This window comes from Oreochromis aureus, linkage group 15 (assembly GCF_013358895.1).
Source record: "Oreochromis aureus strain Israel breed Guangdong linkage group 15, ZZ_aureus, whole genome shotgun sequence".
NCBI lineage: Eukaryota > Metazoa > Chordata > Actinopteri > Cichliformes > Cichlidae > Oreochromis > Oreochromis aureus.
Window position 1 is genome coordinate 4,557,841 of NC_052956.1, and position 232,001 is coordinate 4,789,841.

The 232,001-nt window shown below is 41.2% G+C and overlaps 9 protein-coding genes across 23 annotated transcripts in view; 5 read left to right on the plus strand and 4 right to left on the minus strand.

The window, feature by feature from the left end:
* The window catches only part of LOC116332242 (1-phosphatidylinositol 4,5-bisphosphate phosphodiesterase beta-4), a 68,016-nt gene extending 55,476 nt beyond the window's left edge, over positions 1 to 12,540 (plus strand). For all 3 annotated transcript variants that reach the window (XM_031755116.2, XM_039599034.1, XM_039599035.1), the window contains exons 25-40: positions 503 to 554; positions 1,047 to 1,149; positions 1,635 to 1,799; positions 3,229 to 3,433; positions 4,099 to 4,187; positions 4,292 to 4,448; positions 4,541 to 4,590; positions 4,905 to 4,970; positions 5,749 to 5,864; positions 6,560 to 6,635; positions 6,740 to 6,915; positions 7,065 to 7,166; positions 7,265 to 7,322; positions 7,773 to 7,859; positions 9,328 to 9,364; positions 10,086 to 12,540. In XM_031755116.2, coding sequence (XP_031610976.1) covers positions 503 to 554; positions 1,047 to 1,149; positions 1,635 to 1,799; positions 3,229 to 3,433; positions 4,099 to 4,187; positions 4,292 to 4,448; positions 4,541 to 4,590; positions 4,905 to 4,970; positions 5,749 to 5,864; positions 6,560 to 6,635; positions 6,740 to 6,915; positions 7,065 to 7,166; positions 7,265 to 7,322; positions 7,773 to 7,859; positions 9,328 to 9,364; positions 10,086 to 10,162 — 1,616 coding nt within the window. In that variant the 3' untranslated portion in view covers positions 10,163 to 12,540. The remainder of the gene's footprint in view (positions 1 to 502; positions 555 to 1,046; positions 1,150 to 1,634; positions 1,800 to 3,228; positions 3,434 to 4,098; positions 4,188 to 4,291; positions 4,449 to 4,540; positions 4,591 to 4,904; positions 4,971 to 5,748; positions 5,865 to 6,559; positions 6,636 to 6,739; positions 6,916 to 7,064; positions 7,167 to 7,264; positions 7,323 to 7,772; positions 7,860 to 9,327; positions 9,365 to 10,085) is intronic.
* Positions 12,541 to 18,313: 5,773 nt separating this feature from the next.
* Positions 18,314 to 23,654, plus strand: lamp5 (lysosomal associated membrane protein family member 5). Its single transcript, XM_031755219.2, has 6 exons — positions 18,314 to 18,605; positions 19,098 to 19,276; positions 19,745 to 19,876; positions 20,252 to 20,348; positions 20,849 to 21,037; positions 22,568 to 23,654. Exons 1-6 carry the CDS (start codon positions 18,545 to 18,547, stop codon positions 22,741 to 22,743), a joined length of 834 nt encoding a protein of 277 aa, XP_031611079.1. The 5' UTR covers positions 18,314 to 18,544; the 3' UTR covers positions 22,744 to 23,654.
* A 3,294-nt stretch (positions 23,655 to 26,948) lies between these two features.
* Positions 26,949 to 113,603, minus strand: pak5 (p21 protein (Cdc42/Rac)-activated kinase 5). 3 transcript variants are annotated; one of them, XM_031755140.2, is made up of 11 exons: positions 113,501 to 113,603; positions 70,226 to 70,449; positions 41,281 to 42,120; positions 37,233 to 37,442; positions 36,842 to 36,983; positions 36,314 to 36,468; positions 35,208 to 35,341; positions 31,371 to 31,497; positions 30,774 to 30,899; positions 30,512 to 30,646; positions 26,949 to 28,901 (listed from the first exon to the last, which is right to left on the minus strand). In XM_031755140.2, the coding sequence occupies exons 2-11, from the start codon at positions 70,427 to 70,429 to the stop codon at positions 28,746 to 28,748; spliced, it is 2,229 nt and encodes a 742-aa protein (XP_031611000.1). In that variant the 5' UTR covers positions 70,430 to 70,449; positions 113,501 to 113,603; the 3' UTR covers positions 26,949 to 28,745. The 3 variants fall into 3 exon arrangements, with proteins under 3 accessions (XP_031611000.1, XP_039455327.1, XP_039455328.1); XM_039599393.1 differs by lacking the exons at positions 70,226 to 70,449; positions 113,501 to 113,603 and adding an exon at positions 60,766 to 61,039; XM_039599394.1 differs by lacking the exons at positions 70,226 to 70,449; positions 113,501 to 113,603 and adding an exon at positions 60,717 to 61,039.
* Positions 113,604 to 120,894: 7,291 nt separating this feature from the next.
* Positions 120,895 to 126,189, plus strand: LOC116332291 (galectin-3). Of its 5 annotated transcripts, none has more exons than XM_039599500.1 (7): positions 120,960 to 121,012; positions 121,991 to 122,001; positions 122,122 to 122,781; positions 122,861 to 122,949; positions 123,064 to 123,235; positions 123,514 to 123,626; positions 125,535 to 125,665. In XM_039599500.1, the coding sequence occupies exons 2-7, from the start codon at positions 121,996 to 121,998 to the stop codon at positions 125,536 to 125,538; spliced, it is 1,044 nt and encodes a 347-aa protein (XP_039455434.1). In that variant the 5' UTR covers positions 120,960 to 121,012; positions 121,991 to 121,995; the 3' UTR covers positions 125,539 to 125,665. The 5 variants fall into 5 exon arrangements, with proteins under 5 accessions (XP_039455436.1, XP_031611057.1, XP_039455434.1 ...); XM_039599501.1 differs by having other exon boundaries at positions 120,963 to 121,012; positions 123,539 to 123,626; XM_039599502.1 differs by lacking the exon at positions 123,514 to 123,626 and having other exon boundaries at positions 120,895 to 121,012; positions 122,245 to 122,781; positions 125,535 to 126,189.
* Positions 126,190 to 126,309: 120 nt separating this feature from the next.
* LOC116332200 (mitogen-activated protein kinase-binding protein 1-like) lies at positions 126,310 to 148,227 on the minus strand. The gene is made up of 33 exons (XM_039599070.1): positions 147,975 to 148,227; positions 146,608 to 146,699; positions 144,443 to 144,505; positions 144,298 to 144,355; positions 142,858 to 143,028; positions 142,446 to 142,583; positions 142,028 to 142,210; positions 140,910 to 141,070; positions 140,523 to 140,712; positions 139,985 to 140,122; positions 139,702 to 139,892; positions 139,534 to 139,625; positions 139,297 to 139,422; positions 137,008 to 137,078; positions 135,790 to 135,911; positions 135,620 to 135,695; positions 135,399 to 135,510; positions 135,243 to 135,306; positions 134,982 to 135,092; positions 134,656 to 134,813; positions 134,389 to 134,426; positions 133,961 to 134,161; positions 133,741 to 133,874; positions 133,463 to 133,584; positions 132,115 to 132,309; positions 131,758 to 131,824; positions 131,091 to 131,246; positions 130,709 to 130,875; positions 129,786 to 130,388; positions 129,595 to 129,682; positions 129,310 to 129,392; positions 128,228 to 128,313; positions 126,310 to 127,421 (listed from the first exon to the last, which is right to left on the minus strand). Exons 1-33 carry the CDS (start codon positions 148,071 to 148,073, stop codon positions 127,188 to 127,190), a joined length of 4,590 nt encoding a protein of 1,529 aa, XP_039455004.1. The 5' UTR covers positions 148,074 to 148,227; the 3' UTR covers positions 126,310 to 127,187.
* A 2,552-nt stretch (positions 148,228 to 150,779) lies between these two features.
* magl (MAX dimerization protein MGA-like) lies at positions 150,780 to 177,623 on the minus strand. 4 transcript variants are annotated; one of them, XM_039599180.1, is made up of 22 exons: positions 177,423 to 177,623; positions 173,984 to 175,185; positions 171,467 to 171,920; positions 171,207 to 171,312; positions 170,915 to 171,028; positions 170,685 to 170,801; positions 168,171 to 168,284; positions 167,589 to 167,994; positions 165,785 to 165,962; positions 165,340 to 165,568; positions 165,022 to 165,194; positions 164,605 to 164,800; positions 164,290 to 164,519; positions 163,265 to 163,507; positions 162,739 to 163,000; positions 157,423 to 158,045; positions 157,014 to 157,111; positions 156,880 to 156,925; positions 156,589 to 156,747; positions 154,098 to 154,209; positions 153,099 to 153,782; positions 150,780 to 152,994 (listed from the first exon to the last, which is right to left on the minus strand). In XM_039599180.1, exons 2-22 carry the CDS (start codon positions 175,147 to 175,149, stop codon positions 152,126 to 152,128), a joined length of 6,579 nt encoding a protein of 2,192 aa, XP_039455114.1. In that variant the 5' UTR covers positions 175,150 to 175,185; positions 177,423 to 177,623; the 3' UTR covers positions 150,780 to 152,125. The 4 variants fall into 4 exon arrangements, with proteins under 4 accessions (XP_039455114.1, XP_031610918.2, XP_039455113.1 ...); XM_031755058.2 differs by having other exon boundaries at positions 177,067 to 177,623; XM_039599179.1 differs by having other exon boundaries at positions 177,030 to 177,623.
* Positions 177,624 to 181,461: 3,838 nt separating this feature from the next.
* LOC116332307 lies at positions 181,462 to 182,388 on the minus strand. The gene has a single exon (XM_031755224.1). It carries the CDS (start codon positions 182,386 to 182,388, stop codon positions 181,462 to 181,464), a length of 927 nt encoding a protein of 308 aa, XP_031611084.1.
* Positions 182,389 to 185,718: 3,330 nt separating this feature from the next.
* LOC116332203 (bromo adjacent homology domain-containing 1 protein) lies at positions 185,719 to 215,613 on the plus strand. Of its 2 annotated transcripts, none has more exons than XM_031755059.2 (7): positions 185,719 to 186,388; positions 205,899 to 207,698; positions 208,818 to 209,176; positions 209,459 to 209,618; positions 209,750 to 209,829; positions 211,396 to 211,487; positions 211,776 to 215,613. In XM_031755059.2, exons 2-7 carry the CDS (start codon positions 205,919 to 205,921, stop codon positions 211,963 to 211,965), a joined length of 2,661 nt encoding a protein of 886 aa, XP_031610919.2. In that variant the 5' UTR covers positions 185,719 to 186,388; positions 205,899 to 205,918; the 3' UTR covers positions 211,966 to 215,613. The 2 variants fall into 2 exon arrangements, with proteins under 2 accessions (XP_031610919.2, XP_039455371.1); XM_039599437.1 differs by lacking the exon at positions 185,719 to 186,388 and adding an exon at positions 197,593 to 198,057.
* Positions 215,614 to 219,993: 4,380 nt separating this feature from the next.
* LOC116332207 (echinoderm microtubule-associated protein-like 1) lies at positions 219,994 to 228,918 on the plus strand. Of its 3 annotated transcripts, XM_039599278.1 has the most exons (8): positions 222,826 to 223,114; positions 224,788 to 225,011; positions 225,409 to 225,606; positions 226,185 to 226,314; positions 227,092 to 227,193; positions 227,630 to 227,661; positions 227,765 to 227,791; positions 228,086 to 228,918. In XM_039599278.1, exons 2-8 carry the CDS (start codon positions 224,843 to 224,845, stop codon positions 228,358 to 228,360), a joined length of 933 nt encoding a protein of 310 aa, XP_039455212.1. In that variant the 5' UTR covers positions 222,826 to 223,114; positions 224,788 to 224,842; the 3' UTR covers positions 228,361 to 228,918. The 3 variants fall into 3 exon arrangements, with proteins under 3 accessions (XP_031610924.1, XP_039455212.1, XP_039455213.1); XM_031755064.2 differs by lacking the exons at positions 222,826 to 223,114; positions 224,788 to 225,011 and adding an exon at positions 219,994 to 220,153; XM_039599279.1 differs by lacking the exon at positions 224,788 to 225,011.
* Positions 228,919 to 232,001: the final 3,083 nt, after the last annotated feature.

Here is a 232,001-nt window from a genome sequence, read left to right on the forward strand (position 1 = left end):
AGGATCAGCTCATTTAAATAGAATCAATATCTTTTTTGGGGGGTTCCAAATTGCTAAATAAATGCAGCTAAAGTCGTACCTTTGTTTATCTCTGACCTCTTACACACACACACACACACACACACACACACACACACACACACACACACTATCAAACTGTTGCTGCCATATAAACACCTTAACAGGGAGTGAAACAGCTGCTGTCCTATGTCTAGAGGCATTAGAGATTGGACCATATGGCCTGCTGTGAGTGGGGCATATGCGAGGCTTTAGGCAGGGGTCTGGGGACTTGGAGCTAAGGGGGAGTCAGGGAAAATAGTGCAAACCCATTCACTCTGATTCAGGGGAAAAAAAGAAAAAAATCAGTCTTTAAATGATGTTTTTTTTTTTTTTGTTTTGTTTTGTTTTGAGTCATTCGTTTATTTGGATTGTTTTGATGTTTAAACACTGGCGTGTATATATTGCAGTTACTAATCACCTGTCATTCTCACTCTTCTCTCAGATCTGGCCATGCAGCTGAACCAAGGAAAGTTTGAGTACAATGGCTCCTGCGGGTGAGCACAGCTCCTCAACTCCTGTCTTTAGCTCATTCCGGTCTGTCCCTCCTCCCTCCCTCCCTCCCTCGACTGCCAGAAGCGACCGCAGCTACTATCTTTCCCAAAAACCAATGAGTGCTTTCGAGAAGGAAGCTCCTCTTCTCTCGGCAGTCATCTGTCTCTTCCTCTCTCCCTTGTCGTCGCCATGCCTCGCCTTTAATACCGTCCCTGAGGGCAGAGATTTTCCTGCTAATGCTGGAAATCTTATATGTGGCGAGATCGAGGCTTTTGCAGACAGTCGTCATTACTAATGTTACTCTGATGGGCCCCTGGTTAGCATACACATGTGCACTGTATCTCCGTGTGCTACAGTTATTCTACATCAGGAGACATCAACAACAAAAAAATGTTTGTAAAGGCATCATAATCAGATTTTACAAAACAAAAGTGTGTTCGTAGATGGGTTTGTGCGTGGCCGTTTTCCTCATGTGCATCTTCTGTGCACGTCAGGTATCTGCTGAAACCCGACTTCATGCGGCGGTCAGACAGGATGTTTGACCCATTCTCAGAGACACCGGTGGATGGCGTCATCGCCGCAACCTGCAGCGTACAGGTTAGGTCATGCAGCACTAATAAATCATTCAGGGAAAAAGTGGATAAGGAATTTCCATTCAGGCATTCAGCCAAACATTTTTTTCAGTGGAACTAGGCTTCATCCATGTCTGTGAAACCTACAGATGATATCATATTGAAGGTTGGTTTTAGGCTTAGATGCGGCATGCTGTACAAATTACAGTGGTCAATGGAGTGGTTCTTATATCGTGCGTTTTTACTCTCCTAGAGCACTCAAGCGCTTTATGCAACATGACTCATTCACCCATTCATATTCAGGAGCAACTGTGGGTTTAGTATCTTGCCCAAGGACACTGGCATGCAGACTGACTCACCAAACTTCTGATTAGTATATAGGTTGCAGTACCTCTTGAGCCACAGCCACCCCACAGTGCACTGAATGAACCTGTGCAGATAATATTGCTGTAAAATCAACACCTTTCCAAAGCACTGAGAATGGTCTGCTCCTTTTTTTTTTTTTTTTAGGTGTTCTCAGGACAGTTTCTCTCTGACAAGAAAATCGGGACCTACGTTGAAGTCGACATGTATGGACTGCCAACAGACACCATCCGGAAAGAGTTTCGCACTCGCATGGTGATGAACAATGGACTGAACCCTGCCTACAACGAGGAGCCATTCGTCTTCAGAAAGGTAGCACAAACACATAGACAGCAATAATGGATACAGTGAGTTGAAAAAATGTTGCAGCATGTAGTTCCATTTGGGATGAGCCAATGGAAGTGGAAAATGGTGGAGAAAAATCTATTATTTGGGTTGGAGAAAGGTCTTAGTGACATGAGAAGCAGCCTCATTCTCATCTGACTGCCAGTACAGAGGGTGGAAGGAGAAGAAAAGGAGACAATAATGAAATCTAAGATAATAGTAGCAAGAGTTAAAAGGAGAGGAGGATGCAGATGGGGGAAATATCAAGTGAATATCTATTAAAATCAAGAAATATAAAGAGAGAATACAGAAACTAATGGAGTGATTTTGGATACTGTTGAATAATAAAGTGTGACAAAAAAAACAATCTACTGTATACCGACTCACAGAAAAAGAAAAAGGAAGTGAGGAAAGGAGCCACAGAAATGAAAAGAAAGACAATTAGAGGTGAGGGAGAGAATTAAAGGGAAAATAAAAGAGACGGGAGCCAAAGAGAGAGAGGAACATGTGTGTAATAGTGCTGCTCTCAGCAGAATAGGAAGTCTCTCAGCCATGACTGTGACTCCAGCTTCCTAACACACACCATCAATCACAGCCTGCCGCAGTGCTGCTCTGCTCACACACACACACACACACACACACACACACACAGCTATCAAACAGGGCCATCATAAGCAGGGCTGCAAGCAAGATTCGTTTCTCACCTCCACACACACACAGATGCCCTCAAATGCCGCCACACTTTTTGCATGCATACACACCGCTGTCATCATGACTGCGAGCGAACAATACACAGTGCATCAGCAGGGCTGTGAATGTGTAAGCAAACACACACACACACACACACACACACACGCGATGCTTCTACCCATTCATCTCCAGTGAGTATTCTTCAGCCTTATCTCCCACCTTCCCATCGTCTTTGTATTAATCATCCTCTTATCTTCACATGGAAGCCCAGTTAAGACACTCTCTCGCTCTCTTTTTTCCCAAGGGTGTGCGTACAGAAGCTCATCTGCAGACACAAGTTAAATGCATACATATATACACAAGATATTCCACTCCTCCACTCCTCGGATGCATACTAGCTGCAGAGACGGGCTTGTCAGCAGTCAGATATGCAGTGTGTTCCTCCTTTATCGTGTCTTTTTCTTTTATCAAACATGGACTATACCCTGATTGTGGCCCCTGCAGTTTCATCTTCGACCTTCCCCTTTAATGATGCTGCTTTCTTTTACTGCTTTGTCTGGCAAATATTTATCTTTTTAAACATTATCAGAGCACAATGAGCTCAGTAGACTTCCAAAATTTCGGCAGAACTGATGGCGACGTCTGTGGCTTTTCTTTCTTTTCTTTTTTCTTCAGTGTGGTTACTCCTCCCTCTTACCCACTGTTTTCCTTCATGCCTTCCTTCTAGGTGATCTTACCAGACCTGGCCGTGCTGCGCATCGCAGTCTACGACGACAACAATAAGCTGATTGGGCAGCGCATCCTGCCTCTTGACGGCCTGCAGGCTGGCTACCGCCACATCTCTCTGAGAAACGAAGGCAACAAGCCGCTGTCGTTGCCCACCATCTTCTGCCAAATCATCCTCAAGACCTACGTGCCCGACGGCTTCGGAGGTGAGGGAAACACACAAATTGCAGCACTTTATGTACTTTATATTACTGGATAGACTTCAGTGCATGGGTAAAACAGAACTATAAGTTTGTTTTGTATAGATAACCTTTAATATCCGTCATAAGTATTCTGAGAGCAATAAAATAAAGCAGCTGCTGTAGCCTGCAGGGAGAGGAGAGGAGAAAGGAAAGCAAGAAAACTCTCTCCTGCTCGCTTTTTCTCTGCCTTGGGTTGGTTTTAACATCCACAGTAATGGCGTGGCACAAATGATGATGACAGTGACTCTGCAGTAATGGTTTCGAACAGGCACGAGCATACAAATGAGCAGGACAATTGGAGTTGTCATTAAATAAAGCCAACGGGCTCGCACTGAGGAATCATTACTGTAACCATTAGCGGTTATTCTGCAAGATCTGTCGCTATCACTTTCCTACTCAAGCGGCTCTTTACCAAGAGCTGAAAATAAGATCCTGTTCCCTAGTAACGGTTATTTAAACAAGACGTGAAGATGATTTCAGATTTGATAAGGAGACTTTCTCAGAACGTAGACAGGAACGCAAAGCTGTGTCATACAAAGTTTGCACTGAATGACACATTTCAGCGTCAGGTTATTCATTCAGCCCACCAGGCTCATGACGAAATCTTTCTAAATCTCTTTGTGTTTCAGCTATTGTGGATGCTCTATCAGACCCAAAGAAGTTTTTGACTATAGCAGAGAAGAGAGCTGACCAGATGAAAGCACTGGGAATTGACACGGTACACAAAGCAACAGCCATACGAATCCAAACCTGGTCTGATCAAATGTATCTGACTGAAAGGACGCAGTCAGTTTGAATAAATGCGTCTCTTCTCCTTTGTAGAACGACATAGCAGATGTTCCCAGCGGAAGCTCAAAAAACGACAAGAAAGGGAAGGGTAAAGGTGACACCGTGAAAGCCAGTGTGACACCGCAAGCCAGCTCAGACATGGCCCAGACTTCCAACGCTGCCCAAAATAACACGACCGAAGCCAAGAAGGGTATACGCTGACGTAAAGACAGACATATTAAACGTGCTGTATGCGAACTATGTAAACGAAGAATAACATTTCTGTTTCCACTGCTGTTTCAGATAACGCACTCGTGCCTACTGTCAGCATTGATGACTTAAAGCAAATGAAGGTTGGTATTGTAACTCCTGTCACATAGCTCAGCAGCAGGTTTCCTTTAGTTTAGTCTGTACAGGCATATATATGAAGAATGAGCAATTATATAGAAGTAATCTTTGCTTCAGGTGTTGACATTGTCTGTATCATGTTTAGGCCTAAAAATCAATAACTACTTTGTTATCTTTTGGTAATAACAAATACTATTGTAGTTATGATTTTGCACCAATATTAAACTCACAATTATCTCATGGAAGTAACTGCACGCCAACTATTAATGCTGCCCGAGTCTAGTACATCGTGACTAAACATGGATCTCTCCCACTGCAGTCGTACCTTAAATTGATTAAAAAGCAGCAGAAGGAGCTCAACACTCTAAAGAAGAAACACTCAAAGGTGGGTGACTGTTTTACTGCAGACCTGTCTGCTAACAATACAAAGGGGCTGCTGTTTATTCCTGACAGTTATTGATGCTCCGAGGGATAGAAACGGTGGAAGGGGAGGCGGCTCTACCTTTCATCTTCCACTGACCACTGACTGCACACACACACACACACACACACACACACTCTGTCCGTTCATAATGTACATAGGGTGCTTCTGAGTATGCTAATGTGTCATATTGCTTCTAGTGTCTCCTGCTTGCACAAAGCAAGTCTGTATAAGAGAGATGCAGGAAATGATACAACTGTTTCTTTACTACACGCTTTTACTTTTCCCTTCATCTCAGGGATGGATTTGTGGAGATTTGAATTATATCCCAGGAGTAAAGAAGGCACATAAGTTAATATACTGAAAAGTGTCTGTAGATCCAGACACATAATGATTTGCAACAATCTAGAATTGCTAAAGTACCTGTTCTCTTTAACCTGTGATCAGCACAGTTTATAGTGGGTGCTGGCTCAGTCATACATGCAGATTAATTATCACAGAATTTAGTCCTGTTGCTTAACATATGTATATCAGTACCTGCAGACCCATCTGTTGGCTGCTGGTTCATTATTCAGTGGGAGCAACAAAATCAACATATGAGTGTATTAGAAACAATAATCGTTGTTGTTATTGCTGCTGCCTGTTTTGCTGATTCCAAATTGGTTTCAATATAGGTTAAAACTGCATTTGCATGGCATAAGTTAATACTTAATAATAAACGTGTCTCCCTTTTCTGCACTAGGATCAAAATGCAATGCAGAAAACTCACTGCACTCAGGTGGACAAGATAGTGTCTCTGCATGATAAGGAGAAGGTAACTCTGGAGAAGCTACTAGAGAAAGCCATCAAGAAACGAGGGTAAGTGGAGACAAAGCAAACAAACACACACACACACACACACACACACACACACACACACACACACTCATCTCTGTGTGTTTTGTCCTTTAGCGTCTCCCGTGTGAAGTCAGTCTTGTCTCTGTTTGTTTATCTTTTTGTCTCTGTCAAATTCTGAGGTTTGCGTCTGTGTCTTGGTGTTAGTTCCAGTTGAGTTTTGTTGAGTTTTAAGTTACCTGTCTAGTTTTCCTGATTTGTTGCAGCTATGTTCCCTTGTGTTTCCCATCTCCCTAACTGCCTCGTGTGTATTTATTGTTTGACTCTTTCCTGCTCAGTGAATGTGTTTTTTTTTGTCGTCTTTCCCCGCTGTAGACCATTAAAGCTGTGTTGTTGAGTTCATTTCTGGTTTCCTGAGTCCTGCATTTGGGTCCTAATTCTGCCTGCTACACTGGCAAACCTCAACATCTAGAGCTCAAAAAATAATATTAGCTGTGTCAAACTGCACAGAGCACACGAAGAGGACAGGAAGTCCCCGTGCAAGACTCGACACTGCTTCTATAAAGCTCCCAGTGTGATATGAAGCTTTGCAAATAACCATTTATTCACAGAGACAAATCAAAGACATACCTAACTTTGCCCACCCCTCTTGACTCCATTCCTTAAGATCAATTCAACTAAACCTCTCTTGTCCACTTACACATGTGGGTTCCTTACAGTGAAAACAACTGCCAAGAGCTGAAGAAGGAGACAGAAGATAAGATTCAAACGCTAGTTGCAGATCATAAAACCAAGGTAACATACAGCCAGCGTTCTTTCCACAAAGTTATTATTAGCTGTGAGGATGACACGTATCTTAGCTATGAGTTATTGATGCGCTCTTGTGTGTTTGCATGCAGGTAAAGGACATCACAGCACAGCACACCAAAGAGTGGTCAGAGCTAATCAGTAGTCACAGCAGTGAGGAGCAGGAGATGAAGGACAGCCACGTCACCCAGCAGTGTGAACACCTCAAGAAGCTCTTGGCCACTGTCCAGGAGCAGCAGACCCTGCAGCTCAAACTCATTCATGAAAGGTGAGAGACCCACACAGCTTGCACACACACATAGGGATGGATTACTACGAGTGATCAGACATGATCATTTGGGGCACTCTGAGATTTTATTGCCAAAAATTGGATGCAGACAACTTTTCTTATATGCAGCTGCTTGTTCCACAATGCAGGCAGAGCAAAGAGATGCGTGCCAACCAGGCTAAGATGTCAATGGAAAACAGTAAAGCCATCAGCCAGGACAAGACTATCAAAAATAAGGCAGAACGAGAGAGGTGGGTCACGCACATGATGTAATTGTTCAGTCGTTGTTTTGGGGCTGTTAAGCCCTCATTGTAACTTCATGTTGTGATGGTTTTGTTCCGCTCTGAAGGCGAGTGCGGGAGCTAAACAGCAGCAACACCAAGAAGTTCCTGGATGAGAGGAAGAGGGTAGGATGTTTATTTTTTATTCCTCAGCTGAAGAGCACTTCAATCGTTATTCCTTTAGCCTGTGCACTGGATTAACATTGTTGGAATTCAAATACAAAGGGTAATATCCCTCAGTCTGTTCACCCTGCTGCCATTGGGCAAGTGATAAAGAAGTTGTTGCTCCTGCAGCGCTCAACCTCAGTAATTTCTTTCCTCAGGCTGAGACTGTCTAAGCCATTCTTGTTTGCGACTACATCACAATTTTGTTTTGCAACCCAGTGTTGCATAATGATCATTAATCTTGAGTCAAATGCTTAGATGGCTTTAGCGATTTGATTTTGCATTGCAAACATTCCTGTTTTCTGGAGAAAAATGACTCCCCCTACTAAAACACATTTCATTGTAATAAAAAAACATTGCTATTTATTTATGACAGTTTAGTTTATTGCCTTTGTCTCCATGTTTCTGCAGCTGGCTATGAAGCATCAGAAGGAGATGGAGCAGCTAGAGAAAAACCAGAGAGAGCAGTTGGAGAAACTGGAGAAGTTCAATGAGCAGGTACACAGAAAGAAATGAACTTTTACTGCCACTATAGTGTAAAATGATCTAGATAGCAGTAACTGTGATTGCTGTCACCTATCTAAGCTGCTAACACTGTTGTTTAAACCCAGCATTTAGTATTGGACCATATCCTGCTCATATCAGAACATTCCACTGTTTAAGGAGCTTCTTGCTTTACCGGCTTTGAAAGTGTAAATGACACTCAAGTTTTGGGACTAGTTAAATGTTCTAGATACATTTGTCATAAGTTTACATTCCCTCATCATGGGCATGACTGTCATCGTAATTTTGGGCTTTTAACACTAACTTTTTCCAGGGTAGAATCAATGTAAAGCATATATCTTTAGTGGAGATAATTTATCTGAATTTCAGAGTCGGACACAGTCCTCTGTGTATATATTCCTCCAGCACTATAACCAGTTTAGGATAATTGTCCCGTTGGAAAGTTGGGCACCACTAGGTGTGCCCAACTTTCAACTATCTAGCTGTTGATTTGAGGTGAAATTCAAGAATTTGGAGGTAGTCACTCTTCTTAATTATTCCATCCACTTTGTGTAATGTACCAGTACAACTGGCAGGAAAACAGCTCCAGAGCATGATGCTGCCACCACCATGACAGCTGGTACAGTGTTCTTAGGTTTGAAAGTCTCACCTTTACTCCTCGAAACATACCTCCTGACATTGTGGCCAAATAGCTCAGCCTTTTGTCTCATCTTATTATAAAGCTTTTCTCCTCAAGGTATTTGGCTTGTCCAGGTGGGCTGCTGTTTCCCATTCACTGCTGACTTCAGAATCTGGGATTACTGGGTTGCTCTTGAACATCCTAACCAACATCTTTTCATTTGAGGGTGACAGTTTGGGTCTTTTTCCAGACCTATTTGACACATCTGAATAACTTGTACTTATATACAGTTGTTTGAAGTGATGAATGATCCTGGAACCTGCAGTTGCTCAGAAATGGCTCAGAGGGACTTTCCAAACTAGTGTGAATCTACAGATTTCTTTCTTAGATCTTTACTGAGTTCACTGGACTTTCCCATTGTTTTGCATATCGGTAAATCCAGTGAGTGCTTTCAAACAAATACTTTTAATGCTCATGATGAGGGTATGTAAACTTCTAAACACAACTGTACTTCCTTCACTGACATATTGACTGCTGTTGTTATTGCTTGTGATATAATTATTAGTTATGCAAGAATTGTTCCCCAAATTTGGGATCAGAATTGTCCTGAATTACTAAAGATAAACAAAACTGCTGAAATGAAACAACAAATAAAAAAAAGCAGAGTCCAGATTATAATATCAGTGTCTTTTTTTTCTACATTACAAATAGAAGAAAGTACGGTTTACGTCATCATGTCCCCATTTTTGCATTTTATGTTACCATCTGTCACAGTACCTGTACATGTTTCACATGTATGCACATTTTCCTTTCTTTTAATTTGATTTGCTTCTTCCGGCACAGCTTTTGAAATCACACCATGCAAACAAACAGGTTCAAGGTAGGCATCGCCATCTCCCCTCATCTCTACCTCTGACATCACCTTTCTGTCACTGCATCATTCAGTGATCGTGTTTCCTTTCACGTCTTTTCCTCCTACCTCTTAGTCACGTTTTCATTGCCTCAGTTTTTCACTGAGCCTGTTTAAGTCTTGACTTATCTGCTATCTAAATGATTGCTATAATGATCTACTTAAGTGACTCAGCCCTGAGTACAGCAGGGGAATAGTACACGACAGGCCTGTCTTTGAAGAGATTTGCACAGTTTGAAATAGAAAGTGTTTCTTTCCTCTGTATGATGAAATTCCACTCCCACATTTTTAGTCTGCAGCTCTTGCGCTGTCAGGAGTGCCAACTAGCAGCTCGAGTCATTTATCACCATGACTCACCAGCTATTACTAAGCAAAAACAGCCAGCTCACAACCTGCTCCCTCTGTGCTTCTACTCCAGCTCATAATCATTTACTTTCATAGTATGTCACTGTGTCCCACTGAGGCAACAATTACTCCAACTAAGCATGTGGCTTATATTACCTGCCAAGCATTTCAGAGATACACCCAACAGAATCCTGAAATCTGAAGCTCATACTGAGAAGTTGTTTACTAAAAATTGAACACAAATTGATCCCAAAAGTTGGACAAATCCTCTGCAAAATCTTCCACTTGCACACATTAAAAGAAGTTTTCTGTCTGCCTGTCTTAACTGTCTTCCATCTCTTCCAAGACGAAGGACATGCAGCAGATGGTGAAGTTGGAGGAGGAGATGGACCGCAGACCTGCCACGGTGGTGTGAGCGGCTGAGACTGGGAAGACACATTCACACTCGTACACTCAAACACACAAGAAGGTGCAGAAAACACTCCACAGAAAGCCCTCTACAGTCCAGAGATGAAAACCTTCCTGCATCACTTTCTGTGTTTTATTTATGTTCGCTCAGACACACAGCAGCCCCGGCCCTACACCTCTTTTGTTCACTCACCCATGCATCGTGTGCTCTCCAACCACTATCTTTATACCACTGAGCCATTGGTGCTTATCACCGTTTGTCAGGGGGGATTAACCACTTATCGAGACAGGAAACGTTACCTCGGAGAACACACAGGCAAATACGTCGTCTCCTCTAGTGTATCTAAATTCTCTGTTGCCATCACATTGTATGTCCTCTTCAGCTATTAGCAGTTCTTAGTACAAGCACACATACACCCCATTCCTCACACACACACGCCGGCTCATGACAGGTCACATAAACAGGATCTGTTCCCAATTTGACCATTTTTGAGAAGAAAATAAAAGCAGTATCCAATGAACCGCTGCAGAAACAGAGGGGTGAAGAGTATGTATAAGATTTAATGTCATTTCAGCACAAATGAATCAACTGTATGAGAAATACACTGTATGCTACACACCAGTCGTGTCCTGAGCACTTTGTATCTGATAGACTGTCAAAAAAAGTTAAAAGAAAAAAAAGAAAAAGAGAAGAAAAACTAACAAAAAACACAGAACATGTAGCGGTGCACTACTGTAGGTTTTCTGTTTTCAGTAAGAATGTATTTTTAAAACAAAATTGTTGTATTTAGAGTGGCAACACCCACCCCCTTTCTCCCTCCATGTCACACAATCCTCCACCTTATCACAAAGACATGTTATTGACTTTTTGATGACCATAAAAAGGGTTTATTGTCACGCTGAGTCAGAATACTATAAAGGGATCACACGGAATAGATGCTAATTCCTCGATCAAATTTTTTGTTTCACTTACTTTAATTTTAGGTACTCATGAGATGGTTTAATAGCTGTGCTTCTTTTGCACTTGGAAATTACATTTACATCTATTTTACTCGTTTCCATGAGTACAGTTTAAACTGCAATACCTTCGGTACTTTGAGTTTAAGGCCAAAATCACTATGTACACTATGCAAAAAAGATAATTCCCTCATAGCTGTAACAGTAAACGTACTCCACACTTGCTGTCGCCCATTCCTCTATCTAACTTTGGCTGGCAGGCGTCTCTTTGTCCTGTCATTATTACAGCACTGTTGAATGCTGGTGCTCCCTTTATAGATTCTTGACTGCACCTGAGTGCCCTCAGCTTGTAAACCTCGCAGTTTCCCTGTCCTGCTCTGGCTCTAGGAGGGTGGACCGAGTAACAGATACGTAAAAGTCTCTGGTGTTCACTCCTGTCTACAGCAGGTTCCCTTCTTAACGATGTTACAGAGGTGACGTTGGAGGTGGTGGTACTGTGCCCTGATGCCACTGCAGAGAATTAAAAGTGTGATGTGCAGTACTGTTATAATGTAACACTAACACTGACTAAACTGACAAAAAAGTCATGTAATGATATAAAAACATTGAGGATAAAGGCACCTATGGGTATTTGGGCCTTTTTTAAAAAGTTTTGTTTGTGTGTTTTTTTTCCCTGTTTTATTCTGCTGTGTTATTTGTAAAGGGTAGACGGGATATTCTTGTATATACTGGAATGTATGTAGTTTAATTTACTTTTGGACCAGTTGTGTTCTGTCATTTAAGGGCTTGGGGATTGAGTGGGTCTGCTGGGTGAAGGAAGAAATTTATCAACCATTGTTTTTTGGGGGTTGTTCTCTTTCTTTTCTTATTTTCCAGTCTGCCCTTATACTGCACCACACAACACGATATAAAGCTCTCACCACATATCTAGTGTAGAGATAAATGAGTAAAAGTGCTTTTAAATTTTATTCCATCGCTTTCAAATGTGCCACTCAGTGTCTGTTAGGATGTTTAAATTATTTTATGAATGATAAAATGCCAAATTAAGGGGTTATTTATATGAAAGTATATATAAATAAATGAATATATATTATATATTAGATAATGTGTAGTTTAAGATGATTATGTTAGAAGCTTTTTTGCACTAGTTGAATGTTTCTGTTGTGTGATTTACATGTAACCTTTGGCTCTCGAGTTTGTCAAAAAAGCAGATTATTTTTGCAGAGCAACATCACTGATTTCATTTCCTCAGTTTCTACTGTATCTCCTTTATTTTCTATTTGAATTGTAGCTTGTCGACAGACATTCTGTGCGTGTTTTTGTATTTATATTGTACTGTTGAACTTATAGCAATGAAAATACTGTTGTTATCCAGCTCCTTTAATACTGTTTTATAGTATGTGTCTCAATAAATCCAGGTGTAAAATGGGACATAATTACATGGCTCATTTGTGTTTTCCTCAGAACGTACTCCTTCTGTTTGACTTAACCTTGTTCAATTTGAGGGAAATAAAATATTTCCGATTGGAAAAAAGATTTTTTTCTAAAAGTACAGTACTGCTAAAATCATGTACATTTCCTCAGGGGTGTACTTATGTTTATCCCGTGTATCCATAGTGTCATTTGTCATGTATCCGTCTGCTCTGTCCTTAGTCTTTACCTTACAATATCAACCACCTTGATGTGACAGTCGTTGTGAACTAGGGCTGCCACGATTAGTCGACTAGTCACGATTACGTCGACTATCAAAATCGTCGACGACTAATTTAATAGTCGACGCGTCGTTTGAAGCTTTGTAAGATCACAAAAGACGCAGGAATAAGTAGTAGGATTTGAGAGTGTAATAACAGACTGAAACAGAAGATGGCAGCACTGCATGTACAAGGATGCCAGCTGCCGTTAAAGGCAAAAGAAGAAGAAGCTGTGTCCCAGAATTCATAGCGCGGCCCAGCTCAGTTTCCAGCAATGGCGGCAGCTAGTTAGTTTTAATATTACTCTTATTATTCTTTCTGGGTCACAAAATAAACGTCTAACAAGTTTTTTTCAGGCGAGAATGTAGCTGTGTAAACTTCAAATATCTGCTCAGTTTATCAAGACACCACATATTTTCAAAAGCGCTCAGACGTTTTTGGAGATGTCTGTTACCCACCAGCTCGATAGCGAACCGGGGCTCTAGGCTCACTAGAGCCGGTGAGAACACCAGACTCCGGGCAAATCGTTTTCAAACCCACCGCCGTCTTTCACTACTCAGGTTAAACATGATGTATAAGTCACTTAGATAACTGAAAAATGTTATTGTTTGGCTTTTTTTTAGTATTTTATTTGTTCCTGGGTAAATCGGTTTGGCTGAGATCAAAGTTAGTTTTACACAGCTGAATAAATGTCAAGCAAACAACTGATTATCAGAAGTGTGAGATGCTTGAGAACATACTTCGGTGTCCTGTTATATTTTAGATAGCAAGGAGCAGACGGCTGAGTTTATTAAACTCCGCCGAAACAATCTGCAGATTTCATTAAAATGTAATAAACTATCATCTTGTCTTTATTTTTAGTTAGCACATACCTTAAACACTTAAAGCTGTAAGCTAATGATCGTTATATAAGAGCAGATGCATGCTGGTGCAATAAGCTGTACGTTTTACGTCCAATGGATGCATGATCTGATTAGTCGACTAATCACAAAAATAATCTGTGACTAGTCGACTATCAAAATAATCGTTTGTGGCAGCCCTATTGTGAACTATATAAATACAATTTGAACTGCATTGAATTAAATAGTACAGTGATTAACACTGTTGCCTTGCAGCAGCAAGAAGGTTCCTGGCTCAAATGCTGGCTGAGGCCTTTCTTTGTGAGATTAGCATGTTTTCCCTGTGTTTCCTTTATGTGCACAGATTTCCTCCAAAGCCAAGCATGTTAGAGTAAGTAGTGATTCTAAATTGATAGTAGATGTGAGGTAGATGAAGCAGAATAAAGCATTATAGTTAATCGTGATTTGCAGCTTAAAGCTACTTTGAGTAGTCTGTTAGACTGGGAAAGTGTAAATATAAATATAAAGACATTACAGTTGCCTGTCGAGATATTAGCTATAGAGTTGTCTGCCTGGGCTTGAATATAAAAGAACCAAATAGCTTTTTCCTTGCAGTACCCAAAGTGCCTACATAAAGGTGCATTGATTGAAATATCGATAGTGTCAATACCAACACTGGTATTAGTATTGGATCCATACTTGTATCGATCCTATCTTCTTTTTTGGGGAATGAAAAAAACACCTCAAACATTCGTTATGAAAAATGCCTGAACCCGTTTTTGCTAAATCAAGCCTTTTTTATTTATATAACACATTTAAAAACAGTTGACCTAAAGTGCTTTAAAGATGGGCACATTCACATTCCAGGTCTCCATTTTTAAAATACATGAAAATCTGAAAGGTCTGTTGTGTTGTATTAACTAAAGTGGAAAGTAAAAAAGCACAGTGATTTAATGTCCTTAATGTTCAGAATTTGGAAATTGATGAGGATTCCTCTCATAAGTCACGACACACTGCTCTCACCTACGTAAGCTGCCTTTATAAGTTAAAAATATTATTGGCATCAGCAACACTGATGCTGTATTTACCTGGTATTTGGATTGATACCAAAATTTACAGTATTACACAGCACTAATAATATTTTGTGTGTGTACGTACCCAGGTTAGCCAAACCTAAATAAATAAATTTTTTCCCAGCCATGCAGTCATTTGTGCATCTCATCTGAGGAGGGCACCATAAATGTTTACATGCTGTCACACTATCACCACCACCAGCCCTGCAGTCTTTCTGCACAGTGATAGTGATACTTTGCAGAAAGAAAATAGTTTCTTTTGTGTGTTTGCATAGTTTTTTTGTTTTGAGTAACTTTGATTTCTGGAAAAAGAGATTTTCTAAGTATGTTTTTATACTACATTTATACATGAGAAAAATTACACAAAAACAATCGAGGACAGTAGAAAGCACTGCAGGCCAGAGGAAGACATGCATATCGGGTGTGAGGTAAGCATGTTTTGTTAGTTGGAATGCTGAAACATCGTGCTGCCAGTTTTGTACTTCAGCTGCACCACCAATGATGTCACTGAAAATGTGATTCATTCAGATGCTACAATATACTCTCACGGCTGTAATGTGGATTATTCATCTTCTCTGATTTGATAATTGCGTTCTAAAGCACACTGTAGGGCAAATTTGTTTTCAACAGGCACGAGCACATCGCCCACGGCCCCCCCCCCCAAAATAATAACCACTGCCGTCTCATCACATTCAACAAGTGAATTGATAAGCCAGGTCCTCTCTTGAACACAGGCGGCTCCAGTGCTGACGCTCTTTTTTGTGTCATTGTAAACAAAGTATTTCCATTAGAAAAGAAGAACAAAGCGTGGTAGGCTAATTATGTTTGCGTTGCCCGGCAACTCCTCCGTAGCTTCCCTTTCACTATAAAATAAGGGTGGAGGCTTTGTTTGTCAGCAATCGTTGGGGGGGAAAGAGGTTTTCTAAACCTGCTCCAACTAATAGAAAGATGAGTTTTTGTAAATAAATTCTAATAAACTTATTGGACAGTAATCTTCTAATAAACATGCTAAAAGGTTCTGGGAAGTCTAACGGGAAAACAGGCACCAAGATCCTCCTGGATGCGATCTCCAAGGATAAAGTCCACCTGGCCCGGTTTGTTCTGGACGCGCTGGATGGGGAAATCGTGGACTCCAAAACGGAGGGTGCACAGACTCCTCTCATCTCCTCTGTCTTGCTGCCCGATGCCCAGGCTCGGTGTAAGTTTGCAGAGCTCCTGCTGCACAGAGGCGCCAGCGTCAACTGCCGGGACGGAAACGGGCGCACAGCGCTCAGTCACGCCTGTGAGCAGGGACACCTGGACGCGGTGAAGATCCTGGTCCGAAACAGCGCGGACCCGGAGATTGTGGACTCGTGGGGAAACACTGCGCTCATGTACGCCGCGGTGGCAGGTCACGCGCACGTTGTCGAGTTTTTGGTGAGAGCTTTCAAGAGGCTGGGTCTTCAGATAGACCGACAAAACAAAGTTGGCAACTCTGCTATTGGAGTGGCAAAGTTTCTTGGTCACACTGAATGCATCTGCGCTCTCACCAACAGTTCTAAAAAGGGCCGCGAGGACGGAGGCGCTCGTGGAAATGCGCAGCTGCGACCCGGTGAGCTGGAGAGGAAGGTTGGACATTTGGCAGACAGACTGGAGGTCCTCCGAGCGTGTAATCATGCTCATTGCCTATTGGCTCCAAACTGCACCCGGCAGCCAATCCCGCGGATAAAGCGGACCGGGTTGCCATCCATGAACTCGATAGAGGAGTTTGAAACGGAGAACGATGGCGCCTCCTCACCTCCACCTGATCTGGTCCTCTCTGAAGTCTCGACCCCTGCACCCCGTCCTTGTATTTCTCCCAACCTTAAGCATCCGAAAACCGAGGGAAGGTCGACCACCTCAGATGACCCCCTCCCCCCTCTAACGATGGGCTGTGAGGCTCAAAGATCCACACTGTTCTCGCCTCGGCCCAACAGAAACAGCCACAGACCCAGCGCGCCCTCCGCTCTGGGCATTTTAATGACTCCCATTCTTGCCAACAAAAGTGAGAATGAGTTGGCAACAGAACGAACCAAAATGTTAGACTTCGGTCTACACAGATTTCCCGACAGCTATTATAAGAAAAGGTGCAGCCTGCCAACCAGCATGCTCAGCCCCGCACCTCCTGAGCGCACTCTGGTCCCTTTGCGTAAATCTAGAACCGTGAGGAGACGCGAAAGGTCTCCCGGCAAGGCTGAACCTCTCCAGGCACCGACTGCCTCCTCTGCAGCCGCGACTTTCCCTGTACTAAGCAACAAAATGTTGCGCCGCTTTACTTCCCCGGAGTTTGAAAAGGATGTGAAAGAGCTGGAAGAGGATCCGACGGCGTTTTCAGTGCGGATTCCGCGATCAGAAACTTTTCCACAGGCTGTTAAAAAACATCCCCAGGTCGACAGCAAAGCCAGCATCGACAGCATCAGCTCCGTCAAGTGCGAGTTTGACTTTCATCTGAGAAAAACAAACGCTTAAAAAGCGTGTTTGCCCGCGTTACTCTAAGAACGGATTCCCACAAAGATCGTTTAGACATGACTTTCAAAACTCCGGTAATTTCCGTGAAAGTTACCAGAACGCGTTCATCTTTGTTCTACTCCGTTTGGAGTGGAGACAAAAAAAAAAATCCATGATACTAAAGTTTTACATTTACACCCATAGTTAAAGATCCGATGTCAGTACAAATGAATTGAACTGTTTGCGTAGCACCTCGCAGCCTTACGACTGTGCATGCTGTAGTGTCAGTATATGGTTGGAACTGTGTCCGGTGTTATTTGCCACTCCCTTTGGAGTAGGTGGAGTGTTCATCAAAGGTGAAGAGGTGATGTGCCATACAGAATATGTATTATTTATGTATAGCATAAGCTTGTTGTGCTGTGAGATTTTTCTGTATCTTCCAGTCCACTTTAACATCAAATAAAGTTGAACCTGATGTGTGTGTGTGTGTGTGTGTCTGTGTGGCATCTACCCTCGATAAGGCTTGTGGTAGTGAGTGTTACATAAAACATTTATTCACACTTTGCCCTAATTCCAAAACGTCAATAAGCGCAGATTTTTCTCTGATCTTGTGGGTTCAAAATCATTCTTGTGTAAAGTTAGAGAAACCTAAGTGCTGTACTGATTCCGGTGCCGGGTTCACACCCCTCTTATTTTGGCAGAAAAAAGAGTGATAATCTCAATATGAGCGTTTTGTAGCTCTCGCTCTTAAACGCACTTGGCTTCAACCTTGCACAAGTGGAGTTTGAGATAGTGAGAGAGGGAAGAGGGGGAGAGGTTTTGTCGGCGTTTCCCTCCAGACATCCATCATTTCAGCCCCAACCTGCAGTCGCTTTACCACAGACATGGATACCACAGCACTGCAGGAATAACTGACACTGCATGCCGCGATCATTTTTAACTTAAGCGACTTTATTTTCTTTTCAAAAAAGGATCATTCTTCGTGACGTTAATAATGTGCAGAGGCTGTCGCTGGGTTAAAGCCTGCCAACCTTGAAAGGAGAGGTCGGTTTGGATGGCCAGAACTCCTCGGTGCCGGGCAGCTTTTGCGGCGCAAACCGGATCTCACGCCCAACCTGGAGACTTTTTTTTTTTCTTTCCTGCAGCATTCACGATGATTTGAGCGTGACTTCTTGGCGCTGAGTAGAGGCAATCCTCCTCTCTTTCTCTCTCCCCACCCCCATCTCTCTCTCTCGCTCTCTCTCTTTTTGTCATTTTCTCTCTCCCTCCCCTCACTGCCTTCCTTTCTCTCTTTTCTTTTCGCGGGTTCAGCACCGGCTGCCCAGTCACTTAGCCCCCGCTCTATTTCCTGCTCCGGGGAAGCTGGTAGCGATGGGACGTCTCGGTTTCAGCACCACGGAGAGCGCCCGACTTTTGCTGTTCACTGTGTTTGGTAAGAAAGTGTGTGTGAAGCTGTCGTGACTCCTTACTGCAGTGTGTGTAAGTGTATGGGCGTGCACGTCCACCGCTTGTGTCTGGCCACTACTGGCTCCGTGTGCGCGCGTGTTCTTACATTTCCATGAGTTGGCATATTTCACCAATTATTTATCTCCTCATTTGGGTGGAAAAAAAAAAAAAGAGCTTCAAATGTGACCGGAGTTGTAGTTTTGTCACTTCCTGATTCTGTTCTTACTGCAGTCCGTGATGTGCTGTTGCTCCCCTGATACTGCAGACTTCACTCTCGGTTTTTTTTAACCCGCTTTTGACTTTGTCACCAGAAACAGAGGTGATCTAAAAGATGCCAGGTGGCTTCAGCTTAAACTCCAGTCATTTACGACGCCGATTCTGCTGATTCTGCATGTTTTCAGGGGCGGCCCAAATGTGTGCGTGAGTGTGTCTGCGAGCCATTTGTTACCAGGCTCACCTCCTCTGTTCTTGTCGTCAGGTGTGCTGGCGCTGTCCGTGGTGCTGGCTGAGCAGGAAGGTGAAAACCTGTCCGGTCTCTCCAACAACCCAGACAAAGCCATCTTCGCGGTTCGAGAGAACGGCACAACATGTCTCATGGTGGAGTTCGCTGTAAAATTCCTCGTGCCATATGACGTGCTTGCACTCAACGGGATAGACGTAAGGAATCCCCACTGAATTTTAATACAACGCATGCTTCAGGAATGAAAGAAACACGCCTAAAATTAAACGTTTTGGTTTGTGCGTAAAACGGATCGAAACATCGGAAACGGGATTTTTAAAATGTAAAATATTTACATTGTATTCAATGTGATTTCTTTTAACTCCTGTTAAGAAGAAAGAGTTACTTTAAATAAATATAGGCCTACAATATATTTAAAATCTCCGGTTGTGACCCACGGCTGTGCGCAAAATCCTGACCTCTCACTTATGAGTCCAGTTATAAAGAACGGACAGCAGCAAACTTTTCGAAACATTTAAAAGAGATTAAAATGAATTAAAAAAATCAGAACCATGCAGTTGTATTATATACCACTACAGTGCAATCTGGCGCACAGATAATGCTTTCTTTCATCGGAAACTCAGTCCACTGTTTGCCACCTTGACGCTTGCTGAATGTTTTTGCAGCTGATCACCGAGCAGGCGTCGTTCACTCTCCCCCGTGGCGCAGAAATCGAGGGGAAATGTGGGAGCACCGAGTCAGAGATCCACATAAGCTGGAAGAACAACGCCTACATCCTCCGCATCTACTTTTCCAAGGCGAGTAAACGAAAATAATGTATCTACACTACATGAAATGTAACCAAAATATCCCCATAAGTCTTAAGAAAAACACAAATTGGCTGCCAATTACATTATTTTGACACGCGGAAACAGCGCGCATAGACTATGTCAAATTAGTGCAAATCCCGTGATTTAAATATAATTAACTCTACTGCTTTTGTCTTAAAAGAAACGTTCCCAGTGAAATTACGAAATGTATCAGAATTTGGTAATTTCCCAAAGATTTCAACACAAAAATCTTTAAAAGAAAATCGAGTAACTGGCCAGTTTTTGGCGAGCGCAGGCCAAATCACCCTCCCCGTCGTTTGACGCATGTGTGCGTGAGTGTTTATGTCTCCCTGTGTGTTGCAGGAGTTCCGTGACAAGGGCATCGAGGTGTGGAAGATTAGCAAGGTTCAGTTCGTCTACGACACCTCGGAGACATCGCATTTCATCAACGCATACAACCGTGAGTCTCAGACTCAGCAATTTCCATCGCGCAACTTCCCCTCATTCATTTCCCAGCAGCATTCAGCTGGAATTAGAGGCTGATTCGTGTAGGAATGTAGGAGTTTCGCCCACCAACATCAATTCAGAATTTTAGCAAAATTAATTTAGATTTAATTATTTTTTATCTTTCCACCCTGTGACTTTTAGGTGAGATTACACATTTTTATTTTTTAAACAATTGAATGAGAAAAAAAAACGGATGGATAAATCGGACCTCTTCCAAAAAACAATTATTCCCCAATAGACTTTGTCGTTATTCAATATATTTTATTTTGGAGAATTTCAACAGGAGCCACCTATATTATGCTTTGAATGTTTTCAAGTTATTAACTTGGACATCCTTTCTACATTAAACCAACAGAGGTCAGTTACATACACAAGCACCTTATAGTTGGTTGCATCATAATGTCCTCCTTCACATTCCACTCACAACCCGCCCCCCTTTTCATTTCTCTCCAGCTGGGAAGCACACAGCCAGCACCCACCGGCTGTCAGCCCTGGTGACCCCTGCTGGGCGCTCCTATGTGTGCACGGCACAGCAGACCCTCACTCTTATCTCAAGTGACCACCAGAAGGGCATCACCGTTTCCATGTATGACATCCAGATCCAGCCCTTTGACATCGCATCTGACTTCATGTTCAGTGAACGTAAGAGCACAACAGAAGATCCCTTTGACGAAAAACTGCCCGACTGCTGCCGCACACACTGTCATGTTTTTCTGGTCACACATTTCGTGGAACAACAGAGATGATGATGATGGTGGTGATGATGATGATGATGATAATGAGAAATCCTGGGGGTTCAGAGTGCTACAGCTGTATGTCTCTCTTGCTGACTCGCAAACAGAGCTCTCTGGGGGGGTTATTGCTGCAGTATGAGGGCTGCAGAGAAGACGCCAGGGTGACAAGAGGAAAAAGAGGAGGTGGGGACACAAGAGATGCAGAGAGGGGGAGAAAGAAAAAAAAAGGGGGTGGGGGGTCATTAGGACTTTATGAGTGCAGTCATATCCTTGCCCTGAATGCAGCTTTTATAGACGTACTCACCTCTCTGTCCAATCACCTTGTAAGAATCATTTGTCCCTTAGCTGCTGTAAACTAGGCTGTGCAATGCTTCACTGCCTTTCTCCTAGTGTGTATAACTGCTGTCCACAGGGAGAAGCACCTTCAACATTAAGCCCCATATACATACTGTACATCCAGTGATGGCTTAGGTGTCCTATCCCACTCCCACAAACACCAGTGTATGAAAATATAAAATGCACAAAAGAGAATAAAAAAATCTAACTAAAAGAGATATGACTTATTGTTGTGATCACCACAACAATTGTGCAAAAAAGAAAAACAACAACAATAAAAAACAAAACTGTTAATTTTGTTGAAATATTAAAATTCTACCTTGCGTTGCACATAAGTAGACCAAACCTGCAGTAGTAAGCAGACTGGTTCTTAGGTAGCGCTTTTCTACTTGAGCCCTCAAAGAACTTTATACAAAATGTTTCACCACACAAACACTTTCTTCGACATCTAAGTGCTTTTTACCTAACATTCATGCTCTGATGAACACAGCCAGGCATTGAACCAGCAGCCTTCCAATAAATAGATGGCCTGCTCTACCTTCTGAGCTGCAGCCACCCCGAGAAAAAAATCCAGAGAACAGTGATGCTTGACTAAACTTGTGAGATGCCACGTGCGTGTCTCCTTCATGTCCCAATCAACAGCTACAAGCAGAAAGGCTGAGGGACATTAATGCATTTAAAGAGCATCCAAAGTTATCTAAGTGACGACAGAAAATCAAACAGCTCTGAGTCACCTAAGCAAAAATGCTAATATGTCGACTGGTTCTAACCCTTAAAGTCTCAGTCTTTTCTGGTAGTTTAATCTTTCCAGACAATAAACTCAGTTCATCAAGAAAACAATCATCTGATTAGACTGGATCCAATTTATTGTCATTGAAAAGTATACAACTCACACAACTAAATGAAGTTCAGCCTTAAATCTGAATAGAATAAAAGAATACCCTGATATTATGTATAACAATAAAGTTCAGGTATAAAAAAATATCATCCAGCATGCAATACAAGTAAGTTCTGAAATAATCTACACACCATCTTTGCCCTTTGTAAGTCACGTTCGATCACCTTCTCATACTGACTCTGTGTATCATTCTACTTTCTGCAGCCTACAAATGCATCACAGACCAGCGGGAGCGCCTGGAGGAGACCCTCCCCCTTATCTTGGGCCTCATTCTTGGCCTAATAATCGTCATCATACTCACAATCTACCACTTTCACCTCAAGCTGACAGCGGCTCAGCCCCAGCTCCCCAGAGATCGCTCCATGTACAAGAACATGTAGTGAAGCGGCACAGCAGCGGCTCCCCTCGGCTCTCCCCGAAGCTAACCTGATGACAGACTTTGTCTCCTTGATGTTCCAGGCCTCTAACACCACAGAGAATTGTGACCCCCGCACTGGGCTGAATCCCCGATTGATAAACGTGTAGCACGTACTGCCCACAAGAACTTTTGAAAAGCTGAAACATAAATTAATGGGACAGTTTGAGGGGGGGGAGCTGTCATGGATTTAGTTGGAGTGTAAACCCACCAAAAAAACTATAATTTCACCGGCTACTGAATTAAATCTCGGTCTAGAGACTGCTTAGAGTTTTAATTAAAATAAGAAAAAATACTGTAAAGCTTTTATGAAAATAACAAATTTTATTCAGACCTCTCTAAGTTACAGTTTGTTTGTTTGTTTTTTTAAATTCATCGCGTCACTGGATCATAGTTGGTCACTTCTGCCTAATCTTATTCAACTTGTCTTTGAAAGAAATGTCTGAAATTTCTGCTTCTGCTGTCTTTCCACCTTCTCCTCTCTTTCCGGAATGGCTGATAAATGATTTCCGTTCTCTCCTGTTGGTTCTGTATAAGCTTACCTTCATATATTTTTTAGCCAATCCTCTTATTATTACATTTTGAATGCAACCATAGTGTTGACAGTCTTGTAGTGTACAGTACAGTGGCATTCAAAGTTTTTGCTTTGACTTCAGCAAATCTGATCTCCACACCGACGTACAGAACATATCAAGAGGCAGAAAGAAATGCATCCATCTGACACAAACTATGTACTAAACAGCGAGGAATTTCACTGAATGATGAGATGTGTGTTTATGAAAATGAGGTTACTAAAGGGAAAAAAAAACTATATAAATATATGTAAATTATTTTCAAAATCAAATTCTATGCATAAACTTCTGCTGATGCAATCCTGTGCCGTACTCTTCTGTTTCGTTCTAAATAAATTGCTGGACTCACGTCTACTCCTTTGTCAAACTACTTCCACTATTTTCTACTACAGCGTTAAAAGCACAAAGTCTCATTCTTTCAGCTCTAATGGAAAAAGAAATCATTTCCTATCTTTTGGTGAATAAGACAAAAAAAGGATGAATGAAATAAGGTGACTGAGAAAAATTGACTGATGCACCCGTCTGAGGAGACGCTGCTGGGATGAGGTATCGATTTTGACACTGGGCCTTGTTTAATTGAAAATAAATAGGACATTTGTGTCTTCTACACCGATTTGTTTCAGCAGCATGGATGTTATACATCATCCTCAGTTGTAACTCATCAAAGTAGATGTCCTCTCAATCAGACTAACCACTGGAAACTTGAATCCTCAAATTTATTAAAAGTATAAAGCTGTGTGTCAGCTTAATTTCATTCAAAAATGTTTTTAACTTAAAAATTTGTGAGCTCCTTTGACATTTCAAATTTATTGTTTTAACTTACAGAGCTTTCAAAGTCAATTTTAACACCACACACACACACACACACACACACACACACACACACACACGTGTGTATATATACACAATATATACACTATAGCTTGAGTCGTAGATTAACAATAATGGTAGATTAACAATAATGGTGGTTACTAAAATAATTTAGGTTTCTTTAATGTCCAACCCACCAGTATGTACAAGCTCTTTAATTGTATTGATGTTTTTAATGCCAAAATACAGTTATTGTTGTTATCTGTGAATTTATAAATTGTTGGTTTTACAAAAATGAAGAAAAAAAACAGTAAAGTATATTAACATTTTTGATGGAGATCCCAGTGGTTGAATGGTACGCTGGAGTCCAGTGTGCCAGCTCAAATTTGTGTATAAAATATGAATTTTGTTTGTTATTTGCCTAATAAATAATAAAAAAAGAAAAAAGTTTTTGATTAGATTTGTAAAATATGTGGGGGGGGGGTGGGGGGGTTATGATAGGTGGTCAAATGATTTTGTTAAGCACTGTAGATTTAATTGATAATTAAAGTGATCTTGAGCAATAGCAGGAAGAACTTTCAAAGTTTTTCTTTGGGCTTTTGCTGCTTTTTTAATCCCATTCAGTCCAGTCCTTTTACCTGACTGCTACTGGCAATAGCTTCATTTCATTCAGTGCAGTAAAAGCGTACCTGAATAAAAAAAACAACCCCCCCCCCCCCCACCCCACACACACACAGTGGAACAATATCAGTCGTGGACTGGCCTCTCGAGAGAACTGCACCCTGACATTACTGAAGCAGTGTGGGGTCATCCTGAGAGAACAGAAGAAACCTGGAGAACTATTCTTAAAGACTGCTGAAAGACAGCAAAAGAAAGCTACCTAAGGAAGTTCATTTATGTCTTCATTTCAATATTTCTCATTTTTCAAGGAAAATATAAAGAAGCGAGGTGTAGCTCAAGACATCTGTTACATTGTTTTATATGTTACATTGTTTCACTTAATCTTCATGTTAGAATAACTTACTCATTAGAAAAAAAGTAAGTTGACACAGACATCTATATTGTAACAAATGGCAATTAAAGCATACACGTTTAATCGAAAAAAATCATCGATGTTTGGATGTCTTTTTTTTTTTTTTTTTATGCATTTATTAAAACATTAACCTTAAATCCCCCGTAGGCCTACAAAGAGGTGCCATGATTGTGCGGCTACGTTAAGTGTTAGCATCAATGACTGTAATCACTGTTTTCTACAGTAATTGGTTAGCAACCTGAGCTTAACATACTGTACAACAGAGCATCACATACACAGAGAATTTCCCCTGTTTAACCTCGAATAAGCGTTTTAAATTCAACCACTACATGATGGGTAACACAAAGCAGGATATCTGTTTGTTAACGCAGATAGGGATGCCCTACTTTGACATACATATTTTCAATTAGCTGTTGACGCTTCTAAAAAGTTAGCATCCGGCCTTCATTCTGCTACAAAGCTACATGCTAACAACAACTGAGGAAAACTCACCTGTTGCTGAGCTTCACAAACTCTCAAAAACTGCAGCCACGGTCTTCCGCCCGTCTTCTTTTATTCTGGAGGAAATTCCAAGTTTTCCATTTGGACTTTTACTGTCGAAGGTCGGCAAGTTGCCATTTTCTTCAGTTTTCATTAGCTACAGACCAGTCTCACGCGTGAAAAAGGCCTAAAAGATCCTTAATTTGGGCATATCCCTTTAGTTTTACTTGTTCAGGCGTCATAACGAGATGGCATCATAGCTGTTAACAAAGGTTTAGTTCATATCCAGCCCAGTGAGCAACACCAGGTAACCTGCATGCACTGCACCTGAGGCCGTGACCTTATTAGCCTACAACAACACTGAGTGCAGGGAGGACAGTACATTACAGAAACCAGTGCAAATCTCTGCCTCTCCTTTATGAGCTGCAAGGATAGCTACATGAACATTATTGTTTTCAGAATATTATTCTAAAAGTTCTACATAATGCATCAAAAGATTTTAAATCTTCTAATAATATATATATGTATTTTTTTAAATCTGCAAGACATAAAACTAAAATATCCCAATAAGAGCCGCGTGTGTGTGTCAATCCTTGAGACCCTACAGCAGCAGGAACTAGCCCAAAGGTGGTTTAAGAACTTTGGCAGGCCTGTTGATTGAATCAACAGGGTGGATGGATGTGGTCATCATTATGAGTTGGTATATAAACATATTTAGATAATCTGTTTTTTATTGCTTCACTGCAAATCATTCCATTTAAAGACACAAACTATTTCAAATACCTCCCAAAGGTTGTTTAGAAAACTAACAAACACACACACACACACACACACAAAAGTTTGAAGGTGCAAAGTCATAATTAGGAGTTATGTGTACTTGTGTTTGGAACAGATGAGTTTTTTCCACTTACTCAAACATTGACTCTACAAGCTCCGGTGTCGTCCTCACTGATACTCTCAATGGCCCCAGTAGCTGTGTTTTTATTTACTAGACTACTGTCGATCTTCCTGTGAGAAAGAAGCTCCATTCTCTGTCCGAGCTAAATCAATATCCCATTATGGTGTTTCAGAGGGAAATGGCTTAGAGGGAAGAAGGAGAAATAACCTAATATATTATGGCAACACCGATCCATGAATGTGTCTTTTTTTTTGCTTCTGTGTTCGGAGGTGAAATACAGGTGAAATTGTTGGAAATGAGAACCCAAAAACAACAAAGAGAAAATAAACTGTTGATGATTGAAAAGGCCTCCTTAGGATATTCTGACAGTGCACTGTTAAAAAAAAAGAAGAAGAAGAGACGACTGCATAATAAGGTGATGAAGGAAAAATCCATGCAACACATCTTAATGTTTTTATGGGTGTTTTTTGTTTTTTTTAATTGAAACCAGCTTCACTGATAACAAACATGCAATATCACTATACAAGCCAACACCACAGATAAGTGTTTACTCATTCAAATCTTGACTCACTGTCAAGGCTTAGCCAGCAGCGCACGCACAAACACACACACGCACGCACACACACACTCTCAGATGCTGCAGAGATAAACACCTCTCCACCTCTTTTGCTCTTTGACATATGCAGACGCACAGGCTCACGTACCCACAGTCATATTTACATATCACAGTGAATGATAGGTAAAAACAGGGAGGGGGATAACACTGTTCTCCTGGTCCAAACTAGAGATGAGAATGGCAGCAAAGCTCCGGTGATAGCGAGTGTGTGTGTCTGACTGACTGAGGTGGGATAAGGAGTGAGATGATGACAGCGAGGATGTGAGCAGAAAACCTTTTATCAGCATCCTAAACTCTGTGCGGTAGGGAGGCGTCTTGGACAGGCGCCTCTTTGGCATTAAGAAAGAAACACAGTGAGACTGCTAATATAAAAGAAAACAAGTCTGCGTGAAGTTAGTTTTTTTTCTTTCCTTTCTCAAATCCACTCAGTCTGTGCTACATTTAAATGCATGAAGTTGTTACAGTATCATAAATACAGGGCGTCATGAATTCATAAATACAGCAGGTCTGGGGTATTGCTTGGATGATAAACCGACTGACTGCCAAATGCGCTCTTAGAAATCGAAGTCAAAACCTAACAAAAAAACCCCAAAAAACAAAAACCAAACAAAAAAAGGCCACACTACCAAAAAAATATACCTTCAGTTCCAATAAATAAATAAATATTTGAAAATGTCATACAAAATTCTGACATTACCCTTTTTTTCCCAACATTTAATGGAAGTTCTGTCTACAAATGTAAGATAATAAATATATTTAGTATTTTTTTTTAGTAACAGGTTTTAGGTGGGTTTATTTGGGATCTCTTATATCTTTAAGCAAAAACTGGATTATAAACAGTAGGAAAGATCTCTGCAGAAACTCTATTTAATACCGCTCATATCACAATGGTTACGACACGATAAAATACTGCAAGTTATCAAAACTGTACAGAAAACTTACAGGTTTCTCTAAAATACATTTTCACTGTTAGTGTGTGACAAGAGATGCAAGAGAGCTCGTCTCTGAGCAGCAGCCTGCGCTCCTTATGATGGACCGACGACGCGGTAAACAGTCATGACCAGTCAAAAACCTGCTCTCTCTTCACACTGATTGTTCTGCCCTCTGCTGCTCGGGTCTGGAGCAGCACGCTGGTTGCTTTGGGTCCTTCCACGTTGCCACACCCCCTCTGAGAAGCTCTGGATGGCTACTACAAGTCTACATGGCGCTGAAGACTTACAGTCTAGGAAGAAAGAAGACTGCAGCAGGGTGAGGCAGTCTGCGTAGTTTACTGGATGTCTAGAGTTTCCTCTGGCACATTACGCTCTTCTACTCCAGTTCATGGTTTCAATAGTTTTTTTCTTCTTTACTTTGTCTTGTGTTTTTTTTTTTTTTTTTTTTATTAATGTATGTCTTAGATATTCCTCTAGCTAATCTACTTCACGGTTACAGGTGTGAAAGTTGGTGGCACACCACCAAGCAGTGGGGTGTTTTGGCTGGGTGAGGGCAGTGCCACCCTGGTAGTGTGTTTATGTGAATGTTTTTAGTGGAGGAGAGGGCTGGGGTTTGAGTCAGCAGGTCAGCGATGGCGGTAGTGTCTCATGAGGGGAACGATACAGGAAGGGGGTCCCGAGAGCTTTAGGAAGGGGTGCTGGAGGAGTTCCTGCGCTGTGGCTCTCTGGGACGGTTCCCTCACCAGCATCAGGTCCAGGAAGGAGCGCAGCACGGTTGACACCTGGAGATGTGAGCAAATGTTTGAATTCATCTGCTCAGCTAGGTTTGAGTATAACATAGCCAAAGAAACAGCAGTAAAATTAACACACACACACACACACACACACACACACACACACACACACACACACACACACACACACACACACTTTTAGTGACAACATGGATGTCAATCTCTTCATCAACTTTGGGAACATTTAGGTCAGTCACACACAACTTTAGACCAGTCAGCAACCACTGGCAACCTCCAATTGCTAGTAAGAAATGTGTATTCCCTGATTGGTTGTCGTGTTTTTGCCAGAAGTTGCTGTCTGTCACAAAGAGGGTGTCACACAAAAAACCAACCTTGTATTTGTTGGTATTCCTGTGGTCACCTGTTTTTTTTGTGTTCGTGGGAACAAACTGATGTGGGGTTTTTTGTATCAGGGAACATGAACGTTTTAGTAATGTATTTCAATAGGAAACAGTGTCAGAAGCATGTACTTTTTGTAGAAAACAGCGAGGCATCACCATGGAAACTAAGATATTTTGGTAGCTTGCTGAGCTTGTTTTTGTTTTAAAAAGCTGCTAGATGAATTTTGCAGAAACTATGGCATTTTGCAAGTAGCCGAAACTCAACCGTTCAATATATTTTAAAGTAATTACATGCATGAATATTATACAAATGAAGTGTGAAAATAAGTGACATGTATGACTCAAACTTGGGTCTCTCGCCTGAAAGGCAACACAACTTATTTGTTCACGACTTTTCAAATGCAGATTATTGAGTTTTTTAATTGGTACATGTGAGTGTCGACTGATATAAAACAGTCTTTAAGGACATTCCGAGGGACAAACAGAGCAACACGAGTCATTAGATTAAAGCCTGCGACGCACTGCCATGAGAACAGGTTGTACCACTGCAATCAACACCTTTCAAAAAGGGAAACTTTTACTTTGAAGGTGAACGCTCTTCATTTCCAGTTTCGGCTGCACTTCTCAACATTTCGTCACCACTTGGTGAGGAGCGCTTGCCATGCAAAGTACAAGCAACCACAGCAACCAAACCAAAGCAATGGGAAGGAGGTTTTTGGTGCACTACATCTATGTGGTTAATTTCACGCTAGCAATTGCCAACAATTTCCAGCAACCGCTCACAAAACTACTGAAATTCCCATTTTGCTCAGATATGACAACTGCCATATTTCTGGTGTATCCATTATTACATATTCATACATAGACACAGACCAGTCTTAGGTTATGTACTGAGTAATGATACAATAAATGCAATCTGGGTTAGAAAAAACACATTAACATGAACTGAAAATTTGGTCTGCTGCTTACAGCTCTTTGTAAAAGTCTTTCCTCTTAATTTAATTAAATGCCTTTAGCTTCATATGAATATTTACAGGATCCATGTGTCTCAAAAATAAAAGAGTTGTAGTACTTTTGTAATATAAGTTCAGAAATGTTACCTTGCGCTTCTCTGCACCTGAGGTGTGACTGGTGAGCTGTCACACAGAGATGTGTTTTTACAGCTAAACAGTTGACACCTCTAAGAACATTTTCTTCTGCTGTTAGCAAAAGTCTGATCCGTTTACTTATTGAGAACTCGCCTTCGACTTTTCTTACCTTATGGGACTCCTTTAGCCGTGGGGGAAGGTTGTCTCGTATCCTTCTCATGGCCTGCAGAGGGGGCTCATTGAAGTAAGGGGGCTCTCCGTCCACCATCTCAATCACCATAATGCCTAAAGACCAGATGTCCACCTGAACACACGCAAAAACATTCAGTCTACTGATAGCCAGGACAGTAAACATACATGCATAACATATATAGGGAAATGCTCCTGAACTCCTCAGTAGAATAATGTTATTTCTGTGCATGTGTCCTCACCTCAGTCCCGTAAGGTAATCTTGAGATGACCTCTGGTGCCATCCAGTAGGGTGTGCCCACGAGGGACTTCCTCTTGGGTACCTCTTTGGAAACTTGGGCACAAAAGCCAAAGTCTGATAGCTTGATCTGTAAACACACACATATACAGTCTCTACTAAGCAGGTTGGTGGGCATACAGAATAGAATATCTTAGTTCAGAAGTGCACTGACCTCTTGTGATCAAGAGCTTTGACAGAAGACACTAATCCCATATATTAGCACTTAATTAAGCTTCAGTTAATCATGTCTTATCAACTCGTTAGGAGGCATTAGGCAGGATTTAATTACTAGGGCACGGCGGTAATGGATGATGATGAGTTTCTGGCATTGGCTGTTGACAAGCGGCAGGACAGGCACCCATGGAGGTCAGTGAGTGTTGAATGAGAGTGTGTGTGTGTGCGTGTGTGTGTGTGTGTGTGTGTGTGTGTGACCAGTGAAAAAGAATAGCAGCTTAGGTTATTATTACCTGGGGTTTAGTGGATTACTGTTTAAGCAGTCACTAATTTGATAGCATCCCAAGAGGAGCATGGATGAATAGAAATATTCACGTCCACTTACTCTGCCATCGCTAGTCAGGAGAATGGAGTCGCTCTTAATGTCACGGTGGATGACGCCCTGTGTGTGCAGGTAGGACAGAGCCTTCAACACCGACAGGCACACCGTAGCAATCTGCTCCTCGTTCATCCTGTAAGGAGACACACACACACACACACACGACCTGTCAAAAATATTGCAATTTAATCAAATTTGATTTATTTTCATAGCTAACTGTTTATTTCCACAACTTGTAGTTTATCTTTTTAATAAATGTGCTATCTGTTTTTATCTGGTAAGCTCATTTTTGTCGCCTGTGCTTTCTCCGTGTGCTGTGCATTGCGAGAAAACATTTACTCATAAATAAAATTGACTTTTGTTCTTTGAGCTACAGAAATGACTGGCTTTAAGACTTAGGAGTCATCCTATAGAGGATATGGAGTAGAAATCCAGTTTGAAAATATCCCACTGTGGCCCGCAGCGCTTCTAGCTACGAGCAGGCAGGAGGGTCCCATATGGAGAGAGGGGGCAATGCTGCGCGTCTCACTGAGCTCATGTAGAAACTCACAGCTCCACTGAACATTAACGTCTCTAGACCCAGCTGGCTGGGCTGTGTTGTGTGCTTATGTGTGTGCGCTCTAATCTGCAATCATACAAAACATGTGCACAAAGAAGCGTGCTCATTTTAAACCCCAGACTAAGGATACAGATGGATGCAGACGCAGATATACTGTATATGCATTGCAGCATGATCTTACATGCTTGCAACCCTTCTGCACACTTCTCTTTATCATACAGTGTAACTTACCCGCTATTGGGGCGCTCACTTGCAAACTTGCATTATGAGAAATAACCCTTTGGGCTACACATACGCTCATAATATTAAACATATATAATCACACTCTGCAGATTGCAGCAGATTTTATTGTCACACATGTATGCTTTTACAATCACAAGAGATAAATGAGCTTTCTGCTAATGGAAAAACAACCGGCTAACTCGGAGTGAATGGGATGGAGACGCGTACGTGAAAATGAATCACCTCTTACCACCTCTCCACTTACACCACAACCCCCTCGCCCCCCGAAAAAAATCCCACGCTCCCATACACACACAAACAAATGAGCTCACACACACACACACACACACACACACACACACTCATGGAGGCAGGATCAGTGAAATAGAAAATTGTTTCACAAAGTGAAAAACAACTTTAATGAGCCTGTAAAGGTTGTCAAAGGGAGGAGAATTACACGTGCACCTACACACAGACAAAAGGTGCACACACAAACACTGAGACATTCATACTCACACACACACACAGCTGCACACACAAACCCATATGCGTTTGCATTTACACTGGATAAAAATCCCCTCGAAGTGCAGATCATTACCCAACTTTAAAAGTATAATTGAAATCTGAACGTGACTGAAATAGTTCTGCAGAGCCCCCCATTCTCCTCCCGCTGCTGACTTGCCTGTGTGAGTTAGAATTGAGCACGCATGTGTCCATAAGTCTCAGAGTGTGTGTGCGTTTGTGTGTTTGCTGCCAGCAAGCTGATGAGGCTTGCACAACGCGAGGCAGGCAGCAGTTATTTCCACAACAAAAAGCCTAACAGAAATAGCAGCAGGCTTTCACCTGGACAAATATGGCAGAAATTACTGATGAAGAAAATACACCGCTCAAGCCCTTCTGCAGTATTTTCTCACTGATTTTATTTTATGCCTGCATACTAATCAATCTACATTTTATAAGGACATCTATTAAGTTTTATTCCAAACTTTTTCTGATAATATTAATATAAGGGGAAAAAAAGCGGCTGACCCTGCAGGGTGAATGTACGTGAGTCTTTATCAAAAAGAGAAATTCTGTTTAAAATCCAGTTTTATCATCTTTCCGTGAGTACTTTTAAAAGCACTCGTGGTGAAACTTTCTCTCATACATGCACCGAGCACACAAACGAGCAAACATCTGTGTGGGAGACTGTTCAAAATACTTCACAGCAGCAGCGGTGCTCAGCCTCGCCAAAGCGTGTTATTAGCATCCGACACCGCGCAGCGCTAATGCTGACACTCCGTGCAAATGACTGTAATTAAACACCAAGCACAAAGTAAGCTTAAAACAATGAGGCAGCAGCTTAGAAACGCAACTCAGTAACACAAACAATTTGGAAAAGTTGGAGAACGATAATCCTCAAACTATCGGAGCATCGCATCGTTTCAGCCAGTCCTTCCTCTGCGCCTTGCAAAATTATTCACCTGTTTGTCTGATGCAACAAATAAAATAAAAAAATGGAATTTCGACTGCGCACCACTGCTTGCTAGGTTATATTAAAATCCATTTGATGTCAGCAACATCATCTGAACATCACGTCCTTTAAAAGGTGACATAAACCTTGCCCCCCCCATGTGGATTCTCTCCGTCTGTCTCACCAGTCAAAACTAACACAAATGACACACACAAAGCTGTGGCCTGATTTCTGGGACTTTTATATAAAAGTATTACATAATGTTTCAATTTTTTTTAACTCTTTCAGTCAGTCCGAAAACAGCCATTGAACTGAAAAATAAAATAATAAAAAATAAAGATGATTTCACATTTTTGAATGACACTAGTTTTCTTGGATGAGAGGATGGACATCATGTCTTGCCTGTTTTGTAAATACATGACTAATGCTGAGAAAAATAGGTATACCTGGCTCTGTTAGAAGGGAGCAAAGTCTGTCTATAAGGTCCTTTGAAACTTAGGTAGTAATAAAGAATAGAAGCTGATTGTCACTGCTGTGTTTTTATTTATTTATTTTACACTTCTGCACAACATACATTTTCTTACTATGCAATTATATGGTTCCACCACATCCCAGAGGTGCTCTGTTTGACAAGGCGCTTGTCTGAAGTAGGACTCAGTGGATTTTTTTTTCAACCAATCTCTGTAAAATGTAGAGATGTTTGTGTGTAAACCAATAAATCACAAGTTTCTGGTTGTTGTTGTCAGCCCATCTGACAACAACTGTGCGAAACAACGTGTACATGGCTAAATGCACTGAGTTGCTGATTAGATATTTGCATTAATGACCAGCTGAACAGTACGTAAAAAAATATGCTGCGCTTTATGTTACATTTAGTATGCAGGGTGTATCAAAATGAATCATCCAATTTCAAAGGGCTAGATTTTTTAAAGTAATGGACATAAAAACTTGCGGTACATTTTAAAATACATGGCTGAAGATAAACTTTTACATACACAACTTAGAATGCTCAAAAGTTAAATGTGTCCTTCTCTGGTCGCGTGTCCATATGAGAGTCAAACTCATCTCACACATTATTGTGAGCTTGTCTGGAGTCACTGCAGCCGCCAGCAACCACGTGAAACTCATGAATCTGTTCTTTCTTACAATACATGTTCTGATCTTTACCAGTGAACTGTGAAATCAGATGATTCCTTTTGATAGACTCTGTATGAGGAGTTTGTATTCCTGCTTCAATGCCAACGTCTCTCTTCCTACGTAGAGTATGGTCTCAGTGAGCCTTCGTGGTAAAATAAAGGTTTTAAAAGCCTGTGTTTGACTGGACAGTAACTTTCATTTTTACCTGGTTCTTGCAATGCTGAATCACTGATTCATTTTTAGGAAATATCTTACTAATCAATGAAAAGTTAAAACGTGCCTCAGAACCTTTACATGCTGCTCACCTGGTTGTTGAGTTTGACATCTTTTAACTACTTGAACAAAATAATTATCCTGTTTTTCAAAATGTCCTTTTATAATTTTCTTGGAGTCTAACAACAGCTTACATCCTCCAAGCTCCGCATCACACAGTTTCATGGTTTACCTCAGCATTTGTGCATTGAGCAGTTACCTGGTGTGAGTCACAATGTCAGTGAGTGCCCCTCCCTCCAGGAACTCCATGACGACCCACAGCTCGTCTCCCACCAGGTAACTGTTGTACATGTCCACAACATTTTCATGATGGTAGTCCCTCATGATCACCACCTAAAACACAGACAGAGAAATATATATATACGTATTGTTACTAATGACACTGTAGTACACTGGCTCTGTCACTGTTATTATGCTGCTATACTTTGTTACTACACTGTTAATATGAAATGAAAATCATGCTTTGAGCCTCAAAAAGGTTTCGCTCTGAAATTCCTCAATTCAATGCCATATTTAAGAATGTATGCTAAAATATGCTACAAAAAATTATCTACAATTCCAGTGGTTTATTGAATCTATTCATGTAATTTCATTTTTTTTGTATTAATTCAACTTCCCCTTTGTCTAATATGAACATGTTCTGGAGGCTTAACCATAAAAGGATTACATTCAAATTAATAGGATTACACGAAACAAATTACTTTCCCGCTGAACACCCGCTGCTATACACCTCGCACTCGTGCTTACATACATGCATTCTCTCTCCCACTCATGCACACTAAACAAAGAGACCAAAATACAAAAGAATCAGGGCAGAAATGCAATCCGAGCGTCACTCAGTTCACATTTAAATACGTTTTTCTTCTTTTTTCCTGGGCAAATGAAATGCAGCTCATTTTTTAACTTGTCAGGACATCATGAATGTGAGCAGTCACGAATACAGTTCTTGCTTAAGGTTTTCGGCGTAAACACGTCTTCAGTTTAGTCAATAAATGTCATTACAGATGCAAAAAAATGTGTTAGTGGTTTAATTGCTGTGGATGGATGTTAGGGAAATATGGGCGAACTGAACTCTTGCTGTTTGTTTCATTAATTAGCATAAAGTGGCATTTTTATTATGCTAATTAAAACAGTTTCACGACTGCCGCTTGCTTAGGCTATCAACAATCTGTGACAAATGTTAGTTCTGTGGTCATTATGGCCCCAATTTAAATTCACCTGATTAATTCACTCAAACATACGACATCAGAACTATTTGGATTATAGGAGCTAAGGACAGTTCCTCAGGTAATCGTTGTTTGATACCTCGTTAAAAAGCAGCTCTCTTCTCTGCTGTTTTCTGAGATCCATCTTCTTCACTGCCACCTGCTTTCCGCTGTGCTTCTCTGTGGCGATGCAAACAATACCTGTGGATCCCTCGCCGATCTTAATAAAGCTGTCCAGGTATTCCCGAGGGTCGCCTGGAGGAGAACACAAACATCGTGCCTCATTTTGATGCAACGGCAGAAACAAAAGATATAAATTAAAAAAACATCTATAAGTTGCAGTTGCACGCCTCTGCTAAATACTCAGGCTGCAGTTTATTCACACCCTTACAGACTCTAAACACTGCTATATTAAACTCTGTTTGAATGTTAGACAGGAAACACTTGGATGTAGAAAAACAAACAGTGCTTGCATGAATGTATGTGTAATTGGGTAAAGTGCTTTGCGTGGAGTAGAAATGCGCTAGATAAGAATCTGTCCATTTATCATATGCACATTCGTGTGAAACAAAGTTGTCACATGCTTGCGTGTCATTTCAATGTTCCTTTAATTTCAAGTGTGCATTACCTGGGTTGACCACCAGCTGAAGTGCTGCTCTGAACTGCTCATGAGAAACTCTGGAGGGCTGCGTGTCAGAGCTCGACCCCCAGGAAGGAGGCGGATAAGCCCCTGGGGGGACGTAAGGTGACGAAGGCTGTGAGTAGGCCCCCTGGATGAAAAAGTTACAAAAAAGGGAGAAATAACACATCTTATATACCTTTAACTTTATTTTCTAAATAATCAGTTTGGGAAAGAGCTACTTTAGTTAGAGATTTAAGATGGTTACGTTTGAAAACATGGAGGAAGTGTTGATCTCAGCTAGCTTGCCAAAGTCACAGAGTACAATCTGCAATCTGTAGCAAACTGAATCATCTCTATGGTGCAGTTTTTATATGTGAAGTTAGCAAACATACTGTACCTGCGGGGTATATGGTGGACTGGGCTGGGAGGGAGGATGATGGTAAGGCGAGGGTTTGTAATGGTGAAAGATCGGGGGGTACGGCAGGTGCACCGAGGGGTAGCCAGGCGGCTTCGTGTGGCTCTGAGGTAGCTTAAGAGGCCCTCGGGGGTACGTGTCACCACCTGCGACCTGGGGACTGTCATCGCGTGATGGACGCTCATAGTCGCCCTGGAAAAGCGAGGAAAATTACATATAAGTCTAGCGTTACGTAGGTGTCTGCATTTTACTGCAGTGAATACTGAAGAATTTTACTGTTAAACGTCAGCCTGTACATCCACGGTCATACACTACACCTGCAGGTACATTACTCTTGGACAGACCTAACGGAGAACATTTAGTGCACAGGACAGGGACCATACCTTATCCTTACCACCCCACCCCCCTCTAAAATGCTTCACAGCTACTCCATTCATCAACCAAGAGCCTGCAGCGGACTCAGATCTGGGACACAGCTCTTCCTTAAGAGTCCTTCAAAGTAGTATTGCTGCGTACACATGGGTATTAGTGAGAATGCAGTAGTGCTTACATGACTCAGCTTTCATTACATGACTCACAATTGGCTACAAATACGCACACTTGGAGTGGTTTCATAACCTAATAGCTTTGTCATCCTACTATGTCATTTATGAGATGTGGATCCTGTCATTTTAAGGAAAACTGGCCACAGGTCATTAACAATAGGACGTAAGTAGAGACAGGCTGATACTGTATAGCTGTCAATGGCATATCTAAGTGATAATAGTCTGTCACTTAAACACTAGGAGAGGGATGAAAGTGCTACAGCAAACATCAACACTACCCAGAGTGATCTAAAGTGGACTACAGCAAAGAAAAAACAAAAATTAACTTAGAAGATGGATCTGCTTTCACCCTGCAGAGACTAAACTAAATCACCTTTGCCACACCTCTCTAAAATGATCTCCAGCCAGCCTGATTTTTTCCCCTCAAGAGACTCCGACTATAATAAATAAAACTCTCTTTCCTTCTTTCTTTTATTTGTTACTCTCTCTGCGCCTAATCGCTATTTCTCTTTCTTTCACAAAGAGACACACACACACACACATGTACACGGACTGAAAAGCACAAGCACAGATAGGGCAGGAGGAGGAGCCCTGATGTGTTGGGATGATGTATAATTACATGGTGTGAACTCTTTTAATCAATCACTCTGAGGCAGGTGCGGGGGTGGCTGCTGGGAGGCCCCCGTCTCGTGCCCCTCTATCGTTGGCCGGCAAGCGCTCGCTGGCTGTCAGCCAGGGGTCTCCTGATCCATGTTGGTTAAATGCGCATTAATCTGAGTTTGGCAGGGTAATCAACAACCTAACTCAACTGTGAAATTGAATTCCGCGGTGGAACATCGTTCGGCCAGTTTTATGCTAAGGCTGCAGAAAGGGAAAGTGCCGCAACATCAATTTGTCACCGAGAGCTGCGGCACTGAGCTCACACTCACTACAAAACAGTGAGGGAGAGAGAGAGGGACGGCGGCAGAGAGAAAGGAAGTGTGCGTGTGTGTGTGTGTGCGTTTGCATCTTTGTGTGTGGCCAAGTTTCTGTGCTGTCTACTATTACATCCTTCCAACAACGGCAGGGAAAAAGGAGGATTTACTTCAGCGGTGTGAGTGGGCTGAACGAGGAAAAGAGAAGAAAAGGCAGAGAGTGAGCAAAGAGAGAGGGAGGCGGGTTTGTTCCAAGGTCCGTGAGCCAAGAAGAATAGTGATTCTTCAGCTGCCAGATGACTCCTTGTTTTGTTGTTTCCTTTTTTTAAACCACTGCTGTGAAAATCAAACAAGAAATATTAAAAACACCATCACATTAAGTCCAATTATAGTCGCGCCTTTGAGATATGAAAGAGTAAGTTTGTAAATGATCAAGCATACTCTTTCATATATAATTTGGATAAATTGGGTTTCGACTCTTTACTTATTCTACTTTTTTTTTTTTAATAGAAAAGCAAACGCGCCTCTTTAAGCGTGACAACTCAGACAGCGGCAAAAATGTGGAACAAACAACATGAAAGAAAAATGACCTTCTCCTGCATCGCCTTCCTGCTGCTCTTGCATTCTCCGTGGCTGCTTTTTCTTCGAGTGGCTATTTACCGAGACACGCGGGTTAAATGGTTTTTCATCAAGGCACCCTGGGATCTACATCAGCAAACCCGGTTTCCCCTCTCGGCTCGCTGTGTGTGAAGGGAGGCATGGTGCAGAACTGTGATAGCGGTACTCGTGGGTTTAATGACGCTCGGAGAGCTTTTGAAGAATGATGTAAAAGGTGTTGTGTGAAAAGTCTGACCCCACCTTTTGCCCTCTGGTATAATTCCTGATCTATTATCTTCCACCGCAGCACATGCAGTTCTTTGCACTGAGAATTCTGGTGTAAAAGAACTACAAGTAACTGAAAACATATGGTTTACATTACACAGCCACTAACGCATGGACGGTTCGTTTGTTCTTGTCAGTGGAGTTTCTGTGCAGAGGAATCTCTTGGGTGTCTCTCCCACTGCTCCACTGGAGCACGACACAGGCTGCACAAGAGCCAGCATACTTACAGTGCAGCTGTTCCCAAATACAATATACAATCGACTGAGTGACACTGCTGGGGATTTCACCAACAATCGCATAGGTTCCTTTAAATTTACGTCTTTTTCTTACTTTTACAAACGTGAGTTATTAGTGTACAAAAACCTGCCTTTTGTGTGTTTTGTTTGTGAGATGTTTTCAGTTATAATCTGTAATACAGTCATATAAAAAAGTATTTCCATGTAACAAAAACTCTGTTCTGCAAGATATTTCTGGGCATCCTTAACGTCAAAGCCCATCTATGCGTTCCACAAAAAGTAAGGGAATTAGTGTTTGATTGATTATTTCTTTGTTGTAACAATGTTTCTTGGCAATAAATCTTATACCATTGAAAAGCCTGTTTATTTACCTTTAAATGGTGCCGGATTTGTAAGAAAAATGCATTTGTGGGTTGAGCAGCAGAGTTGAGCATGTGGCTTGTGCCCATAAAAAAACTTGCTAAATCTTCTCGTGCAAATTCCAAACAGCTTATTCTGCTGTTGACTCTTATTTGATGTCAATAGCCAAGAAATAATTGAGGAAAGGTGTCGCCACAGCAGATCATCTGCCTCCATCTCACACCAAGCCTCTGTATGTCCCCCTTCACAACATGCATGAACCTTCTTTGTGATTTTCGTTCTGAAAAGTCTAATATATCCACTATCCTCCTCTCCTCATGTCCAAACCATCTCAGCCTTGCTGCTCTAACTTTGTCCCCAAACTGCTCAACCTGAGCTGCCATTCTGATGTACTCATATGTAATCTCTAAAGCTTTGCTATTAGATATTTAATTTCTACTGAGTTCATCTTGACCAACGTTATGCATATTTGCATTTGTAATTCTCCTATCCTTTTAATAATTGCAATTATAGTATATTTTTATACCTTTGTGCCAATTATGTTTCTGTTAAAATGATATATTTAGCAGTGATTGCAGTTTGTGTGGTGCAAAGCTTCTGTATGAATCTGAACACCGAGACCACTTGCTCCTATTTATTAATTTAATTAAAAATAATGACATAAATATACACTGATTTCATCTAGTATTTTTTTCCACTTTTTTCCTGTCTCTAACTTTTATATTTTGTGTAAGTCAGAGCTTTTTGGTCAGCGGTCAGTCTGAGCATCAATTGAACTGTGTATAGAGCTAGTGGACACGGCAGAGGTGCAATTCTTTATGTGACATCCCCTTCCTCCTTCAGGGAAGAGTAGATTAAAGCTGAAACCATCTATCTGGCAGGAAGAGCAGAAAAAGAAAACTAGTGGTCGAGGATCAGAGAGAACTCGAAACACTGAAGAAGAAAATAATGTGAAAGGGATTGCAGGTGAGTGGGAGGTTAAAGTGTGTGTCACATGAGTGTACATGTGTAGAGTTTTCTCTGATATGTTTGTACAGACTTGTTGGGAGGTATTGTGTGTCGAAACATGCCATTTCCATTTTGCTTTAGTTACCTTGGTTAAAGTCTGTGAGTTGGCGAGACTCTCCGAAAGGCGAGGGTAGGTGTAGGAGCTGTACGGGTGGGCCTGTGGTGGGCTCCTGAAAGTCCCACTGGCGGCATAGGGGACATTTGGCTCCTGCAGCCCAGAGCCCGACCGAGATCGCTGCCTGATGGCAGGCGTGGGGCTGGTCTGGGTCACGTAGGAACTCTTGGGTCGCTTCTCATATTCATCCCTCATGCCACCGTAACTCCACTCACTGTCGGGGTAGTTAATCTGCTCGCTGTGTAGTGATGCACGAGATGGTGTGCCAACTGATGTGTCCCGGTAGTCCTGGCTGGATGAACCCCCCACCGATGCCCGGTAGTAGCCGCTGGAACCTACTCCGCTACCCACCGTAGAGGCCACCTCATCCGCCGACCGCCCTTTGCTCTCCAGATAGGTGTGGTAGTCAGGTGGAAGTTTGCCATAGTCTGATTTCTGAGGCATGGCATCAGGGTAAAAGGGGCTGCGTATGGGGTGTGAGTGGCCATTCTGCTTGGTGAATCGATAGTGCCTGCCAACTGCCCAATCCCCATCTATGGAGAAGCTTGGCTTGCCGGGATCCAGAGAAAAGTCCCTGCTGGATGTGTCCAGGTCACACGAGTAGCGGGAGTAGTAGTGGTTGAATCCATTCTCCTCTGGAGCAGTGAGATGGCCACTGCCCGTGGGTTTGGAGATGCCTCCAGCCTGATGGGGGCCCGGCGGGCTCTCTTTACGCAAGGAGTTGGAACGTGTTACCGAAATGTTGTCGAACTCCTCCAGCAGGCCGTTAATGGATGCATCTTTGGGTGGCCGGTTCCCTCGAACAATGGTCTACAAGCAAAGCAAACACATTAAACTTAGCATAGAGGAGACTCGTGCGTCTGAGAGTTTGATGGCGATAACCCTGATACTTTGGCTTGCAGTACATTCACTTTCAGCTTTATCATTCCTGTCTGAAAACTGAATGAGATGAATTGAAATTCCTGCATCATCAACCTTAGTTAACTTCAAACATTTTCAGGCAAGAGTTTCAATTCATGTGTATCAGGGCTTTGCAACAAGTATGAAATTAATCATCACTTGCATTAAATGAATGTCAGTATTTGGATTTTAGAGAACAGCAGGCACTGATCTACACAACCACGAGTTGTTGTGAGCTGGGACTGAGCTAAAAATGCATGAAGATAAAAGGCGGGATACCTCAGATGGTAAAAGGCAACCAGCGTTGGATCGAGAGAGCTAATTCCTACCCCGTTTCCCTCGCAACACATCAGCTTCAATTTCAGTGGGATGATCAGGATACATTAATAGTCGTGAAGTTTGGTTTAGCACACCAACACACGATTACACATGCACGCAAACCAAAAGGAGCAAGGAGGACGGGGGAAAGAGAGAATGAACACGCAGGCTCGCATCTGCTTCAAAGCAGAGGCAGCTTAAACATCAGGGGGGCCGCTTATCCCCTCCTACCTTGTGTTAAACCCTTTACAAGGCTGTGTCGTGAGTCATGGGCAACACGTGCTGCCGCGAGACTACAATCTGTGAGCGTGCACGGTGCGTGTGCATGTTTGTACAGTGTGGCTCAAAGTCGTGAGAGTGATGGGAAAATCCAGACACATCTTTTTTTATCTACCAGCCTCTCCACCACTTGAAACATAGAGGAAACTGTGCGCTGGAACAAAAGGAAACATGATGCATGAGTAGTGCTGAGAGGAGGCTGAGCTGAGGAGATTATGTGAATATTCAGCTCTTACATAATTTATTTTGGAGCCATTTGTGATGATCAAACAAATCTACCGACTGCGTTTCCTGGCATTACGGCCTCCATCTGGTAAAACTGTAGTCTTTTAGCTGTTTAGTAAGTCATAAGCAACAAAGGGACAGATGTTTGGTTCCCACTGGGGCAGTGGCATATTATAGTGGTGCATGATGCACAACGATAACTTCAACAAACAATCAAATATTTGACGTATTTTACTGTGAAAACTTAGATGTTGAGATTTGCTGATTGTTTCAAAGCGAGAGTGATTTAAATGATTGTGACTGATTTAAACACACCGAAATTTGCATAATTTGTTTCTAGTGTTGCTAAGAGCTAAAATGTACTTAAATTAATTAAAACACACTATAAAACACATTCAATGTAATTTGTCCCCAGTAAAGCTGCTGTTAGTATTGTGCAGTCGGACTCCTTACATGTTCAATACCAGAAGGAATAGCTTTATAAGAGATTTAACTACAACCAGAGACGCAGCAGAGGGGACAGTTGGGTCTCAAACACACACACACACACACACACACACACACACACACACACACACACACACACACCATGCTTCCACAACGGTGTCTTTCTTGCCACAGAAAAGACTGATGGCAAAAACAAAATAGGGACTAACTAAAATACACACAAACGCTACCTCATCTACACATATTCCAATAACGTGCAGTATTTTTATACTATAGTCATTTAAGTGCAATATGGGAATTACCGTTCCTTATATTTGAAACAATATTATTATTCTTACTGTATTTTACTACATTGTTTTATATTTGTTTTGTGTGACCGTGTGACTTTAGCTTTGACTCTAAGCTCTACAGAAGATTTCCTATGTACCCACAGACCCAGTGTATGTATACAACTAGCAAATAAAGTTATTATTATAGGTATTATTATAATGCAAAACATCCATTCATCCATTCAATTCGGGGTCATTGTCAGGCTGGAGCTTGTCCCAGCTCTTATTGGGGAGAGGTTGGTAACCCTGTACAGGTTGCCAATGCCAATCTATCGTAGAGCTTGCACAACCATTCACATTCACACCAATGGACAATTTCGAACCACCAGGTAACCTAACATGCATGCCTTTGGACTGTGAGAGGAAGCTGGAGAGAACCCATGCAAGCATAGGGAGGACGTTGTTAAGGTTCAAATGTTGAGAGAGGAATCCAAAAATAACCACAGATCCGGTCCGGTGTGCAATTAGACGGCATTTTAATGAATTACACATGTGTGAGTTCAACAACCCAATCAGTATTGAACTGCTTTACCATATTCAGACAACGGTTTTATAGGGTTAAGATAGTACAGCCCCCTTTTCTGTTGCTAGGCAGATTTAAACAAAGCATACGTCACTCCAAAACCACAATGACTCTTAACATAGTCTAAAACAGAACATCTTCTTCGGGTCAACGCCAGGTGCTTCCTGTCAGCTGTCTTCGCTGTCGCTTATCTCCTGGGACATCTGGTCCACGTTCTGCACAAAATGTCACTCATGCACAACTTTGCAGTCATAAACTCTTACCTACTAAATGAGTCTATCTGTGTGTGCGTACACGTGCGAGGGCGCGTGCATGCAGTAAAATATTTCTATTCTCAATACTCCCACTCTCGACCTCTGGACCACCAGAGGTCGCCATATATTATGTTGGGTCACTCCTTGGCCCATTCAGCTGCTTCCCTGTCCACCCCTGACGTCATGGACATTAGGATCACTTTTCCCACTCTGACCCTCTCTCGGCATTCTGTGATTTAGCGAACCAGACAACCCCATGTCATCTAGGTGGTCTTAGTAATGAACTGCCCGCTCCCACTTGAGAACACTTCATGCTTAAGTGGTCTCTGCTCCTCTTCTGGGTCCCTCTCTTCTGGGCCTCCTGCAAAGGATAGAAAACACTTTCTCCCTACTACGGCTCTAACTTACTCTGTTCCTCAATTGTTCTCTTCATTCAAACCTGATTCAACCTAATATTACTCAAAACATGAACCTAATTTCGTATTTGGTTTATGACTTTTATTTTTATACCTCATTCAACTGTACTCAGCATTTGTAAAACTCTGAAAAGCACTGCCTTTAAGAGGATCAAAGGAAGCACGTCTCTGCATGTGCTTCCTCTTGCTCCTTATCTGATCATCCACATCCTGTACACAAACTGTCACTGCTGCAAGTGCCTACCTCTCATCTAAAGTCACCTATCACAAGAAAATGTATCGAGAAAATCATTATACTGCTTATTCTACTTAAAGGATCAAAGAAAAAACAACCACTTTAATCACTACGTGTAAGCACATAGTTAATTGCTCCTAGATAAATTTCATCATAACTAAAAGCTGAACTCTAACTGCATTTCAGAACCCACATTTCCTGTGTTATACCCTGTTTTAATACATCATTTTATTTCATTTTTGCTGCTCTTAATGTAATGACTCATTCTAATTTATACTTTATCAGACTTAACCAAAATATATAAGCTTTCTCCCTTTGCTTCTGTTTTAAACAAAAACTTGGTCACTTCAACAAGCATTTGTTATTCTGTAACTGCATTTTATGTAATAAGACTAATTTAGAGCTGCATGTGTTATCTCAATATTTTACATGTCACCCAGTTTAGTTACCACCAAACTCCTATTCAGTTCCTCTTGTCTGTCACTTGTTACAGGGCCAGCTCAAATTCAGTTAAAAGCTAAATGAATTTCAGGCCCTGGGCCTCACCTATGTTTAAACCATATGTGTTTGTAAGCGTGAATGCTGTTTATCCTTCTGTTGCTCCAAGTCCCCTACACTATATCGACTGAGACATAACGCTCATCGAAGCTTATGACCTTAACTGGACCGAACATCAACTCTGTTAATGAGCACGATTGCAATGTGTAAGAAAAAATCATTTCTACATATTTAATCTCCAATATTATTCATTTGAGTCAGCGAGACTTTTAACATCCTCATAAAAGCTCTCCTCTACCCTAGAAATAAATCTATTTACTATCTGTTTCTAAAGCCTACATTATAACAACTTTATTCTAAAAATCAAAAGAGATCCCACATTTTCTTCTCATAAAATGTTCACTATTTTCCCCAAAGCATATCCTTTATTCCCACAGTTTCCCTCTAAGTTTGGTGTACAACTTCTTATTAACCCCAGCAATTTATCTTCTAAACAGAATTCAGTTCCTTTTACTCCTTTTTTTTAGAATTAACAATCTCTGCCTCAGTTTTACCATATCTAAATTATCAAACAACCCCAATCGTTATAAAATCATACTAAAACCCATTTCAAATTAAACAAATTAAATCTTAAATCCTCTCTTTTTGACACATCTCATGTGGCAAAAACTCAAAATGCTTCACCCAAGCTTAGGAAATTAAAAGGGAAAAAGGTTAGTCATTTCATATCATTTCTCAGAACACTTCAGCCATCCTCCTCTCCGGTATTTTGCTCCAGCCCTGAAAACCTGTGTTTAAGGAATAAGATCAATTTAATTATTATGTCAAATCTTCTCCAAATCATTGCTCCATGCAAAGTCTGGATCCTTGGAACTTCCTGGAAACAAAACCTGTACTTAACTCTCCCCCTTTATGATCCAGTCTGTGTCATGACAAAAAATAAACTTAAACAGAACAGTTATTAATCATGAGTTACCTCAGTTAATGGTAACTTGAATCTCATCAAACAATGTTTCCCTTTTAGCATTTTATAATGTATTAATATGGTCTAACCCAAATCAATAAAACAGAAATTCACTCAAAGGAACATCAGCTTCCCCAGATTTAAGTCTCCCACTTGTCCTGCTTATGGCAAAAGCAAAACAAAGCATCCCCTTTCTTTTCCTCACATGGTAAATTTGTCCACATTTATTCATTCCCACCTTAGTCCAGTCACCCACATTCACTCACATACATTCACACATGATATTTTTGCTGATACTGCAGCCTTCTGCGCAAATAACGAAATGCTCCACATCAGCAAAATGAGCTCAATCATTTGTTTTATTTCGTTTTCCTTTGTAGGAAAATAGTTCTCTATACTTTTGACTGGATTGACTCGCTGCAATCCGTTAAACAGGGACTTCCAATCTGATCAGGTCCCCACAGGTAGCCTTTCCTCCACCCATTGAAATCTGGAAAAGTCACCTCATATCTGTTTGTCCGGAAATTTTGTCAGCGCTGTTAGTTCACTCTCTTCCAGGCCTGCTTAGAACAAAAATGAAAAAAAGAGAGCTGATTATTAGCTCATCAAAGTACAAAACAAAATCACCTGACAGGTTTTTCCTAAGTGCACTGTTACAAAAACTATGGGCCCTTTTAGACATGTCCATGTTTATCAAAACTCCCTCTATTAAAATGAAAAACAACAGCCCCAAAAAATCTTAAACAATCTTAAATTTCACCCATTCAACGCACTGAAAACCTTGTCAAAAGATCAAAGACCGTTTGCACAATGTCACCCTTCCTTACTCTCCCATGTTTTCCTTCAGCATAAAATATAAACCGATTTCAACAACGTACCATCACTAAATTATAAATTTCCTGTCCAAATCTGCACCTCTGGACAGACCTGACCACCGTAATCAAATATCCTGGGCTGATGTAAAACAAACCAAAAACCTGGCAACCTGTTTTTTGTGTTTTATTGTAAAACCTGTACTGATCTTTCTAAATCTTGCCTCTGACATATACACATCATACAATAATAATAAAAATGGCTAAAACTAAACACTGAAACTAATAGAAACCAAACAAAAACTAAGCATTTTCAAATAAAGAAACTAAAAACCACTCTGCAAAGTAACTGAAACTAAACTGAATTAAAAGCAAAATAACAACTAATTAGAAAATATAAAACTACAACAACTCTGCTATAAAAACGAGTTGTTATTAACCAGTTGAAGCTCATGTCTATCGAGGCGATTATCACCATTTAAACACCTAAAACAGAGCACATATAAAGTATCAACCCCTTTTAAATCCCAGACATATAACTAAAGATTAGAGAACAGAAAAATAAGGCGGCGATTTGTGTACGACATTATTTTGGTGCGTCGTTATGAGACTTTTCCCCTGTCTGCAGATGTCTGTTGAGCTCCACTCTTAGACCCGACAGTGTCACATCGTCATCATTCTCAGACCCTCAGACAGTGCTCACGCCCTGCTGTCTGTCACCCGACTGCCATGCTTGTCTCTGCTGTGATTCCTTCATGTCACATGTGCTGAGGCAGAGTCTCGGAAACCCTGGGATAATCACCGACTGTCAGCAACATTGTGCCGGCGCAGGGATCTTCAACGTCTTCGCTCAGCTACCTGCAAACTGTCACTGCAAACGCACTTGCCTGCTCTCCTCCCATTCATCTGTGGGAGTCTAAAGTAGCAAGGCAGCTACAGTTAATATCATCCCACCTTAACACTGATGGCTTTATAACCAGGGTTGCAAGCAGAAAAAGGTATTACAGAGCAAAAGGACTAAAGATATTTTAGCCGTTTGTGGTAACGACAATGACAAATCACACTGACAGTTTGTACTTTCTCTGAAGGGCTAAACCGGAAAGCTCTCTTCACAAACCTCTACCTCTCACTGCGGCTGGTTTTCCACACATCAGCTCTCCTTTCCATTTTGTTACTTGGCACACCTCCCTCTTTCTCTTTAACACTCCAGTTGTTCTCCTCTGTTTGAAAGCTATAGGCTGTTTGGTGCCTTGAACTGGAACCCAAGGTGAAATGGCCTATAAAAGCAGTGAGTAAAATCTAGCTGAAAGGTTGGAGCTGCAGCAGGGACGGCCTTTTAAACAGGTCACTGAACGTGAATCTATGGCGCGGGGTCTGCTCTGTGTGTCGGTGAGCTGGATTTTCCTAAATAAAGCGGTTGCATCATTAAAACCGGACAACAACACCGCTGCCTTGTAATTGCCGTCACGCTCATTAGAGTTATTCTCACACTTCCTTTAAACTGTGTTAAGAAATCGTGGTGGAACAGGGCGTGCCAAAATCTGAAATGAGGCAGTCGCATCATGTTATGCAGCGTGGACGTCGGTGATTCAGAACTAATTCAATTGGGACGCGTCAGTAAGGGGGTGTCAGCTGATATCACAAAACATCATCATTTCAATTTGCTTCGTAATCACTAAGACTGTGTCAAAGAGCGTGGCAGTTACAGGGGATAGACGGAGTCGGAGAGAAAAGGAGGCAAGTGGAATCGAGGAGGTGACGGGGGGGGAGACAAGGTTAATTGTGTGCCAAATCACTGTCAAACGGTCGGCATCAGGCCTGGAAATCTTTCCATTAATTTGAATTAGTGGCTTCCATAACCCCCTTCTCCAGTCCTCCTCTCCTCTCTTCTCCCCCTGTCCTCACAGCTCTGTGAGCCTTGTGCGCCGGTCGTGTTCCGCGGCGGCTGTGACAGCAGCCATATTTCACCGGCGTGCGGCGTTGGCCTGTCCTTTAGTGATAAGCTGTAATAGATACTCTCTCAACTCGCCACGGCCTGTTCAAGGTAAGCACAGGAGAGAGCGGAGGGGAAAGCGAGGAGACGAGGGGAAATAAAATTAAAGGAAATGAAAAGGAAAGGAGATCGAATTAAAAACGATACAGTGGGAATGAGAAGACGGGGAAGTGTGCAGAAGAAACGGAAAGCACGTGCGGGGCGGGAGTGGCTGAAAAACAAACTAGGCGAGATGCAGGGAAGAACTGAACAACAGAAGGAAAGGCAGGGGAAGAATTACGGAGAAGGAAGGATGGAGAAGAGATGAGGGAAGGGAGGGAGCGTCGTAGAAAGGGAGTCATGAAAAATGAGGCTCATTGGGAGATAAGGGGGGGATTAACCTTGCTGGTAATGAAGGGAGGGTGTGATGGGAGGACGGAGGGAGGAAGAGAGGGAGAGATAATTAATGAGCTTGCCCTTCCCATGACTCCTAGCTAGAACCCTGGTTTGGAAGTTGCGCTTCACTGGCCAGCCCAGTCCCGGGACAACCGAGAGTCCGGAGAAGGAGCAGCGGCTCTGTGCCTCTGTTTCCTCTGCACTGCTGTTTTATTTCTGGCTTTTAAAACTGCTGCATAACCAGATAAGTTAAGCTGTTAAGTAACTAATCTGTTAAGCTAAAGCTCCAGTTTTTTGGACTATTCACACCAGTATGCTCAATTAAATTTTACTTTGGCACTGGAAAGGAGATTTTGCTATTTGTGACAAGGCATGTTTAAAAACAAAAAACAAGACCACAAAAGTTCTATCAAGTAAAGCCGTGTACACACCAATCACACCAATACAGGAAAAAAGAAGGTACTCTGGACACACAGAAGTGTGCAAAAGCCTCTCGCCATCCCTCTTTCTTTATATTTAGCAAGGAAAATGGGAAACAGGGGCAGACATGTGCAAACATTCAGGAAAACTGAGTTTGTACAATTTTAACAGGCTTGAAAGTCAATATTTGGTGTGACCACCTTAATTCTTCAACACAGCTGAACTCTCTTAGGCAGCTTTCTTGTCATTTCTTTAAGTAGTCTTCAGGAATAGTTCTCCAGGCTTCTTTAAAGGCATTTAAACCTCTTGTTTGGATGTTGGCTGACTTTCGTTCTGTTCTGCCAAAATGATCCCACACTGCTTCAATAATGTTGAGCTCTGGGCTCTGGGAAGGCCAATCCATGACTGATGGTGTTCCATTCTGTATTTTTCTATCTATCTATTCTATCTAGGCGCTTTTCTGCATTCATAATTCTGTAAATTTTGACAAGATCAACCCCACTTGTTGAAATACAGTCTCAAACCATGGAAGTTGTACAGTTTTCACACATTTTTAAGGACATACTTCACATCACGCTGGCACACGCTAAGTTTCCAGCTTACCTCTTTGGGAATGCCTTGTTGGTGCAAAAATAATATTTTTTTGTCTGTCAAACTGTGTTATTTTTGGCATTTTTTCACACATTCAGCTAAAGAAATGGGAACAAATAATGCATTTTTCAACAGGCTTCTAGTAACAAAGTGCCTAAAAATACAATGTAAAAGTGGTTCTTTGTTATGTGTATGTGGTTCATTAGGTGTCTTTATTTTGCTACCATGATTTGGTCAGTGTTACATGTAAAAAAAAAAAAAAAAAAGGTAAGGTACAAGGACTGAACTGAAAATAAGTGGAGAAACTTTTAAAGCTCTTCAGAAAACCTGGAGAACTATTGCTCAATTTTAATTTTAAAAATTACAAGAAAATCTGACTTCTTCAAAGCAAACTATAAAGAAATGAATGGTGGCTCAAGACATTTTCACCAAAGTGCTTTGTAAAAAAATTTTATATAGCTTCCCATTTTGATGTTTTGAAACTGAACGATTGAGGTGTCGATCCAACTGGAATGCATGTCAGCAACTTTTCAATTAAAACCTAAATTGTATCTGTTTTATTATTTAATTTACTATAAATTGGATCATAATTTACAAAATAAACATCAGTTCATATTAACTAAGGCTTGAAAGTAGTGAGCGAGGCCGTGCATTCAGGGACTAAGGTAATATATCAAGTGAGCAGTGGGGAATAGTCTTGTTTTTCACACAGTTCGCCCTCTATTGGCCAGTATAGAGAATACACTTCTGCATCTGCATCACTTTTAATAGTCGAAAGATTTGTCCATCCTTGATGCACAGTCTATTTTTAGAGGTCAGCCAGTCTGTCACAGTTTTAACCCTATGTGGATTTTCTTATTAAGACAGTAAAAACATTATGACTGATTAATCTATAAAATACAGAAAATCTTAAATTCCGACCCAGTGTGTCAAAATGCGGTTTTTAAACAGGTTTTACCCAAATGTTTTCAAAAAACTCAACCATAGCCACTTGGTGATGTGCATACATTTGGATCTTGCATCTTTCAGTCCAATAAAGTTTAGAAGCTACATTTCAGTGTGTGAAAACGCTCATGAAAGCTCATCACCTATTACACCCTCACCCTCACGAAAAGCTTGCAAACGCTGCAGCAGCTTCACCTACTCAGCACACCCACTCCCAATTTTCAATGATGCAAGACCATCATAGAAATCTCCTTTTTTTAAAAAAACAAAACAATGTTTGTATAAATCCAGCGATATACTCGAGTAGAAATGGGAACGTGAACACAACAGAAGTCATTCTAACACTCCAACCTCATTTTCCCTCTCTCTCCCTCTTTGTGTATTAAATCCCAGCCTCTCTGTGAACCTCTGTCACGACTCACACAGCAGAAACCCTGCATGCGTGGGTATTCACACACACACACACACACAAGCTCTTAGACTACTACTAGCGCTGCTGCTGTTCTGAAGTACTCCATGCTTTCGCATCAGTGACCAATTTGTGAACAGAAGCTTACCGCTGTCTGAGAAAGATAATATCACAGAGCCCTTCAGACAGCAGATAAACAGACCACTCACGACTCTCCTCTGAGCGTCACGAGACTGAGCAAACTCCCTACAGCACTGATTAATAAAGGATAAAATAAAGCATAGCTGATGCATTAACAAAATAAAGATATTGGGTTTTGTTTTTTTTTTTAAAAAGCAGCCAATATTCACCGAGTGATAAAAAAAATCTGCATCATGTATTTGGGAATTCTCTTATATAAGCAGCTCTTTACAACACAATGCATGAAAAGAAAACAACAAAACAAGACATGGATTTTAAAAGATACTCTATCATTATTTAGGTAAACACAGAGATAGCTATTCATATCCTCCAGCCCCCTCTGCTGGATAAATGCAGTAAACACAACCAGCTGCTAGAATTTGCCTGCTCAGAAGCTGAAAGATATAAAAGCTTCTTAACACTCAGCAAAATTCAGTGAAAATGATATCCTGAAAACTTTAGGCCATTTATTAATCCATAAAATATTTCATATAAACTTTTTTGTCCAGTTATAATGTATCTATACTACTGCTTAAACACAGTTATTAATATGCAGCTTATATAAGTTAAATACATATTATAAGGATAGAATATGGGAACACGATTTTATTTTATTTTTTTATTCAAGATCAAGATTCAAGATTGTTTTTACACACTCAGCTTCAAATGAGCTGCACATACCAAGTAATTTAGAAAGTTAAAAATGTTAAAATATATAAATACAATTCATATAATTCTGAAAACTGTTAACATTTCCTTATAATTTCTTTGAAAATGACTGGAAAACAATACACTACATAGAATCCAATGCCATGAAGCGCCTGGTGCACAGTTTTTATTCTGATGTTAATGCCAGAGGTTTGGAAGTCTGCAGTTATTGAGTCGACAGAGCCTCAACAATTTTTACCCACAATGCAGCTCAGTAGTCAGTGAGCCTCAGCAGCTTTACATTGTCTGCCGCTTCATGCTGGGCTGAGTTGCTGTGGTTCCTAAAGGCTTTGCAATATTAGCACTGAAACATAATAATGGAATATCTAGTAAGGAAGACATTTCGTAAATTGACTAAAACGATGCCATTTGGTACAAAGTACTAATAAAATGATTCATGCATTGATTTTTTTTATTTTCAAAGGAAGTTAATTTATATTAATTAAATTGCACACGAACCTTATTTTATTCTTGTATTTTATGCTATTTGTATAGTACTTAGTCTATTGTATATAGTATTCTGTCTATTTTGTATAGTATGTTATTCTGTTCATCTGATTCTATTCTATTGTTTTTCTCTTAATCTTTTACTGCTCTGGAACTTTCTGCCGTGACCAAAAATTTCCCACGTGTGGGACTAATAAAGGATTATTTTACCTTAACCTATAAGACACATTTTCCTTTTTCTTCTGTGAACTAAGAGAGAACAAGACTAGTTTACAGAAGCACTCAGAACTATTAATTAACTATTAAAACTATTAAGAGAAGCAATGTTTTGAGCCAAACCCAAACATATTAAAACCTGTTTTTAAATGCATTAAATTAACGTATTTGTTTCCTTAGACACGACAATGAATAATACGATTCCAGAATGAGTTTCCCAGGAGTGGCAGTGTTTTGGGGGTCGTGGAGAACCCCCAAAATCAGAACCAGCACATTAATTGTGAATCCCACGAACCTGAATATAAATCACTTGCATGTTATATTTACTGATAAAGCCTCGAAGTACAGCGCAGCTTCTGGTAATCAGATTCTCTAAGGTACATATCTAGTGCATCTATTACTAACTTGAACAGCCGCTCCTGACCTCAAAGTCAAAGTTCAACATGACCTCAGCTGGTGTGCAGGCTGATTATTGACTGATTATATAGAAGAAGACTTAACAGAATAGTTACATTATGAGCTGGTCTTAACCAAATATCAACAGAATTATTCAAGAAGCAAATTTTGAAATGATTCCATGATTAATATGTTATGAGCTGACCCGTTTCCTCAGGCCATCCTGCTGTCTGTTAGTTAATAACCATCAACATCATGTCATCCTGAGAAGCTGCATGCTGAGGATTTCATTAAATAGCATCAAACTTAATAATCAATGCAGACTTAAAAAAGTATTCTGTTAAAGTTGACTATAACATATTTCAGCATATAGAAATGCTTTTATCCCAAAAAAGAACAAGAAAACTATAAAAATCTTTGCTTTCCAAAAATATTTGAAGAATTTTCAATACTCTTAGACGGGCCACTGTTAACTGGCTCTCAACTTTCACAACGAGAGGGCTCATATGTACCCCCAAACTTCTGCATATAGGAGTGAAAAAATAAAGCGGTTAAGAAGCTTAAAGCGGCTTCTCACAACGTGTAGGTGTGCTGATGGTGACCCCTTGTGTAGTAAAACAAGGACTACAATTTTGCCACCAGAACCCCCTGAGTTTCAGGACAGTAAATACAGACATGCCGCAGGCAACATACAGCAGCTCCATCACACCAGAGCTTCATTCAGACCTGTCTTTTCATCCATCCATCCATCCATCCATCCATCCATCCATCCATCCATCTTCTTCCGCTTGTCAGGTCAGGCCCAAGCAGAGAAGCCCAGACCTCCCTCTCCCCAGCCCATTCCTCCAGCTTGTCCGGGGGAACACCAAGGTGTTCCCAGGCCAGCCGAGAGATATGTCTCCAGCGTGTCCTGGGTCTGCCCTGGGGCCTCCTCCCGGTGGGACATGCCCGCAACACCTCACCCAGGAGGCGCCCAGGAGGCATCCTTGTCAGATGCCCGAACCACCTCAACTGGCTCCTTTCGATATGAAGGAGCAGCGGCTCTACTCTGAGCCCCTCCCAGATGGCCGAACTTCTCACCCTGTCTCTAAGGGAGAGGCCAGCCACCCTTCGGAGGAAGCCCATTTCCGCCGCCGTCTTTTCATATCTAAGCTAAAATCCTTTAATATAATCCAAGGTTACATTTTACAGGAAATTAACTCCTTTTCCAACACCTATGCAAAGTATAAGATGTAGAATTCCTAAAAATCACAAGTGAGACTGAGAAGACTGTGAAGCATTTTAGGTCCTATTCGTAAACACAGCAGGCTAGTAAAATAAATCAATTTTATTAACAATTAATGTGGGTAGAGACCTATTCAGGTCAATTCCTCATCTCTATTTTTATTCTTGAGACTGTGATCAGTGTTCTTTGATCAGTGGGTTTTGGTCAGTGATTGTTGATCAATGGTCATGGGAATTTGCATAATTATGATTAAGGAACTGACCTCACAGCCCATTGTTCCTTCAGTGGGCTGGTTTCAGTCATTATGCAAATGTACTGTTTATAAGGTTTGGGGAAACCTGCAGTCAGCTGAGACTGAAGAAGTCACTTGGATGAGTGACGAAACGTTTCTCCCACAAAATGCTACGTCCAGATGAACAGATTCAACTTTTGGAGATACTGTTTGGATGCCACTTAGCTCCCTTCAGTTTAACTCTTTCCTCCACAAAGATGACATTTGACGACCTCCCCTGTACTAATAATGACAGGTTTTGACACCTCACTATTAATGGATAAAGATGTGGTTTGATGACCATTAGAAAAGTTTCCAGGTTTTTCCAAGAGTAGCGGCATAGGCAGAGACCCCCCTCCCTAACTTCTGATACAAACCCAGTCATTTTGTTCTAATGCAGGCCTGACATATGATAGAAATCACTCAGTTCAGAAAAGAGCTTCATCAACTGCTTCTAGTAGGTTTTCAAGGGGTAAAGAGTGAAGTCCACCTGCCTGTAGTTCAACTTTCTTATCCTGCTGAGAACACCTACTTAAAGCAGTCTGAAGCCCAAGCATTTCACTCGTAGGGTTTTCTTGTACTGCTCTCATTATTTGAAACTTTGGACATCTTTAATATGAGCATCCACCAAACCAGTTGTTAGATTTCTAATGACAGAAACACATAAAAAGAAACAATGTTCCTTATGAAATCAACACAAGACGCAAAATGTCCTGTGTTTTTGTTTGAAGAGCGTAACTTCCACATACATCTAGTTGCCAGAACTTTGGCATTTCTTGCATTCAATCACATTAGCCATATTTGGTTAGAAAAACTGGTCTCATAGGAGGGACAGACACTGATACTGACAGACCTCCTGGCAACCCAAAGTCCTCGTGACCTCCAGAAACTTCTAAATGCCTCTAGATTGAAATTCTAATTCGCACACTGGCTAACGTTGGGGAAAACTCATTTTCCCATAGCAACTGTTGGTTAACACAAGATTCGCTGACCAGTCTGTAGCCCTGTGTGACTGGGGCTTTAGATAAGCTTCCCAGTTCTTTGAAATGATTTTTGGGAGCTGAAACACTGGCAACTACTTGTTACAAGACAAGTACAAGACAGAGTTATTAATTATTAAGGAAATAGAAAAATACAGGAAATATTTGTGATTTCAGTCTTTTTAAAACTGTCTTTTTTTTTAAAAATACATTCAAAGACAGAAAAAAACCAAGCATCTGAACTGCTAATAACTTAGCTAATAAAGCTGAAAACTTATTGGTCACTATCTCATATAACCCTAACAGAAGCCTGTGGCCCATCAGCATGTCCACACGTATCATTCGGAAAGCATGGCTGAAAAAATAGTGCTTACTTGTTTATGTGGGTCATGCTGCTGGAGGCCCACTGTGTAGCCCCTTACACCAGCTGCTGAGCACTGGTGGCTATGTTTACCACCAGTGACATGCCTACAACCCCCACAGCTCCCAGCCAGTAGCTCAGACTAGCGTGACCCAATCACCTCTGACCTCAACCTCAGCTACAAGCTCCAGGATCCATGAGTCAGACATGATCCAGCGCATGGAATCAAGAATGATTTCCAGCAAAAATGGATTAGTGGTGGAGGCATAATGAAATACAAACATACAGTCAGAGCAAATCCCCTGATCTTAAGCATATTAGTGTAGTAAAGCCTGGACACTCTTTTTTTTATCCATTCCTCTAAGCACTGGCAGATTAAGGCTGATTCAGAAGCGGGCAGCAGAAATTTTCTAGAAAATATAATATTTAAAAAAATAGAATAAATAAGTTTCCTTGCCAGTTTGGTCATATATGTGGTGGGAATAATGTTGCTCTTTTTTGAAAATTCTCCAAGTGAGCGTGTCACTGCCTGAGAAACTCTCTGATCTAAAGGAGGAAAAAGGAGAGGAAGCAGAGAGCGGGAAGCAGAGGAGGAGATCAATTTGATGTCTCCCAGTTATCTTCTTGTCAACTCAGAGACAGATAAACAGACAGCTTCCCACTATAGATTAATTACACCCCAGCGCTCATTAATCGGAGCCCCGTCAGCCACTACAGGCGCCTACAACACGCTGCCACCCCTATCACTGCTAAGTTGCTACTCCCCTTTCTCCTCATTGGTCTGCTCTCCTGATATCCTTCCTCCCCTCATTTTACCTCTCACACTCAAACATACATGTGTTTACTTTTATCCTTCATTTTACTTTTACCTGCAACTAACAAGACTACTGCATATAAAAAAATGGCAGACATGACATGTTTACGTGATTACAAAAAGTTAGCATGCTAACACACGAGAACATGGACATGTCAAATACAGTTAAGCTAGCATGAATTATGTTCCTAATATACTTTGCACAGTGTGGGAAAAGTTTGTAGAACCACTCTTAAGAGCACTCATTAAAATTTATTCTCATTTAGCTAAAAAATTATATCTTTGAAACTGAAATTATCATTAAAAATCGGTTTGCTCATGTGTGGTGCAGGGCTAACAAAGAGAAACAGATAACCATTCATGCTCACATTCACACCTATAGCTAATTTAGAATCATCAGTTCACCTAACATGTATATATTTGGACTGTGTAAGGAAGTCGGAGTGACCGGAAAGAACTCACATGGACACGGGGAGAATGTGTGAACCCCACTCAGAAAGGCCCCAGCCTAGATTCAAACCCAAGACCTTCTTGTTGTGAGGCGACGGTAGCTAGCCACCTCGCCACTGTGATATAAATGTTTCTGAAACCATTAACACTGAACTGTACCAGCAGGAATAAGGTCAGTTCTCAAACCCTGACCATAACTCTTTCTTGCACACATGAACTAGACTTGGTCTAATTCCAAAGACAAGCAGCTACTTCTCACAGATTATTATACAAAAATAACTTTTCACAAACCTTCAATAACCTTTGCTGTGATACTACCAAATCCTAATATCATTGTTAATTTATAATCACTTCATCTACTATCTATATGCAGTAATAAAGCGGTTACTGATGAAAAAACCTTCCAGCAGAGCTACTGGCTGCAGAATGGAGTCCTATAATATGATGTACTAAAACATGACTGATAAAGTGCTAATAGGTCAATCACATGCTTACAGCCCAATAATTAATGGTTAATATGTGTAGCCTGATATAAAGTGTGACCTTAGTAAACTTTGCTAATATTCTGGTAAAATATCTCTATTCCAGAATCAGTTGGAAACTAAAATATCAAGTCAGCCTCTTGAACCAGACTAAGAATAATAAGAACCAACCTGTGTAACCTATGTAATGACAATCAGTCCTTACATAAGCTGACCAGGTACGTCTAAATCAATAAAATAAGAGTAGACTTATTAAAATGATGCTCTCGCTCACTCTCAGTCAGTTTTCCACAGTGAAATGTGAGGTGCAGGATTTGAAGTGTCAGTTGTAGTTTGCTCGCTGGCCACACGAGGATACTGCAGGTCCAGCCATTACACTCCCTCGCACGTGTGTAAAGCAGCACATGGTGATGCAATGCAAACAATGTAATGTGTCCAAAGAGATTAGGAAATTAAAAAGGGCTCTGTACAGTTTCTTATTGGGATATTGCAAAGTACTTTAAATCCACTCATCTTTTAAATCATAGCTTTAGGAGTTCGAGAGACCAGTTGTCTCACATGATTTTTGTTTCTTCAACAATCCGTCCCTGTTTAAAATTCACAGCCTAAATGTCCTTCCAAAAAAACCCACATTCAGACACTGAGGGATGGTTGTTAGCCAGGACATTTTGAGCTGCCCTGGCAAAGTACAGCGCACATCGCCGAAAGCCAAAATTCCCCCGCTGACTGAAGCCTCCGTGAGAGGTGATTTGCAGAGTGTGACTGTGAATGGCAGCCGCGCGAGAAGACAAAGTGAGAAAGCAGAGGAGGAGGAGGAGCAGAGCGAAGGAAGGAACGAGAGAGGTCTAAATCAATGCCATCCACTTCAGCTCAGTGCCAAGAAAGACAGATGCTCTCTCTATCTGCGCGAGTGTGCATGCCGGCACAGACACACATCAATCAGGAGTTATTTTCCTCCGAGTCTATTTCTGCTTTGACCAATTTAATCCTCGATCAATTTGAGATGGAATGTAATACATGCTGAGTCAAAATCAAATTAAACTTGAAATTGAATGCACATTGATCACAACATCTAACTTTCTTTTCTTCCGATTAAGAAGTTGAATGAATGCCACCGTCGCCGTGCATGACAATCTGAAGCGCAAACGCAGTTTGGCAGATCTGGAGCAAAGAAACACTGTAGGTGCGTATCAGCATCTAAAGAGAAAGATGTAGGAAATGTTTGCAGAGTCAAACAAATCATGAAACTCTTGCCTGACTGCACCTTCTTTTAAATCTTCATTGTAAAAAAACAAAAAAAACCCCAGAAAGACTGTAAGATCCCATACTTGCAACAAGGGGACACGTTGAGAGATTCTGGACTTGCTCCACATCAGAGCACTTGTCTAGACCTCATTCATTTTCATTCTGGGCAGTCTACTGCCTTGGAGCTCACCCAGTATCGTTAATACACACTTGCAATAAAATGCCTCCTCAAATTAGCAACTCTCAGCGTGCACATGTCAGAACCATAATAGCCTGCATCCCTATTCAATAAATACACAGGTTTGCATTTCTGCCCCTGAAGCAAGGACTGGGTGACCCTGTTAAATCAGAAACACTATCTCTCTCTCTCTACACTTGGTTTCTATATGTACACATACAGCAAACCCAGCACAGCTACAAAAATAACCGCACAAACCTGGAGTTCTAGAAACAGGAGAAAATAACCTGCGCTCTGTACGGCTGTAATTCAGAGAGGTCAACTTGCAGTGTTGAAGCAAAAACAAATGCAGGTTTTAAACACAGTCAAACATGTGATCTTTAAAAGTGATCTCACTCTTACCTGCACCCTTCACTGTTTAGTCTAGCACAGTTTCGTGTATGTTTTCACAAAGTGCCTGAAACTGCTGGCACTGAGTGCTGAGACCTGTTGCACAAACAAATATGCATAGCCAGCATACCAGCATGTAGTCTTGGCTCAGCAGCAGCAGAAAGAGTCGAACACCCCACCTGTAACTGTTTATGAGTCGTCTGGGCCTGGGGTTTAACGACTGCCGTCTTCTCAGCCTTCATCGCTACCCCCACCTGCCTCAGCTTCCCTGGCTGCCTCAGTGGCACGGTCCTCCTGCTCGCTCCAGCCCTGAAATCTCCAGCTCCTCGCCCCCCTGCCATAATAAGTTACTCTGCCTGGCTGCAGCTGCATGGATTGACTGTAAGTTTGGCTCTGCGCTCACAGCGACCAACATATGACAGACTTAATCATCAAATTTCCCCACCCTCTGTCACCTGCCAGTAAGCTGCTGGGGGAAGGTGCATGGCTGTACTCTGCTATCAGTGACCCACTGACATTTACAGTAGTACTAGATGTGATCCTGAATGTCAGGGCTGTTGTCACGTGCTTTCTACTATACCAGCCAATCCTTTGTCTCTATTCCGTGAAAGCCTCATTTCTAACTGACCAAAAGCATGACTCTTCAGCACCTTTTAAGCTATTAAACCAAGCATTGTTATTCAACAGTATCTACTGGATATTTACTTTGCCACCGAGAGTGCATATTGTGGCAATATTTTCCACAGTTCCAGCGTGATGTAAGGCTGAGATATTTTCAGTGCAGCTATAATGGGTTTGACAACAGCGAGATGTTCAGCTACCTAAAATATCAGCAGTTCTCTCCACCTACACTACCTGCAGTATATGTAACCCACAGCTGAAATGCAAGAAGTTTAGGGATTAGCACTGCAGGCTGTCAGCAGTCGGCTTGGGAAATGCTAGAAATTGTAAAAAGGAGAAGAGTATTACAAAACAGGCTGAAGCAAAGAGAGCACATTAAAATGACATCTTCATTGCATAACTCCTTCTCACTGTGGAGCAGTAACTCTGAAATGGTTTATAAAGTTTTGGATTTCATCAGCAACGCTTTATTACAGAAAATTTCCTTTTGCATAAGCTTCGACGTGGAAACGTGAACAGGAAGAGTTCTTTCATGTCCTGAAAGAGACTTTTATTTTGAAGGGTGTTCACTTAAGGTCTTTAAGTGCTGCTGATACATGATTAGCATGTTTAAAAATGTGTACGTTTATGTGATTAGTCCTCCACTAAGGTTTGACAGCTTCCTAAAAGTACTACAGTACTCTGTTTTTGGTAACCATTGTCCTTGATGTAAATATGTAAAAATTGTGTATGTTTCTGTTCTGTGTCTTGTGTACTGTTTGTTTGTATATGTGTCTTTCTTGCTGCTGTTACACCCAAATTTCCCCTTGTGGGACAATTAAAGGATTATTCTATTCTATTCTATTCTATTCTATTCTATTCTATTCTATTCTATTCTAAAAAAGCAGTGTTGGGTAAGTTACTTTAAATTAGTAACTTACTTACATTACTAGTTACTTCTCTAAAAAAGTAACTCAGTTACTTCAAGTTACTCGTTACTTTCAAAGTAACTAGTTACTAGGGAAAGTAACTTTGGTTTTACTCAGAATTCTCTTGTTAATGTGTTGCTTCCGTAACTGGATACCCAGCAAGATTGCCAGTCTTCTAGCTTGCTTACTTGCCACAAGTGCACTGTGCCACCTACCAATAGAAAGGAAAAATAATAATGCACATTTCCACGAGAGAAATCCCACGCCTGGACCGTCGTTGACCGCCGCCATGATTCTAGCCTGCTTTTTACATCCAACACAAAAACTGCAGTCGTGGTGCTTTTGATTGTACTCAGAACTTGGAAATTCTGCCTTCTGAATAGGAAGATGTAGGTAACACCAGACTGCAGATGAGCTGCATACAGAGCTGGACTGGGACAAAAAAATCGTCCCGGGCATTTTGACTAGAGACCGGCTCACCATTATAGGAAAAATCATAAAGCCTTTGAATGAAAATAAACACTGTTGTGACAGTGATGTACACTGTTCTGATGGTATATATGTATCAATCTATCAATCGTTTGTTGTAAGACTCAGATAATTATTTTTTTAAAAGCGAGACATTTTAAATGAGAATAATAAAGAAAACTATTTCCTTGTGCCCCCCTTTCCCTGTTAATGCCCTACCTGCCCCCTGGCAACACTTTGCTAGACCCGCCCCTGCACAGTTACCAGCTGTCAGCTACGTGAAAAGGATCCTGGTGTTATTTGTCTCTCAGAAACAGCTCATAACTTCCCTTCAACTCATTCATGTCACCTAAAAGGTAAACCTGCTTCTCCATCACCTGTTCAGCTCTGATGATTCAGTAAGGACATCTCCTGGTTTCATCTGCATGTTTCCCTCTCACCAGATAAACCAAACCGATATCATGACCAGCAGCTTTACAGCTGTGGCTCCAGCAAACATCAGCTGATACTAGAAATTAATATTAAATAAATTCTAACAACAGCTGATCAAGCTTAAACGTGCTGCTGTTGTTTAACGCGACATCCGCTGGTTTCCTTTCTGGCTGGCGCAAAGTGGGCGATAAATAAACAAGAGAGAAAAGCCGATCAGCTGATCATTGATCAGTTTCGTGATTGAAGTAGAAACAGGAGAGGAGAGAATGAGAGAAGAAGAGGCAGCTGTGCAGCTTCAGCTTTGTGTCTTTTTCATTGTAGCTGAAGTCCGGGACAAACTGTTCCTTTTCACCTCAGTACGAAACGCGTAATATTTTCTCTGAATACGAGACGATTCTGTTTTTACGGACGGTTGGCAACTCTAATAATTAACCGTATGAACAAAATAAAGTTCAACATCAGTAACATAGCACCCACCCAGCTGTATACAGTAGAAACTCCGTCATGCTAGCTAGCACGCAGTACGAAAATGTCAGCATACCGAAAATAAACTCCACCTAAACTTGGTTTATATCTGACTCCGATAGACTGCAGGTCATAACTTCTTACCTGAAGTTCAGTTCACCTGACACGCGGACCGGCGGCCTCTTCGGGTCTCTCCTCTTGCCTCCCTTTTCCTTCATCCACCTGCTGGCCTCCACCATTTGCTAATGTTATTGAATCTGTGGAAGCTCCGCGATATCCACCACACGAAGTAACGAGTAACGAGCCTATCTAAATCCCAGTAACGAGTAACGCGTTCCTGGTTTTGGCATAATAACTAGTTACCGTGCTCGTTACCACAATAATAACGTAGTTACTGTAACGCGTTACTTAATAACGCGTTAGTCCCAACACTGTAAAAAAGTGAACTATTATTAGAAGTACCCCAATTTTTCCCCAAAACTGTATTTAGTGTGACTCCTGTGGCCATACTTCCTCTTTTAATCAGGACTTCTCTTGAAGATGATACACATTACATTTGCTCTCTGAACCTTCACTATTTTTCTACTTTCAAATGTAAAGCTTGGTTGCTTGAAAACACATAATGTTATTGTACTTTTGCAGCATTTTGAACTTCCTACTTTGGTTCTAATGTGTAAACCACAGACGGAAAGAGCTGTCATGACATTATCTACTGGTCAGTGAATTCCTGTGATGAAGTCAGGAGCAGAGAAAGTGAGAAGACCACATGCCCAGTCAGCAGCATACACAGCATTACTGGCCACTAAGGTCAAATATAATATGGGCATGATTTAGTTGAAAGTAGTTGTTTACATGCTTCTTTCAGGTGTGCTCAGAGTCCACATACATAGCTGGGGAATTATAGTTTAAGCCCTACTTTACATGACTACAAACACCACAGGGCCCATTCACACAGACTCACTGAAGTGGAAACACCAACGAAGGCCTAACTAATGACCCCATGATTCTCTTGTGCTTTTAAGAGCAGTCACACCAACATCAACATCCTCTCTTGAAATGCCATCTTATTCATTTGTACCAACACGATAATTCAAACCAAGGAAACTGAGATGTTACTATGAGTGTGTAATCTAAACGCTTTTCATTTACCTCTATTAACAGCAACTGATGCAACAATCCTTCACCGATTCAATACTCTGCAAGCCTTCAAATCTCTCCATTCATGAACTCCCTGATCTGATTCATCTTTGGAAACCTGAAGATCAGCTAAGGCCATTGAACTACAACCGCATTAGCTTCCCACCCACATGGCATGAGAGTGAAATTTATATGACGCCAAATAGCTTTGCTGTGTTTGCTGTCAAAAGACGGAGAACAGATATGAGAAAATACATTTTTTAAGCTTGATCCAGAACAAGAACATGTTATGCAAAGATGAGAGCAGTATTAAAGATATGTTGCAAAAGTTCTTCCTGCTAGCCCCCCGGGTCCACTTATTATCTTTGATTGTGAATATCTTTCCTCTACAGCTCCTACAGAATTAAGAGGAATAAGCTCTCGGATGATCTCAGAAATCATTATGGTTTAGCTCTCTATGAAATCCTCATGTTATCTTTTATTTTCTCTCTGGCTTGATGCCAGTTCAGTTCCTCGAGGGTTATTTTGATAACGCTTGTGATAAAACAACTATATAGACTGATGAATCTACCAAAAACACCCTCTAAAATGTTGGTTTTCATTGTTTCTGCAGCATAATGAGACAAGTGTAAATCTGTCTGGCGACGTGTAGCTTTAACTGCAAGACCTGTACTTGCCCAGCATTTTACTGTGTTTAAGTCAGAGGGGTTTCCACTGTCACTGAATCAGCTTTATATTGTCAGGGTACAGTGCCTGTATCTGTAGTGGGTGTGTGTGTGTGTGTGTGTGTGTGTGTGTGTGTGCGTGTGTGTGTGTGCGTGTGTGTGCGTGTGTGTGTGTATGTGTGTATATTTCGACATCACTTTAGCTTTCAAAACTGTTACTTGTTGGTAACAAGTAACAGTTAAGCTGAGCTTGTGCTCAACACATAGCAAGTTGTCTGGACATGGCCTAAATGTAAAGTAATATGGTGGTTTCTTATGAAGTCAGAATAAAGCAGGTAATACTGCTGAACACAGCACAGCTGGTAATCTGCTCAAACTAAACTTCTTTGCTATTATATATGTCACCTTCCAGATGGAAAAGAAAAGAATTTAAAAAATATTATGCTTCAGAAGAAAACTGCATGAGAAAAATCACAATATGAGACATATAAGTCTCATAAGACGTGGATATGAAACAAACATTTACTTTTGAAAGAAATGGAAACATTTTTTTCCTATTCCTTTTCACTGTGAGCTTTTCTGTGGAGGTCATTTAGTTTCTTATTTACACGAACGCAAACATCTGATATCGGCCGACGGCTGAGGAAACATAAGCAAATAGGAACAAGAAGATAGGATTAAGTGGCCAATGTGCACAAATACACACACAAACATTTATAAACACATACAAGCGCGCACACACACACACACATAGACACCATCATGGTAAATTACTCTCTCAGCTCTATAGGGGTCTGCAATTTGAGGGTGTCAAAGTCAAGGTGTAATATGAGCCTGGCATTAATAATAGCCATAGCACTGCCCCTGCTAGTGCTAATGAGTGCAACACATTAACACACATGTAGCTTTGGATCGCATGCCCACCCACACACCCACGCATACACACTCACACTTCAAAAATGAAATACAAACTAACAATGAAGATGTTTTGCATGAGTTGTCACAGTGCGCTTACTTATGCACCACCAGACACATTAAATTCTCAAAATGAAGAAGCTTTAAGAGCACAATGTTTAAAACATGCAAATGCTCTTAGGGCATAGTGTTAGCTTATACTTTTGGATTAACATGTGTGCTAAGGGCTAGTGAAGGCGGAGGGTGGAGAAGGGGGAGAACAGAGATGAGAGCTAAAGCTTCAAGCAATACTAATGCCCAGCTGAGATGAGCAGTCTGACAACAAGGCTACAAGGCCTTGTGAATAAACGATGAGCGCTCAAAGCCACGGGGCATAGGTAGTAGTTATTTTAGCATGATGGCCGTGCCGGCCTCTCTTAACTGCTTAGCACGCAGATGAAAAAGCATATACACACACGCATGCCCACAAAAACACAAGTTAACATGCACACAAAGATACAAACATACCATGTTGACATTTTACTGTACTCTGTCCCTCCATACGGTTTGGTGAGGAGAGCACTGGACAGAGTTGAGACCGACTCATCCAGGCCCACCTGGTGTGTGTGTGTGTGTGTGTGTGTGTGTGTGTGTGTGTGTGTGTCTATACGCACACACTTATAAACACTAAGTAGACAGAGCTGGGGGAGTCTGCCAAGCAGAGGAAGCCTGATGTCAATCAAGTGTCAGGGCAAGCTGGAGAGAAGGATATCAGGCCATGGGTGAGACACTATAAATAACCTAGCCCACCTTGGTAGTCAGGGTCAAAGACACACACACACACACACACACACACACACACACACACCCTCATATTTACATCACTTCAGAGGACACTGACTTGCATTCATTTCCTAGAGACTTGAAAGAGCCCTGAAAGTATCCAGTTTACTTCAGATTTACACTACACATTTTCTGTTTTTGTACCCCAATCTAGCACTCACAACACCAATATAATACACTGAGAAAATGAAGAAAAAAAAACCTTGGAAAATCAGCGCCGTATTCAGAAAATGTACCATTAAAAGAATCACAAGTTCTGAACAGGTTTTTACACAAAACAAAGCCTGAGTTGTGTCACTGAGGCCTTTAAACGTGCAAACAACAGAGCTTCTTATGTTATCTGCTTCTTTCAAATAGCATGCTCAAACAAGACTTGCACACATATTTGCTAGTATTTATTCTTTCTACGCGCACTGCAGGTGACAGCGAAAGCATTTGGATTTGATATGGGAGCGAAGTGCCCCCTGAATTCTGAGCAATCTCTAGCTACTTTCAACACAGATCTACCAGCTTAAGACTTAAACTAGAGGCTGATTCAGATGGGATTTGGATCTATAGCAAAAGAGGATCTCAATATTGCACACGCCTTTTACGTTTCTTTCACAAACCAGACCTGGCTAATGGTACATGTAGTTGCATGAATATAGACAAAAATAAGGCAAATATTTTACCCACCTCCTGGATTATTAGTTAATTTAATCCTGAGCTATAAGCAGATATGGCAGATTTAGGCATGCCCTACTGAAGCCTGTTAATTAAAGCAAGAACTCTTAAGTGCTCAGAAACCGACAAAACAGCTGGAGGAAAGATTTGGATATTACCAAGAAAATCTGGCTTCGCTGTCTCCAGGATGTGAAATATCTTTTCAGCTCATTCACGTTCTAATCATTTTGTTGATTAGGAGCCATAAGTATAATGAGGTGAGGAGAGGAGAGGAGAGGAGAGGAGAGGAGAGGAGAGGAAGTGATTGGATTAGATTAAAGGGTGGATCGAAGGGTTTTTCTAACACATGCAAACCCTTTTGTGCTATTTTCTACAGAGTGACAGCCTCCAGTAGAGCAGAATCAGCTGTCATGGCAACATGCACTTCACATCTCAGCACCCATCATCATCATTATGATTATCATCATCATCATCATCATCATCATTATCAATGATGCTCCATAGCAAAAGGGGAGAAACGAGGGGAGCATGCCACTGCAGTTGATCTCATGTTTTCTTTTCATGCGAATGAAACAAAAGAGTGGAGATGAGGTCTAACAAAGGACTTGGCAGAGCAATGTAGTTATGTCATGTGTGTGTGTGTGTGTGTGTGTGTGTGTGTGTGTGTGTGTGTGTGTGGAGCCATTCTCTGTGTTTCTCCCTGTTCCTGCTGACACATCACCTCCACCTGAATGCATGGCAGCAGGCACGTGGGGGAGAGATGTGGAAACAAAACAGCGGGATGTGACTTGTGACTGTGTGAGAGCGACCGTTTGGAGAAAAGAAAAGAAAAAAAAAGGTGAGGTGGGTGTGGGGGTCAGAAGGGAAGAGGAAGTCATACTTTGGGCAACGGCGTTTCGGATGACCGGACTTTCTTGGGAGATATCTGTGAAGAGAGCAAGAGAATTATTTTCTTGTTTCCCCCTCTTCAGAGATATCTCCTGTGGCATATTGCTGTTCTCTGTAACAGGGCTTTGTCTGCTTGGATTTTCCTGTCAGCAGGACCTGCAAGCGGTTCCTGAGAGACTAACAGTGTATTTAGTCTCAAGCTTTGTCATTTATTTAAATGGAACCTTGACTTGTAGTGTTACGCTTTATGAGCTTTCAGTTACAAAAATGGCAAATTTGTTTAAAATTCAAATGTTTCTTGGGATATAATTCATTCCTGACATATTACAGTACAAGGGCAACAGAAGTGGTGTACACAGCAGTAAGTTGTACTGCAGCACCGATCAGGCAAAAAGGGTCCTAAATTTCAAAGCACTGGCCCTCTTAAGTATGCTTGGACCACTTTAAAAGAGAATAATTGCCACATTATAAACAATGACCCTGTAAAGGCCCATTAGGCCCAAAAACAACGCAGAGAGGAAAGGTCCACAGAAATATCAAGGAGCAAATCATCAAGTGGTCAAGTGTGGCTATAACTGGCAACAGTTGGTCAAATGTGTCAAAGTGATATGTTAAGGAGCGCCAATGAACAACAACACATCAGAGGAGACACTCGGAGAGAAGAGGAGACACACAGTCACAATCACAGGGGACGTAAGGCGAATGAAAAGACACATCAGTTTGAAATCACAGAGGCATTATTTAATGGAAAACATTTATAAAATCAGACAGACAATACATTAAACAATTCTGGACTGACAACAAATATGGGTGGTGTGTATGTCTAACTCCTCTCACACATGCAGTCCATATCAAACAAACGACTCGTGTTTCACGAAAGCAGCACATACGTCTGCTGTGAACATGCAAATCAGATTCACAGACATCTGGTTGCTTGGTCGCAAGCGCTTAGAAAAATATCAAAATAGTGTTTTGATATTTATTTGTTAAGATTCTTTTGTGATTTTTTCCCTTTTTAACTGGCTGGTAATGTCAGCTGACTTGTGACCAGGGATCATAAATGGTGTGACGACACAAACACAAGTGTGCTATCTAGTTAGTGGATAGGTTAGTAGGTGGCCAGCATAGCCACTGTTTATCCACAACACGTGTCACTACTTTTTTTAACCCACTGAAATATAAGAGGGTAAACTGTAATGCAATTAGTTCTATAGCTTTACTGGCAAGAGGGAGTCAATCAGTGTTCACAAAAATGTTTAATGTAGGCTTAAAGCATCATAATAGGCAACAATATGATTACCATTTCCGATTTGATAGAGACATTTAAACAGTGTGAAGTGGCCAGATGGTATGGAGAATTCTCTATTTTGCCTCTGAGGAAAGTGTGCAACAGGTGGAGAGGGAAGCAATAAGAGACAAAAACACTGAGGTGACAGACATTTACAGAGGGTGAGAAAGCACAGACAGCAATAAAAAGGAGAGGCGAGAAGAAAAAAAGTCCATAATTAAGTTCACATAGACACGGCGTGTGTGGGTAAAAGTGGAGGAGAAACAGAGGGATGAACAGCAAGAGAAAGATGTGAGAAAGGTAAGCAACAGGCTGGAAGTGATAAAGAGTTGTCTCTATTGCTAGAGTCTGTGTGGTTGTAATGTACCTTCATTGGTGCCAGCTGTATGGGGGTAATGTAGGAGGGGTCCACCATGGGCTTGGGCCGATTGGCAGTGTCTGCCAGGAGGCTCTGCCATTGCTGTGGCAGGCCGGTGAACTTCTGCTCCCGTGGGTCGAAGCCCGTGTGGACCCGGTGCTCGAAGTTAGACGGAGCTGAGATCTCCAGCCGTTTCTTCTTCTTCCCAAACATGCTGGAAAACCCTGGCAAACCTGGCAACCCCAAAAGAAAAAAAAAAAAGCATGCTTGTATTAACATTCTCGCTGCATCACTGGTTATGCTTATGTTGGACAGCCGTGAGTTAAAGACTATATCTTTAAGATGTCGTTATGAAGTCATCGTGGCAGTATATTCTTCCTTTATCTCGCCTAAAGTTTAATCTTTTTTGTTACATAGTACTAGGATGTTTTATACCACCGCTCTGTAGCATGATCAATCTCTTGTCTTATAATGCTGCAGGTTATAGACGAGGAAAGAACGAACAAAATTATCCAAACACACAAAATAAAAGAAAAAAAGCCAAGTGTCCACTTTGGTTATGTAATGTAAACATCAGGGGGAAAAACGATGGCAGTAGGGACTTTTTTAAACATATGTTGGACAGCGGTCCTATGCAGCTATACAGTCAGAGGCGTATGCTGCATGAAAGCTCCTGTCTGTGCTTTTTGGAGCGGTTTGGAAAACCCACTGTGATTCTCGTGGTTTGGGTGTATGCATAATGTCCAGTCATAGGAACAAAATGTCATAATGCTGTTGGTGTGGCTGTGAATGGAGTCTATTGTGTCACTCCTCTCTGAGAGGCATTGTCCTCTGAGGGAAAAAACCCCAGCCCCAGCCACCACTGCCACCCCCACCACCATCTCCTTACTTTTTTTCTCTTTGCGTCTGTTATGGCTCTTGCAGAGATAATGTTTGCTGTGCCTTTCCACTCGATCATGCATTTGCATGCATGTACTGCAAATGGGCAAAATAAACAAAAGATCTCCACTTATGCAAACACGCTGAAAACAATTCAACAAAACCGCTTGAGGAGTTTAATGTTTAGATTGTCCCAAGAAAAAAAATGTTTTGCCCCTATCAGAAGAAAACATCATTTACACTCATTACCACACGCTAACCACTGACCATGCACACACACCTTTATACACCACACACACATAGCACATGCATTACAATTGTTACTAGCAAGTAAATCTTTAAACCTCACCTGGTTACCATTATTTAAACATTTCCAACTCGCACAAATAGTGAATAACGCTTAGATTTTCCAGTGAGCAAATCTGAATGCTTAGCGGCTTATCCGCTTAGAAAGCAAGGAAATACATTTGTGTATTTCAGTTTGTCCCAGTTTTATAAAACTCTATTATAAATAAAAATTCAATTAACATGTTAATAGCTCAAACGTAGTTGCTTACCAGAAATGTGCCAGAAGTCATTAATTTTTAAGGCTGCCACTGTGTGTGTGTGTGTGTTCGTGTGTTTAATGTGATAATACTTATTAATTCTTAAAAGAGGAGAAATATCGGAAATGCTCCCTTATCTCTCAGCCTCCTGTAGAGGTGTGTCAGTGCCAGTTTTTGATTGGCTGGAAGTGGCAGGCTGCCAGAATGGCACTGTTACACTGTCAGGAGCAAGAGACTAAGTAAACAAACTTGTGCTGTACCCTCTGTGTCATACTCTGGCAGCATATTGTCAGCAGCGCTGAAGAGTGAGGGTGGCACCGAAATCACAATAGAGCACAGTTGCATTCGTGGGTATATTTACATGTCATTTCCTGTATATGTAGCCGAGCAGCTAAAGTAGCCTGCAAACTGTCTGAGCAGTGAATGACTGCGGGTCATTCACCTAGCTGTGTTGCACACAAATTGTGTACTTATGTTTGTAATTTAGATAAGAGGCAGCAAAACAGCCAGTCAGAATGTGAGGAGCTTATGTAACGGCAGATAAACAATGTGCAATTTGTTCCTTACACTTTGCTTTTCGGTTTTTGGAGGCGCTAAAGAAAGACACGTAGCTATATCACAAGTGAACAGCAAACATTTAAAGCACATTTTTGAATAAAATATTACAAACATGCCGGCTGCTTCCTCAAATATTCTAAGTAAATATGCAGAGCGGTATATTAAATGACTAACTCTTCTGACCTGGTAGTGCCACTTCAACAGACGCAATGACCGAAGTCACCAAAGAGTCTTTCTCTAAATGCAACTTTAAACAGGCAAGGCAAAGTAATCATGGAAATCTTTCTCAATCATTTCCTTTCTTCCCAGCAGGAGAGACAGACAGATCAAATTAGTGGCCTCAAACAGGAAAGATGGAGAGATAGATTGATAAAAATGGGGTAGGAGGCTTGATAAGGGTAGAACATGAGAGCAGAGGAGGAGCATAGGCAGGAGTTTAGGAGGAGATGTCAACAAATGCTAACAGAAGAAAGAAGAAGAAGAAAAAAAAGACAAACATGGAAAGAGGACGGAAGTCTAAAGTCTTTTGTGCTAGGACTGCGCTGCACTGCATGCATCACAATCACAGCACAACAGATTATTATGCAGCACACGGCTGCCTTTAGAAAAGTCTATACTGGATCAAAGGGTGCTAAGTCATAGATAGAAGCTTCATCCCACAGGCATGTTTACACAACTCTGCCTTCTACAGTGCAGTCACTGTAAGCTTGCTTCAACGATGCTTTTATTTGTGAGCAAAAGTATGGTACTTTTAATGAGAAGAATATACCCGTGTAATCAAAACATAGCTTGTCATATTCATCATGATCTGATTACTGAACATTTAACCACAATCGTGACCCGAGTGTGAGAGCAATAAAAGTACATGTGCATACCACAACTAACAAATGACTCCTTGCAGTAAACAACTGCATATTAAGAAAGCGTCTATCACAGAGGTACGTCTGAAATGATTGATTGTTGTCTTTCAGCTAGCTTGTTTCACAAAACCACACAATTTAAATGCAGGTATCCCCTGAGAAAGCCCTAACGATCCTCAATCTCTATCTTTTCCATTTTGTGCTGAGCTACAAGTCTCTTATGTAAGGAGGATGTGTCAGCAACCCTTTCCAATTTTGGCCAATGTCCACTTAAACCTCCACAAATCAGGCCAAGGTTCTAACCTTGTTGCTATTTTGGGGGCATGCACACTAAGTGACTCCATTAAGATGTGATGCAGTACCGACATGCAGACATTATGTTCACTGGAAATGACATTCACAAAATACGTTTAACATCATGGATGAAGCTGAAACACGGCTCCTGCCAGAGGAAGCGTCCTCCACAGAGTTAGTCTTCTGCCATCACTGCAGGACAGCACACAGTGAATAAACAGAGGATGATCGCAGACTTGCACTGAATCATCAGCTGACAAATGCAGTAGGCGAAGCTCTTGTTACCTTAGAGCAACATACAAACAAAAACACATCCTATAACGCCACAACCAACAGAAACACAGCGGAAGTACTAATCAGACTGGTCAGTGTGTGTGGGTGTGTGTGCGAGTGCTCGTCCAGTTATTTGAGTGCCCCAGTCACTCTCCATGCAACTCCAGGTGTCCAGCTCTCTCTTACCAGACTTTCACATTGCTGTGAGAGACTGCATTTATGCATAGCTCTCTTAAGGTTTCACCACAGCATTTTAGTCAGGTTGAAGTCTGGACTTTGACTGATGCAACACCTTGACCGCGTTATTTTTCAGTCATTCCATTGTAGATTTGGTGCTGTGTTTGTCTTATTGTACTGTTTCATGATCCAATTTAAGCCGAGCTTTAGCTGTTAGACAGATCGCCTCACCTTTGACTCTAGAATCCTTTGGTATACAGATTCATGATTGACTCAAAGGGCCCAGGTTCTGTTGCTGCAAAGCCCAAATCATCGCCTGTCCACCACCGTGCTTGGCAGTTAGTATGAGGTGATTGAGCAACTAAGCAAACCTAAGCTGTGGTGCCATGTTCTTTTTAAAGGAAAAAAAAGAGGCTTTCTCCTGGTAAACCTCCCAAACAAAGGCTTCTTGTCTATTTTTTTCTAACTTTAATGCCATTAACTTCAACATTTAACATGCTAACTGAGCCCCACAGAGTCTGAGATTGAGCTCTTGGGATCTTTGCAGTTTTTTTAGAGCATTGCACGATCTGACATTGGGGTGAAAAATTGTGTTAACACACAGCTGAATGCTCCAGACAAGCAAACTGATCATGATGATCATTTAGTAAATCATTTGATTAGCATTACCCGGCTGTTACATACACTTTTAATTCCTATAGAAGTAGTATGTGTATGCTAGTTTTTCACAAGACTCTAATCCTGTGAAAAGTTTATTTTTCAAATGATTGTATGTAGCTCTTGGTCCTTGTTTGACAAGAAAATAGTGATTAAAAGGAACCAAAGTAATTTATAGACACTGAACCAAACAACAAGCTAAAATAGCTAGCACTTTTAAAATCGGCTAGCAAGCTAGCTAGTTTGTTTTATCTGTCTGAGGGTAACTGAAAACCAATTTTTGTTTTAAATAGGTGTGTAGTGGTAAATCCAGTAGTGTTATCAATATGAACAAAATCTATTACAGTAAACAGCTTTAGCTAAACGAGAGGGATATTTTAATCAAGCTTTCTTTTCACAAAAGACAAAATGTCTTTTGTTTTCCTTCTTGCACTTGTGGGTAAGCAGCCCATAGTGAAGGTGGAAACCCATGACCTAGATGGTACTTCTCGGGAATAAGATTATTAAAGGCTAGTAGGACTTAAGTCGTCTAGGCCAAGCTCAGCAGTAAGGAGACACAACAACACATGCAGACAGACACACATAAACACAGCACTGAACGTGTGTTAGACAGCAGATGGAGACACATGTTCATGTACTCGCCCAGCCCAAACGTACTCCTGCAGAGCTTTTAGCAGCTTCTTTCTCACAACAGTCACAAAACAAGTTCAGACTGAGATGTACTTGAAGCGTAGAGCCCACTGGGAATTGCTGCCACGCAGAAGCCAGAGGAACTACTTACTGCACAACTTCTCCAGGCTGCCGTACGAGCGCCTCTCGAGCTGTAATTTATGGGCGCATTGTAAAGCACTTTGAGAAGTTTCACACTAATGCCTGCAAGGTTAGCCCGCCAAAGAGTAACAATGTCACTCTGATGAAAAACTGCACCTGGTAATATATGGCAGAGATTAGAGATTTGCAGCACCGTCATTCCAGCTGTGCTGAACTGCAGTGAGCTGCGACTGCGTGTGTGGTGAACGGCCTCGATCCGATTTTTCACCGCACTGCACAGAAGGATAAGCAGTGCACTCAAACAGCTAATGAAGCTATAATAAAGCATCCTGCCTCTTTATTTCCACTGTAACTCAACACATGGGTATGGCTGAAAACGACCGGTAATAAGCAGAGTACTGTTTGTAATGCAAACACTGATTTCTTTTAGAAGCTACACAACTACTAAAAGCTAAGCACACAGACACTACTGCATACAAAGAGATCGTTTAGGATGCTGAGGAAACAAGTGATCCAACTGTTTACCTTTATATCTGAGTGTGTTGTATTCATTTGTTCATAAATAAAGGAAGCGTGAATATCTAAAAAAGAAAGCACACTGGTGTGCGACATGCCTGCATACCGTTTAATCTGTCAAAGCAATGACATTTGATGTTACGAGAAGCATTACATAACATTTAACATCCTCTACACGCAAAAAAGGAAGATGCTCAGCCATCCACAGGCTCATGCAAATGCATTCAAATGTATTAACAATTAGCCTTCAACGTCATTTAATGGGATTCACAGTAACCACACACACACGCTATATACACCAACACACTTAAATGGGCTACTGGTCCCAGGGCAGAGATCCTGACTCCCAGGCTGATTTGTCTCCAAACCATCTGTCACCATCTGAGCCTCCACAGGCATTTCCCCTTCTGTACAACAGCACCTCAACAGACACACACACTGCAGTGAACCGGGGAGTCTGCACGTGTGTGTGTGTCAGCATTCGTGTTGTCTGTGTCTTGTATACACGCTGTATCTATTTTTGGTTCCTAAGCGCACGCTTTAATGTTCTGTGGCAGCAGAGTCTATTCATCACGTTTTCCAAAGAGCACATTAATTTTCTGTCCTTTAGATTGTAATTTAGAAGCATAATTTGGTATCGAGACGCAGAGCATTCACTCATGCATTAAATATGCAAATACATTTCATACATAATTTAAAACGCAACATGAAAAAGGACATAAATGCCTTCTGATAAACAAGCTGAGGGAGGGGCAATGCTCTCTACTTTGTTTGTTCCTACAGAGAATAGGAGGAACTCCTAATTTAATTAAAAGGTCAACAGGTTCATAGTGAAAGCCTAAGCTTGGTTTGCCATTTGTGTTCAAGAAATTACCCGTGTTTCTGTTTAGCTTTACTTGAAGTGGTGGCAAATGAGCAAAGTGAGAAGCAAATGTGTCCCTGCATCCTCACAGGTAGTCTTTGTTCCCCCTCCTTCCTCTTTTGTCCTGCCCTGCTCTGTTGTCTGCTGTTCACTTCTCTCTCATTTGCATTCACTTGTTCTCTCTTCACCCTGTTCCTTCAGATGATTTAATTGGCTCCAAAAACTGTTTACACAGACATGCATTTCACCTTCCGTTCCCGAAAGATGTATTTCGTCGAGCGGTAAACAACTCGGTCTGATGGAGAGGCTTTTAAAAAAGATTTTTATCATTTGCACACTGTTCACAACAGTTTGTAACATTCCTCTCTCAAATGAGGTTTAAAGATTTTGGGAGCAATGGGAAGCTCCAGCTCTGATTATAAATATACCTTTACACACAGACTGCGTGAATCAGAGGTCTTACCTGGCAACAAACTGACGGTCTCTTTCAGCCAATCAAAGCTCTCTGGGTAGGCCATAATGAGGCAGACAATTAAGTGCTCCTCAGATGTTTCGCTTTGATGTCAAATTACACTCCTGACAAATCCATTATGCGCCTCAATTTTCTTTGCACAAAAATCACTGAACAGCGAGTCCACCTCTCCAGTTGTGAGCTGATGATTCCCCCCGGTGGAGCGATGCTTCTGAGAAGTCATCGAATTGACAAATCAGGTCACATTCGGGACCCTCTGCGTTCCCCGGCGAACTGTTACTAGTAATGCTACCCTGCCTGTATGCTCTGATAACTCCCAATGTGAGATGCACAGGACACGAAAAAGTGCCTACGCCAGCAGCCCGGGCCGAGGCATGGCCAGACAGCTTAAGCCTGGACCCATCCCATTTTACGTTTATTGTTTGTCTAACTGGGTTTGACCGGCCGCGTCCCAAACTGAGCTGCCTCTGACCTTCGCTGTCCTCCTCCTACTTACTTGTCCATCAACAGAAGCACAAAAACAACAGAGCGTGAGTGTCCTCTGCGTTCCCACAATCCACAGGATGGTGTTTGTGTGCTGGTCGCTTTGGCCAACACACACACACATAAAAACTGTCTTCGACCGATGCCAGCGTGTGTGGATATCAACGTTTGTGTCAAGAGCTGCATCACTAGGCGGCCTATCACTGCCTCTTTCACACGGCAAGTCACAGGGAGGAAGACAGAGAGTGTGACGGAGGAGATAAGATGGAAGAAAGAGAGAAAAAAAAACAGCTGGTCCAGTCAGAGACTGTGACAGTCTGGCCGTTTGCCGACGAGAAGGGGACATTGAGCGGTGGCAGCCGCGGACAGGCCTTGTGCTGAGGGCAAACAGTCTCACAGAAGCAGTGCCAGGCTGTCAGGATAACACTGTACAGCATTTTTCCCTTACAGAGAGAGAGAAAGAGGGGATGGGAAATTACACCTATGCAAGGCAGCAGGCCAAATACAAATAAAATATTGAACGCACTGTTGTTTTCAAATAATGCCAATATGAAAAAAAAGGTAGCCTGAGCAAAAGCCAAGGGATGAAAGAAATCTGCAAGTTTAGTATATCTAATGTATACTCGTGGACCGCAAGGCTGATGATACGGTACTTTTTAGGCTTGAACAGAGATTGCTGCTGGTTGTGCTGCACATGGATGTGGAGCACATCCCACTGCATTACTGAAAAACTGAATTGGAGGCACAAAGAATGCAATGAACTCCTGAAAGAACATTCATTTTTAGCAGGTACTCATTGCTATGTGTTTTAATGGTCAGGAAATGAGACACAAGAAATGTGTTTCTGCAGACAAATTTAACTGTAAGCATTTTGTGTCATGTTACATCAAGAATTTAAGGTCCATTTCTTCCTGAAGACCTGAAACAAATATTATAGGATACATTTTTTCCTTCAAAAGAGTGAACTCTGACAATTTGAGGTTCTTTTTGGTTAATCACTTGGGAACAAAGGAAACAAACAAGTGTATGACATATCTGTGTTCTCATGATAAATGAGGACTGTTTTTACTTTGCCAGTTACTGCTGCAACCCAACCCATGTCAAAAGAGCTCAAAGTTTGAAGGCAAGCCATCCCATATTCCAGTTTGCGTTGCACATTTCGAAGTTCACCTCTGCCTGGCAAGAATTTTGCCAGTGTTTGCAGACAAGTTGGGGTGTTCCAGGTTGCTAGCTTGCAACCTGCTAGCAACCAAAGCACAAAGCACAAGGAGGTTTTTTGGTGCAGCGCCACAAATCTCTCTACAACCAATTTCACACACGTGAGTGCCAGAAACCTCCATCAACCACTCACCAACTTTTTGTGGAATCCACCAGATGGTTGCCAGATGGCCCCTTAATGGTCTCCAATCCCATGTAAATGGGGCGTAACTATAAATACTTGTCATTAAATAAATTTGGCTTATTTTGCAAAATATCAGCTTTTCATCTGATGATGATTGTGAATCATTATATCTGGATGTAATGATGTATGTAATTTTTCTAACTGATTTATCAGCCTTATAGATGTCAGTATGTCAGGCCGCTCATCATGCAGTTTTCTGTGGCATTCTCAAAGTGAAGTATGGTCCCACTCCCCTTAACAACCACAGACCAATAAAATCAAATGTTAAATGTCAAATACTGTTAGGGCAACAGTTTGAAATTATTTGCAGTCACTGGCTCTTAGCATTTGAAGAACAAAACACTCAAACCTTAAATGGTCAATTTAAAGCAATGGTCTAATTTTCGGAGTTCATGCAATAAAAAACTATATCGTTTTTTTTTTTTGCCTTTGTTCAGAAGGGAAAATTTGTTGTTATGCAAAAAATAAATAAATAATTGTCTTTATCATGTGGTTTGTCACTATTAAAACACTGGTTAGTTTAAGGAAAGACTGTGAATTTAATTCCACATCCTATATACGCAGTCGCACATGGAGATGGCAACATAAGCATTCTGGAGGCGGAAAGCTTCAGACTATATAAGTAAAAGAGACGGTTAAAATGATGGCATTTCACGCTGATTTGGCTAAATACCCCACTCTTTAAGAGCATCAATACCCTCCACATGTCTAATGAGCGGGTACATCATAGCTGTCACAATACAGATGCACGTGATGCTTGACGCAATCATAATCCCTGCAAATGACAGAAACATTTGTGAAAGGGAAATATCCAGGTCAGCTGCTTTCTTCAGGTCTCTCACCGATCTCTCACTATCGAGGGAAAGGATCAGCTAAAGTTGTTATCTCATCATGTGATAACATAATAGATGGATATAGCAAAGAAGGGTGACTCTGGGAGGTACCGAGAGATCAGGAGAGTTATCTAAATGAGATCTTTGCAGTCCTGAGGACAGAAGACTGCATATCACTGCCTGAGAAAGCGTGTGTGCAGATGTGTAACCATGTCTATATGTATATATGTGTATAACTGTGTTTTCTCCCTTTAAAAGCACATTAAAGTAAAAGGCTGACCCCAAACTAAATCTGTCTCTTCTTTTCAACGACTATTATGTGAATCGAAGATAAAATCTCACAAAAAATAGAACCTTTTAATATTACTGCTTTATAAAGAACCAATCAATACAAATGTTCTTGTATAAACCAGCTGAACATGACCACCCAGGTTTGCATGCCATTTGAGAGAAAAGGATGTTGTTAACTGGGGACTGACTGACTGATCTATGCATTTAGGACCACTTTTTTAGGTCTAGGTCTTCTCCTGCAAGCTCAGTAGATTAGTAGATCCTCTTCCTCAGCCCCAACCTCCAACTCCTCCTTAGGCATTTCCAGGGAAGATCGGATACAGTATCCCTCCAGTGTGCACTAGAGCTGCTTTCAGTTAGCCCGAAATACCATCAGACAATGTGAAGGAGCCATACTTCCACCTTCAAATATCATTGCTCCTAACTTTTAAACTGAACCCAGGCACCACTACAACTCATCCTTTTGATAATACATTTATCTAGTTTATGACCACAGGTTGATTATTAAGTCATAAAACTCATTTGGATGTTAGCCCTTCTCAATATGCACAATATAACTCTATCTGTTGATCTAACAATTCATCTTACTCCAGAGCAAGTATATAATTACATTTTTTATCCCTCTGCTGATATCGGTCATCGTGCAAACAATTAATCTTGTTTTACTGCACAGCAGCGTTGCACTTAACATGATTTTATTGCAGCCCACTGCTGATTTGTGATGGGCATCAGACATAGTGGTGTCTTTGAAAAGTGGGAAGCATGATTATGCATCACATCTGCTGCTGCTGCTTCAGCTGTTGACTGTTTTAATAAACAAGACAAATCTTCAGGCCAAACATGAATGTATTACGAGAGCTGGATTATGTCACCCCTACTCAGCCTTTAATGCCAATTTTATCCCGTCCCAGGGGTCAAGTGAGGTATTACAACCCAAAAAAAGCTGCTTTAACCAAACCTATATTCAAAGGAATATAATAAATTACTTTAATACTGCATTGAAAAATATATTTAATTATTTTTTACAATTAATAAAGAGGTCTGTAAAGCTGTTGAGTTTTGATCTTTACATTATTATTTTTTTCCTCACCAAGAATCCAGTTCTTATTATTTATTATAGCACGTGAAGCCAAACTAAAACCATCCGACCATCATTTCAGTGAATCCTGGGCATTCATGTTTCAATGTTTCAAAAAAATGTTTTTCCTGATCTTACATTTTGACAGCCTCTACTTTAGGTAAACACAACACAGGTACAGTCAACTATCGGACAAAGATGCATCGTTTCCTTGCATCCAACTCCTTTGTCTGAGTCCAGGCTTCAAAAATATGCAGCTCTCCAACACATCTATTCAGAATGAATTTGCAGGGATTGAGATGTGGAGTAATAACACACTGACACAACAGAAAAAAACAAGCTCCACTGTGGAAAAAAAAAAACACTCATAATATTGGATTCCTTAGCCAATAAGCAAAGGTAGATAAAGTGCAGCTTCTTATCTGAACCTGTACACTGATAAAGAATGAAGGAATAACCATTATTCAGCCCTGCCATCGACACTATCAAGCACGTGAAAGGAAGGCTATGCCATATGGTATTAGTTTCAGTGCCCCAGGGCTAACATCTGTATGCAGACAGCATCCACATCTAGACTGAAGAGACAAATGTTTCTTTTTTTCCGAGACTGAAGCAGCCTTTTTGTAGGCCTGCCATTTCACTGAGAAGCAGTCAGACATAAAGAGAATGACTGGCAACACTGCAGGGCACTCTGTGACTCTCTGGTTATTTGTTTATGTTAGCATCTGGTTGTCTGTGTCATGTCATGTGTGTGTGTGGATGTGAGAGACGGTCAGCTATGGTTGTGTCCAAGAAGCCACAGATATAGTGGATAAATAAAGAGCAGTTATGACAGATGTAATTACAGAGGGTGTGATTACAATGAATGCCTTCTAGTGAAGCAATGTAGTTGTGCAATTCTTTGAATAAGCACTGCACATCCCCCCTGGTGTCAAGATCTGTTAACACAACAGAGCGTTTCTATTACCAGCCTGCACTGTATGAAGTATTTACTCACAGTGCAAATGTATCCAGTGCCCTCTGTTAGGTGTCACTACTATTTGCTCCAGTGAACACTGATTTTAAGTACTGAAATACTGAACATTCATTTTTAGTAGGTACCCAAAAGCTCAAGAAAAATCAGACCTACTGAAGCACTCAAACCTGTGGAATAATCTGAAATCTCAATCTCTTGGTCATTTCTTTGCAACTGTGGAGATCAGACACTTTGCTTAGCTAAGAGTGCACAACCTAACCAGAAGCCTCCAGGTGTGACCTAACATAACTAGAATTTAACTTTTCAAGTGAACACATAGTGAATATAATGGTTAAAGAATAGTTCTGTGTTGTGCTTTGCTGAAATGAATGTTCTGATTTTGTCCTATATGCAGAAAAAAAGCCGGTTTAACCTACTTTTTTCCTAAAGGAAAGGCTTTGAGGCTTTCTCTTTTTATAAAGATTATTTAGAACACAAAAGGATCATTAATGTTCACTGATATTACATTTATGTAATCTTAAGACATGACTTGAATCAGAAATAATGGTTACTATAAAAATAACTCTCTACATTTAACTCCACAGTCATCTATGATTGATGTCACTTGGAACCCAGAGCTCCCCACCATTAAAACCTGGGTACTTCCTGTTGGTGGTTTTCTGAGTTAAAAGCACTTTGTTCTTTGATAGCCTCCTTCTTTCCACCCCATTATCTGCTGAAGCACGTTAAACCCCCAACTTAATCGTTTATTATTGAAAGCTCCTGGTGTTCCCTCCTGGTGTTATGGGAAAATGGTTAAGGCTGAGATGTAAAAGATGTAGGTTAAGCATTTAGCCAGCTACTGAACTGCATGGAAGCTACATTTCATGGGCTGTGGTTTAAAATGTGTGACCCATCATCTTAGCCTTATATATATATATATATATATATATATATATATATATATATATATATCATTACGTGAGTCTGAGGATATGAAAATAGGCATATTTGTGTGTGTAACGGTTGTCATGGTGCTTAAAAAGCAGGCAACAAATGAACTGGAAAAAAATCAAAAGATTGTAATATTATTAGAAGCATTGTTCACATTCAGGGTACATCATAGATAAGACATAAATGTTGTGCTGCTATGTCTGTCACGTATACGTCACATGCACAGTGACAGCAACCACTCAGACTTTTTTGTTTTTGACACAGTGGGCATGAATTTTTTAAGAATAATTGATTTTAGGCACAAGTAGATAAAAGGCTTCTCATTTCTATCCGGCTGCTGTTGATTCTGACAACTGTCATTAGCAAAATTCATCAACTGTAGCAAATTAAGCTAACACGATCTTGCAAAATTGCTCAAAAAAGCTTTTTCCTGCCGACTTTTTAATATTTCAAGTTCGCTTGACTTAAATGGAAACAGTGTAACAAGTTCTTAAGTATGCATGCAATGGCCACATACAGACATCGCACTGTGGAGTTATTAGTCTTTGTATTTTAAGTGCAAAGAGGAGTGTTTAGAGTGCTTGGATATAGCCTACTGGGACAAGCAAAACAGAGGTTAAGCACTATGTTTTCTCCTTAGACAAGAAAAGCAGCTTTTATAAAATAGCATTTCCAAACATACTAGTTTTCTTTAGAGAGTAAAAATTATTTCTATTTGCACAAATAACAGAATTATTTCAGAAAAAAACAAAAAATACCAGGGTCAATATTATTACCCCAGCGAAACACTCACTTTTTTATTGAGCCATGACACAAACTGCTGCTGTGCAATCATGTGCTTGAACTATGTAATGCTCAAAGCTTACGAATTAAGTTAAATCTGAGGGTTATTTTCCAATTTAAAAACACTGTAAAAACGTCAGGGTTTGAGCTGTCACTTTTGAAAGCATCATGTCAAAAACAAAAGAAATCCATTTAGACTTCAGACAAAGAATTATTGATCATCACAGGAGGAGATGGATAAAGTTATCACGGCAATGTCAACAGCTGTCCTCATCTAAACCTGGCCAAGCTGTCCCATATATAACTTTTGGGCTCACAGAATATTGTAGCAGAATAAACTGACAGACCACCTAAAGCAGTTGCAGGCAATGAATTTTCCCAATGGGCCACATGAGAAACTGGGACTAACATGGAGTGCAGCACCAAAAGAGGCCTGTTGCATGAACATCAGCACAGAAACTGCGCACCGGGAGCTTCTTGGCATGGGTTTCCATGAGCAGCTCCTGCAGGGGTCGCACGAAGGCAGCCCGTTATGTTTGTGCATAATGTGCAGATTAAAGATAATATCTGTGCTGTAATTTTTGTTATGTTTACTGGTAAAATGACCACTCAGAAAGCTGCAGTGGAATGCCTTTGTTCTGTCACTACAGACATTACAGAGGGCGACAGAAGGGTGCCTCCAAAAGGTCATTAGATTTACTGTCACTTTTGAACTCTGCAGCCTCACAGTTAGTATACTATGATCAGACAATTTCAATCACGGAAGGGTTTTAGGAAATTATAAGACATTAGATAGCCATAAGTCAGCATTTTGCTAATCAAGAACAGTTAAGAAAGAGAAAGAAGCCTTATACCTATATATCCATTGTTGATGAGCAGCAAAACATGACTCTGAGAGCACAGCAGTGCCTCATGCCAGCCAACAGTGCTAAGGAAAAATATCAGCTTTGATGGATGATGCAACCTGAGGTTTTCACCTTAACAGTGGAGGACAATGCAGTGTGCCCTGCTGCTGAAAACCCATGACAAGTGTCCCTCTTTATCCCCGGCAAGCCACGCACATCATGTGTAGAGGCAGAGCAGAATGTGACCTAGTTTTAAAGAGCAAAAGGTCGTGTAACCCTTCATTTGTTGCCAGAATATAAGCACCCAAGTGAGTAAGTTAACATCTGAAAGTTGATTTTGCAACAATAGACTCAACATCCTTGCATCTCTAAGTCAGTCCCCTGAGCTGTGCCTCTGATGTACTCATTTCTAATCCTGTCCATTCTAGTCACTACCATCGTCAAATTTGTCACCTCCAGCTCCACCTCCTGTCTTTTTGTCAGCGCTACTATCTACAAACCATACATCACAGCAGATCTCACTACCATCTTGTAACACTTGAACATGTGAAGAGCAGGGATAGCAAATATAACTCATATTGGACATTGAAGATGAAGCTGCCAAGCAGGAGGAAAAGAGGAAGACCAAAGATAAGGCCCATGGCTGTAGTGATGGACGACATGCAGAGGGTTGGTGTGACACAAAAGGATGCAAGAGACTGTGTGAGATGGCGGAAGATGATTCGCTGTGGCGACCCCTAAAGGGAGCAGCCGACAGAAGATGAAGTCTGCAATGTCCATGTCCTCCACATCCACCTAGGCCTCTAGCTGATTGGGTTGTAGCGTATATGAGATGCAGGCCATTTGACACACACACAAAAAAATACATATAAGCTCCAGTCCTTGCAGCCTTATGGTGAAACATTAAAAATGTGGAGGAAGCCATGCATGAACACATTTGTGTCTGCTCTACATCACCGCAGATCTGCTACTATAGCAACATAAACTAATCTGTCAGTATTGCTTTTCAGCCTCAAATGTCATAAATTAAATGGTTTCATGCTCTCTAAATTAAAAGTAATGTTGGTTAATTGTGTTGCTTGTCAATTGTACTGGAAAAAACAACAAAACACACACAGACACACACACAATGTGGGCCATTATCTCAAAAACACAGCCTTCTATGACTCACAGCTTCACCATTGGCACACACGTGGGGGAGGAAAGATAAGTGTAACCTACAAACAAGAGTGGCGATACTTATAAAACATTGATCAGGCCACCACTACAGACTGGACAGATCATTTCTTCTCTCTCCACTCCTACAATCCAGTCGCTGCGTATAACCATCTTCTCTTCCACACCACTTGTCTTTAGCTGCAGATGGTAAATGGAAGGGGTGAACCTGTTGACCTAGATTACCACTGTCTATATTACCACAGCAATTCTAGCCATTTTAGAGCATAGTTATATATATATATAGTTATATATACACATATATATATATATATATATATACACATATACACACATATATATATATATATATACACATATATATATATATATATACACATATACACACATATATATATATATATATATACACACACATATATATATATATATACACACACATATATATATATATATATATATATATATATATATATATATATATATGTATATATGTGTATATACATATGTATATATAGACTGGCTACGGATACCGACTACGAAACGGAGTGGTTGTCAGCCACCTCCTGTACATGGATGACATCAAGCTGTATGCCAAGAGTGAACGAGACATCGATTCACTGATACACACTACCAGGCTATACAGCAATGACATTGGAATGTCGTTCGGACTGGAGAAGTGTAGTCGGATGGTAACAAAAAGAGGGAAGGTAGTCAGAACTGAGGGGATTGAACTACCAGAAGGCAACATTGCAGACATAGAGGACAGTTACAAGTACCTGGGGATCCCGCAGGCGAATGGGAACCATGAAGAGGGCGCTAGGAAAGCTGCAACCACCAAGTACCTGCAGAGGGTCAGGCAAGTCCTGAGGAGTCAGCTGAACGGTAAGAACAAGATCCGGGCCATCAACACCCACGCCCTGCCCGTGATCAGGTACCCTGCTGGGGTAATAGGCTGGCCAAAGGAGGAGATAGAAGCCACTGACATAAAGACAAGAAAGCTCCTTACCATGCATGGAGGGTTTCACCCCAAGTCCAGCACCCTGAGGCTGTATGCTAAGCGGAAGGAAGGGGCCGGGGACTGGTGAGTGTCAGCACCACAGTCCAGGATGAGACAAGAAACATCCACGAATACATCACGAAGATGGCCCCAACTGACAGCGTGCTCAGTGAATACCTCAGGCAGCAGAAACCCAAGAAAGAGGAGGAAGGCGAGGAACCATCATGGAAGGACAGGCCCCTGCACGGTATGTACCACCGGCAGATAGAGGAGGTGGCTGATATCCAGAAATCCTACCAGTGGCTGGACAAAGCTGGACTGAAAGACAGCACAGAGGCACTAATCATGGCAGCACAAGAACAAGCTCTGAGTACAAGATCCATAGAGGCTGGGGTCTCACACCAGGCAAGACCCCAGGTGCAGGCTGTGTAAAGATGCCCCAGAGACAATCCAGCACATAACAGCAGGGTGCAAGATGCTAGCAGGCAAGGCATACATGGAGCGCCATAACCAAGTGGCCGGCATAGTGTACAGGAACATCTGTGCCGAGTATAACCTGGAAGTCCCGAGGTCAAAATGGGAGATGCCCCCAAGGGTGGTGGAGAATGACCGAGCTAAGATCCTGTGGGACTTCCAGATGCAGACGGACAAAATGGTGGTGGCTAACCAACCGGACATAGTGGTGGTAGACAAACAGAAGAAGACGGCCGTGATCGATGTAGCGGTTCGAATGACAGCAATATCAGGAAGAAGGAACACGAGAAGCTGGAGAAATACCAAGGGCTCAGAGAAGAGCTCGAGAGGATGTGGAGGGTGAAGGTGACGGTGGTCCCCGTGGTAATCGGAGCACTAGGTGCGGTGACTCCCAAGCTAGGCGAGTGGCTCCAGCAGATCCCGGGAACAACATCGGAGATCTCTGTCCAGAAGAGCGCAGTCCTGGGAACAGCTAAGATACTGCGCAGGGACCCTCAAGCTCCCAGGCCTCTGGTAGAGGACCCGAGCTTGAAGGATAAACCGCCAGCAGGGGCGTGCTGGTGTTTTTTTTTTTTATACATATATATGTGTGTATATATATATATATATATATATATATATATATATATATATATATATATATATATATATATATATATATATATATATATATATATATATATATATGTATATATATATATATATATATATATATATATATATATATATATATATATATACATATATATATATATACATATATATATATATATATATATATATATATATATATATATATATATATATATATATATATATATATATATATATATATATATATATATATATATATATATATATATATATATATATATATATATATATATATATATATATATATATATATATATATATATATATATATATATATATATATATATATATATATATATATATATATATATATATATATATATATATATATATATATATATATATATATATATATGTATATGCCAGTGGCAGTAGGGGTAAACAGCTTAGGTCCTTAAAGAGCCCTTTATTTACTCTGGTTTAACTGACTATTTTTCCCATATTTATGAAAGAAATGTAACTTTTACTGTGCTCGGAAGTAGCCAAAATTGCGTTTGTTTCACATCCCCCAAGTGCGTGGTCTTAAAGTTCTGAAATTCTTTCTGAGTTGTTTCAAATGGAGTCCGTGCATGATGTGTGGGAAAGAAAACAAGGAAGATATTCTGCCTCTTCTAAATTTCTCTGGAGAGTGATATTTCTATAAAAAGATGAAAAGAAAAAACTTACAATCCTACATGGAGTCAGCGGCTTCACCTCTGAGAGTGAAGGTATCACACGTTGGAAGGCTTTTTCTTCTTTTTCCTAGCAGGACAAGTGTTTTGTAAAACTGTGCAGAAACAATTTGCATTTTTGGTGGTATCTATTAAGCTGCTTGTGCCCCTTTGTAGCACTAGCCAAATGCTAAAGTTCCCCCGCCCACAGCTTCATTGACATTTGCACCCATGACAGTGAGAAGGAAGGAACCAAAGGATGTCCGTAGAGTGTGAAGGTGGACTGTCAGGTGACATTACCCTCTGATATGTTAAGTGAGTATCTCCGTGGCATCAGGTGAAGGCAACGCCAGGCTGTAGCACGTGAGAAATAAACTTATTATTTTACATTAAACTGCCTGTCAGACTGAACTCCTTATTAAATGACAGTCCTGGAACAGTTATGGAGTCCTTCCCACTTTAATTCCTGAGCATGAGCCAAGAAAAACACTAACACTGAGAAACACCTGCAATTCAAATTCTTTGTCTCCTGCATTTTCTGCTAATGCACTTTCACTTCCACATGCACTGGTACAGGACGCCCTCACAACAAAGAGGCCAGAGTTCAAACCCTGAAAGGACCTCCATGCAAATGGTGACAGGGCCACGCTGCCAGTTTGTGTAGCGGAGCAGACAAAGTAAATCATGTTCCAGAAAACCAAACAAATGCTGACCGACATGACAGAGACAATCATTTCAGTTTGATCTATTATGTCCCGTGATGAATAATTAAACACTAAACCCACTCTGAAAGACTAAACTAATGCAGCGCGGACGAATCCTTGACCGCTACGTGGTTATAAAAATAATAAAAATCGATACAGAGATACAAAGGCCTGTTTTCTGGTTTAATTCAGTGAACTCGGGTTCAGTAGTTCAACAGCTATACAAACATTTGAGGATTAACTAAATCTGTTCTCGAGCTAGAGTCTCTAGAGCAAACAGAGTAACTCTTTGTATTCTGGAGGGTAAAACTGTAATAAAAACAACAATGCAGCAGCAAAACGACACTGCAAACGTTGACCATTTTGACTACATCTGACTTTTGACTGGTGTTCTGAATACAGCAGTTCTTGACTACATGTAATGCTAAATATAGCTTGCCTTTCCTCTCCACCAAACAGCTTCTGAGCTAATGTGGGCCCCCAGGCAGTGGTGGGTCGGGGTGTGACATGAGTCCAGCGGAGATGTTCTCATCAGCGGATCTCAGCAGCGCAGTGTTTGAGGCTCAGCCACAGACTCATACCAGTCCACATGACTTCACACGCTGATGCTTACTGATAACGGGCCGGGATTAGTGCCACTGTGTGTCGATATGTGAGAGCACACAGAAATATGTGCATGTGTCTGTTCTCAGCCCTAAGACCCATGGAAAAGCTACAGATATGCACGCCCCATATAACCAGTGTTTCTCTCCAGTAGTACCGCTATGCAGCTTCACAACTGAGTACTGACGGTTCCCGAACTGAGGCCGAGGCCCACCTAAGAGATACCAAGATGAATCAAATGGGTCACAAGATACTAACCAAAAGCAGGAATGAGATGTTTGAAATGTTTGTGGACTTTGCATCTCGCTTCGTTATAGTTTGCAAGTTTTAAAGGATCAGAAGCAAAAAATAAAAGGCTAAATGCAGATTACATTTAGGACATGGCTTTGTCTTAACACCCAACAAATTCAAAATGATGATATAAAGCTCTTATTTTGGGTTGATGGCATCCCTTAGCTGCTCTAAACCTCTCCTAATGGTACTCAGGGTAAAAGGCAAAACCTTGTTCTATAGTTCCTTGGTTGCTCTTGATCTATTTTCCATTGCTTTAATCATTGTATCCAAGGAGGCAGAAGTCAGAGCAGATAATACTGTCACAGCCTGTGACAATCAGATGTGCAAGTCAAGTGAGACTGGGTGTGGTCTGAATCTCAGAGCTCACATAGCTAAACCAAGCTTATCTCCCGTCCATCTCTGTTTTGGTTTCCTTCTTTCTCTTTTCTACAAATGTCTCACTCATTTCCATCTTAATAATTAGTTTAAACATTTAAGGTATGATTTAAATAAACGGTTCTGCTCCACAGCCTCTCTTTTACATCAGACTAACAACACAATGCACAGAGATGTTTTGCATAAGCAGGATAGTAGATGACAAAAAATACAAATTTCTTGTTACATAGTTCAACATAAAGACTATAAATATCCACATATATGCTTCAGACACACACATATTGACACACATCTTCTCCAATAATGGTCAAATAAATTGCAGGAATATATTTTACCCGTTGAGCTGTGCCTTACAAACACTGGGCTCCAAGGCGCAGTTGTTACACCACCAAAAACTGTATGCATACTATTGTCCCTGGAATTTGCATGCATTCAGTTGGTGATTCAGAAAATATGTAAATGCTTTTGTGCTCGGTACCAATCTGCTGATAAGCCTAAATCAACATAACCTTTTTTTTTTTTACTCAGCATGCTTCTGTTGATCATGCAGCATTGGCCTCTTCTCTTATTTACAGCAAACAGTGTGGCGTTTTATTGCTACGCTGAGGTTTTCATGTTCTTTATACATCTGTACAACCTTTTCCTCTGATAACATCTCAAACTGAAGTGCTCATTCGATCCACTTTTGTGCGGAAAAAGCATCAAATGATGTGTCAAATGCCCCTTTCTATCTGAGCGTGCATACAGCGTGAAGCAGAAAGCCTGGGTTAACAAAGAAATTTGAAAACCACCTTTGTGATATCGGTATGACTGAGGTTTTGGGTTTTGTCAACCCAGCAAATGCAAAGAAAACCTGGCTATTTGTGGGATGATGCCACAGCATTAATGTCCATTTTTATATTCAGTCCACTAAAATGCTCACTGGACAGAGATTATTTTGAAACAGTGTTTAAAGGATGTGGAGGGTGGTGAATTTATTATTTCTTCTCATAGCCGCCAAAATGTAAGAAAAGAAGCGGCACTTCAATTAACAAAGCATCGCTTTTTCCAGTAGTTTGTGATGCCACAGGCTGGATGCCACAGAGGCATTTAAAGGGCAGCCAGAGACGGTGTTTTAAACAAGTTCAAGGCCAGCACTTACAGACTAGACCTGCTCACAGCCCGTGATAAACATCAGCAAGTGACTTTTGTCATCTCTGAGTTAGAAATGAGTAGACCGCAACAGCTGATCGGTGGACCTCGTGATTCATTGTCATTCAGAAATGATGTTGCTCATGAAGATGAGAAGCAATACCCCCAAGCTTTCAGAGTCATTTCCTACTATTCAGTACACAAATGCTCTCTCTCTCCCTCTCTCACACACACACACACTAACTCACTTCAGGAGGATTGACTGGAGATAGCTGAGAAAGTAACAGCCATCATTACCTTGTCTACTTGTAAACCACAAGGGCCAGAGTAATCATCACCCTTAAACACAACGTTTCCTATTACTGACTGAACACACACACCCACATACACACACACAAATACACATGATCTGTTTCTGCAGATGGATAAATTACAGAGAGAGAAATGCACAGTGGCACAGTCGTCCAGGGCAGATGAAATGAAGAGGCTTAGCTAGAAGGATAATAGAACAACAGGGAGGAAACAAAGCCAAATAATTCATAATGCATTGTAGCGTGCTGAATAACTGCACAATCGGTAACACTGCCTTTTCTCCTGGAACATTACAAAAGAGCAGAGACAGCAGACCTACGTGAAGGACCTACTTTCTGTGGTTTCACTGTATATGCTGGTACATGTGGCATATGACCACACAGGCAACGAAAACAACCGGCTAATCCTCCCAAACGAACTCGGGCATAATCACTTCATCACTACGTGATCTCTTTGTTATCTAGTTAGAAATCTGGCCTTAACTGTTGCCCTCAGAGGAGTGGGCCATGTTGTTTGCTCTGTTGCAGTAAAACAAAGATGTGCAGCCCATTTATATTTCAGCGGCGTACGACTTTCTCCTCCGCTTCTTCCTGCGCCTCACGGTTGACTTAAGGAGTGGTCTTTCTAAACACACCGGGAGTTTAAATGAAGCCTGCGCCTTGCTCACTTAGTCCCGCTCTGGCAGGGTTGTGAATGTGTTATAACCACAACCATGCGAGGATGCTGGAGCTCCTCCAAAATAAAAGGCCTGCAAGCAGGCGCACAACAAACCCCCATGGAATACAGCTAATAAGTCTATATGCTGTGCAATTTGTCTCTCCTTAGATTAACAGATAGCAACATTTCACCCAGCTACAAACTGAAAAAAAGCCCAAATGCACGTGGATGCAGGCTGGCTGCTTCCTCGTGCATACTGTGAAATTTTGACCAACACCAATATTTAAAATAACAATCTGACTGATCGCCGAAGCTGGTACTGATATTTTAATTCTCTTTGATTATTTTGTGTCAGGAAAACAAATAAATCATCATTAAAAGAAACTGCTGATTAAAGCCTTTGAACGCTTCATCACACTCACATCTTTAAACATTTAGCTACTGCCAAAGGTAAATGTCATGTTATTTGCCAATATGCCAATATGGCTGATGCTGACTGTAAGACAGACAGAGAGAGAGGGACGGAGTGTGTTAACATGCTACTGCTGTACGCGCTAGAGTGGATCTCTTTTTTTTTTTAATATCAGCTAAGACTGCATCCCTCTTTTGTTGCAATTTCCTGCAGTTTCATGCCCAGGCATCAAAGAGAGCACAGCTGTGTCACTGGATGAATGCTTTAATCTATTCAGCTGGTGCATCTGTGTTCTCTGTCTTACACTACGTCATTAGCCGCCCGCCTTAAAGTACGTACTTGTGTGTCTGTGTGTGTATCTGCCCAGTAAAGTGAATAAGCATGCGAGTACATATACATACAAACAATATGTGATCTCAAGTGTCTATGTATGCTTTCATGCAGTACTCACTAGCAGTATACCTACTGACAAACCCACAGATATACACACATATACAAGAAAGATTTCTCTTTAACTAGCGCCTTTTTTATGCCCAAAGTTGTGTTGGGTGCCGGCTGAAGGCCGTGTTAAGACATCACATCTCAGATGCTAATCTGTGTGATGGTCAAGTTTCCAAGCAGTGCTAAATTTAGGTCCAGATTGCTGCTTTTGACTGGTGAAGGGTTGGAAACAACATTCTTTACAGTCAAAGGAGTTCAGAATTTAAACAACAAAAAGCAAAAGATCCCCACAAGCCAGTGTATCGTCTAACCACAATACCAGTACTGATACTTCCTTAACACAGTTCATTAAGCATGTCTGTTTGTGTTTTCAATTGCACAATCTGACCAAACTGACTCTGGGAATGGAATGGAGTCAATTTTTATAGAGCCACAAACCAAATGCTAGGATAGATTGGACTGTCTTGCCTAATATAAATCATTGTCAATTGAGTATGCCCAATCAGAGCGTAATCTATTCTGTATAATTAGCTTAACAACAGGATGCTATTCGTCTTCTGTAACGCTGACTGAATGGATTTTACTTGTTTGGTCAGAACAAATGGGATTCTGAGCAGCTGTTCGTCAATAGGAGATGTATGTTATGCCACCATCCAGATCTAGCAATGGCTTTGACTAACTATGGTTTGATGTTGAACATTAACAATCGTTAATCCTTCTGACCTGTTCCTAAATCCAATCGTTGAAACACCCAGTCAAGCACATCCAGTGTGTAGTGTGAGTTTCCCAACTGCTTTCAGAGTTTAGGCCAACACTGGCCGTGCTGTTGTTTGCACAGCAGCCCACCAAACTCGGTATCCGAGATATCGTTGGGTTTGCCAAACCCATCTGGTGCTCCTCTTAACAAAAGTCTCTTTTCTTGGATGCTAGAATTAAAAGCATCCACAATAAATCAATAACCAAGTATGAGTAAGTAAGTAATGAAGGAACACAAAACTACCTAAGAGAATATAAATATATTTACTCATTTGTCTTTTTATTGTTTAATCCAGTGTCTACGGGGGCCCTGAGAGTTCAAATGCACCGCAACTTAAGAAAACACCAGTAAACAGAAAATCGCAGGAAAAGCACACAAAACACAGAGAAACTGTTTCTAAGGGAGACAATAATGTGACAGAAGAGAGACACATTTAATTTTCAAGCAATTATTTCATCATTCAGGGTTCAAAAGACACGACGGAGAAAAAGATGTAAGGTAATGTGCGTTTTAATCGTGTGATGCATGTAACACTGTAGATACATGCTTGCTATTAGCCTTTTACTGTTAGCTTGTTGGCTTGTCCCCAAAAACACTCCCATTCTGTTTTGTGAGGGTATTAGGGTTGGATTTTTAGTGAGCTTTGTGGGTTCGTTTTCCCTGTCTCAATTACATTGTTTATTCAGCTTCCATTGTGTTTTGTGTGCTTTTGTAGCATTTCTCTATTAGCTGGTGTTTCTTAAGCTGCAATGCATTTCAACCTTTTGTTTCAGCCCTTCCTAGTAACTTTTTTCTACTGCAACACAAGGACACTGCCGTTTCTTTCCATCACCCTGTACGTAACATCATCCTGCTTTAGCTTCAGCCTTTTAACACGACATGTATCTGTAGCCATTACATTCATTAACTGTAATACAAACTGGTTTGACTGTATCGGTTCAAACACACGACGGTCAAATCGAGCCACTTTTACACATCGTCTAATAATTATGTCCCAGATGGTGGATACAGTATGCTATGATGTAAGCCTCGGTGCGATAAAAGCCTGCATCTTCAACCTCTCCGTTTCTTTTGAAGTCCCCCCATGGGGGTGTGGGAGCTGGGCGATGGTAATGAATCAAGCTGAGCCATAATGAATGTCCTTATTCAAGTCTGCTTTGATGAAATTCCACCTGACTGATCTCAAATCACAGAACAAAACAGCGAGAGCTTGCTCGCAACTGTTATGAAAGTTATACTGACTAGAAATTTGATGGAGAGCGCTGAGCGACTCCGAGGATCCCTTCAGGATACTTTTTGTTTCTTCCCTTCGCGTCTTCCTTTTCCCTTCCTTCCTTATTCCTCTGTGATCACTGAGTAGGATGAAATCAGATGAGTGTGTCTACAGTTGCACTACCATTTCAAAGTCAAAGATCCGTCACAATACACCCAGAGGAGAGACATAACTCGCTGTTTCATTCCTAAACTGGTGCAACAAATATGGAAAAATGTGCTCTATGTAATAACTTAGCTGCCAATCTGTCTATACTGAAACATCATAAACTATGACAACCATCACTTGTTCCTACAACAACATCACAAATTTCAGCCAAGTGATTGCAAAGTCTTTGTCACTGTGCTGCATTTGGCCACGGAACTGAGCAAAAGGCCTGTTTTACACTTCAAATGAAACGAGGTGCTACGGCACTGTCAACATGCTTTGTAGAAGTCTGGGATGCATCTGCAAGCCCCCAGTATTCCAGATAGCTTGAAAAGACTGCCAGGAGTAACAAAAGAAGTAAGTAATTATAGCGAGATCTCAAAGACAAAGCATGCAAATGACTGCCAACGGCATTTAAGAGTGGATAAGACCAACTGCTGCTGCCACCACTGCTGCTGCTGCAGGTTGTTTTTGTGATGGTTTGCTTTGCTACCTTCGATTTTTAATTGGGCTTGTAACAATGTAGTGAAACTGGATTTGAAACTGCAGCGTAACTCCCAGCGCGAAGCCTTTTGTCGCTTCGATTTACTGTAATGGCTGAAAACCCAATTTCAGAATAATTTGATTTTGCTGATTTCTGGAACAAATTCCTTAGAAGAAGTGTCTTAGCATCATGAGGTGCTTATTTGCTCTGTTGATCAGAGCAAGATCACAAATACATCGAGACTGTTGCTGGTGACCTAAAGGTATGACGAATATATGCTACCATACAACACCAATGATGAAAAAAATCACTTTAAAATGTTGTATGTGAACTATCCCAGAAGGGAAAAGGGCAACAATGGGCTTTTCCAAATTCAATATATATAAAATGACAGTGACAAGGGGTGAGGAAAATCGTGCCCATTCACAGTCATAAAGCACAGTTTCAAAAAGTACTTTGGGTGAAGGCAGCAGACAGCAATTGGCTCCTCAAGTCCAGTCATTCTAAACAGGTATCACTTTAACAGTGATTAAACTGACCTCAGGCTTACAGGGCTTTACTGGTACATACCCACACACACTCAGACGGAGACAATGCTTTTAAACATGCAGTTCTGCAAAAGAGGCCTCAGCAGCACACTTGAACAATGCAGTATCAACCAATTCTGCCGACAGGAAAGCTGAAGCATGTTAACACAGACACACACTCGCACACATCCACAGAAATAGTGCAAGTCCCTAAGCCTGGAGGGTGGGTGACAGAGCTCTGTGCTAGGCAGCAGTAGAGGCAGATGCAGCATTCATGCAGCCTGAGGGCATCGCTGGGTATTCAAGCTTCACTTGGCCTCTTCTACAGTGCCCTCTGATGCCTTAACCCCATCACCAACATACACACACACACACTATCAGCACAATGGCAGTCAGGCCTTTCCAGCTTTGGACAAGAGACAAATTGGGAAAGAAGTAGAACAGGCTCAATGAGCGCAGACAAGTTAGACTGAGAAACTGTAGAGGATGTAGGTTATGTTTGACTGTCTTCCTTCTACTTGTAATGCTATGTGAGTATCTAGGTTAACTCTTTCTTTGTGTGTCTATGTGTGTACGCATGTATGTGTGTGTGGGTTCAGGACAAAGAAATTACACAGCATTATGAGCGTCCGCACAGTAGTTTAGATTCATGGCGTGCATCCTTTTCACAGTTTGTTTCTGAATGCCAGATACCAGCAGATTATATGCATGTCCATAGGGTTGGGCAACTGAATGAATATATGGCGTCAACTGGCTGAGCCCATTGTTGCTTGCTTCTGGACAAGTTGATCGACTTGTAAGACACAATCAGCACTAGAAGGTGGTGGCATTCCTTGAGCTAGAGAGGAGAACAGTAGGGTTAAGGTTATGGTTGGGGTGTGGGAGTCAGGGTTAACCCTAAAGCTTGATTTAGACCCGATGTGTAGTTACATTTCTCGGGCGGGTTAAGCAGGTTAATAAGCCTAGACACAGCTTCTTATCGTGCATGAATAGTCAGTGTAGTGCTGTCAAGACCTGTAACAGTATGGTTGATATTAAGTCCTGGAAAACAAACAACAAAGTCTCTATTCCTAATACAAGAAGTTTGTCAGCTATCAAGCCACCTCAGGCCCCATGCTAACTAAACTAGCAAGATGTTGCTAGTAGAGCATAAAAGAAAAACAAAAATCACATCTTCATTTACAGGCTGCAGACCTTCACCTGATTCCTTGCTCGTATTGTCTAGTTTAAGACAGAAATAATCCCAAATAGTGGATTTTGCATTCATTACCACAACAAGCAAGAATTTACATGTGCAGTTGCCTGGTGGTTAAAATGATGTTCACATCCACCACGCTTTTCTGGCCAGGTCATTTCTGTGTGGAGCTTGCCTGTTCTCTCCGTGTCTGTGTGCGTTCTCTCTGGCTACTCCAACTACTATCAATCCAAAGACATGCAGTCAGTGGGGTTAGGTTAACTGATGATCCTAAATTGTCCGTAGTGATTGGTTGTCTGTCTTTCTGTGTTAGCCCTGCGACAGACTGGCGACTGTGCAGGGTGTACCCCGCCAACTGCCCTATGGCAGCTGGGATTGGCTCCACCCACTGTGACCTTGACTTGGGTAAGAGGAAGAGAATGGATGGGCGGACATTCGGTTGCTCATTGGAAAATGTAACATATCACTGATACCCATCATTTCAGCCCTGTGTGCAAAGTGGATTGCTTCATTACATTATAAAGTCATGACAAAAACATCTGTACCATTTATTTTCATTTGTGACATGTAAAGTACGGCACAGTGGAATCACTTAATTCTTTAATCCTTAAAAGGCAACAAACACGAAGCCCACACACACACCATCACCTACACATTTTCTTTCTATCCCTCTCAATTGTTCATGGTTATCTCTCCTCTGTCAGGATGTCTCTTAAATACACTCAATCTCTCCTTCTGTCTTCCCACTCTTGCAGACAGACACACACACACACCTCATTCTGTTACTGACATACCAGGTCATGCAGAAAACACAAGGGAAGCCTTTTTTTAATCCTGGGACCAAAACAGCAAAATGCAATAACCTGGGACAAAAGTGCTGACATCTGAAGATGAGTTTGGCATTCAGACAGACTGCTCGGTCGCAGCTGAAATGAACAGAAGCGACAGACCGAAGGGATCGCGAGACCCCTGACAATAAAAGAAAGACAGATACTCCTTCAATAGCTATTTTCACCCACTGATAGTCTCTGGGCCTTCAGCCCTCATTTTCATTTTCCTGATTTTCATTCTTGACTTTTTTCATTAAAATCCCCTTTTAATTCCAATAATTTACCCATGTGTGTTGTCTTTTTATCCTCACTTCCTGGTTCACAACCACCTCTGGGTCTCTCTACCCTAGTCTCGCCTTACCTATGGTTACAAGGCCTGTCTTCTTTCTGCCCTCTTCCCATCTTTGTTCCTCCATTGTTTCATCTATTCCAGCTTCTATTTCCCGCTCTGAAGTCCTCTCTTCTCTCTCTTCATATCTCGTCTCTATGCAGACCTTGTTTGCCTGCTTCCTGACTCGGCTTCTTGATTAGCAAGATCGACCAGCAGAAGTCTGCCAGACACTTTGTTAAAACAGCCAATGAGTCTTCAAGAGGTTTCCGTATAAATAGAAGGCTGAATCAGACAGTTCAATTACAGATAACACATTCCCACCCTTGAATTTCAAATGCTATTTAGCCACCGACAGAGAAATGGAGATTGTGGCCGGTGAAACGTGAGGTCAAGCTTTAAGGAATGAGGAAGCAGCACCAACAACCAATGCACACTTGAGTGTGCATAGCAAAGGGAGTGTGAGATTGTCTTCTTCTGGCAACACTATTCAATCCACCACGCCACTGCACTCTTACATAATTGTGAGTTTGTGTGAAGAACGAAAGCTGCCTCCTCATAGACAGCAAGAGCAGTCTAGTGCACAGCCATAGGGACTAAAATAGTTAGTCATGTGTTCATTATCGCTATCCTCTTTTAAATGCTCACCCTGTATCCAGAAACATTAAACAGAAGAGGACCTTCGAGTGGGTCCGTGCAAGTGTGTGTGGGTGTGTGTGTGTGAGAGAGACAGAGGCAGAGTATGAGGGGAAAGAGGTTGTGGGATTGTGATAACTTCAAAAGGTTATTATTATTATTACTGAAGGCTGAAGCCATGCTCTGGCATCCCTTAAGCTTTGATCATTATGTAAAGCTGTTGTGCTCAGCGCTGGCACTGAATACATTACAGAGTGGATAACCAGGGAGTGTGCAAGCAAGCATACATGAACCAACACATTGACTCAGCTTCGTAGTGTCTTCCGATTTTAAAGCAACACACCCTATTATCTCTAAAAGACGAGCACCCTTAATCTCACATTGACACGTGATTGGGACAAGGGGGGTGGAAAATTAGATATTTAAAGGTGCACTACAACACTTTCACACATGGAGTGTCAGGATGCTCACACAGAGGACAGATCTGTTTTTGGCTTTGGAGATTTTATCAAGTTCAAGAACATAATGATATCATCAGCGTTACTTCAGCTCTACTTTGGAGACAAAGAAATCCTGCAGTAAAATAAAAAAACAGGGGGAAAGAAGGATTAAGAAGACCGAATCCTTTTGGATCTAGATCCACGTATGTCAAAATATCTTGGCATCTTGTTGCATCAACTTCTACTATTCATTTGTTAGACCTCACTTGTGCCCCACTGAAATTCTGCATTACTAGAGTGCTCCTGGTAGTGTTTTATATGTAAATCCTGTGACTCTGAGTAGTGACAGTTCTCAAAGATCAGACAGTGAAGTTAGCGCATAAACTGTGCTCATAATTTAAAAAAAGAAGAAGCTCAGGCTTGAAATCTCGATGTGCTCGTCAACATCATTTCCAGTGAAAACCTAGATATGGTGGGACTTAAGATGTCAACACTTTACCTAGCAACAGCAAGTGCTTCAGAGAAGCACACCGAAAATGAGGTCAGTGGTGCTTAGAGCACAAAAAAAAGTTTTCTGTGGATCACAGGCTGCATAAAAGATGGATGGAGCAACCATGACATCACCCACTGGGTTTCTGGGTTTTACATTTTGAATCGTCAGTACTTTTACAGTTGCCATGTTAGTTTGTTGGAGCTAGAAGTTGGCATATATGGACAAGACGGTGGAGTTGTCGGTGAAGTTATTGGCTAACACTTGCAAACTTAGTTAACAAGCTGCATTAAGTACAGGTGTAATGCATAGAAACAAATACAAGTTAATGAGTGCAAAGTAACTGACTTATAAAATGCTAGAATCATATTTAACTAAACTGAAAGGCAAACTTATTGGGCAGGCTGTTAAATGGCAAACTGTATTATGATTCTACTAAACAGTCATCTGAAAGGTACCTACAGCACCACCCGGTGTAGAAACTCCCTTTAATCTACGTGATGCCTGAAAGTAGCTACGATGACATCACCCAGTGGGTTGTGAAGTCCCATTTTGAAGCCTCGAGATAAGAGTTTCCACCATCGTCATCAAGATTGTAAGAAACCTGATGTAATAAGGAGGGTGAGTCTGACCCTGAAACCGCATGCACAGTGGCTAAAGTCTTGTGACTGATAGCTCATTAGCCAGAGAGCGTGTGGTTTCATAATCCTATTTTTTGAAACATAGTATGACCAGCAAAGTGTTTACAGAAGTCAAGGCAAAGTCATTTTCCTGTAGACTTTCATAGCACCAGAAGTTGATTTGCAAACACAGCTATCACACTCTGGTGCACTTTCACATTGGCTTAATTTTTGCAACCCAGGAGCTATGCCCATGTTCATGTCTTTGATCATGACACCTGCCAATCCATCCAATCCAGTTTCCAATTGTTGACTTATAAAATAATTCTCTGAGGACACAGTTGTAATGAACAGAAAAAGTATCCATATAGGCCAAACTATTTGTATCAAGCTGTAACGTGGTTCTTGATGGTGTAAAGTTGACAATTTTAACATGCGAGTGAGTGGAAATTGACTCTCTTCTGGAGTCAGCCTTAAGTGGTCACTAGAGGAATTGCAGCTTTTGGCACTTCAGCGTCTGCTTCATTCTTCAGCCCTGAAGGTTGCTGCTTGCTGTGGACACAGATCCTGTGATTGATAACCAATAGTACTATAACTGTAACTGTAACCTAATCCCTGTGTACTCACTTGAAACAATACGATTATTACAAGAATAGAGTGGCATGGTTTATTGCTCAGTTTAATCAGCACAGTTCTCTACAGAATACAGAATAACTTCAAGTTATATTTTATGTTAAGAAAATCTGTTATACAGACATGAATGTTTTTTTTCTTTTCTGGGGGGGGGGGGTCTATTACATAATACAAAGATCTTCTACCTTTTAGCTGATTATTTGCCACATTGTATGTTTAAGACATCAACAGATGTAACTATCAAAGCAACATATGCATTGCAAAAGGTTGTCTCTGATTCACACGAGTGCAAAAGTGTGACCCGTATTGCAAAAAGCATGTTTAAAATAATGTATTTATTCTCATTGCTGAGTTGCTATATTCTGTATCTATGCTAGCACTGTACCTATTAAAGCAGGAAGTCGGGAGCTGTACGTCTACGAAGCACACTTTGATATCGGCTTTGCAAGTCATGTTTTCATTGCAGTATTTAACAATTTTCTCACACCTCACCTCTAATGCCTTGTCAGGGCTCGCAAAATTTCAAAATCCCTGGTAGCCCTTCGGGCAGGCACTCTTCAGTTTTTGGTAGCCCAAAATAAATTTAAGTAGCCCGAATAAAAAAGAGAGCAATTTTTTAATGTTCTGTTTCCTTTACAATATTATACATTAAAGTATAATATTGTAACGGAAACAAATTTATCAGAAAATTGTTAAAATACAAATCACAACAACTGTATAAAAATTACAATCATCAACTCAAATACTTTGTTTCTAATTGAACAGAAATTTCTATGAACTTGCAAGAACTGTGTAGAACATGAATCAGTCTGTGTCAGATCCTGAATCTGAAATTTCCACTGAAGTCAAGGGTAAGAGGTAAGGGGAACCAAGATCGAGGCCATTTGCTTTTTGAAGTTTGCAAAAACTGCTAAATTTGGCCAATGGTAGTTCACTCTTTGCAACATAGTACGCTTTTGAAAGATTTTTCAGGACTTCTGCTTCTGCTTGGTTTATTTTTTGCAATTGCTGTTTGTTCTGGGAAAGATATTGCAGACTGAGCAATAATGCATTTCTTGCATTTCTCATGGGTTCTGATGGGGTCTTTCTTCAAATTACTGGTCCCAGTTACAAAGGCGCTTGTCGACTCAAATGAAATGAAACTCACGACCAGTGTTGGGACTAACGCGTTATTAAGTAACGCGTTACAGTAACTACGTTATTATTGTGGTAACGAGCACGGTAACTAGTTATTATGCCAAAACCAGGAACGCGCTTACTCGTTACTGGGATTTAGATAGGCTCGTTACTGCGTTACTGTGTGGTGGATATCGCGAGCTTCCACAGATTCAATAACATTAGCAAGTGGTGGAGGCCAGCAGGTGGATGAAGGAAAAGGAGGCAAGAGGAGAGACCCGAAGCGGCCGCCGGTCTGCGTGTCAGGTGAACTGAACTTCAGGTAAGAAGTTATGACCTGCAGTCTATCTGGGTCAGATATAAACCAAGTTTAGGTGGAGTTTATTTTCGGTATGATGACTTTTTAGGTACTGCGTGCTAGCTAGCATGACGGAGTTTCTATACAGCTGTGTGGGTGCTATGTTACTGATGTTGAACTTTATTTTGTTCATACGGTTAATTATTAGAGTTGCCAACCGTCCCGTAAAAAACAGAATCGTCTCGTATTCAGAGAAAATATTACGCGTTTCGTACTGAGGTGAAAGCAACACAGTTTGTCCCGGACTTCAGCTACAATGAAAAAGACACAAAGCTGAAGCTGCACAGCTGCCTCTTCTTCTCTCATTCTCTCCTCTCCTGTTTCTACTTCAATCACGAAACTGATCAATGATCAGCTGATCGGCTTTTCTCTCTTGTTTATTTATCGCCCACTTTGCGCCAGAAAGAGGAAACCAGCGGATGTCGCGTTAAACAACAGCAGCACGTTTAAGCTTGATCAGCTGTTGTTAGAATTTATTTAATATTAATTGCTAGTATCAGCTGATGTTTGCTGGAGCCACAGCTGTAAAGCTGCTGGTCATGATATCGGTTTGGTTATCTGGTGAGAGGGAAACATGCAGATGAAACCAGGAGATGTCCTTACTGAATCATCAGAGCTGAACAGGTGATGGAGAAGCAGGTTTACCTTTTAGGTGACATGAATGAGTTGAAGGAAGTTATGAACTGTTTCTGAGAGACAAATAACACCAGGATCCTTTTCTAAGTAGCTGACAGCTGGTAACTGTGCAGGGGCGGGTCTAGCAAAGTGTTGCCAGGGGGCCAGGTAGGGCATTAACAGGGAAAGGGGGCACAAGGAAATACTTTTCTTTATTATTCTCATTTAAAATGTCTCGCTTTAAAAAAAAAATAATTATCTGAGTCTTACAACAAACAATTGATAGATTGATACATATATACCATCAGAACAGTGTACATCACTGTCACAACAGTGTTTATTTTCATTCAAAGGCTTTATGATTTTTCCTATAATGGTGGGCGGTCTCTAGTCAAAATGCCGGGACTATTTTTTGTCCCAGTCCAGCCCTGTATGCAGCTCATCTGCAGTCTGGTGTTACCTACATCTTCCTATTCAGAAGGCAGAATTTCCAAGTTCTGAGTACAATCAAAAGCACCACGACTGCAGTTTTGTGTTGGATGTAAAAAGCAGGCTAGAATCATGGCGGCGGTCAACGACGGTCCAGGCGTGGGATTTCTCTCGTGGAAATGTGCACATTATTTTTCCTTTCTATTGGTAGGTGGCACAGTGCACTTGTGGCAAGTAAGCAAGCTAGAAGACTGGCAATCTTGCTGGGTATCCAGTTACAGAAGCAACACATTAAGAAGAGAATTCTGAGTAAAACCAAAGTTACTTTCCCTAGTAACTAGTTACTTTGAAAGTAACGAGTAACTTGAAGTAACTGAGTTACTTTTTTAGAGAAGTAACTAGTAATGTAACTAAGTTACTAATTTAAAGTAACTTACCCAACACTGCTCACGACACACCCGGCAGAACATCATGTTATTTAGCTCGTCATATTCCAGCCACAGAAATTCTTTTGTCCATGAAACCAAAAAAGCTGAGCTTTCTTTTTGCCTCATAGTCTAATTTGTCATAACTTTTCCGTTTTGTGGTAGGCTTTTATTTGGCTGTCCCTTCTTCACCCTGACCTGTCTTATTTGGCTCAGCAGAACTAAAATACCGGTGTTCTGACAAAACGTCCTACCTATCAAGCTGTCCTACCCGTTGTTACTGCGCATGCGCACAATTCAAAACTGCCATATTTCCGGTTTAAATAGTACACGCCTATTATTTCATCCTACCCGATCTTGTGCGGTCTCGTTGCTTTTGTGCCGATCTCGTTGCTTCAAAAAGGTTTGTATTAAAAGTTTTACTTCTTTATTACAGATGATAATTGTTTACCTTAAGCTGCTCAATCAAGTCATATTCCAAGTGTTTAGTTGGTGCTTTTAAAATTTATTTTAGTCCTCCTGCAGTTACTGGACACCACTCGCCATTGTTATGTTGGATAAACGCTCCGTTGTTATGTCGAAGAAAGTACTTTTGCACCACATACTTGTTAATTGCGTGATAACGTTGTGTAGTCGTTTATTTACTGTATGGATTCCGAAGCCATGTTGAAATTGTCCGATTTTCTCCTTAGTTATGGAGAACAAATACGAGGAACTGCTCATGTTTCTGTCTGTTGGGTCCTACCCATCTGAATACGATAAGTCCCAGAGGCAAACCCTTAGGAGATCGCGCCGCAAAAAATTCAGGCTGAAGGGTCAGTATTGTAATGTAAATAACTAAATGTAATTATTGGTTAAATACATGTTATAATTATTTTACATTTTTTAAATATAGGCGGAGTGCTCTTGTTTGGAAACAGGAGAGTGATAAAAACAAAAAGAAGAAGCCATGGGACTATTTCAAGAGTTTCATTCAAGTCCCATCGGTGGACACACTGGTGTACTCAAGACTCGAACTGCAATGTGTTCCAGATTTTACTGGTATGGAATGTCGGTTGACATTGTTAATTGGGTATGTATTTTTAAAGTTGTCATTTATATATAGTATGTTAATAGTGCACCAATAGAATGCATAGTTATCCTGAAGACCCGTACCAGATTGATGTACAGTAATTAACACTGTATCGCCACTTGATCAAGTATTTTTATAGAACATTAGCAATTTTGTTGTTTAATTAATTGCGATTGTTGGATAATATAAAGATCATTCAATATGTTTAAGGTCCTGGCTTGTGACCAGTGTCAAAAATGGGAAAACCATTGGCTGCTGTGCAACCACTGCATTGTATAAAGGTAAATATCAGTAGCATTTTAGTAGAAAATAGTAATGTTATCATGTACATTATATATTAATGTGATTCTTTTATCACTGACAGGTGTCACATGTCTGGGAGCTAATCGGAATAGATCTAACTGGACCTCTTCCAAAAACGTCTAGTGGCTTCCAGTACATTATGACTGCAACAGACTATTTTTCAAAATGGGTTGAGGCTTTTCCATTAAAAAGCAAAAGTGCTGCTGAGGTAGCTCATCAGTTGTGCTCAATCATATATAGACATGGCTGTCCAAAACGAATTTTATCCGACCAAGGAAGGGAATTTGTTAACGAGGTAAGTGTTAAGTTTACTTTTCCATACCTCTTTAGGTAAATACTACTTGGCACAGTGTGCCAAGTAGCTGCCAGGCCAAAGGTTTTGTGTGATTGTTTTTAAAAACAATTTTCTTTTTTTCTTTGAAGCTCAACTCAAGACTTTGCAGCTTAATGAAAATAGATAGAAGTGTCACAGCAGCGTATCACCCTCAGACAAATGGCCTCGACGAAAAGACAAATGACAACATAAAAAGGTATGTTTTATTTGTATGTAACATTTCATTTGCTTTTAAGACACTGTCACTATTGTGGTTTTTTATGTCCACATGTAGAGCCCTGAGAAAATTAGTCAACAGTCAACAGAATGACTGGGATGTGTATCTGGATGCTACACTGTTTTCTTTGAGGTCCAAGGTCCACACCACAACCAAATACACACCATTCCGTTTAATGTATGGGAGAGAGGCTACGTATCCTTCTGAAGTTCCTGTCGAAGTCCCAGTAAGTGTTATTAAGGAATTTTATTTATGCAACAACTATGATAATGCATAAATTAAATGTCATCTTAATTGGAAATGTGCATATTGATATTGGCTGCAGCTTTAATCTTCTCTGCTTAACTTCTATATGCAAGATACATTTAAAAGATAAAGTAAGTGACTAGTTACTTCTTTATGATTGTTTCTTTATGTAAAGTAATAAATGTTGAGGAGACCTTTAAGTATAATGTGTTCACCTATGGAAGTGTATCAAGAGGAAAAAGTGACTATAAAAAAAAATGATATGAGTCTATCTTTGTGGCTTTCTGTGCTCAAAGCTTTATAATAGTATATTTACTTTTAAACATGAGTTATTATAGCTACAATTTTCAGTTCATGTTTCACATGCATTATTTGTCTTTATGATTTTAATTGTAATTTAAAATGTGACAATTTTAGTTGTCCTCCATCATTCTCCCTGAGGAGTCGAAATTACGGTGACTTTGTATCTTCTACAAGAGACGCACAAGAGCAAGTTAAAAAAACTGTCGAGGAAAATATGGCAAAGTCCCAAGACTTACAAAAGGAAGCCTATGCCAGACGAGTCCAGAAGAAGTACAGAAACCTTGTGTACAGCGTTGGAGATGAAGTTCTTCTCTTGAACATGAGGAAACGTGGAAGGAAGGGAGGAAGGTTTGATCCAGATTTTCAGGACCCTACACCATTCAAGACATCACTGGCAAATGTGTGAGATTAAAAACACGGAAGGAGCAACTTTAAAAATCACTACAGCATTGACCATATCAAGCCGTACAGAAGAAGCCACCATGTAAATATCAGTGACAATGAAAAATACCCAACTCACAGTCAGACAGTGAACAGCAGCACAGACCTGAAGATGCCCCCCTGCCATCCTCCTGCTGACCCTCAGTGCCAGCAAAGTCCAGAGGATACCAGACCCTCTATTATTCATTATGCACCCAAAACGGCTGACAAAAGTTGTTGCTCCCACAAGGAGTTTATTTCTGTTCCAGGACCAGAAACGCGTGAACAAGAACTTCCCTCTCGGAAACAAAGCTTAGAAAGTGAAGGTGGCATAGTGAACAACTCTTTTTGACCCGTTGGTCATTTGTTGCCAGTTTGGCGTTGCAACTTGATTGACCATTGCATGACTTTGTTTGCATTTTGCAGTCTTCAACTCATATTGGATGTAAAGAAACATGCAACATGCACTGAGCTTGTGGAAGTCTGGAAATGGATCTGCCTGTCAGTAATTTTCTCTTTTGCCCACTCGCTGTACCTTTCCTATTTCTCTGCGTGAAAATGCATGTTTATTGTGTTGACTTTTTTCCTGTTGTGGCCCGTTGGCCTTTACCCAGCTTTTCCACTAAAAATCTCATGCATGCCTGAGCTAACTTATCATATTTTTCTTTCAGTAAAGAGGCTATGGGCTGCAAAGGATACTGGGCGCTTGGAATCAGTTGTTGGACCATACAAGTTATTTGATTCCTCTTTTCGAACACTGCAGGGGTCACGGTGGCTTTCTGATGAGGTAAGATAACTTATCATTATTGACTCTGATTTTGAAGTGCTCTCCTTCTGAAGCATTTGCAGTGCAGACACCATTAATAGTTTAAACTGTGCGGGTAGGTGGGGGGGTTTATATAGCAAAACTCTGATAAGGTTTCACCCATTCACTTCCATAGAAAAGATTGTTATCAACCACAACACAGATGTTGTGACATCTGTGACATCATAATACCCAGTTCCAGTATATGCAGAAAGAACCTTTATCAGCAATTATATTTCTTTCCAAGTTTTTGTGTACAGCACTCAAGCAGTTACTTCAAAAATTGTTGCTGCTGGTGTATAAACTCTAACTTTTCAAAACAGGTCATTGATGCATACCTGCACCGTGTTATTGAGAGACGAAAGGTAAGTAAGAAATGTCCTTTGCCCAGTTATTTTGAAATACAAAAAAATGTATTTACTGTTCTGTAACATTTTTGTATACTTATACAGAATGCTGTACACCTGCTCTGTTCAGTAGTTGCAAGCTCGTTGTTTTCTGGGCAGTTCAGATGCCTCACCAAGGTAAGTTGAAAGTTCAGAAGTGGTCCAAAAAGTTGAGTCATTTCTATTTCTGAGGACAGAGTTCGGTTCCTTTAAACAAGACTATATTTGAAAACACCCTGAGACGCAAAAGGTACCTAAGTAAATCGAAATTACTCTGCACTTCCAATCCCACAGATGAAGTTCCCAGTTGAAGACATGTGGCTGTGCCCTGTGAACTTTGGTACACACTGGATTCTTGTGGTATGTGTTTATTTAGTTATTAATTTGCATAATTTGTTGGGAAGCAGTTTCTTGCTCAAAGTGTTATTCTTAAATAGGTTTTCAGTGGCAAAAACTATTGTAATTTTTAATTTATTAACTTTTTCTTTAGATTGTCAACATTTCTGCACAGAAAATACTGCTCATAGACCCCATGGGGAATGAAGGTGTTTATGACAGGAAAATTCTGCGCAACTGGAGGTATGTATGATACTGAGGTATTATTCTTGTATGTTTTATGTTCAGGTATTAAACATAAAACATTTCTTGTTTCATTACAAACATTTTTGTTCAACTAGGAATTTTCTGAGGATGAGAGGGCATGAAGACACCATGGAGTGGCAGTTACACACTATGCAACACAACAAGCAACAGGATTCCAGCAGTTGCGGAGTTTTGTTGTTAAAGGTAACCCTTATTCAAATGATTCCATTTATTGTTAGCTACAATTAGGACTTTACATTATAATAATAATGAGAAATCTCACAGTTTGCAGAACAGTACCTTGCTTTTGGAGAGGTCAGTGAGGTGTTAACCACTACAGAAGCAGTTGTGCTGGAGCGAATGCAGATAGCTTGCACCCTACTTGAACATCGAGGTAAGTCCAGTAAAGTCCTTATCACATTAGAGTGTGTACTTCCAATTTAAATAGTGCTTTTCAAACAGCACAGTACCAAATAGTGCTTTTCAAACATTTTCAGATAAGACCCTTCTGAAAGTCTAATTAAAAAAAATTCAGGGGACTAATTTGCCATGAAGTATTTGTGGAAAAAATGTACTATTATTTTTTTTTTAATTAATCAATAAATAATGTTTGATTAAAACCTAACCATGAATGTGTTTCAGGGGGACGCTGAGGACTACTGCATTGTTTGCTCTATGTTAGATGCTGATGCTGACCGCAGCATGATTGAAATGGTAAAACAAAACAAAAAAAGAAACACATAAGTCTTAGTATCATTACTTGCTAATCATGTTTAAAATGTTGACTAATAGTATTCACCAAACATAATATGAGCTATTTATTTTCCTTTCCAGGTGCAGTGTGAATCTTGCCAAAGATGGGCACATTTTGCATGTGCAAAATATAAAGAGAGCAATCAAGAATATAAATGCAAAAATGTAAGGAAAACACATAACAACTTCAAATAAAAACAGCTGTCTTTTCCCTCCATGTCTCTTTGTATTCTTTGTCAACATTAGATGATTGTGTGCTGGAGGCACGTTTTGATAGTGTGATTTGGCCATCTGAACGTCCTACCTAAATAAATCCAAGCAGGAAGCATGTTTTAATAGTGTGATTTGGCCATCTGAATGTCCTACCTAAATAAATCCAAGCAGGAAGCATGTTTTAATAGTGTGATTTGGCCATCTGAACGTTCTACCTAAATAAATCCAAGCAGGAAGCATGTTCTGAACGTCCTAGCGAAATAAATCCAAGTTTTTAAGTGTGATTTGGCCATCTGAATGTCCTACCTAAATAAATCCAAGCAGGAAGCATGTTTTGATAGTGTGATTTGGCCATCTGAACGTTCTACCTAAATAAATCCAAGCAGGAAGCATGTTTTCATAGTGTGATTTGGCCATCTGAACGTCCTACCTAAATAAATCCAAGCAGGAAGCATGTTTTGATAGTGTGATTTGGCCATCTGAACGTCCTACCTAAATAAATCCAAGCAGGAAGCATGTTTTGATAGTGTGATTTGGCCATCTGAACGTCCTACCTAAATAAATCCAAGCAGGAAGCATGTTTTCATAGTGTGATTTGGCCATCTGAACGTCCTACCTAAATAAATCCAAGCAGGAAGCATGTTTTGATAGTGTGATTTGGCCATCTGAACGTCCTACCTAAATAAATCCAAGCAGGAAGCATGTTTTCATAGTGTGATTTGGCCATCTGAACGTCCTACCTAAATAAATCCAAGCAGGAAGCATGTTTTGATAGTGTGATTTGGCCATCTGAACGTCCTACCTAAATAAATCCAAGCAGGAAGCATGTTTTCATAGTGTGATTTGGCCATCTGAACGTCCTACCTAAATAAATCCAAGCAGGAAGCATGTTTTCATAGTGTGATTTGGCCATCTGAACGTCCTACCTAAATAGGAAGCATGTTTTAATAGTGTGATTTGGCCATCTGAACATCCTACCTACCTAAATAAATCCAAGCAGGAAACATGTTCTGAACGTCCTAGCGAAATAAATCCAAGTTTTTAAGTGTGATTTGGCCATCTGAACGTCCTACCTATAGATATGTACGATGGAGCCATTAACCACGTAAGGTAGCATATTCTGATAAGGTAGCACGGATTGATAGACAAGACCATAAATTTACGCTACGGTAGCGCTACGGTAGGATGTTTTGACAAGGTAGGACGTTTTGTCAGAACACCGGCGTAAATCCTGCTGCTTTTACACACGTACTTACATAACGGTCAGCGATTCTCTGCGCAATCAACCTCTCACATGTTTAAGCTTGCTGTGGGAAATTTCACTTGTCACGTTTGAATAGTAAGCTAATGAGTGATAAGATGATGTCAGAGGAATCGGTGCGCAATTAATCGTCACTCACCAATCAGTGCTGCCGCTCTCTACACACAGTTCGCGCGATCGCAAAGTGAAAGTGAAAGCAAAAAACAAGCACAAATTCAAACACGATTTCAATATGTCACATATTGACAGTGGCTCATCGATGCCAATGACATAATTACTCAGCTACATTTGCGAAAGAAAATGCAAAATCATTGACACATTTTTTCTTCCTATGATAGCCCGACGGGCAGGGCTGAGATGGATTTTGGTAGCCCGACTGGAAAAATCGCTAGCCCCGGGACGTCGGGCTAGCGATTTTGCGAGCCCTGCTTGTACTGTCTCACCAGCAAGAGAAAGTCCAAAACATATTCTGTTATCATACAGAGGCAGGGAAAGCAGGAAAGGTGTATTGCAGTAAATATCTGACATTATGCTGGCATAAAGACCTCAAATGATTAATAAAATAGCTGTGGATTACATTTTTGGTTGAATTATTCCATTAACTGACTAATTGTTTGTGTCCGGCTTGCTTTTATAAGAATAATCATTCTACAAATGATTGGTTGGTCCTATCCTGTTCTATCCTATCATGCTATTTATTGTTAGCTATGTCTGTTGGTCTATTGGTCCTTGTATATCCCTTGCCAGAGTAAAATATTCTGCAGACTGCATTCTTCAGCTTATATCCCTTGTTTTGGGATAAAATACAGTCCTCCTGAATGCATTAGACAACATGTTATTATTGCCTCTATTAATAGAGTGTCGCTATTAGGGTGATTATGAGCTTAGGAGGGGAACCCTTGCTCAGAGGGCCTAGCCACCACTTTTAATTTTCGTCTACACCATCTAATCCGAGAGCCACACTGAACTTGAAAACAAGCCATCTGTTCCTGCCCTTACCTGGCCTAGATCGGCCGGAGCACACTCAAACTCTAGCTGCAAGAAGGAAAACACGGGCAGTGCAATAAAACTGTCTTGCACTGTCATCATCACTGTCACACTCCGGAATAGATGTGGCGTAGTGCTACAATAAAAGCGACGCTGTCGTGGTAATAATAATACCGATAATAATATTAATAAAGAAATATAGCAGCACGAGAGCCTACTAGGCTAAACTCTCCAATGAGCACCATACACGCACACTGTGAGCCTCCAGATCCATTACAACGATTCCCCCCCTTCTCTCTCTTCGACCTCCAGCCTGTGATAGCAGTGGTTCTGGTAAGCAACAATGACATAATTTAAGAAAACCGGGCATTACACAGGCCCTCAAAATCTATTTGCAACATACAGAGATGCCCACCCAGTTCAATACCAAGGACAGCGGTCGACGCTCGAGAGAGCCTGACAGCCATGACAACACATGCACTACAAAATGACAGATTTATTTCTGCACGATGCATTGTAAGCAGCTACGCGAACAAGCCCCGAATGACACTGCTTTGTTAGTGAAGCATTAGACCCACGGACAGGGGGCTAGACACACAAAACCCTCGGAGATGCATTTATAGAGAGGCATTTTGCCCCCCTGCAAGAAGCATCAACAGCCACATTTTCCCCCCTTACCAAATCACGTCGTCAAAATGGCTCTATCGAATAAAACGCCCCGCACTTACCTGCTTTTCCCGGGGTGGAAGAGCTCACATGTCCCGTAGCTTATTTTAGCCTGTTAGTGTGGGTATTATCAATGTGGTGGGCACCGTTATGTGTCTGCCAGCGCCATGTTATTATCACTAAAGTGGAGAACTGTGCGGTCCTGTGCGCTACATCCGGGCTGTTGGGGAGAGCGAATGAGCGCAGTTTGTGGTGGCGGAGGGCGGAGAGCGCTCTGGATATATGTGGAGCACCTGTGCAACAGAGCGGGGACAACTTTCAGTCACATAGGTGTGCTGGGAGAGCTACACATCGAGCATATTCAATAAAAGTCGGTGTGAAAAACCTCTTTCTTTTTTTCTCCCTGTTGTCTGTTGCTGCTATGGAGAGTACCAGAGCAGTATAGCTGTTTGGACTAGCTTAATGTAATACATAAGAAGCTGAAATAGCTTACAAATACAAATAAACTGTTACAATAATTAGCTTAAAATGGTATAGTAAATCATAAATTTGGTTTTAAATTGTTTACAAATTGTTGACATATTCTAAAGTTTAATAGTTTTTTCAGTAATAACTTTAAATTAAAGTTAAACGACCTAAACAGCTTAAAGTTGGCTTAATGGTTCTGGAAGCTAGCTTGAAGTAACTGCTAAATCGTTGGAAGCTGACCTAAAGTGATGAGAAAACTGATGGATAAATTGTTATACAGTAGAGTATATTAGTGTTGTGATACTGCAGAAATTGCTATTGATGCAATACCAAGTAAATAAAGGGCCAGTATAAGTACCGATATTGATCCTTTTACACAAAACACACCTTTTAGATTTTCATGTGTTTCATGTGAAACTGGGTTTGTTGGAGACCTGGAATGTAAATGTGTCTGTCTCCAAAGCATTTTGGGTCAACTTCTGTTGTTAAAATGTGCTGTAGGCTATAAAAAATAGACCTGGTAGTCAACACAAGAAGGTTCAAACATTTTAGTGCATTTTTGAAATGTATTTTTTAAATTGCCAATAATTATTATTATTATTTCTTTAACACAGTTCATTGGGCTACATACTGAACTTAGATGATAGAAAAAAAGTATTGATGCTATCATGCTAGTATCGATTCAATACCAGTACCAGTGTTGGTATCAATACTATCAATATTTGAATTGTTCCCTCACCTCTGGACTATATACCTGATAAGAAGATAAGCTAAAGTACTGGCTAAATAACATTAGCCAAATAATGTTGAAAGTCAGTTGAAAGTAATGGTTAAAAATATAATTTTAAATATTATACAGAAGCTAAAAAATAAATATAGCAGAGTGTAATGGTTGAAATATATAAAAGTGATGGTAAACAATTAAAATTTGCAGTGATTGATAAAATGCTGGTAATAAACAAATAGCTGAAATAGTTAATACTGATAACTGATAAGTTTCTGCCACTCCAGGTAGTGCATGGAAGCTAACTTGATTAAATTACATTTCAACATTTCATTTGATTGCAAATGTCCTCTTGGCCTACATAATATCAGCTTTTAGTCCACAGGGTTGTGGATTACAACAAATAAAAAAAATGAATGACAATATCAACACAACTAATCCTTTGAAAACAGACAAACAAATACAGGAAGAGGAAAACAGTGAAGCTATGTCAGAGGTCCTTTACTAATAGCAAGCACTGTAAAAACAAAATGTACTGAAAAATGAAGCAACGCAGAAGCTCCATACAGTTTAAGAAAATTATCTTTTAAGTTGTAATTTTAGGGAGCTGATTTAGGCATGATGATAGAAGCAAATGTATCAGTACAGATGTTCCTCCAGTGAGGCTAGACACAGTCTGAGAGCCTAAAAGCTTTAAGGACACACACAGTGTGACAGCCTCTGCCAGCTCCCACTGTGTCACAGCCCTCATTGATCTCCCATCTCTTTTTCTGACATGTTGTTTGTAGCACAGGGCTCTTCCCTAGACTATGGTAAGCGAATATGGAAGGGCAACAGCCACTTCCTGCCACTCACAGCACAATTCTTATGTCTGATCTGTTCTTTTAAACTGAGTACTAGAAGGAAAGTGGAGGGAGAAAGCATCCATAATGCAAGATCTGCCTCTTTGTATTGCTGTTAAACACTTGGATCAATGAAACAGTTGCCAGCACATGTTGCCAGCACATTCTCCTTCTACTGTACAGATGAAGACTTTAAAACTGTCCATCTTTCAAATATATGGCATTAAAGGTGCATTCCTGTCCTCACTACACACATGTGCAACATATGTCAAAACCATGCTTAGAAAAGTAAGCAAACCCTTCAAAAACAGTTCCTCAGTATTAACTGCTTTCCTGTCCCACCGATTTGGCCTTTTGTGATCAGATCATACTGCGCTTGTCTGCTCTGTCTCCCACAGAGATCGCCACCACCCATAAATCTCTTTGGCGACATGTGAGCTCAGGTTCTCAGCCGGGGAAACACCCTTTCAGAAACTATTCCAGGATATGCGACACTTATTATGGGGTTTACAGACAGCCACATCTGTCAAAGGAGGGGCGGTGGTGTTTTTGGATGGTAATTGAGCTTTCAATCATAATAAAATTGAATTGTGGACAGAGCTGCATCAAGATGGAACAGCTGATTCACCAGCTCACACACACACACAGACATACAGACACACACACAAACAGACACACACACAGACACACACACACAGACACACACACACAGACATACTACAAATTTGAAGTGTGGTTAAAATTTGAGGGTGACAGCAAGATTTGGGAACTATGCCATACTTGGATGGTGAGGCTGATGAACTGGATTACACTGCTGGGGAGTTTAATAAATTGTACTGATATTTTGACATGAGTGGACTAAGTCGTCCACAAGTGGACTATAGTAGTTCTGGAAGAAAACTCCAGAACTACTACGTTTACTGTGATTTCCACAAAGGCATCAGCTGACCAGAAAGAATGAGACGATCCAATGGCGTTTTTGAGATCAGGGGTTTGCCCACCACATGACTGCAACCTCCCCAGGGAATATTTGACACCTCCATCTAGTGGTGGATTGTGGGAGTACGCAGGTCACGACAGTGCAGCTGCAGTTTTAATGTGGTTTTTTGTTATGCTTGGAACATCAGCCAAGGCATCTCTGTTTGAATAATGTGATCTTTTCTGATACTAAACTCATTTCACAGTGGCCCAGATATGATGATTGGAATTTCAACGCACATACATAAACATACTCAGGTTTACACACACACACACACACACACACACACACACACACACACACACACACACACACACACACACACACACACAAACATGCTACTGTCCCCATGGCAACTGAAGCAATAACCGTGTATTGAAACCATCTCCCTCACTCTTACTCCACTCTTACACACTCTTTGATTTACTCTCTCTTCTTCACTCAGTGTTTGAAGGCACAACACCAGCTTTAGCTCTTGGTGAGAGCCACAGGTTATTGCTCTCTCGTGGAAAACTACTCCTCTGACTAAACACTCCAAACCATTACCCGTTGTAGGATTACCACGAAGAGCTGTCTCATTCCACACATCCATTTTTTTTCTTGCACATGTAGTTGACAAGAAGGGGTAAAGAGACAAAAGTATAAAGGTGAGGGCATCTGACAAGCGTTGGACCCACAGTTGGAACAAAGCCCAGAGCTTATCAGAGACTAATGCCACTGTTGTTGCTTTGGAAAACCCTGCTCCTGCCAGTATGCTCTCTTCTGCCTAACAGCAGCACGCCTCACGGTTTCCTCCTTTTTTCCTCAGCTACCCCATTGGCTGAAACTACAACAAGAGATCTCCTGCAAGTGATATCATTACTCCCGCTCCCGTTGAGCAGCATATGTCATGACCACATGGTAAACTCAAATGAAGAGCTGTAGTTTGCTTTCTTATTTAAATATAGCTATATATGTTACAGTTGCATTATATGTGAGCTGCAGCTTTTGTTTTCAGACTTGATTGAGGAAGCAAACGTCAGTTCATGCCCTGGAGAGGCAACCAGGAGAGGAGACATAAACTAAGTGTTATCGATTGTTTCTTTGCAAGTATCCTATCCTCTCACTATGCAGCCCTAGCAAAAAAAAAGAAGTCTTCTGATCCTCACAGGAATACCCTTTTTATATAGCTATAAGGTGGTAGTAAGTATATGAAACATCTCCTTTTGCCCAGATGCTTCGAGTTTGAGTTTTACTTTTAACAGCAACTGTTCACCCCTCAAAGGTTTTCGTGGGTTATTCAAGCACAACGGCGCTTCGCTTTAGCCAGTTAGTACATTTAGAACATTGCTTTAGCTTAGCATTAGTTAACATTTGACCTTCAGAAGGCATCTGAAACTGTAAGGTGTAATTTTTAAACCAGTTTTCCCACCTAGGAGCAACAAAACAAGGCCTAAATCTTAAAAATATAAAAAATCTTGTTACAGCAGACAAACAAGGTCTGGCCATCTGATGAATGAAAATTTACTTTTGTGTTCACTTTTGTTTCTGTTTTGGTCTCCACCAACTCATAAGAAAGACAGTGTGAGTTCTACAGAGCTTTTTTTTCTCCATTGTTTGGTAGTCATGCTTGACAGAGGAAAAGTGAATCAACGGAAAAAAAATCAGCCTGTAAAAACTAGAACTTTAAATTTTACTAACAAAAATCATGTTCTGCTTTAAATGTCTACATTTGATTTAATTGTGATAAATATATAATTTAATCAAGATGTTGATAACTATAAAATTACTATTCAGTATATGTTTTGCCTTGTTCACTGTTTGTTGTAATGAGCTGAGCAACAATCCTGTTGGGCAAATGGCAAACATTCATCTATTTGTTATCTAATTGTGGAAACTATTAAAAATCCATTTTAAAAAAAGAGCTACACAATTTGCCTTGTAACAGCTTAAATGAGATGACGAGACATTATGATTTAATCAGCCCAGATGCTCAATTTAACAAATTCTAGTGCTGCCACACACACATACACTGCCTGAGGCTGCAACTTCCCCAAACTGTCCAACGTGACACTGAAGAGCCGCTGGGCTCCTGAGGTTAGCCCAAAGGCTGCTCTCAAACACTCATGAAGAATTAATGACTGTAAATGCAAGTTAACACGTGTGCCTGTGTATTGTGCATGAAGGCAGAACACAAAATGATGCAGAATTAGCCAGTTAGTGTTGTTTCTATGCAATTTATGATGTGTTACAACTTGTCAAACAACATAATAAACGTTTCAGAGATTAGCATGTCACTTTAACAGCATATAGCATAAGCATGAGATAAAGCATTAAAGTGTGTAGTTCAAGAGTGTTAAACTCTATGAAGTTTGGAGTCCGGTTAAAACCAGCACAAAGTGCAGGCTTTTGTTATTTGTTATATTTTTGATGTAGTTTGGAGCACAAAAACTATTTTTTTTTAACTTTTTTATTTATATTGATATAGTACATGTGTATTATTTGTTTCATTGTTAAAAAAATTAGAATATAATTAAGTAACATTATATTTAGAATCCCCATATATGATTCCCTATATGCCTATAAATTGTCAAGCAAGAGACATAGTGTTAAATAGCTCTACCTAGCTTTATTATCACTTTGACCTTCACGTCATTCCGTTGATCTTGATGACAAGATATTTAAAATCCTTATGTCAACAATACATATCATTAGTGTATTAGCGTAAGTATCATAGCTTCTAAGTTATAAGGCTTTTGGTGGATGTTGGGCAAATTGACATGCAAACACTACCAAAAACATAACCTCCTTGGTGGATGTAAAAATGATGCCTTCATATGTATTCCTTTATTTTACTTTATTACAAATATGCACATGTTCCCTTTTAATGAACCACTCGTTTGCAAAACAGATGATTAACAGCGATGTCTTTAAGTCTAATTTTCCAAATTGAGTTTGCATTCATGTACATTCAAATATTGATTAGACTGAGTGGATCTGCATAAGCACGATTTAACATACTTTAAATCGTAAACATACTCTTTCTCCCTCACAGCAGAAAGAGCACTGCATGGAAAAATTAGAGCAATTGTTGAGCATTTTCATACATAGTAAGCCTTCCAGTTGGCCAGATTGGATCTTAGGTGGGTCAGTTTATGTTTGACACCCCTGGTGTTGGTGTTTAATGAGTAAGTATAAGAACTATGATTATAACTTTTAACCTTGGAGTCCACACACAGGTTGAATATGCAATAACCTGCACACAGGAAACACTTAAGTACTGCTGTGAGCCCTGAGAAATGCAGTAGACAAATAATGCACTGTGTGAAAGTCATGGACTGTAGCTGAACTTAGTTCGTTGCAGTGGTGAGTGCACTCATTTGCATGAGGGTCAACCTTTGCCTGCATAAAGGAAACACTTTGTGATAATACTTAATTTTACTGACTGCCCGTGTTTCAGCAATAACTTTTACTTGCTAATATTTCACAAGTACCTCGGCTACTTACCTAAAACAAAAACGTAACCTTTTGACAGCCAAAGTTAAAGAAATTTAAACATTTTCACTCCGTATCACTAGACAGATTTTGAAATCGCACACCCAACCACAGAATCTCAGAGGTTTAAGTGTCTGCATTCTAAGAGTTTCTGCAATTTCTGACATTTTTCAGCTCAGATGATTGGTAACCTAATAAGGCTGCGGGGACAGCCACGGCGATTGTGTCAAGCCACATGTTCAAGTGTTATTTGTCATGCTGCTGATGATTAAGTGGAGATTTATTTAGCTGGGTGTGAACCTGAAATCTCTTCATATTTATAAATGCTGAAAGATGTCAAACACTTGGTTTGTCCACTGTAAATACACTCTGAAAAAATGTGAAATTGGAAGAAGGTATCCCTCAGTTAAAGCCGAACTGAAACCAGCAAACTGAGCGAGCGCCGAACCAAAGGAGCAATGACTTTAGTCTTAAATGCCCGAATCAACTACACGTATAAAAAACAGCACTAAGTTTTGACTCATTTCTCTATGCCCTGTAATTGTGTTCTGTGTTGCCTACAGAGGTATGGCATGAGTGTGTTACACAGTCTCATGACTGCAAAAAACAGGCCATTGTGCTGCCATTGGACCTAGTTGGAGTAAATAAAGTGGACACAACATTTGTCATAGGCTGTACATTTCACTGTTTCACCTGAAACTTTAAGACACGATTCAGTTGTGTCTGATTCCCCTTTGCGTTATATTAAATTGCAGTTTTAACATCATCTTAAGATCACCATACATTTCATTTTAACAGCTTGTGACTTTTTAACCCTAAAGTTTAGTTCCCACTTGGTTTAATGAAATGGCATCGATTGAAAGTCTTGAAATGGTAATTAAGCTGCAATATATTTCTTGTGCACATACTTTTGACACACAGGGAGGGGCTTAATTCTGAAAGTGGAGTGATAGAACAAGGAGGGGCCAAACGAAGAGAGGATTTAAGGCTATAAAAGACTGTTTCTGTGTGCTCCAAGTCAATGTTTTGCCTTAAACCACAGCACATCGTGCTCCTGTGTGCACCTGAGGACTAGAGACAAGTTGAGGTAACTTCCATTCTTATTTTTTTATCTGCTGCCTTTTCATGTAATGGACAGTAATGGCTCACTCCAACAGGTAACAGGTGAAGTGAAAAATTCCTTCCTGGTCTGGGTCCTGGGAGAGCTTTGCAAATGCTGCTCAAAATCTTCTTCTCTAAGACAAATAGGCCATAAAATGTGGTCTAAATTTAAGAACACAACAAATTTTAATAATAAAGATATCATTTAACTGTAACTCATCAGACTGATTAATGTTGATAGGTTATGATAAAGGTTGCAGGAGTGGATAGGAAGGAAGTCCAAATCAAGGCAACTTTTAACTTCCTGTCTGAAATTTTACATTTTATGAAAACTTGTGCATTTTTATCCATATCTGACTTATTGACTGTAGATTAAATGAAATGTTATTATTATTTCATAGCAACAGGAAACATTAAGAAGCAAATAGAAAGTATAGTTAGTTTCAGTCTGCATTGAAAAGAACAACTCAGAGCTGTAAGGTAGACAGAGTTATTGTTATTGTGCATTCCTCCTTAAGTGCATATAAGTCACTGTGTTGACCCAAATCAATGTGCCACTGTGTTTCTCCATGACTCAAGACGTTTACTGTGGTCATCAGCCAATTACCATGTCTCGTGGTATTGGGTAAGCCTTAATTATTTGCGTATAGGAAGTTGGACAATCTTCCTGTTCTACCGTGTGCTGACGTCTTGAAAAGCTGTAGAGTCCTCTGGTGGTCACCTTGTGAACTCTGCTGTCAAAGCACAGTGTGACTACAGAGCATGTTCCTAGATTGTAAAATAATAATAATAATATTTAAAAAAGCTTTCTTTTCATGTCTCTCTCATTTCATATCAGTGTTTGCAACTGCACACTACGATTTAGCTTCTCTCCCTCTCTATAAACTCCTGTTAGGTTTTTTTTTAAAAATTGTGGTTTAAAAGGCTAAAATCAATAAAAGCTCCATTTATTTTTTTCTGACAGGCAGCATGGATGTAAGTACTTCATCAAATTCTCAGATCTCTACACTGGTAAGAATGAGTGCATTGCATTCTCCTCTGTTATCCCACCTTAATATAAATGCATAACTTTTTGCTTATGTTTGCAACTGCAAGTTGGTGTCCTCCATCGTGTCCACCCTCTCCCTTCCACGTATTTCCATCCTGGCTCCTGACCCTTCTCTTTCTCCATCCTCCCCCTCTCCTCCTCCTCCTCCTCCGCCTCCTCCTCTGTCTCAGCATTCTGATCCTCTGTGTGGCAGCTGCCCGTCCTCTGGTTCTGCCCCACAGGCTAACAGCCTTTGGCCCAGCCTGTCACCTTCTGGAGCTGGATTCCCCGCTTGGCCGGGACAGGCCACTCAACCCGCACCGTGCTGGACAGGCCAGACAAACACACCCTGCTGGCCTGGGACGCAACCAGCTCCAGTCTCTGTCCCCACTCCATTTCCAGTCCAAGCTCCCACTCAAGTGATAACACCACCTCCTGCACCAACCACAACTATAGTTCCAGCTCCAACTGCAGTGCAGCCCTGTCAGCCTTGCTGGCCGGGCACCCAGTACCAGCCTCCTCAGCCACCAGCTCCAATTCAAGTTCAAGCCCCAAATCCAACTCCAACTCCAGTTCCAGTGCCTGCACCTGCTCCCAGCATTCATCCAAATGTACCAGGCTGGCCTGCACATCCCAGCTGGCCCTATAACCCGGGACAATCAGGGTGGCCTGGGCAGAATCCGTCTATCATGCCTCCACACTGGCTCCCACCCACATCTGGACCTCTAGTGAGTCAAATGCAAGGAAGCGGGTGTGTTGGTTTGCTATCAGGCTGTTTTACTGTGTCTCTCTCTCTTTGCTGTTTAGAGCGTGCCATACAACTTGAACCTGGCCCGAGGGGTGTATGACAAAATGATGATGACGATCTTGGGCTATGTGAAACCAAACGCTAAAATGTAAGCCTGCGTCTGTGTGCCTTCAGTGTCTTTGAAAAACGAGGTGGATTTCATGTTGCATTAGGTTCTTGAGAGCATGTTTTCTTTAGTGTGAATCAGTCTGGTCTCCCGCAGGTTCACAGTGAACTTCCTGAGAGGCAACGACATCGCCTTTCACATCAACCCCCGCTTCAACGAGGCGGGCAAGCAGGTGGTCGTCCGCAACCACAAACTGGGTGAACGCTGGGGTGCCGAAGAGAGAGACCTGAAGGGTCCCTTTCCTTTTGCGCTTGGGAGCCCTTTTGAGGTGAGTGGCAGAGACTGAAATCAGATGAGGGCAGCGGGCTGAAGCACCCATGAGTGGCTATATTGTGTTGTATTAATCATTGGATCGCTTCAGAGCTCAAAACAAACTGAGAAACACTTTTTAAATCATTAATCTCAATTGTCAGAAATTTAAAAAAAAAATTAACATTATTAATACTTTTAAAAACTAATAACTAATGAGATGAAACTAAACTAAAACTACTAACGTGCAATACAATGAGTTTTACTGCTGATCCTTGTGCGTTTAACTGACTTTAGGTCACTTTCTCATGGGAAACATTAGGCCTCGAAAAACGGAAAGGGTTGGAAAGTCGTTTGTGCAGGCGGGTCCTAGATAAGGGAGCTGCTATGCTGCAGGGAGGCTCCTGGAGGTCAGTGGGGGTCTTATGTTGCTCAGTAACATCAATAACACTTATGTTTAACAGGCATCGTAAAGAGGAGACTAATCTGAGGAGCTGATTCTGTCTTTGTGTCCGACAGTCCTGGGTTTGTGTTCACTCACATCAATAACACAATGTGTTAACAGGCACTCGTTACTGCTACTTCTTCTAATAACTGATTTGGTGACATTATAATGTGTACTATACAGTATATACAGCAGAAGTGAGCTTCAGTCTGTGCAGTATCACTTACATGTCAAATTGTAATACTTTGTGTTGAAAAGACCAATTTTACTTTACTTCTGTTAAACAGTAAGTCTCATTTTTTGTTCTTGAAAAATTAAAAACAGTTATCACGGGTATCACAGCAGATGCCGATACAAGGAGCCAGGAGGTCAAAAGCTGGGAAATCTGTGGCACTCACGGGTCATTTTATAACCATGTTTTTGCAGTTAGGCTAATTAATAATTGTGTGCTCAATTAATTTTCAGTGATCGCAGATTTTTTTTTAACTTGAAATCAGTGATCGGAGGAGAATTCACTTTTGCTGCTCCTCCTCCTGGGCCTGCATTTCCAATGAGTTTTCTTTAAAGTACTTGTTTTAAAATGAGCATAAGTGGAAATAACACTGCACTTTTCAGCTTCACATTAATTTAATTAATGAGAGGTGACATACTATAACTGGACACTTCATTAGTTACACCTTGCTAGTATCTTGTTGGACCCCTTTTGGCTAGGGTTAGGGTCTTCGTGGCACATATAGAAGAAGGTGCTGGAAACATTCCTCAGAGATGTTGGTCCATGTTGACACAACAGCATCAAACTGCTGCTGCAGATTTGTTGGCTGAACATCTATGATGCCACTCTGCTGTTCCACCACATCACAAACATGCTCTATTGGACTCAGATCTGGTGTAGAGGCTATCTGAGTACAGTGAACTCACTGACATGTTCATGTGACATGATCTGAGTTTTGTGACATGATGGGTTATCTAGCTGAAACCAGCCATTAGAAGATAACAGTAACAAAACTCAGGTAGACTGTGGTGTTTAAATGATGCTCTGGTGGTGTAAATAAAATATCCCCATCACCATTCCAGCACCATCAGCCTGAACAGTTGATGCAAGGCAGGATGGATCCATGTTTTCATGTTGTTTACAGCGGATTCTGGTATGATGCTCACATCTGAATGCCACAGCAGTAATTGAGACTCATCAGCCCAACCTTTTATTGTGTAATATTGATGACCTTGTGCAAATTGTAGCCTCATTATCCTGCTCTTAGCTGACCGGAGTGTTATCCAGTGTGGTCTTCTGCTGCTGTAGCCCATCTGCATCGAGCTTCAACATGTTGTGCAGTCAGAGAAGCTCTTCTGCATACTTTAGTGCTTATTGCCTTCCTATCAGCTCGAAGCAGTTTGGCCATTCTCCTCTGACGTCTGGCATCAGCAAGACATTTTCACCGAGAAAAATCCCCGTCTAGCTTGTGCGGGGAAAATCCTGGTAGTTCAGCAGTTTCCAAATACTCATACTAGCTCTTCTGGCACCAACAACCATATGCAAATTCAATTCAAAGTCACTTAAACCGCCTTTCTTTCTCACTCTGATGCTTGGATTAACTTAAGCAGGTCGTCTTGACCATGTCTACACGCCTAAATGCACTGAGACACTGCCATGTGATTGGCTGGCTAAAGGGTTTAATCCTTGCAATAGTATAGTAGTGATAAAAGATGTTGAACTTACTGTCATATCAGTGGAAGATATTTCTTGGAAATTATAATCAGTGAGAATAATAGTTAGGTTTTTTTTTATATAATAATACCTGGTGAAGAACTTTCTTAGAAGTACACAGTCGTAGTCTCAATGTAAGGGCGTCACTGGTGGTGTGTCCTCTTGCAGATGAAGATCCTGTGCACGCCTGAGATGTTCAGGGTGGCAGTGAACAACATCCCCCTGTTTGAGTTCCGTCACCGCATCAGAGAGCTCAACCAGATCGACAGAATCAACATCTTGCATGATGTCGTCCTGACATACGTCAATGTGGAGACACTTCCTTAAGAAATTCAGCTTTAGCCACACGGATGAACGCATATATACGACTGCGTGTTTATGCAGCAGAGATACATATACGTAGATAAACGGTGTGACACATACTCTTACGGTATTTACATGCTACATCTTGGGGGTAACGTTTCAGTTAATGTTTAGCATTATGCTCTAAAATGGGATAAATAAGCATGTTAGTTGGTTCTGTGATGTGTAAGGTAATGAGCTGAGCTCATTGATTAACAATAAGGAATACGTCCTGTGCCACAGCACTAACCACTTCATCCACAGAGGCATTTGATTTTCTGTATAGATGCTACTGCTACTAGTTTTATTGTAGACAATAACATAATCTATAATATTAAAGTGCTACTAACTAATATATAACTGAGAACTATGTATGCACCGATGTTGGAAAAAAACAGCAACACTGGTTCATGATTATTACCTCTCGATTAGTATTAACTGTAGAAATCCTTTAATAATAAATGTACAAGTGTGCAATCAAGTCCATGTTTTTATTGTGTTTTGTTTTAACAGATCGACACTATGAAACTGTATAACAGTAAAATAAGAGAAAATCTCTTTCAGAGAAATAAAAAATCAGCACAAACGTATAAAAGGAACTAACAGGATGATTGACTGTGTGATACTTGTCGACAAGCAATTGTTTCACCAAAGTTACAGTGACTTTTACAAGGAAAACACCATCAGTGCAAAAATATGAATTACATGACTGACAGAGGTAGCCTGAAAAGCTCTGGCTAGCATCTTTCCTACAGCAAAAACTCAGTGAAACCATTTCTGTCCTCACCCCTCTAAGCCCAAACGTTAGCATTTTTACCTCAAAAGCAGCATATTGTTAAATTATAGATATTGTACCGGACCCTTAAGCTAACATCACATTTGGGTCAAGGCTTCAACTTCCACAAAACAGAACAGCTACACAGACGACGAGGCAGAATTTCGAGCCTGGATATTAATACTGGGGGGAAAAAATTGTTAGCTTCATCTTATGGACAATTTTTTTTAAAATTCAGTAAAAACTAAAAACATCTCAGTACGTTCATATCCACATATATTTACTTTGCTTAAAAAAATATTACTCTCATCCAATTAGTAACAATTTAATAGCATAAAAAAATAAAAAAATAAAAGTTGTGTGTATAATTAACAAAAACTGTGGCATATTTTTACACCCATGTAGTCTTCTAGTTTTGGACTACCTCTGCTCTTCACGTGACTTCATCATCTTTGTCCCTCCAGTGTTTCCCTTTGTAACATTCACTTAGAAAAGTTCAATTACATAGTTTAACAAATGCTCCACAGACAAAGGAGAACAACAGCAATGTGAAAGTAAGGCAATTAAAAAATATATATATATTCTAGACACCATTTTCCACATGGTCTGTGCAAAAAAACAATTGTGCATTTAAGAGTGCTATAGAGTCTTCGTCTCTCTTTCTCCTCCTGGTTTATGGGCCCTGCAAACATTAGTCTATCTCTTCAGGTCTTGGTGTCTAGTCTCTTTTCTACAGACTTCACCAGCAGCTCAGCGTACTGCTCCAGCAGAGCCAGGGCCTTCTCTCCGTCACCGTTTGCCCCTGGGGGCCCTTCACACTGGGGTGAGGAGGGATGAGGCAGTGAGTCCAGCTCATCCTTAACTGTAAGCAGCGCCTTTGACAGGATGCTCCTCATCTCATGTTGATCTTCACTGGTCTGTTGGCTATGCTGTAGTACCTGTTGTTAATGAACACATGCATATATAAAGTAAGTCAGCCATCCAAACTTCCAGAAATGAAAAAAAAAGCCAATGATGGAGTGAAAGTTGTAGTACCCTGAATGACCACTTGAGGCTTTCCCAAAAACGGAGTCAAGTCACCATTCTGTTTCATGTTAAAATACTCAACTTTACAGGAGAAATAAACATGTTTTCCACCCAACAGAAAATGACTGTAGTTCTTATAGAGCACTTTCCCTTTCATAACAAAGTGTGAATGTTTTTATAATTCACCCATTTAAAATCTGTTAAGCATTTAATATAGGCGTTACTACTTTGAATGGCAAAGTAGCTACACCCATCTTGTTCACCATTTAATGTACGAAAACATACACTTTATTGATACTAGCAGGGTTACGATACTAGATTGGGTAGCATGCTAACCTGGGTAGCATGCTAACCAGGCTAGCTAATATTAGCTGATAACAGTTCACCTTCTTGTTTAAATATGGTCACTTTTGACTATAGTTTAAAAAACAAACAAAGCAAAAACAAGGTGAAAGCCATATTGAGAATTTGAAAACGGGTGGCTTTAAAATTCCCAGACACATATGTCTTTTATATACAGTTTATGCAGTCAACAGGCAGCCAGAGGCACACACAGATGGACAGTGCCTTTATCTCTTCGTTCGCTTCATCAGATTATAGATGTTTGCTTTTCCCCTTTGTCTTATTCTCTCTCTGTTTCCTGTTTTCTATCAAGTTCTCCATCCACCCACCCACCCACCATTTTCACACATTCATATACACAGACGCACACACTGACCGTAGTGTACAACGTGACAGTTTTCCGCAAACTGCTGTGAAGGTCAGTAACAACCTGCCTACAAGTTTCCAAGGTGGCTGAGCGATCTGCAGAGAGAGATAGAGAGAATGACTTTCAAGTACGGCACAGCGTGCAGAAAATCAGCACACGCACCCAGGAGCACAAATAGCACAAACACAAGCGCGCGCTGTTATCGAGCGAAGTAGGAGAGCGGTAAACGCTGTGCAAAAGGTTGAAGAGCATATAAGGAAGGAAGAAAGAGGGAAAAGTTGGTATCAGAAAAGAAACAAACAGGTGAGGAGGTTGCTGCAAAAAGCCGCAGAGCTGTAACAGTGTGAACTAAGAAAACTGATTTCACAGTTTATATCATCCAGCAAAACACAGTTTCAGGTACAAATGCAGAGCAGCTATCACTTAATGCCATTTAAGGTTTCTGTGTTTTTCAAATTGAAATGAAGCGAAAAGAAATTCCTGGCCTTTGAAAGGCGCTTATCATCCAGGGAACAGCCGGGAGGGAAGTATGACGAAGGGGATGGAGTTATTGTAAGATTCACTAGAGCACTTTAAAACTATTAGATACCTTTTATTTACTGAGCGAGTGAGCAATGTGAGGAAAACTCTGCACTGCCCATTAACTGAGGCTTTGTATTTGACGTCACAGCAGAGTCTAAGTAATATGCAAATTCACCTGCAAATTTCCACAGATAATGGAAAACAGTACCTGGTGTGCAAACATGAGGCCATAACGGAAAACGTTCATCCTTTTCAGGAAGTACAAGTGTGCAAATTTTATGAAAATCATCCATATTTTGATATTAGAGGGAAGCGAGAAAAGGGCTGAAGACAAAGAAACTAAAGGAATGAATGTAACAAAATGTAACAAATGTAAATGTAACAAATGTAACAAAAAAAGCAGATATTTAAAACTTGTTGTTCTGTCATGTGTGGTCCTTGTAAAGGTCTAACTGGAAGCAGGCAGATAATATGAGACAGATAAGACTGACAAGCAGTACTGAAAAACATCAGGGGATGTAGCAACAAATAAGAGGAGGGTTGGTTAAAGAAGTCGTGGGAGGCCAAACCTGGCTGTGGGCTTGATGTGTGGGCCTGTTCAGGCACCAGAGGGCACTCTTTAGCTACAGCCACCTGACCTGGCTCCTTGGCACTGAGAATAAAAGCCAGAAATGTAAGTCAGTTGCAGTGGCAGTACTAATTCTTGTATATAAGATACCCAGAACTGAACAGATACAATGAACAAATACTACTGCAGCCAACTCATAGTGTGTATGAAGCAAATAACTAGCAATCTGGTGTGCGACTGTTAAAAAACATCTAGCAAAGTCTTCACAAGTGATGTAAAACTGTACCTCTCAGAAACCGAGTCCCTTTTCTGCTTCACAGGCATGGAACATGACAAAGAGGAATCCAAACTTAGAGACAGGTGCCTGCCTAATGCTGAAAGTAACAAGATAAAATCACGCTCAAGCACACAGTTAGCCAATCAGCTCCTTAGCTCTGTGGAGACATTAAAAAGTACACGACTGCCCGGCTTTCTGACCTTGTTTGTTTAGGGGAGTAGCTCTATGGTGACATCCGGGGTCTGTTGTAGGAGTAGAAGCCCTGCTGATGCCTCCAGACCAACTTGAGCTTGGCTTCACCTCTAGGCACAGGCTGCGCCGAGGGCTGAGCGGCTGCTTAGGAAGTGGGATGCGAGAAGGAGGGACGTTCTGGCTGGCTGTAGGATGAGGTGGAGTCGAGGAGGGACTGTTTGATAGTGGAAGGGATGATTTTGACGGCGTGGAGGATGGGAAAATCAGGACAGGAAATGAGGCGAACACGGGAGGTTCAGTTTCCATCTCCACAGACGACCTCCTCCTCTTGGAGAACAAGGGGGAGCCTGGCGGGGTCACTATATGGACGGCATCTCCAAAAGAGGAGGACCGGCTTTTTGCCACGGAGCTAGCAGTGGGGTTCATGTAAGAGTGCTGGGGCTTGAGTTTAGGGCTCTCCCACGGAAGTGGGGACTGGGATGACTGTGGGGACCCAGAGGAGTGTGAAGAAAAGCACGAGGAAGGTCTGGGAGAGGGTTCATTGAGGAAAAGCTGCTGAGGTCTCTTGTGCAACTCCCTCTGGTCACTAGAGGGCATAGGGGAGGGAAGAGCTGCAGAAAAAGACAGAAGATTAATATGACTAATTCTAAGAAAGTAGAATTAAATTACGCGTGCTAAAGTGTTATGAACTGATTCAGAAGACTACAAAGCAGTTACTTTCAACTCATGTGGGAAAATACACTGATTAATATGGCAAATTTCAAAGAAACTGTGAAGTCGGCAATGCAAATTATGTTTAAATACACTCTTGAGGCAGATTAACTTTCTCACAGTTGCCAGCGGATGGAATTACTGTAGTTCGCTGAAAAGTCAGACACAAACAGGAACCACAGACAAATAAATGAATGAACTGAAACGAGATCAAACGTACAGCGCGTGGCCAAGTCCTGGGCAGAGCGCGATTTCTGGATGCACGCCGTCCTGTCCGGCAGCAGCGAAGCTTTGGGGGGAGGATTAGAAAACCTCCAGAGGTGGGACCCTGTGGTCGTCTTCTTCTGGGGTCTAAGCGCAGGAGGACTGCTTCTCTCCGGAGCCCTGCTGAGACGCAATACAGCAACTTTACCATCTGTTCACGGCACGCGTGAGTATTTTAGTCACATGACTGGCAGGAATAAAGCACAGCATTTATCCCTCCATGTTGTCATACTGATCTTTTAGAATCATTTAGTGACTTTTATGCTTTTCGCAGATCCGGTTTAGCCTCAAAAATTAAACCCCGATGACGCCTCTTAATGTGTGTGCTTTCTTCTTACTTTGGCCCTTGAGCTTTTCCAGGGGACACGGGACTCTTATTTTCTGCGTTCCCGCTTACGCCATCTTCCATCAAGGGCCGCACTTTTGACACCGGGGGCTTAATAGAGCGGCCGCCTTGTTCCTTCCCGTTCGCTTTGGCAAACAGACGCACGTCTCTGCGCAGAAAGGTAATACCGGGTAAGAGAAGCAGATAAGTGAGACATACATTTATTCCCCTAACGTACGTGCAGATTGATATTACTCTCAGGTTTGTAAAGTCAATATGAAGCCTCATCCAGCAGTCAGTTAGTGTAAACTTTAAACAGGAGGGGGTTGCACTGCTTAAACAAGATATACCATGATAATTAGTGAGCTTTAGATGTGCTGACAGGTGGATTTGGAGACTTCTGCAGAGAGCCGCTTCTTTAACAGTAGCTTAAACATGAGGGTGGAATCATTTAGCCCCCAAAATATGAAGCTGTTTACACTTATACATCTCCACCTCCAAGAATAAAAAAAGAAAACAATTTCCTGCTACACACAAAATCACCCGTAGAGGGTTAACAATGTTACTTTAAACTGACAGCTTGACTAGAGAGGGAAAGTACACAGCAGCGTGTGAGAGTCCGCATGGGTTTGTAATTATAGCTGTTGAATCCACATTGGTCTGAAGTGGTCAGGCAGTACCGGTTATTATGTCCTCTGGCCAGGAAGCGTGAAGACATACTGAGCCTCGGGACTCTGCTCTGCTCAGCTGTGGATGGACATCAAGAAAAAACAAAAAGGAAGAAAACTGAGACAGAGGCAGGAAGTAGAAGTGAGACTGAGAGGATAATCAATGTCGTCTGTGTCTGCACGTGAGGTCATTTAAAAACTTCTGGGAAATAAAACATGTCTGGAGGTGTTAGCCACAAACAGGCTATACATTAGTCATAACTAGACATCAAAGGGGTATCAATCTTCTGCCCCTGGCTCCCAACAACAAAGAGAATAAGTTTATTTCCCTAAAGCTCAAAGCACGCCTGTCTGTGTGTTCTGTGTTACCTGTAGTGCAGCCCTCCGACAGTGTCTCAAAGTTCTGCTTGAGGAAATCCGCTCGATCGCACCCGCCAGTGTCCGTTATTGTCCTGAGAGCCTCGTCCATGCTCGTCACCCCTTCCCTTCGCTCCTCGTCCTCCTCCTTTTCGTCTTTCTCCTCATCCGAGCTGTCCTGACTCAGATACTCTGCCTCTGCAGGATCTGAAAGCGAAAGTAAAATTAGACGCAGCAGAGACACAAGTGTGACAAAGAGAAACCAAAGTCTCCAGTGGCCTTGATACAGCCCTTACACACAGGGAGGAGGGGCAGCAGGTACTCTGTAATCCTTAAGAAATAACCAGCCTGGTAGTTTTATCTGACATTTCTCTTATCGAGCCTCGAAATAAAATAAAATAAAATAAATAAATAAAATCCATGTCTCTCTGCAAATCCCTCTCTGCAGGTAGGTATGAGCTTCACTGTATGTTGAAGAGATATTTTAAAGCTCTCCTGGACATTTTAACTCGTGATTTTAAATCCTGCGTTTGGCACACTTCAGAAAGAAAACCTGAGACTGAGCGCACGCAGGCAGAGAGTACTGCAACATGAAAAAAACTCACAACGTGAAGAAAGCTCACATTTTTTTAGCATTATAAATATACAAAGACCTCTCAGTTATGCTGCAGTATCTGGTCTGGCCTTATAGACTGAAAAGGACTGAAAGCCAATTATGAGGGCGGTCAGGAAGCCTGTTCTCTCACTCCCTTCACATTCCTGTGACTGCAGCAGCAGTTTGAGTGGCTTACGCTCATGTTATGCTTTTTCCTTCCCTTTTAGTTTTGATGTTGGTTTAGCTTAGATCAGATGTGGGGAATTAATCTCCCCAAGGGGGCGATATGAGAAACTGGGACTGTTGTGGAGGGCCGTAACAGGGATGTACACCAGGCTGGTCAGAGTGGCAGCAGTTTAGTGTTGCTGATGGTTTATGGTTAGACTTTTTCTAGTTTTTTTTCCCTTCTTGTTCCTAATTATTTATTAAAATTTGTGGGAACTGTGTGGCTTATTTCAGTTATGTAGAATCTCTTACAGCGTGGCGATAGACATACTGTGGGTTGTAACATACTTTTAAGGTGTTTAGACTTCTTGTGGTAGTTTTTGTGTTGAAAAACTGCAAAATCCCAATGAAAGTAAGTAAATAATGTATGTATGTTTTTACCAGGGCATAAGCATGAATGCATCTAAAGCAGACAGTCTCATGTCATGTGCTACTTGCTGAAAAAGTGCAACTTTGGAATTTACGTGATTGTTTGGAGTTCAGAGCTTTTGCACAAAAGGCTCCTTTTTAATGCTGCATGCATTCAGAGTAAGACCTTACCATTCAAAATATGATCTGGGCTGGACTCTCTGCTGTCATAATCCAAAGAGCAAGCGCTGTCTGGGCTGCGGCTGTCCTGGCTCTCGCTACGGATCCCTCGTCCTTGCATCCTGCAGTAATCACTGATGTAATGGAATCACCGACGTGGGAGCAACGAGGAATGGGGGGGGGTGCAGAAAGAGAGAAACAGCAAACTGAGAATAGAAAAGGACTTTTGTTGTCTTGCAGTGGCATTGCAATCAGTCAGGCAAAACAGTGCGTAGCAGGCAGAGGTTTACCTGTCCAGAGGACTTGTGTCGTCCTCCTTTTCCTCAGGATAGAGCACATCTGTCCCCTTGGTGTCCCTGGAAGTGTGCGAGGACAGCCAGTCGGTGTCCGGCCAGGGTCGATGTCTCCTGGGTCTCTCTCCCATCTGCAGAAAACGAGCAGTGCAATTATACACTCATGGATCCACACGAGCAGCTTCCTATATCTCCCTTATAGACAAACAGAACATACCACGGGCTCTTGGAGGCCGAGCGAGCTCTGCCTCTCTCTGTCATGTGGGGGGCAGCTGGGGTTTTTCTTCTGAGCAAAGGTTTCCAGTTGCCTCAGGTCCAGCATGGATTTAACCATCACTTCCAATGAGCCCATACGATGAGACCAACGCCTCCGGGGACGCTTTGAGGACTCAGGGGTGACTTGGCTGACGACTCCATGCTGGGAATATACATTATATACAGCACAGTACAATTATTCAGCCTTTCCATCACGTTTGTTGCTATAGAACAAACTGTATGGCATCATTAACACACAGGGATGTGTTTTTTTTTCCATTTTCATTTTCTTTAATGGAACAAAAAGCAAGTGTTAGGATGCTTGAAGTTGTGCTTTCTTAGAATAGTCCAAAAAGATTTATTTTATTTAAAGTGATAACAAACATCTACCTTTGTCAGCTCCCAGTCCTGTCCTTCATCTGAGCCTCCTGTTGCATGAAGAGGCACAATAATTACAAAGTTAATAGAGGAAGTCAGTTTAAAACAATTTCGGTTGTTTTCCAGATTCTGCTGCACTCTGCAAAGAAGCCAAATGTCAGGGCAGTGCACCAATGGAAGCTTGTCTACCTATTACTAAACCCTTTGACCTCCTTGATGTTAAAAAAACAAAAGCAGTTACCGGTATGTTTATTCATGTCATCAATTATCACACAGTACCTGTGTCCTCCTCTTCGTGGCTGCTGGCGGAAGAAGAATGGGTCGCGTTGTCTTCGGGGTCATTGGCGTCGTCGTTCGCCGCTCTGTCGTCCTCCTCGTGTTCACGGTCGCTGTCAGAGGACAGACCCCCCAGAGCGGGAGCGCTGTACACCTCACGCCTAGGGAAACACAGCGAAAGAGTCAACAAGATGAATATTCTATCTGTGTTGCCATGTCATTATACGCGAAGGGAATACATTGGCTTGAGGTGGGCTCTTTATCATCGGCGCTGGGTTCGTGGAAAGAATGTACTCAATTAACAGGTGGAGGTGTGCTGGTGTCGTCACCTGAGACTGGAGGTTTTGCTGGGTGGTGTGTTTGGGTTTTCTCTGAGCTGGTGCAGCCTCTCTCTCATGGTGATTGTCAGCTCCGGGGACAGCCTCCACACAAAGATGCAGCTGGGGGAGATAAAAGCATTAAATATTCAAGATTTCATTTCAGCTCGGAAGCATCTGCAAACACATTTCCACAGCCATTTCCTACAGCTGCAGAGGCAGAAGATTGCTTCGGCCTGGGTGCAAGGACATCACTGAGAGGCGGTTTCTCACCTATCTCCCGACACAGAAATCAAATGCCGGCAATCGCTGGTAAACTTAATCCCAGTGACGATTTCTGCCAAACAAAAACAAGAAACAAAAGGCTTGTTAGCTCTCATTATGTTCCCTGTCATTGTGGTTAGATTTATTCTGCGATAGCTGCGTTACCAGAATGTCCAAACATAGTGGCCACACACTCCCCGGTGTAGAAGTCAAAGATGCTGATGTTTTTATCGGAGCAGCTGGTGGCCACGTATTGACCAGAGGGATCGATCTGAACCTGCCACACCAAACACAAAAGAGCCTTTTAGTATCTCTCTCTATATGTGTATAAATATATATACAGACAGAGAGAAAAAAGGTGTTTCGACTGTGGAGAAAAATGTTACCCTGAGCAGACTTCCATCTTCACTCAAAGATCCTTTGTAGAGTTTTTTCTGTTTGCCGCTGCTGATGTTGAAAATCCTGCAGAGAGAAGGAAGAGATAAGCCCCGGCGCCTTTAAAGAACGCTTTCCTAGCGAAGCTCATGTAACTTTGAAGCCGCGTGCCCTCGCTCACCTGATGCAGCGGTCCTGACAGCCAACTGCGGCGTACTTGCAGGTGGCGTCTACGTCCATGTCGTAAAGCGTGGTCTTCCTCACCATGTGGTGGGATCGCCTGAACTCTGTTCCTCTGTCGGTCTACGAAACAGAACAAGACAGTGTCAGGCCTGCGCTGGAGGAGGGTAGAGAAAATATCAGGGGTACTTTAGCAGAATGCATGATGTGACTTTTATTCTGAGCGTGCTGATCTCTATATAACCTGCAAAGATAAATATGTGCATCTTTACAATCATTGAGCCAAGTCTCCAAAAGCTGCAGAGATCAGCTTGACTCAGGATCAATATCTGCATATTAAAAGGTGGGTATACAGCTAGTTGTTGCATACAATAATGGAGTGGGAAAAAATAGACTGAATATGTTTGGCAGTTAGAATAGGCCAAAGTTTAGACCACAGAGAATCAGCTTTTGTGCATCACTACCATCATCATCATCATATAGACATAGTCAGAAAAGGGTACTCTTTGCAGCTCATCCTTGAAAACGGCACAGAAGAAGCTCATTTCTGCTCTGCCGGAGCACAAACCTGTCACAACAACTTTCTAAAATGAGCACTCCATAAATGTCTGTACGCCGAAGAGAAGGTTCACTTTAGACTAACAAGCCCTTGTTTACTGCGCGCCGCAAAAAAAACAAAACAACTTAATGCTCTGAGTCACTGCAGTGGCCTAAATCCCGTCTCAAGTTTATGAAAAATGCTGTAAGTGGCCTGCTAACCCAGAAGCAATTCCAGAGCAAAAGAATGTCGCCTCCTTTTTTTTCTTTTTCTTTCTCTCTTTTTTTGTATTTCATAGTTATACAACTTGTAGCACAAATGCTCCTTTTGTGGTCTGTGCTCTAGAATTGCTAAACAGATTGTGTTACTATTGTCCAATAAGTGTGACCTAAATGAGAGGAATTAATGAAAAAAAAAAAGTCAAATGCAATAAAGCTCTTTGTGGCCAGAATTAGTTATTCAGAAGAATATCGCAGGCAGATCTTTGACGAAGTCAGAATAGCTGGTTCACTGTTTCCAGTCTACAATGAGGTGGCTGTTTCCTGCCTTGTTAGCATTTAGCAGCCTGCATATATATTAGCTTTAACATTGGTGTTTGGCAGGATGTTCTGAGTTAGTATTTTTTGTGTCACTCATGCTTTGGTGTGTGTTTGTTGGGTACTATCCAACATCTGATGTTACCTTGTGTGCTGTGCGGAAATAGATGCTCTTGTCTGCCCCACAGCTGATCATTCTCACCTTGTTGTCATTGGCTAAAGAACAAAAAACAAAAGCATTTAGTCATCGTGTCTTCATGCACGCTCAATCATCCAGGCAAGGAAATCCCAGAAAGTTGATTCTGTTCATCTGGACGGAACATTTTCAGCGGGAGAAATTATTTGTGCGTGAAAAGTGTGAGAGGATTACCCTGCCCTCAACACCGACCAAGTGTGTCAGTATTGAGGACAGAAACATGGTGGCGTCGTGGGTGCCCCAGTTTCACCCACTGTGGCTGATTTGTATGAAAGAAGTGGAAAAGAGGACTCTATCATCCTACCCTGGGACACCACCGAGTCATTGGTTCACATATGTGGATGACACCTGGGTAAAAACCAAATCTCAGGATGTCCCACAATTCACATTAACTCAGTGACCAAACACATCAAGTTCACCAGGGAGGGTGTGAAAAATGACAGGTTAGCTTTCCTAGACTGTGAAATTCCTGTCAGTAATGGACAACATTTGGAAGTCAATGGAAACAACCTCTCAGCCTCATCTACAGGCCAGTGGCCGCTCTGTCAGTGGACAGGGAGGAACAGTAGTTGGAGCGGGGAGTCAAGGAGGCTATTTACGTGAAAAAGGAACGACCATCTCCGAACTGAGGGGGCCTAAGGGTGCATCGTTCACTATTTTACAGTGCTGTAATTACAGCTATTCCCCAACTCTCTGTGAATGGCACTCATGGAGATTGATCAATGGTCGTGACAATTTGCATGTTAATGATCATGAAACTGACCTCACAGCCTATTGTTAGTCAGTGGTGCTGGTTTCAGTCATTATGCAAATGTAGTGTTTATGAGGTTGGAGAAACCTGCAGACAGCTGAGACTGAGAAGCCACATGAGCGATGAAACATTTCTGCCACTGAAAATGCGACGTCCAGATGAACGTTCCAGGATTTAGTCATCTGTTCATTCAAAAAAAATTAAGACCTGACAACAGAGACACCCTAATATTATACAGCAGCTTATTATACAATTACACTTTGGCCTTTTTAGTATGAAACTTACTTTTATGTTACCAAGATAAGGTATTGCATGTTATTTAAGAAGTTAGCTGGTTAGCTGAGCAATCTTGTCTGTTGCAAAACGCTAGTATGGTGCCTGATGTTCACTGGATACAAAGCTAAAGCTGACATCCCTGCACTTCCACATAAATAGTGCAGAACTAGAGATGGAAATTTAAGCTATATGGACAAAATCACCTAAACGTTACACCTACAGGAGCTGCTGCAACTTGGAGACCCACGTCCTAAAGCTCGGAGCACACAGTTCTTGTGCTGATGTTAATGCCAGAAGAGGTTTGGAGCTCTGCAGTTACTGAGTTAGCTTTGTGTTCTGGCATCTTCTATGCAATATGTGCTGCTACACTGGGCAACCCCGCTCTGTATCTTTATGTGGTGTTTAGGGGTGAGCTGCTGTGGCTCCTAAACCACTTTGCAGTAATACCACTAATACACACATTTTTTTTGACTTGCTGCAGTGGTGGTATCCCATTAAAGTACCAGTGACTCTTTCAAATGACCCACTCTTTCATAAATGTTTTTGAAAGCAGGCAATGGGGATAAAAAAATTTTGAGTTTCAAAGATTAAGAGGTGTGGCTCAGTACTTTATGTCCATACGGTGTATAACTCATCATTTCTTTCTCTACATGGAAAATAGCTGTAGGCCAAATACTTATCCTTTTTCTGGCCACTGACTCATCATTTGCAGACATGACCACCATGCAGAAATACGCCAGAGGAACTCAAACCCAGCTAGACTCATCCCTAAGGCAGCATTTCTACAGTTCAGCTTCTTCCAGCATGAAGTAATTGGTAGCTTAAAAGCTAAGCTTTCAAAGTAGTTTGCCCCAAACTGCCTATTTTATATTAACCCACTATTATTAGTAAAAAAAAATTGTACAGTTCATGAAAAAGTCCAGAGACAGTAGATTAGCGCCGCTTCAAAAATCTAAGTTTGAAACCAGCGACAGTAAGTGGTGCAAACATTTCATGTCAGCTGAAGCAGAGAAAGCAAAGTGCAACGGAAAGGCTTTGCTCAGGCAAACAAAACTCCACCTGAACACACATGTAGCCGTCATTTATTATTGAAACAAGTTGTACCACATGTGAAATAAAAGAGGGACTTTGTGTGGGACTGAGCGGAGATGAAAGCGTTGGATTAAGGAAAGATTAGCCGTCAGATGTTGACAGCTTCTCAAGTGGCTCACCAGCAAAGCGGACGGCTGTTATGGATGAAGAGTGTTCGTCGAGTGTTTGCACCAGACTGTAGTCGTCTTCTGCATCCAAGACGTGGATCAGACGATCCCTGCTGGCTGTGGCCAGCAGCTTCAGACCTGAGAGAAATCAGACCACATAATCACCTATTGTATTCACAGCCAGTGTGTAAATATTCTCCAAGCGTGCCATCATTACAGTAATTAATACAGTCTCACACACACACTGACCTGTTTCTGGTTTACTGTATTCGAGGCTGAGGATCTCGGCATCATGGGCTTCCACCTTCAGAATCTCCTCCATGCTGCTGAGGTCATGAACCCTGCAGAATATCACAGTATTAGGACAGAGGTCACGTCAGTCTGTCATCAGCCTCAGCCTCAGCCTTCTCGTCCTACCTCAGCATGCCGTTGCGATCTCCAGATGCCAGGTGTTTGCCGTCTGGGCTGACACAGATGGTCCTGATGCCTGTCCTGATTTCCGCTGTCTGTCCATCCCCCGACTTGACCTCTGAATTCGCACTTGCTACGCACTCTGGATCCAGCAAGGTGCTGGCGTTCCCGTCGATGTAGATTATATTCAAAAGATCCTGCATAGAAACGAGGGATAGAGAAAGTAATTCTTCACAGCTGTACTTGAAACACAGCTCAAGAGAATACGGATCCTGGGAGTCAAACTCACTTGGCTCAGGATGTTTGGAGAATGGGTTTGTGTCCAGTCGTCCATGCGCCACACTCTCACGGTGTTATCAGCTGAACAAGTGAGGAATGCGCCTGATGACAAACCAGAAGCCACTTCTTCTGGAACATCTGGAAACACCTGGGGAGTAGTGACAAAAGGAGGAAGCTTGGTTAATAATAAACTAGAAGAGGGTAATAAAAGCATGATTTTAAAAAACAATTAATGCTGTAAGTTAGATATCTAGAAATGCAGTTTCACTATGCTGTGAATTGTCTTATATCGATTGTTATCACCAATTTAAAGCTGCCAAATTCTGATGCACGATGTTCAGTACAACGGCACAACAGCTCAAAGTTTCCCAGTTTTGTTTGTGTAATGATCCCCAATGTGCCGCAAATTACTAACCTAATCAATAAGTAGAATCCAATCTGTTGTACTGCTGTAATCCTATTGAGCCAGGAGGCTTGAGAAAACACACTGAACATCTCACAGCTTTTAAAGAGGTGATATAAATTCACTTCCTCCTGCATGCATTTACCTCCAGGTCCCAGACACAGGCGGGATGAAAGAGGGCAGAGTGCACCTTCCCCACCCGCTGCACATCTCTCACGTCCCACACATACAGGCTGTGGTCATTATATACACAGCTGAGCCGGCAGCTGACGGGGTCATAGGTAACGGCAACGGTGTCTGGGTAACGGGCATCCACTGTGGCGTTGAACAGATGACTGTGGGAATGAAAGGTTGGGACAACAGGAAGAGAGGTTTTCTTTTTAAAAATCCGACATTCTCGAGAATAAGAAACATTTAGACGAGACTCGGGCTTGCACTGCTTGAGACAGGAAGCTCTATTAATAGAGCTCACTTGATCCTGCAGTGGATCAGTGCTAAAGAAAGGCCGAGTTACTCCTGAGCTCTTCCTCACCTGGCCTCAGTCATGGAGGAGACGTCAGAGCCGAGGGGGTGCGGCCGCGGCAGCGTGCACACAAAGTGCAAGTCAGCCAGTCTGAAGGCTCGCACCGTTCCATCGGCACAGCCACAGAAGATCATATCTTCAGAGAGACAGAGCGACTGAGCCAGCCCGGTCTGCACGGAAGGACACACGCCAGAAAATCAGCTCACAAGTCATAGCTTCATAATCTTTCTGAGAAAATGGTAAACGTTCACATTCATTCAAGTCTGAAAAATTAAGCTAATTATGCTCCTGCAGATAATATTACATCATTGCTTTGGCTGAGTCCTCTGCAAAGGTTACAGAGGAGTAGAAAAGCGTCCCCGTTGGAGCTTTTCCAAACACATCCTGTACCTGTCCTTCTAAATCTTCTTAGATCCTCTTCACCCGTGTAAATAAACACGTATGGATACTGACCTAAGGCATTTGTGCCTGTATTGTACTCAAATAATAACTAAATGAACATGCATGTTAGTGCTGACTGAGGCCAATACCACGTAAAGAAAAGTGACACCTAGCGAATAAAGAACAAATATGTTACATTCAGCTACCATTTAATAAGAATGAACAGTAGTGGCAGTTAAGAGTAGAGCATCGTATCACAATATTTGGCTTGGTGATACTGTAAAGATACAGGGAGAGCATGTTGGCATCAGTCTGAACGAGTCTTTGTTAATAAACACAACATGAGGGAAGTCGACTCAACAGATTTGAATTCGGTGATTTATCGCAGCTAATCAGAAGCTGACTGCGTGTAATTGTCAACTTGACCCCATTCAATTCATCTTGTGGCAGGTTTTAGTCACAGTGTTGGTACTTGCTTGTTGTTGCTCCTTGACAATATCATTTTGCAGCAAAAAATTACATAAATCCAAATAATTTAAGTATGATTACTTTATCTTATTAGATAAAACAGATACTGACAAAATTTAAATTTGAGATTTATGAATATCTTATTCATTTTGTTTTGTTTTCTTATATGTCACAAAATGTTAAAAATCGCATTGATCATATAGTGGGGTGTCTGGTGAGTCCCACCTCTACCTTTCACCCCATCTCTCCTGCAGACATCCCACTCCCCTCTCACTCACCCGAAGGTCCACCCACTTGTCCAGCATCCTCTTGCTGTTAAACTCACACAGCAGCCCAGAGGAAGTAATGCAGAAAGTGGAGTCTGATTTAGAGCCACGTCCACAAGCTACATCACAGAAGAAATTGTTCCTCAGCTCTCCCAGCAGCCCGGAGCGGCCCAGCAGAGGCACAGGAGCGCTGGCCTACATAGCACAGAGGGGTGATGGTTAGCTGATAAAGCTCCAACTGAAGCAGTTAAAGTGCTTCCCTGAAATGTTTCATGTGTGCTGCTGAAAATTAAGGATCCCTGGGTCTCACAAATGTATTTGCATAATCTAAGAGCGCACTAAAGTTATTCAATTATGCAAAAATAAAGCAGAAGTAAAAGGTAGGGAAATAACTCCAGGTAGTAATAAAAGATAAGAAAGCCTCTCATACCTTGTTGGCCTTGCAGTGGTCCAGATACCAGAACTTGACATGCCTGTTCCCCACTGTGACAAAGTAGGAGCTGTCCTCGGAGAAAGACACACCTTTCACCTTACTGGACACCTTGTTAGCGGCCACTATTACATCTTTCTGCAAAGAACAACACATTCGAAAGAGATCACACAACTAAAACACAATGAGACTCACTGCTAACAGTATAACATTACATTCACTACATGGTTTTAGACATTTTCACTACTTTAAAGTTATTTTTTCATTTAGACTTTGAAAAAATTGAGCTCAAAAATTGCCAGTCATCAGACACTAAACCATCATTGTCCTGATTAAAGCAGTCAGGAGAACGGAAGAAGGTGTAAAAGCACAAGTAGGATTTGAGCTTTAGAAACTTTCAAGTGAGACAAACCTTCCACGCCCAGACGTTGACCATCATGTCATGTTGATTTCCTACACTGACTATGTATTTGCCATTGGGGGAGAAAGCCACACAGGAGACGCCGTACTTGTGCTTCTGGAGCTCGGCCACTTGCTTCCGCTCTGCTACGTCCCATACTCTCACCGCTGGCAGGTGACCACTCTGATGAAAAAAAATGGTAAGGGGGGAGGAGTCAACGTTTAAAAACAACGTTAAGTTGTTAGTAAGATGGCGAACACTCCTCCGTTCATACACTAAAGCGTCTTAATGTTTTCGTCGACTGAAACAGGCTCCGCTCAGGAGTCACCTGTCATTCCTCTCTCTATAAGATCATCCTCTCTGTCCTCTGATTGTCTACTTGTCCCTTGACCTGCTCACATTATGCCCTCCTGGGGATCGAAAGTTCAGCAGACTATTTGTGTAGTCTCCTTTTATAATATGGTAAAAGGACCTTTCAAAGGTCAGAGTTATTAGGTCCAAAAGAAATAGTGTGACATTCAGCTGAAGACAGAGCTGCATACAAAAGACACACAAGAAGAGGAGGACAAAACAGCCTGCACATCCGCTGTCAGCCTGCCCCTGTATGGAAATGAGCTACTGTTTGATGAATGAGTGTGTGTGTCTGTGTGAGGGACATTTCTTATCAGATCACTCACTCGGGCATATCTTTTACTCCTCCTTTTAAAGGGCCTGTGGGAAAACATCTAATACAGCTGTGATGCGCTCAGCTTTGATCACCGAGCGCAGCGGGTTAAAAAGAGGGCTTTAATACGTCTGGTAGCTGACCATAATGCTAACACTCAGCCTGGAGTGGAGTGGCGAGTAAATTTGCAGCTCTAATATTTCTCCACTACATCTACTACGATCTCTAACCAGTTTTAATTACTAACGGTATTCTAACGGTGGGAATTTGGCACGTGGTTCCCTTTGAATTCCAGGAGAATCCAGGAGAACAGCCTATCCTCAAGTCTATTTGGTCTTTTGAACTTTGGTCTTTGTCGTCATGGCAACTACTGCCTGCCCATCCACTTATGCAGAGAAGTCTTTAATCGGCTTTGATTGGCCGGGGAGGATTAAGATAGCGTGTTGTGTCGAGGCCCGCGTTGTAACTACAACAAAACCGATTCAAGACGCTTGACTGAAAAGACACATTACGCTGTGACACGACAGAACAAGGCCCTTTAAAGAGGAGAGGCTGCAAACACAGAGGTCTGCAGCAAGCCTCCATCCTGCTGGGGTCTCCGCAGCACAGTGCACTAACTCCTTCTTATACTCCTTCTGCAGTAAATCTGAATCACTACAAACACCAGTCCTACTGTGATGTTCACACAGCAAAAACCAAAGAAAGCTAAATAGAAGACGAGAGGACAGACGCAAGTTTGAGTTTACCTGCAGAGACAAAGTGAGAAAAGTGAGGGTGACGAAACTCACCTCTCCTGTCACCAAGTGTTTGCCGTCAGGGGAAAAAGACAGAGCTGTGATGGTTTTCCTGTGAGAGGGACAGAGGATAACATCACAGCATGATTAGTTCAGTGCTGCTCTGCTTCAGTGAAGACTGTACTCGTGGATGACTCACCTTGAAGTGTTGATAATGTGGTGCTGCCTGTTCTTCTTGGGGTTCAGTAAGACTACCACACACCTACACAAGGAAACCAAGAAATGCAGTAATGAATATGATTATCTCATATGGAACAGGTCGAGAAACGATGCACATACTTCAGGTAAATGGCCATTTTATGTTAATAAATTGATGACAGAGCTTATAGGTGCAATTTTTAAAAATTCAAACTGTGCAACTCCAAAGAAAGCCTGATGCCAATCGCTGAATTTTATCTGTAAGTTTTTCCTTGGTGGTAACAGCGAGAGGTAGAAACACACTTTAAACATTGGCGCTGTTAATCTTCTAGGAAAGCATTAAATAATTGACACATTTAGTGATTGTGAAAAAACAACTAATCATGTGCAGAAATGAATTTATGAAACTTACAAATGACCAAAAGATCAGTTGGAAAACTTCCAACTACTTTTTGTTTCTAACTCCTCTTTATTTTTATTTAATTTTACCCCACAACACAATAATAACCCAAATAAATCATCAATAATTTCTGGTTTAAATCAGCTGTGTGTGTTGTGGTCAAAACTATGCATTCATGATTTATCATTTTCCTTTTGTGTGAAAAATACAGTTGAAGCCAGAAGCTTGCGCACATTCATCGCGGGCATGGATGAATGATGATTTTGGCTTTTAATGATTTCTTTGACCTGTAAATACAAGTTGTTTCGATGTGTCACCACTTTGCCGAGTGAAGTGAGTTTTACATTACTCCAAAATCGACACCTTCAAGCTCGGCCGAAGTTTGCAGCTGCCCACATGCATGACCAGAAAGTCTTGGAGTAACATTTTACAGTCAGATGAGACAAAAATTGAGCCATTTGGCCACAATGACAAGGGGTATGCCTTTCAGGAGTAAAGGTCAAACTTAAGCACACTGCACCTCCTGTGAAGCACGGTGGTGGTAGCATCGCGCTCTGGGGTCATTTTGTAGTTGTACATATTGGATATATTAATGAAGAAGGAGAGCTACCTCCACAATTTTCAACTTCACCGTAGATAAAAAGCTAGATGATTGAAACTTGGAGACTACAGGGTGTTCCCACAAAAAGGAAATGAATAGGAACACAAGTGCGCGCACACACACACACACAGACTGTCACATTTTAAACCTTGGGTTGGGAATATGCACAGAATTTTCCATCCTCAGACTAGTTTTTGAAATACAGAATAATTTCTTTAGAGGAAACATTCAGAAAGAAGATCACGCTGCGTTACATAAAAAATGAAAGCACAATTAGACATAACGTGAGTCATTTTTAGTCTTTACTATATATGGGACATTTCGCCAACAACTGTTTTATACCTTTCCATATTGAAATAACGCAGGCATAATATTGTTACATATTAATTAAAAATCCTTTTTGCATCCTAGCTCGTGAGCAGAACTTAGATCAGCATTCGACCTGCTAGTGAACTGCACCGTGCCAGGAAACTGCATTCCTGGTACAGAGCAGCTTGCACAGATTTAAACTGAGACAGCAGGTGGGTTGCCAGATTGTGCACCATTTAGGAAGTACAACGATGAGCAGAACCATTTGTGCAAAGACATGCCCATGCATACCTCACACACACACACACACACACACTTACACTTCTTTACATGTTGTTACAACACTGCTCTAATTCTCCTCGTTTTTCCCCTTTGACCTCTGGCCTTCTTAATATTAATACAGCTTTGTTGGAAGGTTTGAGAACAAAATCAGCTCAAGTGCACAGATTTTGTTGCAACCTGGCAGGACCCACTCTGCTTGTTTTTAAACACTGCTTTCACCCGCTCCGAGGCCAACCCCCCCAGTATCAGCACTGCAGATCTAAACCATCCAGCATAACCATCCTCATTTTATATTCTATGCTGAGTAAAGCTATAGCAGCAAGAATTAATAATACTGCACAACAAGCTATCACTGTGCCAGAGACAGCCTCCCCAAGGATTGGATAAAGAAAAAAACCACAGAGCTCCAGTCCTCTGAGATGATGCAGAGATAACACACACACACGCAGAAATTTGCACACTAAACATCCGCATGAGGTAGATATGATAAGGCAGCTGGGAGCGAGCGGAGCGCTGATAAGTCAAAGGTCAGATTAGGAAGATAACAGCGCATAAACAGTCTCTCTCATCTCACCCTGCAGGATAGGCCACAAGTCCGGATCGAGGGTCGCAGGCCAGAGCGCTGTTTCCTGAAGAGGTGATGCCCAGCACTTTCTCTAGAGTCACCTGTAGAGAGACAGCACAGGGCGGCTTTGGTTTTCAGGAATTCATCATAATTACAAAACAAAAATAAAATAGTGGAGGCTGACAGAAGAATTGAGAGAGAGAGTTTAGTAAAGACACAAGTAAATGTGCTGTTTGGGTACAACATTCTGGCATAGTCTTATGTATTAAAAAGCAGCCTTTCCTGGCAGTTTCAAGATTCAGGCTGTCAAATCTGAAAAGTATTGATCATCATTATTGTCTTTATTGCACACCTGCACAAACTCTGTGATAAACGAGGCGACTCTGAGCTGCTGATGTGCAGCACCAAGCATGTCTTTGATTGATATGTGTCCAACAACAGGCTCGAGACAGGAAGCTGTCTTTGTTTTATCTTTTGGGTGTTTGAGGTGTAAAGAAAAAAGAAAAAAGGAAAAGATCTCAAAGACAAAGTGAGGATGTGACAGCTGGCTTGGCACGTCTGCCTGTCTGTCTTTGTCTGTCTTGGGAATTAGAAACCAACTGCTGGCGTCATTGATTAGTCTGAGTGAACATATGAATAGCCGAGCCTCAGTGTCCTACTAACAAAACTGCAATAATAACATCAGCAAACAATAAAAAGAATCATAATAAATGCTTTCTAAGAACTCTAAATAGACTCTAAGTTTGCTTTTTGTTTTTTTTTAACTGACCAGTCTTAATAGATCATTTATAAGCAATTAATAAGCCAACCTTTTGGGTTGCCAGGTTATCAAAATGTCATTTTTGCCACTGTTTAAACATCACATTTGGCAGTAAATCAGCTATTAAATCGTGAATGCTTGCTTAACACAGGTGTCCCCAGTCCAGACACTGCAATAACTTTATTTTAATAAACAGCACCAGCTGTTCTCATAATGATTTATCACTACACTACAATAACTGTTTTAATAACTCTAATGAATGCCTATCTCACAGTTTTCCACCCTGTAACGTGACTTGTTACGACCTGTGCATCAATAAATTGCACAAAAATACAGGATGCAGTAAAAACAATAAAAATGACAGCTCATAAATGGAGGCTGATGTTTAGTTTCTTTTTGGTGAATACAATAAACATGAATTTTCTGGCAGTTGTTTCATGGTTCAGGCTTTACAGGGTTAAGCATGTGAAACGTTTGTACCTTAGATTTCCAATAATTACAGTAAAGTATCTCAGATCAGATTTCTAGCTCCAGGTAAGCCTGCAGCACTAACAGGTCTGCAGCGGGACGCTTCTTCTGTCCGGCTGTTCTACTCACACATCAGGAGTTTTCGTACCTTGTTGGTGAGATTTTCTTTGCAGTTCTTCTTTCCGGTGGATGGAGAATGCAGCAACTTCCTAATGCGACTTTTAATGGTGAATCCATCGCCCGGCATTTTTCTTAGCTTGGCAGCCCGGAGGCACGGCTCTGAGGGCTGCTGACCATCCACTGTGGCAATCCACGGACTGACGGAGTGTGGCGCGCACACAGGCTGGAGAAGAAGCGAAGGGGAGCGCGTAATGATCCTGCTACCAGGACTAAAACCTTCCGGCTGCAGAGCTTTACAAAGTGTGACAGAGCTCCTGTTGCAGCCCTGATTTAATGACATGTGAGAGACTAATCTCTTGAGTGAGTTCTGTTCTCTTCTTCTGACAGAGCTCCTGCAGCAGCCGGTGGGACATGTGGAGGCTAATCTCTCGAGTGAGTTCGCTGTTCTCTTCTTCTGTCGTTGCAGGTTCTCGTCTGAGCGCTGCGTTTGCAATGGCAGGAGGAGACGGAGTCGCCGCTCAGCTGTTCGCTTGTTCCCGTGTGCCAGTGTGACATCACTGGTTTAATCCGAACCTGAACTGGTCCCATTCAGTGATTACATCAGCTTTTGTTGCTTTTGCGCCTGATTTAATGGTATTAGAGAGACCGGTGCAGGGGACGTTTTGGGGAGCCACCAAAGAATTTATTAGGCTGCTGATTAGCAGACAGAGGTTCACTTATCTGGAGGTTCACTTGTAGTAAATGGGACTGTTTGCTTAAGTTAAAGCAATTTAGGTTTTGATTGTGTCTTTTTTTGAACACGTTGACTCACGTTGTCTTGCACGATGGCGATAATTAGTGCGTGTTAAGGAACTCATCCATTTGAATGAGAATTCAATTCTGAAATGTCTTCTTGGAAGATCTGCATTCAAACCACATCGTTTCAGAGCACACTGCACTTATTTTTGGCGACCGACTGGGTTTATTTATAGGTCTTCTCAGCAGACCTTTATAGTTAATTATTATTTTTGGTAGCAAATAACGAGTAATACTAACAGTGAGCTATATTCTGTTACAGTTTAAGTGAATCTGAAGACTTTTGGTATAAAATAGTGCTTCACAAACAAAAACAAACTAAATTTTGTGATTACTACCAAACTACCACCACAAATGTGCTGTTCCAACTGAAGATTGGATGATCGTTCTAATTCACCTTAGTTTAAAATTATATCTTGAAGGTTGATATCAACAAACTCACCTGCCAATAAAACCCAGCCAACTGCACCATATAGTATTGTAAAATACCATATTTATAATTAACTAGTTACTAGAAAGGTGTACCTTAGTTATTGCTTAATTTAAATACAAAGCTGGTGGAAAAGTTATTAGAAAAATATATTAATCAAGAATGAAAAATAGCAAAAATAATAATTCTGAAACTCTTGATTGTTTTGCTTTATGTAATTATCTAAGGTGAAAATTTTTATTTGTTTGTTTGTTTGTAACCAATGTTTTTGCTTTGCTTTCTTTGTTATTTCAAGGACAAATTAGGCAGGTAAAATATCTGGAGGTGGTTTAACTCTCAACATAAGGTTCAAAGAGATTTTAAGTCAAGTGAAGACTATCCTTACACTGAATGACCAATAAAAACTTTAGGAGTGGCTACATGAACAGCCTGGTACATTCTTAAAAAGGAGGAATGCACCGGCCAGCTCGGCTGCACCAAGAGGCCACAAAGACCACAGAAGATGACTGAAGTGCATGATGACAGAATTATTTCCATGGTTACAAAAACCGATTTCACAACATCTCACAAAGTCAAGAACACTCTCAAGTTGGTGCACAACAGTCAGAGTAAAATCAACTGAATAAGTCACATGATGGGGTGGGGCAAGGTCTCACAATGGGTTCACCCGAAGCCCTCATAGGGACACTCCCAACAGGGTTTAAAAATCTGGGACTATCCACCAATTGCTCTTAGAAATGAAGAAGCTTCTCAGATGAGAGGTGAAATGTCTTCAAGAAACTTAAATAAGTCCAGTTGCTTTTCCTTCCAAGCTCCTTAGATTACCATGACCTGAATGACTGAGATGTATTTTGGTCACACTCAAGAAAAAGAATACCCGATTAGTTTGCCAGAAAACATGAAAGATCCTGGACAGATTAATTAATTAAAGCACAGAGGAGAGGGACAGCTCATGAGCAAAAACAAACCACACTAACACAGGGGAGGTGATGTTATGGGCCTGTATGGGTGCCTTGGAACAGGTCAATCAGTGTTCATTGATGGTGTGACTGCTGATAGAAACAGCAGGATGGATTGTGACATGTACAGGGCTAAAATTTCTCCTCAGATTTAGACAAATGCTGCAAAACTGATCAGACAGACTTTCACAAGGCAAAGAAATGAGATATTATTCAATGGCCAAGTCAGTCACCTGATCTCAATGTAACAGAGCAGGTTTGCAGTTCTTAAAAACAAAAACTGAATGCAGAGACCCACAAACAAGCAATAAGTGAACGTGGCTACGGTAAAGGCCTGACAGGGCATCACCACAACACCTGGGGATCTCCAGAGATTGTACCTCAGGTGGTCGTTGACTGCAAATGGTTTTCACCGAAGTATTCAAATTATGTTAGTTCAATTAAAACTGATCCTCTGAAAGTTTATTCATAAAGAGCTAAAAAAAAATACTTTTTAATCCTCTTGAATTTAAGCTGAAAGTCTGCACTTCAGTCACATCTGATTTGATTTAAATCCAAGGTGTTGGTGTACAGACAGGATTAGTTCATAAAATGTAAAAACAAGATGAAATACAACAAAAGTTATTTGTGACAGATGTTTGAAAACAAGGAACACAAACTGTTTTATTTCCAAGAAGAAATGCTGTTACATCGCCATTCACATGAAATCAGCCACATTTTGGCTTGAAGACATCAAACAAAGCAAAAATGGTGGTATTTTAAGTGAAGGATGGGACAATAAATGCATTGAATTCACTCAGACTGAGGCAAGATAACCAGTGTTTCGAAATCATCCAAAGACAAACTGTTATGCAATTAAAAAACTACAACATTCACAGAATCTATTTACATTAGGTACACGACTACCACAGCTACGCGTCTTGCATTGCTTCCAAAACATCAGGTTTATGTGTGTACCGACTTATTCAAAGATGACTTTATAATGCGGATTTAATGTGTTATGTTACAGGTTAATGCAAACAGGAGACAACACGGGTGATTTCTACCAAAAAAAACATTTAAAGTGCAACTACTGATGAGCTTTACCACATTAGTAACAGATTAGTAACACGTTATCTAGCACCCACCGAAAAATGACACCTGTTAAGACGTGATAGAGTTAAAGCTGTGCATCACCCAGCCTGGAACAGACACTTAGCTTACATTGTAAGGCTTAAAATGCTGGGTCGCAGAACATATCTGTATAGTTTCATTTTGCATAAGAGAGTTCAGTGAAGAATCGCTCAAAGTTAAACATAATTCAAATACATCTCGATACCCCACCTGAAAGTTGGTAATATTTAAAGATCATTCATTGCTGGAAAACATTGATATCAAAACTGATTCATTTCATGAATACATTCAGCAGGTCTCTTAATGCCATTTTATCATTTATATAAAAAAAAAATAAAAAAAAAAATCAGCCTTTCTCTACATTATGAAAGAAGTCCACTGAGTTCAGAAAAGAGCAGCAGTTATTATCCGTGACCCCGATCCTTTGGCTTTTTCAGACAGGCACATTTGGTGACACTTTCATTGACCCACGTGACTCGAGCAGAAAGCAGAGAAACTTCAAGTAACTCTGTGAAGATGATGCTAGAAAAAGATGCTGTATCCTTAGGTCATTTACACACATTAGTCTTTTACATCCAGATTCCCAGAACAAAGACTGCTTTATCCGACTGTGCCCATGTGAGAATAGCATAGAGGGCAGGTGGATGCCCCCCTTACCTGCATGGTCCCATGCAGCACCTTCACTTAAACCTAACAATGAGAAGGTGTCTGAAGCAAACCGCCTCCTGCCGTGTAGTACATGTGGGAAGAGACGACTTTCACAAAGGCTCCGTTCTGAGTCCAGAGTTCACGTGTGAAGACATCTTTAGTCATGAGTGAGATTTCAGTGTGAGACTCTCAGAGCGTAGATTAGTTTTTGTAGTGAAAGGACGTTAGTTACAACTATGCAAATTCTAGGTCAGGTTCCAGTTCTTTTTCTACGTCTATCCAGGACCGTTTCTTTGCGCTGGGGAAGTCCTTTCCTAAAGCACCGCGTGTTAAAGGCCTCGACGTCTTGGTAGTAGGGCTTTCAGTTGCCTTAGCGGAGGGACTGCATTTAAGTCTCTCAGAGCTGGATCTGAGGGGACTACTTGCAGGACGCTTAACTGGTGCCGACTTTCTTTTCGGAGGCCTTCCTCTGGGTCGTTTGACTGGCACAGGAATATCTGCTACTTTACCGACATTGCCTGCGAGGTCCTCAGCTTCCATCTTGGTCTCTTCCAAAGTAATTTTTTCACTTTGTTTCTCTTCAAGCAGCACAGATATTTCACCTTTGCTGACACATTTACTGGTCTCTTCTATCACACTACACTTTTCCTTTTCACCTACAGCAGTACTTGCAGGGTTCCTTCGAGGCCTGCCCCTGCCTCGACGGGCTTCTGGAAGGCTTGGATCGGCCTTGGACTTGACAGAACACACACGATTAAACTTCAAGCGGGCAGCTGGAAGAGTTGTGCTCATGCCTGCACCTGTGCTGCCCTCACTGTTGTTTTCTGTAGCTTTAAGATCCACTGAAGGCACAAACATTGGTTTGTTAATGGTGGCAAGCTCAGCCTGGGGGGAAATTACACCAGAACCCTTCGAATCGGAATCTGAAGATGCCGTTTTGCTCTCTAGGTTATGCCCGGTTTCTGAATCCAAAGGCGGGTCCGATGCAGATATGGTAGTGTCTGATGGCTCAATTAGCTTCATCTTAGCTGAAGAGCTAGCATCACCCTCCTCTTCATTTTCCCTGGGTTTCATGACCATGAGTGTATAGAAGCCTTGGCCAACTGTAAGATAAAAAAAGTACACAAACATATGCAATAATATTATAGTAACACATTTAAATGGAAGATAATTTAAATTGGGTGTATTAACTGATCAAAGTGCTTACTTGGTTTCAGACATGAGGGAAGTATGAGCCTGCCAGTCTTGGAGCGAATAAGAGGAAGAGCCAGAGGCTTTGGAGTGTGAACCTTGGTGCTGGTGTAGTTAGCTGTTGGGGATACAGGTGAGGCTCCTTCTTTGGCTGTGGGAACCTGAGGTGAAGCTTTACCGGGCGGGTCTTGAGACTGCTGATCTGTTTGGGAACTGGAAATGTGGGAACCAGTAGCCTGGTCTGGCTCTCCAGAAGCTTTCTGTTTGACTTCTAAGTTTGATGGAGACTTGTTTTCTTGGACTGAGGCCACATGGTCACCTTGCTCAATTTTCACCTGGGAACGTGGTGCAGCATTGACAACCTGGGCTGGAGAGGATACCAGCAGAGGCAGAAGTTTAGATATAGCTGTCTTTGCAGAGGATTCAGTTGGAGCTTTTCGCGGGAGAGGCTGGAGCAGGGTTATCATAGTTTTTAAATTGTGTGGAGTTGTGGCTGTGTTAGCCTGAGAAGGAGCCCTGAGGTCAGGCTGTACTGAAGATGAGGCTGTGGGATTAGACTGGGGAGCAGTGGCTTGTAGCAAAGCAGCTCTGGACTGTAGCAGGTGGGAAAAGAAAGGCGTCCACTTCACCGTCTTCTCTTTCCTTTTCTGTTTTTCGCACACCTCCATTAGTTTGTGCCTGACCACATTTTGAGACTTCCCTAAAAAAATTTTAATTGAAAAAAACAGAAAGAAAAACAAAACTTCAGCACAGGGAGTGAAGCATGCATGCACATATTACTTACTACATGTCTGTTAGTTGAAATGTCCTAAATGTTTTGGTCAGAAAATTAGTGACAACTGAGGAAAGCAGATCTGCTGGCGATCAAGTCTCTATGTTGACACAAGAGCAGGATGTCGTACACAAGTGCTGGATAGCAAGCTTTGAGTTATTCTCTATACAAACTCGGTGCATTCAAACAGTACAAAAACCAATACAGGGCAAGAAAAGGTGCATTAATACAGAGTGTACATACCAGACAACTGAGAGAGTCTCTCTACATAGCCCAACTGTATCTGCGTCAGCATCTTCTTTGTCTCTTCTAGATGTTTGGAGGTCCTAACCAGGCTCTGAATTTCTTTCAGGGCCTAAAAAACACAAAATGGCAAAAACGAGTGTTGACGGTGAGGCCAAAAATTCACACCTACAGATCAGTGAAAAAGCGATTGGCCCCCCTAGACCTAATAACTTGGTGGCCCAGCCTTAGCACAGCAACAACAATCAAGCGTTTGCAGTAATTGGCAATGAGTCTTTTACAGCGCTGTGGAGAAATTTTGGCCCACTCATCTTTGCAGAATTGTTGTAATTCAGCCACATTGGAGGGTTTTTGAGCATGAGTCGCCTTTTTAGGGTCATGCCACAGCATCTCAATCGGATTCAGGTCAGGACTTTGGCTCGGCCACTCCAAAGTCTCCATTTTGTCTTTCTTAAGTCAATCAGAGGTGGTATTGCTGGTGTGTTTTGGATCATTGTCCTACTGCAGAACCCATGTGCGCTTCAGCTTGAGGTCTCGAACAGCTGCCTGGACATTCTCCTTCAGGATGTTTTGGTTGACGGCAGAATTTATGGCTCCATTTACCACAGCAAGTCTTCTAGGTCCTTTTCTGAAATGCTGGATATAATGCTGGATACAATTGGATACACACCTTCCAAAGAGTTCAACTGATGTCTTATTCAATTCAATTCAATTCAATTTTATTTATATAGCGCCAAATCACAACAAAAGTCGCCTCAAGGCGCTTTATATTGTACAGTAGATAGCACAATAATAAATACAGTCCACAGAGTATTTTTCAAAAGTCTTGGGGATCATCAAGACGTTTCCCGGCAAAACTAAGATGACCCTTTATGTTTCTTTTACTCAGCAAAAGCTTGGATAAGTCGTCCCTGCGCTCTTGGAGTAATTTTGGTTGGCTGGCCATTCCTTGGAAGGTTTACCATTTGTGTATAATGGTTCTCACTGTGCTTCGCTGGAGTCCCACAGCTTTAGAAATGGCTTTCGAACCTTTTCCAGACTGCGAGATCTCAATTATTGCTCATTTGTTCCTGAACTTCCTTGGATCATGGCATGATGTCTGGCTTTTGAGGATCTTTTGGTCTTCTCCGCTTTGTCACACGGGTTCTATTTAAGTGATTTCATGATTAAGAACAGTTGTGGCAGTTATCAGGCCTGGGTGTGGCGAGAGGAATTGAACGCAGCCTTCCAAAGATGTGATTACCACAGTTATTTCTTGGGCCATGTAGGTTTACATTTTCCCCCCCCTTAATAATAATAATAAACACCTTTATTTAGAAATGGCATCTTGTGTTTACTTGTCTTATCTTTGTCTAATATTTAAATTTCTTTTGTGATCTAAAACATTTAAGTGTGAAAAACATACAAAAACAGAGAAAATCAGGAAGGGTGCAAACAAACAAATGTTTGACCTTTTAAACAAGTTTGAGTACAGATTAAAAGAGAACTTTCTTTTTGCTGAATATGGGCTACTAAAAACAAACAAACAAAAAACCAAAAAAAAACCCCTAAACTAAAAAGACTTCACTGTAAAACTGATCTTTAAAAATGTTTGAATAATGTAAAAACTAAAATGCAAGTGTGTCATATTTTCGGACAATTTGACCGAGTAAAATTAATTAACTAAATCGCCATATAATTTTTTCTCTGCAAGCTTCCTTTACTCTTATTTTTATTTGTGCTCTGTGACCTCATGTGCGGCCCATGTATTCCTTTCAGTTTATCAGACTGTAGTGGCTTCTGAATCTAAATGTGACAGTTGTGGGATTTGTTTTCTCATGTTGGTGGCATAAGATGAAGGGGACAGCCTGAGATCTGATCTTATGGTGTTTTCACACCTATGGCGTTCAGTGTGTTTACATCAAACTCTGGTTTGTTTCCCCCTTGTTGTGGTTGGACTGTGCACAGGTGTGAACACAGTAATCATGGTACTGTTCAAAATTAAACCCAGAGCAGTCAGTTTATGGTGTGAACGTGATCCAACTACCCAGGTGTACAGTACGGGGGGGGGCACGTAGCTTTGTAGTCTCGATGCAGGACGGTGCTACATATATATGCAAAGGTCTGTATGTGCTAGCAACAGTTTACAAGTTTACAAACTCGAACTGATTCATACCAGATGAAACAAACTATAGGTGTGAAAACACCCACATGTTTTTCCATTGAGAGGAACTCAAATTTAAATGTATCTTTAAAAGTTTTCAAGTATGTAGTCTGATGCAAATACTGTGGTAGTATCTGTGCCAACTTTCTGGCACTCTGCTGTCTTGGTTTGGTCACAAAATTTTTATTTGGATGCTTAATGAGAACATGACATTGTAATTGTGATAAAAAGTATTAAAAAGTAGTAGAAAGTGCACACAACCTTTAGTGGAATTACATTTTCCCATTAGTTTTCTTGGAGTTTCCACTTTAGCTAACCAGAAGGAAAAATGCAGTATGCAGAACTGACCAATGACAGGAGGCGGAGCCTGGGAGCTCTTGGGTCACTCCGTAGGACAGACTGGAGTTTATCGAAGAGGTTTCGCTGTTCCGATCTTCTCAGCCGTTCTAGCACTGTGTGGTTCTCGCGCCTCCTTTTGTTTTTTGTCTCACCACATTCATTTAGATCCTGGGGGAGACACAGTGAACACTCAAAACACACTATACATACTGCCTTATGATGCAAAGAACTGTGTTCCTACTATATCTAAATAAAGTGAGGGCAATTAAATATGACGGTCTAAGCTGGCGCTTGTCTTACCTGGGAGTCGAGTTCCAGAAATGATCCCAAATCTTCTCTGGAATCTCTAAATGATGATAAACAAATTTCAGCTTTGACAGTAAATAACAATTTTATGCTTTAATTTCAACATCCACATGTTAATTTTTTATTACCGTGATTGCAGTACTTCCTTGGAAACAGCTTTCTTCAGTTTAGCAATGGCCATCTGTTGTTTCGCTTCTTCTACAGTCTCAACATCCACCATCTCATCCTGAAGACATCATTCATGATGAGCTTTTTAAAACAATGTCAGGATTATGCAGACTACTTTTTCATATTTTCTAAAGCAATTTAGTGTTTTTATGATTAGAGTTAAAGATGAACCAATTTGAATTTTTGCACCCAGTTTCAATTTTACATGTATTTAAAGTTGGACTGATTTGTTTCTATGAGCTGACACCTGTTTTTTTCCTTTCCATTTATAATAAACCATTGTCAACTTACAGTTGATCTTCCATTAAAATAAATCACTAAGCACTAAAGAAAATAAAAAAATAAGTAAACTGTAATTCTCAAACTTACATCTTCATCTCCCTCTCCTTCACTGTCTGATGAGTAGGAGCTTGTGTCTTCTGAAGCGATGTCTAGGTTTGATTCTGCCTGCTTGCTGTTGGCCTCATCGCCCTCGTCTGATGGGATCTTCCCATCACAAACCAGCTCAGGGGAAGAGCTGGGCTCTGCTAATTTGCTGCTTAAAGAGCTCTTGACTGCGTTCACTGTGTCCACAGCAGGACACCCAGCTGCACTGTCTTTTTGTAACAGGACATCATTGTTCGCCATGTTTGATGCGTTTAGATGTCCTGACTGTTGTGCTGCTCCATCAGCTCCGGGCACTGGGAGCTGAATGAGGGTAAAGCCCCCGGGCAGGGAAACACCAGGTAGCTTCTGTCCTCCGGTGCCCTGGTTGGACGGAGGGCAGATCCTGAAAGAATAGGTTCCACTCTCTCCTAAAAAGCTGGGGCTTTTCAGTGATTGTGAGACGGTGAGGGAGACAGGTGAGGATGAGGAGCTGCTCTGGAAGGAAGTGTCTGAGTTGTGCTGGCCTGAGGAAAGTGATTGGACAGAGCTGATGTTGGATGATTTCTGTGACTGTTGCCCCAATGAGATGCGTCCCTTGCTCTGAAGGCATGGATGGAATAAGAGAACTGAAAAAAAAAAAAAAAAACTAGTTCAGCATGATGAGATGATAATATAAGGCTGTTCGATATAACGATATATATCGGATGACGATAGAAAAACGTCTATCGTTTCATTTTACGCTATCGTTTGTTTCGTGGTGTCGCAAAATAAACTGTTTACGGCAATATTTTTTCATTATTTTGATGGTCACTGTAGTGGCTATATTAATTTCCTAAAGTTCTCTCTTTCTCTTATATTTAATATAACCACACTACAGACGGACAAGCGCTTGTTTTTATGCGTTGTCGTTAGCAACAACGACGGTAAAACCACCTCGTGTCCGCTTGTTTATTTTCCACATAAACCTTTCACAATAAAGCTCAAGATCCTGTTGAGACTTTTCAAAATAAACTGAATCACGTGAAAGATGCAGAGTATTTACGGATGAGAAGCAAAAAAGAGCCGTCAGGTGCTAAAAAATAAACCTTAGACTCAAACGTTAGAACAGGCTTTTCCCCGCAGCACGCTGTGTAATAAATACTCACAAAGAAAACGGCGGCCGTTACAACTTGTGTCTAAAAATGTATCGTTTCATGCATCAGTTAAAACACTCACTCCAGGTACACGACGCCCAGCTGGAAACACTTCACGCAAGTCGAGCTGCCCGACATTCACAGAATTTACAGAAAATGTTACATTTTTGTGATTTATATCGTTATCGGACGATAGATGTCTTAATATCGGGATATGAGATTTTGGTCATATCGCACAGCCCTATGATAATATATACATTATTTTAATATAACTGTGTTTTTAGTGATACATGTTTACTTCTATTCTGTTTGATTAAGTTAATGTCACTTCTTGAGGTTCATCTACCTTCTATCAATTCTAATGCTTTAACAAATCATCTGGTCCTTACTACATCCTAAAATTATGTAAATACAACCCCAGATGACATCTTACACTGTCCTATTATTTATTTAACAAAAATTAAGGTAAGAAGGAAAAGCAATGTGTGAAAAACTAAGTCTAAAAAAGCCTAAGGACTCTTTTACTGCTTCAACGGAAACTGAGAGAAGAGGCCAGTTGCTGATAACCAAAGGCACTTTATTAACTGATCATCAGCAAGGTTGAGCACCTCTATAAAAGCAGAACGTTTGGTAGTTTGCAGGTCTAACATATTCACAATTCCAAGGAGGAAAGACATCAGCAATGACCTTAGAGAACCATCAGTCTCTGATGGCTTAAAAGACCATGACTCTACAGTGAGAATGATTATTTACAAGTAGAAAACATCAAAGACAGCTGTCAATCTTTGCAGGAGTAGATATCTCAGAAAAGTCACCCTAAGGTCAGACTGTGCAATGATCGGAGAAACTGCAAATAACCCAAGTAGTTCATGACAGTACAACAAATACTGAACAAGTATGGCTTGTTTGGGAGGGTTGTGGGGAGAAAGGATTTTCTCTCTAAAAAGAACATGGCAGCACAGCTCAAGTTTGTGAAGTTGCATCTGAACAAACCACAAGATTTAGGAACAATGGGAATGGAAAGATCAAAGTGGAGATGCTGATTGTCATAAACCACAGCACCACATTTAGCCTAAACCAAATACCAACTGTCAAGCACGGTGGTGTAGGGGTGGTAATTTGCTATTGTTTGCAGTGACATGACTAGGAATTGGAATCGAAAATCAGTTCTTGTAGAGAACTGGAAAATAGTGGATATGGACATTAATTTTATTTTTATTGCACAAAAGGATGAGGGAATGATGGTAAAGTGGAGACTGCTCCAGGACAGAAACAACTGCATCATGCTGTTAACTAGGGCTGCCACGATTAGTCGACTAGTCACGATTACGTCGACTATTAAAATCGTCGACGACTAATTTAATAGTCGACGCGTGGTTTGAAGCTTTGTACGCAGGAATAAGTAGTAGTATTTAAGAGTGTAATAACGGACTGAAACAGAAGATGGCAGCACTGCATGTACAAGGATGCCAGCTGCCGTTAAACCCGAAGAAGAAGAAACTGTGTCCCAGAATTCATAGCGCGCCCAGCGCAGTTGTCAACAATGGCGGCAGCTAGTTAGTTTTAATATTACTCTCATTATTCTTTCTGGGTCACAAAATAAACGTTTAACATATTTTCAGGTGAGAATGTAGCTGTGTAAACCTCAAATATCTGCTCAGTCTATCAAGACACCACATATTTTCAAAAGCGCTCCGACGTTTTCGGAGATGTCTGTTACCCACCAGCTCCATAGCGAGCCGGGTTTCTAGGCTCATTAGAGTCGGTGAGAACACCGGACTCGGCAAATCGTTTTCAAACTCACCGCTGTCTTTCGCTACTCAGGTTAAACATGATATAGAAATCACTTAGATAACTTAAAAATGATATTGTTTGGCTTTTTTTTTAGTATTTTATTTGTTCCTGAGTAAATTGGTTTGGGTGAGAAATAAAGTTATAGTTTTTGCACAGATGAATAAACGTCAAGCAGACAACTGATTATCAGAAGTGTGAGATGCTCGAGAATATACTCCGGTGTCCTGTTATATTTTAGATAGCAAGGAGCAGACGGCTGAGTTTATTAAACTTCACTGAAACAATCTGCAAATTTCATTAAAAGTGTAATAAACTATCATCTTGTCTTTATTTTTAGTTAGCACATACCTTAAACACTTCAAGCTGTAAGCTAATGATAGTTATATAAGAGCAGACGCATGCTGGTGCAATAAGCTGTACATTTTACATCCAATGGATGCATGATCTGATTAGTCGACTAATCGCAAAAATAATCGGTGACTAGTCGACTATCAAAATAATCGTTTGTGGCAGCCCTACTGTTAACACAACGTTGACTCTCCGCAACCACCTCCACAGACAGCATGCTAACACTAAGTTAGCCAAGAATCCAGAGTACGCTAAAGCTGAGTAAACGCTGACCCCAGAACAGCACCGTGATAAAGTCAGCCGTCATTTGCGGTGAAACCGCTGCTGAACTTCAACAGGCAACAAACTGATGACCTCAGTTTCTACTGGTTCATGTTTCTACAGTAGAATCACCATGACAACCGCTTTAAAATCTGTACGGGTTTTCATCTTTGACTTGTGCTGTCGGCTTTGTGTACATACCTAAATACTAAGAGAAAGATCACACTTGCCCTCATCGGGATAGGCACTTGTGTTGGTGTGTGGGGTTGTAGCCTGTATGTTTATATTTTTAAATGGCAATTATGAGACAGTGTGTTTCAGATCATCTTACAGAGTAACATGAAAGCAACGTAACGAGTAGTATAACGACTGTTTTTATCGTGGGTGTAATTAAGTAACATACTGCATTACTTTTAAGAAAAGTGTTCTGTGTAATATATGCAATAATTACTTTTCTTTAAAATAATGACACCAACACTGATCACAACAAATATCTCCAAAATTCACAAAGATTTGAACACTCAGCATGTAATTAATTTGCATGAATGTAATGTCTTTGGAACGCTGCTTAGAGATGGTGGTGACTCTCAAAGTGGAGCCAATGAGAATCAATAAGGAATCAGAATTGCTAAATTCTTATCAATTCCCATCTCTACACAGGACCTGAGTGCTTTGGAGTCACTGAGTCAACCCTGAACTTCTCTGTATACCAAAGTATTCCAGAGTCAAACGTGAGGCCATTTGTCTGACAGCTAAAACTCAGCCAAAACTGAGTCATGCAACAGGACAATGATCCCCAGCATTGCAATTTACAACAGAATGACTGAAAACAAAAGAATCAAGGTGTTGCGCTGACCCAGTCAAAGTCTAGACCTCAACAGGATTGGATCGCTGTGATGGGAACTTAAGAGAGCTGTGCATAAATGAATCCTGAACTGAAGCAACACTGTAAAAACAAGTCGGGTAAAAAATTCCTCCACATCAATGTGAGATACTGGTAGAGACACACAGAGATCAATTACTTCAAGTTCAAGTATGATGGGGTGTACTTAGCTTTTCACACACTTTTCTGCTATTCATGTGAGGTGTTATTTCAGAATTTTAGAGCCTGGTAAGAATCAAATGTTTTATTATGCACTAAATCTCAGAAAGAAAAGTGGCACACTTTTTTCACATGACTATACTAAAAACTGTTTCAGATTATGCTCAGCTATAACACGTGAAAAACCACATTTACTAAGAGCCTTTCCAAACAGACAGTCCTGCTTTTTAAGCGTCCTGTCCTTTAAGACGATGATAAAGATCGTGAATATCTTAAGCACGCAGTTACAAATTGCTTCACAGTTTGAATAAAAACAAACATCGTGCATATTATCTCCAATGGTTTATATGCACACACACTTACATGCAAGTATTCGGTGTGAATTACAGGAATGGGTGATGAACCAAGGAAAAGCTAAAATGAGTTTTCAGCAGTCAAAAGGCAAACCACTGATTTAACCGACTTGAGGGGTTAAGGAAGTGAGTTTCAAAATTTAGCCGCTACAACCTCAAAAGCACAGTCAGCTCTAGCACTGCTGCAGAAAAAGGACCTGAAGCATTTAAGGCTTTGTATGTGATTTTTAAATGAATTCTGATTTTCACTTGAAAGTCAGAAAAAGGGAAGGAAGAGCAGGAGATTCATAGGCAGCACATTTAGGATGTGGTAGTTTTGAATAAAGCAGATCAGGTATGTAAAACAAAGTGCCTCTGCTGTAGTCTAGCAACAGAGAGACAACCTTACCTGGTGACGGCGTTGGGGTCTTCAGATCAGTAGTTTTCCTTGCAGCAATATTTGGACTGACTAATGAGCTTGCAACTTTTACGGTCCCAGTCTTTGGAGTGCTGGTTTTATGTGCAGAGTCTGACTTCTGAGAATTTTTCTGAGGAATATCAACTGAAGCATTTAGTCGTCCTGTGACGTAGGCAGCAAGGCGGTTAGCTGGATGCAAAGATCCCATCTTTCCAAGCTGCAGTCTGGCCTGATTGTAGGATTTGCCGTTTACCTGCAGAGGAAGGAATGCATATGTATATTTTAGAAAGTATCTGTATATTTCAGCTGGTGTACCTCTGTCTTAGTTAGTCCTTAAATAGCCACAAACTGTTATCTTTTCCAAAGGATAAATCCAATTACTGAATGCAAATCTCATTTCCCCCCCCTTCAACATCCAAACCTCAGTGCAATTTTTTTCTAGTGACAATCTCTAATGGAGAATTTAAAAATTCCCAGGCACATGGATGTATTTGATCCAACTTTACAAAGCCCTTACCTGTATAAGTCCAGGTGCTTGGCAGCCAGCAGGTTTTCTCTCGGCTCTCAGCGTGCCAGCAGGCATCACTCCACTCAGAAAGGGTGTCACTCCAAACCACATCTGCGGCTCTTCGATTTGGCCATCTTCCTCCTCTGCATCAGTGTTCTCATCAAGGCCTTTACTGGTATGCATTTCCTCATCACTGTCACATTCATCATCATCATCACAATCACTGGCTTTTGATGGTTTGCTAATCTGCACCTATAAAAAAAAAAACAACAGTACAAAACTTTGTCATATTGGAAACTGTTGAGAACGCCGTACATCACGTCATCACACGAAAAAGCAACAAAGCAAAGAAAGTGAGGACAAATGTTCCAACAGTCAAAGGCAGGATTATTAGACACCCAACAGATAGCAGCCACTGAGGAAGCCACTGCAACATGGGAAGTGCCCAAACAGCAGTACCCACAAGGGCCAAATGAAGCCATCTTCCAAAGCTGGTCAAACTCCATAGATGCCGATGTTAAAATGTCCGACTTTAAAGCAGAATCAGTTCAATTCTATTTATATTGCACCAAATCACAACAACAGTCGCCCACTTAGCTCAGTGGAATTAGCAGGCGACCATATGCTGCATGACTGAGAGTGGCTGGCCCGGGTTCGAATCCGACATGTTTTCCCATCTCTCTCGCCCTCTGCTTTCCTGTCACTCTTCACTGTACCCTTTCAAATAAAACCGTAAAAAGGCCCAAAAAATAAATACATTTTTGTTTCTGTAGCTAACTACACCCAAACTGTAAAGACTGATTTTTTTTTTTCAACAACTCATCCATTTAAACAGCATTAAGGGTTCAAATTAGCATTATTATAGGCATGGTAAGGTGTAAGCAGACATAGCCTTCTGTAACTAGTAGCTGCACATACTATTTGTATTGCCTAATACAACTAAATACAACTGCTCCTGACTTTAGGCATCAAAACATGATTTCACAATCCCGTGGGTAACCCTTTCTAATAGTCTATACCCAAATCTTCAGTACCTGGTAGGTGACGATGGAGCCGCTGGGCTTCCGCATAATGATCTTGCTGATTGGCCGGATGCGGTAAGGACCAATGTAGAAACGTTGGGAAAGCTGATCATGATTCATCCGCTGACACAAAGCCTCCAGGATCATCCTCTGGTCGTTCTGCCACCGACACACTGACTGGATCTGTATTTGCTTCCTTGCTCCTACTTCACTACATGCAGTTTCCTGAGATGCGTTTTCACCTGGAGGTTACAGGGAAATATGTTTTTAAACAACTACAAACACCTTTAATATCCCGCTTCACTACAGTGCAGCTATTTTTCTTACCTGCTTTGTTAACAGTTGGTAAAGTGCTGTAGTACTTGTCAGTGGTTTTTTGTGGTTTTGTTGGGGCGTTTGGTGCAAAGATCTTGGGCTCTATGGTGACTTGAGGAGGAGGCTTGCTATTGAACTCTCTTACACGAGCACATGTCATCATGCTCTCCAAATATTTATACACTGGATCCTTATCTTCTTCCCGAATCTGCAATCAGGATTTGAGTCTCTTTTCAATGAGATTACAGGACAAATTGTAAACAAATACAAAGAAAAACTTCTTTCTTTTGTTTTTTGCAATTGATGAACTTAGCAATTATTAATATGGCAAAATAATCATCTTCAGCATCAGCAGTTTTAACTAGTGACTGAAAATTTAATAAAAAAAACCCCAAACAAAACAGCTGTTGAAAAGCAATTTTATTTTACCGGTTGTGGAAATAAACTGTTGCGTTTTTGGACCTTTGGTGTAACCACATAGAGGGGTGCAATTTTTGGAATAAAAACTGCTTCTGGATCCTCATCACTGCCGTTAGGCTTCCACAGTTTATTAGCATGCAAGCCTTGGCGAGGCTGGACCACGTGTTCCATATTAGTCATCGCTGGGGAGGGCAAAAAGTATCTCATTAACACTTGTGACCAAACTGAGCAAAGAAAGTCATGACTCTAAAAGACTGCGGTCAGAATCAGGGAAAAAATCTTCAACAACACACAAATGATACTGAAATAACTTGAACTCGATCTTACAGTAAACAGGATGTTCTTCGCTCTCCCCTGTGGACATCTGCTTAGTGATCTTGCGTTTGAAGCAGGCACAGCCAAACATGCATTCAGGCCGCCTGCAGTGGAGATGGTCTCTGTTCAGGTACTGCAGACTGGAACACACACAGCCGAGTCTGCAGAAGTCTTGACCACATTCAGGTCCAGCAACTCTATTTGGAGAAGGGGGTGCTTTCAAGATCTGGCTGGGCTGCATCTGATTAAAATGAGAAGTGAGAGACATGAAAAAGAGTTTGAAAAATCATTATGTGTGCTTTTCTTTTAATGTAACATCAGTTTTCTACCCCCTTTATATTTGATATTATAAAAGCTAGTGTGACTTTTAAAATCATCACTACAGAATGAAGTCATCACTGACATGCCAGCCCATGACATTCCTACACTTCCTGCAGAGGACACACATGCTACATACCTGTTTTGTCAGTACTACAGTCAGAGCAGCTGACAGCCTCTCTGTAGTCAGCTGTGTTCTGCTGAGGCCCTGGTTCAAAGTTGCCGTCTCCATTTCCAGCAGCTTGTGCTGGAACTTGGTGAGCCCCGAAGGTTTGTACATCGGCCCCTGGTTCTGACCAAAGCTCATCTCTGACAACCTGAGGAAGAAACATGAAATGAGCAGATAAGAATTGTTCATTAAAAAGATGTACTGATGTGAAGCAAAATCAAATTATAAACAGCTGTAGGAAAACAGTTACAGGACTAATTACAAAGCAAGGAATACTATGTATATGCCCGCCAATGTAGCGGGGAAAAGGGGGTTACACGATCAATAACTGCAGTCATTTTCACTGGATGTGGCTGGATTTAGATAACCCAAAAACTACAGTATGGGTGAGAAGGAAATGAGAATTATAACCTTTGATTGAAAAAAATAAAGTTGCATAACCACCCAAACAAACTGATAAAAAAAAGTGAATGGACTGAAAAAGTGCAAAATAATTTTATGACTCACAATGTAACATTTCGTTTTTTCCCCTCTTTCTATTAATTTTATTACTTATATTTCTATAAATACAATTTTAATTAAGATAATATGGATTCTACATTGTTTGAAAACAGGCTACTATAACGCAGTAGTTTTATGAAACTCAATAACAACTAATAAACAACTAGTGGAAAAAATACTGATAACTGCCAGTGCTACTTCTCGGTTGTTGCTACCCCTCCTAATAAGCCCCTTTTTCCATTAGTACCTACTCCGATCGACTCACCACGGTTCGCCACAGTTTTCAGGGTTTTCCATTAGGTCATAGTACCTGGTACCAAGTACTAAAATAGTACCTGCTCGGCCGGAGTTCCAAGTGAACCACGCAGGTACTAAAATGTGACATCGTCAGACTGCATGCCACCGATTGCCTGGTCAGTGGCATCATTCGATGAGTCATGAGAGTGTCGACCATACAAATTAGGTGGTACTTGATTGTCGAGTCGAGTTGTGGTGAGTCGATTCTAGTAGGTACTAATGGAAAAGTCCCAATCCTAGGTGACTTCCTTCTTTTTTTTTTTCCTTTTTTTAAATAGAAAAATTGACCTCTAACTTTGACCTTCAGGCCAAGGTCACAGAGATTCAAACTCCTCTGGGACTTTTAGTAGATTCACCTATGGTATGGTTTGAAAATCCTACGTAGACTAGTTCTTGAGTTATCCTGTTCACAAACTTGGGTGTCCACACCACCCACCCAACCGTCAGGGTGACAACAATATCCCATCGGCTTTTTACGGCTGAGGGGTAAAAAGCTTTTGGTGGATAAATTGAAGAATAATTTAAAGTGCATTAAAGTCACAAAAGAAAGTCCTGAGTGTGCAGGTGGAGAGTTGAAATTCACTTTAAGCTGGTACCAAGACAAATATGATAAAACTTGCATAAAACTTGCAGCTAGGTTTTGAAAAGCATCAACTAATTCTAAACCTGTACTGTAGTTACGTACAAAACACTGTACTTAACTACAGTAAATCAGTATACTTAGAAGGCTTTCATAAATACAAATACAAAAAGTCAGTATCAGTGATCATCATTTTTTCCATTTTGAAATGAAAAATCTTTGGTTTTGTTGTATCTATTTTACGAGAAATGTCACCTTAGAGGAATTATAAATTCTTACTATTGCAACAAAGTATCGATTCTCAACTCAAATAACCTTTAGCCACACCAGTAGCCAATCAAATTCAGAACACAAAAAATGTGATCAAATGTGACAAAATTTAACACATATCCTTACCTCTGTGAAACTCCCTGATTCTGGGTATTACTAGAACCACGAGCATCACTTGGATGCCTCAGCGAGGACGCAGCCTGGTATGTGAACTTAGCTCCTGCTTGATGGGGGGCTGCTGGCGTGGTCAGCGGAGGAGCAGGTGATGTCAGAGCAGAGTAGAGCAGTGGTTTGTGGGATAGGGGACAAGGCCTGTTGGCCCCCACTGGGAATTTCGAAGGAGCCTTTCGATGCTTGAGAACGCTGTCCAGGGTCTTTACATAGCTGGCGCTTTTAGCGGGCAGCTGATAGGACACCGAGCCCTCTGGGTTTGTAGAGAAAGCAGCGGCGCGCTCGCTGATTTGCTGAGCTTCGCTTTCCAAGTACTCATCCAACATGTTGCTGCAGAAGGCAGAGAGGTTCTTTTGTAATCCTTTTTGAGAGAAAGAAGAAAGAGACTTTAATTTATTGAGGAAGAATAATGAATCAGACACAAGTACTTTCAGCTGGTTTCAGCTCAGTTAATCTTTTGGTAATTAGAATGACTACACTAATCCCACGGCATGATAAAAGGAACACTGCAGGAACAATATGATGAGCAGCCCTTACCTTCACCGTTGGAAGAAGATGTTTCCTTGCCTTTTACGAACTTGTTTTTCCACCCCTTTATTTTCGTCATGTCACTTGTCTTTCCCGTTCTGGAGATGAAGGGTAGTGCCTCATCTGTGCAACAAACATAATGCCTTTAGTTACAGGTCACAGCACACTATTATATTTTAACAATGCCGGCCTGAGTTCTGCAGCAGAAACTCAAATTTTAATCAGAATTTGATGCCAATTTTATTCTCTTTGCTGAAGAGAAAATTGTACTCCTTCAAGTTCAGCTTCTTTTCTTATCTGACCACCCAAGATCCATCACCTAATCACTTCTGTCTTGACATTATGCAAAGGTTTAATGTGGCATGACTGACAAACTCATCAAGAAAGATCTGCAACCTCATATTACACACACCCTTTGAAAACCCACACAATAAATCTCAACCCCTAAAAAAGAATCTGAGATTTCCAACTAGCTGTTCGGTCTCTGCGTCATAGCAGCCGACGTCACCAGTGATGGCTGTCGTCACTTTGGCTTGAATGTTCGAAGCTAGTGAAGGGTACAGAGGATGTTTAAAATTCCAGTCAGTACCCGACTCCTTATTACAGGAGTACCGATAAGCACCCGGGGAAATGGTGCTTTTTGTATTTTTGTGAGTTTAATTCATTCCAATAAAGCTGTTAAAACAACCTCTTACAATGACGCTGCATGTGATCACGTCTAAAGTTCTTTACTTTACTGGAAAGAAACAGAAAAGCAGCTAAATTCAACACACCAAATCTTAAGGCCACACTCAGTATTTTAAAAATAGATCTCTAGTTAAGACTGGGAGACTTTCCATGCTTCGGTTTTCAATACGTTACTAAATTCTCCTAATAAGTGACCAGCAGCACTAAGCGCTTCACCAGTGTATTGCAATCAGACACGTGAATCAAACTTGCTTTAAATCGAAGGATACAGCCATCCATGGCACACCAATTCCCAAAGTTAGTCAATATGAACTGAGTTAGTCTGCTTTGAAGCTAGTGCAAGCTTTCCTAAAAGGCGTGAAGCTCTTTCACGCGATTCAGTTTATTTTGAAAAGTCTCAACAGGATCTTGAGCTTTATTGTGAAAGGTTTATGTGGAACATAAACAAGTGGACACGCGATGGTGTTACCGTCGTTGTTGCTAACCACAACGCATAAAAACAGGCACTTGTCCGTCCGTAGTGTGGTTATATTAAATATAAGAGAAAGAGAGAACTTTAAGAAAGTAATATAGCCACTACAGTGACCATCAAAACGGTAAAAAAATATTGCCGTAAACAGTTTATTTTGCGACACCACGAAACAAACGATAGTGTAAAATGAAACGATAGACGTTTTTATATCGTCATCCGATATATATCGTTATACTGAACAGCCCTAAAAGACTCTATAATAAAAGATAGAAACCTGGAACAATTAGATGTTGTCTTATGAGCAAGCACTTGGCGAAAGTGGGAAGGAAAAACTCCCTTTAAACAGGAAGAAACTCCGGCAGAACCAGGCTCAGAGAGGGACAGCTGTCTGCCGTAACCGGTTCGGGGGTGAGGAGAGGAGCACAGCACATTAAAAAATTTAAAACCCCTTTAAAAGCCTGATTTACACTAAAATAACATACAATAAACGGGTTCCTGAAAACATACTGCAAAACGCATTCAGAGTTTTTACATGAAATAACCCAACAGCAACTAATCGTCCAATCACAGTTCCAGAAATCAGCAGTTTCCAAAAGTTTGACAGAAGACTTAAAAACAGTCACAGCGGATCAGGTCATCTGGGAGGTCATTCCAGAGTTTTGGTACAACAACAGCAAAGCCATGAGCTTCCTTTGGAATAAGCTTTAACTGTGGGATGAGCAGGAGCTATCGAGAGGCGGGCCTTAATGACCTTTTAAATATTTCTATCACTTTTTAAGACTGGATTCTGTCATGCAGAGGGAGCCAGTGCAAAACTGCTAAAACTGGAGTAATAAGATCTCTCTTTTTCCAGTCAAGAATCTGGCTGCAGCATTTTGGACTAATTGTAAATGGGCAAGAGATGATTGACTAACTCCGGCATACAGTGCATTACAGTAGTTCAGTTCAGTTCAGTTAAGATGAAGCAAAGGAATGTATAACTTTTACAATATCAGAAGATTTTTTAAAAAATGTGTCTGGAAGAAACTGCTCTCGACCACTGCACTTGTCACATTACTATCAGCCTACAGACACCTTACCAAACATGCACAAACCTGCTGAGCATGAAGTTTAGATGAAATATTATGAATGGGCTGTACCATTTAAAGCACTTTTCCGACAGTCTCACGTTGATTAGTTTTCTGCAATACTTGGACTACATAAAACAAGTAAAACTCAACAAAAGTTTACCTATTCTGTGTCCACCTATTTTCTTACTATGACCACAGCATACGACAAATTGCTCATAAGATATTGTGCAAAAGAAGCAATCGAAGGACCTCGATCAAACATGCACAAACCGTCAAAGATTCAGCCCAACTTACCACCAGGAGACACAGTGGTGGTCTTGCTGTGTTCTGGAGGTGGTAGTGGGAGGGAAACACCCAAATACTGCAGGTCAATGGACATAGTGAGGTCTAAGGAACTCAACTTCAAGCCCACTGAGAGAAACGGCAAAAACAGTGAGAGTGTTTTGGGTTGGTTTTCTTGTGCTTTAGTTTATTTTATAAAACTTTTGTAACTACTTGACAGACTATGCGCATTGTATACTCACCCTCCTGCAAGACAGGATGGATAACTTGTCTGTGTTTGTGGACTCTGAGCTCATTCAGCAGCGCAGTCTCGAGACGAGCCATCTTCTCCTCATCGGTCTCTGGATTCACGTCCACTGTCAACACCACAGATACAATTTTAGATTCGGGCAAACAACATTAAAAATGTAGATCACAGATTCCAAAATAATATTTAAAGAAAAACTGGGTTTTAATAAAAAAGGCACAAAAATATTTATTCCATAGTTTAATCAACTGAAGAAAAGGAAAGAAAGAAAGAAAGAAAATCCTCACATTGGTCGTTTGTTTGTGTCGGTGGTGCCGGGGTTGTTAGGGAAGCTGGAGATGCTGACGATGAGGTACTGACCATCTTGTTCCTGACATGAACCTCAAGAGCTTGCTGTGACATAAAAGAGCATTAAAGCTTAAAGATTTATTTGATACCAGGTGGAATGTTGAAGGAACCACCCCTCCCTTTATTAAATGAAACTACACCCTCTGGAGACATGCCGATGTGCTCCGAGCATCCAATGCAATCACTTTCAGTGTTTTACCTTTGAGGTGAACGACACAAACAGCAGGCCTTCTATATCATCCATCTCCGGTTGCATAGCGCCTGTCAGTGATGGGCTGTGGACGACTGTGGAGGAGGCTGCTGCAGTTTTACACTCTCTTCCCCGGGAATTTGCCCAACGTCTGTTCATCCTCTTCCTCCTCTTACAGAATCGAGGTGATGATCCAGGGGTAGATGTTGAGGAATTAGCAGTCACAGATCTTGCTTTAGATGACATCCATACTTTTAAGCCCTGCTGCACCTCAGGGGCTACACTGGTGGCAGCGCTTTCTTGCTTGGGTGCAACAAGCACAAGTTCACCAAGAGCATGTTTGCCTCTTATGCAGGGGACATATGGTTCATCTTTTCTAGCAGGTTTAGACATTATGGGCTTCAGTACCAATCGGGTCTCTTGCACATTTGATAGAGACGCAGAGTCATTTTGACTGTTTGCACTGTAAGACACATAAAAGTTAATATTGGTTATTGACACCAAACAAGTGGATTTAATCATGATCTCAGTGCAAAATCCTTTCATTTGAGATGGAGCAGCATGTGGCAGTGGCATTTTAATAAGCTATTTCCAGCTGTTTAACTGGCAATTTCACAAATTCCTACACCTAATGAGGCAGTCAAGTAAGAAATTAATAATGCATGCAATCCAATACAAACAGCTTGCAAAAATGTTCTGATTATTATACTTTTATATTGAATTCAGACAACTGCAATATTTGTATTATTATATGAAGTATTCCCTCAATTAAATTTGAAGAGGTGCAAAATAAATGAATCAGAACTTGTGCAAATATTCTGAGTTTATACGCTGCAGTCGTTTTTTGCAGCGATTCACCGCGTGCTGTTCCACTGTGGTGTATTCTATGTAACACACACACTATCAGTTTATAGACTCATCGGCGACTTCATTGGGTGAACCTGCTCAGTAACACAAACAGCTAAACAGCCAATTGCATGGCAGGCATGTGGAAATGGTCAAGTCTACCCACTGGAAGTTCAAACCAAGCGTCAGAATGGGGAAGAAAAGTGACTTTGACTTTGAATGTGGCATGGTTGTTGGTGCCAGAATGGCTGGTTTGAGTATTTCAGAAAATACTGACCTACAGAGAATTTCCCCACATCTCTAACTCTAGGATTTATAGAGACTGGCCCAAAAAAGAGAAAATAATCCAGTGAGTGTCAGCTCTATGGGTAGAAAATGCCTCAATGATGTCAAAGGTCAGAGGAGAATGGAAAGACTGCTTTAAACTGACAGGAAGCCAACATGCAGAAGAGCATCACTGAATGCATGACATGTCAAACCTTGAAGCACAACACACTGACTGCCAACTGGACACTAGAAGCCCAGAAAAACATTGCCTGGTCTGATAATTGTCACCGCTCCTGATGGTGGTGTAACGGTCTGGGGATTTTTTTTCTGAGCAGAGCAGGGCCGCCGTAGGTCACAAATCATCTCAGACTAGTTTCTTGAACATGACAGTGAGTTCACTGTAATTCAGTGGACTCAGCAATGACCAGATCGCAATCCAGCAGAGCAAATTTGGGTGGATGTGCAGCAGATAAATCTGCAGCAACTATTAGCCCTTTTCCACTAGCACCTACTAGGCTTGACACGGCTCGACTCGACTCTGTTTTGGTTGTTTTCCATTACATTTGAGTACCATCTAATGTGCGTGTGGTCGTTGCAGCAATGCGGCCAAAAGTCCCATGATGTCATTTGTATGCTACACGAATGCCACTACAAAGGAGGACGTTGAAGCAATGGCATACCCGCTGTTTGGTGTATGTCTTTTTGGCAGACTTAGGAACCAGGGTGTTTTTTGTGTAGCCATTTCCCTCATTGTCAAGTTTAAAAAAATAATGGTTTGCATTTTCATGAAGGAGACACCCTCATGACTCACTGAACAATGTCACTGACGGGCCAGCTGGTTGCATGCAGTCTGTTGACGTCATATTTTTAATCACCTCAGACTGCTCGGATCCCCGGCAGAGTAGGTACTAAAAAAAATATACCTGGTACTAGATGCTAGCACCTAATGAAAAACCCCAAAAAACAAGTTGAGGTGTGCCAAGCCGAACCGACCCGAGTAGGTACTAGTAGAAAGGGGCTATACGTGATACCATCATGCCAATTTCTGAGACCAGACCAAAATTTCTGAGGAATGTTTCCAGTACCTTGCTGCCATGAAGAATTAAGGCAGTTCTGAAGGATAAAGGGAGTCCAACCCAGTACTAACAAAGTGTAACTAACAAAGCGGTTGGTCAGCTTAGTTGTTTTTTTAAGTGATCCGTTTGATCATGTAGGATTTCTGGATGTTCAGTTACTCCTGCACTTATAATTACCTAGACTCCATCACAACAACACAAAAGTATAACACTTACATAAAAGTATAACAGTTAGTAACAGCGTGTCAATACAAAAAACACATTTCTCACTTTTTTGGTGTGACAATACAGCAATTTGCCAATGTTAAAACAAAGGAAGAAACAACACAAAACCCACCTCAGATCCAGTACCTCCTCCTGGTTTTCACTGGGTTTGGTGGGTTCGATCACAGTGGGCTGGTATTCCGTCTTCACAATAGCTTGAGCCTCTCTAGCGATTCTGTTCAGACGGGGGTTGTTCCCGTCCTCCCTAAAGCCCTTTGCAAATGGGTTGTGATTAATTTTCAGCTGGGTAATCCGAAAGTTCTGATACGTCGTCACAGCCATAAATTCAGTTTGTGGAAAAGTAAAGGTCATGCTTTCATGTCCCATAACTACAGGCTTGTCAGCTGTGGGCATGCCTCCATCGGGAACAGGTATTATGTGAAGACTAGGAATGTAGCGATGCATGGAGTGTAAGACTATATGACCATCCTGGTCTTGGGAGTTATTGGTCAGTTTGAGCTTGTAGAAGGACACCAAGCTGTTCATCCAATCTGAGCCGCGACAGGGTGAGTAATGGTGTAAAAATGCTCGGATCAGACCTTGGTTTTGATATTCTGCTCGCCCGGTGACTTCCCATCTGGATGCACTCCAGCGGTACCTGTGCTGACCCGATGGGACTATGGACAGGACCAGACTGTACTGCTGATTGGGATCCAGGCCAGTCAAGCGGTATCGGCAGTATGGGAACATGCGTCGGCCCTGCTTAGTGAGAATCATCTCGGTCCCACACTTGTAGAACTGCTTCCACACGTTGTTGTTTTCCAAAACGACACTGACACCTTTGAAGGTCAGCACCGCAGGAAAGTCTTTTTCCATGTCCGTGTTGCCAAATGTGGTCGCGGGCAACGCAGATGACCATGGTGTTGATTCAGGCATACTGACAATGCTTGTTTTCGTGCACGTTAGGGAATCTGATGCGGATGTTATATGCAAGGCTTCTGGGCTTTTTTCAACAGTTCCTTCTAAGGTAGAAGCTGATGTTACTGCAGATTTAGCCGGGCTAGCTTCAGCAGGTGAAGAAACAGCAGCGCTGGAATCATTACTCGCCATGGAGACAGCTTTGCTCTCAATCACTGTCTCACTAGTGAAATTAGGTCTTGTCAAGGTTAGGAACGGAGGAGCTGAAGAAGCAATGGAAGCAGGAGGAGCAGAGAAGGGCGCATTAAGCAAGGTGCCCTTCTCACCTTCCACTGCCTGGTTTTCCTCCATGGGTGGGAGCTCAGAGTCTAAGGCGGACATCACCGGTGGCTCTGATCATCACACTGCATGAGACACCTGACACACAAACAAAAAAAGACAGCATTATTTGTACGCTATAACAGCGTTCAGAGGTACAACATGCATTACACTGATACAATCTAACCAGCAGAATTTAATTTTAAAGACAGAAAAACAAAATGAAGAACAAATATAATATAAACAATGATCAGAGAGGATGCAATTAGAACTCATCCAAGTAGAACAAACAGTGGCAGGAAGGAAAGAGGAGCCTGGAAAGCTGCACCCATAAATGTATAGACTTTGGATTCAGAAATGATTACAACCAAAACGTGCCGATCAACTCAGAGACGGCTAAAAATTTGTGTTTACTTAAATAAACCAAACAGGGATGCACCGATGCATCTAAAGAGCAGTGGTTTTTGCTCTTGTTGACTGATATCTGACTGATACTTGAAAAAAGAAGACATTAACCAATGGCAGTTGCCGATGTTTATCTGCTGTGCCTCATCAATTTTGTCCCTAAAAATGTTCAAAGATGGCCTGATGGAGAGATAAAAGACTCGTAAAGTGTTCAGCTACTTTATTATTGTGACGATGTGTTTGTTTACCATACACAAAATGGTGAAGTACACAATAATAACAACAACAAAATATACTGGTGTTCACCTCAGCAGATCTCTGTTCAGCGCTACTGAGAATTGGCTAATCGCTATAGGGTGATGCAACAGTAAGTGTTACAAATGACAAGTCCAGCATATACTGGGCTGCTTAAAGACACAGGCATTATTCAAGGCGCTGACACAAGTACTGTGAAATCAAATGAAGACTCAAGATGAATGTAGCTCATCTTAAGTGTAAAGACTTGATATCGTGTCAAAATTAAATGATCTCCGGCGACTAGTTTCTGTGACTGCCGGCTGTTTGAATGTTTTGTAAGCAAACCAGACCAAATTTCAAGACATCTGATCTGCACGAATCATAAAAACGTCCCTTTGTGTTCATCAGGACGAAACTGTAAAAATAACAAAATCAGTGATCAAGAGATTTTTTTTGTTTTGTTTTTCAGAAAGGCACATCCTGTCCCCAAATTCCCTGAAAAATAAATTAGAAACTTAATGGGGGGGACATAATTTATGTACAACCTTGGGCTATGTGTGCTGCTCTGATGATCTCTGGGCATTTTTTTAATTTATTTATTTTGGTTGAAAATGTAAAACTACATTTAAAAGACCTGCTCTGTCTCTAAAACTGAAGTAAAACTCGTATATTTCTACATTTTAACAGAGTAATAAGATTATTTTAAACTATATGTTAAATGCTCCTACGCAAGAACCCCTGAAGCCACCATCACACCATACAAGACCAATACTACAAATATAAACAATCAAAAGGCGCTCTCAGATCATTTCAACAATTTCTCGTGGCCCTGTGGGGAAAAGTGGACTTTGCCTTGCTGGAGACCACTTCGGTATGACTGACCAATGGGCTTCCAGCACAGGACACGGCCGAAAAAACAGGCCTACATTTTAAACAAGGATGAACCACGAACACCGTTTTGTACATTGAAAGCCAAGAGAAATGATCTTGGTAAACGGCACACCAGAAACTATAAAGGTAACCCCTTTTTGTTGTTGTCCTAACCCCCCTGCTCTAATTTCCTAATCACATTGTCACGCCGACACACGGATGCTTCAAGTCTAAAGGTGTTAAACGCCACAACGAGAGCCTAAAACGGCTTATCACCTCCATGTTTACAATATAAACTCCCAGCGTCACTCCCGTATAACTATTTCCCTCCCTGCAATAAGAAGCGACGTTAAGAATTTAAGTTGTTAAACCAGCAGCTCTTTCTTCCTCACACACCGCGGAGAAGGAAGGCCGCCCGCTCCACCACTCACCAAGTTGGAAAAGTTGCAGGTTTCACTAAAGCCTCACCTTTCAGCGTCGCTTCGGTACCTCGTGGCCGACCGCAGCGAGGCAACAGTAACGTTCAGCGGCGAAGCTCCAACTGTTGCACGTCGCCGTCGCCGTTAAAAGGGCCTCGGAGAATCCCTCGAACATAAACACAAACTGGCAAATGGAGGCCGAGAGCCACGCCACTGTGCTCACATCTACCGACCCGAGTGTGCACGCAGTGGAGCCAAAGCGCATGCACACTATCACCCCCACCTCCACCCACCACCCCCCTCTTCAATGGCGCGTGATTCCCGGCCCGCCAGCGCGAGGGAAGCGGGAGTCCGCCATCCAGGAGATATACATAAATATTTCGTTTCTCTCTCGCTCGTTCTCACCTCGAGCGCGGTCCGCGCGCCGGTAAGGACAACTCTCTGCAAGTTTGCGCGAAAATGTTTAGGATGTGTGATTCGCGCACTGAGAGCAAAGGCGTGACACTTTCTCTCTCTTCCTGTCTGTTTCCTTGACTTCTTCTACCTTTTTCGATCACACTTCCATTCTCACCCTCTCTCAGCCCACACATACACACACACTGTCCTCTCTGCCCCCCTCTCTCTCTCTCTCTCTCTCTCACACACACACACACACATCCGTGCTTTCGAGCTGTGACGTAACACGTTCACCATGGTGGTAGAGATCCAGTAGCCAATGCGCAAGCTCCCAATGGACAACCGGCCAGTTGTTTCATCACGGTGGCAAACGTACGAAAAAAACAAATGAACACTGAAAGTCATTTTGTATCTTTGGAGACATGGCGCTGTTTCCTTGTGATAATGTATCAACATTAATATGTGCACCTGAAATCAGTAGCTCATAAACTATTAACTGATTGACCTTGTCTACGAAAGAGAGCAAGGTTGATTGGCTTTGTTTACGGGACAAGATGGCGGCCAGGAGTTGAAGTTAAGAATAAATATTTGGACAAAAAATAGCATCTTGAATTTGCACGTATTGAATTGTAAAAAATAATTTTAAAAAGCTGGAAGAAGACCGTTGGACCCTATTGGGTCGCTAATATTTTTAACAAACGCTCTTGATCGAAGCATAAAGTAATCTAATTTACAGGCTAGGCCTAAACTACCATACCGGAAGTGTAATCCTAGCTTATCCAGCAACCCCAGTAATAAAAATGTAATAAAAAGCTCCATAATAATAGCGAGATGGCATTCAGTGACTGAATTTTAGCCACGTGAAAATCTCAAAAACCTCCACAGTTCCTCCACTATCTTTAGGCAGCTGGGCCATATAGGCTAGACCTAGCCTACTGTGCTCTGCATATGTTGTCTATATGTGCAGTTTGTGTAAATTGCACGCCCTAAATTAAGTGCTGTTAAGCCAGCCTACCTTAGAAAGGCGTAGGGAAAACATGGGAAACCAAAGGCAACCCTCTAGCCCAACAAAATCAACATGAACTCAACTGATTTAGCACACAATGCATATGTGAGTTGTGTACTTCTGTTTAGTACCAAAAGAGAAAAACAAAAACAAATGCAAAGGTGTTTTGATATCTGCCACATTTTTTGATCAGTAGAAGGTGTGAGAGCCAGTAAATCTAGTGATGTATGTGACTGAATAAATAAATAAAAGTGTTCAGTTATTACCGCAATGATAAGGCATAACAACGCAGAAATATGACACTTGTATAAACATATAATAGATAATACCACAAACCAATGAGGAAAAAACACGTTCATTTTTCTCATTCTGATATTTTTCTAAACTGATATTACATAAGTTTAATTAAACATGAACCATACAAAACTTACCTCCGCTCTACAGATGTTAACACTGCGGATAGCTAAGTATAAAATTAGTACTAAATCACATTTTCAGTCTGGCTCTGCAGGATCTCTGCTTTTCACTTGTGGCTTCAAAACAACAACCTAATAACACAACAACACAAAAGAAAAGAACGACTCTCATTCAGATCATCGGCTACGCAAGCTTGTGATTTAAAAGCCCGTGTGGGTTAAAAGAAGAAGAAGAGAAGAATCAGTGATTATGGTATGAGAAGTATTGAGCGAACGGGGCGGTCAAACAAGGAAGTGGGTGAAAAACGGCTCACAGGCGACGACCCATCTTTTGTGTTCCACGTGGAACTCTCGTGGTGATGTTCCGCGTGTCCAGTCAATTCGAGATCACGTGCACTTATTTTGTGTGCGACAAATGAAAACTTCAGGTACACGCAAAAATGAGACTGTATTCACAAATAGTTCACACAAAGGCACAACTGAGAGCGAAATCTCCCACGCGAGGTCGTGCACGGACTCGTGAAATGACTTTAACATTGCAAAGTGCTTCGCCACCAACCACAAGTGCCCTGCAAATATACAGTTTATTACACATTAAACATAAGGCAGTGGGTTGATCAGTGGGGTGAAATCAAATCAAAGGTTTATAATAAGTGCACATGTAAAGATGCCTCCGTGTATCGGGACACGTTTAAAGGGGGCGACATTCATATTTTTATTTTAATTAGCGGTTAATTATTTTCCACATTGTGCATAAAAAATGCCCACGCTGCTCTAATCTCGTGACACCTGAAAAACAAGTATCAAATGGGTCTTTAAAAAAAAGAAAGTAAATCAGCATGCAGCGTTAGCCTCCAAATTTCTATGTATGTCACTGATGTGTAATCAGCAGTGGCAGCACAGACAATTACCAGAGCACAGGTTCTTACGGCTTTTGTGAGTTCTGTCACGACTATCAAACCCACATTAAAATTACTTTGAAACGGCAAAATATTTACGTCTAAATCAAGATTGCAGACCCTGTGATCCATATTTGTCAGGGTTACGTTAAAGGTCCAAATTAAGTCAATGGGTTTAAGTGGGGGGGTTGGAAAATGTAAAAGGTCACATATGTTGTATAATCCTATTATATAATAATAAAATTAGAGTATAGTATTAGTGTTATTTCACAACTAGGTTAAATTGGTCACTATGAGTAATATGTGACCTATGTACTATGTATAACAACTTTCACTTTCACTGGGAGACTGATTTTTATTTTTTTAAAACTGATATCACAAATCAAGCTATGCTCATAGTGTAGTATTTATGGTTTATAAACATGCAATGACAGGTTGGGCTGACTGCAGCTGTCTTTGTGCGAGATGGTATGAGGCACAGAATTGCTCCTTCACTCAACCTATTGTACTGTAAATACAGGCCACGCTGCTTTGAGCACAAGACTAATGGCCATATACAAACACAGCTGCCATGTGCTCAATTGCACTGAAAAATAAGACAGTTTATCAGCTAGCATTTTTCCAAGGAATGATGGTCCTTTTGTACTTTTACCATAAAAAACATTTGCTGTGAAGACAATTCAAAGTATGCATCACTGAGAATGATAAGTACTCTTTTAATCTACATCACACTGAAATGACAAAACATAACAAAGGAATGCTTTCATTTTTATATTAGATGTAAATGCAGACTGTAAGACAATGCTCTATGGATTTAGTGATACAAGTTTCTAAATTATCACCCTCTTCTTTCTGTGAACTTGCTAAGTTTGTTAGCCTAATATTGTCACATTGTCACATTTATCAAAATGAGATGTAAATGCAGTTTGTTTCTGCTTATAACATTCTTACAGAAAAAGAAGACCTCAATTTCAACAAGTCAGAAACAAGTGTGCTGTAAAGAAAAGCTTTAAAGGTACATTGTGTAAAATCCCACCACTAGATGTCAGTAGATTGCCGATTGTGGTCAATTGGGTACTGTTTTCTTACCCCTCCCAATTCAAGTGCATGATCCTAACTATGGTGGTCAAAGTGGGACAAATACTCAAACATGCATATATTGTTAGATTCAAACTGTTTATCAGAGGGAAAGTGTGATTTTTAGCACACTCGAGCCTAACATTAGCTGGCAGAGTGTTAGCTTTTAAACAGCTGTTGTTGTTGTTTATCTGGCTCGTGCGAATATGGGAGGGTCACATGTCTGGTCTGCTTAACAATAAGTAATGAGTGACAATATTGGGAATAAATAAGGATTTTTATTTTGTTAGAGGCCTGACTTCAGTTTAGGAGACAAGGCTTGAGGTGAGGAGGAAGGAGGAGGAGAGAGAGAGCAGTGGTGAAGGAGGAGAAAGACATAATGACAAAGAGATGATGGAAAATATATGTACACAAATGTTAAATGTTCATATATAGTTTAATCTTTAAACTAAAAGTATCTATGGCATACTATATATTTTGCCAGTCTCTGCGGTGGAGCAGTGATGTCCATCATAATTCTAAGTTTATGAGAAGGCTTTATTTTTTTTACAGGAAGTAATTACACACGATCAATGTACTATATTCAAGAGTACAACATTTTCTTTCTTCTATTAAATAACTTCAACAAAATCACTTACTGTACCTTTAAATTATCCTTTTTTACAGCTGTGGAGAGGGATCATGTTATGCCCTATCATGTACATGTATGGAGAAATGGATGTATAAGATATTGTGATAAAGAACTGAACTTCAGACCAGAAAAGGAATTCATATGGGTTAAAAGCCAACTGAAAAATCAGGTAGATAGTCCAGTCCACCTGGAACAATCCCATGGCTCCCAGTACAGCTATCGTGCTCCACTGGATCTTTGTATCTTTACTCTTCCTGCTGAACTGACTTGACCCAGTCTCGTTAACCGCTGGTGTCACTGTCTTCCTTTGGCTCAGCAGCACTGCGAGGATGAGGCAGCTGGTGACTGTGACGATAATCAGAGGCAGCAGGTGACACAAGACGATGAACAGGTATTTGTATATGCTGTTGAACACTGGACAATGATTTTGAGTGCAGTGAAAGAAGTCTGGAGGGCACATGCTGCTGTTTCTTGTGACGTTTTCCGCTTTGCTCTCCTGGTCGATGACAAACATCGGAACACTGAGCAGCACGGAGAGCATCACAGAAATGCCGCTCACCATCCAGGCTGATCTGATATTATCCAGGAAGAGTGGGAAGTTGACCCTCGTGTTTACATCTCTCAGCTTCTGGTAGCGAAAGATACAGATGAGGACAGTGAAGAAGATGCTGTTAATTTCACCAATGACAGTCATGAACTCCAGTAAATAACACGACCAAGTGCCCGTGGCGGTGGAGGAAGTCTGAAGGATGATTATGTCATAGATATTTGTGATGACAATCTCCCACAAGTTGGCTGCAGCGAGTCCAAAGAGAAATATCTCAAAAGATTTAATGTGGAAGAAATTAATCTTGATGATGGAAGCGATGAGAATTGTGTTACCCATAAGACCTACGGAAGAAAACACCAGTCTCAAGCCCAGGAGGTTGACAGAAAGCTCAGCCATTGTGAGTAAAAATCAGACTTTCCTGAATGGTTGTAAAAGAGTCTCCGGTTTGCTGCATCACTGACTAGATGCAGGTGTCATTACATTCTCAGAGATGGTATGAATCTAGAAAGGTGATTGGCTGCGCTCATTACACAGTAAGGGGAAAAAAATAAGGTGGGGTCGTGGATAACAATGAAGGCTGGGAGTCATTAAAGTTTTACCTCTGAGCCTTTCAAAGCTTCATCTTGAGACCGCATACTGTGTGCATGTGACGTTTTATTTGTTTTCACTGGCTGACATCATCCACTGCGGATACAAGAGTTCATTTACAGGTTTTGACAACACATTTTCCCACTTTGGATTTGTTGTTTTATTCTGTGGTTTAACTGGCGCACTGTGTTTTTACTCCCAGTACACCAACTTAATTACATCTTAATAAGAGGATTATTTAGAAAATGCTGAAGGATATAACCATTTCATAGGAATAATCTCAATGGGCTCTTCACTTAAAGAAAACCAATAAATATAATATCAGACCACAGGTTGAAGTATAATGGTTTGACTCTATTCGACACAGCATAGCTAATAATATGCACCTTACTGATTATGTCTGGGTGTAACAGTCATCTCACATTTGAGTCTCTAAACACACGTACTTCTGCACACTTCCTGTTTCAGAGTTAAAGAATCGGTGCATGAACACGGTTTGTGAGAAGAACTGCACATTCTTGCAAATGTGGTCAGTCAGACATAACAATATGATGAATTTTGGATAAAAACCCTACATGTTTTACCAACTAATCTCTTTCTCATAAGTCAGGCACTTGACTTTAAGCTATAATGGGGCAGGGGCTTCTGGACCCTGCTGTTTTCACAGGCTCGGTTCATGTTCCAGCCTGTCTCTTTTTGTCTTTAGTGCTCTCACTCTCTCTCTAGTTAGTTGTTCTATTTAACCATGCCCTGCATCCTGATTCAGCTTAATTGTGAATCCCACAGTGTGTGTATGTGTGTGTAATTAAGGATAAGGCCTACGCTGGAAGTAAATTGGTAAACTTAAGTGTACCGTAATGAGCTTGGACAGCTTAGGAAGCTGCAGTCTTTTATCACAATCGAGCAATTATCAACTAGAGACCTGATCAAACGGAATTACATGAATCATTTCATCCTAATAAACCAGAAATTTGACTGCCTTTGAACTTGTTGAATGTAAATTAAAATGCACCTTACTGAATTGTGTATTTTGTTTAAAATGTAAGTGCAATGCAATACCAGAGCCAGTACACATATACTGACATACAATGACAGCAGAAAGCAGGTAAAGCCTTGAGCATTTTTTGCATTGATCCCAATGTTAATAAAACAACATTTTTTGAAAACTTGACATTAATATAACAAAAATCTCTTAAGCGCGTGAACAAAGTTTGTCCTTGTACAGCTGTACCCATAGGCAGAACAATTATTTTTGCATAATACCAGTGCCGGCACACACACACACACACACACACACACACACACACACACACACACACACACACACACACACACACACACACACGACAGACTGACATATAATGACAACAGAAAGCAGTGAGAGCAATTAACATGTTTGACATTATACCATTTTTCATCATTTCTACTAACAGTACATTTGCTTAGGTAAGTACATTTAAAACAAATTAGAAATTAATCAAACAAACAAAACATACTATATTGGACTCTGTTTGATTTGCACCATAAAATTTTATTCAGATCTTAGTATGCAGTGGCTGTGGCAGTCAAAATGCGTTACTTGCCAATCATTTTTTAAGGTGCTGTACAAAATGCAATTGCTCACTGGAGGAATCGCATCTAATTACCAGTTAGTGAAAATAAAAGATGTGTTTGACACTTGTGGTGAACTCTTAGCTGCCAACGCCCCCCCCCCCGCCCCAACTTATCTGTGAAGTTAATTAAGGTTTTGGAATAGCTTTACAGAAGACACAAACATTAAAACGAAGAGGTAAAGCATGGAGTCTTCCATTTTGCGTTTTCGCTTGCTTACATAGGTGATATATATAGTTTTTAATAAAGAAAGATTTTTACACAGTGCCTCGGCAGGCCAAAGGCAAAATTACAGGGGAATAATCTAACAGCCTCTTTTGTTATTTATTTTTTATGCTGCATATGCCCCTTTTCCGTTAATGGAATTAAATTAGCTTCTTTTCATTGGATCCCTGTTAAATCCAAAATTTAATTTACATAAAAAGTCTTGAATGATCAGGCCCCATCATAACTCAAAGACCTCCACAGTATCATTTTATCCCAACAGAGCACTTTGCTCTCAGATTGCAGGTTTTCTTGAGGGTCTTGGAGTTTCTAAGAGTAGAATGGGAGCGTGGGTAATTGCTGCAAAACATATTTTTTTAATGAATGGTTACTACTACTTATTATCATGTAGTTCAGCCAATATGCAACAATAATTTGAAGTTATTTGCCTTTTTTTTAATTGTTAAGGAATCAGTGCCCTTCTTGTCAAATGTACAGCAAGTACTCCACCTGCCTTCACTCGTTTAACCGTCTCCTCTCCCGCCTGCTGTGCCACCAGAGCAGCTCTAATCCATAGGTGCATGGGCACCCTCTGGAGTTGTCCTGTGGTGCCCGTGCCACCAGGGAATTGGCAGCAGGTGCGGGTGGGCCTGGATCAGGCTTGTTTAAGTGCATGTTCACAATTGGACTGGGATCCTGGGAGTTCAGAGACAAGGTCACTGCCTTGCGCCCTGTTCTATAAACTATTCCTGAACAGTTCTTGTTGTCTGGTGTGTGTGTGTGTGTGTGTGTGTGTGGCACACTGTCCTGCTGAGGGGGGAAGACTGCTGGCTGCAAGTGGGGAGTCCCCATTGCCATGAGGGCTGTGTGCTTGGGTCTGCCCTGCAATAATGTCTATGTGGGAGGAGCATGTCAATGCAAGACCACATAACAAGAAGAACAGTGCATCAACACTTCACCTGTCCGCGGTTTGAACGCCGTGGCTCACAGTAAACATGCTGAGGTTCATCAGGAGTTTCACTTAGACCGAATGTTTGCAACCGTTCACATGGAGCCAATGCAAGCAACAGGAAGTTTTTTTCTTTTGTTTTTTTCGTTTTTCCTTCTGTTTTCTGCCCTGAACCCCACTCTGTAGCACAGTGGCTTGTGTGCAGGTGCTTTCATGCACAATGTGACACCCATCATCGCGTCCAATTAACCCCACAGCGCATCCTTCCAAGAAAGTTAAGGGGCGGATCCGGCGAGACGGCCGCGTGGATACCCCTTTAAAAGGCATGTTGCTATCACATGCTTCGGCACGGAAAGTAGGATGAGGATGTTCTTGTGGTCGTTATGTAAACCATATTTGTCACTTACGATTTAAACGAACGCGGGGAGACTTTTTATTTTTGTTGCTGAGGATTTCTTCAATTTGCGCGGAGGGAGGGGAGAGGACGGAGAAGGGGGGGGTGCAGCCCACCCAGTCTGTCAGCGCTGCAGTCAGTCAGTCAGTCGTGTGGTGTGGTGTTGTGTTGTGTTTTGTGCTGCTAGTTGTTGTTCGGGCTGTGTGCGTTGTTAACGGCGAAGGGACGGACACAGACGACGTGTGTGCGGGCTGTCGAAACGTCAACAGTCGAGGTTTGCTGCCGTGCTGCCGTCGGGAGAGTGAATGGGATAAGAAAAACAGCCAGAGCAAAGCCAGCTAGTCTCTCGGAAAGGAGTGCAGTCTCTTCTTGCGAGAAGAGAGTTGTTTGCCTCGTTCCCCCCTCTTATTCTCTCTCTTCTCGCCGTATTTTTTTAAGGAGTTCCCTCGAGTGGAGAAACATCGGCGATATCCGTGCTCATTTCCTCCACTTGATCTGCATCGGTTCGCCACTCGGATGAGGCTGACTTGTCTTACCTAGCGATTTGGGGAGAAAAAAGAAAAAGAGGAGGAAGAAGTGGTCCTCACACCAGCGAATTTTTTTTAAATTTTGTTTTTAGACGAAGTAGTCCCTGTTACAGAGGACCTAGGGTAAGTGACGGCTGCTCCACACTATCGTTTCTCTTTCTCTGTGTGTGTGTGTGTGTGTGTGTGTGTGTTTTTATTCAGGCAGAGTAGAGGTTACATGGGCAGCTTTGCTCTTTTTGTGAGTCCCTCGTTTTTTAAAGTCATGTCTGGAGGACGTTGCAGAGGTAGATAATGGCCATGATGATGGAGGAGATATTCACAGGGAGTGGTACTCGGTCGGTACTGGCCGTGTATAATGTGTGTTAGCGTAGCCCCCCGAACCACCCCCAAACTCCCCATTTTCTCCCCTTAGCTGGAGGTGGAAGGGGAGCACCCATCAAAAGTGTTACACCGACTGGTAATAGTGCTGTTGTGAACACGCTGAAACAAGGTCAGAGAGAGGGACACGGCAGCCCGCGAGCTCGCTAATATTGTGATTATGTGGAAGGATGCGCAGATGGAGACACCTGGCCGTCACTCGGTGTGGCTGCGCGCGCACGACTGCTTGCAAACTTTAAGTCTCGAGGCTTTTTTTCATCTCGCTCTCTTATTGCGACGTGCTCTCGCGTGCGCGTGATTCACGCTGGACTTGTTTTTAACGAGCTTCTCGAAGTAAACAGTTCATCAGCTGCAATCAAAATCAAGAGTCGCTCTGCTCAGGTGGAAATAATAATAATAATAATAATAATAATAATAATAATAGCAATAATTTTTTTTTTTTTTTTTTTTTTTTTTTTAATGACGAGGGGTCGTAATTGCTCCGGCAATTAACCCACATCACAGTTTGCCAGTTAGGGCAATGGGCTCATAATAAATTATGTCACAGACAAAAACCCCCTCCGGAGGCTCATGCTGTCGGTGATTGATCTCCAGCAGTTTTGGGGAACATTTGGGATAAGAAGAATAAGAAAGAACGCGGAATGACTGGGTTTAAGCAAATTCTAGTATTTAACCAAACAATCTAGAAACTGCTGCGTGTAATGATGATGAACTAGAACTCCAAATCCTCCTCAGTATTGATTATACAGCTCACTAAGCATATTTGAGTGATGCCTAACACGCCCTTATTCAGTCACCTGAGCAGGAGGAGTGTGAGCACCAGAACTACATGTAAAAAGACAACTTTATTGCTTTCAAGCTTCCACTTCTATTAAAAACATACAGAGGTGTTTACTGTTTGCAAGTTAATACTGTGGCTGTGTGTGGTGGAGCTACTTTAAAAATTAAGCTTTTGCATCCACCAACCAAGGGCTCCACTGAGATGAATGTAATTAAACTTATTCGGCTTTAAAAGAATTAAAAAATAAAACCTTGTAAATGAAATCATCTGAAAAATTTAAAGGTGGATTGCCTTTTGCTGGAGCTGCTGAGACAAAGAAGCAAAAGAAGTCACAAAACCAAGTAAATGAGTATATTTTACAAGCTCGTTATGGAGTATGAGTGTAGCTAAGTTTAGCTGAAGTAATCACTTTTTATCTCTGTTGGTCACTTACTAATCTAAATAATACCACGTTGGCTTGTCAGAGGAAGTGCAGGTTTTATTGAATCAGTCCATGGAGAAGTTTCTTCACTGCTTGCTTGTTTAGGTTTGGTGTACACCACAAGTGACCTTTAGCCTCTGTGTTTCTTTCCCCTGTTCACACCATCATAAATGCATCCTGTTTTCTGCCGGGTCTAATTTTTTTTCAGGTTCGTCTGTGAGCCTGTCCTGCAGTGTGCTGTGCTGCCAGGCCACACTGGTTTATTGTAGTTGATCATTAATCTATTGGAGTTTCCTCAGCATTCATTCTTCAGCCTGCCGTATCACTTTACCACGCTTTCCCTTTGATCCAGCAGACAGTGCCCCACGCTTCACTTAGCAATCATAAATGTCATGAAATTTAATATGGAAGTCTTTTTAATGACTCGCACCTAGACCTGTCATTAAATAGCCATGCAGGACTAATATATGAGCCATAAAGGCAATCCGCTGTGAATTAGCAATGGATTTCTGCCAGCATACAAATCTATTGCTTAAATTATCAATAAAATACTCACTGTTGGAATCATTTTGGAGTAGCACTATATATGATTTTTTTGGATAATTAAATCATCTGTGCTTGTTTCTATTGATTTGTATTCCAGCGCTGTGTGTCTTCAATCAGTCGTTCTAATCGTTTCGAATATTTTGGGCATTATTTTTATTTTCCTGCACTGTTCAGCAGAGTTGTCTCAAGCCGTTGTTTATTTATTTATTGATTTCAGAAAGACTAAAGATTCTGTCCATGTGTAATGATAATTTATCCAATTACTGCAACTCGTGATACTCTAAAAGCTTCATTGTTTCTAGGCTACCTGTTGATACATTTTATCAGATAAAAAGGCTCACGCTTTAGGCATAAAAATGTTAAAGAAATTAAATTAAGCTGGACAAGAATAATATTTTTTTCTTTCTGTTTTTACTGAAATGACCAGACTTTACACATAGAATAAGAAATGTTCAGACAGCTGTGATGGAGCTCAGGCTCTAAGGACAGCCGGTGTGTAACAGCTGATTGAACTGTGAAACTGTGACCCCGGTGTGAAGGCTCAGCTGTGTGAGGTGGTGAAAAGAACAGGCTGTGACTTAGTGTTAGTTCCTGAGCGATCCCGTCTCTGCGTCTGTAATCATTAATAACTGCAACGAAGTCTCCTCTGTTGAAACTCGCACTCTGTGGATGCACGTACCGACCCTGCTGCTGTGGAGCTGCAGGTATTTAATGAACTCAGAACCCTACAAACACCTGTAAGCAACAACTTCAGGTCCAGCTGAAGGAGCTGAAGTCAAACCTGGATTGGATTAACCGTGCCTCAGTAATAACCTCCTATAGACAGCTCTGTGTGTGCATCGTAGCAGCAGAGCAGTCACAAAACATAAGGAGGTTTAAAACTTCTTTCAGCTGCTCCCTTGTTCACAAGAGGTCGAAACAGCAGGTCTGACACAACCCTCCCATGGATTTGTGGGTCCACTTAGTTTCAAATCTGGGGCTACTCCACACGTAGGGGAGACCGGGGATAGTTGTAACGTGGGTCAGTTGTAACACTTCCAATTTCTCCAATCAGGGCTAAGTTTAAAATGATGTGACTCATCCTGTACATGCCCAATTCAGTTCTGCTATCACATGTGAAAAATCAGCACATTTTGTCAAACACAGACAATTTAACACGAAAAAAAGTAATTTGTACGCCAAAAGTAAGTTTTTCTACTTTATTTCAATTTCTAATAGCATTATCTGCTTTGCAGTTAAACTCATCAAACTTAAATTATGTTATTTGTATGTCTATGGGGATATATTCTGTGTAGGTCTTTAGTGCTAATGTTTTAGCCATTGGCTGTAATCTTAGCTAGTTCATGGCTATAGGAGTCTGGGTCAGTTGTAACAGCAACAGTCTGGGTTAGTTGTAACAATAATGCAGATGTTACAACTTACCACACTATTACTTTAACTTATATTAAACAAGTTGGGGCAACGACATCAGCAGAGAGAGGTTGACTGGTCACCTTTGTATATGCGGTTAATGCCATTGGCAACACAATTCCTCCACTGTTTGTGTTCCCACACATACATTATGCAGACCACTGTGTCAGAGATGGACCAGTAGGAAGTATTGGTAGTGGAAATAAATCAGGATGGGTGCAAGAAACAGATTTCCTCATCTTTCTGAAGCACTTTGCAAACCACACCAAGGTAAGCCATGATAGAAAGTAATGGAATTGCGATGCTGGTGCACAACTTTTTTTTCAGCTTCATTGTTATGTTCAAAAGTTGGTGCAAGAGTTGTAGGCTATAATGCCCACTGAGCCAATGAGGCCAAACTCAAGGAAGACCAACCAAAATTAATGAAATATTCAGTTGCAGAAAATTCCATCATTTGTCTTTTTGGGGGGGTTGGAATATGTTCAAAAGCTAGATTTCTGCATTCTGTCACACACACACACACACACACACAAAGCTACATAAATGGCTCTATGTGCATTCATGTGTTGAATAAAAAAGATTACATGTTAATGTTTTGTCAGTACCCTTATTTCATTGTGTTACATTTCACCCCAGGATATGTTACAACTAACCCAGACTATGGGGTTAATTGTAACATTTCACTCTTTGTGTTTGAGACCATACCATGCAATGGGTAATTGTGCTGCAGAGAAAATAGCTGCACTATTTAATAGCAGAGACATGTAAATACTTTGCATTAAATTTTCAATCCACTACCTTAAAAGAGCTCCAATTTACAGGCAGAAATGTCAAAAATGTTACAACTATCCCCGGTCTCCCCTACACGGGTATTTTTGAAAACGGAGATTTTCCGTTTTCGTTTTAAAAAATAATCCCGTCCACACGTAAACGCAGAAATGAAGGAAAACGCTGCTAGGAACATGCCAAAACAACAGGTGGCGATATATTCCTAACCGTGTAGAAATGTTGGCCAATCAGAAGTCTAGAAGCCTCGGTGGGAAATAGTAAACAAAGATGGGGCGTAGAAGCAGAACCGAGTCGTATGGGCGTTTATCAATATGCGTACTTGTGCGTACTTGCGTTCTCGTGTACTCGTGATACGTCATCAGTCGGAGACCAAGTACTGTTCCAATTGAAGCACGCATCACGCCGAGAACACGAAAAAGTCCCGGATGTGTTCTCGATCCACCCATTTTATCGAGCATGCATCGGTGTAGACTTGGGACAGCTATATATCCCAGAATGCATTTCGTCCAAAACTCAACAGCGGACTCGGCACATCCCCCCCCGCCATGGTCTTCTCACTACTCAGGTTAAAGAAACCCCAGCAGCTGTCTATAGTATTGAGTGTCCACTAGAATAGAAATAAAAGCGTTCTAACATCTCACCTGCTTGTTTTTATTAAGGTATGTACATGTATGTACATGTACACTATTTTTATTAATAGAGGTTTCACTACTGAGGTTAAAAATGATATATAAGTCACAGTAGATCACTTCTAAATGTTTGGTTTATTTCAGTGTTTTATTTGTTCCTGAGTAAACCGGTTTGGCTGTGATTAAAGGTAAGCTTCATAACATGTTACTCACAGTTACATTAAGAGGGGACGGCAGTAAAAACTCCGGACATGTGACATCATCACGTACGCTGGTGTTCCGACTGTACAAATCACGAGTCCGTGCTCGGGTACTTGAGAATTGAGAAACGGCCAACGAGTCCGTGCTCGCGTTCTCGGCGGGTACGTACTCCCGTGCGTTCTCGGCGGGTACGTACTCACCGAGCACGCGAGTACGTACTCGCGTACTTGGGCATTGATAAACGGCCGTATGTGTGGAGGGACTGTAACTGTGTGTGTATATGTAAGCATTTAAACACTGCAGAGAGTACAATTAACAGTAACAGTATTGTAGAAATTAATTTCACCGAAACAATAACGTGGCGCACAGTGTGACGTCAAAAAAGGCGCACACCTTTGACGCTGCGTTTTCTCCGTTTTCCTCCTCCACACGTAAATGCAAAAACGGAGTTTTCGAAAATATCCACCCTGGCAGGCGTTTTTAGAAATCTCCGTTTTCAGTGACCGAAAACGCCGTTTACGTGTGGACGAAAGGTGCAAACGCATAGAAAAATCTGCGTTTTCAAAAATACCCGGGTACGTGTGGACGTATCCTTTGGATGTTAGGCAAGCGTGTTAATCACTACACTACATTCATTTCTGCTTATTTATGTCTATATTTTGAGCCAAAGCATGTATCCTCCATGGCTTAAAATAGTGTGATGGGGGTATTGCACTTGGACACACCTGCAATAAAACAAGTGACCATTGTGAGTACGGTTACTGATGATCATGTGCCTGTTATGGTGACCCTCGGGCATTTATGATACCCACATAATGTGGTGTGTGTGTACATAGACGTGGCACTGGTTCAACATCAAAAAGCATGACAAATCTTTTCATAGTTCCAGTTAGTTACACTACACTGTGGTAGAAAGTAACTAAATACAGTTTTAAACAATTAAAAAAGGTTTATGTAAAAAGAAAAACAATTTTGTAATCTTAACAGTTTTACCACAAAAGCTCGCATCCTGTGAAAAGTGTCTGACGACTGATGACTGTGGGTAAAAAAAGCCTCTCGGTTGGTTTTATTTAAATGACTGTTTGAGGCCAGAGAAGAAAAACGATCAAACATTTTAGACGTAAACAAAGATTATGGGGGGGGAAACAAAATCAAATTTGCGTCACAGAACACACACCTTCTCCCACGAATCATCTGATGACTCCTCACTCTTTTCACTTATAACCCTTTCAAAGGAGGATATTCTGTAAAAATAAATAAATAATACTAATAATAATAAAAATACCTGCCTGTGTATAGAACTGCAAAACAGTAGCTCCACCTTGACCGGCTATAACTGGAAAAACTGGAACTGTGATAATAGCCACAGGGACCAAGTACTTTTACTTTGCATGTACTACTTATGTGCCTTTTACTTTTTATATAGAGGACCTCAGCTTTTTATGTCATATGTTTACAATATCCAGTTCTTACTTGCACTGAAGTGTGATTGGACTCGACTAGGAAAGTGTAAACTGTAATACTGCAAAAACATAGGGCTCAAACACAGTCTGTGAAAAATCCCTGCGTGTATCTTTTTTCTTTTGTTTTGGTTTTTTGGTCCTGACCTGTTTTAATGGCTGTGAATTGAATTTCATTTGAGTGTGACAGTCAAATACTTTGTGTGCCCATATGTGTTTACACTGGCTGCCATCTGAGTAGTTATATACAGGAGCGCCTTCCAATGACAAGCCAGATTACTGTCACGGTTGCTCGGTTTCATTGGGAGAGGCTTGTTTATGCTCATTTGCTGTCGTTGTCCTGAAGGAACCCTTTTACCTATATGCTGTGTTAGATTAATCGCATCTGCTGGACTCTTTTCTACCCCATTAATGCCCATTATTGCAAGTGTTAATATGCGTGGCGTCACCCTTTTACGGTTAGTGCTTAATTTAATAATTAACCCATGTTGGCGTTTTTACGACAGAAGCCCTGCCCTAATCGTTGAATTAATTTTCAGTGCCCCGCCACTCTCTGTGTCCAGTCATTCTGACACTTTTATGCCTGCTATCTGTATGAAATTTTAATGACCCAACAAGTTGAATTGTGTATGTGTGTGTTTATCATTAGGTTTAAAATGTTTCTTTTTATAAAGTTTATAGTTCGGACGGGATCAGGTGACCCTGCACCCTCCCTCGGTTATAGGGAGTAGTCCTAGGCTGCTGGGGGCTTCCCATGATGCACCGGGGTTTGTTTTTTTTTGTTTATGTTTGGTGTTTATACACCAGGCTGCATTTAATCATTAGGTATTACTAATATCTGCGTCTTTTGTCCTGTCTCCCATCCCTCACCCCCAAATCGGCCACGGCAGATGGCTGCCCCTCACTGTGCCTGGTTTTCCCGGAAGTTTCTTCCTGTTAAAAGGGAGTTTTTCCTTCCCACTGTCACCAAGTGCTTGCTCATAGAAGGTTGTCTGATTGTTGGGGTTTTCTCTGTATCATTGTGTGTTCTTACAAAATAAAACACCTTGAGGGGACTGCTGTTGTGATTTGGCGCTACATAAAACAAATTGAACTGAATTGTGTGTAGGCCTTTGGAGTAGCTAACACTTAGATCCACGTTGGACCGTAAGGACTGGGGTTTGTTTCCTCGTGCGTCTGACCAGCTTTGCTTTTCTTCATGAGAAAAAAACAAAACAAAAAACCAACAGAACAAAAATCACCACCCACTGTTCTTACAGTCAGAGTAAAAAGATGAAGTAGTTTGCTGGGTTGGCTCAATAATTGGTCTCCATCTCTGTGCTTGAGGCTCACCAATACAATGAAAAGAACCGCAGTGAAACTGACTCAAACGAGCTCTTTTGATTGTGTTTACTGAACCACCGAGCACCGACTAAATCTGCTTTCTACACTCTGCTGTAAGGGTAACTGACGTTGAACCAGTGTGTATAATAAAACATTAAGTTTGATGATTTTAAAATACATTTTTTTTACTTTTTTTGCCAAGTGTTTTGACAAAAGGATGTGTCTGCTTACAGTTTCAGGTACATTTGTAATAGCTGCCGGTAGTGCAGCTTGCTATGTCTTCATAAGCCACTCTGACTGGTAGATATTATATGTTCAAAGGAACGAGAGAGAGAGCAAACCAAAACTGTAACTTTGAAGTGACACTCTTCACAAATTCTGCCTTTTCAGCTTCTTCATCTTTGAACTCTGCTTGATTTGATCCTTAAAATCTAAGACAGTTTTAACATTTGATCTGGAGAAGTGCTGTCACCATGGTAAAAGCGGCATCCGATCATTATTTGGCCCATTTGTTCATCGTTGTTAATAAATAGTCCTAAATGGCTTCTTTGAGTATATTGTGTCCATCCATCCTTTAATTTTCTTAACTGCATACTCAATTTGGGGTCACATATTTGGAGTGAGCTTTTCTTTTTGAAGTAATAATGGGTACAAGAATCAGTGTGTGCAACTGTCTGCCTCTATCTCCCACAGTCCCTTAAAGACATATCCAGCTAATATTATCAATTGCTCCAGTTAGTGGTTAAATTCTTCATGGTGTGTTCTCATTTACTGCTCTGGAGGATGCATTTGATTCATTGCTATAAAACTGGTGAAATTAAATGGCACCCAACTAGAACACATACCTGCACGCTGTTCTTGCAGAATGTCGGCCTTGGGTATTGAATCCATCCACTGCTTCCAATTCCTGTGGATATGATTATGCAGTAAAGGAGCTGCAGGTTTCTCTTGGCATTTTCCTGCTTTATTGTTTGCTGAAAAAACCACCCAGTTAGAATTTAGTTGATTTTTAGTAAACCTAAGGTGACCACAGCTTCCATTTTCCAAAAGGAGACCAATAACTAACCTTTTCTGCTTCTTTGTGTTTACTTTCTTTTATCGATTTACCCCTGTAAAGCACTTTGTGACTGTTTCTTGTCTCTAAAAGTGCTTTAAAAATAACTCAAAGTTACTTTACTTACTTTTAAACAGAAAGTGTTTGAGTACAGTCTCCAGTGGATGATTGTGCTGTTTTTTCCCTCTGGTGAACCAATCAATACCAGCCTTCTTAGGTTTTACATCTGTGTCCGAGCGGTATTTCCAAATCAAATCTTCGCTCTCCACAAGTGGCTGTTAGAAAATGCAAATTGTCTTCCTGACAAATGATACCTGATTAGTTTTTTAAAGAACAATGCATCTGATTGGATAAGCCTCTCTTAAAAAGTTACGGTATTGATTATCTGATGTTGCACAATGTGACGGCCACTTGACTCGACTTTTCTACAGCAATGGAAAGCCTGGCCTGTGACAGGCTTCCTGTAGAGGGTTTCAATTGATGTAATAACTTTGTATTCAACTCTTGCTGTGTGTGTGTGTGTGTGTGTGTGTGTGTGTGTGTGTGTGTGTGTGTGTGTGTGTGTGTGTGATTCAGCTTCTTTCAGCCTTTCATTACCATTTCTTGCCATTAAATAAATATGTTGTTTGTAATAAGTAGCAAAGCAGGTGCTCTTATGTCAGGTTCTGATTCTTTCAGATTGCATAACCAAAAAAAAAAAAAAAAAAATCAACACAGTTTTTTAACCTTTCTGGAGCCTCAGTGGAAGGGGAAAAACACACCAGCAGACACTCTTTACAGACCAGATAAAATGACAATAGATGAACTATGTTTTTAAGCAGTCAAACACTCGTTAAATGAATAGAAAAATTAAGAGTCTGTTTTTTTAATAAAAGTGTGTCGGTGAAAATTGAAATATCTGAAAGGGGCTAGGGAGCAGCAGATACAATTTTTGAGGCTGTGATGAAAGGAAAAATAATTTAAAAACATTTTAATTGTGTAGTTTAATTATTTAAATTTACACATAAAGTATGAGCTCATCAGCAGAATGCGTGGTGATGAAGTCTGCTTGAAGCTTACTTTAAGTATAGCAACTAATTTATTTATTTATTTATTGGGGGGGGGGCAGTGGTTTGATAGATAATAATGAAATAAGGATTTACACTACTAGAGATTAGCTTTATGTGAACACCTGCTGCTGCACTTTTTAAAAACGCTCCAGCTAACGTGTGATCATGTGATGACCTTGGTTTGATCTAACAGTTTAGCACTGTTAACACATATTACATATCAGTCAGTTAAAATATAAATCAGTAAAGTTTTGAATACAGGAGTCTAGTGAGATACTTTTAGAGTATCCCAATAATTTGTCTGCAAATGACAGTATGTGTGCTTATAGTTGGATCATGGTGGAGTTTGCTTAAATTTTCCTAGAAGTGAAGAAACATGTGGGTGGAACAGTTAGCACCGTATGAGCTTCGAACCTCCCGTTTGGAGCATGCCTGATTTTTCCCCCTGCAGTTTTAAAGACATGCACATCAGGGTGAGTGTAAAGAGGCTATATTGGTGCACCAGATGCAGACTGATCAGGTGTTGTACTTTTATATTATTTTAACCCTTGTGCTACCATTTCATCTGCTGAGTTTCACAAAGGACTGCAGAAGAGATGTGTTTGCTCTATGGATGCTTACTAAAAACCCCAATTTGATAACCAGGGAGAAAAGTAGCTGAAAAAGGTGGAAAAACAGGGAAAAACATCCTCAATCACCCAGATTTGCGTTGTTAGGATTCAGGTGTGTGTTTGGTGCCTTGGTTGTTTCTTCCTCTGTTCCTGCCTTTTCCCCCATGACAGCAGGGACAGAGATGGGGCAAACCAGCAGAGAAGGGCACCCCTTGCTTTCTGAAGTTTTCTAACTTATGGAGAAGGTAGATGGGTGTTACCCACTGCAGTCTAATTGGCTTCTCTGGTCTCAGCTCTTTATGGACAATTAAATGAAAAATGAAGGTCCTGCATGAGCTTGATTTAAAGATGTATTTTTTTTTAATGTGAAGACAAAGCGAAGTTTAACTTTGAACCTTATAAGCCTGCATGTTAATAAAAACTGCTTTAATACAAAAAAAGTTAGGTCTTAAAGTGAGCTTTAGATTGGTTTAATCCCCTTTACATCTCCATAACTTAAAGAACCTCAGTTAAACCTCATATCTCACATCCACCACATGGGACACTGTTGACTCATGGCCATGTCCTTGTTCAGTCTTCATGAGAAATGTCTCTGGACGTTTTTTAACAGTCTGGCGTGTTTTGGTCACGATAAGATGACAGGGGTGAGGCTCTGCGCGGTGGTATAGTGGGGAGGAAGGATGGGGGTGGCAGGAGCCTAACATCCATCGCTTTTCATTGTGTGTTTTATGTAATGGACCCAAGTTACCTCGCGTACTGCAGTTATTTAGTTTTCTGCCTGTTTGTCCGTCATGGGAGAAGAAGGGGGGGTGGCGGCGAGCGAGGCTGGTCCGTATGGGAACTGGTTCAGATTAAGTTTCTGCGAATCGGTGGAAACCCAACCAGGAAGAGCACGCACACATCTCGCAGGCAGCGCCACCGACCGTCCCCTCTCTCTTCTCTCCGCTCCACTCCTCCCCAGCTCTCCCAGTTACGGAGCTCTGCCATCGCACCAGTCCGGCTCCGTCTCTCCTCCCCTCCCCAGCCCTCCCACACCCCCACTCGCTCGCTCTTCCCCGACCATCCGTCCGTTTGTCCGTCCTTCCCCGCAGATTTGTTCGACGGTTCCCGGCTCTGCTGGAGGAAGCGTGGCGGCGAGCCGTAAGTTACCACCTCGATCTTTTTTTTTAAACACACATGTATTTTTTTGGGAGGGGGTGCTATCTGGCTGTGAATGTTTGAAGTTGTGTTCCGACTGCCCAGCCGTCCAGAGGAGCGCAGAACCCTTTTTTTTAATTATTATTTTTTTTCGCTTCGTGCACCAGAAGCGACACACGGGGCTGCTGCTACGTGCCATAACCTCACAGCTCTCAGCTAGGACTGGGATCTGGAACAGCCACCGCGTCGCTGATCGGGAATCCGGTCAGAAAATGTGATCAGGAGGGGTGACTGCCCTTTATTTTTGCTTGGTGTGTGTGTGTGTTTGTGTGTTCTGGTAGCACCCCCCTCCACTCCCCTCCCTTCCTCAACCCGTATTTAGAGCCTGGCTGGCTACTTCAGATGGGCAGCTACGTCAGGCTGTACTGTATCCCATCATACTGTATTCCTCGGCCACTGTATGTAAATTTATATATGTACGTATATTAACGCACTTATTACAAATCTATCCAGGCATGCATATCTAGCAATCCGCCCTCGACATCCCTGCCAATGGTGTTAAAGCTCCGGCTGTCTCGGAAGAAAGCCAAAACAGTAACGCAATGTTTCAGATTCTCTCAGGCTTTTATCTCTTCTTGAAACAACAACCCCCCCCCTCCAAAAAAAACATCATGTCAGCGCCTCGTGTTGAACCTGCCCGTCACCACCGGCCCCGACACGGAAAATGTAAAATAAGAAGCTCTCAGTCTGATCCGAGCGAGCCACCTTACCCAGCTGGTTATTTATTTTTGATGGGTGTTCTGTGGGGTTTTGTGGCTGTGCCTAAAAGTTCAAGGCAAGAGCATTTTTTTAAAATAAAAGAGAGAGGTTTAATTACAGGTTTTGATGCAGGCTGATGAGCCCTTTATGAACGTGCCCTGCACAACTGTGGTAACAAGTGATCTGCAAGGTGTGTCCTATCTGGTGTTGCCTTATTGGGCGGCTGTAATGCAATGTTTCTTTGACCTTTTTACTGTCCTTGTTTTGACATAAGCTTCGAGCTGCTCAACCAAAAAAAGTGATTATTTTTTTTCCCCTGGATTTGAAGAGGCGAGAATTTGAAGTATTTCATAGCACAGGTGGCAAACAGGGGGACTGTAGGAAATGATTGGAACGTGAGTTTTAAGAGGAGTGTAATTTTTTAAAATTTAGTTTATCCAAGAGTTATTTTCAGGGAAAGAAGTGAAGAAGGAAAGAGGGCTTGAACTTTTTTTCTTTCCAGAATCCGGTTCTTTCATTTATTGTGCTGCAAAAAATATTATTGTGCTAAAGTTAATCACTAACTGCTCTTAAAGGCTTGATTATTTAGCTTTCTTTTTTATTTAGTGCTGTATTTCCTCTGTTATATTTGCAAGTGGTTTTTCCAGCAGAAATTTCAGGGCATCCCCCAAAGAAGGTTTAGCTACAGCTAAGGGTGGGAAAAAAATTCTAGAACTGAAATAAAATGACTTTTTAACAGTTTTAACAATGGGCGGATTTTCAAGTGGCTGGAAACAGATTTGTGTAACACAGCGTGAACTGCCTTTAGTGCAAAAGGGTCAATCACACTTTTTCTGGGCCAGAAAAAACAAAGATTTTTGAAGATACTGCAGGATAGTTAAATGGATGGTCACTCAAGGTTTCATTAGTTTTTTTGTTTTTGCTTTTGCCAAGATAATGGATACAATTTCCTCCACACACACCAATAAGAAGCCGAACTGAGCTCAGCTTAATATTAATTTTATGCCTTTACAAGCTTTTTGGTGTGGACCTCCACAACAGTCCCAGTTTGTCATGTGGCCCCTTGGGGAAAATAAATTGCCCACCCCTGTCTCAGGCCCTTAGGGGAAAAAAAATGATGCTTTGGCTAGCTTTCATAGCGCATGACAGTTATTCTCAAGTGTACACTTGAAGGGCACACTTCAGACTCTTTTAGCGTTGCCACTAACACATAAAATGCCATGTAATCCATCTATAAATATTATTCATTTATTTACACATATAGCTAATTTGGATTTTCTATTTTAAACGCTGTAATTACTCCCAGCGCTGCCGAATTCCTGTCTGAGTTGCTTGGCAACATCAAGCCACACAGGCTGGTTTGTAAGGCTGGACTAGTTGTTATAATCCTGACAAGTTTAAAGATTTTCATGAAGAGATTTTCTTAGATTGCTGTCAGTCTGTAGAACAGAACAGCGAGGCTTTCTGCTGTCCCTTTTACACTTATACAGACTGACCCCCCCCCCCTCACAGAAGAGATGTCTCTCTCTTCTTCTCTCACTTCCTCACTTTTACACTCTCAGCTTTGGTTGTAGTTCCTCTGCCTGCGGTCTTCTCTTTCTCTTTTTTTTTTTTTACCCCTCCACAGCTCAGACCCTTAGACTCGAGCTACCGGCCTCACAGCTGTAATTATTATTTAAGTCATTATTAAGGCATTTGACTTGTCAAATAATATACACAGAGCAGAAAAGATGGTGTTCAGTTAAACTGGTTGCTAAAAGTTAATGTTCCCAGCCAATCAGACTCCTCAGAAATCTGCTCAACATGCTCATGAATACTTTATAACAAACTGTGAAGCAGCAATAAGCCAACATATAAATATCCTATAATAGTTATTTATTAATGATCTTATACTGTTAATGCTCTTGAAACATTTACTAACTGTTTATGCCCAGCTGTATGTATCACAGGAGCTTATACTAACAGACACTTGTATCTGTTTACGATTGTGTTATAGTGTTTTAGTAGTATGTAACTATTTGGTCATTGATAGTTTATGTTTACATTGAGGGTAAAGAATGGTGTTACTCCCACAGATGAGCTCCTTTTTTCAGGTCTTTCATCACACTGAGATCCACTTTGATTTTAACCTTGAGTCAGGTTGGTGTGATCTTGTGGCGAGTTATCAGATTCCACGTCGTATTCTGAAAGCTGCTCTCAGTTTTTCACCTGTGATTGGGTTTGTGTTAGGATTAACAAAGTCATACAGTGAGGCAGTTGCACTGGTTCGCATTTGTGCACCAGGAAATTGAGAAGTGAACTTTAATGCTCAGCGTTAACACACTTTGCTGTTTGTCGTTTAGCCTTTTGTCTGCTTTGTGTTTATTAATAACGGTTGACGTTGGAGGCTAACGCATATCTCACACTTATTGACTCGATATCAGTTGTGTAGCCTGATGCTGTTTAATCATCATTACAAAAAAAAGCCATCTGGTTTGCTCTTTTACACCCAGAGTCACAAGAGTCCTGAGAAATCATGCATGTCTCATCATTAAACGAAAAAAAAAAATATCCTGGTGTGTTCTCTGTATAATTGCTGAGAGGATCTTATGATCTGTTTCTAACCAATTAGAGATGGAGTGCCGGGTCATTGATCTCCCAGCAGATGTGAAATTACTTCCTGCGGATCACCGGACCTAACTGTGTTTAAAGAACCAAATTGCCGTTCTGCCAGAAGGCTGCTGCACAAGATAATATGAAGGAGGTTATTCCTTGCAGCGTTTCCACACCTACAACTCTCAGCAGTGACCCCACATCCGATGGAAAAATCACAGAATCAGGATAAATGTTGTGAACTGGGACTGTTTTGCTTTTAATCTGGACTCCGACAGATCATTCATTCTAACAGGTTTAGTGACACTTAATTATTATTTTTTTAATCTTGAAAGCAGATCAAATATGAAGTAATAGCACCACCAAATTTTAGATTTGAAGTTTGTCTTTCAGGTATTGAATTTCTGGTTCAGCCAGCAAGGTAACACCATTAAACCGATTACATCTTGTGTGATAAGCTCAGCCTGAAGTAAAGCAACCTTTGGCACAGCTAAGACTGGGAAGACACGCAAACACAAGCCATATCTGAGCTTATCGTGCCCATGGTTTTTAACTTTTATCAAGACATAAAAGCTCTTTGTGAGGAGTGTAACATGGAAATGTTTTAAACTCCTCTAATGTCACGTTAATCAATGAGTCAGAAAGTCTTCAGTTTTCATTACCCCTTGAGCTAAAATCGGATTTGATACTGCCAGGATCTCTTGCACACTGGAGCGTTGGACCGCCTTGAGGCTGCGCAAGCCCAGTCAGATTGTGGCCGACAAAATCCAACATGTTAGAAGAATTTTGTCGGGCTTCTACTGTTAGCGAGTCATCTATTGGGATAGAAGTCTCTGGTCTTGAACGTTTTCGCACTGCAGAGAAATCTGTATCAACCATCAGGCCTCTCGCCGCCTCGCGCAGGCACACTCGTCTGAACAGATGCCCCGGCCTGTTTGGCTCCATGCAGAATAAACTGGAGAAAACATTAAAAAGCTTAACTCTGATAATACCGCGGATAACCAATAGCATCATTCTGATCTAAAGCTCATTTGGGGAAATGTTTAAACTTTAAAGCCAGTATCTTTGCACCTTTTAAAGCGAGGAGAATGGAGAGACGAGCAGCAGCTGTAAATATGCGTATCAATCGTCATTAAGGAGGATTTCATTATCCGATTATAACAAATTATGGAAAATATGGTGTAGGACAAGAAGCTCTTGTGGGTCGGGAAAAAGAAAACCTTTATTTGATTAACAAAAAGGAACGCCGAATGATGGAAAACTTCTAATTGTGTCTTGCTGCGGCGAGGTTTCTTTTCCTCGCGGTGCAGAATGTGTCTGCAGGGTTATTAAATGGAGATATTGGTCTTTAAAAGTTTAACCCGGCTCATTAGGTGGTACACGATCGTGCATCTTTACCTTTTCCCCGAACACTAAAAAGGAAAAGTAATGATCTCTGTACGGGCATTATTTTAAAACGCAAACATATACAGTGTGTGAGTCCCTTTCTGCTTGTTTGTGTTGCAGTTTTACACTGAGCGCGGGGAGCGTTTTGTGCAAACACTTTCTGGCTGATGGTAATTAGGTTTAATTGTTAAATAATTTCATGGTGGGCTTTGGGAATCATCACATATTGTGTTGTATTGCAGATGGAAAGATTCTCTTTCTTTACATAACACGGGCGCTTAGAAAAGTAATGGGAAGCCGGAAACCATCCAATTTAAAACGGCTAAAAGTGTCACATTTAAATGGGCTTCAGCTTATTTGCCTTATTTTTCTCTCACTTGCACTTATTGTGGTCGAAGATATTTTTTTTTTGACATTTTCCTGCCAGACTAAACACTGCAGACTAAACAATTGGCCTTAACAAGCTGCTGCTTGCCTGCTGTGTGTACATGTGGTGATAAGGCAATGAGCACAGTGAATGAATGGCACAGTGCATCAGTTTCTCCAGTGCGACACAAACCCGTCATAATGAGAAGATCCCAGGCACACGCACAATAGCTGCAGCTCGCCATATGATCTGATTACAAAACCGTTCAGCTGAATTTATTCATCATTAAGTTTCTTTATGTATTGAATCAGATGTTGGATTTTAATCTAAGCTGAGAGCTTATGCAAGATAGTCGGTATCTTTGTTTTGTGTGCAGCTTGTTGACTTCTGCTGGGTTTTTTGGTTCTTTTTTATATCCTTTCTAGCTTCGTCTCGTCTTAAGTTATAACTGTTGAAAACATCTGAAGTAATCTTTGGTCTCAGTGTCAGCCCTACTACACAGCATAACACTGCCTGGTCTGACCACGCAATGTGGCAGAACTCAAGGGCTGAAACAGATCTCTATGGATCCAGTTAAAGTCTTTTTGGTAAATGATTTGATTAACTGTTGACAGGGAAGTCCTTTTTATATTGTGAGCTACCTCCTAACATCCACAATGTCACTAGTAACCTAGATATTGTTGGGCAAAGATAGCGTTACGGTAACACTCGCCCTTTTGTACAGACTTTTTGCCCAATTGGAAAAGCCTAAGAACTACAAGGTAAAGGTTCATATAAAGTACTGTGGAAAAGTCTTGGCTGCCCTTAAAGGAGAGCCAGACTTCCTTTGCCATTTTTTTAAACCTGGCCTTTAGCAAGTTTTTCTTTGGACACTGACTGTTTTGCCACTCATTTTCAGTCCAGTCCTGACCATTTTCAGAGAAAGTTTTGTTAGCCTCTTAACACTGACCTATGAATCATTCAAGCTTAAAAAAGACACCCCTAACCCGTGTTGTGTCTACACATAACAACTTGGCAAAGAACCAATTTTAAATTGTATTTTTAGGCACTTTGTTACTAGCTGCCTATTGCAGAAACGCATAATTTGTTCCCAGTAGCTGAAGTGCCAAAGATAACACAGTTTGACAGGCATAAAATTGCATTTTCAAATCAACAAGGTGATTCCCAAAGAGCCACTGGCTAAAAAGTGCAGTGTGTTTGAGGAAACTGGAAAGTGGTGGGCAAAATAAAAAGTGGCAAATGTGTCTACAGTAGATGGAGGTCGTGCCCTTAAGAAACAGGAAAGAAAGACCCGACACAGGACCTGAGAGGTGCTTCAGTGGCCCTTCAGTTTATCCCATCTACTGTTCACTGAAGCCTCATCAGAAATGTTGTCAGTGCAAGGGTGGCTGTCAAGCAGCCGTTCTTAAAGGAGGGAAACAGAGAGAGAAGACTAAAGTTCTTTTGTCATGTTATCCAAGTAGTAACAGGTCTTACAGAGTGAGGAATCCAAATGTAAAAATTTTGGCCCAAATCAATATGTACAGAGGAGTTCAGGAGAGAGGTACAGCAGTTATTAAAGTTAACTAAAACCAGATGTGAAAAACATTTTAGTGAAAATAAAAGCTAGACCGTTGAAAATAATTAAAATGAACTGAAATGATTTAGTGAAAAGTAACTAAAATAAAAAAGGAAAATAAAAAGGAAATATTCCTAGTTTTGGTATTTGTTAGGTTGGTAAAGCTTTAATCAAAACTTGCCTTATGAGGCTTTGATGAACGTATTTATTGCAACTTTGGCTTGTTTTTATTCAGTGTTTTTAATATAATACTGTTTCTGAGTTTCCTAAATCTTGCCTTTACCATATACCCTCAATACAATAATAGTAACACTAAAATTAACACTGAAACTAATAGAAACTAAGCTAAAACGAAACATTGTAACACAACGAAAATTTAACTCAAATGTGGAAACTCACTCTGGGAACTAGCTGAAACTAAACCGAATTAAAAGCAAAAATCAAAACTAAATAAAAATCAAACCTAATTAGAAAATACAAACTATAATAGCTGTGGTGCCTACAGCCATCAGTGCACAGTGGAGGTTCTGTCAAGGTTTGGGGCTGAATTTCAGCCAGTGGTTTGGGGGATTTTGTCAAAATTGTCAAAAGGAATTATGAACGTAGAAGAAGTATCATCAGATTTGAATACACCATGCAATACCATCTGGAAAGCATCTGATTGGAAATGGCTTTTTTCAGCATGACAATGATCCCAAACACACTGCCAATGAAGTGGATTGAAAAGCACATGGAACACAGCCAAATAAGAGTTTTGAACGTCCTTCAAGAAGAAGTCTGAAGAAATCATAAGAAAGATTCCCTAAGAGAGTTCAGGTTATGTTGAAGAATAAAGGTGTTTGTACCAGATTTGAATTTCAAGCTCATTAAAAGTGCACAAACTCTCTTTTTGCCTCATATACTGTATTTCAGTTTGTTTGTTCATGTTTGTATAAATTGTTTCACCTATTTCCAATTCTCCTGCATAATATAAAAGAACGAGGAAAGGCTTAAGACTTGCACAATACTTTATGAGACTTTGTTTAAAATATATTCTTGTTTAGAAAGTTGGTAAAATACTACCACACCCTAGGACTAATCCTTACCGAGTTAAGGCCAGAGATTGGTTGAGATCTGTTGTGTAAGAGTAGAAAATCAGCACAAAAGTGGAGTTTTGACCACTTGTCCATCTCTTCTCTCTAGGCCACATAGACAAGCATGTGATGACTCACGCAAGGCAGAAGGGTTCCCTTGGGCACAGCCAAAGTAGTCCAGAGTGGTGGGACAACAGCTGTCTTTGGCCACATGGTGGTGCCATGGGCGGCGCCTGGCCTGAGCGCACACTCCGATTTGGCAGAACAAAGAAGATAAGCGAGGTCACCAAAAAAGACAGAAACATGGCCAAGAGGATGAATGACAAGAGGGAAAGAACAGAAAGATCAGAGCAGAAAAGAAAGGTGGACCGGAGGCACGTCAAAAAACGGGACAGGAAAATGTACCCTTTGCGAGGGAGGGCTGGGAATTCAGAAAGTGAAGGACTCAGCTGCCATGTCCTCCTGACCCGACTGGAGGAAAACATTCGTGAAAAGCAGAGGTCTAAGGAAAGGAAAGGAAAGGATGGCCGCGGACGATTATCTCACAAATCCAAGTCAAAAAAAAGGAAAAGCAGTGACGGAAAAGAGGAGAAGTCGTCACCAAAAAACAAATTAAAATCATGCAGTGGAAGTTATAGCAAGAGTATTGGGTTGGGAGTCTTTCAGCCACGCAAGCGGAGACTGGCTTCTCTCAATGCTGAGGCGGTAAACAGCCTGCTACTAGAAAGAGCCACTGATCCCCAACCAGCAGCCAAACAGGCCAAGAGACAGGAGGAACCCATAAATGCAGGGGCTTTCCTAGATGCAGATCCAGCGAGAGGTGGTGTCTGCGGAGGTCTTAAGGCTTTGCGAGGGACCAACACTAAAGGCTCCACATCTCACGAACTTGAAGCGTGCCAAAGCTCTAAGCCTGCAAAGAGGGCCAAAGTTAGCCGAGGGAATGAAAGTTTGGGGATGAGTCAGGAGTGCCTTGACGCTCCTGCACCCAGACGGTTGGCTGGACTTAATGCCGCAGCCCTGCTGAAGTTAACCAGTTCCTCTGCTACCAGTAAACAAAGAGCAAAGGCTGCACCCACTGCTACTGTTACTTCAGACTGCAAGGCTCCCGTCGTGGGCCCGACCCTAAAGTCGCACTCGAGGGTCAAACTTCAGCACAAGGGACGCACACAAAAGCAGAAGGGGAAAAAGATCCCTCCCCTGCACAGTGGCTGCACAGCTTGCAAGAAGAAGGCAGGCTTTGAGCCAAAGGTGGAGTGGGAAACGGGTGGCTGCACCCATCGACTGACAAAACCGGGCTACCAGTCACGCAGTATGCTAGCATACCCACTGAAGAAAGTGAAAGAGGAACAGCTGGAGACTGAGCTGAGCCCGTACTACTGCTTTCCTGCAGAGCGCTCAATGGACTACTGTCACGGCTTGGCCTTCTTTCTAGGCCAGCAACCCTATGGAGAATCAGACGATCAGCCACTTAACTCAGCCATGACCCCTGTGAAGCGCGAGTGCCTAGTAACCCCACCATCGCTGACACATTCCCTACCACACACAGCGCTCACCCTGAGCCCTCACCCCTGCCTCTGCACCGCCGACCATTGCTTCTCCAGCTATTACGTCCACATCGCCCACCCGACACACACTGGAACAACTTCAGCCACCATGGCCCCGCGACCTCTGAACTTGCCCCCATCTAGTTTGTGCCCTAGCCAAATGAGCGGCTCCAAGCTGCTGGGGCAGCAGGTGTCACATCCGTCGGGACTAGCCCACCCCGCCTACTGCAATTCTGTGGCGTCACCCTGTTACGGTGACGCCTGCGGGATTAGTGGGTATACCTACAGAGCAATGGCTCCTGTCACCAGCAGGGGTTGCTCTTTTAGCACAGGATGCACTGGATGCACGCACAATATCAAAACAGGTGAGTGGATTGACCCCATGCCCCAAGATTTGGTCTTGTTTCATAAATGTTCAGTATTAATTGCTGATTATTAATTATGACCGTCTCAAGTGGCTTTCTGAGGCCACTTGAGGATTTGCTCACACTGATGGCAAGTTCTTTTGGGATAACATTTCTTTGATTTAACTGTTTTTTAGCCTTCTTTGCCAGTATTATAAAAGAAACCTTTATTCCAATAGTTAGACATAAAGCTATTACTTAAAGATCTAAAGAGTCCTTTGTTGATAAATGATATGCCTCAAGCCAGTTGTGAAGTCAAGCAAGTGGAGCCTTTCTGTTTTATGTAGTCCTTTTTTTGTCTTTTGCCATGAGCTTTTAAATTGCCTGCAGAATGAGGTAACTGCTTCAGATGTGTGTGGCTAAGGAGCTTTAGGCTTACTGTAAAGGTTTCGGTTGCAAGTGTGTCATGTACGTAGCTAGACTGATAAAAGAAGAAGGTAACCTGATAAAAGAAGCAGGTTACTTTTAAGCAGAAAAATAATAAAAATTATATAAAAATTATATATATATATATATATATATATATATATATACACATATATATATATACATGTGTGTGTGTGTATATATATATATATATATATATATATATATATATATATATATATATATATATATATATATATATATATATATATATATATATATACACATGTATAATAGATATATATAGATATATATATATATATATATATATATATATACACACACACATGTATATATATGTATGTGTATATAGATATATATATATATATATATATATATATATATATATATATATATATATATATAAAAATATCTATTATACATGTATATACATATATATATGTGTATATATATATATATATATATAGCATGAGCCACATGAACCTTAAATTATGTGTGTGTATATATAATTGCCAGGTCTCTCTTGGAAATGAGATTTTAAATCTCAATGAGATTTTTACCTGAATAAATAAAGGATTAGAATTTAAGGTTCATGTGGCTTATGCTAAAGATAAGTAGCCAGCCGTGTCATCCACCATTTGATGGTGTTCAGAAGTTCCTTTGCTTATTGTTACTCTCACCTTTTTGTTTCAGAGGGTTACCCCTCCCCTCAGGGTGATCACAACCCTTCCCTTCTGGTTCCCCCCACCATGCCCATGTCCAGCTGCCCTCTGTCCAGTGTGCCCACTTCCACGCAGACTAAACCCCACCTACTGAACCACCTGTCTGGACGAGACCAGCCCCAGGCTAGGCTAAAGCTAGCCAAGGAGTGCCCAAAGAGCACCAAGCCCTCCGGTGACTCTCTGTCCGTGGGCCGCGCACAGCTATCGACAAAGGAGTCGCCACCCGTGCCAAGCCTCAGCAGCACCAAACAAAAGAGGGTCAGCCGCAGACGGGCCACTAATGGCTGGCTGCCTGTTGGAATGCCCACAGAGAGGGAGGTCTTCATTGCGGTAAGTTTTTTGAGAGTCCATCTCTGTACGATGAAGATGATCAGCATATTAGAGAGCTTCTTGACTGAAGGAAAACCTTCTCTATTCCAAATACCTGGCCAGTGGAAACCTTAGCATCAACACAGCTGCCTTCCACAAGGACAAAGAAATTGTCTCTTGAGGGAAAAGATAATTGTGTTTTGACCATACAGCTCTGTGTGACAGATTCCTTTTTGTCTTTATAATTAGAATTATATCTTTCCTTATTGTGTTTGCGCGCTCGTGTGTTTGTGTGTGTCTCAGGGAGAGGATGAGACGGCCCTGCGGCAATGTTACGAAGGAGTAGAGAGGGACGGTGAAGTGATACGTGTGAGAGACACTGTGCTGCTACGATCAGGCCCCAGGAAGAAATCCCTCCCATATGTTGCCAAGATATCAGCACTGTGGGAGGACCCCAAAACAGGTAAAAAAAGATCAGGAGAAGGGGGGAGATTATGATGCGATACAGTGGTGCATGTGTATTGATGGATGACCGGAGGAACATATGGCCAAGATTGTTTACCTCTGTGTGTGTGTCTTAATGTGATCCCTCAGGAGAGCTGATGATGAGTCTTTTCTGGTACTACCGACCTGAGCACACACAGGGAGGCAGAGATCCCAGCACACACTGTGAGGTGAGGCAGAGATTTGGAGCCAAGATGTTTTTCCTGTAACAGATCTGTGCTGTTACTGTTTGTCTGCACAAACAGTAACAGCACAGATCTGTGTGTATGTGAGACAAGAGAAGGTACAACATTCATCAAATAAAAACACTTTATTTGATTTATTCCATTAGCGAATGATTACGCAATCAGTATCCTCTAAGAAAAAAATGACATCATGAAGTGTGTGTGTGCGCTTATGTGTTGTGTGTAAGAATAGATGAAGTCAAAATATATAAAGTATAGCACTGTGCAAAAGTCTTGAGCCATAATTCGTTTCTATATATTAAGCTAAGAAAATGGGAAATTGGTGCAGCAGTTTATTGAAATATTTGCAAGGATAATAGTTCAGGTTTCTTGAAGGACATTCAAAGCTCTTCTTTGGATGGTGGCTGATTTTTATTCTGTACTCTGTCCAGTCTTCTTTCCAGTTTTTAAGGACATGGCTTTCGGATACTGTTCATCTGCTCTAAATAGTTTTAGGTCTGACACTTTTGTCCTCCACATGTCCAGTTTCCTCAAATCTTTTAAAGGCATACTACACACCATGCTGACATGTGTCACATGTTCAGCTAATAGCTCTTTGGAAATAATCTTGTTGGTGCAAAAATACAGTTTTACAGCTGAGTTATCTTTGGCAACGTTTGATTCGGCTAAAGAAATTGAAACAAGTGATGTGTTTTTGCAGCAGGCTGTTAGTAAAAGAGTGCCTAAAGTTAAAATTGGTGCTCCTCTAAGTTGCCTGCTATGTGCAGACTGAGACAGGCTCATTCCTTGAGTTAGGTGTCTTTTTTTATGCTTGAATCATTCACAGGTCAGTGTGAACAAACAAAAAAACCTTAATCATTTACTGAAAATGGTCAGGTACAAGGACTGGACTGAAAGTGAGTGAAAAAGCAAAGAAAAACTTTGAAAGATCCTCAAAAAGCCTCGAGAACTGTTCTCAAGACCACTTTAAAAAAATGATAAGAAACTCTGTCTCTTCTTGAAGGGTGACCCAAGACTTTTGCACAGCACTGTAGCCATGAAATTTATTCTTTATTTAATGTTTATCACTTTGTTTAAAGATAATATTTTATGTGAGATTGCAGTTTTTATTGATGGAACTGTTTGTTCTACATCAGAAATATTATGAGGTATCCTCGTACAACGTGTAAGAAAATTATGTGCAATGAGGAGGCGGAAAAAAACGGCCTGTCGCTGCTCTGCCCTGAAACTGTGGATAGTTGGTTTGCTCTTCAGTCTGACCACAAAGCCAAAAAATGATATCTCTCTGATTTCAGACTTGCACAAGCCAAGAACAGGAAAGATAAACGATTTTACTTCTAGAAATGTTCTTTTTACAATGGCACGTGTCGAGTAGAGAGGATTTTGTGTGTGTGTCTTTGGCAGTACATAAGGTAGAAACAAAAAGGCAAAATCCTGTTGCTCATGAACAATTATATTTCCCACTGTGCTCTTAGTACAAAAGTGTCATTTCTTCATTATTCGCCGAGCACAAAAGGAAACGTGACTCTTTACACCCACTGTTGATTTCAGAATGAGATTTTCGCCTCTCGGCATCAGGATGAAAATAGCGTGGCCTGCATAGAAGACAGATGCTATGTTCTCCCACTAGCCCAGTACTGTAGGTAAGTAACGAACACGGTAATTGTTGCTAGCAGAAAAAGTCTTTTCACAAGGTTTGGAGTTTGAAATTAACACCTCAGCTTTGACGACATGTGGAAGCTTCTTCTTTCTTTTTTTTTGTAAATCACACACTGGTGACACTACAACTGTTAATGAATTTGCAGGAACATAAGACGATGAACACTTACCGTGATAACCTTTGTGAAAATCCTGTTTCAAATTGGAGTGTTTAAGTGTAGGCGGAGAAGCAGGAAAGTTGCCTTTTAATGAATTTTCCTCTCCCTTCCTAGATTTTGTGCCTTGGTGAAGCGGCGTGCTGAAGGTGCCCCGCCTGGCAGTGCCAGCATGGTGCCCTGCCGCCCCGACTTTGCCCCTCCTTCCCACCGCTGTGTGCCCACAGACGTCGACCCCGAGTTGGTGTATCTCTGCCGGCACGTCTACGATTTTCGTTACGGTCGCATCTTGAAGAATCTACAGTAGAGGGTGGAGGGCCGTTGCACCTTTTGAATTAATCGTCAATGAAGCACCGCCCCATCCCGCACAAAGAAGAGGGAGTGAAGGGGGCTGAGGGACTTTTTTTTGTTTTGTTTTGTTTTTATCCAGTGAGCACCTCACAATCAGAGGGAAGGGGGTGGTGATGGGGTGAGGTCGTCTATTGGGCCAATAAGAAGCACAGATCCCTTTAGCTGGAATGTGGTAGACAGAGCACCAATGTTTTCTGGTTTTGGTTTTGGAAGAGAAAGGAGTGATAATTCATTCTTCAGATCAGATTTTTTTTTAATTTTTAAAAGCTTCCACCACACTCTGAGGTTTCAGCCTCCAATCGCTTCCCTGCCAGAATTGCTGAACGCCAGGCCGAGCTGGGCTGCTGTCAGGACTGTGTTTCCCCTCAAGCATCTTAGCACAACAATCATGTTTGTTCCATTTGTAAGCCAGTGGCTCAGGGATGGTCCGGCACCGAGGCGCTGCCGGGGAACACAGGCCTGCGCTGTCCGCTCGGCGTTAACGGTGCTCAAGCAGCGAGAGTGAAGGAGCAGCTAATGGAGAGTGTCGTCTCATTTCTCCCAATTTCGAACCCGCATGAGTCTGCGCATGCGTGTCAGAGAGAATGGAGAGCAAGTGTGACTCCAGGGTGAATGGATAACTGTCGGCATGTGTGATGGGTTTTTTGTTTTTTAAGGAAACCAAAACACGCAGCTTTAGAGAAAGCAGAGCTTCCTTCTCTTCTCCTGACACTGACCGAAACCTTTTCATCTCAAGTGATGAGTTGCGCAAAACTAAAATGATTGCACCTGAACGGGGTTCGTGAGACAGTCTTTTCCCTACTAGACTCGAGCAAACTAGAGCAGGGATCTTTTAACTTTGTGTGAGGACACTAAAATGTCTCGCGATAGATTCGAATCAGTAAAAAAAATAAACACACGTGATGAAGCAAACTGTAATCTCAGCTACTTGAAGAAGAGGCTCCCTTATGGGTTTTTGGTGGTGTCGCGTATACTCTTTCACATTTACTCGTTGCTGTGACTTGCCTTATGACTTGCAGCGAGAGCTTCAGGCAGCTACGTCTCGCCACATCAAACACTGAAGCGGTAGAACAGGGTGCACCTGCAGTCCTTGAAAGTAGGGTTTGGTTCAGTCTACGTGGCTCTCTTACAGACAGTACAAGGTGTAAAAGTAGTGGAGAACATCTTTTGTACATTTTTACAGCGAAAGGTTAAGTTGGCCGTTCGCTTGGCAAAGAGAAAAGCATGAACTTGTCAGCTTAGATGTGATGCGCTTGGCATTTGTGCGCCCTCTCTCCAAAAGAAAAGCGGATGACATTAGCTCCCGATTGTTTTTCTGATCGCCGATACAGTTCGATACGCCCCTCCCCCCCCCCCTGCCAAGATAAACCAAAGGATGTCTCACACAAGCCAGAATTCCCGTCTCCACCCTCACTCCTTCTCTCCGTCAGCGCTTCTAGTCCTCACTCCCTTGTTCTATTGCACTAATCCATTCCTTAATTACTACAAATGCGTTCAGCTTCCAGTTACTTAATATTGACGCCGGGTGGGGTGGGGCTCACTGTATATCATTTATTTGTGTGAGAGTGTGTGTGTGTGTGTGTGTGTGTGTGTGTCTTTTTTGTACCTTTGTAGAAGGAAACCGTGAGGATGTCATGGCTGCTTTTGTCAGTGCAAACTGTGTATTTCTATTACTTAACCAGTAGAGGAGTCAAGTCAGCCAGCCAGCCAGCGTGTTTGTCATGTAACCTGATGCTCGACATGTTGAATCATGGGATATCGCTCGAGTCATTCCATCCGATTTGTCAGTCAGCTCTAACGTACCTATATAATTATACAGTATATATATATACATGTATGTATCCACACTGTCAATGTGATTAGAGTTCAAAGAGGCATCTGGATGGAGGCCTGACCCACTGTGCGGGCAGACGTAGCACCAAGCTGAAGGGCGTTTGGGTGGAGGTTTGGAGGGACAGGTGGGCTATTTTGATACTTGTAAGTTGTGGCGGATTTCTGACCACACTCTTCTATCGCCTTAACCTCGCAAGCAAGCGTTTTTTTTTGACTTGTGAGTGGTGTTGGAGTGCGTGATCGTGTACCTTTAACGGCATAAAGAGTAACCAGCTGCTTTCCCACGCAGCAAACGCCCCGTCCTTCAACGTTGGGTAAAGCCCTCAAAAGTTTTGACACACTAAAGCCATCCTGAACTTTTTTTCTCTATTTGAGCCGCACGAATCGTGACCCAAGACAAAAATCAAATCCTGATCATTGGGAGGTTTTTGCTTTTAAGTTGTTATTATTTCTATTAATCCCCAGATTCTTCAAAGAGGTAATATAAATAGATATATTCTCCTACTTTACGATTTCTCCTTATTAGGGATATTTTATTATGTCAGTTTCCTAAGATGGTGTATTGCAGTATATTTTTAGACTTGCTATTTTTGGAAAATGAACGTAACTAATCAAGAGGATATGCATTATTTTTCCGTTTATTTCAGGTGAGTTTTAGAAACAATGACAGCGTTAATTGAAATTTGACCAAATGGGAAAAAAAAAATAAAAATGAAGGGGACTGATGTATGACCTGAGGTTGGAGATAATAGGCCAGTGGAAATCTCCCATCCAGCCAACTTCTAATGAAGTGTAGATATCTGAATCCAGGAAGCACCGGGCACTCTTTAAACAGACAGTCAATGGACAGTGTAGTATTTTGGCAAGATCTGTAATAATTATATTTAAAGTAAGAAAAAAAATATTTAAATCTAGTAAAACATATTAAGATTTAATTTTAACTTATTTGGAAATACTGTGTCTAATTGATTAACTATATCCTGTTTTCTTTGTGCTCCAGGATAGAAAAGATTTCTGTTCATTTGTAACAATATAAATATTATTTAGATTTTTTTTTCTTTAAATTATATCATTTTTAATTGGGTGGAGGCCACAGTGAAGCTCACGCCAGCAGACGGGAGAGAAAGCACTCGCATGAAAACACGGGCTCGTGTTTTATCAGAATTCCTGTCTTTACATGCTGGAAAAAAAAAGTCCAACCTGACCTCAAGAATTGGGGGGCGGGGGCAACACTTCCAGGTCACATGCCGTTTGGGAGAATGTGGCAACGTGGTCACCTGAGCATTTATTGATTAGTCCTATTAGGGGAGAGACTGATGGGACACCTGAGACAGGACAGAATGCCCCCTGGTTTTCAAGGAGAAGATCCCCCTCGGATGCTGAAGTGGGACCAGTTTTCATCCTCTGAAACAAAAGTCACTGAGGGTCAGGAATTAGGCACTGTGTGAAAATTATTAGGTAGGGGAAGCATTAGCATTAGTATTCATGTATTTGGCAGGACAGATGGGTTTATTTTATTATGTTTTTTGGTCTACAATCATGACCAAACCCACAAACTCTACACTTTACATAAAAAAGTGTTTGTGTTCTCTCAGTTTTGTTTGCTATAGAAGTACTGTTTAGATGTAGTGAGGGGATCCTATTGCCATTGCCTTTAGAGCAGCGGTCCCCAACCCCCGGGCCTCGGACCGGTACTGGTCCGTGAGTCGTTTGGTACCGGGCCGCGAGAGTTGAGGCTCAGGTGTGAAATGTATGGTTTTCAGGGTTTTTATCGGTTTTCAGCGTTATTTTGTTATCGTTTTTATCGTTAACTCGGTTTTCCTGGGTCTTTTCACGTGTGTTATGAATAAATCTTCTTTTTTTCGGTACCGGCACTAGTTTTATTTTGTTGTATTCATCCGCGACACCTTATTGCCGGTCCGTGAAAATATTGTCGGGCATAAACCGGTCCGTGGCGCAAAAACGGTTGGGGACCGCTGCTTTAGAGGATATTATTTAAAAAAATATATGTTAAAAGTGAGTCTTAGCATCTGCTAACACTAGTCATTTTCACACAGTTCCTTACTAAGTAAGCTATCATTGTTTGTGATGGGCACAGATGGCAGCCAGGGTTTTATTATAATCAATAAGTAGATTAAATGAAGTTTCTCCCTCCTGCATCAGATGACCACTCTTGCCTTTCTCCCAGATGTGCTGTTACATATTTGGCCCCTAGAGGGCATGAATCAGATGTTGGAGAAGCATGTAGAGGAGTCACAAGGCCACATCCTAAACCCTTTCAGCAGCTTTTCCTTCTTTTCCTGCCCCCATTTTTTTTTTTTGAGTACTAGGAGAGATGTAGAGACTTCCTGGAAAATTAGATCAAGAAAGCTCAGCAAGGAGGCTGCCCCACGTTTTCCAGCTGGATTGTGTGTAGCTATTTACTCAAGTGAATTTCCTCCAAGCACCACACAGGCACAGTCGCATCCTTCTTTACCATGGCAACAAGGCAGGGCAGGAAGTTTGTACGTGGCGTCCACAGTGGCGAGGTCACACACTGAGTAACCTGTGCTGATGCCTCACAGGAAGTGTGTCCACAGAAGGAAAAGTACCAAGAGCAACCGCTGAGATTCTGCTTTCTGTGTGGTCTGTATTGATGCTTATTGTTGGCGTATATTTTGATATATTTCGGGTGGGGGGGATGAAAAATTATAGTGAAAGGTCTAGATATTTTTGGAGTAGAGAAGCAATGTGTGTATCAGATTATTGTCACTTTGTCTTGCTCTCTGAAAAATCTCTTGGAACTTTTTTGTTTGTTTGTTTTTCTGAAGAATTCTATAACATCCCAACTGATTTAATGTTCGATTGAGAGAATATTTATAAATTTTAAGTCCTTTGTGAAAATTCTGTGTTTGTGTTTTTATTTCAGAGCTTTGAATTTGTAAACTAACTTATACTGATGAGCCAAAGGAGACCTGTAGGGTGGTTAATTGCACTCAGCTGACAGGTGTAGAGGTCATCTTGAAAGTTTATTTGGGTTAGATGCCTACCATTACAGGATTATGCGTTCCTCTTCAAGGTTATCTAATTTTGCCTGCGTGCAAAACTTAGAGGACGTTAAAGATTACTTCACTGTATGCGATCAATACCGAGTTAATCAAAGTTCCTCCACCAATGAGCCGTAGTGATGAACAGTGTCCACAGGAGGTCAGTGGTGTGACACCAGTGTTCAGGTCAGATGGGGTCAAAGCCTACTCTGACCTCTACATTTAAGTATTAATCAGGGCGCTGATTAGACAGTATGTGGTCATCTGTTAGTTTGAAAACGACAGGCGAAAGGTTTCAACCTTCCCCTGCCCCTTTTCCACGTCTCCATTTTCCCTCCCTGCATGTCCTCTGTCAGCAAAGTCATTATCTGCCTTTGCCCTTCATCCCCGTTCAGGCCTCAGGGTATTAGGAGTGTTCAGCACACACACACATAACACTGCAGGGCCGTAGTGTCTGTTAGGCGGGGATAACAGCAGCCAGACCACAGGACGATTAGTGTGTCATAATAACATAACTAGCAGCACACTTTGACCTGAGAGGCTTCTCAAGTGCACCAGCCTGCTCCAAGACTATTGGCTGCGTGGTAATGGAGCCGAGAGAGTATATTAAAAACTCACTGTGGGTGGAATAAATGGTGACCTCTTGTGAATAAGGGAGCAGCGGAAAGGAGTTTAGGGTGGAATAAATCGAACTGACGTCAGTGTATTGAAATTACGATGCCTTCATCTTAAACAAAGAAAAATGTGAGGGATTAGGGTCATTTCATTGTTTTTATTTCTTCATGCAAAAATAAAACAAAAGAATGTAAACAAAATTCTTGTAGGCTAATCTTATTTTTTTTATTATTATTTCTAAAAGACATCCGCAGTCAGATAGGTCAATTCCAATTTTAAAAGGAAATGGTGCTGTCTGCCTTTTCCAAATAGAAAATTAGCATACAACATTTTAAGTAATGAAAGAATTTTTTACAGGATGCACTATTTATCAAACGTATCCATCTTTTAAAGGCTACCTTTTGCATTTTTTTAGTTAAAAAAAAAATACATTTTCCATACTATTATATAATTAATTTCAATTCAATTCATTTTTATTTATACAGCACCAAATCACAACAACAGTCGCTTCAAGACGCTTTATATTGTAAAGTAGACCCTACAATAATACATACAGAGAAAAAAACCCAACAATCATATGACCCCCTATGAGCAAGCACTTTGGTGACAGTGGGAAGGAAAAACTCCCTTTTAACAGGAAAAAACCTCCGGCAGAACCAGGCTCAGGGAGGGGCGGGGCCAACTGCTGCGACCAGTTCGGGTGAGAAAAGGAAGACAGGATAAAAGACATGCTGTGGAAGAGAGCCAGAGGTTAGTATATATTAGTTAATTAGTATATATACAATTTTGTATCACTGGTCCGTACAAAATATTGTTTTGATCCTAATGGGAAATTGTAACATTATTGCAAAGAAGTCAGGCATGTAAATCTTCACCAGAACCCTACTGATAATGTAACAGGTGATCACTGGTCAATTGAAATGAATATTGAAATGAATTTACAATATTCAGATAGAAACACATGCATGGGTATGTCACATACCGAAATATATTTATAGGTTTTATATACAGATAATCTACAGAAATCAATTTAATTGATAATAGTAATTATAACCAAAAGTATCACCAAACTTTATTTATACTTTTGAATAATACTTCAAATGTGAGTATCTTTGTCTCTTATGTTTTTATTGACTTTTTCCTTTGTTTTCTGTAATGGTTTTATCATCATTATAAAAGCTCCCATTTTTCATAACAGTCTCAGAGTTATGATAATTGAAGCAAAAGTTAACTCATACACAGAAACATGAAGTCACAGCCTGTTGTCCACTCTATTTCTTTGCTTAATACATTAAGTAACAATAAGCCAATAATGTGATGTCATAGAATATGTAGATAAATTATTTTTGCAATACAAATACTTTTTGATTTCCTATGTAAGTATATAGTTTGGCTACAACAGCATTGATCCACCAGAGATGCACCTCGCCATGGCAGCAAGTCTGACGGGCAAGAAGCCAAATCGTTTTCCATGTATTAACATTCACATACTGCATTCCCCATTTAAGCTTGATCACAGTCAAACTGTTTCATGATTTTCATTTCAATGATTTCAACAGCAGCGAGCACAGGGCACAAAAAATGGCATTAAGAATGAACTTAAGACATTAGATAACTGAATGTTAAAAATAAAACATTCTGCAGACTCAAGGTTGTCCTTTATGTATGAAGCCAGAAAGCTGCTTTGACAGATCAGCAAATGGAAGCATCTGCTAGAGAAAGAATCAATCCAGCAAATGCAAAATAGACAAAAAGCCAGCTTACACTGAGGGAGACCCCGACACAATTGCCTAACTAGCTTTTCATCTGCTCCTCTTTCTTTCTCTGTTGGTCTAATTACCACGTCCGGCTTATTGTCCTCCTGATGACTGTAATTAATCAAGTTCTGCTGCCTAATCTCTGAATCTCATCATCCTTACAGTACACCAGGGCCGGCCACACCGGATGGTATCCTGATGTAAGCTGTTTTGGGGAGCGCAATTGTGTGCGTGTCTGCAACTTTGCATGCAGCAGTAAATTGCATGGTCCCACCCTGCTGTTTGTTTTCTTTTCTTTCTTTTTTTTTGTTGGCAGTGTTTATCCTTTGCATACAGGTCAGTAATTGTTACTCATCTTCTCCTCCTCCTTAGAGCAGTAGGTGGATGTTTGCAGACAGGAGTCGAGCTATTTATCTTCCAAGAAGGTTTATTTAGCATCAAAGTGTTCTCCCTAACTGAGGCCTCCTTGGCTCCTGTCTACACAGAGAGAGAGAGAGAGACTCCTACTGTCACAGCCTTGTCCTCTCTTGAGCTTCAGATGGCTTACCAGGTCCTTAATCTGTCCTATGAGTGACATCATCCTCTGCCAGCATGCTCCACTTATTCCTTACAGGACAGCAGGCAAGAGGGAGGGAGGGAAAGCATTAGGTGGTGTCCACTGGTTTGTTAGGAAAGGTGAATTAGCTCAGCAGCAAAGCTTTGGAGAGTAAGTAAGAGTAAGGTGGGATCCTGCTTGCACACTTTGTCTGGGCAATGGCAGAGGGCACAGCGGAGGGAGACACTCACATGGAGGAGCTGCTGGATCATGGTCTAGGCATGGAGGAGACAGCCCACGGCCTCCTGAGGAGGCCCTCATTGAAGGAGAGCTACCACAGCGACTCCCTGCTGGCACCAGACACTGACTTCATGACAGGTATACAGCCACAGCAGCTTGCTCTCTCACGTACATCACTTCCATGCAGTTAGTTTTTGTCTGACGTCTGCTTGCACACAGATGCATGGAGGAGGACGCTGAGCCGAAAGTAAATGAGCTGGAGCCTTTAAACATGTCATGTGATTGGGGTTTCTTGTCACAGCCGTCATGATCATAAAAAATTATCATAAAGATTTTTATGTGAGAGCTACAGAAAATTAAAAGAATGAAAATAGAAACAATACTATCTATCTATAATGTTCTATAACTAAGAGCGTGGAGGTGATGATAGTTTGTAACCCTAGATGTATAAAAGTATGTGAAAGAACAATTACAGAGCTATTTTCACCTTTATTGCTGTGCATTCCTTATATACAGTGGGAGGGATGAGTGTTGGATGCAACATGTAATGCAAAACACACTGTTCTCACGACACAGGCCACTTTATTAGTTACAGTTGTGAAATCTCCTCTGAGACAAGTTTGACTTTTTAACATTTTACTCCTTAAAAACTCAAAGCTAAACCAACATTAAAGATAAAAGAACAGTTAGCTTTTTGATGTTAGAAAAAACTGACCAAAAAAGCAGAGCTCATGCACAACTGCTGCTTTGCATTGCACAGAATTTTGCAGGTGGACCTAAGGTAAAGGGTCTGTGTGGCGTATGAATAAATCTTACAATGAAGAAAAAGAGAACCCATGCATGTATGATTTCCAATATGACAGATTTGTTCAAATCACTTTTTGATTTGTGTCCAGAAATCAAAAAGAAAACAAATCTGAGCTGGAAACTTTGTTTGAAGAAGAATGTGACTCAACAGGTGTGTCTGAGAGAACTTTTTAAGAACCTGATTTCTCTCTCTTCAGGCATAAATTATTGTTCTTACGATTGCTTTTAATGACACATTTTGTTTTTGTTCTGTTTCTTTCACCTTCTCATAAATACACTGGCTAAAAAAACAACCAAACAAATAAAAAAAAGATCTTCCCACGCTTTTAGATTGCTGTCGCTGGACTCTATTGGTTGTCAAACAAGATAAAGCCAAACGCTAATCCAAAATATCTCTCTTACTTCTCACATGTGACATAGTCATAGTCAAGCTGTGGGCGTTGTGGGATGTGTCTTATCTGAGAAGATTTGGGGAAATGCCCTGTCCCTGCTGGGATACTAGCATCAGTGGACTAACATGTGAAGGACTGCGTGCGCACACGTGGCCTGTGTGTGTGTCAGGCTGCTGACTGCTGATACGAGCAGACAGATGCCGTTCCTCCATTCAAGAGGTGCCAGCTGCAAACCGAGATTAAAACGCTCCATTGGCTCTCCGTGCTGCAGTTATAGCTCAACGTATTTTCATTTTGCTTAAATGTATATGAGTGTGTAAAGTCTGGAAGCCTTCACTGCGATAACTTGGCAGTGTGTGCATTTGAATGTGTTTGAGAAACAGCAGATATACTTAATGCACGGGGCTGCATGTGTGTTTACATTTGCGCGAGCAGCGCTTAGGGTGCCTGCCTGTTCTTTGTGGGGCCGAGTTAGTGCAGAGACTGAGCTCTGGGCTGCTAATTCCATTTTACAGCACTGGGATTATGTGCTGTTCTAATCTCAGTCCCATATGGGCTGCATGGAGGTAGCACGAGGATGATGTCATGGTCAGGACAGGAGGAGAAACAGAAGACCACATGCCTACACAAAAATCACAACTCTCCGTGAGAGGCAGATTACTGCCTGAATAATTACACTGAAAATCGTCATCCTGGCCAGGTCATTGCTTAGACTCGATTCTCAAAGGAACTACGGCAACAAGTGAGAGTTAAAAATAGTTTGAATGTGCATTTTATGCACTTCACAGACGCTAAATTCTGAAAACCTTGAAAGCATTCAAACAATAGTGTAAGATCCAAACCTGATTGGAGTTTAAACTGCATATTATATAATAGTGGTCAATGCAGTTGAGATTATTATTATTGTTGTTATTATTATTATTTCCATCTGATTCATCTGTTTGGTATGAGTGTATTCATTTAAAGCAATTCATTATCAGGGATTTTAACATTTAGTCCTTTTACTGAATCTGGAAAATTGTAAAATATTCAAAGTAAAATCCCCCATCAGTATTAAATAGTGTAATATTACTGCTGTGTTTAAGACTGGGCTCATTTTAAAACTTTATGTTCAGCATCATATTCTATAAATCGCTGTCCTGTGAGTGCCACATATCTATGAACAAAAAAAAATCAATTGTTCATGAGCTCAGAAAAACGGGCCTACATCCTGATTTTTAAGAAAGTATTTAAAAATAAAATATTGAAGAAAAATTATCTGAATTAAAAGGCTTGAGCAGTGTGTTGGTTAATGGTTAACTGTCAATACCCACAGGGAGGGATTCAAATGAAAAATCAAGGAGTGTTGGCAAAACAGCTGATTAAACATGGTAGACTGAGATATTCTCATAAATGCTAATCTGAAAGTGCTGTGAGCCTGCACCTGCTTAACTTGGCTGTTTTATTCGATCGGACATGGTCACAGCTGCTGTCCTCTCTCCATCATCGTCAGCGCTTTTCTTACGAGTGCATTGAATGAGTTATTAACAGCTTTTTCAAACTCAGTCTTCTCTACATCACACATGTTGACCATTGGTGGTTAGCAAGAGCGAACTCATCTGGTACGATGCTAAATCACTGAAGCTCATTTACTTGCTAATTGTGGGTGTTTCTATATGAAGCTTTATGACAGCTCGGTCCGAGACTAAAGGAGAGAGATCATTATGCTTTAATTTATGTTTATTTTTATATTTCAAGCAATGTTGCCTTGCTTGTCTTGAACGCCACTGCTCGTGACTGACAAGTCACAATGATATCAGTGTCCTCGGTTCCTGTTTACTTTTGGCTCCTCACACATGGTTTTGAAAGATCAAGATGATCGCGATGGTCAAAAAGTCCAACTGGAGTCATCAAGAAAAAAGTAGGAGACATCACAGTGGTTATTATCCATATTTTATATACAAATGGCAGCTTTTACATTCATGAGTACAACATTTAGCCCTAAGCTATTTGTTTATGTGTTACTTGTTACCTTTTTATCCACCAGTTCTTATCGCTAACTTTTTAAAACGTTGTAGCATTACTTTAGTTTTTCTGCCTTTTATCCATTCGTTTGAGGTATTCTTAACTACTGTTTGTTATACTCTTGCCCCCTTTTAAGCTGTTCTTTAGTAATTTTATACTTTTAACCCCCCCCTTTTTTTTTTTTTTTTTTTTTTTTTTTTTTTTAGCTATTCTTAGCTACTTTTTAGCTATTTTATACTTTTAGTCTTTTTAAGCTTTTCTTAGCTCACCTTTAGCTATCTTATACTCTAGTTCAGGTAAAATTCCAGATATTTATGCATTTTTTGCACTTTTAGTTACTTAACCATGTTTTTGTTACTTTTCTATTTCTATTACTATTTCTATTTATATCTGTACCTATTACTCTTAGCTATTACCATTATTAGTATATTCAGTTTAATTAATTAAGCCCGAGAGCCTGTTTAGCTAAATGGATCTAGCAAGCAACCCATATGCTGTAAGTTTAAAGCAGAGGCTGTGGTTTGCTGTGTGTCGTTTCCCCTGTCGTTTCTCTCAGCTTCTTCTCTCCACTCTTTTATCACAATAAAGGTACAAAGTGCAAAAATTGTTATAAAAAAAATCTATTGAGGCTAACAAGTTTTCATGCAACAGTGGTATTATGGTTTGGACAGCTAACTCATTATGCTGATGTACTTTTTAATCAAACCAAAATGCTTACTTAATCAAATTAGTTGAGCTTCTTCACGATTTATACACACAGCCCCTGGCAAACTGGATAAGTACCCCTTCGGGTAAAAGCACCCCTGGTAGGGAATCAGAGTTTTTGTTGACTTAAGGAAGCAGATTACGCAACTGATCCCTGCTCCTTCTTGTATATTCTGGCTGAGCTTGACTGGGAAATGATGCTGTTCAGCTGACTCCTGTTTCACTGGGGTTTTTTTTTCTTAAATCCTGTGCAACCACAAGCACGCATTAGTTTTTATTTGTCTCTGCCTCATCCTCCCCGTTACTCAGAGTGACATGCACTGTAAACTGTAACTCTGTGGATGTGCAAGATGTTTACAGCTTCACGGCACAAGAACAAGCAGCGTCTCAGGTTTATCTCTGCTGCTTCCTCTCTGTGTCTAGAGCGCTGTTAGTGACAGGGGGCTTATGTGTGGGGGCGGGGTCAAAGAGGCTCAGGCTGTGGGATTAACATTGTAGTCTGCACACACACACACACGCATATACACACAGAGACACACACATGCAAGTACACTTACACGTACACACAATTTAGGCTGGATTGGACGACTGCAGAGTTTTTAAGCATTATCAGCCCCGCCCCCACCTTCATACACTCTCATCCTGAGCAAAGGGCTTTAAGCTCTGTCATACACAACTGCACATCACAGATTGTACCCTGCGACCACCAAGGAAACGTGAGAGGATCTAAACACCAAGACCCTCATCTCCTGCTGCAGATGCTGTAATACCATTTGGATGCTCTGAAAAAACAAAAGGCGGCTAAAATACCAGAAAGGCTGATCTTGTGTGTGTGTGTGTGTGTGTGTCTGTGTGCGACATAAGTGGAGCAAAAGAGATGAAATCTTAGTGGACGTCAACGCCAACAGATCAAAATTAGATGGAGGGAGAGCAGGCCCGTCTGATGGGAGCAAGAGGAGGGACAAGGACTGAAAAAGTATGCTCGCGAGAGGAGAGGAAGAGGAGGAAGAAGTCTGTAGGGGTGGAGGAAGGCCCCGCTGGCCTGCAGAAGCACCGTGACTGCTCTTCAGCTTCCAGCATCTCCCATGGTAGCCACCTTTGACCCATTGTGACTGTGTTGGATTACAGATTGCCTGCAGTTAAAGATGAAGCAGAAATCACTTGAAGAGAAATGATGGTGGCAGAGGTGTTTTGGATGTGTGCTTTGACGCCATTGTTTACACGCTGCTGCATGGTGTCTGCGGGGATGATCTGTGTCCAGCTGTGTGATGACCTCATTAGATTTCTACAGTGCAGCCATGAAAAAGGGGGACGCTAAAGAGCTCGCCCCTCTCTCTGATTACACCTTCTATAGATCTTGATGTCAAGTCAGCTGCTTGCATCTATTTCAGGCTGGCAGTTGTTTAAAGGATGACCTGGACTTTTGTGCATTTTTTTCTAATGATAATGCAAAACATGTCATGCTATCTGTCTTCATATCTGCAGACGACCGCAGCTCGGCCAGCGGCCTGGATGTGGCCGATCGGCTGACATATCTCGAGCAGAGGATGCAGATGCAAGAAGATGAAATCCAGCTGCTGAAGATGGCTCTGGCTGACGTCCTGAAGAGACTCAACATTTCTGAGGAGCACCAAGCAGCTGCTGCTGCCGCTGCGGCTGGCAGGAGAGCACCGGGGGCCAAAGGTGAGCAAAGATCTACTGTCATATCCATAAGCCAGTGGAAGGATTTCAGGTGTGTCGATACATGAAGTGCTTTAATCCCTCAGCCTGCTGCTGTCTTCTGCTGTACACCAGAAGACATCGACTTTTTTATAGATTGTACATGATGTGCTTGATTCAGCCATTCTTCCTCAGGTGCATTTGCTAGAATGGGACTATATTATTAAAAATGCACATAATGCAGAAAAAAAAAGATGTTTTAGAGATAGGGGTTTTGTTTTGTTGTTTAGTTCTATATGTAGTCAAAGAGAAATTGAATATCACAGTTTATCAAAACCAAGCACATGTGATCAAATTTTAGAGATAAATCTCACAAAGCACAGTAAAGTATCATGTTTGAGAAACTGAATCAAATCATTTGTTTTGCTTAATCCCAGAGTCGTGCAAACCCAGTTATGTGCTCAGTGTTTAACGACAGAAATGCTAATAAAAATTCAGTCATGGCTTTTTCTCAAAAGGGACTTTGTTTGTGCAGGCAACAAAAAGAGCATTCACAACAAACACAGTTCACACAATGTGCGTGTGTGTGTTTGCTCCCACAGCCAGGCCAGTGTCTCTGGCTCTGCCCTCCAGAGCCCCCATGGTGACCCCCAGCACAGCTTCTCTGAAGAAGAGCACCACGCTGCCCTCCAGCACCACAGCCAGGAACTACAGCCCAACACCACCCCGAAGGTACCCTGTCCTCTGGGAGGGAGCTGGAGATTATTTTCACTTTTTGAATATGCAGGAGATCACGTTGTGTATTTTCCAAGCCGACTTAAATGTCTGCCGTTAAACGAGGCATTAAATTTGCTGATTGATTTCTTTACCGCTCACTGTGGAGTGATCTCACACGGCAGGCCTTCTCACCCCACCTCACCCACTCGGAGCGAAGAGAAGTCTAACATATACAAGCGTGTGCTAATCAAGCAGCTTCAGTCTTCATTAGCGAGCTTCGCTTCTCATTATTTAACATGCAAAGGCAATCAGAAAGACAGCCTCCGGTATCTAAGAAACTGCACACGGATGCTCCGTAATGATCCCCAACACCAGCCTCTTCTTTTTCAAAGCAATAAAGCGCCGCTCCATTTTCTGCACATCTCTTCCTCTCAATTACATTTCAAATGATACTACTATTAGATAGCATTAGTTAGAGAGCATGATAGGCTATCTCTGTGGCACCTTAATGTGCTGGTGCTACATCTGGGCTACTCTGATATAATTGCACAGAGAGTGGTAAATCTCCATTCACTTAAAGCCGGCCGCTCAGTATGAGGAAAAAGCAAGACGGAGAATCACCCACATCATCGCGCTCATCTTTATTAAAGCTGGTTCATTTCTCTCCACTCTTATTTCACCTTTCTAATTAATCTCTCCTTACCTTTTGGCTCTTTCCTCTTTCTCTTCTGTGCTGTCCATTTCTTCTTCTTCTTTTTTTTCTGACCCCACTCGCTTTTTTCGTCTTTCCAGTGGTGTGAGGAGCCCACCTGGTAGCGTGAAAGACAGTCCGTGTAAGACCGCTAGAACACGACCCGCCTCTGCAGCCTCGAGCAGCAAGAAAGTTCAGGACAGGTGAGAAGCTGTTATTGAATTTCTAAATTTACACACACACAACAAACTTAGGCGTCTGTCAAATTTACAGCACAGTTGTGTAACAGTGTTTCAGATTTCTTTGCCCACGTACACACTTCTCACAAACCAGATCATGTGTGGATCTCTGCTGATTTCGAGGTGACTTACGGCCGATTTTGTTTCTAAATTTAAATCAAAGTTATCTCCGCCCCAGACATCCTGTTTCAAGAGCAAACGCGGGGCACGAGCACAGGAAACCTTTAATTACTCAACCTGAAACTGATGTGTCAAGATGGCAGCCTTTTATAGTCGGATGAAATCTCCCTTCAGATCTGCTAACTCTCTCTTTCTGTCCCTGCATCTCTTTGTTTCTCTCTCCCACTCGTGTCCTCTGGCATCTCTGTATCATTTTTCTCTCTCTCCTTCAACATAACAGCGGCAAACCCAGAGAGGCTGCAGTGAATGTAGGTAAGTTGACTGGTTCCCGCTGGCAGCATTCAGAACAGGGCTGTGAAAGAAACCCGGCGTTGTTAAACTGACTCTGAATTGCACTTGTGTTGCTTTGCTGCAGGGACCAGGCGTGTGACACACTGCAAAGGTAGGCTTCGTCCCTGTCTGACACCCCCAGTAACGCAAAACGGCCACTGTTTACATTTATAATGAAGCGAATCGTGTTTGAGCTCCTGTTTTATCTTCATCTTTTCATATTTCCACATCTCACCATGACTTGTGTGCCTTCCCTCGCCCCTTCCACCTTTTTTTGTCTTTCTTTCATCCCATCCACATCTGCAATCCGCCCTTCACGCTCTCTTCATCGCTCTTCTTTCCTGTCACTCCTCCACTCTTGCCTCCTTCTCTCTCCGTCCTCACCTCACCTCACCGCTTCACTTAGTGACTATGCAGATCTATCTGAGCCCCCTCACAAGAAAGACTGGGTCTTCTGAAGCAGCCAAGTCCGCTTCTGCGGTGCCCACCCACAGCGTGCCCGCGCCCGCTCCTAATCGCCCTCAGGCGAAGGGGGGCGGCAAGCCAGAGGCGAGGAAAGCAACCCCATCCTTCACCTTAAACCTCCAGAAGACCTCAAGCGGCCAGAGCGCAACGCATGACACGTCCAGCTACAAGAGCCCCATCAAATCACCCAGCCAGTACTTTCAGATTTGTTACTGACACGCAGGTGGACCACAGAGGACGAGAGCTGCAGTCTTCTTCTTCACTTTTAATGCACAAATAGGGAAAAGTGTGGACAATTTATTTTTTCCATCCCTGCTGCTGAGCATACTAAAACCCTAAAACAAATATGTGAAAGCCTCAATGAACCACTTGAAACTACAAATACAGGTTTTGTTGCAATTCAGCAATTGGGACTTATTTCTGAGGATAGAGTGAAAGCTTTGATGCATTTGTAGCCACACCGCACAGCATAGCAATAGCTCCATTTGTCGCACGCTGGTACCTGCACAGCGCTTCACCAAAGGCCTGTGTCCACCGCTAATGTTTGTCTCTGTCACGCTGCATGAGAAGTTGCCGAGTGCGTGGGCACCGAGTGTGCGATGTAAGAGGGAGGCTGGTTTTTTGTTGTTGTTGTTGTAACTCGATGTGTGCCAGCAAGTCTGTTTGCTGTGATGTTTTCGGTTTCGTAGCTGATGTCCCACCTTAGATCCCACCTTAGATTATTTACAGTGTGTACCCAGAAAGTCTCATTTTAAATCAGGAGAAACAATAAAAACAAACACTGTGAAAACACTTGTTGTGGTTCAGTTTAATGTGTGTGAGTGTGTGCATGTGGTGGTGGCTTGTACCATAATAAAAGAAAGAGGTGGTCTACAGCTATGCTCCAGCTATCAGCTGCTCACATAGCAACAAATATGGGGCCACTTTAATATGATGACAGCAACAGGCTTTTATGAGGTAGCTAAAAAGAACTAATGGTTGCTGAACACTTTGATGAGCAGGAAATTGCTGAAAATCACGTACTGTGACCTTTTTTTTTAGCATTCAAGTGCACGTTTAAGAGAATTACAAGAGCAACAGTTTCCGGTTCTACAGTTTGCACAGCCTGCTCTGAACGCTCCAGTATTAGCTTTCACAGATTTGATTGTTCCACGCACATGAACTGTGAAAGATCTTGGAATTTTCCTTTCTCAGAAGAAAGCTGAGGATGAGGAGCCTCATGGAGGAAGCACACTGGACAACCAAACACTAGCTGGACTGTTAACTCCAGCTATTATTAACACTGGCCCGAAGCTGTGTAACTGGACAGTACATGGACTTTGTAATAGAGAGCTGGTAGGTTACAGGCTCTTTAACTCACGCACTTCCCTTTGGCAAAGCCTTGAAAAGTCTAGGTCTGCAGTGAATGTGTGTGATTCGTCTGCAATGTTCCCATGACTTTATCACATTGAACTTTTAGAGTAAGTGACAAACCAAAATGTTTCAGTCTAACCTCGAGATCAGTTAAACTAAAGCTTTCTGCTGAAATGCTGCCCCCCCGTGGTGTTATTTTCACTTCATGTTTGCAGAGCAAGATCAGAGGTTATGCACTTTGGATGGCCCGGGTGCCAAAATGAAATAAATGCGCCATTAAAAAAAAAATAAAATTAATGTGTCATTAATCAGTTAAAATTGGAAATAAATAAATCAATAAATGTTTTGTATATTTAAATAAGTTTTAATTTGAAGTAACTTATATATTAAATCAGCTACTTCCAGTTTTAATGAATAAACGACACATTTAATTAATTATTTAATGATGTATTTAGTTAATTCATTTTGGCATTTGAGGCCTTCGATACAAAGAGTGAGCACATTTTTCTTCTAGTATTTAGAAATTAAATGCGTTAGACTTGAAATGGAAGCAAAAGGTGATTTTTGGCAATAAATATTTTCCATTTTGCCAGATTATGTTTATCGATGAACTGAAGATTTATAAACGACTGTGATATGACAGCCTCCCTCCATGGCACTCACTTCCAAATGATAACTAGACTGATGGTTAAATCAAAAGCAAAATCTACATGTCTGTATTAGAAGGATTAGATTGCAGCTAGCTGTGGTAGTTGCTATCCTGTGGCTACTCACCATTTATTTTTTTATTTAGTTCTTTTACTTTTTAATGTTCTTCTTTCATTTTGAATTTTTTTTGTAATTCCGTTTAGTTTCAATTAATTCCAGAGTTTCAAGAGTCAGTTGCTTTTTTTAGTTTAGTTTTTTGGTTTGAAAATGTTTAGTTTTAGTTTAGTTTTTACTCGTTTCTGTGTCCGCTTTAGTCTTTTTTTTTTTAATAATATTGAATGAAGGGCATATGTTAGAGGCACAATTTAGGAAAATCAGTACAGGGATTATAGGTGTTAAAACACTGAACTTTTTGAAATCAGCTAACTCACAGTGTTGTAGTGAGCCGAAGTCACAATAAACACATGCATCGAAACCTCATTGAGCAAGTTAATTAAAAATAATAAATAAACAAGACGAAAACAAGCAAAGACAAAAACTGAAAAGGTTGAATGCTGGTGACCTTGAGCTCAAGGTCAGAGGTCAACTTCTCTAAAAATCACCTGGGAAATTAAAATGGATCTATTTACAGGAGAATGAGGGGCTGCAAGTATCTTTAAAAAAATATATATATTTATTTATATATTTTTCAATTTCAGTCAACAAAAGTGTTTTTTTTTTTAATATCTTTTTTGTTTTGTTTTTGCTGGCTAAAAGAGAGAGTTAGCTGGCTTTTACCTAGATAATAACCTTGGTACTCACCCATCAGAACTTCATCTGTTGAGGCTTGTGCTTTGCAAAGTCACTGCCTAAATCCAAAGACATGGCAGTTCACTCATCCTTTTCTCTTTTGATCATAAAACACTTGCCTCTTGCATTAGCTGACATCACCAGGTTTGCACACATTATCCACAAATCATAGAGAGCAAGGAAAGGATGTATAAGTAATATATTTCCCAGCATGCTACCTCCTTCATGTTCTGGGCCTCAAATGTTTAAAATTACAGTGCTGAGTCTCACATATTCTAACATCATAAGTTGCAACACATTTAGAATGCGTGTAGCATCTGACACACATAGTTTCAGTGTTTCAACAGAAAAAGTGCAGGAGATTTGTGACCTCAAAGTGCATCCTCCACGTGCTCTTTGGGAGTTAATAGGACCTCTGCTGTTGAAAAGGAGAACTACTAAAGGCTTGATTGGGATTTTAAAATGATGGAAACATTTGACAGGTTTTATTTTGATTCTTTAAAATGTTTTAGCTCAATTTATGCTGCTTACAGCACTAATTCCCCCCCTGTTTTTTTTCAGTGTGGGGGTATTTGTTATTGACAAGATTGTAAAAATATAGAATGGCTGTAATTTTCACAGGGCGTCCCAGTCATAACAAACACACGTGACCCCAAAGGCTCCTCGTTTTTTCTGTGCTGACAAGTTTTACAATAACATATTTTTTCGGCTTTTTCCTCATTTTTATTAACTTTTAAGTTCCCCAAAAAAGTTTCAGATTCTTTAATTTTTCTAGGACGTCGTTTTTATTTTTATTTCATTTCAGGGCACTTTTTAAAAAGAATTCCCTTCTTTAAAAAAATTTCTCAGAGGGCCACATAAGAAACTAGGACTGTTGTGGAGGGTCGGACCGATCAAAGCTATTCGCTCCCTCCTATAGAGACCTCCAAAGTTAATTAAGGTTACCAAGAGAATGTGAAGAAAAAGGCTGCAGTGACTTTATGTCAAGCAGTTGTCCAAAATATTGCATGCGTTGTGTTGAAGAGATCAAGATTCAGTTGAAGTTAAAACAGCTGTATTTTTCATGT

What these genes read in the sequence shown, in the direction of transcription:
- lamp5 (XM_031755219.2), top strand. Translation starts at nt 18,545, where the DNA reads ATGGGACGTCTCGGTTTCAGCACCACGGAGAGCGCCCGACTTTTGCTG. An exon ending in TTGCACTCAACGGGATAGAC is followed by an intron (nt 19,277 to 19,744) that starts GTAAGGAATCCC and finishes ATGTTTTTGCAG; the next exon opens with CTGATCACCGAGCAGGCGTC. An exon ending in TTTCATCAACGCATACAACC is followed by an intron (nt 20,349 to 20,848) that starts GTGAGTCTCAGA and finishes ATTTCTCTCCAG; the next exon opens with CTGGGAAGCACACAGCCAGC.
- pak5 (XM_031755140.2), bottom strand. Translation starts at nt 70,429, where the DNA reads ATGTTTGGGAAGAAGAAGAAACGGCTGGAGATCTCAGCTCCGTCTAAC. An exon ending in TCAGCTGGTGGTCAACCCAG is followed by an intron (nt 36,469 to 36,841) that starts GTAATGCACACT and finishes GTTCTCCTCCAG; the next exon opens with GCGACCCTCGGGAATACCTG. An exon ending in GGCTAAAGGAGTCCCATAAG is followed by an intron (nt 28,902 to 30,511) that starts GTAAGAAAAGTC and finishes TCACATCTCCAG; the next exon opens with GTGTCAACCGTGCTGCGCTC.
- LOC116332291 (XM_039599499.1), top strand. An exon ending in CACCCACATCTGGACCTCTA is followed by an intron (nt 122,782 to 122,860) that starts GTGAGTCAAATG and finishes TTTGCTGTTTAG; the next exon opens with AGCGTGCCATACAACTTGAA. An exon ending in GTGAAACCAAACGCTAAAAT is followed by an intron (nt 122,950 to 123,063) that starts GTAAGCCTGCGT and finishes GGTCTCCCGCAG; the next exon opens with GTTCACAGTGAACTTCCTGA.
- LOC116332200 (XM_039599070.1), bottom strand. Translation starts at nt 148,073, where the DNA reads ATGCCGGGCGATGGATTCACCATTAAAAGTCGCATTAGGAAGTTGCTG. An exon ending in CCACGAAGAGGAGGACACAG is followed by an intron (nt 134,427 to 134,655) that starts GTACTGTGTGAT and finishes TTCATGCAACAG; the next exon opens with GAGGCTCAGATGAAGGACAG. An exon ending in TCGGCCTCCAAGAGCCCGTG is followed by an intron (nt 133,875 to 133,960) that starts GTATGTTCTGTT and finishes CGTTTTCTGCAG; the next exon opens with ATGGGAGAGAGACCCAGGAG.
- magl (XM_039599180.1), bottom strand. Translation starts at nt 175,149, where the DNA reads ATGTCCGCCTTAGACTCTGAGCTCCCACCCATGGAGGAAAACCAGGCA. An exon ending in CGAAGAACATCCTGTTTACT is followed by an intron (nt 165,195 to 165,339) that starts GTAAGATCGAGT and finishes TGCCCTCCCCAG; the next exon opens with CGATGACTAATATGGAACAC. An exon ending in GCTCCATCGTCACCTACCAG is followed by an intron (nt 163,508 to 164,289) that starts GTACTGAAGATT and finishes TTTTTTTTATAG; the next exon opens with GTGCAGATTAGCAAACCATC.
- LOC116332307 (XM_031755224.1), bottom strand. Translation starts at nt 182,388, where the DNA reads ATGGCTGAGCTTTCTGTCAACCTCCTGGGCTTGAGACTGGTGTTTTCT.
- LOC116332203 (XM_039599437.1), top strand. Translation starts at nt 197,709, where the DNA reads ATGGGAGAAGAAGGGGGGGTGGCGGCGAGCGAGGCTGGTCCGTATGGG. An exon ending in CACGCACAATATCAAAACAG is followed by an intron (nt 207,699 to 208,817) that starts GTGAGTGGATTG and finishes TTTTTGTTTCAG; the next exon opens with AGGGTTACCCCTCCCCTCAG. An exon ending in GTGGGAGGACCCCAAAACAG is followed by an intron (nt 209,619 to 209,749) that starts GTAAAAAAAGAT and finishes GTGATCCCTCAG; the next exon opens with GAGAGCTGATGATGAGTCTT.
- LOC116332207 (XM_039599278.1), top strand. Translation starts at nt 224,843, where the DNA reads ATGGAGGGAGAGCAGGCCCGTCTGATGGGAGCAAGAGGAGGGACAAGG. An exon ending in GAGAGCACCGGGGGCCAAAG is followed by an intron (nt 225,607 to 226,184) that starts GTGAGCAAAGAT and finishes TTGCTCCCACAG; the next exon opens with CCAGGCCAGTGTCTCTGGCT. An exon ending in GCGTGTGACACACTGCAAAG is followed by an intron (nt 227,792 to 228,085) that starts GTAGGCTTCGTC and finishes CGCTTCACTTAG; the next exon opens with TGACTATGCAGATCTATCTG.